This window comes from Sparus aurata, chromosome 11 (genome assembly GCF_900880675.1).
Source record: "Sparus aurata chromosome 11, fSpaAur1.1, whole genome shotgun sequence".
In the NCBI taxonomy this organism is placed as follows: domain Eukaryota; kingdom Metazoa; phylum Chordata; class Actinopteri; order Spariformes; family Sparidae; genus Sparus; species Sparus aurata.
This window is the reverse complement of record NC_044197.1, coordinates 12,165,353-12,401,112: the sequence shown is the minus strand read 5'-3', so window position 1 is coordinate 12,401,112 and position 235,760 is coordinate 12,165,353. Positions and strand designations below refer to the sequence as shown.

Below are 235,760 nucleotides of genomic sequence, written 5' to 3'. Positions count from 1 at the left end.
CAGTAAAAGCAGATGACCATTTATCATAAAAACCTAAAATGGTCTTATATCTTATTGAAACAAAATTATAGTGTATTATAAACTTTTGGTTCCTTAACATTTTCACATCAATGACCTCTAATCTAACACAAGTCAGACCAACAACCCCCCAAATTTTGCCTCAGGGTCCATCTCTTACAGAAAGTACACATGACCAAAATAATCATTCAATATGTAATTCCCCCCTTTGTTGGGGGCACCCTGGAATCTCCTCAAGGACTCCCGGGGGTTGGTGAACCCTCATTTTAGAACCATTGTTACAAACCATTCAAAAATGAGCGTGACTAAAGGGAGAGTTACACCATCCAAAGATTTCCAAACACATTATACACAAAGACAACATTCATCACTGTCCCAAGAAATCTCCACATTTGGAGATTTTGCAAGCAAAAAATAAATGATCAAGTGTTCATTTATAGGTTGAAAAGATTTCCTTTTTTCTTAAACTAAATAAACCACGAAAAACACTATTAGATTATCTTACATTATATTGTAACAAAGCTCAAAACAAGGGTGTTTTTTCTGAGTTCATGGAAAGACTCTGTGTAAGTCAATCACAATATGATATTACCTGATTACACAATTGTTTTTTGGCATTTTTATTAAATTCTCAAGATACGTTCCCCTTAATGAAAAGTATTTGCCGTGTATAAAAACATATGTAATAGGTACAGTAAATTAACATTATTGTATTATCAATTAAATAATGCTTAAACACATTTCTGTCAAAACAACACAAATAATGTACGTGGTGTGGGATCATGGCAGTTGTTGCCTTCATTGTGTATTGTTCATGAAGATCCGTCTACGTGATGCAGGCAGAAATGTTCACGGAAGAGGTAACCCAGCAAACGTGATGTCAGGTAGACGTTGAGACCCATTTTTGTAAGTCTGGTGGACACGCAGAAGGTTTAATATCTGAATTTTGGACAAGAGTTGACACTTGAATCACAAGAAATCGACCTTTGGGTGTGTAAATTAGGGGTGTGCCAAAATATCGATACTACGATATATCGCGATTTTTCCGCTTGAGGTACGTTATCGATACACTGGTGCCAAATATCGATATTCAAAAATGTAAAAAAAAAAATTTGTTTTTTTTGGCCCACCACCACCACCCCTCTTTGGAGGACAGCTTTATCTTTATTCAAACATAGGTATACAACCAAATGAAATTAAATAAATGGTTTAAGTAGCTCTGAAACCCACACATATAGATTTTTAATGATAGTTGTAGTCAGTGTGTGTGTGTTAAGAAGAGACACTGTGCAATATACTCTTTGTTTACTTGGCTGTCATTCATGTGAAATTGATTGACAATGTTTTGTAATTCCTGTGAAATGGATTCAGTGCAGTCAATAAATTCTGAATTTCTTCAGTGACACAGATATCGTGATGTATCGTGGATGAAATTCCTTGCAATATATCGATTATCGCAGAATCGCTGTATCGTGATATTATCCTTATCTTGGGCAAAATATTGTGATAGTATCGTATCGCGAGGTACCTGGTGATACCCAGCCCTAGTGTAAATAATAAAAAGATGTCTAAAAATGTTGTCACAAAGACTTTTATTCTGGCTCCTCTATTGAATGTTCCCCAAAGTCGCTGAACTGACATATTTCTGACATGTGTTTGCAACAGGGGAAATGTTTTAAGGTTTTATTTCCGTTACTTTTATTGACATTTGCTGACTGCCTTCCTTACGTTTTGACTCTTCCATACAAGTTAAAGGAACAAGTGACCAAAAGAAATGCACCATTTTCTAGAATAAAATGACACATTTCTCTGTGCTTGAGCATTGTAAGTAGGCCTACACAACTCAGTTAAACAAAACATTAATCTAGTCATTTTGCAATGCAGGAATGTTAATTATTCTATCTTTAAAAGAGAGCGCTTTTGAGTTCCCATGTGATTTTTTGGGTCATCCATGAGCTCAGGCAGCGCTCATTCTCAAACATTTTTAAATTATATTTGACTCTTCTGTTTGAGTTGACAGCAAAATATGAATGAAACACAAAACAAGAGCATGTCATCTAAAATTGGGAGTATTGGAAGAACATCATAACAAACCAATTCTCTTTCCTTCTTGCATAATCAAAATAAGAGGAAAAACGTCTTGAAATGTGCTTGAATTAATCAATGACATCAACAGTATCTATGAAAATAGTTTCAGTCAGTGACATAACACACTGAAAAATCGTGGCACCGAAACAAAACATCCAACTGGTGCATGACAGGAGTATCCTTTCCAAACCAATATGACACCATGAAACAAACATTTAACCAGATTGGCACCGAAACACAAACACTTTGCATCCACGCTCCAAACTTTCCACACAGCAAATATGTTGAACGACTGTGCGAGGCTATGGACGAGAATCCACAAATATGTAATCCCCAGGTCCAAAAGTTGGCGTCAGTGCTCTATATACCATTATAATATTATACTGTGTGTTCTTATATGATTACAGTAACCCTCGAGTAACCCCTTTTTTAATCATAGTGCAGTGGCAGCTCAGGCAGACGGGCACAGCCAGCCTGCTTCTGTCCCCGTCTCGTCGCCGCTCTGTTTATTTAAGCTAGGACCTCTGCCACCTGGTAATGTTTTCCCTCTTCAGTGAGGTAATGAGGATACTCTGCCATGTTCTCTGCTGTTGGATGCTCTTAGTCACGGCGGATGGGAGACACTCAGACAGAAAAAGAGAGAGAGAGAGCGAGCGGTAATCCCTTAGCTCCCTCTAGTGCCTCCACAAAGACAGTTAACACGTGTGAATGACAAAGGACACATGCACAAACGTGCCCAAAAAAAATGTGCTCGAGGAAGGTTTCCTGACCTTTCAAACTCGTAAGTCTAGCAATTGTTCCCGCACACAGCACACGACAACTAAAGGGTCAGAGATCAGAGTGAGTCTGCTTGTGTTGTGATTTGCTCGGAGGCACGTAGACAGTCATCTCTCGCACCAGACTCGGGGCAAACTAAACTGAAACGAGAGCACATAAATAAATGACTAAACAGGAGAAACACAACTTTACCTCGTGTGTTAGTCACTCTACTCTGAACTTTCTACTCAGTTTCCCCCCCCAAAAAAACACAGCCTCACCCTGTTGGCGCAGTGTCAGGCTTCAACGCCGGGTCCTCCAGTCTACTCTACGATACGTTCTCATTATTCAAATGGCTCGTGTATCCCCTCCTATGTCGCAGCAAAAACATCTGCTTTGTAATTTTGGTCGGGTGCTTGACATGAAGCCATTTGTGTCCCTCTGGCTGAGCCGTGGATGACAGATAGAGCAGAACTGGATCATTTATTTAGTTATGTCTGGGATGAATGTGTGTTTTATGGACTGCCAAGCTTTTTGTTTTTTTTTAAACTGTGGTTGCAGCGAAAGCGTAGCTCGAATAGCAGTGCTTTAAATAGCAGGGTAAATCCTTCATAATTAGGTTCGATGAATAGAAAGAAATACTCTCGCAGCACAAATAAGCAAAATACATGTTGGATTTTTATGTAAACGTGGGCATGAAAAAATTTAGATAGCTGAAGGATTGTTGCACTTCTTCACCAGGGTCATGTAAAGCAACACGGACCCAAATGTTCCATACTAATAATCAGAATAAATGCCCAATCAGAATATGAATGCCTCACGTAAACAGCTCAATCAGACGAGACTGATCTGATCTGGATGATTTTGAATCAGACTGAGAGAGGGAGTAAACCTTTGATATTCCAATCAATAGGAAACTATTAAACATGTAAACGCTTACTGCGATCGTTTCTCTCTGGTTGGATTAAATACACTCTTCCTGTGCAGGCACACGTGGGGGTAATATCACGGGTGACGCTGCTCCCTGGAGGCACAAAAACATGGCACCAAAACAAAACAGGTCTGTGGCTGATACGAGTTCAAAATTAATAAACATAAAAATCAATTTTAAAAAATTTGTTATTCAACCAAGAATTTGTAAAGATGAACAAAGCAGGAATCAGCCGAACCACTGACCAAATCAAACCCACTGATGTTACAAGGCTAAAAGTATAAAATGGCAAAAGTGGTTCAGACTCAGACAAATGGAATGATCTAACGGGAGAGTTACGACTGGCGAACATGATTGTGATAAGATTCTGATTAAATGCTCAGGGCATTTCAGTCAGATTGGAGAAATATCGCCTACGTAAACACAGCTGTTGTGTCACTGTGGGGCCAGTACTCTACCACACCGTGTCACACCATCAGCTTTTATGTAGAAAATGTTTGCTGATTTGTGATTGCGACAGCGGTGTCGCACTCAGAAATTTTGGGAGTGAAAAAAAACATGCTAACTCCTGCGTAATGTTGCTTTAAAAAATGGACAGAGGATTTTATTAACTAACTAAATAATAAGAACACACTGCTATGAGTTATTATTATAGGCACAGCAGCCGTTTTCACACAGGAGTGCAGTGAGGCTCAGTGGAAACAAGCAATTTCAGGAGAGGAACAGCCTGCACTCCTAAACTTTCAGTTCCAAACAGCTGATTTATGTGTGTGTGTGTGTATGTGTGTGTGTGTGAATGTGAGTACGTGTGGGTGGGTGGTTTAAGACTGTGTGCCTCCCTAATGGCTGTCAGGGTGATGTACAGCTGGAACAGATAGTGCTTGATCATATGGAGGAAGCCTGTGCACGTGTGTTTGTTTCAGCGTCATGGGAGAGCTTCAACCAGCAGATGGTGCTCTTGATTTATCCTTGAAGATCTCCCTCTTACTCACACACACACACTGTCTTGTCCTATGGGTCCAGACAGTGTGAGGGAGAGCCACTAGTCCCGGTCAGATGATTGAGATTGTCGAAATTGTCTCCTTGAAACTGGCAGCCGCAGCCTCCTCCCCACCGCCGGGCTGAAGTCACGAGTCATGCTCCGGGAGCCGACTGCTTGCTCAGCTAATGTGAATTTGGCAGACTGCAGTAAAATACAATACGAGGGCAGAACCATAAAGCAATCAGTGTTCTCCGGCTATCCATTTCAAGCCTCCGCACTCTGCTGGTCACTTCGGTGATGTGTGCAATCCACAAACACTTTCCAGTAAAGCTGAGCCGTCAAAACTGCGCTCTTGAAATGAAAGTAGAGTCATCCAGATGTTTGCATAACTGCTCATGGATAAAATATGTTGTGTTTACACTGAACAATTAGCTTCCTGGGATTTAAGTAGGTCACTTCTTTTGGATGTGCAGCGTGAATGCAAATGCATCCAATTCCACCTTCCTAAAGCCTTGGCCTCCCCCTCAAGTGAGTTGCTACTTTGCCAAGGTAATCCACAGTATGGATCTGCATGGAGAGGCTTTACATACAAATTGACGGGGAGGAGGGAGAGAGAAGAGCCGCGGGGCTGACTTAAGATACACAAGAGTATAGTCGGTACATCGTAGATGGATGGAAAAAAAAATTGCATTTCACAACACTGAGAGAGGGCAAGATGGCTGCCGGTGCTGGCACACATGTGAACAAGTGTGTTTAGAGCTACTAGAGGTAGATTACTCCAGAGTGGGTATTAGGCAGCGAGCAACTGCTGGAGAGAGTTAAGACACAAAGGCCTGCTGGGCATCCAGGCAGAGATCCATCCCTTTGCCTCTCAGAGTTGACTCACAGGCTCTACGTGGGCAACATTATGTTCTTGTACACACATACACAGAAACACACAGATACGCAAGGTTGGTTTAAAGCGGATGACAGACTGAGGAAGCTGCCAGTATAAAAGAAGTAGTAGAAAAATCTCTCGATTCATGAAATTGAGAATCTCTCCAAGGATTTATGTTTTAATCATTAAATGACGACAGCTTCATTGATTAAGCCGTTCCACCAACAGGCCAGAAACATATCACCGACATTACTGCGGCGTCTTTCTTGCTGCACATGGGGGTCGAATGATTCGCGGGAACTATCGTAATATTTGTACATTAATTTTGCCCCCTGTACAAAGCACAATCAATAATTTCAAAACAGTCATAATTTCACCATTTTGCAAACGCTTACATTAGTAGTTGGTTTTAATCTACACTGCCTGTTCTGTTCTTTGTGTAGACTGTGATGATGAACGTGATGGAGTCTGAAATTTCCCACTAAGGTGTTGTGTGTAAAAGTGGCAGGCCAGACATTTACACCCTTTGATTCTTGTGGTTATGACTAGCATTTGATGATTTTCCCCAAAACATAATAATTTCAAGCCTCTGGTAAGATATTTATACATCTGCTGCACATTTACACTCTTATTCTCTCAGCTAATTTCAGCACAAAACTTGACATCTGCCTAACCTCATAACAGACATTATGCCACTGGAAATGTTAAATCGGTGTAAAAAAAAAAAAAAGTATTTTAAGCCAAACCATGATGGTGTTTTTTGTGCCTAAACCTAACAAACGCAAACGCACAGTATTGTCACAAAATAAGTATGAATTTAACCCTAATCAGTGGTAACGTTGCAACATAAAGAAAGAACACATATCAGCTCTATCTCTGGTCCTGTAGAAACATTCTTTGCTGACATTTATTCTGCCGATCTGGTTGCTTCACTTTGAGCTTCTGAGGTGTGGCGCGTTATGCAAGCTGCGAGGTTTACTGCTGAATCACTGCCATCACTCCCAGAGTTGATTGGCATCTCTTTTAATGCATGGATTACCACTAGACAACAGCTTAATCCAAGTCATGAATGTGTCTGCATCAGTAACGCTTGCAAGCAGTGCAGTGATATTCTCATCTGTGACAAACAAACCATTGACTTGTCATCATTAAGACAAATGTTCAGCTCTGAATGTGAATTTGGCTCAGATTTATTTGAGGATTTGGATATTTGACGCCAAGAACATGTTGTACCCTAATAAGGACTCTCACACTTTGGGCACACACACACGCACACACAGCACGGAAGAGTGGGCTCTTTATTGGTACTTACGTCAGGGTGGAAAGAACATTTTCTTGCCCATATTCCTGTCTGAGGTTAACGGGCAACATCCGTCTCTTCCTCGCTCGCTCTCTCCCTCCCACATTCTCACTCTCCCAACTCCCTCATCTTAATTTCTGGCTCTTACCCTGCCCACCTCTCTCTCTCTCTCTCTCTCTCTCTGTCTGCCTTCACCACATATTTGTTTCCCTGTGTAGGACAGCCTTGCTGCGAGCACTGGCCTACAGGGACCCTTTTCACGCGGCTGAAGTGCACAGCGGCTGCAGATTGTAACCTTATGCGCCCCGGCAAGTGAGTCATGCGAGGTAAAGAAGGAGCTGCGTGTTATTTGTTAGAGGGAGACAGTTGGGTATTGAAGAAGGAGCGGGGCCACAGAGTGTGTTCCCCTTCATAATGTGCTAATCAACTTAACCACTGACACTCACTCACAGCACTATGGCATCCAGTCCCAAGGGGAGAACATTAGGGCCCAGCACAGGAGCAGATATCGATTCAGCACTGTGTTTTTTTTTTTTTATACGAACACGTCACACATAGGTTTGAGAAGAAAGGTTGCTCCGCTGTCATCAGTATTATCGCTATCAATCAATCAATCGATAATTGTAAAGGCGACTCATAAGTGTCCTGATTTATGAATATGGATGACGTCTGTTATTTATCGCTCTTTCTTGTTTGTTGGAGTTCTGTCAGTTAGATACAGAACTCAGTAAACATGAGAGCTATTTTGGTTTCTGTTGATATCTTATCATTGATTTCCCTGCAGTACACTCTCATAACAGGCCATAAAAGAATGAGTAATTACCAACAATAACCCAGACAGTTTCTGAGCTGCCACATGTTCTGATTTGTGCTTGTTGTCTATATCTGCAATAACATATTTTTGCCACTCAGAGGGAGCAGAAACATATTATCACCTTATAATGCTGAAATGGTGATGTTTACTCATCCAGTAGATACAAAGCAAATATTAGCATTTATATGGAGCCATGTTTCATTTGATGAATTTAAGTTCAATATTCACTCTCTTTAAGCTCCATTTTTGGTCGCCTCCACTCCTGAGGGGAACATCTAGCTATTTAGCTGCTAGATGCTCCAATATGTTCAGTTAGCCTGTCGCTAACTCAATCTTTTTTGCTGAAGTGGCGAGAGACTGCGTTGATGAGAGCTGTGAGACTGAAGCAAGACAGACACTGGTCTGAAGAGCGGACGGGAAGTGCAACTTCGAGAGATAATTCTCCACAATTCTTCCCAAGCTATTACATCACTATTAGTAACATGGTCCATTGTTTTGTATAAAAATACTGATAAGTGCAGTTTTAAAGGGGCACTATATAGTTTTGGGAAAGAAAAGAAATTCAAACTCAGATATTTCAATATTTACAATATTTGAGGTAATTATACAAACTCAGAAATATTCTTTTAAAAAGGTCCCCAGAACACTGTCTGAAGTTAGAAGGGTGGCAGGGTCTGCCACGCAACAAAGTAAAACAGTATGAAATCAGGTGGCTACATGTGATAATGGTAGGATAATGATTATCAAAATATAGAAGAACAAAATAAACATGAAGTCATCCAACTGTCAGTGTGAAACACTGATCTAAAGTTTGCTAGCATTAGCTAAAGATTGGCTTCAATTATCTACTAGTCTTTAAATGCTGGTGTGGCTCTGAATGTTTTCATTATGTTAAGCTCTTTGAATTGACTGTTAAAAAGATGCTGAGCTGGCCTCCACAGTCACTGGGCAGACTTTGAAGTCATTTATCTCCCGAAATTCTTTCATAAATCAATATTTTTGTTAACTTTTCCAAATTGTTTTCACTTGAACCCAGGGGAAAAAAAACTGACATTCAAAAATCCCTCCTCCTCCCTCCATGACCTTAAATTGTGTAATTTTGCCTGCTAGACTCCAGTACTGATACTCTGCCAGCAGGTGGCACAGCACAGTCTTGATGTTCTGAGTTGAATCTGCTCTGACTGCTTGGCTTCAGGCAGCATGACCACAGGAAAATAGACCTGACTTCACACTCCTCAGTACACTGCAGGCATGATGGCGCTCCATTACTCAGCTTATAGCCACGCACACACACCCCCCCCCACACACACACACAAAGATGCCAAAGACGTTAAGAGCTTCTTTGTTTTTTATTTTTAATAGAAAAAAAGTATTCAAAATAATACAACAGGAAGTATCCAGTAAAGATGACAACAAAAGACGTGATCAGGTCTGTGTCTACTTGGCAACCACGCATCCTCCACTTGAGCTCAGCCCAGTTTACTGCTTCAGTGCCTGTGTGTGTGTGTGTGTGTGTGTGTGTGTGTGTGTGTGTGCGTGTGTGTGCTTGTGTGTGCGTCTGTGTGAACACTGGACCAAAGCAGAAATAGAGCTGCACAGAAACCTCTGATTGATGCACATGATGGTCTGCTGGTGAAATGAAAGGGATACAATAGTGTGTGTTTGTGTGGTTTATATGTACACGCTGAGTGTTTGGGGATGAGTGTGTTACCGTATGTACAATAAAAGACTCCATGTATGTACAGTGTGTGTGTGTGTCAGCTAGGATCTGCAGTGGTGGGTGTATGAAGGAGGATGTATGGGGTTGAGACACAGACGCTATGAATTAACGCAGCTTCAGTCTGCCTGCTGCGGTGACGAGGATAATGACATTGATGATTGATGACGATACACTACGAACGAAGCCAAGAGTAAAACCAAAGGAAATGAACATCAGAAAAGGGGGAGAAAATAACTGGACAAGTGGCTGAGGAACAGAATTTAAAAAATAAAAATAAAATAAAGGTCCTTGACTTCAGAAGGCAGGAGGAGTTTAGAGTTTCTAAATCACCAGCTCGCTCCCTACTCTCTCTTATTAAAATATCACAAATCTCTCATTCTTTCTTCTCCATATTCCCTCACCCGCCCTCACCCATTCCCTTAGTCCCTGCATGACTGTAGGTAGGCAGGCCAAAGAAGTCCAGATCCTGGTGGCGTTACGCAACTCCTCTGCCTTCACCGTCGTTTCCTCCCCGGGCTTCCGTTCTTCTTCTTCACTTGCGTCTTTCTGTTTTTCCACACGCATCCACCAAGATGTCCTCCATTTTTGAGTTCCTTTTTGTCCAATCACAGAGGTTAGATATTCAGGAGGTACGGACTGACAGATACGGACGGACAGATGGGAGAGACGGGGAGCTGCTGGAGGAAATTACTCTGCTTGACCCGAATGTGGCGAGTCCCTTTTTTTCCCCTTCTGTGGCGACATGTGCCCGTCCGTCGTCACGTCCTCCTCCATCTCTCCCTCCTTTCATCTGTCTGTCCCATCATCGCTCCACCACCTCCATCTGTCCAGTCAGGGGCCGGAAGGGGTGAGGCGCTAAGAGAAGAGGGCTGTAGTCTCTGAAGAAAGTGTTCTTTATCCCATTCTCTCTCTCTTCTTCTCTTTCTCCCATGTATCCCCCACTCTTACACTTTTTGATTAAAATACTATCTTTGCCATACGTTCAAAATCACACACATGCTCATACCAACACGCACAGTGTCCTGTCACATGGTAAAACACTGATTCATCTGTCTTTTCTCTCAGGCACACATGAGCACACGTACGCACTTACACCCAAACACACACACGTTGTGAGGCTCCCTGCGGGGGTGAATCTCGGGGGGGGCCTCTGTGCTATGTCCCGTCTTCCTCCTCCCCTTCTGAACAGTAGTCTCGCCCCTGCAAAGAAAGGGATTAGAGAGAAAATGAGATCTGCTGCGTGATTTAATGTTCTTTTTTCTACTCCAATTTGTTCCAGTTAAGCATACCCGGTAATAACCCACTTTAACTGACACTGAACTGTCTGCCTGCAGAATAAACCCCCACGCACCTGTTACTCCAGCCATGTTTAAACTTCTGTTTTTCCCCCAGGTACTGACAAAGAAAGCGGATGAAGCTGTAAAGTGCTGACAGGTGGGCAGTTATGTTGCTTTGTTTCTAGCATCATGATGAGGAGCTAACTCACTTGCCTTCCCATTTCCTTTCCAGAGCGTGCCCAACAGCTTGTCTAATGCTACACTCTGTGCGTCTTTAAATAAAGTTTTAAAACGCAGGCTGCCTCAGCAGTGCGCCGCAAATAAATCAGTGGTGGGAGGTAACAAAGTGCATTTATGAAAGTAGAGCTGCAAAGTACGACTGTGATGTACTTAACTGCTGTATTTCTATTTCATGCTACTTTAGGTATTTAGCAAGTGTATCAGCAAGTGTTTGGATGATTGATCGTTTAACTAAAACTCACTTCACTTTCTGTTTGTTATGTCATAAAGTGAGTAAACTGCTTGTTGTGATGGAAACATGCTCACCTCGTTTGTGAAAAATAGTTTTTCATTATTTTCGGATATTTTGTCAACCAATCAAACGATTAATAAAAAGTGCAATATGTAAGAATTTTGGTTGAAAACAATTAAAACTTTATTGAAATCATCAACTGAATGTGAATGGATAGCAGACTTTCAATGTTATGATGTCTATGTATTGAACTGAAAAGCATGTTAAGCATGGCTGGCCAGTTAGCCCCGGCCGGTCCCAGTCCAGAGCTCCTGTGCTGGTACTGACCAACACTCCATCAGTGCATTGTGCATCAGTTCCTAGTTTGGACTGCTAGCTGCACAGCGAAGCGAGCTAATTTGCTAACAGCAGCTACGCTAAACAACAGTTGTTGAATTCACACTCTGGACAAATTGCACCATGTAGGCCAATGCTTACATATTACACCTTTAAGAAACAATTGAAAACAAATGCAAATATACATTTCCATTAGTCAAAAATAAATGTTAGTAGCAGCACCATTCAAGATTAAATTAGTCAGTGCATCAAAGTGTATATTTGTTTTAAGTCTTAGAGACCCAAAAGGTTGGTAAACAGTCAAGATTAGTTCCATCTCAACCAGCTAAAACATTTAGCTTCTTACACCTTTATGTGTCAACAATGATCCAATAATGCTCAACAATGTGAAACAGGATGTTACTTTTGAGGCTTTAAGCATTTACTATTTATTTTTCTTATATCACCTCAATGAAGTCAACATAGTGTGTTACTAAATTTACACATTCAGCAGACACAGTGAAACATAAGCATTCATTTTGAATTTTGAGCTAGTAGCTCTTTTTTTGGTCTCCACCAACTCATGCACAAAATATCTGGCTTCTTCAGCAGCTAATTCCTCCATCAAGTTCACCACATAGCTGCTAACTTTGTCAGCCTACCTTCTTATGGGTGGACAGGTCATGTGCAGTGAGGTTTTAAGAGCTTTTTATACTGCAACAGGTCATCTAACACTACACATTTTGACACTTGAGTCAATTGTAACAGTACAGTTGTGTGATGTAAAACAAAAACAATAAGTTGAAAGATGCTTTTTACATATTGCACCTTTAAGCTAAATTTTGCATTTCTATCCTGAAATTTACTGACGTTATAGAACCCTTACATTCTCCCACCTCTGCTGAAAACACACCGACATGGCAGAAAAATTAAATGTATCAAATACCAAAGCTGAATCCGGCGTTTACTCACTGTCGCTTCACTTTGCAACCTCATCTATAGTCAGAAACAAGCAGTGTAATTCAAGTGGCAGACTGGAGAGGAGTAAGTGCTCATCATCACTGTGGCGGTGACCTGTTTCCTCCCCCTCACACATGTGGAGCGCAGCGTTGAGCTGCTAAGCGGAATGACAATGGCTACTAATGGATGTTGTTGTACAGTCTGTCTTTTTAAATGTTAAGACCCAGCTGTTTCTTTAAAGGCGCGAGACCCACTCTGTGCCCCACAAATACACACACACACCCCCTTCCTCACCTTCTCAATCTTCTCATCCAGCATCCTGAAGAATTCCTGCTGGCTCTCTGACGTGTGAATACTGAGAGGGGGAGACAGGGGAGGGGGAGAGGAAGTTGGAGAGAGGAGAGGGGAGGCAACAAATACATCATGAGAATTTTCCATTACAACCCCCACACAGCACAAACACACCAGTACGCACACACACACACACACACACACACACTCAGTGCAGTGTGAGAAATCCATGGTCGCGAGGCTGTGGAGAAATTTAAATAATTATTTTATAAAGTATTAACCTCGTCCCTCATCTGAGGGAGAAATACTCTGCAGCCGCTAACAACCAACACGTATACATACACAAAGTCTGCAGAGGTTGGCCAAGAGGCAGCGTTACAAAAACCAGACACAACAAATCACTTACTTCACACATCATAATGTCAACACACTGATTCTAAGTCACATATAATGGACGCCGGACATAGTGGTGTATTAAAGGGTCAGTTCACTTCGCAATCACAACAACTGTATTCGTTTTCATTAGATCTACTTTCTATGGTGATACTCCCACAGTGAGCTGGCAAAACAATCTCACCACAAAGCCCATTAGTCGCTGCGCTGGAGGCTTTGGTTGTATTGTTCACAGACGAGCTCAGACTAGTTCTAATTGAATTTTAATTGTTCAGATTTAGTATTTTAACGACAGTCCCGCTCGATGGTTGAGATGAAAAGTCAATGCTCAACCTTGGAAACTGCAGTCGTTCACAGTGAAGTTTGTGGATTATAACTGAGACTTTTATCTCTAGAGAGACATGTTGCAGTTGAAAATGTTTCAATGCTGTGAGCACCACAAATTAAAAGCAGTCAACCTTCATTTTCTGGGATTAGAGCAGTCAGATATTATCATATGTGTATTAATAAATACAATATGAATATTACATTTTTTTAAATATCGTGTGAATATTGTGATACCGACAGCCCCATCTGGGAAAAAGGCAGAAAACCGGCATACATCAAATGAGGCTGCAATGATAAGTAGATTGAAAGAAAATTATTCTCCAACTATTTTCTAATTAACAAATCGGTTAAATAATTGCCAAAAATGACAAAGATTTACTAGTACCAGCCTCTTAAATGTAAGGATTTGCTGCTTTATTTCATCATAAGTTATTAGATTTATAATTTGTGGTCATTTTTCTTTTATCACAGAAAGGGGTCTTATGATAGTCACGATAACAGTGATACTAAAAAGTGAAATATTGATATTGTGTTAGTGTTAATTTACAGATAATTATATAGTGGCAATAATCCAGTGAAGATTCGGCCTTGTGCATCTTTTGTTTAACGGTTCTGGTTAACTTTTCACTAGTGAATGAGAAGTTGATAGTACTTCTGGTAACACACTCATCTGCACTCTTGTTTTGTGTGTGATTTATTTGCCAAAACAGAGAATAAACACACAGTAAACACGTCAAAGTTGGACTTGATTGCTGCCATTTTCTTTTTCCAGTTTCTACAGATGTTGTAATAATATTGTTATCATGACTTAGTTTGGCCACGATAATCATGTAGTCAAAGTCTTTTATTATCACATGCAGCAAAGGGCCTGCGGTAAAGGATCTAACCTGGGCGGCTGCCAAGGAACCAGCCACTATGGAAGCCATTTCATAGACTTAACAAATAATCAATAATTCATGGAAATAATCAGCAGATTAATCAATAATGTAAATAATTGTTACTCGCAGCCTTAATGTCAAAACCTGGTCAGATAAATTCAGAACTAATGTTTGGCCTCTGCTGGAGGTAAGTAAGAAAAAGTGTTTTTATTTCATCATTTGGGTGAACTGACCCTTTAACAATAAGTGTGAGCTCAAGTTTTAAGACTTCTCCATAACACATAAATCACATATTCTTATACAATATACACCAGATATTTACAGTATGCAGACTTACTTCGACTTGATGTTTGCTGCAGCGACCTCTTTCTGCGGTTTGCCCCTGTGCTGCACATTACTCTTCTCCTGAGAAGACACACACACACACACACACACACACACACACACACACACACACACACACACACACACACACACACACACACACACACACACACAACCCATTAGTCTTCATTAGCAGCTGATAAAACAGGCAAAAAACAAATAGCTCGTATTAGCAAACAGCCGCGCCACTGAGAACACACATCAACCCTGCAATATTGAATTAAGTCCTCGCCCAGCTGCCACTGCTCGACATCCATCAGGAGATCAGGCGCAGTTGTAATGTATGTAAATAAAACTGTTGCATCAACTCTGATGAAGGTTGGTCACCTCACATGAGCTGCAGCTTCCATGCTTTTGGCTACAGTTTCCTTCTGTAGTAAAAAAAAACTTTGCAGCAACCGAAATACTGTAAAGCTGCGTCTTTCACCGCTCACTTTGCATGTGTATGTGTCTGTGAATTCCTCTTTGACTGTAAACACCTACAGTAACAACAAGTAGGTGGTAGGAAACAAACGCTGGTCTGACCACATGCAGTGACAGTTCTGGAGGATAGCCTGGTTAAGTAAAAATGTGGTTTGGGTCTTCCAGTAACATGTCATACATCCCGTTTTAAAACAACACAACAGCTATTTAAACAATTCATGCAGCTCAGAAGAATGTCGAGACCTTTGCAGGGAGTCAAGCTGTGTTTGTCGCATCCGAGAGATAACAGGGAACCACAAAGCTGCTGACACCGTTCAAAAGAGCCTCATTCAAGCAGCCTTTATCTGATTCCTTCATTGAAAATCTCTGCTTCTCTTGAGCTGTTTGCTGTGGCTTCGAGTTTTCAGAGTGTAAGAGGTGCTTCCCCCCTTTGAGCTGCGCTGATATAAAATTAGTGGCAGCGTGAGACTACTTCTGTTTTTTAATCAGGATTTATAGCTACATGGGTTATTGTTTCAGGATGCCAGGCAGGCTGACCTGATTTACTGAATAAGAGCAAATGGGCTTTTGCTTCACACTAACACACTTTATAGCCACTGAGTGTGTTCAGAAGGACATAATATGTGCAACCTATGTGCAGTTACCAATGTGAAAACAAATTACTTCCTAGATGACAATATAGCATTTCTTTTCCTGTTTAAGACAACAGGTTTTAAAGGAGGGAGTCAAACCACCCATGCGATCAGCCTCAACATTCCACACGCACCAGCATGTTGTTTCTACCTGTGCGCGTGCGTGCGTGTGAGAGCGTGTGTTTTTGCGCATGAGCCAGAGACAACAACTGCGTACGTGTGAGGCTGACGGAGCTGCCTTCGGACACAATCGCGAGCCTATTCGCTTGAGCTGATAAACTGTCAGGGAAAAGGTCTGAGTCTGATGACGGGCTGTCAGCGGATGGGTCGGGGTGTGTGTCTGTGTGTGTGTGTGTGTGTGTGTGTGTCTCTCACCAGGTTCTCCTGGTTGCGTGCGTTCACCCGGTTTTCATCCCCTCTCATGTACTTCACCTCCTCCACTCCCTTCATCTTGTATTCATCTGGAGGGGAGAGAGAGAGACAGAGAGAGAGAGAGAGAGAGGGGCGGGCATGATTAAAGGAGGGAGAAAGAGGCGACATGAAGGAACACTGACCCGGTTCCTTTCACTCATCCTGCTCGATATGATCCGAAAAGCTGAAATAATTGACCTATCGGCGTCACTGTACTCTCACTGCATTATGTCACCATTAACAATGACCGGACCATCGATTTTAGTTATAATTCGCCCGTGGTAATCTGATAACAACAACCTGATACAGTGCGTTAGAGGCTGAACATGACAGCTGAGGATCACGCAGGAGGACACGAGGCGTCTCCTTTCCATTTTAGCTACAGCGGCTCGTCTGAGGAGAGAGGAGTGAGGGAAAAAAAAGAAAGGGGGAGCAGATAAGGAGAAGGAAGCTGGAGGGGATTAAAGATCAGTTGAACAGCTTCTAGACTACATGAACAGCTTAGACAGTTAAGACAGTTAAGGCGAGCTCAGCGACGAGAACAGAAACACTTCCGCAAAAAAACTGTGCGGTGCCGCCACGCCCCACCCCGCACTGCACATCACTGCTCAAGAATAGAGACTGAGGCAGTAAACTGAACTGTCTATCACTCATTTCAATACAGTGATTAGAATAAATGCATAACCAGTGACATGTAACGTGAAATTCAACAAATCAATGGGGCCACGCGTTGGGATGTCAGTCACAGCTGGGGGTGTTGAGGGGTCAGTCTATATAATGACGTCATTGTAAATGGTGCCCGACATCCATGTTTTTGGTATTACTTTGAATGGCCAGGATAAAATGTATCTATTCGTTATTTACAATCATTTTCAACAGTGAGAACATTTCACACTACAACTTGAACACCGAAGCAGGTCAAAGCAGCTGCATCAACTACAGGGAGGGAGGGAGAGAACTTCCCCGGACTCCCTTATAAAATCGCTCAATTTTGTGAGTTGTTCAGTTTGGAGAAACTTTATAAACTTTGTGAAGAACCGTTTCTGACAAATTCTTAATTGGTTGGGCCTTCTTGTGAATTCGGCAAATGTTATACCCTCATTTTACGGCTCAGCACCCCTAGTTCTCGCATCCATGCATATAGGACGAAGTGCACAAGCCGATAGGCACACACACATACACGCATCATATATTCTAACATACATATTCATACACAGACACAAGCATGATGCACAGACAGACAGTCGCAAAAGACATTGTGATTCTGTGATTGCTAATCCAAATTTGTTTTGTGTACACCAAATGATTACTCGATTAACTGTAAAAAAAAAAATCCCATTATATATCTTACATAGTTCACTCATGAGCATCAAAATGAGACATTAATTGTAGGACTCTTTGCCAAATGAAGTGTGTATGTTGTAAGTTTTTTGGTTGCATGGGACCATGGGATTTTTTTCACAGCACTTTACAGTGTGAGAATTTGTACATCGAAATAAAATGTCGGAAAGATGAAACAGAGCAGTAGTGTTGTACAAAGGGAACAATTTTGGACACAGATTTATTGTTTCAGCAATAAAACAGACCTGAAAAACCCATGACAGAAGGCAGAACAACCCTCAGCGGTGCTTATCAAACACAACAGACCATATCACAATAAATCTGACAGCGATGTCAGGCGATATGAAGTGTAAGAACTCCACATACAGCACCTTTACGTAAGACCAAACCACACCTAACCTTGAGCGGAACAACACAAGCACGCCAGCATTTCTGCTGACTGTCTGCTTGTTGGACGTTCAACTGATAAAGCACACACATACACACACATGCACACACACAAACACACATGCACGCACACACACACACACACACACACACACACACACACACACACACACTTATCTGTTGCACTCCTTGTATTTTGCCCTCACTCTATCAGCTGTCTGTTTATCCATGTTTTGTGTCTGTCTGTACCACTTTGGACCCAGCTGAAGGGTTCACTCCGCCGCTCACAATCCACCTTGCACCTGCATCACCTGTGTGTGGTTGTGTGTTTGAGTGTGTGTGAGATCACCTGTGTTTCTATCTCTCACACGTGCTTCCATCACTGAAATTACTTCAAAGGCAGCGAGAGAGAAGAGAGAAGAGAGAAGGAGGGTGGTTGACAGACTTTAAAAAAAAAAGAGAAGAAACAAATGCCGACTACTTTTCTGCTGTTCTGCTTGTCTCAGGAATGTAAACGAGTCGGAGCGAAGCAGCTCCTGTCTGAACACGCCGACACACACACACGGTTTTCTAACACTACACAGGCTCACCGAGCTCAGATCCGCTCTGTAAACATGCAGCGAGAAAGAAAATTAAGAGCCGTTTCCTCGCCTCTCCTGCATGTTACAGAGGGCCTTCCACTAAAAATTACAAGCCGTATAAGCTGTAGCTTTAAGGTGAATAGGAGGGGGCAGAATTAGCTGCTGCTGTGGGCGACGTAAATAAATCCAAACGGACATTTTTTGAGCAGCAGTTGAGAAAAAAAAATGTCATTTTATAATTTGGTTGAGCTGCCGGGTTAAAACAGGCTGAACGCTCTGCTCCTGTTACGGGATCGTCACTGAGCTTAATGTGACGGGTATAGATAGATCAAAGTGACCCAGCTTACACCAATCAACACTCATCACATCACAGACTTTGCTTCAATTTAGATGTTAAAAAAAAAAAAAATGGTCATGCTGTGTGAGTCACGTGTGTGTGTGTGTGTGTGTGTGTGTGTCTGTCATTGTCACTAGAAACGACAGGGGTGTTTCGTCACGCCGATCCCGGGCTCGCTTTAGGAGAGAGGGAGGGGAAGATGAAAGGGAAGGACTATTTTGAGAAGCCGTGATTTTGTGATGCGGACATCTTTCTCATCTCTGATTAGAGGCCGGAACTCTGCGTTCGCTGACCCGAAGATACCGATGGTTGTGACGGCATGTGTGTGTGTGTGTGTGTGTGTGTGTTTCCATTTCAGATGTGTGTCTGTATCAGCATGTTCGTCATGTTATGCAAGTATGCTGTTGGTATGAGTTTGAGTCATTGAAATAGCCATCTTTGACCGTGTGTGTGTGTGTGTATGTGTGTGTGTGTGTGTGTGTGTGTGTGTGTGTGTGTGTGTGTGTGTGTTGTAAAAATTCTAGCAGGCCTGCCTGTCCTGTGGCTATGTCACTCTGTCCTTCCTGCTGTGTGTCCTCCCTCTCGGCCACTCTGGCTCCAGGCCATCCCCGGCATGGCCATGACATTTACACCTGAACACTGAGTCTCGTCCCTACCACACACAGACACACACACAGAAAGATATATTGAAATACTCTGCTTGATATTCTGAACAGAAATGACTTCAGCTGATGAGGATAAAATGATGAAAATTTGTATAGAGACTGATCAGAGAAGACATTTTGAAATATTCCATCTGTTATTGAAGAGCCAACTGTGACTGCGGCCACAGGGAAGCTCCTCAATGACCTACTGAAGACGTCAGACAACAAGCAACTGCTGTAAAAGTGTTTGAATTGACTGGATTATTTACTTTTGTATCAGATATTTCTCCATCAGGCCTATAATACTGAAAATGACACATTAATTACACATGCTGTATAAACAGACTTTAGCCTGCAAGCAGCTGCAGTTACTCATCAGCCTAATGTTGCTGAAATCAGTGATTACTGTATTTTGTAGAGTCTGGCTGGAGTTTCCTGATAGATTAGGCTGATACTGGCCTCTATTGAAATTCATCATCGAAATAACTTGGTGTCACTGAGAGCAATCTGAGGGAACCATGTCTGGAATTGAGCAATATTTTTTGTCTGAATAAAATTCTAAAAAGAATGAAAGGCTGGAACTATTTCTCAAAAATATGCAAAAGACAGAGAGGCATCCTGCAGAGATAACGAGGACCGGGGTCCGTGCTGTGGTAATGACAGGGCCGTGGATCGAGGATGTGTAGTGTCGACTGGCTGTAGCAGCTTTTTGATCGCACATGTGGATGCATTCAGCGAGCCGCAGATGTCATGTAGGCACACAAATCACAAACCAAACTCACAGAAAATATCCTGAGGACGGGCAGACAGTTCTCAGATGATCTGGTAGAAGGGGAAACATTTCCTACGAGACCAGTACGCACACAGAGATGCACTTGATTTGATCTTGAGTTCTAGGAAAGTGAGGGTTGTCACACCTTCTCCATTGTCAAATTTAAGTAAGTGACAGCATGGCAGGCTGTAAACTTAATAAACCAGCTCTCAAAATAACCACAAAACTAACTTTGACTGAAGTGGAGACAAACAGAGGGCAACAAGTGTGTCGGCTGATTTTGCTTGCTTTTTTATTTCTTCATCTATCTTCAGCATTAGCTTCTCTAATATATAAAATGTTCTGGTTTGTTTCCTCCTCTTTGACAGTAAACTGAATATCTTTGGGACAAATTAAGGCATTTGAGGACATCATCCTGGGCACTGGGAAACACTGATCGACTTTGAGGACATTTAACAGACCAAACAACCAATCAATGAATCATGGAAAAGAATTGTCTTTTTTAAACCTTTCCTTTAAATAAAACTGGTGCACATTTGGTTCTTGGTTCTGTGTCGAGTGCATACGTCCAACCTTTACTTAACCAGAGCTTAATTCACTGGGTATGAGTGTTGTTTTCCAGGAACGCCCTGCTCCCACAGTCACACCTGGAAGTTGCCCAGTACAACCCCAGTTAACCTCAGCTGGAGCAGCCTTGTTAAAGGGCACTACAGCAGCAGTGATACTGAGGGATGTGCCGGAGCTGCTCTCTCATGGACCTCGCGCTCCAGGAGCTCTATCACATACACTGCGTTTGTTGGGAGTAGTGTGGCTTTTCATTTATGTCTTGTGCTCTCCGAGGATGAGATAATACTCTGAACAAAAAGTTCATTCAAGGATGCGTCGGCTCTCTTTCAACCGTGATAATATTTCCAAGAACTAAGCGCCCACTTAGCAGTCTGATAAAGAAAAGCTCACAGTATGATTGAAGTGCCATCAGTGCTTTGAAGCCCTTATAAAAGAAATGGTTTGAGTGATCCCCAATCCCGTTTTTATTCGCTGGGAGTAAAACATACCATTGATGATTTTGCAGGTTCGCACTGAACAAACCAACTTTCTCTGCACCTGACACACAAATCCAGATCAGAAGGACAGACCCCTGTAACCGCCTCTGAACAAGCCAAATGCTTACACTAACAGTGAAATCTGCACGCCACCATGTTGTGCATACATGTTAGTGTGCCACGCACACAATCATAACACACATACACTATCTCCACTCCCATCTCCTCTGACTGTGATTATTGCCGTCATCAACAGCACAATGTTGTGGAGAGTGTTGCTATTTTCCCCCGTCGTCCTCCAGTGTTTGTGTAATGGAGCTTAGACTTTTCCGGTTATTGTGTGCGAGCGACCCAGAGAGAGTTGGGTGGGGGTGGTGGGCTGTTGGATGGTGGAGGGGTTAGTGGCCCGAGTCTGACAGAGCGGGCAGCCAGAATATCTAGGACACACACACGCAAATACACACAATGACAGGCTGACTGGCAGTCAATCTGTCGGGGGCGGATCAGTGCGAGCAAGATGAGTACTCCCTGCTTCACTGAACGTACCGATATGAAAACATACACAAATGCATGGACACATGCTGACACACTCACACACTTCTACGGGGGGTGATGTATGTGTGTGTGTGTGTGTAGGCGGGCTGACCGACCAGGGCCGTCCAATCTTTTTCCGCTTTGATCAGGAGAAAATACACCGGATGCAGCGAGGCAGCCTGACCGGCGTTGGAAAGGGCGACAAGTTAAGTGGGAAAGAATGACTCCACAGTGTGTGACAATGACTGAAACACTGCAGAGAAGTTGGAAGTCTAGACAGCGATGAGAGAGTAGGATGAAGATGAGATGAAGAAAAAGGGGAGGGTCAAAAAAGGATGTTACTTAAGGTCTTGGGGCTTGGGATAAGTCTAACCCACGCTATCCAGGTCACTTCGGCCTTCTCAACAACGCACGCAGACGAGCCACCGCCACTCCGGATTCGCCTTTAACCAACAGACAGCGAGACTGAGGGGTGTGGGGGGGGGGGGGGGGGGGGGGGTGTGGGGAGAGAGGAAAGAGGAGGGGAGGTGAAAGGACAAAAGGTTCTGACCTAATGTTGTGCCAGAGAAGAGAGGAAAAGAGCTGGGGAGAAGAAACACTGGGAGATGAAGGCAGGAAGAGGAGGGAGGGAGGAGGAGGGGGGGGTGCCAGAGACCCAAAATAGAGAGAGAGAGAGGGAAAGAGGAAGGCAAGAACGAGGCCTTGAGCAGGGGAAGGGACGAGGCAATCTAACAGAGACGGAGAAGTCTAGGAGAGAAAAAAAAAGAGGAGAGCGGCAGCAACAGCGTCAACACACGTCATTCTCCCTTCCTCTCTCAAGGAAAGCGCTTGGCTCGCCCCCATGGCTCCCTCTCGTCTCCTGCCTCGTTCTGTTGCTCCTTAAAAGACGAAGAGGGAGGCAAGACGAGAGATCACAGGAGGAGGGTGGGGGGCTGGATGAGGAGAACGGGGGGGGGGTTGGAGGGTCAGAGAGAGGACCTCCTGTGGATCGTCATCTGCCACGTCCGTCCATCCATCCATCCACCCACGTGCAGTTACAGCAGAGTGTTGCTCCTAATTCTTAATCGCTGTTAATCCCTCTGCCGCCCATCATCTCCCTCTTTCTCTGGCTTTCACTTTCATTCCTGTCCCTCGTTGCACAACAGCCTGCCAGCTATTAATAAAGCTCAAGCTGCAGCTGACAATTATACACATTACGGATTAATCTGTTGATTATGTTTTCAATTAATCGATTCTAAAAAAAATCTTTAAAAAAAAAAAAAAAAAAAAAAAAGAAATGCATCAAATTTGGCTGATGCTTTTGTCCAAAACCCACATAACTCCCTGTCACCCACATAACAGGGAGCACTAGGGAGGATTCAGTGTCTTGCTCAAAGACAGTTTGACAGGAGGAGCCAGGGAACGAGCCACCAAACGAACCCAGAACAGAAATTTGTGAAAAGCCAGTAAAAAAAAAAAAAAAGATGGAAAAAACAGAGTACAGGCAAATTCCTGCAGTCAAGACGAAGAGATGATTAATCAATTATTACAATAGTTGTTGATTTATTGTCTCTCCATCTAATCCAGTCAATGATCCACTGAATAATCCAGTGGTTCACAACCTTTTTCGACTCAAACCCCTTTAAGCAAAGCACTGTCTTGGTTTCATAAGTCTGGTTTGTGAGCACTGCAACAGTGATGTTTCCTTTTTTCCGTTTCATTTGAATAATTTCACAGTGAAACTATCAACTCCTACACAACACAAGACAATCATAAGAATGTTTGCCTGTCAAAAAATATGTTTTTTCCTTCTTTTCTTCTTCACCCAGCAATGAAGATTCAGACATTATTCCTCCTCCACAAAACATTTCGGGAGCTTCACACCAAAGCAGCATTCTTCTAAATGACTGTAAAAACAACAAAGTAGGGAACTTGTATTAAAACAGCCCAGAAAAAAACACTAAATGGTTCCATACAACAAGTCCTGAACACACTGGATCCTACATTTCCCATGATGCAAATCAATAGTGTGTTCTCCACCAGAACCCGTCTGCCTTCTGAAGGCCCATAGATTTTAACACAGAATCAAATAATATCTAGATTAAAATCGATTCAATATATCAATTAATTTAATATACAACTTGGTGACATCATCATCCTCATTACTTTCAAACCAACTCCTCCAGAGCCACAGAAAACTACATATTAGTGTTTTAACAGCCTGAGCAGTGACTAGTGATTATTCCATATCAAATAATCTGCCAGTTAATTTCATTTCATTTCATTTATATTAATAGATTAATCATGCTGTCTATAAAATGTAAAAATTTTAATCAAAAACAGCCCAAAACCACAGGATTCATTTAAGAAGCTGCAACCAGCAATTTGACCTTTTAATTTCTGCCTCAGTTCCTCTTCTGTTCTCCATTTTAAATCTCACCCTTTGCTTTTCCCAAATATCATCATCGTCATCGTCAAGGATAGTGTAACTGTACACAACGCCTGAGCGAGCACAGAGTCAAACACTGCAGTCTCATTAACTGGTTTCTTCCTGACTCTTACATGAACTGTCAGCATGCATGACTCCAGTAAAACTGCGGTGTTGACAGTTATTGTCTGAAATGGAGAACTTAACACACTGCCAGAGGACTGTGAGCTGTAATGAAGAGAATATATTGTGAGGGCAGACGGGGCAATGGGTCTGCACTGAGCAATTAACGGAGTGAAATGGAGCTGTGAAGCTTTTATTGACATCTGTGTGTGTGTGTGTGTGTGTGTGTGTGTGTGTGTGTGTGTGCGTACTGACCAGTGAAGAGGTCTCCGTTGCTGTAGGCCTTGCCGCGTCCCTCCTCATCGTTGGGCACGGCCGACACCTGCTTGGCCGAGGTGCAGCCCATGGCCTCACACTCTGACACCTCTCCTCATCGCACTCTCACCTGGAACGAGGACAGTGACAAACATGGTTAAAAAAAATTAACAACGCCGCTGTTTTGTCGTTTTTACGATCAACTTTATAGACATCGCGTCTCAAATGTGGGCTACTGTACTGTTTGCTCAGCAGCTGTTCTGCTTCACTCCAAAACAAACTGGGTCAATCAATGTAAAGTGCCTCATACAGTGTTTGAGATTTGCTTCTCCTTCAAAGAGGACACGCAGATCTGCAATTTAGTCGATTTCAGAGCAGGCTCTTAAATGCTTTTTTCATCTGTTTATAAAAATATGTTTGGAGATCTCATATATGACTCCGAAGCAAGAAACCTAAAATTATTCGCCCTCACCTCACGGTGGTGTCTATCTCACACCTGGTGTTTAGTGCCCCAACTGTAGTGGAGGTTGGGTGATTATAGAAAGTATTAATATAAACACGTTGCAGATTATTACTTGTATCACTATTATTAAGAGTTTCTTTTAGGTGTGGAGAGCAGGAGCAGCAGGGCGACCCAGCGGGGGAATAAACAAGATGGTCTGGTTGAAAAGAACTGCAATTAAGGTTGTGTTTTGATTATATTCATATGAAATAATAAATACATACACTGTTTTATAAAATGCCATTGAGTATTCAATTAATTGTTCTTAAATGTCAAAAAAGGTTTAATTCCCATCCCAAGCAGCCAGAGCAATATAACAACTGATCTTTTCCCCGACATGATCTTGTGCTACATTTCATTCTTATAACATTGATATGATGATGGTTGTCTATTATACATCTAGCAGAGCAGGTTAGCATTTAATTGTTGTCATGTTTGACCCATCCAACCAATGTCAGTATACCATTCACTCTCCTTGCAGTTTGTTTTGATCTCCGCCAACTCCTGAGGAAAATATCAGGGGCTTTAGCCGCTAAATGCTAAATTATGTTTACCAGCTTGTTTCTAACATCATCTGTCCACTGTTTGGTGCTGGACAGGTGGTGTGTAGCGGGTTTATCAGAGCTCTTTTTTAAGCTTGAAACAGCTGTCTGCTGTGGCTGGAAATGGGGTTGTTGACAATGATTCAAATAAGTACTGGAGTAATCAGTACTAAAGTAAGTTGGGGGCCAGAAAAACAAAACAATAAGCTAAAAGTAGGGATAGAAGGATTATCGGTAAGGCCGATATTCAGCATTATTCCAGTTATCGGCAGCTGCAGTTTTTTGGCGCTGGAAATGGAAATACTCGGTACTCAAGTGCAATACTCGAGTAAATTGTTTTGTAGTCACATTCTGTTGTTGTAAATCAGTTCCAATTATTAGTTTGATTATCAATAAACAGTATCAGCCCTGGAAAAATGAAATTGGTCAATCACTTTAGGTAAAAGATGCTAAATTGCTTTGTATAGCTTTTGGGAACTGCAGAGTCGGCAGATAATTCAGTTAGCACAGTTAGTCACTTGATCCCTTGTTTAATATGACATTTTTAATCACTGCAGCTTTAAAACAACAAATACATCTTTATTCCGTCAGCTATATAATAATTCCAGCATCGTTCTGAAACATTGTGTTTGGCCTGAATCAGCTTTGTGTCCTCAAACAGCTCCCACTTAAAATCACGAGGACGGGCTGAAAATAAACCTCGCACTTCAGTATTATTCGGAAAAAGGAGGAGAGAAAAACCCTCCCAACCAGAGGGCCAGCTGACACCAAGCTGTGAACGTCCCTGTCAGTCAATCACACGCAGTGTCACACACATTACACTATAGATAGTCCTCATGTCACTCACATATGCCATATGCTGTCATTGACACAGCCCATCTGACTGCTGCCTCATACGTAAAGGCACACATACACGGACACACAAGCCATTGATTGCCCATCACCAAAATGAAGTCTGCAACACTGGTGCATAATTGAGAGGAGGACAAGGACAATCTTGGATGAAGAGAGCAGAGAGTGGCTGGAGAGGCTTTCTGGAGAGGCAGCGAAGACAAAGAAAAGGAGGAAGTAGGTGGGGGACAGGGGTGAAGGAAAGGATGTAAAATAGGTGGGATAGAAAGAGGCTAGAGAGAGAAAGATGAGTGTAGCGCTTCAAAAGAGCGCCGCCTGCCCCTCCTCCCTCCTTCAGTGATCCTCGCAGCGTTTGAAGTTGACAGGAGGCCAGTGTTTACGCCTGTGTTTAGGCTGCCTCCATCTCTCTGGACACCACACAAAGTGCCAGGTGTAGAGGACGCGGGGAGTGGCTACTGTATGATGGATGCTGTAAGATGGTTGTGACCATACTCCATGTTGCTATGTTACTGTAATCTAGCTAAACTGTTGGCTTGTTTATAATCCGTCTGGTCTTTGTGAGTGATCACGTCTTTCCCTGTCAGACCTCACTGTAGCGCTGTCTCCACGTCAGCAGTGGTGCGGTTTATCCAAAACTCCAACTACCGCTCAAATGTTTGAAAAGAATTAAATATTCATTCTATAATCAAAGAGCAAACTTCCAAATTTACTCTGTCATAGTGCAACAGGCGCTGCCTTGTACAGCAAAGTGAACCCTGATCTGTTGCATGTCCTGCTCTCCTATCTGGAGCCTGAACAAAACTTGATTTTTTGAGGCTGCTACATTACCAATACTTCAGATTTGCTTTCGTCTGATGACGATATATCTGCCAGCATTCACATAAATAAACACATAAGTTTTTGTTTTAATGTAGGGTTGTTGAAATAAATGTTATTTGCATGATGTAATATCTACAGAATAATGACACCATCTGTTTTTAGATGGTTCCCCACTTTCACTGTGATGTTTTGTCTGCAGCATTCAACATTTAGACCAAAGAGCTAGTGACAACACCAGTGTCACCCAGCACACTTTTTTCTAGAAATGTCAAAAACTGGGGAAACACGAGTCGACTTTTATTTTGAAGTAGGTCAGTCACAGAAATTGTAATGTGTTGAGCGAGTTTAGCACCGCCAATGTGCCGTCATCAAAAATGCGTCTACAGAGCGTAACGGACATTTACTGCATTTGTTAACAGTCGATCGTTTGGCTGCACAACCCCAACTTCTCAGTGAAGTAACCAACTCCTTTTACCTCGTTAACATCATCAGGCTCCTTGTTTGCACTGGGTTTAAAGATGAGATGTTGCCAAATAAGCACATTTCCAGGAAGAAAGCTTAGCCACCATGTACACAATACCAGTATATCCACGAATATGTTAGCTTAGCCAATGTATTGATCTAGCTTCAGTCACACCAGTAAACTAAGCAATTGTTGTTTTCTTTGTTATCTCAAAGAGGAGAACAAATCAGACAAATAATGACGACAACAAACCATCTGGGAGGAAAAGCTTGTCACTCGAGTGAGGTAATGAAGGTACGCAAATGACAGGAAACCGCATAGAATCCACAGTGATCTTTAGCATTTGCTAATATGGGTTACAAACAAATTTTAATGTGTTCACATTGGATTTCTTTTGCAACCTACTATGAGTACGGTTGTTATGGTGGGTAAAATGTTATTTGTTTTTAATCAATTATCCTTTTATTCTGCAGTAGATGTGTGAGCTGTGTGTATGTTCAGTTCAGGATGAGGGAATCTGTGTATAAATATTTTTTGTCAGCTCTCCAGTCTCCAGGTAAAGCGACATTAATCTACGGAGCATGAGCAGAGTTTACACATGAATTCTCAAAGGGCCCGCAGGTAAGAGGCGCCTGTGCCTGGTGAGCTTTGGATGTGTGCGGTTGTGTCACCTGTGGCCTCAGCTGTGTGTGTGTCCCAGTCTAGAGAGCAGCTTATCAGCCTGTTCCAGGCAGCCTGGGACAACTCTTACTACGACCGCCGCTCTGGAACAACTCAATTACGGCACACACACACACACACACACACACACACACACACACACACACACACACACACACACACACACACACACACACACACACACACACACACACACACACACACAGCCGTGCACAGCTGGATGGCTCTAAATGCTGTCTCACGTCACATGTCGTCGTAAAGAGACTCCAGCAGCAAAGTTTCAAAAATAATCTCATCCGGCATAATCTGTCTCTTGACAGAGTCGCTTTAAATAAGGATTCTGCACTGAGGAGGATGAGGTGTGTGCCCGGAAACACTGCCGCGGGGGCGCGTGTTACCTGTCAGAGAATCACAGCACAGTGTAGCAGAGAAGAAAGAGCCAGAACGGGCTACAGAGAAAGAAATTGCAAACAGAGAGAGAAGATGAGAGAGGCATCAGTCGTGTTTCTCTTAACTCTGGGCTATTAGCGTAGAACTGATGTGAATATTAGATTAGCAAAGCACAGAGACTCCCTTCTGAAACCAGAAAGAAGTGCACTGAGAAATGTGAGCAGCTTTGGTAGATCTTAACTTTCAAAGGGTCTCCAGTGTGTGGGCAGCATCTGTTTGAAGGGCTTTGATTTGTGTGTATTGAAACATCAAATTGTGAGTAGGAGCAGGCTAAAAATAGACCTCGCAGTCCCAGAGCCATTGTTGTGTGCAGGGATAATGCTAGGCTGTGTGAATCTGTAAGCCAAGCTGCTATTACTTTGGTTATACATATAGGCTACAGCTAGTGGGCAGACTATTACAAAAGCTGAATACACCTATAAATAAATAACAGCGGGGCCTGTAATAAGGCCTCACAATGGCACAATAGTCAGTGTTGAAATTCAGTGAGTCAAGATGTCAGACATAGTGTGTTTTGCAAGACACTGGTACCAGGCCAGTGGGGTTTGTTTTGTGTTGCTTGGTTTGATGACAGACGCAACTAACAATTATTTTAATTGTTGATTATTTTCACAATTGATCGATCAGTTGTTTGGTCTATGAAATATCAGAAAAATTGGGAAAATGCCTTTCAGTGTTGCCTAAATTCAAAGATGTCCTCCTTAAATGTCTTGTTTCGTCCACAACCCAAAGATATTCAGATTACTGTCAAAGAGGAGGTTAACAAACCAAAATATTCACATTTAAGCAGCTTGAACTAATTTGGACTTTAAATAAATAATCAATTAATAATTTATTTATTTATTTATCAAAATAGCTGACCAGTCAGACTGGGTATTTGAGGCAGAGGGGGCTTAGAGACAGAATGAGAAAACAGACGTGTTTTTGAGCATTCAAGTATGTAAACCTATTCTAGTAGTGACCAAAAATCAAAATGATGAATCTAAACATGAGTATAATATGTCTCTTTTAAAGATGCATGATGCAATGACAGTTTTAATGTTCCCACTGTAAAAGGTGACATGTTCCTTATTCAGTTTTCTTTCAGTGAGATGTCATAATTATCTTAAAAAAATAAAAAAAAGTATATATGGTCTTAAAATTTCCATCCAAACATTTTCAAAGAAAATTGTAATAATGTTGTTGAAGCAAATGCTATGATAAAGTAGCGGTTCCCATCAAAAAAAGGTAGGAAATCAGAAAAAAAACAAAACTTTTGCTGCATTAAATTATGTTTATTTCTGCCTTTTCTCAGATGTTGGGTTGATTTTTTTGGTAAAAGATTGTCTGCTTCTTCTCTACCACGCCTCAAAAAATTCTTGAAATTAAAGAGTCAGACATAGGAAAATTGCTTTTTAATGGAACTGCTCACAACTTAGTCATTCACTGAACAGAATCTGCTTTTGGATTAAAAAGGAGGGAACCCGCTGCAATAAAAAGGACACTAAAGGCTCAGGAGTAGAACACTCCTTTGCATCCATTTTACTCTTTTGCATGCATTTCACTGTACAATGAGACCAGAGCATACGCTATTTAGCGTCCTAGTACTGTGCACTCTTCTTACCCAATGAGCCACTCAGTGCCACATGCGAGACCACAGTGGGGCGTTGCACCATGTTGATTTAACCCACAGGACAGCTGGACAGCTAAGAGCTCGCCTACTCCTGCAGACTCTGAAGTGTGTCAATGGGACAAAGCTTAGTCTGGCGAGTCAGCTAAAGACCCTCACATCGACCAACTCTCTCCGGCTCCTGCTGTCACACGCACAAGATGAGCCAACATGATCTTATAAACATCACATCGCCTGAGGGGGATAAGAGTTCTTAATACCGACTGCCTGGCACTCAACCACCTCAGGATCCACGCAACTTGCTCCAGATGCTTAACATTCATCACGGGCACGCTCGCCAAAGCAAAGTAGTAGCCTAATTTAGAGATATAAATAATGCCATGATGTCAGCCTGTAGGTCTTGCGTCATTTCTAGCTCAACTTACACCAGATCTGGCAGAGGTCCGTCTCTCTCAGCGTGAGTGGTCTAAAATATGTCGAAACTTTGATCCAAGCCAAAGGGCTCCGACTCTCTTAAACGCATGAGAAGGCCAAAAGGAATCCTCAACACATGGCAAAGGACCAGGCCCTGAAAACGAACAGGATTTGGCAAACACACAGGCTTGCCCATGCCTGCATACCTGGAGGTGGGACGTGACCTACTCTGAGTCGTGTGAACAAGCACTCTTTACAAGTCAGTTTGTCAAAGGAGGAACTGCGCAGGGAGATGCGAAGCATACATGCTTGCATAAACACACACACAGAGCACACAGGCTGAGCAGTGTGCAGCGTGAAGGTTGTTTCTCAAACATAGGGTTGTGCCAGAGGCAAGCCGAGCGACCACGGAGCCCGAAAAACTGGCTGAGCAAGGGTGAAAGAGAGAGGAAGACTAGGAAGACACGCTGGGAGGTGTGACAGGTTTTGTATTTTGTATGGATTTGATATATCCCTCTTGGTTTATCACTTCCCAGTCGTAAGGCTTCTCAAGTAGGAGTGCCTGATTGTGATTCAGCTTCCTGGTATGAAAAGAGATTTAAAGCCTCAAGGGGGAAGTGATGACTCCAGCCACGGTCAGAGCCACAGGGAGAATCAAAGCTGCAGGGTAGGTCTCTCACAGCGTACCCACATGTGACAGAGTAGAGATTCATCATCTGCTTCATCATGCTGAGCAATGCTCTGCAGGTCTGAGCTGCTCTGTGTTAAATCGAAGTGGACTGAGCTGGTCAGTGCATTGCAATATGCTAGTGGGGCTCTCATGACAATGGTTAGAGATAAGGTGGTAAGAAAACCACCCATATTTTGACTCACCTCCTGATCAGTTTAGTTGGTGGATGACTAAACAGAAGGTCATGCTCATTAAATCAGATAGCGTCTCTGGCTTTCTTCACTTGAGGTTAATGTTTAATTTCATAAAAATGTTTTGATAAGGTTTGCTGTGTAAAACCACTGAATAGGGCCGGGCAAAGCGAGCATGTATCACAACCGCCATAACGTCAGCACAAAGGTAGACTTCCATATAACATCTCTGGGTGTATTAAGCAATCGCTGGCAATATTCAGTGCGAAAGTAAGATTTTTCCAGCCACATGTCAATATTTCTATGTTAAAAACCCACACACATTCTACTCAGCCTTTAAATTAAGTGTCTTCTCAGTACTTTAGAGAAAAGTGTCACAGGAAAATTTGTGTTTAGGATGACATTCCCAATGTTTGTTTACAATAACTTCTGGGCAGATAAATCCTAGGTGCCATATTGCTTACATAGGATTTAATTCTCTGTTTTTCCCAAAAGTGTATGAAACTTGTTCTTCTGAAATGTTTTGTTGATGCTTTAATGTACTAACATTTTTACAAACATCCGGCTGGAGACCTTATTTACACGTTGAGGCATAGGCACAGCTTAAGACCACTGTAAGCCTGAACTTTTTTCACTTTAAAGTAAATACTGATTTCACAGTTTTATTAATGTAAAGAAATGACACCATCCATGTAGAGATCGGCTCTCCATGAACCTCACTTTCACATTGCCATTCGGCACCCCTGCAAAAATGAGTGACAAATTACAATACAAAAGGAAGTGTGGATGCCTTTTCGCAAAGCAAAACAGGAAGAGGCATTGTTTTCCCTGGTTGCTATCCCCAGGTTACAGTGAAAGAACTGGAACAACTGTGGAAACTCTCCACTGCAAAAGAAAAAAGAACCCCACTGCTGGAGGAGGCCAAGATGGAGAAAGAGGGAGAGTGACAGAAACCCGAGGTAAAACAACACGTGAACAGACGGGCATCCACTCAGTGGAGAGTGCTGGTGTGGTGTCAAAAGTCTGTTTCTCCCGGTTATATGTGCTGCCTCTTACCACCAGGACTAGAGATGTTCCAAACTGGCATTCTTTCTACTAGATCAGTCAGTAACAAAAACCTGCTACTTATTAATACAACCGAATGTTTCACTCTTCCTTTTTATAGAACAGAGGTTTCGGTTTCCAGGTTGATTTTAGATTCTAACAGTTGTGTTTTGGGCTTTTGAAAGTAGCCAGGCAGTAGCCGTGTCGCTAATGCAAATAGTCCAAACAGCGGCGGTGTGTCTTTACAGTTTCAGCTGAAAAGGACAACAGAAATAAACAAGTTTGCCGAGTTCACGCATCTCTGCAAAGCAAATTAACCGCTCATTATCTACCCAGGAGTGACGTCAAGGTAATTCTGTCCAGTTGGTTGGGCCTTATGCCGTCTGTCCTTCGGCAAAGGTCAACACGGGAGTGGACGACACGGATTAAATCTTTTATCACAGTTATTTTATCTCGGAAAATATCAGTAGAACTCATGATGGTTAAAAAAAAAAAAAAAGGTCCACCGGTGACCTAGACATATTTGAGTGACAGCTATCGCAGTGTAAACAGTATTGCAACATCTCTGACGGCGGACAAATACATCATCTCACTTTCAAAACACACACAACCCTCGTGCAACAGCAAATGCTTGCACCCTACATATTCAACGGCGCGCTCTCTCGGAGCGAAAGTAAAAATCAAAAGTGTCGAACCTGAAGCTGCCTCAGTAACACTCGCCTGCTGTTTGCTGCAGTGTGTCCACTGTGTCTTTGCCTGTCTTTGTGACAAAGCAGAGTCTCAGTTCCACTCCTGGGCCAATGCGCCATAATATTTACTCAAGCCAGGCAGTGAATGCTGCACCTCTCCTCTTGTCCCAGTTCAAGCACTCCATCAGTCTGACAAGGCTGGGAAGCCATGCCAACACGCCGGTGGACAGTAAAGGTTTCTCCTGAGTGGTCTGCTGCTGCCTTAAGTGTGTGCTCTATTCCCCCTCTCTCTGCCCGCTGTCTGCTGTTGTAATGAGAGTGACAAGTGGTCAGAGCCAGAGGTAGATACAGGCTCTTCTGTTCTGTGACAATGAGGAGATAAACTACGCATAGCTGAGGCGTGTGCTGGTAAAGAAATAGGAGCAGCTTTGTTGCTGTTACATACATGTACTCTGGCAAGAGGCCTGTGTTTTCACTCCGGCCCCATAAAACCAGTTGAGCTGAAATTGAGACGTCTGCACGGCTCTTACCGTTTCCTTTTAGAGGAGTCAGACTGAGAAAAAAGGATGAAACAAAGCAGCGGTGGATGAGAATATCAGTAAGGGCAGCCTGATTTCAGAGGCTAGCACAGAGGTCTAATTGAAATGTGAGCAGAGCAGGGCCACGTCTCGGTGTAGGTAGAACCAAAATTATACAAAAACGGATTGTTCCAGCTCATACAGTCTAGGCTGGGGGATAAAATGTCTCCTCTGAGGCTTATTACTGCCTGGCGTTTGTACCATTGGCTTCTCAGGAGCGAGACAGATTCCCCTGAAAGAGCAAAAGTAGTCATGCCCGTTTCATTCCCTCCGCTACCGCTCTGTTGTTCTGCTGCTTCCAGTTGCGACTGAGGTAAAAGCAGGTCAGAGCCTGAGGTGATTGGCGGGTGAGGAGGAGGAGGATCAAAAGGGTGGAAATGTAACTGAAGAAATAGTTTGGCGATTCTGTGGCTTCAACAACAACAGAGTCTGTAGAAAATGCAGACCGAAAGTACAAAGGGCTGCTGCTAACTGCTGACGTCAGACCTATAAAAAGGTGTTAAGCATTGTGGTTTATGCTTTTACTATCATTCCTTTTATGTATACAAGCACGTGTGAGTAAGTGACTGATCATCACGTTTGCCAACAGACAACTGCACACGGCTGACAGAGCAGGCCCACTCCAACACAGCAGCCACACAAGGCCAAACATGTTTATGCCTTCTCGTCCAGATCCATCTTGAAACTGCTACCAAACCATCCCACAACCGGAAGAAACAAAAAAGAATAGCAGTATTAATATTCATTAGAAATAAATATCAATCTCTGCGTAATTGGCGAGCGTGCTGCAGGATAATTGGCAAAGCCTTTTCGGATCTGCGCAGGAATCAGCCACGCTGGAAATGTTTGGAGCCCTTCTCTCACCAGCTAGCTGCAGATGAATCTGTGTTTCACGGCTCGACGCGGCTGGTGTGATATAACATCCACAGTGTTGTTCTTTCACATGCAAACCGGCGCTTCTCCTCGTCCATTATCCTGCACACTGGCACGCAACGCCGCGGCGAGGAAACCTTTCATTCAATAGACTCTTCGACAGGTTTTAATCAGCTGGCCAAGAGACTAATGACACTGAACATGAGGAAATTATAATTCACAGCCTGCTGACAACTGCTGTGCATGCTGAAATCACTCATCACGATTTACATTAAAAAAATAGCTTAAAAACCATGACGATGTCTGCATGAGTGCGTCGAGGTGAGGAACACACCTTTATGTGTCACATGAGACCAGACTCTTCATATCTGACAAAGAATTATGAATCTTGTTGTTTTGTAATCACAGCTTGCCCAAAACGTATGTTTCACAAATTCAGAGCAGAAACAAGTAGACGACGAATCAATTACTGAACAGACAGATTATCAATGAGGGACCACTTTTAGAAACAGTTAATTGTTTCAGTCATCTTTTCAAGCAGTGAATGCCAAGCATACGCCCGTTCCAGACTCAAATTTGAGAAATGAACACTTTTTGGATGTAAAGTCGGATGAAACAAGCAGACTGAGATGAGCTGTGACGAATAATGGAATCGTCTAATGACAGAAAATGATCATCAGCAACTGTTTTGATAACTGATCAGATTTTTCAAACCAAAATGTCAAACATTCCCTGCCTGCAGTGTGTTAAATGTAAATATTTACTCTTTTGCTCTGTTTCAAATAACTGTCACTGAAGTCAAAGCAAGACATTTGAATATGTCACCTTAGGGTCTAAAACAAAATGATTAATCTTGAAATAAATCAGCAGATCAATCGGCAAAAAAACAATTAAAGCTGCTGTAAGCATGATTTTTATTAGAATTACTGTTAAATAGCTCGTTGTTCCAACATTTAACAGTAAACAGAGTGTAAGAGTAGTGTAAGAGAATATAAATCTTCTGGCCTTCCTGCCCACTTGATCCAATCAGGACACAGAACTCCATAAAGAGGCGGTCCTGTCTTGATCCTCCTGTTCTGGTGTTGCAGTGTTCCCAGTGACAGCTCATACTACCAAACAGGCCAAGTGAGAAAAAAGGCTTGAAAGAAAAGAAAGAGGCAAAGACAGCGAGGTGACGTAGAGAGGAGGGAGGGGACTGCTTACTGCACAGGGAACAGGAAGTCAGCTTAAAACAACGGACAGCAGTAGAAAGGTCATTAGTTGACATGATGCAGCTGGAAGTTGATGAACAGAACTAAATTATTGGTCTGCCTTTGACTGCAGTAGTCAAATAGAGCCAATATGTCAATTCACATCAATGTTAACGCATCAAGGAAAATCAAACTCTACACGCTTAATGTAGGCACGTCATGATTTCTAGTATATCCCGTCTAGAAACACAACTACAATGAAAAATGAAAAAGGTGACACATCAAATATCACATTAACTAGAATGGCACAGTGCATACCTCCACCAAGGCCCAACAGTCCCCTTTAATTCATTCAAGCCGAAGCTGATATAAAAACTACAGACCTATATCGCTCTACATTTCAAACTGCTTAACCATAATTTAAGATCATCAGATTTAGGATCTACATCAAATCGTACCGATTCATAGATACCAGCCACCTAAATACGCTTGATTCAGGAAAATCCTGCAGTGTTAAAGAGAGTGAGAAAGAAATCCAAATCCATTCCTTCATCTGGATCCACATCAAAAAGTTAACAGGATCTATTCTGGGCCGAGATGCATCATCCATCTAGGTTTTGTGTAAATCCATTCAGTAGTTTTCCTGTAATCCTGCTGACAAACCGATCAACAAACGGACGGACGGACACAGGTGAAAACACAACATCCTCGGGAGATGTATAGTGTTGACGCACAGAATCAGACGAACAAAACGGTCTCAGTTAGATCTACGCTAAAACTGTCAGACAGTTGTGCACTTGTTATTTTCTTGTCACTTCTATCACCTGTCTCCATATTGACTGTACGGGTTATTATTGTAGGTTGAACGCTCCACGTCTTCCCTCACGTCAGTCGATCAGAGGACTTGTCATTATCTCTGCAGGATCAGGCCTGCGAAAGATCCTATCGGAGAGCATTTTAGGTGGTGATGGGAAACAGATGCATTCTGTGTGATGGGAAAACATTGTGCAGAGATTCTCACACACACACACACACACACACACACACACACACACACACACACACACACAGTGCTTCAGAGCAAGAAGAAGAGATAAGAAAAAAAAAAAGCTGGCAGGCTGAATGAGTACTGTCCCGTCCTGACTGGACAAACTGCACTGTAAACACAGTCAGGGACACGAGCACGTAGAAGCTTGCAGGCATGCAGGCTGCACAGCTAACCCCTGCTGACTCAAAAGACCACCAGCCCACATCCACTGATCTGCACGTCCACTGCAATGCAGACCCAGAAATAACAGAGCACATCGTTGAACCACACAGATGCAGTTTCAGGGGTTTTCCTTGCTGCATAAAAAACTAGCTCCAGCTTTGATTATTCGATCAGGTAGAGCAGACTGGTCGGCCTGGCGCACACACACACACACACACAGAACCCGGAGGGATCATGTTGTGCTGGCCTTGTGCTTCCTGCACTGCCGTACAGACAGCCTCATTACACCTGACAGCTCTGAGAGAGCACGACCACGCAGAGGACGCAAACTGCATGTAAAAGACGGTCATGGGAACTCCCACGCCCACACACACACACACACACACACATACACATACAAACAGGCAGGGAAGACATCCTGGTAACCATGGAAACCCATCCACCACCACCTCCTCGCACGGTGACATCACAGGTGTTGCATCATGACCTGAACGGGGCGCCAAATAATCACCTGACCCTGCCGTTTAACTAGCATGAGGTGAGGTGGCCACAGGTGGACGGGCCCGGCTGTTGATGATGACGATGATGATGATCATCATCATCATGATCATGATGATGATGGAGGGGACGAGGAAGAGGACTAAGAATAGATCTCCCTGCCTCGGAGAAACAGACTCAGAGAGAGAGAGGAACGAGGAAGACGAGGAGGCGGAGGAGGAGTGAGACTTGTGCTTTTTTTTTCAGTATCTTTCGCCAGCCACCGGAACCGTGAGCCATATGTGAGCAACGACACACACCAACACACACACACACACACACACACACTCGCTCTCTCTCTCTCTGAGAGATAAGCAAGTGAGGGAGGGTGGGAGAGAAAAGCAGATGGAGGCAGATAGATGAAGACAGACAGATAAATCAAGCAGGGAGGGAGGGAGGGAGGGAGGGGGGACACTCACTCACTCACTCACTCACTCACTCACAGGATTGCCGCCACTTGTAACCTATAACCCTCCGGCCCTCCCTCCTGATGTAAGCTGCTGGTGACAGGACGCCGTGGCTCCGTAACGCCGGGCCACCACAACCTACTTTCACGCCAGGGCGCCGCACAGCCGCCAATTGAATGTAATGGATGTGGTTGTTGTTTGTCGACCACACTACAGTGGGCTGACGGCCATATGGTACATCCAAACACAGCAGACATCGTCTCTCCTGGTGTCTGACGGAGAGAGAGTGGGCAAATTTTTTTTGGAAAGCAGACTGGGGCGAAGTTTGGCCTAATGAGCTGCAAATGAGTCTGTATATCAAATCTAATTCTGGCTGCAGTAACTCTCCTAACATCATCCCAGCAGCTTCCCCTAAGAAGGTAGATGGTTTTCTCCCATCATGCTGTGGGAGCTGTGGGTCAGCAGCAGCAGGAGCAGCAGCAGGAGGAGCAGGAGGAGGAGCAGTAGTTGTGGTAGCCCCTGGCCCCGGCCACAGAGCTCTGTCCCGGCTCAACAGCTGTGTCCAGCTGCGCTACACCGACACACTGGGCGCTTTGTTCCCAGCAGAGTTGTAGGAGAGCAAAACTGTCTCCGTGTGTGTGTGTGTGTGTGTGTCCACATTTAGTTTCATTTCCATAAAGGTGAACGGCCTGTAAGCCTCCTCCAGCGGCTCGGATCCGTTGCTCCGGGTGGCACACACAGCCAACCAGGATGTGTGGAAAAATTTTGAAATGCGCTGTCCAAAGCCCCGAGCACACACACACACACATATACACACACTCTCTCTTAAACCGTCTCTTTTTTTGGAGCACTCTTTTTTTCTGTCGCCAGTAAAAAGAGGTAAAGCTCGGTTCGCGTTTTTTTCGGCGACCACCGGCAACAACAACAACAACAACAACAACACAACCACCACCACCAACAACCAAACATCGACAGATGCGAAGCCCCACGGTGTGCAGGAAGGAAAGCGCCGGGTAATCACGGCACACACTCAGGAAACAACAACAAAAGAGAGACAGAAAGCACGAGCGGGAGCGTGGTTTTCACTCGCGGGAGAAATTACACCTCTGGGAGACGATTAAAACCCAGTTAAATTCACGCGTGTACTTACTCAGATGAACCGGTTCCGCTCGGTCCACTGGAGGATAGCCGGTCGGTCTTCCGGGCTGTGAGTCGGGCGGGAGCTGCGCTATGGAGACTGGAGAGAGAGAGAGAGCGAGAGAGAGAGAGAGAGAGAGCAGCTCAGAGCCTCGAGGACTGAACGTAAACTGTGGCTTGCGTCATTTCACCAGGATGCCACTATTGCGCGCAGCAATGCAGCCATCTTGCCGAGGAGTGCCCCACCAAGTCAGCAGCCACTGCCGGACCCGAGGAGCTGCTGCTGCCTTCTGTTGGCCCCAGACATCAACTCTCTTATTGATTATTCATTATGTATAATTGTGCACATATGCATTAATAATGTAGGAGGGATATCTGAAGTAAATACGCCAACAAAGCGACTGTATTTTCAGTTTTTACTTCCCAAAAATGCCATGTTTGGTGTAATTTTAATGTTATAGTGGGGGGACAAAAAGACACTACATTTTATTAAGTACACTTTTGAGTTACTTGTGAATATTTCAAATTTTGTGCTATTTCAAACTTATACTCCACGACATTTCAGGGGGAAGTATTAAAAACAATACATTTATCTGAAAGCTATATTTACCACTTAAAATGATGATGATCTGTACATCAACCAGCTGTGTGAGTAAAGGTCATCAAATATTATTATTTTTGATAATGACATTCTCTTAAAGGGGCCATTCTGCCCAAGTGATGGAATGTAACGCCTCGAAGTACATTTACTCAAGTAGTTGTAACCCAAAGACTCAAGTAAAGAACTGAAGTACATTTTTTGAGGTGCTTGTCCTCGAGGGGAGCGTTTCCATTTTATGCAACTTTATACTTCCACTTTTCACTCCACTACACTCAACTTTAGTTACTATTTATTTTGCAGATAGCAATCTGCAGTGTAGCCAAGTGATACATAAAAAAAAATAATACATTTTATTGACAACAATATAAAAAGTTTCTTAAAATCTGAAAACTGCTGAATGTTGCGTTCCATTTTAACACGTACTCTTAATATGAAATATTTTAAGACTTTCACTCAAGTACTTTTCATATGGGTGTCTTTAAACCTTTAAACAACAATATCAATACCCTATGGAGGTTGTGACCACTAGTAATGTTTTCGGGTCCCCGTTTTATTTACATGTTGTGCGCGCTCACATGGTCCTCACATAGTACTGCTGATTGAAACACGGCAAGAAAAGTTGCAATGTGCGAGAGAAAGGCAGCAACACTGAATGTCAACATTATAAACAATATACTCTTGGTTTGTTTGATTCCTCCACAGGGCTCCTTTGAAGCGCAGTTTGCTGAGAATACTTTTGTGTCTTTAATTCTAGTGATATTGAAAGGCAGGAATTTACTTGTGACTTTTTCTTAACTGAAAGTTATGAGTATTTCTTCCACTGATGCTGTAACTTTCCAATCAGAGAACTGTGTCATGTTGACTTAACTGCTTTTATGTGGGTGTCCGCCCACTGATGGTTGGAAAAGATGTGATTTAAAAATAAAATACTCACCTTTAACTCAAATATTCCACTTTCTTCAGAAAGTTGATGATATTTTTACAGTTTCCTCTAAAATCCACAGATATGTGCCAAATATTCTATTAAAGCAGCTTCTAAAGCACAAAGTGGTTTTAAATCTCCGGTTAATAGTCAAATGACAGAAACTTTATGTCCAGTGAAGTAAAATCAGCCAAATTCATGAACTCTTCCCATAGATTCTTTAAGGAGTGCGACATCTAAAGCCACTATTCAGAACCAAAACTCAAAGAATCAAGCAAGTCTTTCCCCATGTCCCTCTCAATTTTTATTTAATTTCATCTTGTTAACTTATTTCTGCGCCTTCCAATCAGTCAGCAGCTACAACATGACAGACAGATCCTATAGCACCCTCCTGTGGCAGCTGACAGGTGTGTAATCCATCTCCCCGCGCTGCTGAGGGTGTGTCTTCCCTACCCGATGTGGTCCAGAGGTTGTTGTTTGTGGGGTGTGGACCAGAACCTGAGCTAAGCAGCGTTATATCGTTTCAGTCAATATATCTCGACAAATACATATTTACATTGACAGATGACTTCATAAGAGATCAAGTCTGGTGTTGAGTTTGTCTACCATAAAGCCATAAAAAAACATCCTGCAGCTTATTCAATGTTCACCAATCCCCCCACATGAATTTAACTCACATCAATGTGTACATCTGATTAGGCCCCAGACCGTGACGACAATAAATGCATCATCACAAATAATCATCACATTTAAATAAAATTAATTGGTCGATGGATTAATTAGCCAGAACAGCTGGACCAGCTTTCATCTGAGCAAAGAGGAGTCAGAAATGCATAGAGAGAACAACAGTGCGACAAGTAAAATGGAGCGGAAAGTGAGACGCTGTTACATACAGTCTGGTCCGTGTCATTCATCAAGTTTGTTATGACAGATTAACAGAAACTGTATTGAGAAAGTGAGGTAAGAACCCTGGTCTCTATCCAACATCAACCAGGCTAAAAAGGACTCTCTTATGGTCCAGAGATACAGTATGTGGGCTCGCCTTGGCACACAGAGAGCAAGAGAACAAACAGTCATGAAAGACATCACCCCACCCAGCTTCCTTTGACTTCATCGGACCAAAGCCGGTGCCTTGTGAAGATGTGTTCTCTCCAAGGTTTCCCCCCCAGTGGGCTCAATCCGCAGTCACAGGGCACGACACGGCAGACGACTGTCAGAGCTCATCCTTCTCCATCTGCTTGAATGCCTCCAAGTCTTCCCGCCAATCAGCCAGCAGCTCATCCACTGACTGACTGCTTGAGTCTGTGTCGCCCTCAGGCTCCTCTCTCTTCTCAGAGTCTCTCTCCTCTTTGGGCTGGGCCTGATCTGCAGAACTAGCATCCTCTTCCGGGGGACTGACTTCCTCTGCAGGACTAGTGTCTTCTTCTATAGGGCTGTTTTCGTCCTGTGATGGAGTAACCTCTTCAGGGGCCAGTTCGTCCAGCTCCACTGTGCTCATTTGCGATTGGCTAACAGGTTCAAATGAGGTGGGAGTCGTTGCCTCGGTTGTGCAGTCTTCCTCTGCTTCTTGCACGTCCACACCTGAAAAGAAAGCAGGGGCATGTGACTGACCAGCTTTATACAAAAATATGTTCAGGATACACACACCTACACACACACAAACCTCTTTTCCACCTCCTCTCTCGGAAATCTATACAACATGCCCCATGGAAGCCATTCTCGGTCAAAAATAGACCAGTTTTCATGGAGAGGCTGTCAACTACAACAGCATGATGCTGATGGTGAGTCATGTTTCCCACAGGATAGAGCCGTTCTCACATAGCTGTGCAAGCAAACGGAGAGTAAACTGAGAAAATGATTCTGGCAAAAGGTTATACTGTGAATTTTGCACTGATCTGGTTCGGAAAATTAAGTGTATTAGAGCTGTGAGAGTTTCTAAAAATGTAGTCGCTTCGTTTAAATGCACATAAATGTGTTAAGGAACCAGTCTGTGCCTTTTTTATACAGTCAAGGACTTCTGCAAGAACAACAGGAAGTGGCTGCGACTTCAAGGCGTTATAGTTAAAGATAGCACAGATAGGCACACGTTATCTGGACATTTTTGTGCTCTGACGGCTCTGTGGTTGCAGAGACTGACCATAAATCAAAGTATCTGCCGCAAAGTGTTTGCTCTGCTGAAGCACTGCAGCGGTCTTAGAAGCTCAGATTCTTTACAACCTGAGCCAAGTAAACTATAACGTTAATAGTCTCTGTTTATGTTCCTTAGTGAGAGTTATGTTTCAGTGAAAAGAAAACTGTCATAATCACTATTATGTGACACTTGTGGCAGTCTGTATAGAACAAGCATATTTTCTTACATCTGAAGATTTGTAGGTCAGAGCATCTCTACAGCGCTACAGTACTTCATTATAAAGCCGTCACACATTTGACCTTTATCAAACAATTGCAGCTTTTTAAATTTCCTTATTCACTTGGCCATTTTACGATTTCTATGTCAATTAAAGTATAAAAAAAAAAAAAAGGTCCACCAGATTTCCCCATTATACCATGTTCATTGGGAGTAATACTGCATATGTGAGAAAAGCAGTATACAGTCTTGTGGCTTATGGGGAAGCTGCATAAAGCTGATAAAATTTCTCCTGTGATGCCACTCGGTGGCTATGATGCATTGTGGGTAATGTAGATGACAGGTTTTGGTCTGTAATTGCACTCCTACAACACTGTTGGATTCATTACGGACATTTTATAAACAAATGATCGAAATCGATACAGCAGAACCAGCCATATCATTTTTTTGGACAAAAATAAAAGTAAATGTCGGGTTATAACCTGCCTCACAGTCCAGTCTCGCCATGTGTGAGCATTGGTTTGCTCAAGTGACACAAAGGAAATACAGAGCTGTCATGTCCTAAGCTCTGATGGGGAAAATAGCAAATGACATTACTGTGACGGCACAAAGCTTTTCTATCACACAAACACAAGCCTGCGGTTAGAGGGCAGAGCGAAAGGAAAGGATGGAAGGATGAAAGCATGACTGTAAGGGGGGACAACAGAGGTATAGGCCTTTAAGGAAAAGGATGAAAAACATGGTTAACAGACAAAGAGAGAAGGAAAAGAATACTTACTACCCTCAATCAGGCTGCCAGGAAGAGGTTTACCTTTGAATATGGCTGCTGCTCATCCAAAGGGGAAAGGGTTGTGAAAAAAAGACAAATCAAGAGAGAGGAGAGGAAAGGCACTGTTACAGTCCACCACAGGGAATAGAGGGATTTGGCAAATGAGGAAAAAAAGGAAAAGAATGAGGATGCAATATTGATAAGGGTGTAGACATCCACCATCCACCATTATAACCACCGATGGTGGGTGGCGTCTGAATGAGTCATGATCTCTGAGACTTCAATAATGCCTGAATCTCTTCACCTCATCTTTATTTCATGAAGCCAGGCACATTATGAGGCTCAGTCAGCAGAGAGAGATTAGTACACTGACGTGATCAATCTCATCGTGAGACGCGAGAGGAACAAAAAGAAGAGTTTTAACAATTAGGGAGGCGTGTGAGTGTGTAATGTCACACCTCTGTCTCTGGCTTTGTCGCTCAGCAGCACCTCCACCTCCCTGTACTCCTTCAGTGCCTCCAACAGGATGTTGCCCTCCTTGTGGAAGAGGAAAAGTAGAGGCAAGGTGACGTCATCTGTGCTGCGGCCATCCCCCGCCATCTGAAACAGGGGAGCCGTGTCGCTGCTGCTGCCCTCGTTGTCGTCTGGAAGGAGATAATTGACAGTGGTGGTGCAACAATTAGGTGATAAATCCAATAAATCCAGAGAAAAATTTACTGACTACAACTTTGACTAGAGAAGATTTGTATTGCATTCATAAGTCGGAACAGTTTTTTTAAGCTCAGAAATGTTTGGTTGACTGTTGAATAAATGTTTGGTTCAAATGTAATTTATAATATGGTATAAGGTTGTAACTGTTCATCAAAATGTACAAAAAATACCTAGATTAGTTTGAAAAGTATTTTATTAGCATTAATCCTTATAGCGAGTCAGGTAAAGCAAAAGCGTCCATGTTGTTGGACCTCATGAATCCACAGGTGTTAGAGGAACTACTTCCCAAATTGAGACATAGTACCATCCTATGAACATGTCAATGCAGGGTTATCACTGAAGTCCTTTCAACAAGAAACGTGTCCAAAAGTTAGTGGTTCCAGCTTCTCAGATAAAAAACCATCCTACATTCAATAACCTTGGGTTTTGGACTGTTGTTCAGCCAAAAACAATCAATTTGAAGACATCAACTCTCGGCTCTGGGAAATTAAATTAGGATGACATTTTGCAGACTTAAGGTTTAGTCTATGAATTTAAAAACAGTCTCGATAAGAGATTTTAATTCACTATAAATGTATTGTAAAGGGATTAATTCGGATGCAGATATCATCATAAAGCTTACTTGAATTCTGCTTCATTTTTAAGTCATAGTAATATGCAAGACCCTATTCGACTGGCTGTCTTCAACATAATTCATTTAACTAGTCATTGAGTAGTCTTGTCCGTCTTGTGTCGTTAGCTGCTCGCACTCACCAATGACTATGCCTCCGATGGCGCCAGCCTTCTGGATGTGTCTGGCCTTCTCTGCAAACATACACTGTCCCCTCTGAAGCAGAGCGATGCGGCCCCGTACGTACTCGGCATTAGTGATCTCACTGCAGCCGCTGTAGGGTTCAGCCACAGTCACAAAGCCTCGAACCTGCAGGACAGGTGAATTATCACTGAGAATGAGCATGTTTTGGTATAATGGGATGTACAGTGCCACAGTCTATATGCACTCTCCTGTTTAAAGTGGGAAAATATTCCAGGAGAGGAAGTGCTCTCTTGAAAATACCAGTGGAAAAGTGAGTGGCTCTCTTAGGAAAAACAAACATGTGGACAGTTAAGTGCCCATGTGAAGTCTGGCAGCCTGGCGATGCTACAAAACCCCACTCACCCCTGTGGAACTTTTGGAGAGGTCTGTGCCAAACTGTGCTGGGCCGGCGGTCAGCACCACCCTGCCAAAGAATGGATGTGAGACAATCTGAATGGCTCTGGGAGGCAGCTGCTCTTTCTGTTGCTGGCTGGACAGTTCCATCATCTCCTGCATGAAGCGCACGCCGTCCTCAGCTGCCACGGCGCTCACAGCCTGGGTGAAAGAGAGAGGGGGATTTAAAAAGTCAATACTTTAATTGTAAGGTTGAGGCAAAGAGCAGCACCATTGCACTTGCAGTTTAACAATTAAATAACGGTGCAGATGGACAAGCTGTTGCATGTTTTACACATCATGCACCCAATGCACACATCAAAATGCAGTAAATAGAGATGAACGGTTGCTGCTTTTGACAAATAAATGCATGTCCACAATTAAAAAAGGTTGTTTTTCTTCATTGTTTCTAAAGATAACCTCATGTGCAGTATTTTGCATATTGCAGGATTGCATGAGTAGTCATTAGTTAACCCGTCATACCCAACCCTAGTGGTATAACAACAACCAAAAAAACAGCTGAGGAGTATGTTACTATTATGAAACTGAATTATTTTGGCCCTCAATTGTGTGTTTTTAATGCCTCTCTTTGATGCTAAACTGTTTACCTGTGTAGCATGCTGGACCAGCTGCACCCTGCCATCTTTCAGGTGGATGAGACTGACTCCCATTCTCCTCAGCAGCTCAAGATGTTCAGGGTTGTTTGCCATGAAGTCCTGAGCCCTGAGAGGAGGACGGCCCATACCAGGCTCCCTGTGAGGAGGAAGAAATTTGTTACATGGAAGAGATACAGATGTTAAGTAAAATAGATGTCACACCCGTATGTATACATACCTGTATGGTGCAGGACGGGGGCAGCTCTTATCAACAGCGCTACGGATTGGTTCTCTCAGGTTACGAGGGAAGGCGGGGTCAGGAAACAGGAGGCGAGTGTTAGGGCACGTCCAATCGAAGTTTGAGTCATCAAGCTCCTCTTCAGACTAAAGTATCAAACAGTATATTACAGATTCTGTTAGGAATGTTTCAATGCTTGCATCACTCTGTCAGATCTGAATTATAATGGTAACGTGTTGATTACCGTTTTGTTTGAGGGAATAGATGAGGCATGAGGAGCTGTGGAGAGGGACAGGGGCAACAGGTGTGCCTCAGTTGTGAAGACATAGTCCTCCACGTCAAAGGGCAAGTCATCAGCATCAGCAAACAGCAGGAAGAGGTATTTGAACATCTCAGCGAGGAAGAAGGAGTCCATTCTGACAGGAGAGAAGATGTGTAAGAAATGGAGCCCCCTTCATACAAATTATTCTGTTATCAAATGGGATTCTTTTCTTTAAAAGGTTTTTTTTTTTTTTTAAAAGCACGCTGACAGTGCAGTCCATGTGATGATTTCACCACCAAAGCTATTACTTATTCTTGATAAGAAGTTAATTTAAAAGGGGAGTTTAGTGATCAAAATGATCTGCTTTTTAATGTCATCTTTACGAATAGAATTTACTGTTAAAATTCCCCAGTTCACACAGATTTGTCACAACTACATAAATAAAATATCGAAATTAGAGTGATACCTGCCTTATTTTATGTATTTATTTAAAGAGCAAATACCATCTTATATGCAGAATATCAATTCAGTCTCATGAATTCAGTAATAGACAATAACTAATCTGAGTATTTAACGTTTCCTTCCTTCCACTTGCTGTAGGTCATACCATCTTGTGTAAATCTGACGGTACAGTATGTACCTTCATGTTTACAGATACAGTTTCGTAACCTATTGTATTACAAATCATCAGTCTTCATATTCTCACCTGTCCTCGTGGCTTCCAGTGCGTACGTCCTTCATTGCAGCGAAGCCACAGGGGACACGAGCAAAGCGGTTGAGGTTGTCCAGGATGGTGCGACCTGCCTCTAGGTAATAAGGGTCTCCTGTGGCCTGGAGGTGTGAGAGGACAGAAGTGTGATCATAACAGTAGACAGTGGGGTGACTATAAAGAGAATTCCTCTCGGACACAAAGATATAACTTCTATGACAAATAATCTGAAGGTTTTATCATATTACGCTCCTTCATACATTTTTACAAGACACCAGCAAGCCAGAGGCTAAGTATGATAATTATGAACACTAATTAGTCTGTATGCTGGAGACTGCCTAATAACTGCACATATAGAAACAGTGTTTTTGAAATATTGTAAATGAGTCCTGGTGTACCTTTAGATTTTGGCCAAATGTCAGAAACTTGACACAAAAGTGCCAACATTTAACAAAAGCTGGTGCATAATTATAGACATTTAGCTCTTTGCCGTGGCAGCGAAAAGAGAACGTCTGTGTTATGCCAAGCTTGCTTGATAAATTACCTTGTAAAGGAAATAGGTGCTCTCTGCAAACTCAGGCCTCAGGGGATGTTGGGCCCAGTGAACCCTAAAATCAGTAGTGAAGGCCTGGGGAAAGACGGAGAAGGACGAAGGGGTCAGCACACCGTCCCAGGCAGTGTAATTAGAACAGATAGACGAAGCTAAAATGCAGCCGTGTCGCATGAAAGGCAAACTTGTTCCCTTCCAATCAGCTGTGGTTGGAGACACAGGCCATATGGGGTTACTTGGCCCTGCACTTAAATGTCACTTGTCACATGGCTGTGCCGTTAAACCTTTAGATGTGTTATTAAAAGTCAGATACACAGACAGACAGACAGACAGACAGACATATTACCTCTGGGAGAAAGTTATGTTTCTTTGTAACTTGATACAACATCTCATGAGTCTCAATGGCAGGACGGATATCTCCCTTCAACACCTGAGACATGAACAGTAAATACAATGTTAGTGACATGGCGCAAGCAGTAATAGGAAGAGTAAAATCTTCAATTCACATGATCCAGTCTGACCTGCAGTCCAGGGAAGAAGGCCAGCAGAGAGTCCATCCAGGTGCGAGCGGGAAGCAGAGGTTTGTGGATGTGGACATCGAGCAGCAGTGGAGGCTGGCTAATGTACTTCATTATGGATGCATAGTGCTAAATGGGCCATACAAAGTGGAAGGACTGAGAAATAGAACAATGGACTGGTGCTTGGTGATATACACAAATAGACCAATATGAGCCCGAGGACATAAAACTGAATTTATCGTGGTAGAAATGTTTTTTCAATTTGCAGAAGAATGAAACAGAATCTTCCTGAAAAGCACTAACATTGAATTATAACACTGCTTCATGCTGGAGAAACCACTGTGATAAAAAAAAAACTTTTAAGCAGACAGCGAGGCATTGAATTACTCTGTACAACAAGTGTGTGTTTGTGTGTGTCCTCACAATATTGAACCGCTGAAGAAACAGGTCGTCTCCCAAGAGGATGTAGGCCTTGAGCAGGTACTCATAGTAAGAGTCGATTCCTGCTCCGACTCCGCTGTCTGGAGATACATCGATTGACAAGACAGAGAAATCAGACGATAAACAAATGATTACCTTCCCGACTTAGCTAAAGTCTGCTCCCCCCTCTCTCCTCAACCCCCCACAGGTCTTCTTCTCCTCCCTCCCCTCTCTCACCTCTGCGGACCCACTCTCCAGAGTGGATGTTGATGGTGGTCCCAACCAGATTGCTGTTTCTCTGCCTCTTCTCCCACAGAAAATCCATGGCTCTCCGGGCATGGGCCTGTCAGTGTGAGGAAGGTTGCATTATTGATTAAAAAAGTAGGGGAATCAATCTGCAGCAGCTGTCCAATGTTAGAAAGATCAGTAATTGACTCTGTGCTTGATCAGCAGTCTACTGCTGCCAGGACGTGAACCGGTCCCAGGCTCTAATATCGTAGCACAGAGAAAAATATCAAACTTTTTTTATCCAAAAATTCTTGAATACACCACTGCAGCTACAGGGTCCGTATCCATCATTATATCTGTTCAAATACATTTCATAAAGCAGGTGAACAGTAACACAAGGGCAAATGAACACTGAGGACAGTGAGATCTCACTGAATACATGACGTACATGACTGATACCATCAACAGCAGGATGCTTTCATAAAAGCTTCTGCAACCTGATCTTAAACATTGAAGAGTAACTTAGATCACAGCTGAAGAGAAAGATGAGCTGCTTGTAGGGTGTGGCTGTTGAAATTACTGTTCAAAGTAGCGTTAGCAGGTAAGTATGTCAAAAGTGTCAGCACAGGGAACATCCTGGTAGATCCACACACACAAAATGCTAATTTTGTTCTGCTTCTTAAAAGCTTTGCTGATTAATAAACAGAGGTTAGAAACTTTTAGTCAGAAAAAGTCAGTTATTCCTTGTTTCCATTTCTTTAAGAGCAACATAAATCTGTTAACACTGTTGATAACTGTTGTCAAGAATATTGGAGATATTTTTTCATACCAAGAATATGGTAAAAAAAAAAAAAAAAAAAAGGGTACAATAAAATATAAGTTACAATGTAAGGCAGGACATATTATTATTGTTGAAAATGTGATACCTCAAACACAGGATCCCCAGTGAAGCGACTTAAGGCAGCAAACTCCAGGATGATGGTTCCTGCACACGCAGTACAGGTGTCGGTTTCTGTGCCCGTCCTCGTCTCAGGACCCCACACACCATGTTTCAAGTTCACCTGCCAGAAAGAAAAAAAACATTACACAACCTGTTTTTTTAGAGTCGCATTTGGTTTTCAAGAGAGTGTGAATGAAAACTAGTCAGACATGAAAATGCCTGCGTTCAAAAGCTGTGACAGCTGCGAGCAGAACAGTGAAGCAGAAAATGAAAAGATGCCAGCATGATCTGAGAGGATGCAAATCTGCTGAACTGTAACCCTGGCAATGTGTGAGAAAAACGCAGATATTTCTTTTGGGTTTTGATTTTTCTTTTTAAACATACAGTACAGATTTTTTTATCCTTTCTTTTAAGGCAGTTTTATTGATGGCTACAACTAATTAGGCTAATATCATATCAGGTAGGGGCAAATACTGTCGTCCAGCCACAGTCACAGAAAAAAATACTTTAAACCTTATTACACTTTCCAATATAGAATGAAGATTCTTCTTATCCCATACAAAAAAAAAACTTTGAAAATGAATAACATGGGCCTAGAACAATAGCAAGACAAAACAAGTATTTACCAATCCCCACCTAAAATAGACTACAGTGCATGCAAGTTTGTTTCCGGCATTGATGTGCTGAACAGAAATACTTCTGTGTGCCTCACCCTGGGATAAGGTAGGCCACTACTGGTGTTGAAGGCTGGCAACAGTCGGAGGCCCAGGTCTTTGGCCATATGCAGAAGTTCATCCTGGTACCACTGCATGTGTTGACCTCCCTCCTTCAGCATCACAGCCATAGAGTGCCCGCCCAACAGACCTCTGAACACACACAACGACCACAAGTTAAGATTTCAGTACAGCAGAATTATTACTACCATCTCTACTCTCTTTTTGGACAGCTGTCAGAGAGTAAACTTAATGTGTTGTTTGTCTAGTCAAATCTCACCCAAGGACTCGAATGTTTGTTTCAAAGACAGACACCACGATGTCGTTGTCCAGCCTCACATCCTTTAGAACTCTCCTCACTGCAGCCTCAAACTCTGTCGTCTTGTTCAAAAGCTAAAATGAAAAAATCATTAGAGGTAATTATAGACCATTTCATATTTTCACAATGAACTGAAACACTCTTGTGCAGACGTTTTATTCAAGAAATAAATAATTAAAGGCTTTGTTAATTCGACATATTCTCCGAATACTGGACTCAGAGAGCAAAAGAAAAAAAAAGTCAGAGGATCGTTTTCTTGTAAAGTCACATTACTCCAATTATATCAATACCTCCACTGTTTCCTGTACTATTAATCAGAATGCAGCCTCAAAACATGAGCCCAAAAAGGGACCGTAAGATAGCCAAACATGAAAACATACACAATACTCACCACCAGAGTATCCAGAGTGTCTATGAGAGTCAGTGAGAACCTATTGGAGACAGAAGAGAACTGTTTACTAAGGGTGTCATTGCCTTTGTGATCATTCTTTTTTACCTAATCATGTGTATTCAGCATGTGAGTACAATTTGCCTCCACTTAGTGCTTAACAGGGTGTGGTAGTGTGTGCAAATCTACGTCAATGCTCAGTTAAGACATTTGATCTCAAGGAGCAAAGGCAACGTGGTACTCACTTTCCCAAAGCATCGTCAATGTCACCTCGACTGGGTTCAAGCCCGCGCACTCTCCCTCTGCATGTTAGTGGCATCAGCTCATCTGCTGGGTATGCATGGTCCTGAGAATACACACATAAACACACTTATAACACCATTCTTTGACCTTCAATTCTTTCTCTTTTTCTTTAGGAGACCAGCTCAGTCTAATTAGGCCTAAGTCATCTTAAAATGTACACAAGGTTTAATGCTGTCCAATCAATGTAACACATGTAAACAATTGTTGTAAAATTTTTTAATTATGATTCCTAAATGAACCACTACAAAGATAATTGCACCTTATTTCACAACAGATATTCTTAAATGGACTACAAAAAATTCTAGTAGTCACCACATGAGCTGCCAAATGGTTCTGAATCAAAGCAAGCTATCAGGGATCGATACTCCTTAAACTAGAAAAGAATATTTCTAGGAGGAATCCAATGAAAATTGATAACTTACCATATAATTCTGATATGCATGGTCAAACATCTCAACCACTTGGTTCCTTTGGTAAAGAGAAAACACATACACAAGTTAACGTGCGCAACATCTTTTCTGGGGAGACAATGTTTTTATAGCTGTACATTTTTCTCATCTCACCTCAACCTCTGCTTCTCCTCCCTCGTCATGGCCTGTCCATGGCTGCATAACGCTCCAAGCAGCGTTAAGAAGAATAGTACAGCTGGCATTGTGGTGGATTGGCAAGATCGCAGCAAGACCTACAACTACAACTTGACTCTCAGACAGTCACTGAGTAAAAGTCTGGTCATTACCACCGCCCTAACCAAAATGCTCAAACGACCAATAACACCTATGAATCATAAACCTATACAATCCCATTAATGATATACTTCTGAGATCATGTTAAAGCACTAAGCTGTATCCCCTGTAAAGAGCATCCTTAAATCATCCAAATTTGTTGCTCAGTTTTGGCCATTTAAACTCCCATCTGCGTTTTATCAGCAAAACTATGCACTTTAATATGTGCGCCCACAGCCAGAAGTGCAATCAGCTTGCAGGAATGTTGTGATTTCAAGTAACTAGATATCTAGAGGTAACTGATAAGATGTACCAGACATTAGGTGTAGTGCAAAGTTGCAGCGGGTGGGTGGTGTGTCACACCTGTTTCCTTTTCCAGGCTGTCACCCGGACCTACTGTACACAGCCATGACGTGACATTTTACCCGATTAGTCGAACTAATCTTGAATATGGAAATAACGATAAAATATTTCCTAAATGTAATCTCCACTCAAGAGAGATCGAGGTAACTTCAAGCCTGTTCAGACATCGTCACATTTAAGATTCACTGTAAACCAAGGCAAACAGAGCTGGGTTAACAGCTCCTGTCTTATCTAAGATCCTAACGTTGCTCCTTAAAATCGTTTACTTACTCCACTCAACATACAGCCAATTAAACCAGAAGTCGAGCCAACAGCCATGTCCATATCCGCTCCTGATATCACTCCGATGTGTCAGCTGTAAATTGCTAAGATATAAGTTAATTATTTTCTCCTCTTGACAGTTCTCTTTCGACTGCTAGTCAGACAAGCTGCCGAGCACTTGTCAGGGTTTAATTAGCCAGTTAGCCAGCTGTGCTAACTAGCTAGCCGACCCGGTGACAGCGGACCGTCCGCGAATACAAAATAAATCGACGAAAAACTCGTCCATTGTTGAGCAGCGGACCGGACCAGGTTATTTGTTCTGTCCTTCGGGCTGCTATTTTAATAATTTCACCGTACGCTGCTGTTTTGCCAAGCTACCCTGTCTTCTAAACCGGATGCCGTTACGATGAAAACGTCAACAACATCCGCTTCCTGGAAAAGAGGGAACATTTTTGCCCTGAGTTCGGTTTCTCAGTCAGCATTTTGTCGCAGGCTGATAAACAAATCGCATGTCCCTCTCTGGGATTTGCAAACGTAAGTAGAGACATGGCCGTAACAGTGCTACGAAGCCTATATAGCCAAAACGTAAGCACAATCAGTTCTTTAACGGCACGTTAACGTGTTAAACAAGTAGGACGCCACCTGCAAGTCTGAATTAGGGAAATAAAAAGTCCATACAATTGGCCACAAGCCTGTTACATTTACTTGCTGATCATAAAAGTTCGGAAAAATTATCTTTCGTCGTTGTTTCGCGCACCCTAGTGCTTGGCCTATTTGCAAGTGATGATGTAAATCAATCTTTAATAACTCTATGTTTATATTGCTATATCTGTATTATTAAAATAATACAAAAGAATACCCCAATAGCTAAGGTAATTATCAATGTGGACTATTGTAATTCTTAAATGCTGTGGTTTTATCACTAGTTATAAAATATATGATCACAGAAAGGTAAATTGATGGATGTTTGGATTTGTTTTATAGAGTTACATGTAACTTCCATCCTCCTAGTGTGCCACTTTGTTTGAATAAAGCATGTAGGCCTTGCAAATGAATAACAATTGCATCAAGTACCCTAAATACGTCTTAAACTAAACAACAGACAAGTCTACGTGTATTCTCGTGGTTTTTATACATAAACTACATTTCCCATGAAGCTTTGCGGCGTCAGCTGACGGTTGTGTATGTTTCACATGACTTGCATATCAACAAATCCTTTTACCGCTGTCCCGCAGAACAAGCAATAACCAGGAACCTGCTCCCCAACTAATATCATTGGTGTTCAGGAGGAAAGCCGCTCTCACAGGTAGGCTGGAGCTTGAAATATTACCAGTAATTTTCGAGGTATATTTTAATTTATACTTCATAAATAGAGCGCTGTATCCTCAACCATGTCTTACATTTCTGTATAGCCTACTGTGTATCCTGTAAAGTACATTATGCAGTACATTTTGACTTTTGACAACAGGAAAGTATGCTTAAAAAAGTGTTTCTTTCTTTCTTTCTTTCTTTCTTTCTTTCTTTCTTCCAATCTTAGATATCCGATTTGTCTTGTTGCCAGGTAGTAATGTCAGTCATGGCTCCTGTTGCTGCTAAAAAGCTGACAGGGCTGGTTGCAGCCACATTCACTCCATTCACCGCTGAAGGGTAAGCAGTCTGTGTTTTTCCATGAGTGGAAGTGTGTGTGTGATATGTGAGTGTGCTCATTCAGCCCCTTTGTGAAAAGTAAATAAAAACAAGGCATGAGTGTGAACATATCTGATAACTGTGGCCGTTATGCAGTCCTGCAGCTCTAGAATATGACAGCATGTTTGGTGCTCTTCTTTTGCCAAATGTGTTGGCCTATATTCTTTACATTTTTCCAAAACAGTGAACTCAACCTATCAGAGATTGGACCGTATATTGACTTCTTGACAGAGAAGCAAGGTGTAAATAGCATATTTGGTAAGTTTACAAGCAGATTCCTTCTTTGATATCCGTCACCGTCTGTGCTCCCATCTGAATCAGACCTGATATTGCATGTTGGTTTGTAGACATAGTTAATGTGATGTGCATCTTTTAACATTAACCCCTCTGTACTGGTTAGAAAGTTGCTGGGTCGGATTGCCATAAAATGTGTTCATTTAGTTTTAGAAGTACACAGGAATATCAAACCGATGCCAGTTTGTTGTTAGCTCTGTTGAAATCCAAAACTCACCCCTCAAGAGTAGAGAATTGCTTCATAGTGTATTGAGTCACATAATGATTTTGTAATCCGCATTTTGCTGACACCTGTATTTGAAGTCTAAGCTCAGTAGCAACACTTACCATTTTAAAGGTGCAATAGCAAGATTTGGCCACCTCTTGAATTCACACTCCAAACTAATAGGGGGCATCATATCACCAAAGCAACAGCTGACTGCACGGCTAACTGTGCTCATAGGTGCAAGCAGCTACGGTTAGCTGGCTAGCATGCTATCTTGAGAAGACGTCTTTGATATAATGTCAAAACTTTTTATTTCTTCATATTCTGCTGGTAATTTAAGTTATTTCTTGATCTTTTTAAACTTATACCCTTAAAAATTGCGCTTTTTTAGCACAAAATCTACGTTATGTAAAGGTGCCATGTTTAGTAATGATTACATGTTGCCCACCAAGACTCAATGTGTCATAGAGGCATGACAAACATGGTTAAAACGTCCTTTTACGTACAAGTCTGTAGTGTATTCACAATGAAAAAAGAGACAAGATAAAGTTTACTTAAAATGAGACCTGCATAACAATAACTTTACTTCTAGAAATACTGAATGATAATAATAATATTTTTTAAATTGATCCCTTTGCCTATATATGTATGAAAATGGTGACAAATATCCACTGTATTTTGTATTAACGCGATGTCTTCAAATCTCTTGTGAGACAAGTAGCCCAAAACCCCAAAGATATGAAGTTTACTATTATATATACTGTATATATAAAAAGGTTAAGTAAGACATTTTCACATTTTAAAACTCACACGATCATCCATTACCAAAACATTCCATGTTCCTGGAAAAGGGAATACTTTTAAGGCTTTGTCCATTACACTTTTGATTTGTACTCGCAGGTTGATCTGACTTTTTTAGACAAAATAGGAATACATTGTTTCGTCTCAAGGTTTTGGTTTGACTCAATCTGTTCCACATTAAAAACTGTCCTTGGAGCAGAAACACAGAGAAAGATTAGATGAAGAAGGTAGTGATATGAGCGCTGTCCTTTTCTCTACATTGGCTGAGACTCGCCATCTTTTCCTGTCCGTCAAAAGTGATTACTGCTTCATTTTACACATTTCTCAAACCAAGTCAATCATCGTAGTTTGTGCAAAGCTTCTTACTGTGTTTTTGTCTGGAAGCTATCTGTGCAGCCTTACCCGGCAGAGTATGTTTGTGCCTCATCTTGTTTTTATGTCCTATCTCATCTCACCGTCATTGTCTGCCTCACTGCTCATTAAGCATGAAATTGTCCACGTCTATGAACAGGTTACTTTCATTTTTTTGTTTTTTCCAAAAATTTAACTACATTTCGTGGTCGAGGGTCTGGTGGTGTCAGGTTGACTAAGCCTGGCTATGTAGGTTAGATAATTATTTTATGTTTCATTAGATGTCTGTGGGTTCCTTTTCGGTTTTTTGCTGCATTTTGTATGACATACTCACTGTAATGCTTCATTCTGTTTTGTAATGAATAATGAGTGTTTTTGTGATGTGGAAAATGTTGTGTAAATAAAGACAATACTTGCTCACAGTGAACGGCACCACGGGAGAGGGTATGTCTCTCAGCGTTGCAGAGAGGAAAGTCCTAGCACAGGCGTGGTGTGAGAAAGCCCAGGGCAAGTAAGTAATCACACAGCCTCTTTTGTCTCATTTGCTGAGTGTTATTCAGGAGAAAAAAGTTTACAGGTTTTGCAACTTCTTTTTGTTTGTGTGTGTGTGTGTGTGCGACTCTCTTCAGAATGGATCAGGTGATTGTGCATGTCGGCTGTATAAGTCTTAAAGATTCCCAAGAACTGGTGAGTTGCTGCCTTGATGTCATCATAATTGAAACCCATGACTCACCAGAGGACCATAAGGCGTATTTCACAATGAAACATTACCAGCTATGAATTAGGCTTACTGCAATGAATCAGGTTTATTTTCAGGAAATGTTTAATGAAGCAGGTTTTAAATAAGTCTCCCCGAACCTACCATGGAAACGTATTCATCCGGACGAGTCTGGCCCCAGTTTTCAGTCTTAGCCTCACCTAGACCATCAGTTGGTGTAAACGCTGGATGTTTTATCACAACAGACTGTATGTTCTTACACGCAATATGATTTTTATTTTTTTATGAATCTGACACCTTTTTGGGGGCTCAACCTCTTCGTAGCTTTCATACGCACAAAATTCACACATTTTCACAGCTTTTCCAGCTCTCATCTACTCTATACTATGTGAGCGTGTGCTTCTCCGAAACAAATTAAAGCCAACAATGCAGTTTAGCATCAGTTTTTTTTTTAAAAAGTTTTAAATATTCCCCATCTTATGGGCACTGTTGTTATTACTTAACATTTGAAGCGAACAATACAGTTTAACTCCCAGACATTAATGAAGCAATTCAGGTTAGCCCCCAGTTTTCAACAAAGCAATTCAGTTTAGCTCCCAGCTTACTCTATATTTTGAATCCCTCAGCCCTTTCCCATTTCTCCAACTATTCATACTCTTTTCTACTCAAACCATACTCAAACCTTAAAATATTCCACATCTTCTATACATTATTGATATTATTCAAATTTTAAAGCCAGAATTGCAGTTTATTGTCAGCCTTTCAACATCCAGCAATCGCACCGCAGTTCCTTCAGATATTGCCTTCTCTAGTTATAATTGATCCTCATTGGCAATTTTGCATTTTGGTTATTTCTTCATGTTCTTCCTGACAATGTTTGTCTTGCCTCCAGGCTCGCCATGCAGCAGAGATCAGGGCTGATGCAATAGCAGTCATTGCCCCCTCCTTCTTTAAGCCCAAAAATGCAGGTGTGCAGTGGTTTTAGTAGGGAAACCATTTACTCAAATGTTTTCTAAATTATCTCACACATTTCATTCACAAATCAACACTGTACTTGTCAAGCTTATTTGTTAGTAGAACGTCTATAATGTTGATTTTCCACTTCCTTTCCCCTCTCACTCTGACCCAGATGCGTTGAAGATGTTCCTCCAAGAAGTGGCTTCAGTTGCCCCAACTCTGCCCTTCTATTATTATCATATTCCTGCAGTCACCGGTGTCAACGGTCAGTGCCACTGACGGTGGATTTTTGTGTTTCGCAGTCATGAACAATTGAGACCGTCGGAGCATCTTTACTGAATGTGAGATGTTTTTTTCTTCAGTGCTGGTGAGAGATATGCTTGAAGATATTGAGACGCTCATTCCCTCCTTTCGAGGCGTGAAGTTCAGCGGGAGTGACCTGATGGACCTTGGCCAGTGTGTCAGCTACAGTCCGCCTCATTGGTCGCTCCTCTACGGCGTGGACGAGGTCAGCACTTTCTCCCCCTTAGTCTGTTTTAGTCCATCTGTTTTGCACTGTGGTTGCTTATATTGTAAGATGAAATGACCTTTAGACAAAGAGTCTAAAGCAAACTTTCTTTCCTCTTTCTGTAGCAACTGCTCGCAGCTCTGGCCATGGGCTGCCACGGAGCCGTTGGCAGGTCAGTGTGTAAATCTGCATAATGCATGGTCTCCTTTCACTGTCCATTAAACAGGCTTTTACATGTAAATTATTTTTCATTACTCCGCCTGCAGCACATACAACTATATTGGATGTCATGCCAACAAGCTCATTTCAGCATTTGAGAATGGCGACATTGTCCGGGCCAGGAAAATACAGGTACTGTCCATCTGCCCATCCTTGAGTTTTCTTTGATATTTCGCATCAGTTAAGGCTCCTGACACGTTTTCCTAATCTCCACAAATAGTTCAATGTGCAGGAGCTCCTCCGTTATGCCATGAAACTCGGTGAGTGACGCTTGTGTCGTGAAGCTTTTCTACCAAATTTTATATATATATATATATATATATATATATATATATATATATAGTATATATATATATATATATATATATATATATATATATATATATATATATATATATATATATATATATATATATATATATATTATATATATATATATATATATATAATATATATATATATATAATATATATATATATATATATATATATATATATATATATATATATATATATATATATATATATATATATATATATATATGCCGTGCCATGGCCTTATAACTTTCTCTGCCTTTGAAACTGCTTTATTTTTCATCGACAGGCTTCGATCTGGGAGTGAACAAGCAGCTGATGAATGAGGTGTCTGGCCTGAGTCTTGGGCCTCCTCGACTCCCCGTGATTCAATGTCCTCTTGCCCATGCCAAGTCCATCGCAGAGAAATATCACAGCATTTTCCCAGAATGCTGATATGTTCACACTAGATTGAACAATTACATTTCCTCTGCCCCGCTGTCAATGATTCAGACGCACAGATGGATCCAGTTACTGTATGTGAATCACATCATACTACCAAACCAGCTATTTTCAATCAGGAGTTTACACTTTGCTTCTAAGTGGCCTTGCACAAAGAGTTCCTGGTGCATAACTTAGGATTGATTATACCTGATTATTCAATCCTAAGTGATCTTTGAATCATACAGCAGTTTTCCTTTTTACCTTTTTTAATATCAGCATGGGGCATTACAAGTACTGTATATGTTCTATTGATTATACTAGAATATTTTATGGGCATTCACATCCTCAGTCAGTCCTGGTCCAGTCCGGTCCCCAGTTGCTGGGGAAATATAACGATTATGTTAGCTGTTATTTTAATCTGAGTGTTTATTTTTTTCATAAAATGTGAAAATAATTAACTTCTGTTGCCGGGGGGAACGTGACACTTTTGTTTTTGTTACATTTATGGAAAAGGGGACCGTCCCAAATCAGCAGTATTATCTTACTACCCTGCACTTTGTAAGATCATGGCTGCATCTCATGTTTGTCGTATGTTTTGCCTCCGTTCATACCTGCCAATCGTATTTTTTCTACCTTGAAAATGACAGTTCTATTTTTAAAAAAAACCCCTGACCTTAAGATGACTCCATCAGAAGGGAGGGTGACGGAGACAGAGGGGGCATCAATGTGAAAGCTGTTACAAGTGCTCAAAAAATAAAAACCTTGTTAGAAGTGAGCTAGAAAGGAAATGAGATCCAGCGCTAATTTTGAGTGAGAATGCACAAGCTGTTCATTAAATGTTTACTGAATGGCATATTAAAGGGAAATATACTGTGTAATTAAGAATCTGTCAGTTGTATTGTTCTAAAATATATATATATATATAATAATTTCTACTTTATTACTAATAAATGCAGTGACCCACTTGTTGATTCAGACGGACTCATGCCTCGTTCTTGTGTCCTGTTCTTGAAAAGTGTGTGAGTCGCAAGGCTCGATTATCTCGAAAGACTTGCACAAACATGCAGTGGAGTGTTTGTGTGTGTGTGTGTGTCAGACAGTGCACATTCTTTCTGGTGCCAGTGAGTGTCATGGTGTGTAATCTGCTTGAAATTATTTTTTGGACTGAGGTCTTTTAGTTGGTGTAACTTTGGAGAAATCTTAGGTAATACCATGTTTGCACTTCTTGGAAAATATGAGCATATTACCTCAAACTCTAATCTTGATTAAACTGAGACTTGTTTTAAATTATGTTGGATCAAAAATCAGCCCCCTATTTTTTTAACCTAAATTTAAAACCCTTTCAGTTTTACACATGTCCTCTTCCTGACCTGAATGTAGCTGCTGCTGCTCCAATTACGCCTCTGATCAACGTGTCTGTGAAGTGAAGTTTTGCATCATAGTGACTGCATTAAATACAACTGCGTCTCTGTTCACAAAAAAGGCAGTTAATTCACAGAAACGGTGTGTAAACGGATCGGAGAAAGAACACACACACACACACGAACACCTCTCCTTGAGGTGGTACATATTTGTCTAATAGAACGTTTGGACAAAAAACAAGTATAGTGAGTAGTTGTTGGACGGTTTGCAGTAGCGTTCACCTCAGGCTGAATTTTATGTTACATGTGGTAGCCCTGCATGTGTGTGTGTTAAAGGTGAAAAAAATGCTCACCCTCATCTTACTATACAAATGTTAGGAAACGCCAGCATACACAGTACGTGTCAAGTAATGGTCATTATAGTGACAATAGTACATTGTTATTTACTATTGTATATTGTAATATTGTCACTTCTTCAATATGCCAAGAGACCAAGACACGGTGCAACACTTAGATAGGCAGGTAAAGTACAATATTTTTACAATAAAATGAGTTTATTCATCAATATATCGAGTGAACCTCAAACTTGACTCTCTCCGGCCCTCCCGGCATCACATGAACAGAACAGTTCAGAGCGCAAGAGATGCTGAACTGATGTGTAACTGATAATGCTTGTGTTACACTGAAAGACACACATGGGCAAAACTATTAAACTTTATGGATTACAGTTGCTAGAGGATGCGCAAAGTATTGGCATGAGTAGCAAACGGCTACTTTGATGGTGAAAATACCAAGGAACCTCACAAGGGAGAGTGTTTTTATGAGACACATCCAGCCCCATAGCAGAGGTTAGAGCAGTATTTTTCTCCTGTCAAACTTAAAGCACTTTAACGTATTATTTCTATCCATGTTAGCTGTGGAGTCTTCTTGTTGAACTCTGTACCCCATTTCACATTGTTCTGGTGTCCTTTCCATCTCTCCTCCTCTCATCCTCACTTTCCCTTGCATTTCAACTCAAACACCAAAGTAAATTAGAAATATCTAGTATGTGGATGAGAAAAACTGATCTAATATAGTGCAACCTAAATTTTTATTCTGTTAAATACCCAAAGATGAAGGGATACACTCGTCTGGTCTTTTATCTCGATCCTCTCAGCTCATGCCAAGCCATAAAATGTCAGGTGGGTGGCAGACATGCCGTGTGGCAGCAGGCGCCGGGGGACACTTGGTGTGTGTCTGACATATCGGGGCTGCAGACTGTGACAGTGACTCCCTGTGGATGTGCCACCTGACTCACTCACAAGCCAAAAGACTGAGAGGTCGACAAAGGTCTGGAGAGCTGTTTCTTTGTCTCTGCATCTCTCACAACCATAGTTCAGAGGAGGAGGAGACTGTCACAGTGGTGGCAAAGTATCAGCCTATGGTTGCTGCTGTCTCACAGTTTGGTTATAAGTGCAGACTTAGTTCGCATTAGTTTTATTGTTTATTATATGTGTACATATGTTTGGAGAAGAGTTGCAAGGCATTACAGGACAAATAACTGAACAGAAACTACATAAAATATTTGCTGGAACATAATTTCTTTGAATAATATAGGTGCAAAACCATAAGAAGAGGTGACAGTCTTTCTTGATGTTGTGTAGTATGCTTACTTTACCAAGGCTCTTTCCAGGTGAGCAATGCTGCCCCCTGTTGTATACGTGTCACGCATACAGCTGCTAGATAAAGCGACTCCTTTACATAGAGAACATTTTTTGAGATTCTTAACAATTTCAAAAATGATTTCAAGATGACAGCATTTTTTATTTACTGATAATGATTATCAATCAGTAGATATAGTAAAATGAAAAAGAAAAATGTTTCCTTTGTGCTATCAGTTGCATCTCTTTGATTAATCATTAGGTGACAAAATGCTGAAAACTACTCGTTAATTTTCCCACTGCAAAACATACTTTTTATTTTCTCTAACCAACAGTTCAAGATCTAAAGGCTCTTCATTCACCGTTAGAGACGACAAAAAAGCGCCAAATCATTACATTTAGGAAGCTGGAACCTACAAATGTTTGACCTGAAAAATAACTACTACCATTAATACCATTAATCGACTATCATAACATTTGACGATTACTTTTCTTTCTATAGCTACCAGCTATTTCATCGAAGGCTACATAATAACTCCACATGGTGTCTTTAGTAATAATGCACTAGGAAATTACATAAAGTACGAAAAGTAAACGCAAACATTTCCAATTTGCAAGTAATGCGGAACTTTAGTTTGTGGTAACGTAGTTCCGCTCAGCGAAAGGACGGAAATATTTAACCGTTACACACAAAGCTCTAGCGTTTCCGGCCAGCTCAGCGCATCAGCCCTGAGGTGTTGTCAGTTTACAGCCTGTCAAACACGGCTCCCAGGTACCTGTGACACTTCGTGGGCAAACGGACGAACCCCCGGACATCGCGGAGAGATGGTGCTGCTGACGATGATCGCTCGGCTGGCTGACGGGCTGCCGTTAGCCGCCTCGATGCAGGAGGACGAGCAGGTTAAAACATTTAGCTATTTGTGCCTCTGTGGTCGCTAGCTTCTTCTGTGTGCTGTTATCAGTCCAGGCTGTAAAAATGCTTCCAAGTTGGTTCAAACGCTGCAGTGACACGTTAGCTTAACGTGAAGTCCTGCCGTGGGCCTGTCTACCTTATACACAGAGCCAGTCTTTATTTACACAAGATAACTGAGTCATTCCTATTCAGCCTTTTTTCAAGAACAGGCTTCCTGTGTTTTAAACCCTGACCTTGTTCAGATCCTGTTCTTACGTATTCGACCATTATACGACTTCATCATTAAGTTTAGTTTTTCTGCTACACCTTTTTTTTTAGTTAGACAGTCTAATTATGTCGTCTGTAACCTGCTAAATCTTTTCCAGAAATAAGTCGCCTGATTAAAGGCATAGTTTCATTTTTAAATTACAGCCTGACCGGTTTATATTTTAGATTTTAGCTTCTCATATATCAGATATCTGTATATATGTGTACTATATAGGCTGATGATTAATAAGAAACGGTACAGAAATGTCAAATATATGATTGTTACATAATTTGTCCACCAGAGGTCAATGACATGTTTACTTTTCAACTGTGAAAATGTTCTGCTCTGTAAATATTGTTCTTGACAAAATTGTCTTTTTATGTTTTTAACAAATGAATACAGACAGATGTATTGTAGATATCGATATCGGCCTCAAATTTTCAGCATCTTGATTTTTTTCAACCAAGTCGCCAGAATGAATGTCAGCAGTGTATGTTTCTGCAAACCAAAGAAGATTTTTACGTCTTCATGCTGCACTTTTACGTTTCATTCTGTTAAATGTTTCTTTTTTATATTGAGACAGTGCTGTCCGGTTAGGTTAAGGCACAGAAACCACTTGGTTAGGGTAAAGATCATGTTTTGACTTAAAATATTTGTTTGTTTTTCCCCATGTCCCGACTTCTCTTCAAAAATTTTAACTGGATCGAGATGTCCCAATTCCTGGAGAAGGCCCAGGGTCTCGTCAAAAAAATATTGTTGTCCCAAACACGACTGCAAATGTCTTGACTTCTCGTCAACAACACACAATTTGTGGCCACAAAAACAGCCGCAGATGTCCAGCAAAATACCCGTTTCTGGCCGCCACAAACGTAGCTGGAATTGTCCCGTCTTCTCAGCAAAAATCCCAGGTTCTCTGTCGCCACAGACATGGTTGAAAATCCTCTCAAGGGTTAGAATCACACCACTGTCCACTCGACTTCCGATATGAATGTCAGGACACGTATTGTAGAAATGTCAATATGGAACATAGATTATGACACGTATGTACAGATCGTATCAAACGTATTGGTGGTTTGCAGAAACGTTCACTACCAACATTTCATCCTGCCGACTGGATGCTGACTGAATTAAGTCACATTTATAGTTAAATGTGTTATTATTGATTTCGGTGACACAACTCGGCTGAACTTACATCCCAGTGACATCACAAATGTTAGTGTTTCCCCACTCATTACCGGCTTCAACTGTTCTGTGTTGAGTAGAATCGATGTTGCCTGGGACACAAACATAAACTGAACCTATCAGCTGTCTGCAGACTGTTAAAAATGGATGCCATTGTTTGTTATGTTTGAGCATGACTGACCAGGAGTCTAACATCTTTCCCTCACTCTCTTGTTTGCTTTCAAAAAGGGAAGTGAAAAGGTTTGTTGTGCCTCTGCTCTGTGCTTCAACATCATACATGTCTCTGTGATGCTAGTGTTGCTGTCAAGAGTCATTTTTGCTCGAGTCAACAACACCCCAAGAGATGAACACCTTCCATCAGCTAAACGCTGACCATAAACAATTCACCACAAATAGCTGGAGCTGCTATTTGTTCTTTTTGTTCAAAGCATTTCCCTTCAGATGTAGCATCACATCACTCAGTCTGTCTGTGGTCTGTTATGCCAGCGATTTATTTTCAGCACACTTTTAAGGGCAAGAAATTAACACGTCAAGGGAAAAAAAGCATGAAATCTGGACTGTAGGTGGTTGCTAATTGTGTCCGTGTTGTCAAACACTCAGGCAAGAAAACCACGTTCAAATTAGAATTCAAGTCAGTGAAATCTGCTTGCGAACTCAAAAGTCAGTTTCTTGCCCTGATCAAACTCCATATTTATGTGTGAGATGTCAGCGAGGCATGTTGTGACACAGCGTTGTGTTTCTGTCTGTCTAGTTGGGTAGGGACCTTCAGCAGTATCAAAGTCAAGCCAAGCAGCTCTTCAGGAAACTCAATGAGCAGAGTCCCACACGCTGCACTTTAGAGGCTGGTTCCATGGCATTTCAGTGAGTATGACCGAGAACATAAGCTCAGTGGCGTCGTTCACTTGCATAAATGTATAACTAGTCATCTCCATGTTTTCTTGACAATTTGGAAGCAATTATGCAAGAATGAAGCCCTGACTTGCATGCTTATGTTCTTCTCCCTTGCAGCTATTGTATAGAGAAAGGAGTGTGCTACCTTGTGCTGTGTGAAGCCAGCTTTCCCAAGAAGCTGGCCTTCGCTTACCTGGAAGACCTTCAGGCAGAGTTTCATGAGCAGCATGGAAAGAAGGTCCCCACAGTGTCCCGGCCCTACTCCTTCATCGAATTTGGTAAGCAGAAAAGAAGCCATGGGCAACTGGAAAGTGTTTTGTGTTTTTCCCCCCAAATTTGAAGATAAAAAAGCACCCACACTCAAACTTGTGCAAAAATATATATAATATAATAATAATAATAATAATAATTTCAATTTGCAAGCTTTTGGTCAGAAGCTTTCCTCAAGCTATTAACAGGTAGCAACTGAATGCAGCAATACAAAAGATCACTATTAGCCTTTATGTAAATCCCTTACTGTATGTCAATCAGTTGAACTTGTGTGGCTTGCTACCTGTTCTTGACTCTAGGAAAGTTTCTGACCGACATTCTACATTTTGTAGAACTCATTGGATAAGGCAACTTAAGAATGGCGTTTAAAACCAGGAAGGAAGGAAAGTGACAGCACAAACATAGATAACGTCATTTAACATAGATCGTCTGTAACCGGCCAAGACATTAATTGTTTAATGAGGTTAGTATCAACCATGATACCAATGTGGTAGATCGATCCATCACTAAAAATAACAACGTTTCAAAGACAGGTATTGTTTGGTATCTGTTCAGGCTCAGTATTCTTCCAAAAAACAAAACACGCAACACTGCCTCTGCCTCCGACGTCTTGTCGCTGTGGGCAGCATCTCACTGGCCCACCGTCGCATCCCTTTTTTTTTCTTTGGCAGTTTTTTGGCAAATCACAACTGAGTTTTCAGGCCAATTTTGCACCCACTTTACATTTTAAAGTTAAGACCCACTTTTCTTCCATCGCCTGCTACAGTGAAAATCAGTAAGAGCGTACTCGTCCGCTGCTCTGTGTCAAGTGGATCTTCACCTTTGGTTTACTACAGTGTCTCCTCAGTATTCATTTAGCAGTGGTGCTGAATGTTTTTGGGGTTTTTTTAAATTACAAACCGTAACTTTAAACATAACTCAATCCAAAACAGAAAATCACTGGCCAGTGTACCACAGCTATATTAAAATTTTAGAGGAAGCAATGTATTACATCACTTATTTCAATGTATCAGTGAAGGGAACTGGTCAAACAGTCGGCCAGGACTGTAAAAACAAAGAGCTGACAGTCATCTGCATTATCTGCCATTAACTGCTTTTATTTCTTCTTCCCCAGACACCTACATCCAAAAAACCAAGAAGTCGTACATTGACAGCCGAGCGAGGAGGAATCTGGGCAGCATCAACACGGAGCTCCAGGACGTACAGAGGATCATGGTGGCGAACATAGAGGAGGTGCTGCAGAGAGGAGAGGCTCTCTCTGGTAAGTCCTCTCAGGTCTCTCCGGGTCAAACCAATGCAGTGTGTCTTTTTCAAATAATATGATGCTCCTCGGATCCAATGATTTTGTCCTTTTCTGTCCCTTCTTCCTCCCTTCTTCTCTTCTTGCTGTTGTTTCCCTTCCCTCCGGTTGCTTCACCCTGCAGCGCTGGACTCCAAGGCCAGCAACCTGTCCAGCCTGTCAAAGAAGTACAGGAGCGACGCCAAGTATCTGAACACCCGCTCCACCTATGCCAAGCTGGCAGCCGGCGGTGTTTTTTTCATCATGCTCATTGTCTATGTACGCTTCTGGTGGCTCTGAGAGAAAAAGAAAGAAAGTGAGAGAAGAAGAAGAAGAAGAAGAAGAAGAGGAAGGAGGTATTGGAGTGGAAAATGAGCTGCACGGAGTCTGCAGACACGACGAAAAGCTGAAAACCTTTGACTGAAAAACAGGATCCCTGCTCTTAATGAGACTCTGCAGACGTACCACCGCCCATTTTGTTCTCGCCTGTCCATGGATGTGTGATCTGAATATAAATGATGTCATAATACATAGTTTTATTATTAACAATTACACAGTAATGCGCTAGTAGTTGCCCTGGAGAAAAGGAAATGATTGAATGTGTGCGTGCGTGCTGATTGTGTCTGTTTTCAAAGGCGATTGTTGGTGATTGGTTGTGAAGTCTGGAGGAAAAATGAAGAGAAATTTCCTGTTATATCTTCTTTTCCAAAGCTGTACTGTACTGTAACAGGACTGATTCAATCTTGTATTCTGTCTGATAATACAGAAAAGAGCAAAAAAAAACCACAAAAAAAACAACAAAAAAACACATAACTTTATTTATCCTGAGCACAGCGTATGGGTATCTGCATTCATTAACATTATAATCACAGTAGTAACAGCTTGACGGGCCTGCACAACGTACAGTAGGTACCAGTTGTTAAGGAATATTTGGGAAACATGGGATTCATTCTTAGGCTGGTGATTAGGCTTAGCAACAACATAGGAAAAGTAATTGAAAAAAACAGTTTTTATTTTTTTTATTATGATTATTGTTATTATTATTATTATTATTATTATTACAATTAATATTGTATGGAAGCCTTTGGAATCCCAAAATGCCATTTCACACGTGTCTAATTTAGCAATTTTCCCATTATGGGATGTTAGTGACTCAATAAGGGACTGTACAAAAATATTTGGGATGTGGGAGGTGTCAGGAAAAAAATCAGGAAGGTGATTTTTTTTTTTATGTGTATTTGCTCAAGTGAAGGGTAGACTGACTTTTTATTTACAGTATATTCTAACCATCCCTAAATATGCCTCTTTCAGGTTTATATTAGATTACATCTGTAATCTCAGACCGGATCCCAAATTCTTAATGCAGTTTCTTTCCAAAAGAAAATATTTCTAACACTGTGGAGGGAAGTGTTTTTTAAAAACTGAAACATGGGATTCAAAACCACTTCCCACCCTCATTGTTTTCGTACAGTCCCTTACTTAACCTCAACTGAGTGTGTCCACGTTCCCTTTATGCTCTCTTCCACTCTTGACTGTGTGGACCAGCACCTTTCTGTTAGCAGGCATTAAAAAAACAAAAAAAAACCAACATGTCTGGTCCTTTTTTATTTTGTACAAAGTTTACACATGTAGACTCAATTTGAAAGTCAAGCTGAGAGTCACAGGTGTGTCGTTCAGCCAACGTCTGTTCGCGGCTGGAGAGGACGCCTTCTCTTTTTCTGTTCTGTCTGCTATCTATGAATAAAATCATTTGCACAAAACCCGTCTCCTTTCTGTCAGAGGAACTGATGATTATCAAGCGCTCAAACAACGCTTGCATTATAAAGAATGGCATGAATTCTCACTGCAGATTCAGCCGTCTATGCAGAATAAACACACAGGAAGGAAGATGGACCGCAAGATCATAATGATCCTGTTATTAGACAGTTGAGATGCAAAATAATTATTATTTGAGTGCCATTATCTCACTTGCTATTTCGCAATGTAGAACTTTATACACTGTCATGCATTGTCATTCAGGACGTGTACACAGTTTGAAGTTGCTACAGACAGTTACACGAACAACTTAAAGGGAAATAGAAATAGATTGAGGCCTCAGTATTGCACCATTTTCACATTGTAACAAAGTAATAGCTGTCAGGTTTCACTGTCAAGTTTCCACTTTGGCCCTGCAAGGAAAAAAAGTTTGGGCACCCAAGGTTTATACTGGTTCCACTGTACAGGTCAAACTGTTTCCATATTTTGTTATTAAGAGTACAACAGTGCAAGTGTGCAGAGCATAAAGAGAGCTGTAATAAATATTGAATGGTTGATGTAGGCTAATAGATTCCAGGACATACATAAAGTGGTGGTCATGTACAGTGTACGTACATAAACGTGACTATATACAGTATACAGAGAGTGCTTGGATTGCACTTGATTATAGGTACATGTGTAAGTAAAAAAAACAACAAGATAAGAACAACATAAACTACAAAATATATCACACATAAAATGCAGGCACAGTTTGTGTGAGCGTGAGAGTTGAACTTAAAAACTGATTTTTTTCCGTCTAAGCAAAACACGATATGCAAAAGGATTCCAGGAAAATTGGTCTTTACAGTTAAAACGGGGAGAAACATACATCAAGAAACTCATAGTCAACCCCAACTTCTGAGTGGGAAACTGAGAAGTGACTCAGTGGGCACTCTCGGGTACGGTATTATAATATTATTACGACTGATATGATGGTTTTGATAAAGAAATTCTCTTTCACATGATCTACAAAAGGTTTCAGTGGAAAAAAAAGACTTCTGGCAGGTAGCAGCACCTCCACAGCTACCCTGTCTTTAAGTAGTTTCCAGGAACGCTTAAACTTTACCTCCCCTGCTTTTTGAAGCCTGATGATCCCACTCTTGACCAGCAGGTAGAGTGCTTTCCTCACTGCTGAAATGACGCAGCTGAGAAAATGAGGCTCAAAAAATCTCCCTGACTTGCAACTTCGGCTGCCGACAGTCGTCTCCTGCTAGTGGAGCTCCAAATTGTAGGTTATTTTTTTGTGAAAGATCGAAAAAATACAGGCTTTAGCGTCCAGGGGTAGGAGAAAGAAGAGAGAGTTGTTAGAAGTACCGTATCGTACCGTACACAGCAGCAGTCTGATTCTTCAGCTTGATATAGAACAGGAAATGTCAGAGAAAAAATGAGAAGCAGCAGAGGGTAGCATGCCAAAAACAAAAACCACAGGGCACAGGCTAACCTTTTCACCTCTCAAAAGATGCAGCCACTCGTGAGTTTAGCCTTAGCTATGATAAAAAACGTTAACGTTAACGTCTTTCTTTGTAATCTTGTTCTGCTTAACAACTTTCAACCTGAAGAGATGCTTCGTGTAAACTTTCAAATAGATACTTTATTGTTACAGTTGTTTGTAATTGTGCTTCTGTAAGCCTGTGTGACACTGCACTCTCTACATTAGTACTTTTAGAGTTGACTTTCCAAACACAGAACAGTGAGAATTTCCCGCATGTATCTTCTTTAAATACTGACAGATTTTCTTGTTCTTTCAAAAATCTTCGTGTAGTCAGAAACGAGGAAGAGAAACCTGAGTGTAAAATCCATGAGTGTGTGTGTAAATGTCACAGTGATTAAAGCGGGGACGACGCGCCTGGTCTCTCTCACTTCGCCGACTTTCTCTCCTTCCTCTGCAGGTTACCATAGCAGCAGCGAGTGTGTGACAGTCATGTGAAAACGAAGCTGATTGGATTAAAATACTTTGTGTGATCAGGGGTCAGGAATACGGCGCATGTACTAAACACACACAGCCTGATTCAAGCACACACAGACTCGCTCACAAACCGAGACGACTCGAAAAGGTTGAAGTGCCGTCGACGCGTCTATTAGTTTTTCAACAACAAAAAAACCTGTGGCTGCTGCCAACTCATATTACCCTATCTTGATTAAATTTCCTGTCTCAGACACGAAAAACAACCGCGAGATTGTACACCCACACTCGACTTCTCCGGAGTCTTGTGTAATCTTAAAGAAACAGGACATTGTAACAACGTGACCTTGACCTTCACCTTCACCCATCAGCCACTTCGTCTCACAGTCAGCAGAACAGTCGAGCATGCAAATTCAGACCTGGCAAGAGAGTTTCAGTCACTTCGACACTTAAGCAGATGACTTGCTCGGATGCAAATTCATTGATGGTTCCACAGCGTGCCCACTGAACTTCAGTACAGATATGATGTCATTAATGGGAGGCGACACTGTAGACATGTTTGTGAGAAGTCTGACTCACTGCACTTTGACAACCCTATCTACTTCCCCGAGTAGATCTGTGACAGGATGTCACAGAAAAGAAGAAAAGAAAAAAAAACACTCACAGACAATTTAACCAACACACTAAAATCAATGTGTTAAAAGCTAATATTAACACTCCTTGGATCAATGTAGCACAGATGAAATACTAGGTTAATATCACCCAGTACAATAGGTTGTTCAAGCAGAAGTTTCACATTAAAACTGTAAATGCACAGAACACTGTGCATATAACATTCAAAACGACATATGCTTATTTTCAACAATCAGTGTGTAGCTTTAGAGAGAGATTCTAACAGTTGGCAACCTTAGTTTATTTAGTAAAACCATGCTAGCGAATCTGTGAGGCTGTTCCAGAGATTTAAAAATAGAATGAGGCACCAAAGGTGAAGACGGTGCCTGTTCAGTCCAAAACAAATCACTGGCCAGGATAGTATGCCCCAAAAAACTTCTGTCTATGTTTAACTCCTGGTTATGTGGCCCACAAAAAATGCAGTTTCAGCCTGTAGACTTTACATTGTGATGACGACCCAGCTTTTTAAATCATTTTTCTGGGTTTGCGAGGAAAGTTTTAATATAAAACTGGAGGAGATAGACTAATATTGCCATCTTTTATTGAGTTGATGCCACAATGACCCAAACATGGTCAATCTAGAGTGTGGAAGCTTTTGATTACAATTCAAAATAAATTCAAAAGATAATTTGGACCATTTTTCTCGCTTCAGATTTGAAAGAACAGGGCTTTGAAAGCATAACGAACCTCTGAAGCCCTGCTCTCATTTCTTTTTGTCATTATATAGAAATAACACATGAAGTGAAAACCAACCAGCAATTCAACGTAATTATCAAACCACTGATTCCCCACTGTACGTGCTTTAGTTTGGTGGGAAGGCAGAGTGAGTTGTGGCCTCAGGGAAGTTGTTGTTGGGAATCTTGTCATCTCTACTGTCTCAACGCTAAAAACCTGTTCCATCTCGTATCAAACCCGCTTCCCACCTCATCCCAGCTGGCTCCCCTGTCCTCCTCTCCTTCATCCTCTTCCCTCTAATCCAATCAGAGCAAAGGGAAGCTGCGGAGACAGCAGCTGTATGGCAGAGGAGAGGGGTCATAAAACGCAGAAGGCCAAAAGAGGAAGTCAAGGGACCTGGTGAGTTATTACCCCCCAAACGTACACACCGGGTCCTGGGAACTGGGAACTTCTCACAGGGGGGGTCAGTGTGGAGTGTTTTCTGCGGGCCTGGACCCGCTCTGCACTTCGCGTGCTCTTTATCACCTCATCGTAGACCAATGATGACCCCTCACACCTCGCCGTCATAATACAGCATGAGTCTATTTAAAGAAGAGCTTTAACTGTTATAAAACTGTTATAAATGATATTTTTTTTCCCAGGGCTGCTGAAATATACCCACATATCATACTGGGTGTTAGAGTTGCCTTTTAGGTGTGTAAGACAACAATGCCGGTCACAAAAACAGGATATAGAGTGGGAAGAGAGAAATGTGAGCGAAAATAAGAACAAGAGTCATTTGCACACATTAAAGTATGTCACACTGGCTTTGAACAGAGACGTGAGTCAATGTCTGGGTCACATCACACCTGTGATGTATTTAACTGTAGTTATTTAAGGTCTCTGAATGTTCCAGGTTAGTATTTCAATGCAATTAACAGTCAGGGCTAAATTCTTTTCTCTCGCTTGCCAGCGTTATACCTATTTATCTCTCCATTTCTTCAAGCAGATAACATTGTCGGTTTATTAATAGTGTCATATCTGACACAAACACACACACACACACACACACACACACACACAATGCTGAGTTGTGTCTGTGAGAAAGCGAGGGCTCAAGTGTGAATTCCAGCCATGCCTGTCTTTTAGCAGCTTGTGAATTTATGATACAATTAACCCTGGAAGATATGCCGAGCACACTCACTTTACACCCTCTGCGACTTCCAGCGTGTGAGTGAAACACACAAATATGCGGAGAAAAACACTCTCCGCACACATGTTATGAATTGAGCGTGGAGAAAATGCAAAGCGATTACTGGAAGAGGCTCGACCAGGGAGAGATGTTGTACAGATCGATCACCGGATGATGTTGAACTAAAAACAGGTGGAGAATTTGTTCCTTACATGTCCATGTTTCATTGAATTTGGGTAAATGCCCCACTCTATATAGTGATATTAAAACACGGACAAGAAATGCTATGCTACAAAAGACAATCACACACCACTGTCTGAAAAAAGCATAACACATTGCCATCATTACTACCAGTTATAGTATTGCAGTGTACTGCAGTCCTGCGTGTGCTCTCTGTTTCCTTCCTCTAAATGTGCATTATTTGTATAATTTATGCCTAGCAGGTAGTTTGGCACGTAAGAATTGATTTGGCACAGCTGGTCTGTTGTTGTGAGCAGGGCTGGCTCAGGCATTTCAGACACAGAACACTTTCTTGAGCCTTAAAGCATGTAAATTTATTCTAGTAAGCGTGACCCAAAATTTACTTATGGAACTGAAAATGGGCATAACAAGTTTCACAATTTACATTTTATTAGGGGGGTCTGTTGTCTCCATGGCTACAGCTTCAGTTACATACAATATATCTTCTTTAATGACAAAATAAAACTGAACCAATCATCCGGTGATTTAAGATCCTTGACTATCATCTATCATGTCCCTGGCATTCCCATCCCGTACGTGGGGTAAACATTGTGGACTGTGGCAGATTACTTTGACCTATAGCGCCCTTGGGCCTCAGGGACCAGACCATGATGACAGAGGGTCTAAATGTGCGTGTCAGTATTTGTGGGTGTTTATGTGTTGCAGTCCATGCACGCACGAGTTCATTCGTGCGCATATATCTGTACTCAAATGTTGGTCCCTTCACGTATGTGCAGCGAACAGTTGAGTTGACCTTGGGTGGGAGTTGCCCGGAGGTCATGGTGTTAACCTCAGGTCCCACCAACTCCTACCATTCAAACATACCTCCACCCTTAAAGCGGTTACCAACCACCACAACTGTCCAATCTAGATTTTGTTTTTTTTGTTGTTTTTTTTAACCATAAAAACATCTTGATTGCAAAATAATTAAGTTATAACAGTCTAATGGTCATTTTGGGTAAATCTCACCCAGTGCAAAGGTGCAGTGGCCAAAAATGTCCCCCCCTTTAAATTACATTCATCATACTATTTATGATTTCCTTACTGAACTATAGGAGTCAGACTAAACTAAGACCAAACTATAGAGATAACTCAAAATGCGATTTCAATTGGTCTTTTGTGGCAACATTTTTTGGGGGATGCATCAAGTGTTTAATCTTTCTGACTCGCAGCATGTTTACATTCCTCTATATCTATTCATTTACAACTTTATCTTATTTTTAGCTCCACATTTTCTCCCTACATCAGAATTTAGAACCATATTCTTTTTTTTTTTTTATTCTTTTTTATTTTATTTTTTTTATATGGTTTATTTGATAGGGACAGATACAGATCATGTGGGTTGTACAACAATCCAACAGAAAGCATCATAGCATTTATAGCCTTAGCTAATTTCCAATGCCCGTCCCTAGAGGGGCCTTTAAAATAACATACAGAAAAACCTGTTTTTGTTTTTGTTTTTTTTAAAAACAAAAAAACAAAAAACATCTTATCCATTCATCCAACCCTCCACTCAACCATCCATCCATCAATTCATAAACAATATCTTCCTATCCATTCTATGACATCCATTCTATTCAGCCTAAAGGCGCACTTTTCAGACGACTGAAGACTGTTTGTTCTCTGCAAATCAGAATTTTGCATGCATGAATGAATGTCCATATTTATTCATTTAAAATCCTGTCCTCATCAGCCCCAGTATTACTTGAAGGCACAATAAACTGTGGCCTTGCCTTGTGTTTCTGGCTTAGCAACTTGCTCCTCTGCATAAATAAACAAATTCAATAAATCGAAGTCAAATCAAAACCATTGATTGTGTTGTGTGCACAGCTGAATCCTGTTGTAGGGGGGCCTGAGGATAATCGAGAGCATAAGCAGTGATAATGCCCGCGCTTATGGTTTGTATGCCATATGATTTAATTCGTCCTCAAGTTGTTTGCGACTGAGGGAGCTGGGAAGTGTGGTGGTGTTATGTATTTGTGTGTGTGTGTGGGTGGAGAGTATAAACCTTACAGAACCCAGATGACACTGCCGTGGCTGTTATTTTCCCACAGTGCAATATAAATAGCCTGCTAGTGTGGGGTGACGGTGGGCAGGCAGGGGCGCTCAAGGGAGGATCCCATCCACACACAACAGCACATTCCTGTCCACCTGGCCCTGCCAGAGCACCAGGTCACCTTACAGGATTTGTTCACATGCACACCACCCTCCTCCTTCTCCTCCTCCTCACACCTTTCCTTCGTCACCTGTTCCGTCACCTCTCTGCCAACTCCCCTTTTCCCCTAGTCAGGGGCCCCCCTGAGGTGAGGTCTATGCCCACATCACACGTGGTCACATTGAGCCGTCGCACTCGCTGACTCTCCACCTTTAACCAGTGTGGAACGTCATGACGCAAAAGTTCGATCACACATGCTATCTTGGTTTCTCACACAAATGCAACACACAAAAGCCCTGCTTTCCTCGTGGAAGCTGCAAAATGTGTCCCTTTTTTACATCTGGTCTGCAACGTGACGCTGTTGACCAAGTGACGGGCGTTTACAAAGTGATCCATCAGCCTGCGGATCAATCAAATAATGCAGCCGCGAATGACAACCTCAGGGTAATGTTAATAGGACTGTAAGGACACAGTAAATCAGTTCAGATTACGTGCAATGATTGCACTATGAAATGACACCTCTGATCTATGATCATTCTGCAGCTGTATATTTTACAATAAAACGCAGGCTGGTTAAAAAATTACTTGTGCAGGTATGTTTACTCTCTTTGTCCAACCACGTAAATGATTACATTGATTTAGTGCTGATTTGTGTACTTCTCAAATTTATGTGCGCATTATCTGCCCCGCTGTTGACATTTGGCTCATATAACCTCGAGTTCACACAGGAAAATGATTTACTGTGATTAAATACTTGGATACCCGCGTATCTGCTCTGTAAAGTAGACAGCATGTGGCTTCTCATCTTGATGACCCCGCTCTAGTGGCTAAACTTTCCCCCGCTTGTGTCAAGGAGATCTGAAACTCGACTGATCTGATATGCTCTTAAGTCTTACATACTCACGTCCACAGAGCAGGAGCGACACCATCTCCCCAAACCTGCCCTTAATATATCCACAGGTCTTTTAGTCTGTTTACAGAGCTTGGGCTGCAGTCAAAACAGGACAGTGAGAAAGGAGGTGATAATCAACCCTAAATATACCCCCTTTAGCTTCCTCTCCCCCAGATCCTCTTACACAGTAAAGGCGACATTAGACAGACGATGCTTCCGGCACAACATGTGCAGAAGTCCTGACGAGGGCACGGAGGGCACCAAAACTTCACACCTGATGCTTGAGGTTAGTGAATGCGTCAACACTGTAAACTAAACCTGATCCCAGTGAAGCGCACACTCGCGGTGCACCGGTGCAAAAAGTGTAATTATAAGAATAAAGTGTCATAGAAGCATCCAGACCCGGTGAACAAGATCTGCTTCAGTTATGCACAACAGTTTATGCGAGCAAATCAGTGGCCTCAGTCCTCGCGACTACTAATTATAGAACGGCATCATATATACACTTCATACTGCCATCCTAGAACGTAAAGGCCGGGTGACTTCTTAAATGACAGGCGCTGATTTGGTTTCCCATGGCTATCACGTTGGGGAAAGAAGGCGTGTTTATGGTTATGGGGGGGGGGTGCACAAGAACTCACACACTGTCTCGAGTGTAATCACTCATTACTATCTGCCCTGTGAACACCGTGTTCTGCAGTATAAATCTACTGGCAGACAGCTGGAGTCACCCTGACTGATGAACTCCAAATCAGTGTGAAGAGCCTCAACGGCGATGAAAGCGGCGCCCCCCACCAGCATGGCAAAGGTCGACGGCTCTGATCCAGGCTGCGTTTTATTACCTGAAGTACAAAATACTCCTGATTCACCTCTTAATTTCCTTTCATCAGTTTGTTGACTGCCAATAAAGTGATTTTTCAATGTGTACTGAAACTGTTGTGTAACCTACTTTTGTTATCTGGGAAACTTGGGATGTTTTGTCGCCTGAAACAAGAGATCTCAAGTTGGAGAGCATTTCATACAAACATGGTTCAAAGGGATTTAAAGCCTCCGTGAGCCTGAGCTTTCCCAACACTTTGCTTCCAGATGCTTTATTTTTTTTTCTTTGAAACTATGTTAGACTTCTGTGGTAGAAATCCTTCATCCGCGCAAAAAGCAAAGAGGAACTAATCAGCTTTTTCTGCTCACGAGGCGGATCCACACCCTTTCTCACCCCACGCTTCCCAAAACAATAGAAGCCCACATCTGGAGTGACATCATTAGGAAAACAGTGCTGACGACAAAGTGATACTCTGATGTGATTTATATCACATTACTGCTGGCTCACATGACCGCTGCCTTTAACTGTGAAATAAGAGATTATCATGGTGAAGCAGGAGAAATCCAGAATTGAATAATAACTTTACAGTCATGTGAAAAAAAGGCAGGGACAGCCCAGAAAGCGGCACATCTGTGTCACGGGATTTATATGTTTTGGGGATAGATAAGAAGAATAAGCAAACACAAGACGTGTTTTATCAACAAAAACAGCATCTGACCAAATGCCTGGCCGGCGTTTGTTGCGGTGCCAGCACCTGACACCCAACCACGCATGGAGAGCAAGAGCATGACATTGGCCACAGCAACAAAAGCACTGTCAGTGCGGCCCCCCGAGGAGATCAATTTGCTCCCCCCCATTTCCAGGCTTTTCAGCCGGGTTGAATTGAGGACAGAGGGCCGGTCGCAGCAGCAGGAGGCTCGGCAGTGTTTCTCTAACGGGGTGTAAAGACAAACAAATCACTGGGATGAGACGTGGTCTTGTTGTTGTGATGAGCCGGTGATTTACACCTGGATCACTTGGGCTGATAAGGGATAATCAGTTTGGGATTACTGTGGTCACTAACAGTTTATAAAGATAGAGTGAGCGTCTATCTGTGCATGAGCGGGGGAGTTTAAAGGGCAGCACTGTGGTTTAGATGCGTGTGCTTAAGCTGACTTTGCTCTCCAGAAAAAATAAACCAATGATGTGATTAAAAAAGAATGAATAACTGTTTGCTCAGTCATTTTGTATTTCACTGATAACCTCAGCATTGAACCTAAACTGTGTGAACACTGGGGCTGCAACTTCATTGATTAATCAGATGATTATTACCTCTGCCAAGTAGGTTATGTTTTCACTCATGTCCGCTTGTCGGTTGATTTGTCATCAGGATTACGCAAAAACTACTGGATGGGTTTCCACGAAACCTGGATGGAGAATGGGTCTCAGCCCAGAACAGACCCTGTTCGTTTTTGGTGCTGATCGAGAATTTTCTTGTACTTTATTTAACATTCTGATACAGGGCATTTTCTGACATTTTCTCGGGGAATAATGTGTGATGTTCATGAGAAAAATAAGGCGTACATAGGTGGCTGGTAAAGGAGTGCAAAAGAGGACTGTTGGGCCTAGGAGAGGACTGAGCTCTACTGAGTGCCAATCTAGTTTTCTCTCAATCAAGAAATTTGAGAAAAATGCCTGCTATAATATCCCAGAGCACAAGTTAATGTCTTTAATTGCCTTGTTTGTTTGTTTTTTGTTTGTTTTTGTTTTTTACCAATAAACAGTAAATTCATTTACAATAATAAAAGAAGAGAAAAATAAATGTTTGACTGTTTTGCTTACGAAATTACTAAAATTGCTGCTAATAAATCGTCCAAACTGTTCTTTTTTGATTAATCAATTAATGGACTAATATATTAAGCTCTAATGATAACGCGAAAGGTTCAAAAACAAAAACAGAAAGTGCAGTCACCGTTTTGCCAGATGTGGGAATGTTTTTGTTGTGGAGAAAAATCACTGTAATCTGTCACTTGAAAAAACTGCATTCTTCTAACAACAGCAATCTAATATATTGATGACATCAAAGATCTAGACACCAAAGTATTCTTATAGCTACATCTACCTTGTGAGCTGCATGACTATTGCCCCTGAGAAAGTGGTGACTAGACTGAATTACAAACTGAAGCAGGGGAAACGATTTACTCACCTCCATATTTTCCTTTTCATTTCATGATACACCTGAGCATGGTAGTGTCCTTCACTGAAGAAACACATGCACAGTTATAATAATTGGACAAACGACGTGTATGTATGGGGTGGATGTTGTTTACCCTCCTTTTTGTCTCCCTCTACAAAGTCTACATTCTCGTGCTCATATGTTACCTGTAAACTTGACGCTGTGTACCTGAGGCCCGGCACACAGTCTGGCATTATGGACACGAGAGAAAAAAAAAAAGTAAAGGGTGGGTGTTAAATATCGTTCATGAAAATGGCAGGAGAAAGAAGAAAAAGAAGAAAAAAGAAACATCATTGAAGGGTTAATTTTGAGTCATACCAGGCTCCGAGAAGTAGAAAAATGAGAAAAAAAATTCCTCCGCCGCGGCGACACAGAGAAAGAAAACTTTAACTCCCGGAGTGTTTAAATGTCGTGTCGAGGGTCAAATCAACGAATGTGTTGAGGGGTGTTTATTTTTTTACGCGGTCACAAACAAATGCAAAGTAGATATATGCTTTTTAAAGAACGTTTTTAACCATCTTTTCAGTTGGACCATAGATCCCCGCTGACTTCGGCGGAAGGATATGTTTTTCTGTGTCTCCGCTCGCAGTGACTTCAGTGAGTGGTGAGCGTTCAGGGCTGAGGACTTTTTTTTCGCCGCCGTGTGTCTCTACTACGACTCAAATTATGTTGTTTTAATCGGTTTTGAACAGAGCAGCTTGTAGGACACATGTAGAAAAATATTTATAATCGATGTGTTACTGTAATTCGGCTCTACACGTAGCTCAGTTGTCTCTCTGTGTGAGTCATTTCCAGCAAGACTTTTTTGAGAAGTAACCGTCCCGGGAGACAAACTTCACTTCGGTTTGGCGACCTTATGTGGATTTTACAGAAAAAATGGAGCAGATCCCCGGTTTCTCCTCGGGCAAACCACTAGTCTTCGTCTTCTGCTTCATTCACCTCTCCCTGGGTAAGTTTGTTATCATTACAAAGAATCTACATCTTTTTTCCCCCCTTGATAATCCATAACTTGTCACGTTTGGTGCCTCCGCATCTTCTCTCTCTCTACACACACACTCACACACACTTGCCTGTACGCTTGTGTCTGACTAGCTAGGTGTGTGGCTTTTGTAAAGGTTACCTGAAAAAGCAAACCCCTCTTCTAACAAGTGACTTTAACCGGATAGAAAGAATATTTAACCCACATTTATGGTTATTGTTTCCTTTCTTGCTGTGTTTAAGACAGATATTGGTGCGGCATTTTACCCAAACATAGGCAGCTAAAGTTAGTTTGATATCACTGTAACGTCTATATAGAGGCTGAGGGTGACACTGATATACTCAATTTACTTATGTTATTGTGGTGTATTTTTTACGTCTTGTGTTATCAGTGCTATTGGATTTATACTTGTTAAAAACTACTGGTTCATCTTCACATAGTTTAAAATGCAGCAATAGATTTGCACACCTGCATAAGTCCACGAAAACTGAAGCCCCCCCCCCCCCCCCCCCCCATGTATGTAATTCAGATTAGTTCAATATGATTATCATGGCCTACCACTATCAGAGCTTGGTCACATCGCTGCCCAGATGTTGAATAGCGAGAGAGCAAGAGAAAGAATTCAAAATGGACACTTAACTATGTTAAGGCTACCCTGTTGAATTAAGAGAGCTGACAATGATGATGGGAGGGATGAAATGTGCATTTTCCGGCCAAACATCCACCAGAATAGTTCTGGTTAAAGAGTTTTAATTGGAAGCAAACTTGTTTTTCCCTTTAACAAGATCCTACCCTTGTGTAAAACTGCAGGTTACAGGTTTTTTGACTACCCTGCAGTTCAGAGGTTTGGGTCACACTCTTTAAATGCTCTAAAATGTGAAAGAATTAATGGGGGATTGATGTAAAGTGTCAGAAATTGTTTGTGATTAGGGCTGCACAATCTTTTGTGATATCACTGCCATTGCAATAGCCAAATTGCAAGAAGCTGCAGTTATTTTTTTAGTTCAAGGTAAAATGTGTGACAAGACTGTATTTTGATGTAGTACTGCAGTGCTGCACAGATGCCCTGACCTACAAATCTTGTTCACCCCAACAATCAGGTTCAGACCCCAACAAATGTCACATCATCAGGATTTTAATATTTTTTTTCAGTGAAATCTAAAAATTGTGATGCAAAAATCATCCTTTCCACCAATTGCGAATGATTTTAAAAACACTCCAATGTTATATTGATAGCATATGATTTATATTTAGCATGCAGCCCCATTTATGATAAATTACCTAGATTAGATTGAAATGTTAATTACACAAATTGTCTACAGTTGTCATAAAAATGTTAGCTGTGTACACGTATTTAACACAGCATACAAAGGGATGACCGTTCTAACTTCTGGTGCATCTGTCTTTAATTAACCACTAATTAGAGTCTAATAACAGGTCCTAAAATAGGATTTTAGGTCAGGGGTCAGCTCACAGTGAAGAATGAAATGTTGTTTCATAGACACTGCAGAAATGGTAAAGGTACTTTGGGGCACTGTGCTTTAGACTACCACATGGCACCTAAAAGAGAAGAAGAGCATTGACTGCTAAAGGTCAAGTGGACCACCAGATTGCCTGGTAGAGGCCTAAAAAGACCGACATTATTGATTTCACATTCTCATTTGTTGTGTGTTTCTTTTTGTGTTGTGTACAATGAGCCTAGGCTTGAGATAAAACTAAATATGCTAGAATAAAGAAAAGCACATGTGAAAAGATGTTTCACTGCCATTGTGTATTGGTTTGTTTCTGTGGAACACATTATGGTAAACCCTTTCTGCAAATACAAAGGTGCATTAACACTCTTAGATACCTCTGTTGAGGAAATAATATAGATGTGTAATCAGCATATCTTTAATGGAGGTTCGGTGGTGAAAACTGAGTTTGTAGTGTGCCTTACTTATTCATCGATCTGATTTAATTGATCTGGCTGCATTTGTTGATTAATGTCTTGGCATAAAACATAATTCCAAATGCTTTTTTCCAGCTATATTGGCTATATTTGCTTCCCTGAGAAATAAGACATCCTCTTGCCTGTAGTCTGTTTAGCCTTTTTTCATGAGGGTGGCCATGCAGTGAAATTGATTTAATCTCACATGTTTTTTCTTGCCTTTTTAGCTCAGAGTTGATACATGGCGCCCTGCTATTCTTTCATAAGTTTTGTCATGGACTATAGGTGACTTGTGAACAGAGAAGTTGCACAAAAGGAGAAAAGACAATGTAAAAGTGCTGCAGGCAGTGCAAGGAGAGGCAGTGGAATGTTGTTGGTGTTTGACATTCCTCCCTCTCTGTTCAGCCTCTCTCTCTCTCTCTCTCTCTCTCTCTCTCCCGTCTCTTTCTCTATCTCTCTCACACAATTTGTGCACCTTGAGTTTCTTTTCACTCCTCTCTCCATCCTCACCCTTACTTTTTACAGCTAGTCCAAATAGTCAGTTGCAAAATCAAATTACTAGTAGTGAATGTTAAAACTTTAACGCTCCACTTTATAAATAAGCATTATTTTTGTTGGCTGGTGAGTGAAGCAAATCAACCAGCCGCTTGCGTACTTTACCAGAAATTAGTGGGTGCCCCAGGTTGGGGTCGGGTGTCATTAAGTGTTTCTGAATTTGAGGTAGTGTGTCCCCTCAGTTTCTGTAAGGCATTAGTTTACCACTCACAGCAAGCTGTACTGATAAAGCTAATGCAAATAACAGTGTTGCGAATGAAAGACATACATTAACAGCAACGTGCAAGACAGAAAAAAATGCTGCCACCAATGTAACTGAGTGTCTTGGATTCGCCTAACTGAGCATTTTTAATAAGAACATAATAAAATGGACACGGATACATAAGGTTAGTGCAGTGAGCAGTAACAATCTTCCCTCTATTTTCTCCACCACATGTCACAAGCGGCAACAACTCCTGCCTTCTGGCAACACTAAGGGGCTACACTATATTTTTGCGCTAGCTGGCGGGGCACCTTTTGAATCATTTTACTATGATAGTACTGGGGTCAGAAGTTGATGTCAGCCATCGCTCAACCCTACTGCGTTGTAAGGGTTAGGGTAGTCCTCCATGAGCAGCTGTGATCACAGTTTGTGATGCGTGCAAGGAACAAGTGGTTTTCTATAAGACAGGATGGCATTAAAGAAGGTGTTGTTTACCTTAATGATGTGAGGAAAGGTTGAGGTTTACCCATTCTGCAAAAGGCGCCTTTAGCCTGCAGGTTTTTTTTACCAGTTCACTGTGGGTTCCTTTTTTTCCTTTTTTTTTAATGTTTTTTTTTTTACTATTTCTTGTTTGCAACATCCGAAAATCATTTGCTAACAAAACTTGTGGGAATGTCTGCATCTTACGGTCTGGACAAGTTTTTTTGTACATTTTGAAGTGAATCAGCATTAGATATAAAGCTTATACATGAGAATGGATCACAAAAGAGCTGCAACCTGCTGAGCATTAAAAATTATGCATTGTTCCCGGTCACTTGTATGATCATAGATGCAAAGCCAGTCAATTCAGTGCGTTGCAGCTCAGTTGGGGAAGAACAATTTTACCTTACTCCTAACACGAGCACAATATTGTTGGCAGCACCAATGACCTTCCCACTGTGAAGGTGCAGTTAAACCATTTGTTATAATCACAACGTTGCATGCAGCAGCCAAACATGCTATTCCTGAGACAGTGTTTCCATGCACACTTCAGTCAAGTTATAGTTATGTTCTATTATGCCATTGTCTCAATATACAGACACCATGGGAGACTAGATTTAGTCTGACTTTGAGAGATTTGATTTAGTACAATTTCAGTCGGACAAACATGTTTACATGGACTTTAAAAGTCTGATTTCAGTTGGACTACCACAATAGCAAAACAAAACCTTTTCTAACATCAAGCAAACATAATGGGCCTCATTCATGAACCGTTCTTACGACCAGATTTGTTCTTAAGTCCCACTTACGAAGATTTTACGAAGATTGTGGCATTCATGAATTTTTTCTTATCCAGGATCCAGGATCTTAAGGAACCTCTTAAGAACAACTTAAGAAAGAATCTAAGAAGATTCTTAAGAAGATATTGGTGAATGAGGCCCAATGTTTGTTACTATGTTCTGACTGCAAATGTTTATGTGTGACACATTCCTCAACTACCTATAACAACACACCATTGGCATTTTTCAATAAGTTCCTGTTTTGCCAAGGTAGCTGGAAACATTGGCTAAAGTTCTAAATTTGACTGTCTTCTTCCAAAGAGAACAAGTGCTTGTATATCATTAAATCATATGTTTAATGCCTGCAAAGATCAGTGACGCCTCTCTGTGTTGATGCAGGAACACAGTTGATACTGTGCTACAGTCCAGCTGAATATCAGACTGATTCTTCAGGAAGCGTAGGTGCCATCTTTGTGGCACACGACATAGTGCTACCCCAAAGGTGTGGGCATGTGGATGGTTGCATATATTTCCCCAGTGCAAACAGCAGACAGCTGACATGCGTGTGTGTATCTATTTGCGTGTGTGTATGTATTGCGTTGTGGATGCAAACCAACAAAGGCCGGCAATTGTGCCGCCCATGGTTTACTTGCATCTGACCCAAGCTGGAGCCTGCCTGGTGTGAAATGTGATTTATCTACACCATGCTTCGCCCCATGCACAGAAGACAAAGATATTTATTGAGCTGCCCACAACACTGCATTATTAAGTGGCCACCAGCTCTGCCCACTGCCTTGTGGCTGTGGTATTAATGTGGCTTAAAACATCTTCTCTGTGACACCCTTCTCTTTGATTTCTTTATCTCATCTTTTCTCCCCCACATTGCTTCAGTGTGTTCATGTTTCAGGTTAGATTCAGTTCAGCCTTCTCCACCCTTTTGATTAGTAGTGTAGTAAAAAAGCCAGGCCTCCACATCTGTTTTGGTCCTATGCTTGTTGGTTGTAGTGAGAGAGGGTAGTAAATAATGTGTAGAACTGTACAAGTCTGTGGGGCTGTGCCCCAGATGCATGTTTCTGTATTTCCCTGCACACGCACAGTGCATGTGTGTGTGCCTCTGCCGCCACGGTGGCTTAGAATAGGCGTAAGCTTATAGACCTACGGTGATTAAGGTCTTGAAGTTGAAATGCATAGCAGACAAGGTGAAAGTCAAAGGCATGGATCTGTTACCATTTAGCCTCACCATGCTAATGCAGCAGCAATGCCCGATTGACCACTTGCTCTGTGTGACTTTGATCCTCAGGCATTAAATAAATACCAGTCAAAATGTGAATGAAGCTAGGTGCATGCCCTGCGTGATCCACATGCACTGTTACTATAGGAGGTGGTGTTTGTGGCTGTGAAGGTCGAGGGGATTACAGAGCGTTGTGTCTGCACTGTTGAACAGGTTAGCAAATTAACAGGGAATTACTGCTGCCTGCATTCCTTGGCCAACACAGCCCCGTAATCCTGGAGACATTCAGGCAGGGTGCATGGAGTAATGAACCAAGAGGCAGGGCACATCGAGGAGGAGGAGGAGGAGGGAAACCGCTTTGTAATGGGTCGCTGTAATTATATAGTTCTATGTTTAACAGCCGGTTGTAATGTGTGATATATAATCAGTCTTATTAAAGGACATGGATGTTGATTTGAATTAATTTTAAAGTTTTTACATTTAAAAACAAATATTTGCAAATTTAAACTTTTTCTTGAAGTGATTTTAATAACAGTAAAAAAAATAACCAAGTAGTTTTGGGCAGTGTTTCCCAGAGAATGGTTGTGCACTTGTGGTGGCGGGTTATCAAATCAACGCGCACTGAACCACATTGCAACAATCAGAAATTGCATCACAATCAGTGCGACAACAGGAGGGATGTAATGCCAGAGAATGTCTTTCTCTCCCTGCAAAGGATGTATGATTGACAGTAGATGGGAAGGGAAGAGCAAGGGCAGATTGTCCACTAGTTAATTGATGGCAGTTGTACTAAAAATAAAAGTATAAAGTGCTGAAATGGTTCTCAAAATATACCTGGCCAGCCTGTCAAAGTAAAGACTGTGTAGGGAACACTGTTGGGTTACCTTTGCTTACTGAGTTTAGGTGTGACACAGGTAGGGTTGCAATGGTATGAGATTTTCCTGGTAAGATAACCATCACGATTTAACGGTATGATGATATATAATATTACATTATGATTATTATTATCACAGTTATACCCTAAAAGGAATGAAAACAGAAGAGTTTTTTTGGTTTGACAAAACGCATTATTATAATTTCACAGAATGCTAGGTCCTGACAGACAAGGAAAATCTTCAAATATATGTATTTTAAATAACATAGACACAATAGAAATAAATACCTTGGATAAACAAAAGTACATAGAATGATAACTGTCAGTTTTGTACCATGATGTATTGCTGCAACCCTGAACACAGGAAAATATGGTTAAAGCAATAAAAAGTGTGAATGGAAAGACCTCGGCTCTGGTCAGGCTATTGTTGTTTCCCACTTTTTGTCACTCAATAATTAACCTTTTGTATTTAAACCTCTGCTCTGATTACAAAGGAAAAGCTTGTGTGATAAAAATACAAGGGGAGAGAAGTCTTTTATGTTCAGCCAAACTATACCAGTGGAATAATTTGTAATGGTTAACCACCCATGTTTCTCAGTATGAGAAAAATAAATCTCATATTGAGACATGATATTTCATTGCTTGAATCATTGTTGTCATTGGTCATTGTTGTTCATCACAGTTCACAAGTCAGATTTTGCCAAAATGTTATCACAGCATGAGAACTCTAATACATTCAGACTTCTTGCAAGGTGCGTCTAAATTCATAATATATTCAAAAAACATAAAGATAATGCTGGGACATTATTAAAATTGTCCATGGTTACCCCTCTCAATGAGTAGAATATGATGACATATCACCAGATATGTCTGTAAAATATATATATATATATATATATATATATATATATATATATATATATATATATATATATATATATATATATATATATATATATATATATATATATATATATATATATATATATACACATATATATACACATATATACACATATATATATACACATATATATATACATACATATATATATATATATATATATATATATATATATATATGACACAGTCTTTCACAGGCTCCAGTAATTAAAGTTGGGCTGAAAGTACTTAAGACCACAGTTTGAATCATCTAAAAACTATGTAAATGTCACTTAACAGTCCACTCCAGTTGTTTTTTTAATCATGATAAAAAAGTTCTGAATCAGAAAGAAGTTAGGATAAGCATGAGCAAGGGAAAGTCCCCACATTTGCCCTGTCTGGCCTGCTCTCCATGTTTCTGTCTGTCTGTCTCTTTCTTCCTCCAACACATACACAGACACGCACATACTGAGCCAACAAGCCAGCGTGCAGTATGAGATGAAACTCTCGCAACATTTCCAAGTAATTACAATAGTGAGGCGACCGTCCCAGTCGGGAGGTAGGCCAGTAATTACAGCTCAAGACTTTGTTCTCCATTTTAATATCATTTTTTAGCAACTACTGGCAGCTTTATATCCTTTATGCGTATGTGGTCCTAACCCTAACCCTATCCATGAGATGAGCTCGGGACATCCCTAGTTATCATTTGCTTCTGCTGCATCTGTTGTCAGTGATCTGTGTCTTACAGTATGTCACCACCCTCTAAACTGAAACTGACCTGCAAGACTACAGCCCTTAAAGCCCCTGCTTGGTTCGTCAGCTTGGTTCCTCTGCTGTTTGTGTGGGCCAGTAAAGCTTCCCTCAGGGTAATGGTGTTTAGTTTGAGCCTCGTCTCCCTCCTTCCATGCTGAGCTAAGTGTATTTTATTGCAAGTTACCATGACGACTGCTTGGCCTGCTGGATCGAGAGGCTTGTGCAGCAATTCCAGGAAATGGGGTTACTTCCTCACTCAGCGCGAACAACTTCCTGCCCTCTGCTGTATGGATGTATGCCAGGGCTCAGGGACACCCATTCGTGTGCAGTCTTTGTCTGTAGTTTCGTAATTACTTCCTCATCTCAATCCTCAGCTATTAGCTCAAAGCCCGTCTATCTCTCTCCCTCCCGCTTTCTCCCTCTTTGACAGTCTTTCTTTCTTCTCATGACATGGCTGGATCCCTCTAGGGACCCGCTGTGGTGTCTGTGACAAAGCAGTGGCGAGTGCTGAGGGAGGGCCAGCGTTATGTCAGCTGAGCATCTCAGCTCCCCCTTTAACTTTTTTCCCTGTCTCCGCCATTTAAAGGCAGTGATTTCTGCTTTCTGTTCACTTAGACTTCACTCGCATATCTTAGCGTTTTCAGTTTTTACAGATTCTCACAGAAAAGTACCCAGATTTAGAAAGACTTTGGTATAAACTTTATTTTAACCTGGAATTTGTGTTACCATGTCTCTAAAAGTAGTTGTGGCTGCTGCAGTTTACCGCGGTTTACAAAAGCCAAGATTCACTTGCACTAGGGGCAGCTCAGTAAATGCTTCTAGTAATTGAAAGTGAAAAGTTAAATGGAGAGAAAAAAAACAACCTAGCTGCTGATTATGCACAAGGGTTGCTTTTGTTGTTTCTGTGAGGCTGTATTTAGAAAAACACAGTGGTGCTTTGAGTCAGCATGCTAAAGTGATGTAAATGATAATATGACCATGTTAATGTTTGGCAGGTATAATGTTTGCCATCATTTGATTATCAGCACTGCACTTAATGTGTGGCTGAGGCTGATGGATTAGTTTTGCAGATATTCTGTCTTATTGGTAATACAGAAAGTTGGATCTTACGATGGTCCTACTTTAAAAGCACAATGGATCAAAGTTTCCTCTTCTGACCAAAAACTGTCTGGACCAAATTTCCCAAGACAAAAAAAAAAAGAAATATCAGGAATATCAGGATATCACCAAATTCAGTGGGATATTTCTATCTGGGACTCATGAATGTGAAATTTGTCACCAATTCTTTAAGTAGAGGTTGAGATATTTATACACATAGAGGAGATGGCTGGTGGCAATTGGAATGCCAATCCATTTAATAGTTGTCAAGAAAATATCAGTCTGGACTAAAGTGCTTGACCTATCAACTGACTGAATGAATGATATTCAAGAGAAAAACATATATCTTGTGATGATTTCCAGGTCTTCACATTGCAAGACACTCTGTGGGAACACTCAGTACATTTCGATAGGGTAGTCTGCTTTTAAACTTTGACAGGCTAACTGGTGTCATCCTCAGTCACACTGATGATGATAATGCAAGCCAGCTGTGTCGCAAATGATGACAGGCCTGCCTTTTTCTCAATATGCAAAAAACACTGGAAACTAGACAGTGTCTCGAAATGTTATCATGTAATCATGGCATTCACTTCTGCTTCCCACACTAGTGCGCTCACGCATTTTCTCTCACTTTTTAATTAACTAAACTCTGATCCATGTGTTGCCTGTGGTGATGTGGTCAACGGGTGTGATGATAGTGTGGGGCTGACATGCAACAAGCGTTCCTGCCTGGAATCAGGAGCACGGACTTTGCGGTTACATTCACCCCACCATTCTTCCGTGGGCGGACTCCTTAAGTTAATAGGTTTACTTAGCCCCACAGCTAACTGAGCTACTTGCTAGTCGCTCAAACCAAAAATAGCTACAGCAAAGAGTATCAAATCCAGTAAAGTGAACAGCAGTAAGCATTTATGCTTCCCCCTATAGGTTTAGAGTTACCTTTGAATTCTGGCTATTTCTTGTAATTTAAACCTTTTTAAAGTCTAAAGTTTGTCTGCTATGTGTCTGCTCTGTAGATCTCAAATGATTTGTCATTTCTTTATGGCACCCCCTAGTTTTAGTTGGGTATCCATGCAATCAAATTTTGTGTAACTTAGTAATGGCAGCGTTCTTTTTCATGTCTGACTTGAATAAACATGATGTCCTGTACCTTGATCAAAGAGCAACTAAACAATGCTCACGGAGGAAAAGTTCATGTTAGTTTGCAGGCTAGATAATTAATCAGCTTCTCAGCTGCAGCAAATTAGGTGGCATGTAAACATACCTACAAATGTCACTTCAGACTGGTTAAACTCTGGTCTGGTCATTAAGCTTAAATAACACTAACAGCATACACTTAATAAAGATGTTGAGATTATTTTTGACATTGTGTGTACATTAAGTGACTAAATGTAATTTCATTTGAACTTTAAAGATTCTATGGTAGAATTAGCTGAGGGAGGCACCATGACATTGAGATCTTCTTTTCTTTATTCTTTTCCCCTGAATATTTTGCTTTTGTTCAGCTTTTTTAAAAAATTGCAATAAAAATCAGGTGGATAAAACATACTTTCTGCTCGTTCTATGTTGAGCTCTCTTGCTCATTTTCCATGCAGCAACAAAATAAATGATTTCCTTCCGCCTCGTCCACATACTGACACTGGAACACTTTAGTTTTCATTGTATTCAAAAAAGAAACGTGCTTTGACATCTGTGTATATGTAGATTCTCTGTGCTCACTTTCTGCATAATGGAATCGTTACATATCAGCAGGGATCACACACTGCTCTCCTCCCAGTCCCACCAGACTGCAGACACCATAAATCTCCCGCGTTTGTTCTCTACTTTAACCCCCCCCCCCTCCCCCAAATAACCTGTACTCTCTCTCACACGCACAACACACAAACACAAGTGCCATTGAGTGAGAAAAGGAATGTTTTAATTGGGAATAATATTCATAATTCAGTCACTTCTTTGTTTCTTCTCAGCTCTGCCTGTGGTTTTCACTGTTGACTTTGTTGATTGGGTCTTATCAAGGCCGTCATTCCTGGGAAATTTTCCTGTCCATGCTTCATTGATAGTGAAGTGTGAGAACAGCCAGGTAGAAAGGATACACTGCTGGTGATATGAATCTGGATCACAATGCATCAGTCATTTGAATGTGTGTGAACATTTTGTTTATTTTACTTCAGAGAGAAAGCTTTTCCAAACTTTCAGTCGGGGAATTGCTGACCTGTAAATCACTGGGTGATTGGTGTGTGTATTTGTATGTTAAAATGGCGTAATAGGAGGCAGGCTGTTCCAAATCTGGTAAGATCATTGTGTCTGGCATTGCGACAGCGTGCATGGGAAGCTCGTCAAACCAGTCGAGGGATGAGAGCAGCTTTTCCCCCTCTCTGCTCTCTTGCCTTCATTCTTTCACTTCATGTGTCTTATGCCTTGGTTTTCCCAGCTCTCCCTTACCCCTCACCCTCTCTTTGCTTATTTTGCAATTGTTTGCTTGTAGATGTATCTGTGCCACACAGGCCATACCCTGCAGAGTGTTGCTCAGATTTGATCACATTTGTGCTCCTTTTCTTATAGATTCAAAAGCTGATTACGCAAGACTTTGCATTAAATTTCCATTTAAACTTGATCATAACCAAAAGTCCCACTGTGTTGCACATCTAATCACATATGTGTGGATTTCCAACTCTCTGTGCTGTGTTAGTGTATGTGTAGGATTTTCATTTGTTGACTCGTAACCAGTGTGCATGTATGTCTGCTCAGTAGAGAAATAGTCCCGAAATAGCTCAGTATTTTTTCTGTGGTCTCTTGTACTGCAGCTGTAGTCTACTATCAACTCATACTTTATTTCAGTAGATGTCTGTGCAGTTGTGCACTTGGAGGCATGCTCCATGTGCGTGCTTGTTGGGATTATGAATTTCACAGTGGTTTATGTATGGTATCCCCATGTCTAATGGACTATGTCTGTCAACCCGACTCTGAAGCATTAGTTTGCCCATGCTCTATGACCAGGGCAGCTCAGAGACTGGACCCTGAACAATGTGTCCCCCAACTTATTACACTACAAAATCATCTCATGTAGGGTTATTAAGTGTCTTCGCAGGAACTCAACTTGAGAGACACTGTGATTAATCTAGGGGCAGGAAGTAACACCATTTCTGAGCGCACTTCCTGTAATGCAATGACTGTTTTGTGAAGACATTGTTGGCGTTTCTTTGAAATCATCTGACCGACCCTCAGTTTTGTATAGAGAACTCTGTTCTGTAGTGTTGGGGTACCTCACAAAATGACTTGTGAACATGTGAGACTATAAATGTAATAAAATGTTAACACTGCAGCATTTATGCAACTACTGCCAACATTTTTTTACAGTCTTACTTGATTAATCACACACACTTAACAGTGTAGTATTTCATTTACCTACTATATCTTATTGATAAATTATGACTGACAACACCACACTGTTGTTCGGCATGTTGCGACAGCATGGTGTGCATGAAGACCACTTGAGCCGCGTGTCTCTGGCGGCTTGAAGGCCACACAATAGCTTATGTGTCTGGTTATGAGAGTTTCATTGGCGGGGAGATAGTTGGGCTTTGTTGACTTCATATAGGCTCATTTCTGTCTGCCTGCTCATCCGGCTGCCCTGTGACCACTGGCTGATATCAGGCTGGCTCTTCATAGGCTGGATAGGCAGCAAGCCTTCTGGATTATCTCTCAAAGGAGGAGAAACTTGTAGACTATGTGGAGGGTTTGCCTCAGAGGGGTGGGGAGTGTATGTGAGGGAGATATTCCACCTCTGCTAAGTAATAATCTGGGGGTAAACCCTGAATAAGTTTTGAGTAGTGTCAATTCATTCTAACTGGTTGTGTCTTTGATATACATACACATAGTATTTTAAGTTTGTGGCACATGATGCAGGAGGACATCATCATCATGGTGTCGTGGTGCAAGTCAAAAGCGAGACATGATGGTAACTGTTTACTAAAAAGTTTTTTTTAGGGGCCGGAGAAGAATATAGTATTCATAATTATGTTTTTCATTAGTGTACAGTATTTACTCTCCAATTGTTTTGTGGCAGTGGTGGCAGCAGGTAAATTCTGGTATTTGTTCTACATGTATTCCCGCTGGTCTAAGTTGGTTGTTACGTTGCAAGTGGTTTGCAGCACTTGATATTGATTATTTTGTTTAACTGATTGTGATTTTGGGGCTACTTCTTCACACCAGGTGTAATGCCTCTCTGTGTTTTGTTTTGTTATCGAGATTATAATTTATGGAGGAGAAACATTTTTGAATCTGTGTTGAATGGATTCATTAGCTTTGATAACAATACCACTTACATATGTAATAAGCTTGTCACACTTAAAATATTGCCAATATTCATACTCAAAATGTTGCAGATGAAGTGCCTTTCTAATTGTCCCTTCTCTAACTTGTCTCTTTTTTCTTGCAGCCCTGCAGTGTATGGATGATAAGGCGCCTTGTGTTAACAACGCGACTTGTCTGACCTTCAGCAACGGCACCGAATACTGCAGGTAAGATTGACTTGCTGGGTCTGTTACCAAACACACAGGCTTCTTAGTATATCTCATGCTGTCACCACAGCACTGCTAACAAAAATGAGAACACAGCAATAGAAATGGCTCTTAAGAGGATTGTTGGATGTGAAAGCTAGTACAGAAATAGGGTTTTTAGATCAACCCCAGCCTGTCCACGGGACCATGAGGTTTTACTGAGGCACAGAAGAGGGAATAAAAGAATGCTCTGTCTGACAAAGTACACCAGTACTGGGAACAATACCAACACACACACTTCCACCTCCAAGATGTTATTTAGGACATTTTGTGGGTTTTGTTACTTACTCTCTTGTTGCTATAGAATGGATAGCTTTTAGTGTTGCCAACATATTTTACTGCTGATTTGTTGTTGCTTGGGGATGTCACGACAGTGACAAGACATTTTTATTACTTGAGAAAGTTACCTATTAAGTGTATTTGATGAGAAAAAACAATCTGAAACTTGGTTGATTGAATCAAAATGACAAGTAGGGATATCACTATTACCACACATGTTGTGTTTCTGGGCCTACTCTATGTTGTTGTGGAAACTTGAAATAACCTGCAAGGGAGTCTCTTCTACTACCGGTAGTGCAATCAGACCGTTGAGGAAAAGTGCTGCAGTGTAAAGGAGAGCAGTGGCCTGTTTGATCTACGCCTTCCACTTTTTGACAGCTTAGCCTAGTTTGTAATTAAGACTGAGCTATCTTTATAATTGCGTTGCCACTCCCGTGCCAAATTCCCAACGAAAACACACCATAGCTGGTTCATGAACCTGATCATATTTCACCAAATGTGATGTGAATCAGAGCGTATGTCTGTTCCCAGAGCTTAAGGAATTTCAACACTCTTCTACTTCCCTAAATAGGGACAGAGAAGGCAACATTCCCTAATCAGTGTTTGACATCTCGTCTAACTGAAGGTCAGCGAGTTATTGGACTGAATCAACTGCTGTATTAATACAGACGGAGGAGTCAAATCTTAACCATACAGACTACCAAATAAGTGACACCAGATTGGATGTGATGTCATCTTTGTGTGTCGTGTGCAGTTAAGGCTGTCCGGACCAAGAACAATAACTATAAATATATATCATTTTAAAACGTTCAAACTCTGTTCATAGCTGAGTCAACATCACAACCTTAACAAAAAGGAGATATCTTTGGGCACTATTGTGTGACTATTGTCTTTGCTGATGTTCTCTTTGACTGTTGCCAGGATAATTGATTTTGACTCATACAAAAGTAGTCTATGAATACTCCCCATCTGGAAAGAATTTCAGAAAACCATATCCTTCAGTCACAGGTCATCAATATCCACTTTCTCAAGCTGCCATTGCATCCGGACTGGGCAGGGCTTGCTTGGCACGTTTACAGAACATTATCATTCATTAGTAAGGATGTTCTTATCGATATAGTTATCCTTCTGGGTGAGGACTGCCTTTCAGTTAAGTGTGGCAGCTGCATCATGAACTAGTGTGGTGTGGGTGATGACTGTGCATGTTGGGCCATTAATAAAGACGTGATGAAAACAGGCAGGGTTGACCTTGTCAACGAAAGCTCAAGATAGGCAGTTTTTAATTTTGGAAATGATTCTCAGTTGGAGGAAACACAATTGGATTGTCTGGAGAAATGCAAGGCAACCTTTTCGATGTATAAAAAATTAACTAAGACAATTCAAAATACTCAACAGATTATACTACACACCATCAAAACTATTTACAATGGGCTTACAAGAAGACAGTAAATGTCTAAAATGTGGCTATACTGATGGAACTTTGTTTCATTTACTTTGGGATTGCCATAAAATAAAAGAAATTTGGTTTGGTATAACAAAACACGCTATGAACTACATTAATATAACTATTCCACTAACACCAGAGTCATGTATATTAGGAGATCTACATAATTTTAATAAAGTTCCACCAAAGGACAAGAAAGTGTTCCTCTCTTTATGCATGATCACAAAAAAGGTGATCATCAAAAACTGGATCTGTACAAAAACTCCATCTGAGAGGGAGTGGGTCACCGAGGCCATGGAGGCAGTGAGTCTAGAGAAAGTAGCCTTTAGTTTGGAAAATAATGATGCGGGTTATGTTGAAATTTGGGCTCCAATGGAAAATTATTTGATGTCGTTGTGATGTACATCTTTTTGTTCTCTTAATATTTCTTTTGAATTTGTTTATGAAGTTTGTAGTTATAGTGTCTGAGTCCATTTTTTTTATTTTTTTTTATTTTTTTTATTTTTTTTATTATTGGAAGGGACTGGAAGTGTGCTATTTGTTTGTCTGTTTGTGTCTTGTTTGTTTTTTTTTGTTTTGTTTTTTTTCCTTTATAGTATTATCATTAGTTGGAATATGTTTGTAAAAAAATAATAATGATAATAAAGAAAAAAAAACAAAAAAAAAACATTAAAGTCATTTGCAGCAGTGAAATGCATGACAAATGCCATTTTGTGTTTACTTTTTCTCCAAGTGAACTATACATGTACATACTGGATTTATAAGATTTCTGTTGTAGTCTCGCTCTTGCTCAGCCAAGCTGTCTCCATTCGTGACCATTGAGTCTGTATTTTTTCTCAGAATTAGATGATGATATTGATGATAAAAAAAAAGCCTCTTAGCCTGAGGACACACAGAGAGGAGTCTCTTAGTATAGAATAGTCAGCTGACAGAGCGCAGGCCTACCGTTAGACTGATTAACCAGTCAGTCAGTTTTTCCTGCTGTCCACAAGCAAACATGAACACATGCACACTCTGATACACACATGCTCACACAAATAGCAGCGCTTGCCTCTGTCTGGCCTGTCTGGTTGTGTGTGCACTCTGCTGCTGGTCAAAAGGCTCATTGTGTAAAAATTAAATTATGTGTTTATTAGTCTCCGCAGTGTGTTAAAGGCTGCCGGCTGTGAGTAAACAGTCACTTTGGACGTTTGGCTCGGACCAGCCCAATTATGTCACATGGATCACGTCTGTCTTCGGACTGCGAGTAACTGTAATTAAACAGACGATTAATATGACAGGCTTATATCACTTAAGGGCAACCACTTTGGACAACTGTGCCAAGTAATTTGAATGTATCACTAGTTTACAATTAATCTTTTTTAAATTCTGAGAACAGAAAGCAAATGTCATCACCTTATTAACTTTTCTCAGTTTATGTAATAACAGAAAAATTATATTCATACATTCTTACAACTGAGTGTCTGTAGTGTTTCTGTTTGATATATGTAATGAAACAGATCCACAGCGGAGACGAGGCTGTGTTATGATTGGCAACAGAATGAGTTTTATGCATGTTGCAATAAATCAACTTGCCTCCGGTGTCTCCTCTGCAGAGTTCGCATACATCCTGGGAAATCTGGAAAACACAGACGAACCCATGTCTCTGTTTTAAATTTTCAAAATTCCATTTTAAGAGACTTTTTCACTTTGCCTTGCTACATTTTTCATTAAAGAGGGACAGAAAGGGACAACGGAAATTATAAAACAAAGAAAAAAGGAATACTTTTGATAGAGGCGTGCTAAGATACATGTAAGTAGCTTAGACTTTGACAATGGCATTTGTCGAAAAAACATATCTGAAAATGCTTTGGAAATGTGTGCTCGGTGTCTCATTTAGTATACAAGAAAGTCACTAAAGAGAATTAAAGTGCATGGGAGAGGTTGACTAGCAGGGCAGGGTACAGAGAAGCCGTCTAACCGGTGACACTGCAAGTCATCAGGGTGTGAGAAAGGTGTGTATTGCGAGTGTGACTCTGTGTGGATTTGTGCAAGTCACAAGTTTGCTTGCTAGGTGTTTGCGACTTACATCACTGCTGAAGGGATTCATAGATCTTTTCTGATGAGCTATCATATAAGACTGCACAAACAATGGTCTTGTTTGTGGGCCACAGAGGACTCCTGACACTAACATGGCGTCTGACTCACCAAGTTATTACCTGAGCAGTCCAATCTGGAGTGAGGCTACACACGTTAGGTTGTCTGAGCTCTATTTTCTCCCCAGAACAAGATCTCTTTGTCTGCTGTTGGGCCATGGTGCAAACTGATTAACTCTCCCTCACCAACAATGCCTCTTTTTTTTCCTCACTCTTTTTTCTCACTCTTTTTTTCTTCTTGCAGTCACTGTCATGGCTTTTGTATTTATTTAAAAAAAAAAAAAAAGGTTTTCGTAAGCATTAGGGGACAGAGTTACTGTGTTGTGCAGACCTGCTGCTTGTTTGATCTGACAGGTAGAATTTGCCTGCAGGGCAGACAGAAGAAGAGAAAGGGCCAAAAGTAAAGAGGATGTCTTTTTTTCAGGTAATTGGAGGAGGAATAGCTCAGAGCACAACTCTTTACTAATGATGAGAGAGCAACGAATGGGGGGAGGGAGATGAGGGAGAAGCAGAGCAGAGAGAGGAGTGTAATTTCCCTCTTGCTATGCCTCCTTCATCAAACTGTCACTCATCCATCCATGCCTCTGTCCCTCCCTTGGCTTCAGGGTTTTAGGTGCCTCTGGACACAACTCACCAGGCCTCTTAATCCTTTTTCCACAACCCTGTTATTGTTGAGGTCTTCATCCTTTTTGCCTTTATTATAGCCATACCTGCTCCATCTCCCATCTCTTTCTTTGTGTTTGCAGAGCATTTTTGAAGATCTTTTGCTCTGGTTGCTGTTGTCTATCAGTCTTAACCACTTTCTGTCGAACTGTTAACTCACAAAAAGCTCTCTCCACGCAGGCTCATGCCTCTGGGTAAAAGACGTATTAGGAGAGTAGACTAACCTGATATGCCAGGTGGTTTATTACACACAGAAACATCTGGTAAGCCTTCCATAGAAACTGGGCTGGCACTTTCAAAGTTGAATTGGCAGGTGTTTGGACGACCCATCCGGCTATTACTGTCTATCACAGGCTAACTTCAAACCAATCAAATCCACAGGAGGAGAGCACTACCAATAGCCGAGCCAAATGGTAAATTGAACTCTTACTGAAGCCAGTCAAGAAAACCAATTTTTCCATTAAGGAAACGCTTCAATGGCATTTTGTGCTCTTCTTTCCATGAAATATATGCTCCAGTTCTGATTTAACTTATGCTATAGCAGCTACGCTAACCTCTTGAGAAGCTGCCATTGTTGTTTTCAAACATACAGTCACTTCTTTCAGTGGTCGTCACATCTAATTCACGCCTGTAGCTGCTAGTTGTTCCTCATAGGACGACGTAGTTCAACCACAAGAGTGTGGCTTAAAGCCTGGCAGGATGGATTTTTCCAGATCACATGGTCTTGAGATCTCGTGAATCCAGCAGCCTTACAATGTTAAGACAAGGCAGAGGGAAGAAGAAACAAAGATAAAGGCGCAAGATGGGCAAAAAAAATATCAGTCGCACTTCTACTCCTCCACAGCAGACAGGCACCCATGCTCTCTGGTGCACAAACACACACACTCACAACTGGGCGAGGCATATGCTCCAAACTAAAGTCAACAAACACTAGAGTAGGAGAACCCTCGGCAGTGATTTCCCGCTCATACTCTCCAAAGACGTATCTTCTTCCCGCAGCCAAGCTAACAGCACTGTAGATGTGGTTGAGACCGGAACCACAATGATAAGAGTTTCTTTGTCTCTATGTCTGTGTATGTACTCTTTCTGCGTGTGTGTCTCAGGAGAATCCGGGGCACCTGTAGCCTGGGGCGAGTTCACATGGTACAGTGGGGTCTGAAGTTCACTGAACATGAAAGGTTCAGTATCTGGAAGGTGAAGATATTTCGTGTGTGTTTTGAATGGCCCAAATGATGATTCAAACAGGCTGTTCATCAGTGGCAATCATGGCTTCAACTAAGGATGGTTGTTTCAATTAGCAACTTGTTTAATTTAATCACAATGTCCCATAGCCCAAAGTATTGTCTTCAGCTTGCTCGTTGTGTTTGACTAATAGCCTGAAAGATAATCAATGATGTAACCAGCATATGAAATATCTTGCATTTGCTTGATAAGCAAAAGAAAAAATCAAAAAACTAAAACAGTCGATTTTCTGACAATTGTCTAATTTCAGGAGTAGTGATAACTCACTAGATTGGATGTGGTCAACATAGCCTGCTGTCACAGGTCACTTGGATCGTCACTGGGATCACCATGATAAAATATATGGTCACAAAAAAAAAACAAGCAAACAAACAAACCGGGTAAAACAAACAAAAATACAGATGCACATCAGGCTGCCTAGAGACTCAAACAGGCCCTCGGAAAGAGGAAGCCTTACAAAACAGTGGGGAATGTAGCAACCAGACCATAAACCCACATACAGTAAGGTGACAAGTGGCTCTCTGTCACACATTGAAGGTGGTGTCAGGTCAAAGTACCTCACTTTTGTCATAGGGTCACACATAATCTGTACATGCACTGATGATCGGACCAGTGCGAGCTTCCTCTTTATTTGGCTCATCTAAACTTCTTTGTTGTTATTCAGTAGCCTTGTTTCCGTCAAATTTGCAGCACATTTTAAGTGAACTTTTGAAAGTTCGTCATAAGGATGATGCGGTGTTGGTTGTGTATGGATTCAACACATGTGGATGAGAAAGTAAACAGAGGCTAGCGGTAAACAAACCAGGAGACTGATTGGCAAAAGACAATAAAACACCTCAAGCGAGTTGACAAACTTTTTTCGAACAAGAGCAAGCTTTTTGAATTTGTTGTTTCCATAAAATTTGTATTGCCTTATTTTTCAAAATGCACATTAAAATGTTTTATAGAAAAGGGGTTATTGACATGCATCAAAACAATGCAAAAGTACCTTGTTCTGTAATTTGCCTCTTGTTTGTGTGCCATTTCACAGAATAAATGCCAAAGAAAAAAAAAATGAGCGCGGAGTAAATCTCCTTGGGTGGGCTGCAGCAATACATTAGTCATTCAGTGATTAAGTGACATTTTAAGTACAGAAGAGACGATATTTGTTTTTGTTACAAATTACTAAATCAGTCAGTGGTGGACTATGCTTAGCATAGATCTAGTTATGGAACTTTTATAGGCAGTCAGACCAATTGTTGGAGACTCCACTTTAAACAACCACAGAAGCAGGATAATGACAGAACAACATAGAAAAACAGGCAGATGAAGCACTCGGAGAGAAAATGAGTCCCGTGCTGTTCACCACAGCCACTCAGATGAGTCTTTTTGAACATGTTTTTAAATACAGTCTAAGATTTTACCACATGTCCCTCGTTTGGACTCCACCCTGCCCTGGACTCCTTTATTCAGTCTACACTGATGTTTTCAGTCTGACTGCCTGGTTTCCTCTGTATGTCTTGCTCTCTTGTTGCATTTCTTGCTTTTACTTCCACCTCACAGGGCTCTCTTCAGCCTCCTCTTTTTTTACTCCTTTACGTCTTTCTTTCCAACATTGACATCACTCCCACACCTCCCTCAGCCCGCCTACGCTGTGATGTCATTTTTGCTGCTAGCTCATCTTTGTGAAAAAAGAGAAGAAGAAAAAAAAGACTGGGGAGTGGGCAAAAAACCCTCCAACCCATTAAAACTACTCTGCTACTACAGATTATTAAGCTATAGATGCATAGTTTCCATCCCTCAAAAAGAACTCATGACTGAACCTTACATCTAAGTTTAGGCGCATTTTATTTTTCCAGTGTAGAAAAGGCCTCTCCTCCTTGGCCTAAATGGGTCTTCCATTGCCAGACCTACCCACACACTACATTTATACTGTGGCAGTACACAGAAAAATGACTATCATTCTGTGATCGGACTGATAGCCTCAAACTGCCATAAGCTCACTGCTGCTGCTGCTTCATTTAGTTCTGGGGTTGAGGCAGTGGTGTTACTAAGAAACCTCTTTTCACATCTGTCTGTATTTAACACACACTGTTTTAGATTGATCACTTATGACAGTTATTGGAAATGGCAATGGAGACTGCAATTAAATGAAAATGTTGTCTAGTCTTAAAAACAACTCAAAACGCTGAACAACACAAGTCATCATTCACCCCTTCACACACATGTTCATTTACTTGTGGCAGAGGCTACCATGCAGAGTGCTACCTGCTTGGGGCTAGTCACCAGTGAGCTTCCCACAAGTGTATCACTGTTGATCTCTTTCTTCACTCCTTTACCTTATTACCTGTATTACCTATTTTACCTACCCTATTTAAGTTCTTGTCCATCCTGGGACATGAATTGAAGCTTGCTCTGGTTGTCCAGGGCAGCTGTAATATTATTGCTTACAGCATCAGTTCCTCTGCAAGTCAACTGAAGCTCCAATCTTTTTGTGTGCAGTAGCAGTAGTACATGACAGGACCGCCTGCACAAAATGGTTTCAAAACATTCAGTGTGGCATTTCCTGAGTCGAAGTAGAACAGATAAGGTCACACGCTGTAGTACTTCCCCATTCAAAAAATATGTTTAAGTACACTCAAACCTGTCTAGGAGCTTTTCAAACTGCTTCCACCATTCACCTTTGGCGATGACGAAGTGATTCCCTGTTTGTGTAACGTCTGGCTCTGGTATGACTGTAACACCTCAGTAGTACAAAGTCTGTGTGTGTATGTATGTATGTATGTATGTATGTATGTATATATATATATATATGTATGTATATGTATGTATGTATATATATATATATATATATATATATATATATATATATATATATATATATATATATATATATATATATATATATATATATATATATATATATATATATATATATATATATATATATATATATATATATATATATATATATATATATATATATATATATATATATATATATATATATATATACAGTGCTTTCCACAAGCACCGGCTGCCGGCCATATAGCCGACTACACAGTTAACTCCAGCCGGCTACTTTAATGACTATTATTTTTCGATTTTAATAAAGTTAAATGTTTTTCTAACAGACTGACAATAATGTCAAACTGAACCGCACTCATTAAAATTGTGATTCGCTGTGCTTGTACTGATAATAATCACAAATTACTCCGATCATCGCCGACTTCATTGATCACAAGGGAGAGAAACTCATCCGCGGCCCCGACACGCGGTGTGTGTGCGCGCGCACTCAGCGGAGTCAGTGTGTCGGCCGTCGGAGGCGAGAAGCAGGGCTCACCATAATACGCTTATTTTGTCACCAGTAATCCACTCTTCTCTTCCAGCGTCCATTTAGCAATACCTGCGACACGTGCTGGCATCAAAAAACACTGTCGGTTGTACAAATGAAACCAAACGGACTCTAAGAGTGTATTTTCATTAGTTGCTAAGGGAGAAACGTTCACTGACTGTTTAATTGAGTAGCCACCACTGCAGACTGTGAAGGTGTCATGCACCGACAATAAGATATTTACAAGCCCAGAACGCCTCATGATGCAATATTATGTGAGCTTGTATAGCCTATTATTTATTATTTTCAGTGCGCAAATCACAGTTTTTATTGGTGCATTAGCGTCTGGCATACTTAGTTACACTAATGAATAAAAGAAGATGCGATATTTTGTAATAATAATAATATAATATATAGAGTAGATATTGATGCTGATAATAATAATAATATTAATAATAATAATAATAATAATAATAGAGCAAATGTCTGAGAAATTAATATAGGCTGCCTGTTCTGCAGGCACACTTAGGGTAATAATAATAATAATGTAATAATAATATTAATAATGTAACATTATTATTATTATTATTTATTACATTTAAGACCAGTGTATAAGATCGTACCCCCCCCCCCCCCCCCCCCCCCAGCTGGCTACTTATGTATTATGGCTGGCTAGTCTGTGTCTTAGTGGAAAGCCCTGTATATATATATATACATACATATATATACATACATATATATATACATACATATATATATACATATACAGACTTTGTACTACTGAGGTGTTACACACGTACACGTACACACACACACACACAGAGATTTTTTTTGTGGGATTTTGCATACACCTGCCATACCATGACAGATATTGTTGTGACAATTCCTATAATCATATCGCTTTTTTTTTTTACTTGAATCCTCTTCTCTGGATTACTTTTTCTGGGTTGAATGGGAGCTGCAGGAAGTGTCTGCTGAGTGGCAACAGGTCCTTGAATATTAAGTATAACGTCTTAAAGAGCTGCAATAATTGGATAGTTCATTGATTAGATGATAGATTAGATTTTTTGCTCTACCATAACATACATATATATTTTGTGCAACTCAGATCCATCAGGCAACTTGCAGCCTTCCAGATTTATCTCTGCAACCAAATTAAAAGCAAAACTGGTACCATGTTCTCCACTGACTTGTGACATCTGTGTACGCACACACAAGACTACGGTACACTGAATAGGCCACCTATGCTCTAGCCAAGCCAGGGAATGATCCGGGGATTGAAATGTGAGCTGTATTATGCTCTGCTTCTTTCTCTCTCACACCGCTTCGTTGTGATGGCCGCAGGGAGAGAGCATGATGGAGTTATTAAGCGTCGCTGAGACTAGAATAGTGACTGCAGGAGGAGGAGATGGTGGTGGGGTTGTGGTTTAGGAGAGGAAGGTGGAAATGTAGGAGGAGAGAATTAGTACAAAAGAAAAGGGGAATTAGCGTTCGGGGGTGGGAGGAAAATGGGAGAGAAGGGGAGCTTGGGACATAGGAATTAGGAATGAAGGAGGTTGGAGACATTACATGACTGAGTGAGAATCAACCCACCCCTCTCTGCTCTCTGAAGCCCCCACGGCCAGCCAGGACAGGCAGAGGTCAGCATGAGGTAGAGGAGGAGGCGGAGGGAGAGAATGAAGGAGAGAAGGGGTGCAGAGAGAGAGAAGAGAGAAAAGGAGAAGGAGGGGTGTGCGTGAGATGGGGGCGCTAATGTGAACCAGCTGTAGAAACCTGACACCTAGAGAGTGGGTTAGAAATGAGAGGTGGAGGAGTGAGAAAGAGAGGGAAAGAAGGGCTGCAGGAAATTGCACGCACGGAGTAAGAGAGGGATGGAGAAAAGAGGAGGAAAAAAAGTCCTCGTGGAGCAAAACAAAGAATCCCATAGATGAATTTGGCTGCAGAAAGCTCTCCCTTCTGTGTTGTTCATGAAAGTAGATCTGACTTTGTCTGTGTAAAGGTGTTAGTGCAAAAGTTTTATAGTGTCAAAAAATTTGCATTGCTTATGTGTTACTGTGTTGTATTCAGCAACAGACTTGTGTGGTAGGTTATCTCTTCCTCAGTGAGACACCACTCCCTTAAATTAATGCGAATCATGCACAGCCTTGTCTGTTTGCCTCGGGCTCGAGTGTACAGCCAGAGGCTAATAATGAGCTCTCTATCTGCCAGTGAAACCTGAAGGACGGGGTGGTATCGTTTCCTGACGCCATGGCATGTGGTTCTGTCAACACGGGTTAGATAGCAGCAATTGAATTTTAAAGAGATTACTATGCATCTTTCCTGTCAGCACTTTGGGATTTTAACAAAACATCTCAAAAATAGGAAATAATTCTTTAGGAGTGGTGGAGGGTTGTGTAACAACTCTATATTACGATATCAACCAGAAGTTGTTTTAGACGAGCTCAAAAGCACTTATAATCAGGCTAAACATCACAACAAAGCACAAGTTTCAAATTTCCTCTCCCTCACTGAAGTGGCTATACTTGACTTTGAAAAATGCGTCTCGTATTCCACATAGTTTTAACAGTGAAAATGTGTGAAATGTTCGCAGTGAAACGTAAACCTGGCATTAACCTGGACACGGTGTTCTTTGTGAGACAGCCTGCTAATGTGATGTATGTCACAGGGCAGAGGGCCATGTCATTACTCCATGAGAGGGGGCGTAGAGGTCATCCAGGAGAAAAAAGAGCAGTCCTAACTCCCAGGACAGCCGGCCGTCTTGTTGTGATATCATGGCCAAGCTGTGTTTGTGTTTAGAGTGGGGAGGGACGTCTTTGTGTTTGTGTATTTATGTGTGTGTGTTTGTTTAAAGGCATGTGTTTTGGGGGTGTGCACTGGAGACATGCTGATATAGGGACGGAGACGGAGAAGAGGAAGGATGGCCATGTCTAATCTGAAATGAAGTCTGCCTCTTCTTTGAAGATTGTACATCAGTAATCTGCCATCTGGTTGATCTGTTTACCAACACCACGAGTACTAGTAGTTTTAAAGAATATTTCAGTGAGACAAAATCTATAATGACAAGATGAGGCTCATGAAATTCTTTGATAGACTGATCAACTAATACCTCAAAAAGACCAAAACCACACGGAAACAAAAACAAACTCACTTCATACAGCACCTCTGACACAGATTACTTGCAATTCAGTTGCTTTAAAGCAATTGACAGTACATGTTTGTGAGTAAAAGAAGGATTGAGAGACTAATGCACATCAGAAAACAACAAGTATAAACAGCACTAAAAAGTCAAAGATCATTTTCATTGTCAATTAAACCACAATTTTTTTTTGCTATCAATTTGGTTTTTTTTTTTATTTATATATATATATATATATATATATATATATATATATATATATATATATATATATATATATATATATATATATATATATATATATATATATATATATATATATATATATATATATATATATATATATATACACACACTACTCGTACATTTGTTGTTTATGGAATAAAATATCAAGTGTTTGGCTTCACATACTATTATTAGTGGGATTGTTGTCAATAAGATGATATATTTTCAGACCTATCCTTTAAGCTTGACTATAGTAAAAAAGCTTTCTGTCACACCACGTCTGAACAAATGGACATCTATAAAAGTCATAATTCCTTATTTTTATGGTGTTGATTAAGAGTTTTTTGTTGATTTGTGCACATGCCAGTGCATTTGCTACACTTAATATTTGAGAAACAAATATGTTAGTCAGAGTGGGAATCTGTCCCAGATGTTGTTTATCATATTTTAAAAGACATTCGATGAGTCACACGTCTCACAGATGTGATTGATCTGTGAGACGTCTGCCTGGCATGATTCATGACTCTCCTACTTTCCCATGCGCTCACAACCCTAATATCTTCAAGCTGCTCTGGGGTGTGGTAGCCAATAATAAATACATTTTAGGAAGCGTGAGGCTGGATTTCAGATAATTCTCACCTCTCTGTTTCATCTCCGTTTTATATGGCTCATGACTCCGATCTTTGATTCTTCCCTTGTATGTTTTTACATCCTAGAGGCCTGCTTATTAGTGAAATAAGAATCTTTTCTTTTTTTTCCATTTGTATGGTTATGAAAGAGGGTATTAATCTGTCTTTGCTTATGTGTGTTAGTTACTGTGTGTTGTATATCTACTCGCCTATTATGTTACCTGAGCCCCTCCAGGGAGGCCGGTTGAGAGGCCTGTGTAAGAGGCAGCAGGTCGCTCTGTCGCCCACAGTCCCCAGACAGTGTGTCCGCCATGTGCCACACGCACGCACACCCACACACCCACACACTCACACGCAATGCAACAGACAGCTGATCAAAATAGCATAGACATGAAATTACCTGTCAAGTACCATTTTTGCTCAGTAACAGAATAACACCTCTGACCAAACACTGTCACACAGAGAAGTGGTGAGTGAAAGTGGGAGGGACCGCGATATACAGAGGAATAGAAAGCGACGAAGGGAGAACGACGTCTCTGATAGGATCCCTGGTGAACATATTGTGTAATATTGTAATTTCCTTCCCACTGCTCGGCATACAGCTGAATCACTTTACTGACATCAGACATGAGAGATCGAAAGGAAGGGGTGATGAATAAGCAGAGGGAAAAAAGGCACACTTACGCAGAATCAATTTGTAGCCTAAATGTGGTCAAAACACGATAGATAAGTCTTTTAGTCATACACTTAACAGGATTTTGAGAACAGTTCTCGAAAACGGTTGCTTTCTTAAACTGTGGACACATTTATAAACGCTGAATCATTATTTATCTTTTGGCAGGAGCATTTTTCATTTGTTACTTAGGACAAATAATTGCTGGTGCTTTCCACTTGTTTTTTAGTTTCTGCCAGTCTTCAGTCAACAACTTCCAGATGACTCCATCTCACATCCTTCCACTTTTTAGCTTCTTCTTTGCCATCGCTGACCCCAGTTTAACCCTCCCACAAAGCCTAACTTCCCCCTTTTCTCTTACAGTGTTTTACAGTTTAGGGTTAGGGTTAACAGTTTGTAACTATTATCTTAAGATTTGTTGTTCAGTTCTGGTCTGGTTTTAACAGCGTGTGTGTTGTTCGTGTGCACTGTCATGAGCATGAGGCTGTACATGGAACCCTATTAATCTTTGGATAAAGAGCTAAATTAATACTTTGCTAAATAATTTGCCATATGGTTTAATGGTTTGAGTAATTACAACTAATTTCTCTATTCACAACCACATGTTTTGCTCATACTCCTGTGTAGGGATGTGGTCTCCCACATATGATTGCTGAGCATTGTACAGCAATGGAAAGACTAGACTGTGTATTAGACAGTCATGTTTACCTGTGCTGTTTCAATTATTTCTTTGATGTGTGCGTGTGTACAATGGTACACACATCAAACACCTCCATCCATAAGTGTGCAGATGCTGTTCTGTCTGCTATCAATGCTGTTGTCTGATGTGGTGCGTTACGTGCACCCGACAGAAACTCATTCTGTTGTTTTGTTTGTTTGCATTCCTGTCAAGCACATACACACACATACATATTTGTCTTTTTGCTTAACTCACCTTTCAGTTTAATGTCTGCATTGAGTGGTGATTAAATGTAAATCCTTGTGTGTGTGCTTTGAATGCTCCATCACTGACCTCTGTGTTCTGTTGGGTGTGTCCAGGTGTGCACCAGGTTTCCTGGGAGAGTACTGCCACCATAAGGACCCGTGTCATCCCGGCTTTTGCCAGAATGGAGGGAACTGCTCTGTGTCCATGTTAGCTGGAGTACCTGTACCTGGCAGCGCCAGCTGCACCTGCCCTCTCGGCTACACCGGCCAGCACTGCCAAACACCCCAGAACTCCACGTGTTACCCCAACAACCCCTGTGCCAACAATGGTGTCTGCACCCTGCTGTCGCTCGACAAGTTCAAGTGCGAGTGTACCAGAGGATGGACAGGTGAGATACTGTTTAATCATCTTGTAGGAGTTCGCCTCAAGGGAAATGATAGCTGTCTTTGTTTATCGCCAGAGCACTAAATTATTTTTAAACATCCTAAATGCAAATTTAAAGTTTGTTGTAGCGTAACTGTTTTTCCGGAATGTTACAAAATAGTTTTTACAACACTGAAGATAGCAGATAATTTTAAGACATTTGAGAAGCCTGTTGTTATCTCCACCATGGTTAATTTTTGGTCCTGCTTTTAGACTGATAGGAGCATATCTAGGGCTGCGTATTGAGAATAAAATATTGATGACAGTGCTGATACTGATACCTTGACTTCAATATTGGTTCCTGAACCCGTTTTTCCTCCATGCCTCAAGAAAGCCAGTCACCAACACTGTTAGATCTTAGCACAGCAAGCATACTGCATGCGTATTTGGCTCACTGATGCTGATGAGATTAAGGCCTCAGGTATTTAAAGTTGGTTTCATTTAGAAAAAGTGAAAAATCATATTTTATTCAAATATCAGATTTAGACGTCTGTGCAACTTTGGAACGCTCCAATTTGTCACAAAAATATCACAGGATAAAACACAACATGTTAAGAGAAGTGTTTTAAATAGCTGCAAATGTATTTTCCTCAAGTGTCTAAGCCATGATTCTACATAGATGCTTACATGAATATGCACTGTAACACTCAGCTCCTCTTCTTTCTCTTCACTTCCAGGGCTGCGGTGTGAGCAGGAGGACAGCTGTCTGTCCGGTCCCTGCGCCAACGGCGGAACGTGTAGCTCTCTGTCTGGCGGCAGCTACACATGTTCTTGTCCACCTGGCTACACCGGTCCTCGGTGCCTTAATGACACAAATGAATGTGCTGCCACACCCTCTATATGCCAGAATGAGGGAGTATGCGTCAACACCCCTGGCTCCTACAAGTGAGAATCAAGATTTTGACAAGCAAATGTGAAATATGTAATTATTGGAAGATCTCTTGGAACAGTTGTTTTATGTAACGACTGAATGACATGAAATGGACTCTGTCATTGTTACAGGTGTAACTGTGCCCCTGGGTTTACTGGCAGAAACTGTGAAAGCTCTTACATCCCTTGCTCACCTTCACCGTGCCTGAATGGGGGCACCTGCCACCAGACCTCTGAAAGCAGCTACTCATGCCACTGCCTTCCAGGTAGGAGGGTTTCAAATTCTAAAAAGCCTAAACTTGCATTACTGTTTCTTAAAAGCTCAATATGAACCAGAGAAAAACTAAACTAATACTACACCAACACAGACATGGACCGTGTTGGTTCTAGGTGAGGGACTGAAATGGAAATTTAAGAGAAGGGAATTGAATGTAGGAAGACAAAAAATGGTTACAGTCTGACTAGTATTCATCTATAAATCAATGTAGCTTTGAGCTTCTGTATTGTTACATTAAGTTGTTTGAGGTGCAAACAGTCTGATCCTGTTGGCTGTTTTGTATTATTCAAAGTGCGCTGTCAGTCTGCTACACTTAAAGAGTAGACACAACAAACACGCACTCACATACAGCTGCTGTTTATACACTACCACGACATGTCGTATTACTTATGTACACCAGAGAATGTAATACTACAGCTGTTGTATTTGGGTGCATGTCCTCTCCACTGGACACGTAATGATAAAGTGAATGTCTCTCTCTTTCATTTGTGCCAGGTTTCAACGGGACCAACTGTGAGAACAACATAGACGACTGCCCCGGTCATCAGTGTGCCAATGGAGGAACCTGTATGGACGGAGTAAACACCTACAACTGCCAGTGCCCTCCAGAGTGGACTGGTAAGGGATTTGTGTTTAAGATTGTGTTTAAGTGCTCCTGTGACTACTGTTGCACTCGCACAGTGTTTGTCATGTACAGTGTGTGCCTCAGGGCCTTAAAGCCATGTTGAAACAATTAGAAAAGCAGTATTGTGAGTTGTAGACATGTCCTCATAGTGGGCGATGACAACGATTGCAAGGTAAAAAGAAATAAGCTGTTCACATTTCAAAGTAATCTACCAGGAAATACATTTTTGATTATTTGATTGGGCACCGGAGTGTTTTGTTGGATGGCCGCAAGCTGTTAGAATTTAGAATTTGAGCCATGTTAAAGTTTTTGCTGGATGACATTCCACCATGTCTGTGGACTGGCCTCATTGTATAAATGAGAGTGCTAAAGTCAGTCAGAACTTGGCCATCGCAATATTTTGAGTATATTTTTCTGGAAGCAGTTTTTAAAAGGAGTTGTACTCCTGCTGTGTCTAAAACAAAGCTCTGTTTTAAGTATTTTTTGTTGAACATTCCATTTTCATGTTATGTTTGTGTCTTTACCTTTTTACTTTCTCGACAATCTAGCCACATCACTGGAAAATTACTTTTTTTAAGTCTTGACTTTTTCAGTTGAGCAACTGAGTGTGCCATTTGAGCAGTGATGTGTAAATGTTGGTGCTGTGATCACTGATAAAAACTTGCATGCTTTCATGTTGTCTGCTTTGATATCACACTTCCTATTATTCCTCGGTACTGTTTCCTCATATGAAGGCCTATACTTCACACAAGGTGTGTCTGTGCTAACACACTTGGCATCCCCAAGCTTTCTGTTGACAAAGCAAACAGTCATACATCAGTTTCCTAGAGCCTGTCTGAGTTTATATAGCACTAATCCAACCATGGCAACCGAAGGCAACGTGAAGCTGAAACACATTTTTAAAAAGCATATATTAAAAAAATCTCAAATATGGGTCTTTATTTTTGTTTTTCGACCTAAAACCCATAAGGTTACACCTTGACTTATTTGGTAACATGCTGCAATGACTATTAACATTATTTGCTTCATTGTTTTCCTTCTCTTCCTGTCCACCTCCCTGCCTCTCCACAGGCCAGCACTGCACAGAAGATGTCAACGAGTGTCGCCTACAGCCAAACACTTGCCAGAATGGAGGTACCTGCAGTAACCTGATCGGCAGCTATCAGTGTGTGTGTGTCAATGGCTGGAGCGGGGCCGACTGCTCTGAGAACATTGACGACTGCGCCACCGCAGCGTGCAGCCCCGGCTCCACCTGTATCGACCGCGTTGCGTCATTCGTCTGCCTTTGCCCCCACGGAAAGACAGGTAAGCCAGTAGTGACAAACCACATGCAGATATTTTTACATCAAACGCTTGAATTGCATAAAGTTGATGACTGCATTACAAGATATAATGTTAGATATTGTGAAATTGTCAATATCTGAAAGCAAAACTGGAAAACAGTTGAGAAAAAGGAACTTAATGTGATCCATGTCAAACAGTCAGAAACACTAATTATACCTCAGAGTAGATTTGAATTTCCTGCTGATTACTGACACATTCTTTGATTTGGATTAAGCCTCACCTTAATTATCCTCTCCCCAGCAGCAAATATGCATTTAGTTAGCTTTTTTCTGACCTCAGCAGAACCCTGTGGGGTACATTTTTGTTTTAAGATCTTTTATTCAAAACATTTTACTCATTCCTTGTCAACTTGTGTTTTTTTTTCAGGTCTGCTCTGCCATAGAGACGATGCCTGTATCAGTAACCCCTGTCGAGAGGGCTCTCAGTGTGACACCAACCCCATCAGCGGCATGTTCAACTGCAACTGTCCACCTGGATATGTAGGCAACACCTGCAACATTGACAGAGACGAATGCAGCATTGGTGAGAAAGGAGAACACACACATAACATTTATCTGTGCCAGGCATCTGATCTGTTCTGCTTTTACCCACACCTCTTTCCTCCTCGTCATCAGGTACCAACCCCTGCGAGCACGGTGGTCAGTGTGTGAACACTGATGGCTCCTTCACCTGTAACTGTGTCAGAGGTTACTCCGGGCCACGCTGTGAGCAAGATGTCAACGAGTGTGCCTCCAGCCCCTGCCAGAACGATGGCACATGTCTAGACCGCATTGGGGACTACACCTGCATCTGCATGCCCGGTACACATTTCTCGAGGACTTAAGATTTCTCGAGGAAATAATCTTTCATAAAAAAAAATGAATAAATAAATAAAAATTCGGACAAGTTTCTCATTAAGTTAATCTTCAAAGCATTTATGCAGTCAGGAAAAGATTGAGTTGATAAGTGTGGATAGTCACCAAGGCAACACACTCATCTCAATAGCTTTATTAGAAATAGAAAAAATGTTTGCACTCACACCTACATATGCCATTATTTTTTATTCAAAGAAGTGCTGTAGTTCACACGAGAATATAAAAAAATGTTGAAAAGATATGCAGTTAAAAGCTAGATCCAAAAATTGTAGTTCTTTGGCCCATTGCCTTATTATTACCATTAAAATCTGTCACTGTTTTTTTTTTATCTGTATATAATGTGCATACAGGACTAAAAACAAAACTTTCTTTGGTAGAGGCAACTGATATTACTAATGTTCAAGAAAACACTTATCAGAAATGCCAATGAAATGGGATTAAACTCTTTGTAATTTTTGAGAAAAGAAGAAATTATTAAAAAAAAACTTTTTTCTTGTCTTACATGAAGGATTTGCTGGGACTCATTGTGAGATAGAGATGAACGAGTGTAGCAGCTCGCCCTGTTTGAACCAGGGTAAATGTCTGGACCAGGTCAGCCGCTTTGTCTGCGAATGTCCAGCAGGTAGGTATCCTTAAAGCTATGTCATTTAAATATTTTTCTGATTGATTCTTTCTCCAAGAAAAGTGGTCTTTGAATGAATGTGTTCGTTCATTGTGTTGTTCTGTTGTTTGTTTTCAGGCTTCAGTGGTGAAATGTGCCAGATAGACATAGATGAGTGTTCTAGCACACCCTGTTTAAATGGGGCCAAGTGTATCGACCGACCCAATGGATATGATTGTGAATGTGCTGAAGGTAAAAGGAAATGATATATGTTAACTAGAAGTAAAAGCCACATTTTCCATAATCTAATTTATCATGCCTGGACTGCAAATTCCTAATTAAAAGAAGGGAAATGTTGACTGCTTCACATTAGTCCCCATTTGACCCAGAAAATAAACGGTTGCATTAGCCTTTGTTATTTTTCTAAGAAGAAATGTCATTCCCCAGGCTTCGCTGGTCCGCTTTGTGAAGAAAACATCAATGACTGCGTACCAGAACCGTGCCACCATGGTTTGTGTAAAGATGGCATCGCCACCTTCTCCTGTGAGTGCCATGCTGGATACACAGGCTCCATCTGTAATATCCAGGTACAGGAGTGCCACAGCAACCCCTGTCAGAACCGAGGACGCTGCATTGACCTAGTCAATGCCTACCAGTGCAACTGCCCACCGGGAACCACAGGTTAGTACAACATTAATTTCCTGTATAGTAAGACTTCTCTCACCTGTCTGACAAGCCGGTACTCTCCCACCCATGTTTCTTCAGAGCCTCATAGAAGGGGGTTTCAGCCACTTCCTCTTCCAAAATGATGTTGCTGCTACTTGTTTTACAGTGTTTTAAACAAAGCTCTGCTAGACGTCTGGTTGCTATGGTAACCATACCAACTGAACTATAAATGGAAAACATTTACGAGTTCTTATTCCTCCAACACGTTTTCACTGAAGCACAATTTTATTTTAAAATAATCTAAATCTGAGCCATTCTAGATAATCACCTCGATCACATTAAAACATTTCTGATTTTTATTTTTCATTTTTTCATTATTGATTCTGGTGGCAGCTTCAAAAGTTTAAGAGTGGAGGTAACTGCTTGAAATCAATGTTAAGTCCTCCATCCCCCACATGTAGAGCTTCCTGTATAGCTATAAGGCACTCTGCGTGTATGCGCATGTTTGTGTGAGTAGAAGTCACAAGTCTGGGTCGAGCGGTGCTACCCCAAGTTGCTCTGTGGATTAGCATGCTCAGTTCAGTGCGTTGTACCACCCCGAGGCCTGGTACTGAACTTTGTACTGTCCTCACTCCACCAAAAGTGGCGTCAGGTCACACTGTCAGTTCTCACTTTCTGGTTTTATGGCCTGACTTTCCCTCCTCCGATGTACCTCATTCTCTCTGTCTAGTTTTCAGTTTCCTCTCTATCTCTCTTCACCGACTTTATCATTTGTGCCACTAATGTTGTTCTTGTTAGTTCTCTGACTTAATGTCCTACTTGAGTCTTAGTCTCTTTTTTGTGGAGTCGTACTCCCTCTGGTGGAGGATTGGTTAACTGCCACGTTTTTTTAATGCAACTCGTCACTCACTTCAACCTAAAGGGGGTGTGAACAGCTGTGTTACTTTTAAATTGCAGGAAAACTACACAGTCAGATAAAATGAGAAACAACATGACTTGACTATTGCTCTTCTATAAGAGTTTGTCATTGTGTTTTTTCCACTTCCACACAGGGGTTAACTGTGAGATCAATGAAGATGACTGTGCCAGCAACCCCTGTGAGTACGGAGAGTGCCAGGATGGCATTAACGAGTACAAATGTGTGTGCGCCCCAGGATATACAGGTATGACCCATTTAAGTCAACATTGTAACGTTGAAAATGTTCCAGAAATGAGGCAGGATAAAATTAATAAATATTTATGGCAATATAGCCCAAAATTTTGATCCTGTCACTGAAATCGAGTTTGACAATTAATCCTATCTGAATTACTCTCCGAAAGGTGTTAAATGTGATGTGGAGATCAACGAGTGTAACTCAAACCCGTGTATGAGTGGGGGAACCTGCGAGGACAAAGTCAATGGGTTCCGCTGTTTGTGCCCGCCCACCACCCATGGCCCTCTGTGCCTCTCCGGGACCGACCACTGTGCTCCTCAGCCTTGTGTGCATGGAGAATGTATTGAAGAGCAACATGGGTATGTTACCTTTTATGCCACTCATGTTCCATGGTCCATCTGTCCTTATCTGATCCAGTGCTTATATTGGGTTACCATATACCGGGTATATAGTGTGAGTGGGAATTCAAAAGATCCATAAGGTGAAGTAACATTTGGGAAAACAGCCAAATACTTGTTTCCCATGTTACTCTCTTTTCATGTGAAGGCCTCCTGCAGTAGGGAAATTTCTTCCAGATGCAAAACATTGAAACCTGCAGCATCAGCAGAACTGCATGTTCATAATTTTATAATCCAAGCTACAACCGCTGGAATAGATGCGGGAAACGACCTGCTGTTATTATTACCATGCAGTTAATTCCACATTTAAACCTGTGCTTGCGTTTCTTTTGTGTAAAGGTATCATTGTGAGTGTAAGGCTGGCTGGGTGGGACAACACTGTGAGCAGGAAAAGAATGAGTGCTTGTCCAATCCGTGCCAAAATGGTGGCAGCTGTTTGGACCGATATAACGGCTACACCTGTGTGTGCCTACCTGGATTCAGAGGTAATTATTATTATTATTATTATTATTATTAGCTCAGCATAGCATTACATGGCAATCAATAGATGAACTAGCATTGAATTTCAAAATAAATATTTGAATATCCCCTCCTCTTTGATCAGGTGTAAACTGTGAGAAGAACATAGACGAGTGCGCGTCCGGACCCTGTCTGAACCAGGGTACCTGTATAGACTTGGTCAACAGTTACAGCTGCCAGTGTAGTCCACCATTCACAGGTTAGTGAGATCTGTTTCCCATTACACTAACATCCACATGTTACCATGCAGAAACAGTCATTGTAGCGGCCAGCTGGATATCATTTTGGCAAAGAATTTGATTCACTTGCTGTTTTTCTTTCATTATTCACTGTCTGTGACATGTCAAAACAGGTAAACACTGTGAGGTGGAACAGGTTCCCTGTGCCTCTCATCCATGTGAGAGGGGAGGAGTATGTCGTCCGTCTGCAGACTACACCTCTTACACCTGTCGGTGTCCCGCTGGCTGGCAAGGTATATGTGTGTGTCTGAGTTTATGAGAATGTCATTAAGGGCTGCGACAACAACCCAAATATGTTTAGTTTACTGTCATTGTGAAATAAAGTAACCATAAATCATTCATATGTAAGAAGCTGGAATTGGAGATTTTCGACTTTGTTTTCTTAAAAAGTTACTCAAACTTTAATTTACTCAACTATCAAAATAGTTTCTGATTAATTTAATAGTTGTCAATTAAATTTCTGCAGTTTCAATGTGAGATATGAGACGGAGTGCCTGAGAACAAAGTCATTATTATGTTATTATGTATCACTGCTAGTTTGATGCTTTACTAATATCTGTTTGTTCACAATTGTGCAGGTCCACGCTGCAGTGAGGATGTGAATGAATGCAAAAAGAACCCTTGCAAAAATAGCGGTCGCTGCATTAACAGCCAGGGCAGCTACACGTGTAAATGTCAGCAGGGATACAGCGGACACAACTGTCAGACAGACATCGACGACTGCTCACCCAGTGAGTTTCACTTCAACTTATTCAGTCACTTTGTTAAAGGCTATATGCACCCAGTGATTCCTGCATCTCTGAATGTATAACGGCTGTGTATAACAACTCCTATGTCATATTTTTATCTAGCAATATGCTATTAGAAAGCAGCATTGAAACCTCCTGAGATATTGAGATACACATGGATTTAAGCCTGTACATGATAAGAAAAACCTGAAAGGTGCTTCAACAATACCTGTATCTGTTTTAGCCAGACTGCTAGTGGATTACTCACTGATAACGCTGACTGCTGTTTACATACTATGTTTGCTCACGGACAGCTTCTCATGCCTTTCCCTTCCCCCCTCTCTAGACCCATGTCTGAATGGAGGCTCCTGTGTTGACGATGTTGGGAGCTTCTCCTGCGACTGCCGCCCGGGTTTCGAAGGGGAGCGCTGTGAGACTGAGGTAGACGAGTGTGCCAGCCAGCCCTGCAGGAACGGTGCCATCTGCCGGGACTATGTCAACAGCTTTGTGTGTGAGTGCCGACCGGGCTTTGATGGAATCCTGTGTGAACACAACATCCTCGAATGTACTGAGAGGTGAGCCTTAAAACCAGCCTTTTGTGATCAAGCATCATCTGCAATTCATTCTTCCTGGATTATGTGTCCTGTATCTCCTGGAATGACCTAATGAATGATAATTATTGTGATTATTTCTGAAACAAATGTCTGATTTGAAATAAAACTTGATGTTGAACTTTAAGACAGTTTTGTTCTGTACTTTAGAAATATGTCTCAGCGCCCTAGACAGAGATACAGATTATTCACTTCTCTCTTCATCTACTCCCCTACAGCTCTTGTCTTAATAATGGGACTTGCATTGACGACATCAACACCTTCTCTTGCCGTTGCCGTCCTGGTTTTTACGGGACATTCTGTGAGTACGAGCAGAATGAGTGTGATTCTCAGCCCTGTAAGAACGGAGGCACCTGCACTGATGGCCTGGGTACCTACCGCTGCACCTGCCCTGTAGGATACAATGGACAGAACTGCCAGGTAAACTAACTTTTAAAACAACTAAAGTATCTGGTGTATAATTATAGGGGTTGTTGTATGCTGTACAGATTTTCAGATATATGGAATTACATTTTTTAAATAATTACAAATTGATTTAAGTAGAAGAAATGGTTTGCACATGCAAAGCTGAATACTCACACACTGAAGAAAGCTTGACAATCTTGATAAGAAAGTGGGTGTATCGAACTCATTGACATGGCTAGATTTGGTATTGTTCTGGTGTCTGTGTAACATTTGCAGCCAATACTGACTCTCCCCCCTTTCCATCTTTTGTATTCAGAACTATGTGAACCTGTGTAGCCAGGTGCGCTGTCACAATGGCGGCTCTTGCTCTCAGACAGCAGCGACCTCCTGGACCTGCCACTGTACAGTGGGATGGACGGGACTTTACTGTGATGTACCCAACATGTCCTGCCAGGACTTTGCTGCTAGAGAAGGTGAGCTATCTCAACAAGCAACAACACAATAATTGTAATTAGAAGAAGGGCAGATAAGTCATATACAAGAGGAAAAGATCAGACAGAATCTTTAAATGCGCAGTAACTATATGTTCAATCTCTTATATCTGACTCCTTTACCAAATTACTGTAGGTCTGGAAGTGGAAAGTGTGTGTAAGAACGCGGGGCGGTGTGTGAATGTGGGTAATTCCCACAAGTGCGAGTGCCAACCAGGATACACGGGGAGCTACTGTGATGAGATGGTCGACGAGTGCAAGTCAAACCCTTGCCGCAATGGAGCTACGTGCAAGGGCTATCAGGGCACATATGAGTGTAAAGTAAGTAAATCCTCAGCTGTGTGTGTGTGTGTATGTGTTTGTTGTTGATGTATGCGTGCATAGTTTGTAAGTTGTAAATCTGTCATGTTTTACACAATGAGCTAACCTGTATTTCTCTTTTCATTGCTCCAGTGCAAACCAGGCTATCAGGGGGTGAACTGTGAGTACGATGTTGATGAATGCCACTCTAAGCCTTGCCTCCATGGAGGTACCTGTATAAACCTTATCAACCGCTTCACCTGCGCCTGCCCACCTGGAACACACGGTAAGTCTGCCGAACACTGGAGGAAGAAGGTTAAAACATTATCTGTAAACATTCGTAAAGCAGCTTTAAACCTCTTCCTATAAGCTGGAGCAAACAGCCCCCAGTGATATTCACAGTGGGCAAGAAATGTTGGATATAATTCTTATATACTCACATGATTACCTCCAGGGTGCCCCGAAAAATTAATTTTAGAGCTGATAAGATGCCATCCTGAAAACAGTGTACGGCTTTATTGGACACGTTCAGTAATATCCATCTGTTCTCTGCTACATAGGAATCCAGTGTGAAGTGAACGATGACGACTGCGCACCCAAGCAAGGCTCCTGGGAACCTCGCTGTCTGAACGGAGGACAGTGCATGGACGGTGTGGGCCGCTACACGTGCTCCTGCCCCCCAGGATTCGTTGGAGAACACTGTGAGGGGGATCTCAACGAGTGCCTGTCAGCGCCCTGTTATGCTCCCGGCAGCCTCGACTGTGTGCAGCTGGTTAACGATTATCAGTGTCGCTGTCGCCTTGGATACACGGGTACGCTTATAGTTGCTCAAATGGACAAAGCCGCACAATAGTTAGCCATTTTGTGTGTTAGAAAAGCAGCAAGGCTCATTATTCTTTCCTCATTTTGTATAACTTTCTTGTTTCTCTAGGTCGTCATTGTGAGTCCATGGTGGATCTGTGTCTGTCGAAGCCATGCCACAATGGTGGCATCTGCTCTATGAACATGAGCTCAGTTCATGGCTACACCTGCTCCTGTGTATCTGTAAGTTTCTTTGATAACATGGATTCAACATTTTCTCATTAATTAATGCTCGCTTTGAAAAACATATTTTCTTTCAATTGCTCAACGCAAACATGCTTTATTCTTTTTTTTCAATGTGCTCTCATACTTTGTTCATAAGCTGTATAATGTTATACTTGAACTGATTTACATCAAGGCCTATATTAACAGTCCTGTGTTCTTCGGTCTTTCACATTGGCAAAAGACAAAAGCTGTTATTGGACGTGAAAAAGTTACATATTGTTGCTTATCATTCTGCGTCGTTATTCTGTATCAATCTGCCCTTTTCCAGTTAAATTCTTATTAATCAGTTGACTAACACACATTCCTCCAGATTCGACCTTTAAACAGTGAACTTGAACTAAGGAAAATGAGGAACACAGATTACTACAAATTATGTGAAATGTTTCATAAATTTTTTTTTTATGAATTACATAAAAACATATTATGATCCATAAAGTACAAAAATATCCTCAACAGACTACATCTTCAGTGTGTTACTGACGCTTCATAATCACTATAGACTACAATATTGGATCAGTCTCATTCATCTGTATGATCACAGTGAGAAAATGTATTGTATATAAATAAACTTAGCGACTGTAGAAGATGTTGAGAGATGACGGGTGGCAGAGTTTTCCTTTCCTTTGCTCCAGTACTACAACATCAGTCTTTCTTCACTAAATACTTGTTTGTCTCTCCACTAACCTCTTGCTCCCTCTTTTACTCTCATGCTTGCTTCAGAAGGCCACACCATGGCTCAGGTATAGTAGACAAGCAGCAGATCTGTAGGAGATCCTAAACGTATATTATATTAGTTAAAATAGTTAGTTTTTTACTTCAGATGCAGTGTTATTGTTATACATGTGTACTACAGCATTACTTTTAAAATGAATATATTGTTATCAAACTTCAGCAACATTTCTTGTTTTTATAGGGCTTTACTGGGTTAAACTGTGGCGACATAGAAGGCTACAGTTGTGAGAAGCTACGATGCCAAAACAGTGGGCGATGTGTGGTGTCCACAACTGGCCACCTGTACTGCCAGTGCCAGCAAGGCTTCAGTGGGGCACACTGTGAGAATCAACTGAGGTGTCCGTGGCCCTGCCAAAATGGAGGAACCTGCGACCCATCCAAGTACCAGTTCAGCTGCCGCTGTCCCCCACACTTCACTGGACGTTTCTGTGAGAATAAACTACCCTCATCAGGCCCTCCAAGCTGCCCGTATCTGCAGTGTGAGCAGCATTCAGGGGATAGAGTGTGTGACGATCAGTGTAACAACCATGAATGTCAGTGGGATGGAGGAGACTGCTCGCTCAACTGGCAGAAGCCATGGGAAAACTGCACTGCCAGTATCCCCTGCTGGGATCGCTTTAAGAACAGACAGTGTGATAAGGAATGCGACAACCCTGGGTGCCTCTTTGATGGCTTTGAATGTCAAGACTTAAGTCCCTGCAAGTACGTGACCCATATCTACATTTTGTCACTGCACTTGCAGTCAACTACAAAGTCCAAACATGTTTTGAAGCCAAATCTCTCAAAAGTTTTACTGTGTATTTTCAGATATGACAGGTACTGCGCAGACCACTACGGTGACGGCATCTGTGACCGGAGCTGCTATACGGAGGAATGTGGCTGGGACGGCTTGGACTGTTCTGGTGACACTCCAGCCGATAAGATCAATGGCACACTGGTGATAGTGGTCAGGCTGCAGCCTGACGAGCTACTCGGAGACATAAGGGGTTTCTTGCGCTCACTGGGAGCCCTGTTGCACACCAACCTGCAGGTTAAGCTGGATGAAGACAAGAAGCCAATGGTGTACCCTTACTTTGGGGTGGAGGAGAGAAGCAGAAGCAAGAGGGAGCTGGAGAGGGAGGTTATTGGGTAAGGATAGTTCATGATGGCATACTCACAAGCTCTCAGATAATAATTGGTAGCTTGAAATGAATCACGAATCAACTGTGTAACATTAACTGTTTTCTATTTTTATATGTTGGTCTGCACAGATCTGTGGTACACCTGGAAATCGATAACCGCGAATGTTCCCAGAGTTCTGTCGAATGTTTCTCCAACACTCACGAGGCTGCGTCCTTCATTGCTGCAGCACACATCAAGGCTGAACTGCCGTACCCTCTAGTATCTGTCAACAGTAGTAAGTGGTTCAGCGGTTAGTGCAATTTAACTGCTTTGCTTTGAGGTAAAAACCAAAATCACACAAAGAAAAAAACGCTGGTACTTAGACTTGTCTTTGTGTCCTCCAGGATACACGCCCGTTGATCCACCTAAACTGGTTTTACCGTACCTGGTCGGATTGGCAGTGGTTATTATTCTCCTTATCCTGGTTCTGGGGATGCTTGCAGCCAAGAGAAAGCATAAGCATGGTGTCCTGTGGCTTCCTGATGGCTTCCTGGCCAATAAAAATGACAAGAGGAGAGAGCCTGTTGGACAGGATGACTTTGACATGAAGTGAGTGGATGGAAAACATCAAATCAAAATCAGACTGAAATGTAAGGTTTTACAGATGATATGGGTAGAGTAGGCACTGCTACTGTAAGGAAACCTTTGTCAAAAACCTAGAACAGCTCAATTGCATCAGTAGAAAGCTGTGGTTGTACTGGCTAGCTCCCAGCGATCAATACTGGTGTTTGATTGAATGTGAAGCAGAGCTGGAATAGCACGCATCCTGTGTCTTGGATAAATATAAGCAGAAAAAAATGTCATTCTTGTCTAAACATGTTTTTCTTCTATCAGGAATTTCAAGACCCAGGATGGAGCCATGATTGATGGAGGACAGAGTCAAAGATGGCTGGATGATGAGGTCCCATCCAAGAAACCCAGAGTAAGGGAATTGAGAATAAAAAAAGAAAGAATGGTCCCAATAAAGCTAAAGGACGAGAGTCGTTTGAATTATATTGGGCAGGGAATGTGAGGAGGAAAGGTTTGTGGTTGTTGCGAATGTTCTCTCAAGTTCTGCTACTTTTTATAGACCGAAGACAAACCCTTGCTGCCCATCGCTATGGAAGGAGGCGTTGACCGAAGGGAGTGGACGCTGCAGCATCGAAAGGCAGCTGACATCACCCTCACTCCCCCACAGGCCGACCTGGACGCTGACTGCTTGGATGTTAACGTCAAGGGACCTGGTGAGAAAAATGCATTTCTTAATGTCTAGAGCTGACTGATTATCAGTTATTTGTCAAGTAATGAACTTGTCCCTCAGATGGTTTCACCCCACTGATGTTGGCGTCGCTGCGTAATGGTGGAGGCCCCGACTGCAGCCTGCACGGAGAAGAGGAGGAGGAGAGTGGAGGAGATGAACCAGGACCGAGTGTCATTTCAGACCTGATCTCTCAAGGTGCTTCCCTGTTGGCTCAGACGGACCGTACGGGAGAAACGGCGCTTCACTTGGCTGCCCGCTACGCCAGGGCTGATGCTGCCAAGAGACTGCTGGATGCCGGAGCTGATCCCAACGCCCACGACAACATGGGGAGAACTCCGCTGCATGCTGCCGTGGCGGCTGATGCCCAGGGAGTCTTCCAGGTGAGACAACAGATCAGCCAAACAGTGTTTTATTAGCCACTGATTTAACTATAGTTGTGAACAAAGTCTGTCATGTATTCATCACATCTAATCCGTCTCTGTGTTCTTCTCTCAGATTTTGATCCGGAATCGTGCAACAGAACTGGACTCCCGCATGAACGACGGCACCACTCCACTGATTCTGGCAGCTAGGCTCGCCGTGGAAGGGATGGTGGAGGAGCTGATCCACTGCCACGCTGACATCAACGCTGTAGACGACCATGGTCAGGAAACCTGTTAATTGTCTTATTCTTTTAATGGATGTCTAATGTATGCATCTGAGTATGTTATGTGCACAGTTATTCTAATTACAGTATATTGAAACTGCAGTATTTGTATGAGGAATCATGCTAATAATTGAGCAGGACAAGCTCCCATGCGAATCTGAAGTGTTCATGTTAGTCTGCTTGGATAATAGAACGTCAAACTTGAAGAGATTTGATTAGTACAAAAAAATATTTTAGATAATTGTAATAATTAATTCTGGTTCCCATGGTTGTTGATTTTTTCTTTGTCTCTTCTCACTGTCTTACCGTTTTAGGCAAATCTGCTCTGCACTGGGCAGCTGCAGTTAATAATGTCGAGGCAACTCTTGTCCTTTTGAAGAATGGAGCTAACCGTGACATGCAAGACAATAAGGTTTGTTCTTGTGTTTTCACTTATGCTACTTCAAACTGTTCCTTTGTTCCTAAGTTGTTTTTTTGGCTTATCATGAATGTACAGTGGTATCCCAGTAATACAATTTAAAGTACCTTCGTAGAAAATGTCTCAAATAAAAGTTATATTCAGTCATTACAAAATGATAAAAGTCAGAATACTGAAACAAATATCCGTAAAAAGTTGCAATTAATCTATATAATTAAACCCATCAGTTTTATTTTCAGATTCTTATATACACAAGTTATTAGTTAGGTCTCTTATCAAAATGCCAACAGACTCTTCTCAAACCACCCCTCTATTGTTTATCCATAGGATTAGTTTAGACACTTATAAGCACACTACTTCCAGCTCAGTCTTTATATACTTCTCTGTCAAGCCTAAGTTGGTCTGCAAGTCTGGCAAACGCAGAAAGATTAACCAAGTTAAGTACACATCAGTTTTGGTTGATTCTACTCATAAGTTATTGTTCTGAACTAAAATGTAGAAGATTTAAAAGTTTACCAATATGTGAATATTGAATTTGTACTTTATGACATTTTCTGTGTGTCCTTCAGGAGGAGACGCCACTGTTCCTCGCAGCCAGAGAAGGCAGCTTCGAGGCAGCTCAAGTTCTCCTCGACCACTACTCCAACCGTGACATCACCGATCACCTGGATCGACTGCCCCGTGACACGGCTCAAGAGCGTATGCATCATGACATAGTGCGCCTGCTGGACCAGTACAACTTGGTTCACAGTCCACACAACGGGCCCAACCACATGGGTGGAGGAAACTCTGTTATGTGTGGGGCCAACGGAGCAGGCTTCATCGGCATGCGCCCCGGGCCACAAGGGAAGAAGAGCAGGCGTGGCGGAGGTGGAGCAAAGGTGGGAGGTGTTGGCGGGGGAGCTAAAGAGCTTAAAGACATGAAAGCGAAGAGAAGAAAGAAGCCTGCTGGAGGAGAGGCGCCGAGCGTGGTTGCTGGAGTGGGAGGAGGAAATGGAGGAGGTGCAGGAGGAGGGAGCGCGAATGGCGTGAAGGCAGCAGGAGGACTTCCGGAGAGCTCTGTCACCATGTCACCTGTTGACTCCCTGGAGTCGCCGCACTCTTACACAGGCGATGTGTCCGGCGCTGTCTCCACAACAGCAAACTCCCCTCCCCTCCTGAGCAGCCCCACCTCCAGACCTATGCTGCCCCCCGTCAGCCACATGCTGGGGCAGCAGCAGGGCTGGGTGGGCATGACCAAGCATGGCTACGGCAGCCACATGTTTAACCTCGTACCGCACCAGATGGGGGGCTCTCACCCTGGCATGGGCCAACACCACGGCCAGGGCCCGATGCTGACCCCCATGAACGTCACCATGAGCAGAGAGCAGCTCCCGCCCATCGTCACGTTCCAGATGATGGCGCCTGGAGGGGGCCAGGCCATGCTGAAGCAGCCTCAACCAGGGCAGGTCCAGGTCACACAGTCCCAAGGACAGAATCAGGCTCACTCCCAGCAGGGCCCAGGCCACCTGCACTGCTCCCAGAGTATGATGTACCAGATGCCTGAACAGATGAGCATGGCGCATGGGCTCCCCCACACCCTGCAGCACGCCCACACTGTCAGCCACGGAGGCCACAGTGGGATCGAGGGCCAGTCTCGGCAGCTGCCCTCCTATCCACCTATGCAGAGCCCCGTGGATAAATACCCCACGCCGCCTTCCCAGCACAGTTACACCACCGCCGGCTCAGAGGGCACCACCCCCGGCAACTCTGCCCACCCACCCAGCGAGCACCCATATCTCACTCCTTCACCCGAGTCCCCAGACCCTTGGTCGTCATCTTCGCCACACTCCAACTCGGACTGGTCTGATGTCACCACCAGCCCGACCCCTCTGGGCAACCCCCACCATGCACTGCCATCCTCACACCACACACACATTCCAGAGCAGGTGCAGCTGCAGCAGCAGTCGCAGCAGATGCAGCAGGCCTCTCAACAGCCTCAGCTCGGAAACATGCAGGTGTTTGCGTAGGCCGGCCCGAGGAAAGCATGAACAATCTGACTTTGGGGTTCTGTGTAGTTAAGTAACACAAAGTAACTCTCACGATGCTTTTCTCACTTCTCTTGTTAACTCTCTTTGTTTGTTCTTCATTATATTAATCGGTCACCTCCCCTTTTCATGTTCTCTCCTCCTCTTTGCACTTAAGAAAACTGTGTATAGTTTCTAAAACGTTGTTGAGTATTATCAACTAGAAAGCAAGAAGTTCTCAATACCAAAAAAGCGTGGAATTAGTCATCTGTCACAATTTACAATCAGTTTTCCATGTTGTGCCTTCAATCCCAGCTGAGCCTCCTCTGCTCTCTGCCGGCCAAGTCCAGACTTTTTTCTTTTCGTCCTCTGGCGCCCAAACACAAACTGTTTATTGAGGGATCATCAAGGAAGTGCCAAGCAGATGGCAGCCAGCTGGTATTGCATCAGAAAACAGACTGCTGAGATGGACACTGAGAGGACACTCCGCCTTGATATTGTCTGATTTTGGAGGACGTTGTTTAGCTCTGCTTTATGCTACCCTCATTTTTATTGTTTAATGTGATAATCCTGTCAATACTAACTCCTCGTCGAAACCATTCACTCTACTTTTTTTAATATGATGGGTCATATTCAGTCGATGCTTTAATTCAAAACTACCTAGTTGCCTTTTTTGTTTTTTTTACTCATGCATTTTTAATGTGCTAAAGGGGGAATTTTATAAAAAATGCTGTTGCGTGACTAGAAAGACAAATGGCAAGAGAATTACAGTGATTTAGTAAGGTACAGATGCATCTTGTTACTAAGGGTTAAATGTATTCACTGCATTGATTAAACCTGAGTTATAAGTGTTTCCTATCAAACACACGGAACGTTCAATAAATGCAGTTTTTACTTGCACGTTGTTGGTGCAGTGAGAACACAGCGTATTACTCATATCTTAGGTAGGTGCTGTTACAGAAACACAGAAGAGTCGATTTAATACCAAATCCGATGCAGTTACGTCTCACCACTATTATTCATGTGTTGTTGAGGGATTCATTCAGAAGCTTGACAAACTTTATGCAAATACATACATTAGTTTAATATGTTGTATGATGAAATGTACATAGACTTACAGCACATTCTGCTTGTTATTACTGAGCTCCGTTTGGCAAAGATGTGTTGACATTTTAATGTTTTTTTATATGAATTCTGTTCGCACTTCTTCAATGATTCTGAATGTTACAGAGGTGCATGTTTCTACCTTTTCTAAACCGCCTCTTTATTTTCTTTTCCAAAATCATTTAACCAGTTTTGCCTTTTTTTGCTTGACTACAATCAGTGTATCTGTGCACCTTTTTTTTTTTAAATTGTCATGATTCATAAACCAAGTCAGGAGGTGAGCGAGGTTTGATAAAGTATTTTTTTTGGTCTTCCTTCTTAAAGATGATGTTGATCATAGCTTTGTGTTACTGTTCTGTAAACACAGACAATCATTCGCTGGTTTATTTTTGACACTTCAAAACAGAGCATCACTGTCTCTAAGACCAAATTCATTTTTTCTCCTGCCAAAAATGTACATCATGATCACTTTTTGGTCAGTTGTGTTACCCTCTTTTCAGTTTGTGTTGTGGTGTATTAAAGACTTTTGACAGCACACACATCGGATACCAAGAAACGTTGTTTTGGTTTGAATTACTACTGCAGATTTTTTCATATTTCAGCCATATTCCCTTTTACGTTTTCTCTATTCTTCACAAAACACAATTGCTGTACATCGAGGTGTCAGTCAACATTTTGTTATTAAGAATTTTAGCACATCAGTTCCCGTTCATTTGCGAGGCAATTTCTCCATGTTGTGAAAATGAAATGTTTTTTTTTTTGTTGTACTTTTCTCTGTTAACCAAATAGCCTATGATAATATACATGCCATATGAAGTAGTGTTCACAATGTTTGTATAAGGTAGAACTAAAACTGATGATAAAATAAGTTGTCTGTTGCAGAAAAACCAAATGATCAGCCAAATGTGCTTACTGAAATAAAGCCCAGATCTTCATAGATTTTTGCACTCATGTCTTTTTTTGTTTTTTTTAAATATTGTCAACAGGTTCAGAGACAATGCTGGTGTTTGAAATGGTAAACAGTAATTGTTTCACAGTTCGACTGTGGCACAGATGAGTCTAAATGGTAACATGCTGGAGTCAACTTTATTTCAAAGTTTTAATAAAAAGTTCAGGATAGCTACTTGATTCTTTTAATAGATTTGATTACTGGGGGTATTCAGTACTGAATATAACAAGTTTACTGAAAAATAACACCAATAATCACCTATCTTCTTGTTAATAACAAATCACCAAAGTCAATAGTATCTGTCCTATAATTTTGTATCTTCAGAATTGAAAAATTAAAGGAATGTGTGTGGGTCAGTGAGTCAAACGTGCCCATTCAACACTGTTAACATCACAGACGAGGTTCTGTTGTTAATGTCCGATTCCAAAAAAGTTGGGACACTGGGTCAGACGTAAACAAAACAGAATGCAGTGATGTGCAAATCCTTTAAATCTTGTAAATTTACAGTCATGAATTTGAACCCAACTTTTTGGCTATCAGGGTTGCACAATGCAAAGACATTGATTACTACAGTAATGTATAGAAACCACTAGATGTAAGGCTAACTGCTGCTAAAGGCAGCTTTTGGTGATATGCCTACCCCCCTTTTTTAAAATGACGTCAACAGCTGGCCAGTTATTACATATTCCAAGTTTCAAATGTTTTTAACTGAATGCTTACGTCTTGGAACCTCTAAATCGTGCTTTTATTGAATTAGATGAAACAGATGCTTTGTTTCACTTGTGCCTACTGAGTGTTCAATTATATGTTTTCATTGAAGAGAATTATCAGGTTTTGCTTCAGCCATAAATCAGAAAATATTTGTGTAATAGTTTAATTAGATTCCACCAGTCTACAGTAAGTGTGAGGGGTGCAGTTCGTTTCCGGTCCGGCAGGGGGCGGTGCTTCACGTAGGAAGCCGTGACGCAACACGAGGAAGAAGTCTGTACACGGAAGTCATCCCGGATTCTGCATGTATGAGATTTGTTTCCTGCTGTAGACTTTTCTCGGTGTAAATGACTCTTTCCTCTGGCGGCGAGTTAACCCGTGATGGCTCTACATGACGGGACCGTCGCTGCGGGGACCCGGACCAGATAATGTGCAGCTCTGAGCGGACGGCTGATATCCGGTGCGGGTCAATGGACGCCAGGACTTGAAGTGCGGCTGTTTTGACAGCTGGGTTGATCCTCCACTACCTGGTCTGTCTGCCTGACAGAGAGCAGCTGGGAGCAGACGAGCCCCGAGGTTTAAACACTAAAGAGGGGGTCGTTTTATGTACAGACGAACATCTACGTGAGAGAAGTTGCTGTAGAAGCTCCGGTGAAGAAACGGCAGAAAGGTGAGAGCCTGTCAGCGACCTCTCCTCTCACCTGTGTGTGTGTTGTGTGAGTAATAACCTGTTTGGCTTCTTTAAGTCCTCCCCAGCAGCTCTGTCTTTGTCTGTGTTTACCTACTAGTAACACTTCTACCTGCCTCCACCGTATGTTTACATCGAACTCTCACCCTCTTCTCTGTCTCCAGCCTCCCACCGACCTCTGGCCATGGCCTCGTCCCGGCTGAAGTACCTCTCTCTGGGCGTGCTGGTGTTCCAGACCACCTCCCTGGTGCTCACCATGCGGTACTCCCGCACCCTGCAGGCCGAGGGCCCGCGGTACCTGGCCTCCTCAGCCGTGGTGGTGGCTGAGGTGATGAAAATCCTCACCTGTGTGATGCTCGTCTTCAAGGAGCACAGTGAGTGCACCTGAACACACTGATGACCAGTGACCACCGACATATTGTTTTCATTATACTGAAACTATCTACTGTCATGTTTTTATTGATGTGAGAGGTCTCTAAAGTGTCCAGAACTTAGGATACATGGCCATCACAAGTTCATGCTGTGTTGTGATTGCTGTTGTTGAACCAACAGTCCAATACTGTAAAACATTAACATCAATGTTAAACAGAGAAAAAGCAACAAAACGTCACATTTGAGAAGCTTGAGCCAGCTCATGTTTTTCCTTTAATGCAGCAGAAACGATCATTCAGCAATCGCAATTTGATTTTGATTGTGTCTTTTTACTTAACTGATGACTTGACTTGAGTACGGCACTATCTGGTCAAGTCAATGTTATTCTTAAAGCCCAATGTCACAAATCACAAATAAGCCTGAGGGAGCTCTACATCTTTAAAGCATTCGACTACTTCCGTCCTTAAACCATCAGTTTGGACGAGGAAAAACTCCACAAACAACCCATTTTAAACTGGAGGACACCTCAAGAAGAATATCAGGATGGACAGACGTGCAACAGATGTTAAGAGTGAAATTACAGTACAGACACACAGGATGGCAAAATATAAACGGATTGTAAAGTTACATAAAGATTCCTACGTCATTTCGTTTTTTCACACTTGATCACTCATCAAATCTTCTTCACTGTTGGCCATACCTTGTTTATTGTAAGTTCACCTGAGCACTCCCTATACAAAGACCGCACACCTACACAGTCAATATTTTAAGCTTTACATTGATGCAACAGTCAGTGTGTGTTTTTCTGTGCTCCAGTGTATATTTCATTAATTATTTGATATTGTATATAGAAACCTTTTGTTGGAAGACAATAGTGCTGAAGTTTTCTTGCTCATCCTGCATTCTGATCAATGCCCAAAGTGATTCTGATCAATGCCCATGACGATGGTCCACTTATTCTCAACCTCCTACTTGACAAAAGTAGATTTGGGAGGATGTTGGGCAACATCTGCTAATATTCATAAACCATTTAAAACAACAAAGACTGCAATAATTAAGAAGTGTACAGCACCAATATTGCAGAAAATAAAATAAAGTATAGCAAGGCTAAACTTAAATAAAATACAGACCATAATCTGTAAAATAATGATTTAAATCCAAAACAGTCCAAGCAAAGAATAAGTAAAAGGATTCACATTTTGGTACTGAAAGTGCTACAGACACATTTATGGTTTCAAAAAAGTGTTGCTAATCAATAATTAATATCTGCCAAAAATAGCCCTCATACAGTAGCTGGAGAAGCTCCCCTCACTGAGAAATCAGGTTTGTCGAGGTGATCTTGTCAAGCTGAAGCTAAAAAAAGAGGTGGAGAACATTATTTCAGGGGGTTCCCTTTTTTAGGTCACAGCTGTGATAATGCCCAGAGCTAAAATCAGGTTTACAGTTTCATCTGTAAAACCTGGAACCTGTTATCTGACGAAGCGTTTGGCCTGCTGACTGTGGTCTGAATAGATCTTTTTCTTCTCCTCAGGTTACAGCATGCGAGCTCTGAACAGCGTCCTGCGTCAGGAAATTGCCAACAAACCCATAGAAACGCTGAAGCTGGCGATCCCCTCGGGGATCTACACGCTGCAGAACAACCTGCTGTACGTCGCCTTGTCCAACTTGGATGCAGCCACCTACCAGGTACAGCAGAGGGCGGGTTGGGTTGGGAGGCCGTGTGAATCTGCTTGACTCAGTGTGACTCACACACACGGAGCTGATTGCGTCTTTCTGAGACATTTCTCGATTAGCACATCCTCCTCGCTCGTTCATGGATTATTTACAGTTCTCCCACTTTGTCTCCATTAGGTTACGTACCAGCTGAAGATCCTCACCACGGCTCTGTTCTCGGTGTCGATGCTTGGTCGCAGGCTGGGCGTCTACCAGTGGCTCTCGCTGCTGATCCTGATGGCTGGAGTGGCTCTCGTGCAGGTCCAGTACAGCTTCATGTTTACTGCTCGGAGAAAATGAAAACTCACACATTGTTCACCTCCTCTAGAAAACAGCCTACAGAACATCCTCTCTGTGGTTCATACTAAAAAAGAAAGAAAGAAAGAGATTGTGCCCAATTCTGCAGGCGTCTAATTGTCTGCTTTGTATTGTAAATTCTTAGTTTTAATTATTGTGTGATCTTTAATTTCCTCTCGTGGCCGGATAAAGAAGAGACACCTCAGTGGGAGTTCTCAGAAGGTTGAATAAATATAACAACATAATGAGGCCTGAAGTGGAGCGCTGGATAAATATCGGCTACCAGTGGTTACGAAGGTTGTGCTGATGACTGACGAAGTGTTGACTGTTTTGCTATCACCTCCTCCTCCTTCTTGGCAAAACAAAGAGAATGCCTGTCAGTTGGTATTACACCGGATGTGATCTTTATATCGGCTGAGCACTCTGACAGAAGCACAATGGAAGAGGAGGAGGAGGAGGATGAGAGGAAACACCTTCGTAAAAAGATCAGACGGATAGAAATATTGACTCCATAGTGTGAAGCCTGCTTGTGTGCAGGAATGTGACATTAGTTCATCCATGAAACCATGTGAGGACACACCTATAGCAGCTATTCTGTTTGAATAGCCACCCATCAAAAAAAACTCATATAAATGTGCCAAAAAGCCAGCGTGAATCTGTCGAGAAATAATTGGCCTGTTCTGCACTGATGCAACTTCTCATTTTCACTGTTCGTCTTCGAGGTTGGTGCTGTTAGTTCTCACTCAGCAGGGTTTGTTTTGGTGTAGGTATCGGAGGTGGAAGGCAAACAGGATCTTGTTCAAAGGGTTTGTTAACTTTTTTTTTCAAATCTTTACCAAAGCATAAAAAAGCTGCAGTAGCTACAATATATTTTTTTCACTTTGCACAACCAGAGATCATCATCATCTATTTTTCCTGCTTACTGCAGCACAAAACGCAGAGACTCAAACTCTGCAGCGTTTTTACAGCTTGGCAAAGTTGTAAAGATTCCTTTGTTTGAACTTCAGGCGCTCTGCACCATCGATTCAGAGCGATTGTTGACCATTACGGAGAGCTGTGGCCTTAATATGTACATATCTATTCTTTGATTAGATGTTAAATTTCATCCAGAAAGCATAAAACAAAAAGTTTTTTCACAGGAGCTGTTTCATAGGACAGTTGGTGTCTGCACATTCTGTTTTGCATCCCCTTATATTGACACACGGGTTGTGTATTCTGTATAATACTATTTCCTATTTCAAGTTGATATCACTCTCACATTTGTACTTTTAAAGGTTTCATTTTCAGGACCATTCTCTGCTGCAGCACCTCTATTCGCCCTCTTTCTGAACATTTTAGGGGCCATCCACATGGAAACGCTTTTGTGTGTAAACGCACATGTTTTTGGCCGATCGTCCACATGGATCCTGTAAACGCACTTTTTTGAAACCTGGTCTCAGGGTGTAAAAATCTGAAAATGCTGCCCTTGCATTCTCGTGTGGACAGCGAATCCGCATACTTTGCGTATTGATGACGCCATCGCCCCTCATCACCCCTCGACCTCTTAACCCTGCAACGTCTCATAACAACAACAACAATGGCGGACTGCATGCTTGTGTTCGTGCCGCAGAAGATATTGAGCCTATTGGGGTTACTAGGGCAAAATATTATGCTCCTCAGCCACTACGCTGAGCAAAAAAGGATTATGGACAACCGACTAGCCATTTTCGTCTACTTGTTGTGTTTGGTTTCTCCTTCTACTGTCTGTTTGTATACAGTGCACAAGCTTTTGCGCATGCTCCGTCTCCTCTTTTCCGTTTCTGGCGAATTTCAAGCGCCACCTATAGGCTGGAATATGAACTAAAGAGTGTTGAATCGTTTACATTGGATCCGTTTGGACGCAAATATACGTGTGGACATGGCCTTAGTCACTGTCTCTTTGACAAAGTGTCCTAAATGTGTGTGCCGTGCGAGCATCTGATGTGACGCGATGTGGGACGCTTGCTGTCAACACTGAATCCTTTAACTATGCATTCTGTTATATCTAGTAAACAAGCCGAGCACCTCTCAGCTGTTACACTGAAGATCAGATTACAGTTGTTGCCTCTCAAGCAAAAAAGATAAGTGAGTTTGCTAAGATAGCCTGCCTTACTACGTTTGCACTGACATCACAAAAGGACTCATTTGAAGGCATAGATTCTGAGCGTGGGTTGTGTGGATTTCTCTGTGGATTTTTTTGATACTTTCACAGTATTTATATAGCACCTAGACCTGCTTTACAATCAAAAGAGAGATGGAAATCGTACTTTTCTATAATATGAGACCTTTTAAATATTAGGCTACAGCTGGCAGAGGGTTAGCCTAGTATAAAGACTGGAAACAGAGGAGAACAACTAGACCGGTTCTGTCCACAGGTAGCAACATTTTCCCATCAGCACCTCTAAAGCCCACTAATAAACACGTTACATCTCATTTGTTTAATTTGTATAAATGTGCAACAGCAATTTGCCGCTTTACAGATTTGCAGTTGGTAAGACCTTCTCTTAACTTTCAGGCTTAAAGTTCATCGTAGTTCAAGTGTTTCTCTTGTGTTTGCAGTGGCCCTCTGAGTCCCCAGCGGCCTCGGAGAAGGAGGCCCTCTCCGCGGGCTCCCAGTTTGTCGGCGTGACGGCGGTTCTGGTGGCGTGCTGCTCCAGCGGGTTCGCCGGTGTCTACTTTGAGAAGATCTTAAAGGAGAGCAAACAGAGCGTCTGGGTCCGCAACATCCAGCTAGGTCAGTTTTCAAGGATCAGTCGATTCATTCCAGTCAGTCTTGAACAATAACAGCTGTTCTTACATATGAAGTAGAATTCAATACGCTGAAAAGAAATGTTGAAGTTTCATTTGGATCAATACTCCTCCATCCACCGAGGAATAATGTTGAGAGGAGTTGTTGGAAACAGATTGAAAAAGGCTCTGCATCGTTGTTTCTGAGGCGAGCTTGTGTGTGTGTGCGTGTGTGTGTGTGTGTTTCCTTTCTTCCCTGCGCAGAGAGCCAGCTGGGTTTTTTACCTCCGATATGTTTCTGTTAAGATGAATGTTCCTGTCTAGTTTATTTTTACCACGGAGCGTGTGAGGCATGTGTTAAGTCTCTTGTGACTCCCGGTGTGAGCTTGGAGCCTTTTTCACCTGCTTTAAATGTTGGAACCTCGATCTGCAGCAAGAGCAGGGAGGGAAATGCAGCGCGTTCGATTTTTGTTGTTTTTGTTGTTAGTAGTTCTGAAAGTGAAAGAAAGAAAATGTGAAATTAAGCAAATTAACCGAGAATTTTGATGATCTAGTCTTTTCAGGCATTTGATGAGCAAAGAAATGTAAAGACGTCACCTTGAAAGATCAAATAGGCATTTTGCGCAACAATTACATACTGTAGGTTGGAAATGAAATTGTGGATGACAGCGTTTTTAGGAAAGAAGGGGAGAAAAACGCTGTAGTCGACGTACATGCTGTGGCAAGATATTAAAGGAATAGTTCACTATTTTGGTAAAATTAGCTTTCTTGCTGAGAGTTAGATGAGAAGATTGAGTTTGGAAACTAAATAGAAAGCTAAACCAAGAAGATGGTTAACGCCTGTTCATCTTGCTTTAGCACTAAGATTGGAGCTGGGGAGAAAGATCCCACAGAAACTTCAAAATGTCAATATGTGGTTTTGTGTTATTTCACTATCTCTGAATTTTTCACTGCAGTTATAGAGGGACACACATCTCAACCTTAGTTTAAAGGGGCTCTGTGGAACATGTATTGTATTGTGCTGGTCATCAGTGACACTCACTGCTAGCGGAGCAGAGCGAGGCACCGCGACGAGGCACTCGAGAACGTGAATAAAGTCACATCCTTTGGACTCGCTAAAAAATTCTTCAGAAAGAAATCCACAGTCCAGCAGCCTCAAATAACTTAACCAATCCATCCAAAGGCTTGTAAAGACAATCGAGAGAGACGGGGAAGATCTAATTTTTCACGTCACATCACAATTTGCTCACATATGATCAATAAAAAAGCGATTAATACAGAGTAATCCCTCTTTGTACCTACACTTATATCTTTCTATTCATTTTACATTCAATTTGCTTCTAAAGACGAGTCGTTTGGAACCATCTGAATTTATCTCTTTCACTGAAGTAGTAGTTTATTGATATTTTGATCAAACTTCATTACTCCGTGTGTGTTTCAGGGATGTTCGGCCTGGTGTTTGGCCTCTTCGGGATGCTGGCCTACGACGGAGAGAGGGTGAAGGAGTCGGGGATGTTCCAGGGATACAACACGGTCACCTGGGCTGTCGTGGCGCTGCAGGTGACGCTCACTCCGCTGCCAGGGATTTTATATGTGTTTCTGTCAAATATATTAAGCCTTTGGGGTAACAGACTCCTTATTTTCTGGATCAGACTCTCTGTCGGCCCGTACAGGTCATGCCTTCGTACATCTGTGTCCCTGTGTTTGTTTCCCCAGGCGCTGGGTGGTCTGGTCATAGCAGCGGTCATCAAGTATGCAGACAACATCCTCAAGGGCTTTGCTACATCGCTCTCCATCATCCTGTCAACCCTCATATCCTACTTCTGGCTGCAGGACTTCGACCCCACCGGGTAGAGAAATCTGTCCTCTCCTTCCGTCTAAATCTTTGTTTTTCTCCCTGATAATCACATTTTCTCAAGCTGACAGTGTTGTCTGCTCTCTTCCACAGCGTTTTCTTCCTGGGGGCCGTTTTGGTCATCGCGGCCACTTTCCTGTACGGCTACGAAGGGAAGCCGGCCCCCAACCCCAGCAGGGCATAGGACTCTCGCGGCTGACACTACAGCAGCAGCAGGAGGTCCTGTTGAAGCGTCAAGACGTGGAGGGGGGAAAGGAGGACAGAGGGCTGGAGGAAAAGAAGGGGAAAGGTCTTTATCATATATTGTGATCACAAAAAAGAAAGAGACACGGCGGAGGAGGTAAGCAGGTTGTGAACAGAAGACGGGGAAAGAGGGTTAAAACGAAAAGCAAGCACAACGCTGTGATGGGTCTCACACACCAGAAGTGCCTCAGCTGACGAGAGAAGCAGTGAGAAGAGAAACTGTTTATAACTACCGCTGTAGAGATAATCCTGGCTGCCACACCTCCATATGTGGAGAGAGATTCTCGACAGGACCGACTGATTGTGTTGATTAAGTACCTGTTTGACTGCCAGTTACTGTTACTGCCACATCAATCACACCTATACACTAAAGGATTAAAAGATTAAAGGCGCAGACAGGCAGGGATCCTTCAAAATTTGTTATATGTAGTCGGAGCTGCAGTATCGAGGCTCCTTCTTGTCCCACATAAAGCTCTGAAAGCACATTTTAGGCATTCTTTTTCTCCCGGAATGAGGCCGTCGAGCAGTTGTTTACTCTAAAGCTGTGTACAATACCACAAGCCATAACGGGCAAATAATCAAGGTTAGTTCGAGGCCCCAGTTGGGGTTGCAGTCTGCTGCAGAGGCGGATTTGTACACAGTTTAAGAGGCCTGGGCTGCCTGGGAGGCACAACACGGGACAAAAAAAAACCCCCCAACAATTCGATGCACCTACAGCCTTCAGACTATGGTAGATGAAGTGACCGTAACTCATATTGTCTCCTTAATTATGGCTCTCATGTTGGGTTTCATTCAGCTATTTTTGGAAACAGCCTCTGTTGCCAGGCAGCATATGGTCACCGGGGTGTCTTTGATAACATATACCGCGCATCTCGGCGACAGAACTTGTTTCTCTGTGCGAGTCCGGTCTGTCTGCGTCTGGTGGAGTGTAATGCTTGATAATGTTCGACAGTAACCTGGGTGTAACAAGAGTTAATCATCAGGACGGTTTGATTATGCGGGGAAGATGATTTTTGTACAACTTGAAATTCCGTTAACCTTGGATGTAAATGATAGCATACCGTTTCAATTTGTAATCTGTAACTCTCAATGAATTGTCTGTTTAACTTATTCAGTAATTAGGAAGTTTACATGACTTTTCAAAGCCACTGATCACCAACATCCATGACCTGTGCTCGTGTAACGATATCTTCTGTTGATTTTGTGGTGAAGCAATCAAAAATCACTGAATGCGGCGCCGCTAAGTCTGAACCGACTGAATTGTTGATACTAGGGATGCACAATATCTGAATTTAAGACAATATTTTCCAACTCATTTTGGCCGATCACCGTAGCTGATGCCGATATAAGTACGCATTTTGTCCACCTAATTGCAGAGAACATCAAGTCTCTGTGAATTCACATTCAAATGCAGACATACATTTATTTTCTAAACGTTAAATTGTAAAACTACATTGTCACAGTGTGTGTTCATTCCAACTAATACTGCTGTATCATTTTTAAAGGGGCACTTCGACTTGTTTTGACCGATGTTCTTGAACTGTTGGACCTCCAGACGGCCAATTGGCTCTTTTTAAACAAAAAAACACCCAAAAAAATAAATAAATAAATACTCACCTGTTGTTATCTAATGATTACACATAAAAATGTAAACATCTGACTTACAGGTACATCTTGAGGATTAAAACCTCACATTACCAGATAATTTGGGCTATTCTGTGAATCAAGAGGTCTGTTTCTGTTTGTCTACGGGCACGTTAAAAAAGGTGCATAGTGCACCTTTAAAGCCTTCATCGGTTGATACTGATGATACTGATATTATCGTGCATCCCTATTATTAACTAATTACTTCAGACATCTGTGAGGAATTATTTACACGCAAAGTAACCTTGGATTGTATGATTTATTTTCTCCTGGAACTACTATTTTTCTTTTTCTTGGGATAAAGCGGGTATAATTAATAACTTTATTATTTGAATTACCAATATGTGAATCTTTTATAAAAAGAAACATGTTTCCTTGAACTTTTCTGAATGTGTTTATTGTGTTTTATTCACAGTGTGTTTCCTCCCAGATTTTTTTTTCCTGCACTAAGACACACAACACATTTATAACGTGGACTGTCTTTGTTAGACGAACTAATGATTCCGAAAAAATTATATTATTGCCATTTGAAAAACCATTTCATGCCACTGATACATGATAGCATAATAGTGTAAGTACACCATTTCAAAAAGCAATAAATAATATTCAGACACTGGAATGTAAAAAAATATATACTAAATAAATAAAATCAATCCTCACAAAACAAAAATCAACAATACATAAAATGTGAAGAAAATACTTATAATGGTAGAAATCCCTGCTAGTTGTTCTGGCATCATCTTGGCTACAGGTCATATATGTACATCGGTAAGTTGATAAAGTTATGTATAAGTCGATGACGTCATTATCGTTACAGGCCTAGAACTGATGAAATGAAGTCAAAAGGCATCTCCAGTCTTCTCCCCTGACGTCTGATCCTATATAAGTCTTTGCAAAGTACAAGTCGACCTCGTCTAATTTAATACTTGGCATGTCGCCTAAGAACTGCGAGCTACATGAATAAATTCACACGTTGATATTTTTGGCATTTGTTTTAATTAGTTTTAAAAACACTGCATGCAAAAGCCAGACAGTCTGAGAGAAAGGACTGTAACACGCCAGAGTTTCATGTCCTTCATATTATAACACTTTAAAACACCTTTTTTTTCTTTTTCTTCTTTTTTTTTTTTTTACCCAGTCATGTTAAACAAATAACTGCATCAGACTCCAGTCAATCAGCAGGACAATTCACGAGTCACGCTCCTCATGAAGGAGGCCGTGTGGCGCTCCAGCCTCGAGTCCTCAGGCACATCTGTTACTGTAAAAGACACTTGAGGCCCTGATACACACAGACTGAACTCTGTGTGACCTCGTAGTCGAGTATGAATGTAATTTTTTTTTTTCTTCTCAACACTTTATTTTCAATCGGGGCAACATGTGAAAAAAGTTTCACCCTATAAAAGCCTCCATCGCAAAGATCACCTTCTTTGATTCTCCAGGTTAAAGTGCTGCTCTAGATGTTTCCCTTGATTGTCGACGTGAGCTCTCAGATGTTTCGCTAACTTGCTCCCATGTCACGGCTACAATGAGCATGTGGTTAAAATATGTAATGTCCACGCCGTCTACAGTACGCGACGAGGCAGGGCACTCCTTCAGATGATCGCGGCTTTAGTGTCGTTCTAAGTGAGGTGTGTGTGTGTGTGTTTGCGTGAGAAGGCTCGTTCGGTTTGCACCAGGAGTAATGAGCAGCATGGGTGAGATAAGGTGGTTACGTCCTCCGCCTCTCTTCATCTCTGTCTCCTCTAGGCCAGCTCAGCACTTTCAGCGTGATCTATTTCACCGGCTCGCTGAATGTGCACCGACAGAAACGCAGCGTTTTATGGACCCCGCCTGGAAAAACAGTAAGCAATGTTTTCAGAGTCGACACGACTGTGAGATGTTCTGTAAGCAGCACTCTGGTTTTTTCACCTTCATCAGTCGTGAATCTTCATAAAAACACAGTTTATAAAAGATCAGAATGGCACAAGGGAGCGTGTGTGTCTGTGTAAACCAAATGCTGCACCAATCTTTGAAGGTTCAGTTAACCAAATTACAAAAATGCAATTTTTTTCACTTCTATCTGATTTGAGGCACGCAGATTGTTTCAGTTTAGGTTTTTAGATGTCTGTCTCTTTGATTTAGCCATTCAGTGTGATGTAGGTGAAAGAAATCTCATTTCAGCTCAATGCTTAGATGCTTTGACAAAGTATTAAAAAATGTATTTCAGCGTGTCCTAGATGCTTCCTGGTAGGGTTGAACAATTACTTGAAACACTATTGTAATTTCAGTATGGCCAAATGCAATATCCAATATCACAGGAGTTGTAGTTTTCTTTTACAAAGTTAAAATACGTCAGAATAATCGGCGTGGGTTTAAATATCTCAACAGCTTCTGATCGGCTGCCACAAAAATGCTGCACAGATTAAAGTGGCACTATGTTGTTTTGGAGAAGACAGTCAAACTCTGAATTTTGATATTTACAATATTAATGAAGTCATTATAGAAACTCAAAAAATGTTTTGTTTTTTTATAACTGAATAAACAAGCTGTTCTCAGAGGAAAATTATGTCCCCAAAACACTGTTTGAAGCTAGAGAGGTGGCAGGGTCCGCCACATATAAACAAAGTAAAACAGTATGAAACTGTGTCGTCCTTAAAGGTCAGTTTGTTTATTCGGGTTATTCAGTCATGAAAACAAAGAGTTTGTTTATTTAGTTTGTTCAGGCATAAAGAAAATCAATTAATGATATTTTCTCTTCTGATTGAAATGTCTTCCTCCCAAAATTACAAAGTGCAGCTACGAAGGAATTTCTTTAATTTACAGTCAGCTGCCTTTACCAATCGATTATTTGTTAATCAGTGATATAAAATAGTCATCAACATCCCTGGAACAGACATTCATTGCATACTGTATATGCCAATTATTTTGGTAATTCCACGATTTTCTTCTTAACACCACCATGAGGTTTACATTCCCGCTTTTTAGTTAAACATGACAACGACTACTGGATGGGCATTCATGAGATCTGGCTCAGATATCCATGGTGTTCAGAGGATCGAAGTAACTTTGGCTGTTAACCGTCGTATCTTCTAGTCCAAATTTTGTTTTTTGACCAAATACATGCGAAAAGATATTCCCATCAGCCTCCGCTGTACGTAGTTGGCCTTTCAGAGCTGCTGTCGAGTTTCAAAGCAATGTGTCAAAGCTGTGATCACTAAAGATATTTCATTCACCTCAAACGTGGAGCCCGACATCTCAATGGTAGATACTGAATACTGCTAGAAGTAAGTGAAAAGCTCTGTTTTTTTGTAATCCAGGTAAACTGATTTTTTAACTAGGGTAGGGTAACTTCACAATTGTACACATTACAGCGTGTTTACAACTCATGGGAAGTACTGCTGCAAACATTTCTTGGGCCCAGAGGAAGCTGCATGTCATCTGAAAAATTGCCTCTAGTGATGTCACTCAGTGGCACAGTTGCATTGTGGGTAATGTAAGCACCAGGTTCTGAAAACGCGTCCACTTGTCTGTACTGCACTCCTTTAAAGAAGTTGGACTCATTGTGGAAAGTTTAAAGGATAAAGATCGATACAGGTGGCGCCTTTTAGCTCAGTTGGTAGAGCCGGCGTCCTGTGTGCAGAGGCTTTGTCCTCGCTGTGGCGGCCCTGGGTTCGGGTCCCAGCCTGGGTGCCCTTTGCTGCGTGTCATTCCCCCTCTCTCTCACCCTGTTTCCTGTCATATCTTCAGCTGTTCTGTCAATAAAGCCAATAAAAGGCCCAAAAAACCAAACAAAAAAATCGATACAGCAGGACGAGAGATCACCTTTTAATTTCCACGCATTCTGCTTCCTTCATTACCCAGAATACAGCTGAGCCACTGAGTGACATCACTGTAGACATGCCGCTTCCTCTGGAGCCACAAAAGGCTTTATACTACAGCCTTTTGTAATATTGTAGCAGTACTCCCCAAGACCTGTAAACACACTTGAATGTGTAAAATTGGTGTAGTTACCCTTTAATTCTTCTTAAGTAAATATAGTCATCTTTCACGATAATCTGTGTCCTTAAGCAACATATAGTGACTGGATAAAGACATATTGTTTCACTTGCAGAGGACAAACCAAAGACAGACTCCTTTTATAACTTGTTAAATAAAGTAACCTTGCGTCTTTACCTCACGTGTCTGATCACCTGTTTTTACTGCAGAAGGCTGTCATCAACACAGGCATCGCTGGCTTTCAAAAGGCAAGGAGCGAGAAGCTCTGCAGCTTGGATGAACTGGCCATTTGTGTTTTTCAAATGATAAAAAAAAAAAAAATCCTGCTGCAGGGCCTCATGTAAAATCCTTCTCGCTGCACAAATCGCGCGCATCGACACCAAGTCCAAGCTGTGATTTCAACATTTTTATGTGATATGTTCAAAAAAAGAAAAAGCAGCTCTGAGTATGCGTGTGTGTTGACAAATTGTTTCTGTTGTCACAAATGAGGACCCTGGTGTGTGTGTCAGCGTGTGTGTTTGTGTGTGAGGCAGTCTGGTGTGACAAAGCAGCAAGCCCGGACCCAACCCTGGGGCTCCATTATAGAAAACACACAAACACATACACACATGGCTGCATACCCGCACTCACACCGTCTCCAAAAAGCACACCATCCAGTGACACCTCAGCTGATATTATACTTATCTCTGTCCGTCATCGATAAACTTGTCCGACCTGTATGACACATAAACACTAACACCTTTTCCGCGGTGACACTCTTACACATCAGCACTTCACTGCACAGTACAGAGCAGGCCGGTATGACGTCATCGTTAAGGCTGAAGAACCTTTTTTAAACAGGGTCTGATCGTTTTCTTTCTGGGCCTGAGTAAGCTACAGTACAGGTTTGAGTTACATCCCGGCACCAGAGTTAGCTTTTGCTCATTTGTGCCGGTCTGGAGTGTGAAGGCCTGGACAGCTCAACAGCACCAGAAGGAGAGACCAACATACTTTCTGAATCGTCAAAGGCAGCGGTGGGGAATTAAGGCAGTTGTCCCCTCAAGATTTTACACGCTAAAAGACTCTGATTTGTGCCAATGACAGTTCAAGCCCCGGCCTGCTTATAGATCTTCTTTTTTTTGTTTTTTTTTCGTCTGATTGTCTCCTTGGCCGTTTCCCTGCGCTATGATGTGATGTGACAAACGGCCAATCCGATGCTCTCGGCGCTCTACTTGGGCGGTATGACGACAAGCGGAGGTCCTCTCCTCGGCCTCCACATCAGAACCTGGGCGTCGTTGGCATTGGGCCTCCCCATGGCGTTGGGAGGGATGGGCTCCATGCGGGTCAGCACCCGCGGCTGGTCCTGATGCACCCGGCCCACCAGCCTGGCCCTGGAGCCCAGAGGCAGGGACGGATCCACGGCGATGTCCACCCTCATCCTCCACTTGATGGTGTGGAGCAGGATCTTTTCCCTGGACGTGGTGTTGAGCGCCACCAGCCAGGTGGTGAAGCTCTGGTCCCTTTTGATGTTAGTCAGCAGGGGCGTGTTGGATTCACTGACCGGCACAGCCCAGGTGACACTGGGGTAAAAATTGTCGTTCATGCTGACGATGAAGCGGGATGGCTTGGAAGTGGGGCCCACTATGGTGACAGTCTCGGTGGTGTTTCCGTACCAGGGGTAGCTGACGCCATCTGAGTCGCTGATGGCCCTCACCAGACCCTCTCGAAGCTGAGGCAACTCCCAGCTCGACCTGAGAGCAGACAGACAGCGTGAGACTGGAAACAATGGAGAATTCTGGGTAACTGTGTTCCCTTAAACCATATATATCCATGAGATCCCTGGATGGATCACTAGGGAACAATTATGGGTGATTCTTCCACTGCTTTGAGGAACTAGTGTCAGTAAATTATAATGATAATAAAAAAACTACTGTTTAAAGCCCCAATCAGTCAATTTTTAGCAACATAAACTGCAGGTACATTCTCACACATTAGTCAAGTGTTGGATCTCATTGCTTGGATGAGCAATAATCTTCTGAGTTGTTCAGCTGTTAATTGAAGATAATTAGTCCTCACATCAAAAGAGATCCCTTTCACATAGACGAGTGCATTGATTGGTGGATAAACAGAAAATGATGCCTCTGTTTTCTTACATATTTTAACTCCAAATGTGTAGAAATGCTGCATTTTACTCTTTGTGGCCGCGTTTTTTGCCAAATCAGGGAGATGAAAGAAGCCAAGTTGTAGTTTTTCACTAGTTTTTGACCGTTTTACAAACATGCGAGCCGACACTGAATTTGGAAATTCAGCTTTTCAATCTTGGATGATAAGGTGATAAAGGATTGTCAGCATACTCCTGCAAGTCTGAAGCATAAAAAGTTGTGTGTTTTTTGCTTGTTTACCAGGAAAACAACAGAAGCAACAAGATCGTCTCACGTGAAGGCTTCGATGATCGTATCCAGACATGGGCTTGAAGTGAGACTATAGCAACAGCCGGCTGTATGTGATATCTAGTGGTTCAGTGTGTCAGCGGATTAACATCATCTCTTTGTTGGGCCCCCAACAGTTTCTGTCATCTGGTGGCCCTCTTCCATCTATTTGTTGTGCTTACATGACCAAATCTGATGACAAGCCACCCTAAGCCCCCCCATATCCTCTCACCCCTACACCCACCCACTCCAGGATTAAACACCCCCTCACATATGCCCTCCAGATAACATACGTGTGTGTGTGAGTGTGTGTGTGTGGCTGGGGGAGGACATGTCTCAGAGTGTAAGAGCATCAACTGTTGTTTAGCTCCTTTTAATAGCAGCTTTTTTTCTATTTGGGTGCCAAAGTCACAGGAACAGAATCTGTCGGTGGGCGTCTGAATGAAGCACAGTTAACCTGCTGCGTGCACAAATGCTCCTCTGCGTGGAACATGTTATTATACAGAGTGTGCGCGCATGCATCCAAAACTCTCACGCACGCTATATTTACTTTTTTTTTTTTTTTTTTTGGTGGTATTTTTGCATCTGACAGCACGTCACAGGGGTGTGACGGGGACGCAGGTGACAGAGGTGTGAACTCACATGCCGACGTCCCCGTAGGTGTTGTAGAATTCCATCTGGGTGCACGCCTGGATCCAGCCCACAACCCATGTCTCATTGCGCGGGATGGGGGGCATCACAATCCGCGCCGAGGCTTTGAAGTAGGGCGTCTTGTATCGGAGCACTATGGGCGAGTTCTCCTCGATGACAGTCGGGCAGTGGTCTATGGTGGCCGACAGGTCGTACACCACGATGTTCTCCCGCTTGATGCGCGACTTGTTACAGGCTATGCTCTGGATGCAGCCCATGGCTGTGCAGGTGAAGGTGATGGTCAGGAGCAGCCAAGAGAGCCCGACAGGCCTGGGGAGCAGCGCTGCTGACCGGGACTCGACCAGTACCAACACTATGAGGCCGTGCATCAGATGAAGCTGTAAGGCAAAGGTGGGTGCTACCACTCTGTAGGCCCCGATCACAATCACAATAAGGCTTGAGTGAGGTGGGAGGGAGGGAGGGGGGGTTCCAGGGTCCAGGTTCAGTCCCTCTGTGTCAGCAGGCGGCTGCCCTGCTCATGTCCCGGGCTCTGACCCCTCTGGAGGCTCCAAGCCACAAGACAAAACACCCGGCAGGGATTTAATAAAGTATCACATGAATTTCTGTTATGACTGTATCCTCACTGTCCGCTTCCGTGCGCCCTCTCCTCAAGGATTCCTGCAGGAACCCTCGCCTGTAACCCTTGATCCTCTTCTTCCTTCCCCGAGCTGTCATGTCACAAGAGGCGTCGGGGGACCGGCGGACACCGGGGCGCCGGCAGGGGTACCCGGTGGTCGGGCGGCGAGGCTTGTTGACGCGGCACTGAACATGAGATGCTGCCGCTGCCTGTAACCCGAGCGGCGGCGTTACTGTCCGTCATGCCTGTCGACTCGACGGGAGGGAGACCCGGTGAAACCAACACGACCTGTGAGTCTGAGCATCGGTGATGGGAGAGAGAGATTAAAAAAAACAAAAAAACAAAAAAAAAAAACAGCTTCCTCTCGCAGAGTTAGACGACACAGGGAGGCGATTACCGATCAAAGCGACGGAGACAGCAGTCAGCTGTAAATAAACCGACTGTCAACATCTGTAAAAAAAAAAATAAAAAAAAAAGCTGGTGAAACGATCCCATCAGGGCTTAGATAAAAAAAAGGAAAAGGAAAATAAAAAAGAAAACAAGTGTGACTGTCACTGTGCAGGGCAGCGTCCGCCGCTCGGCATCCTCATCTGGTGAGAGCTGCGCGGCCGTGTGTCGCTGTTCAGCCTGCGTGGTGCTGAAGATGCTGAACGGACCAATGAGCGGCGGAGGGAGACCGAAGGCGTAGGAGTGCCCGCGTCTGCACAGTAGTAGCTCCACGACCCCCTTCCTCCATATTGGAATAATGCTTCCCTAATCGCATAAACACAAAGCAGACGGATCAGGGCTCCAGTGGAAGCGGGGGCTGAGGGTGTCAGCAACAGGTAGTCTGTGCACGTTATCTCAGGTGTTTTATTGTGGAGGTGTTTACGTCACATGTTGTGCTTATAAAAAACTTCAATCTCAAAATTGTTGTCGATGCTTTTTTAAAAAAAAAAAAAAATTTTTTACCACATCAGAAAAAAAAGATGTGTTGTTTCCTAATTGTGTAAGGGAAACATTTGATTGGTCAGTGGCAGTCAGCTGCTGGAGGCTTTATGTCACTTTTTCAAAATAAAATCGTCAATAGAACAGAAGATAAGTGAGCAGCAGCTCCTCCTCAGTAACACGAGTTGTAACAGGAAAGAAAAAATGACTTTACTCGTATGTTTGCTGCACCACCAGCTCTACCTGAATAAACATTTTTATTTTATCGATAATCTGACAGGAAAATCACTGACACGATAAACGGAAAAATGCCAATATCAGCCCCAATAATCATCCAGGGCCGATAATCTGTCTTCTCCTAATATTCATTTCTTCATTATTCATATTCACTTCTTCTTCAATTCATTTTACCTCATGGAACAATTATATGAACTTATTTAAACCTTACTCTGCTCCTTATAATTTGTAGTTGACTAAAGCAAACAAACAACAAACATCGGAAGAAGCTATAAGCATTCAAATGTGTAAAATATTGACTTGGATCTGAATACAAAGAGACATTTTGTTCATATTTGCTTTTATTTTGACCAGTACTCTTTAGCTACATTGTGAACACAGTTTACGTCAGGACCTGTATTATAATTATTAAAGGGACACCTATTATGTTCTTGTTATTTTCCTCCAGTGTTTTATACATGTTCTTCTTCATAAAGAAGATCTTGGAAGTCAACAGGTCAAAGTCAATGGTCTCACTTTAATTCAGTGACTTGTCAAGTCACCATGTCACAGATTTATATAATTTATGCATAGTTTGGCTCTAAGGATTGATTTAGCAAAGTAACTCTTTTGGTGTTTGCAGTACTGGGTCAGACATGTGTAAGCTGACCAATCAGATCCAAAGAGGAGCCTTAAAGAGACGGAAGCTAATACAGAGCGCTCAGACGGAGGGGAATTACAGTGCTGCAGCACTTAACAGTCTGAGAAAACTTTGAGCATTAAAGCATGTAAAGCTATTGTAGCGTTAACCCAAAATGAAATTATGATCCTGGAAATGAGCATTATGTATTTTCAAGGTGCTTTGGGTTAATCTTGGTAAACTGTTGCACCCATGAAATGTTATTACACAGGTCACAAACATTTAATTTAACTAGTTGTGTTTGAGTTGTGTCTAAACTGCATTCATTAAACAAGACAGTATGTCTCTTGTCAATGGAGGCTACAGAAGGAAAGTCTGTTGTTACAGTACATGATAACCTTTATTTTGAAATGCAAAGGTTCACACAGCGCAGCGTCGTCACTTCCGGGTAGCAGGACAGGCAGGCTGCTGATTCACACACACTGAAGAGAGACATCGTCCTGTGTTCACAGAATAGTAACATGTCTCTGTTATAAACTATTGAAACTCAGCGACACAATACCCCGGCAGGTTATCATGGTGAGTATCTGACATTTTATACAACAGTTTAACGTCTGAGAACCTTAAAACTAACACTTCTACACGTGCTAAGCTAAGCTAAGCTAATGGTAACTTGGCTACTGAAGCTGAAGTTGAAGTGTTTTAATCAGAGTCAGTGAGCTGCTTGGTACCTGAGACTTTATTTCAGTTAAATCAGATTATTCATGTAATAAGCCTTTGTATTATTTCCCCTCGATCAACGTTAATAACAGCTAGTCAAGTCAGAACATGAACCTCACAGGTTCTGAGAGCTCTAACAAGAAAAAAACTGCTTAGTGTGTTCAAAGAGAAAAACACAATAAAGTCATGATATGTGCAAATATTTCATAATATTCAGCTTAACTATATTTTATTCACACGTTTGATCTGAGCCACAGCATTGATAATAGTAGCAATCCGTCTTGGAAGGATTCATACTCTGTTTATTCTCTCAAATATCATTCATTTCTAGATGTTGTGTATTACATTTGTCCAATGTGATTTTCCTCCTGTAGGTCCCTACAGACTTTAAAGCCCTGATCCAGAGGTTTTATCACCTTCAGTCTGAGCGGGTGGAGACCTATAAGCTCTTTGAAGAGTACGTTTGGATATGCTCGACTACACTGTTACTGTTATTTCCTCCAGGGATCAATTTTCTTGATTTCCAGACACAGAGACATGTTATCATACGGCACATTAATTGTTGATGTTTTTGCTGCTTCCAGAGGGCACGAGGCGTATTTGAGGACGGGGCCCCACTATGACTTCGACCACTACAGGCAGCTGGTCCACGAGATAACTCAGGCCTTCGTTGGCATCTCCAATGAAGTGCTGCAGATCAAGGGGAAGCTGCACCACGACTTCGACAGGCCAGACCTTTCTGAGCACATAGAAAAGCTGCAGAGCAAAGAGAAGCAGAAACTTGAGCTGGTAGGTAAACCCCCTCTGTGCATCTTTTATATGAAGGCCACAAGATTGCAGTTTACATGATGAGGAACGTTTTTATAGCAAAAAACGCGGGGTATATGCTTTAACAGTAAAGTGGTAGAAAGGTGATATAAAACTGTATTTACAATATAATGTGCAATATGAAATTGCATATAATGTGCAGATATTCTTTATATCATACACTTTATTACCTTTTATCACTTCTTAATATTATTACATATTCTGTTTTTGTTTGATTGTGATTTACTTATTTTTACAAAATTTATCTTATTTTTTGTTGTCTGATGACTGCATTTACTCCTTTTTACACTTTTTAAATCATTTCTCTATCGTGTTGTTGCTTTTTTATTCTGATGTGAAATTGCTGAAATTTTGGGCAGTCTTTAGCCCATGAAATTTCTTTGGGAGTAAGAAATGATTATCTTACATTTTATATATTCGGACGATTTTTAGATACAGACCAATGATAAATACACACACACTCAAACATCTTAAACTAGAAACTGGAAAGAAAGAAATGTATAAGACTTTCGATAAATGAGAAACAGATTTAAAAAAATGATTCATAAATTACAGAAGAAAACAGTCAAATCCAACTCAGTAAATGAATAGCTAAATTCAGAGGCAGACATTAGACACAAGTGAAATGGTCTTACCTGCAGTGTGCAAGCTTCATTGAGAGAAAAGAAAATGTATTAGTGCCTGTCCCATTGATATAATAAGAATAATAATAATCTTATTGACCTTTTTTTTTTACCTGTTCAAAAATATAACAGTGACATTTTTAATTGGTTTATTGAGATTTAGGGAAGTAAATGTCATCTAGAAAGTGAAATGCTGATGGCAAGTTGACAAAAACCTTCACGAAAACATTAAACTAGACTTTTTAGTCATCATTTGTCGTGTCAAGTTGCAATACAGTGAGTTGAGTTGACTCGGATCCAAATCACATTTACTCAAATCGTCCTTAGAGGAGAATGATGTTCCTAATTTTTGATTGATTTCTTTTGTTATATGTGCGGTTTATATGACCAGTGTATTTATTAATTAAAACAAATGTATTAAATTCATATTTTTTGATGGGTTATTTTATTGTATGACTAAATATCAGTATTGGTTCATAATCTTTTACAAGAATCGCTTTTGTTTATCAATGATGTTTTTAACTTATTCCCATATTGACATCCATGAATATGTCATTTGATGCAGCTCCTCTGTTTCACCACAAGGAGGCAGCGTTTTTGTGCTAGCACAGTTTGTTTTTACCACTGTTATGTTGGGGACCAAGGGACATTTTATTTGGGCAGCTCAAGTCGTAAATGTATTAAAAAAACACCATTCATGAAGGGAAACATTCCACAATGCTACTGATGAGATTATTTGGCGCTTTTTGTGCCAGTTGTACAACAGACACTTATATCAGTTCAATGAAAATCATTCAGTGCTGATGCACTCTACTCTCATGAAAGCTGCAGTCTGTCTGTGATGTTCATCATGGTTTGAATGAGCCTGGTGTTAAAATGCTGACGCTTCAGCGCTTCCCACATTCTTGAACAGTCACATCTGGTGTTCAGAGGTGATGTGCAGCACTTTTTTTAATAAAAACACTCCCTTTTTATAAGATTTACTTAACTTCCTTTCTGCCAGTAATGTCATAAAGCTCCTATTATCTCAGAGTTCATCGTCTGTCTCGTCTCCATCCTCCACTGATGAATGGTTTGCATAAATCGTATCTGATGTGCCTTCTCAACAGACAGCCAAGCTGCAGCTGGCCAGGCAGCGGGCCCAGGATCACCCGGAGGAGGAAGACTGTCAAGAAAAGATTCAGGAGATCAAGCAAGAGTAAGAGCAGTTATTACCTCCCCTCAGTTTACTGCGTGAGCTCCCTGCTGACCCATCCACTCACTCACCATCCGCCTGCTGTCTGCTGCAGAACTTCCTGTCTCCTCCTAATTTAACAGACTTTCCTTTGTTTGTTAAAACTGTCATGTCATCACTAATTTGTTGTGTTTTCTGGACTCCTTCCTTGTCTAGAATCATCAAGAACAAAGAGGCTCTGAGTGAGATCATGCAGGACTTTAAGTATGACTCTGAGGAGTCTGATTGACAGGTGGCTCCCACGAGACCTGCAGCCGCCCTCTCACATCACCAGACAGCCGCGCTGACAGATCAGCTCCACTCTGCTGCAACTTCCATCTTGGACTCCTCGGGCTGCACTTATTGATCCCCCTGCGGCCCCACCCTGCTCGCTGCTGCAGTCTTATTCCACCCAGGGGGGTTTTCACATTGTGGCTCTGTGTGTTTCTATCTGCAGGCATGCGTTTGAGTTAATGTGTGCATCAGCAAAAAAAACAAACAAACAAGAAACCATCTTTATTTCCTTTTGTTTTTTTATGCTGTGAAGACTTGTGTAAATAATTTCTTGGAGGCTCATCAAGCAATCTTTGTTTATTCGATGAATCGTATTTTTTAATAAAAGACACTTTCAGACACAAGTTTTACTGTTTTATACATTATACACAGTATTTGTAAGAGAAATTATTGGAACAGTAAGAGAATATAACTTAGATTAAAAACATTCTTTAAATATGCAGTTATAAAAACGGTATAAAAGCATCTTGAAACAAAGACTCTGGACGGTCATATACAAGTTACACATAGTGAGCCGTATGTTATAGATATTCAATCACTGCTACACAACCAACACTGCTGCAGTTCAGGACTGCATGTATGGTGCAAGATTACTGCATTTAAACAGCTTATTATTGTGTTTCACCGAGCAAGAGCTGAAACAATAGATTAATAGATCGAAATGAAAGGTGATCTGCCATTTGCCAGTTTTGTTTGATAAGCGTTTTATTTATTTGTTGTTACCTAATGCCAAACATGAATTGGTTCTAGTTAATTTTGCGTCTTTAGATTTATGCCTTCGTAAATTGAATATCTTTGGATTTTGCTCAGATTAAACAAAATATCTGAAGGTGTCAACCTAGTATTTCAGAAATGATTACTTGTGTTTTTCACTATTTTTTTTTTTACATTTTAATGATGAAACAATCATTTAATTGAACCTTCGTAAGTCCCACCTTGTGATCCAATAACGGTTTAATACCTGGATGTACCTCGGTCAATCTTTACCATTTACTGTTGAACTTATATGTGCTATGTACTCTGGTTGGTTGGTCTACATATAAACAGGTAAACAAGATGGTTTAAAGATGTTGCTGGGGGACGTCTGAAAGCGTCACTCAGCACCCTCACCATGTGGATGGGGTTAATAATAATAACAATAATAATAATAATAATAATAATACATTTAACTTATATAGTGGTTTTCAAACTACTCAAAGACGCTTCACAAAGAAACCGACAAAACAAAAACACATAGGAACATGTCAAAAGGGGGTTAAAAGTTGTAGGCAGTTTGAAAGAGGTGTGTTTTGGAGGGATTCTGAGTTGTACTTATTCTATTTTTAAGACAAATTGTGTCCGTCGTAATCTAATATAAGAAAGCAGTCATTAGTTGCAGCCCCGCACAGAGCTATTTCCAATAGTAATGGATGTCGAGACACATAACAATCATAACCCTGTAATCTCATTCAGATTTGCTCAGAGTCCACAGTTTCACAACAAAACATGTCTTAACCTGGAACAGGAGGGTCAGAGTTGTTTTGTACGTTCTGTTACAATAACTTTTCTTCCCCCACAATAAAAGTGCAGTCACTGAGGCCTTGCATATTTCTGCAAACAGATCTAACAGTCAGCGGATAAGGGCAGAAAAAGGCTGCATTGTCTCACTTATCTTCCAACCAGGCCCTTTAAACTCAAGACTGTGACCAAGCACTGCAGTCAGGCTGAGGGCGTTGGACCTTGTGCACAGCCGGGGCCCTCGGGGGCCAGTTAACTGTCAGTGTTTCTTGATGCTGTTCTTGAATTAAAACACCCGAAGGTGCTGGGCGGCGCTGCTATGAATTATCGTCTTGCAGAATCTGAGAAGACAAAAGCAGATGGTTCATACTGGGATAATTCAGCAGGAGATACCGTGTAATTTACAATCATAAGGATAATTTCTCTGTCTGGCTGTCACATTAATCTTCTCTTTCTTTTGCATTATATCTTTCTTATTCTCGAGGTATTGCTCTCCTGCCCCCGTACCTCTCAGGGTAATCAATGGGAGCCTGTCAGAGTTTGTGAACAAAGACATTATTCAGGAGACAGCGTGTGCCCTATGAGGCACAAAAACCTGGAGACTGCTGAACTAATTGAGTCAGGTGGAGTGAAGGTCTCTGTGAGTTCGAGGGCTGAGCAGAGGAGGATGTGGCTGCTCTCGCTCAGACGATGTCAGGGACTCCGGCTCTGCCATTTGGCCTGAGTTATTTTCGAGAAGGGGGCTCCTCACGCCATGAGAAAAACAGAACACAAAAGGAGCACATTACAGCGGGGCTGTTGATTGCATTTACATGTTGGCCTCTCTGTGTTGTGGTCGTCGCCTCCATCGTTAAAATATGTAATAAAATCTGAGTGCGTATCTGCTTTTATGCCTCCACTTCTGGGCCAGTAAAGGCAAAACCGCACATTTTACCTGATCATAAAGTCTGGATTGAAACTTCCCAGAGCCAGTTCAAGAGAGATCAGTCCTCTTTGTGTTTGAAAAAAAGAAAATAAAAAAATGCTGACCACATGGCATAACAAAGGCAGGGTCAGAAATTCAGCTCAGGACTTCAATGCAGCAGTTGCTGTTTGTGTTTGTGAGAGTGGCTCAGCAGAGATAATGAAAACGGAGACAGAGAGAGACAGAGAGAGAGGGAGAGAGAGATAGAGGAAGGGAGGCATAGAGAGAGGGAGAGAGAGTGAGGGAGAGATTCTGCTTCTGCTTACCTACCTGGTTGCGCGTTCTGTGCGTTTTCTGCAGCCACACCCTCCACTGGTCGTACAGTTTGATCGACATGCCGCTGCAGCCCGACGCGTGCTTGCGGACCCAGCCGAAGAACTGCTTGAGTTCCCGCCGCAGGGTGGAGTTCTGCTCGCCGGGCTTTGGATCACAGGAGCCGCTCTGCAGCCGCTCTGGAAAAGGGAGGGAGGGGGTTGGGGAGGAGGAGGAGGAGTGAGGGGAGAGGGTGAGGGAGGAAAGGTAGAGGTAAGAGAGGGGAGGGAGGATGAGAGAACAGCATCAAGGTTATAGTCGGGACAAGTGCTGGTACAAGGTGGTGTGTGGATGCTCACCATGTGTTGTGTCAGCACAAATAGGATTGACATGTTTGTGACTTTTTCATGCAGTCAGCGTTTTCACAGAGAAAAGAAAATCTCCTCCAATCCCATAAAAAAGATTTTAAAAAATACAATAAAACAGATACGCTCATACTCATAAAAATACAGAGCTGCAGATATAATTGCTTTTAACTTATTTATTTGTTTTGCTGTTTTTATAATTTGACATGTTTTGATAATCATATTGTTGTTATTTTATTTCTTATTAGTATCCAGATCTCTCTGGAAAGCAGAACTCACCATGAGTGGATTAATATAAGTTAATTTATTAAAGGGGAATTCTGGAATTTTTTTAAACCTGGGCCCAATATTCAAATGTTTTGGTGTGTAATGGGGTCAGACATCGCAAAAATGAGGAAGTGGTCGAGCAGATCGCCTCAGCTGGCAGGTCACAGCTGCAGCGTAATCCTTTGGGGCAGCTCCTTCCGTCTTAAGTTCAGTCTGGAGCAAGTGTTGTTAATGTAGGGTCCAGGTTTCAAAATACCAGAACTTCCATATAAATTGCATTGTTAGCCGTACTGTATTGTTAGTTAACAGCGTGGCTTTAAGGATGGCGGTTGGTCAACCACCTTGGTCTGGACTCAGTCATCTTTACAACTACTGGATTGGCTGTCTTGAAACTCTGGACACACGTTCATGTTCCCAACCGGATGAATTCTAATAACTTTTTAATATCAACTTCTCATCTAGCGTCAAATTTCCATCAGCTGTACGTCTTCTTTTATGCTAATTAGCATATGTTAGCATCCTAACATGCTAAACTACCAGAAAGAAGGTGAATTTGTCACATACCTACTTAACGACATGTTAGCGTTGTCGCTGTGAACATGTCAGCGTGTAGATACTGGCATTAAATCTTAGCTTCAATACATCAAGATGTTTATGTTTATGTTTATGTTTGTGCTAGCATGACTGTAGACTTATTTTCATATAAGCCATTTGTCATTTAACTTATAGTTTTAAAAAAAGTCTGTCACAACTAGTAGGATAGAAACTAAACTGTTTGATTGAACTCTAAATTGATACTTTTAGGTATTGTTCTAAAGTAAGTTTATCTTGTTGTTCAGTGAACACTTGTAATGATAGATGTTACTTAATTTTGCAAAACGAATGTAAACACTTTGATTTAAAGAGAAATGTTTCTCATTTTAATGTGGCGGTGATGTACCACACTGATCTCTCTGACGAAGACAGGCTACTGAAAGTCTATGACAACCATTTCTTCATGGCGAACATCAGAGCCCGATAACGACTTCCTCCCTCGTAGAGCGTAAATACCACTCGACCAGTGTAACTCATTATATGCTCCTCCTGCTCCCAAACCTGCTTCCACTCAAACTTTATAGGCCCTGTGTGTGCCGCGGACAAGACAACCAGCTTTTTTGCTTGATCAATCTTTGAAGCCGACGTCCAAAATCAAATGTCCCCCTGGCTCTCTGCAGCTCCCTCTAATCCTCTGCTGAGAGATCTCTATCAAGGTATGTAGCCTATTGATGTTTGGTTCCTCCTGGGTCACATGCGGTTTGGATCTGCTTGTTCAGGATGTTGAAACAAGGATAACGACGTTGTTTTTCTGGCTTTAATTGGCGATGAAAGGTTGATTATTAGAAAGATTTGTGGGCATCACAGACAGTTGGAAAACATTTTAAAAGCCACTGAAAGGACAGACAGTTCTGCTTTTAAACATTTGGTGTTTTTTGTATTGAATGACCAGAAGAGACAGGCACTGCTTTGTTCATAGTCTTCTATAAACTATCTCATGGCAAAGAACTCACCACTGCCTGGTGTGGAGGCGGCGGCCGGGTGGCTCCAGTCACTCCAGATGCCGGCCTTCCTAGAGCCGTAGATGCCCACTGGATTACACCTCACCTGGACGAAATAAACAGTTCCGGGCTGGAGGCCTGCCAGCCTACATGACGTCTGGTTACCTACATCATCCACCACCTGTGAGAGGCAGTGTTAAGGCTCTTAACGAAAACCAGGATGAAAACTGTGCGGCAACCATCTTTTTACATGACAAAGACAGGAAGCTGATGAGCTAGAAAATACATATTTTATATTTTGGTTAGGGCCGTCAAAGTTAACGCGTTAATAACGCATTAATAACGCGCTAATAACGCGTTAACGCAACATCCTCTTAACGCCGCAAATTTTGTTAACGCGCGATTAACGCTCGGTATTTAAAAAAAGAAAGAAATGCGCATTGTTTGATTTACGGCCGTAGGTGGCACCTGTAGTCTTGATCCAGAGGGTGGCAGAAGAATAAGAAAGGGAATCAGAAGAAGAAGAAGCAGAGTTTGTGGTTCGGGAAAAATACGGTGGACTGAAAAGCGAAAGCGAAAGGAAATGGAGAAAGGACCTAAAAACGGCAAATTCACTTTCACTGCGAGATGGTTCGGTCGATAGGACAAAAGTTATCTGCACGTATTGTCGACATGAAATGAGTACCATTGAAGTACGTCAAGTCTCAAATATCATTTGCAAAGCCAAACACATGGCAGATGCAGAGAGCCCACCGCCCCCCCTCGCCAAAAGCAGACATCACCATGTTTTGATCCCATTTAGGGTGAGGGGATATTTTTTGAGCCTTTTATTTTCCTGCATGATTTGAAGTGTTGAATAAACATTTTCATAAAGCAAGCATATTTGCCTTACCCTAACTCTAACCCTTTCTTATGTTGTTAAAAGTATTAAGAACATGAAAAAAATACATTAAGGTACATTTAGAACAGAAAAAAATGTGCTAAAAAATATTGGGATTAATTTGCGATTAATCACGAGTTAACTATGGACAAAATGCGATTAAAAAAATTAATCGTTTGACAGCCCTAATTTTGGTACATTTAAAAATTCCCCAACTTTCTGGCTGGTCTGTCAGAATATAAATGATGCATCCCTGTCATCGAATGACGTGTGCACATTCCCAGAATCCAAGGTGATGCTGTACCGAACTGACAACTACACGATTGCTTGAACACTAAAAAGAGATTTATGGACATATTCGATTTATAATTCCGTAAGGGAGTCTTGAACCATCCTGCTCTTAATACCACAAAAAGTTAGCCAACTTTTAGTTGTAATATTAACCAAGCATATATATTTGCTAACATTAAGTCAGTGTTAGTGGGCAGTCAGCTACGTTAACTTGTGGATAATTTCTTAGCAAGCTACGTTAAAGTGAAGCTCTCGCCAAAATGCAACCTAGGCTTTTTTTGTGAATGTATATAAGTCAAACCTTCGTGTAGAAGCATAATTACAACGAAAGAGGCACTTTTAAGATTTACTGTATTTTCGTTTTTGGGTCAAACTCCTTTTCAATGGGAGTGCTAGGGGCAAATTAGCGATAGCATCAAAATCGCTATTTTTAAAACACTAAGAAGGCTCAACACAACATGAAACTTTGCTCGTTGTATCACCAGGGTCTCTACACATGAACTTGAGCATTGAGAACATTGTTTGTGTACACAGAGTTTACTAAAAAGAAGGTTTTTAATCAACTCACCTTAGCAGATGCTTGTTTTGCTAGCCGCCATCATGGCAGCCGAGTTAAGGAGGACCGCTACTGTCTTCCGGCAACAACTATCCACGCGATATCTCACGTGACTTTTCCGGCTTTTGATTTTAGTATTGTTTCTTATATGAGGCTCCTTTTTCAACTTCAAGGTCAATATTGTTTTTCTTTAACGACAAAACAACAAATTATTCATGCATTTATATGGAATGAAGCTATAGGAGCTTTCCATGTTGTGTCATGTTGTTTCATGTTTCATGTTGTGTCGATCCTTTTTAGTGTTTTAAAAATATCGATTTTGATGCTATCGCTAATTTCCCCCTAGCACTCCCATTTAAAATGAGTTGGACCCCAAAACGAAACTGCGTTAAATCTTAAACGTGCATCTTTCATCGTAATTGTGCTTTTACACGAAGGTTTGACTCATATACATTCACAAAAAAAGCCTATGTTGCATTTTGGCGAGAGTTTAACTTTAACCTGGCTGGAACCTAATTTTTCTCATCTTTCTTGCAAAAAAGTGTTTCTGCTTCTTTTAGCAAAAATGATTGATTGAACCTGGTGTCTATGCTAACAGTGTCTGAGTTAATGTGTTAGCTAACATCTGTACGCTAGTGCCGAAGCTTGTGAGTGACACATGCAGAAGGTGATGGAAGAGTCAAGGCTGAAATTATCCGACTAAAGGAATCTGGACATAACATAAGGAAAAGTGTTTAGAGAGAAATGTTGCTTTACAAATTAAAAATTTCTGATAGTTTAGCCAAATTCAACAGGGGGCAGAATATGAGTAACTGACACCTGCTGCTCTTTGCCAGCTATCATTAGCTGTAGTTAGCTAATGTCTCAGTTAGCTGTGGTGCTAGTGGCCCTAGAGTTTGTCAGAATGGTATCACAAGACAGGAACAGGCCAGAGCTGGCTGGTTAGCATGCTAACTTCATCTCTACAACACAATATATAAACATCTTTGACCTCACTTTATCTTCACACTCTGTTGATGATGTAAGTTCATTTTGTGAATGTTTTAAACTGAAATGTTGGTCTTATTTTACATATTGCTCCTTTAAAGAGAAAACATTTTGACCAGAAGTTAAGTTGTCGACAACTAAACCTATGAAGGACAAAAAGTCTATGACTAAATCTAAAATGGCTGCCAAAATTAACACTGGTGAGAGGGTGAGTTCTCGTTTACTTCAACAAAACAGAAATATTTCTTACTGTTCGTATTTTAAACTATGTTTGCTTTAATTTTGCATGGGGCTTTAAATATATTCCCACATTATTTATTCAGTCCTCTCATTCAATAATGAATCCAGAAATCAAAAGACATGTGGTGTTTACCTGCACAGCAGAGAAAACATAGCAGGACGTTGTGGGCAGAAAACCTCAAAGAAGCAGTTTGAAGGAACGATGTCTCTGAACTGCTCCACTACTGCACATTTGGATCAAAACCAGCTTTCAAAAATTTGCCAGCAAAGACTTAAACGCACCAGTCGAGGCTTTTACACAAGTGATATTTGCTTTATATTCAAGAGACGACAGCTGCAGCAGGAGCAGCTTCAGCGCTGCACCTCAAATACTTCTACAGCTGTCTCAGAGGTGTCATGGCTGCAGAGGAAGTGTGTTAGTCTGCAGGTTTGTGTGTGTGTGGACCACCTTCCATTCAGTGCTGTCCTCCAGTCTGTAGCGTATCTGATATTTGGCCTGAAACAGGACGTCCTTGAGCTCGGGGGGGCTCGCCCAGCGGACTGTCAGCTGGTCCTCGAGGTGGCCGACACGATTCACCTGCACGTTGGCGGGAGGGTCTGTAGTCACTGCACGGACAAGGACAAGTGTTTAAAAAGTTGTATACAGCAGATGTAAAGTTTGTGTGGCAATGACACAGAATGCAAAGAGGTTTGACCTTAAGAGAAATGTGAAGCCAATAGTGAACACCGTATCACTGAGGAAAGACAAACATCAAATGACATAATTCTGTGAGGATGCCATCTGCTTCGTATACAAGTTTCAATCAGTCTTTTATATCTATTTATGTGTTTCTTAAACATTTTTTGTGAAAGAATCCTTAATTTCAGTTTCCTATTTGAAGGAAAGCAAACGAGTCAACAGTTTTTATTATTATCAAGTTTTAGTCTCTGTGACTGGTCTTTGTATTTTATATTGTATTGAATTATTTTTTGGACTTTATTCATTCTTCTCTCTAAAAGGACATACATTTACTGAAAGCAGTGACTAAAAACAAAAAAAGGCCAGTCAGTAAAATAATCATTTTCTGCTATTTTCCAAGATGCCATAAACAGCTGATCATTTAATTTCAAAGAAACTTCCAGCTGGTTTCTGCTCAACGTCTGCAGGTCAATTCAGTCCATTAACAACCACAAATTGTCACTTCTTTTACATTATGAGATGCATATATTAGCAAATAAATTAAAAGCAGGGAAAAGGGAAAGTCTCTGCATATAATAACTCTGCGTATGTAAGAGAGATTATTAAATAAAAGGTAATAAAATAGAGCAAAAATGATCCTTTAATTACTTAAATTTACTATTTAGAGTTACAGAAACTAGTTGTAAGGGAAGCTGCACAGCTCACTTCATGTAAGTGACCTGCTGAGGGTCTGGAAAATGGCAGGATATTAATATTGAATAATATTGGGGCAATTTTCAATACTAGATCAATTCAAACTATGTGGCTCTGTAATTACCACTTACTTACCATGAAATGTCTGGACGTAAAAATTGTTACCAGAAATTCTTTTGTACAGTTCAATAGAATTGTTTTTCATTTGAATGTCTAAAATAATTCACCTGACAAATAACATTCTCCTCCCGTGCAGACGGGCTTTGTTTAAGTTCAGCCTGTACTTCCTCAGTAAGTATAAAACAAATCAAGTGCTTTGAAGGAGAGGAAGACGAAGGGAAAGATAAAGGGGACGGCAGCACAAGAGGAAAATAAAGGAGCTTATTAAATGTCTTGTAAAAGAGTTTCCTGCTGGTAACCTTCAGACATCATCCGCGGCTGCTGCGTGATGTACTTTATTTGTGCTGTCACATTCAACTTGAGAGAGAGAAGGAGGAAAAATACTCTGAGCGTGTAGTGTCTGTTATTGAGGCAGTGCAATGCATCACACATACGGCAACGTTCCTCGCTCTCCTTCAGCACACGCACGGCAACTTATTGGTTCTTCAGTGTGCAGCAAGGATTGACAGAGGGAGAGGAAGTTCAGGGACTGACGAACACTGCTTTCAAAATGTAGGAATACCTGCTATAGGTCTCTTTAACCTGTGAGGTCATTACCTGAGAGGCGTCTGAAGTGTGGTTAACTTTAATAGCAAAACAGTTTATCTTTTGAGTTTCAGCCTGAACCTATAATGTTGTTACAGCAGCGGGCTGGAGGGAACAAACCATAAAAATAAATCCCCTCTCCTCTAAAGACGTGTGTTCGCCATATGTAGGAGATCTACAGACAAGCAAAAGAGAGGAGAGGAGAGGAGAGAACTATAGGAAAGAACATGGAAATTAAGGATAGGAAATTAAGAAAGGAGAGAAAATTAAAGGACATGGCAGAAAAGGAAAGGGAAGGAATTAGTTGAAAAGAAAGGAAAGACGGGTGAGGAGAGGAAATTATGAATGAAAAAGAGAGGAGAGGAAAGGAATGGAATTAAAGATTGGAAAACTAAAGGAAAGGACTGGTCAGATAAGGAAAGGAAGGAATGTAAAGTAAAAGGAAATGCATGAAAGGAAATTGTAAAAGGAGAGGAAAGGAAAGGAAAAGAAAAAGAAGAAGAAAAAGAAAAAGAAAAAGAAAAAGAAAAAGACAAGGACAGAAGAGAAAAGGTAATACTTGAGTTTGATTCAACCCACCTACATCGAGGATGTCCAGGGTGGTGATGTCAGAGGTGGCAGTGCCCAGCTGATTGGCTGCCTCCACCCAGATCTCATACGGAGTGAAGAGGGCCAGGTTGCGGGGGATGTGGCAGGAGTACCGCTGCTTCCCTGTGACGTCGTCTTCACACTCCCTCTCTGTCCCGTACCACCTGGACAGAAACACAGCAACCAAAATAACCTCTGACGTTCGTCTCTGAAAACACAGAATGATCATCTTCAACTGTTTCCACACAAGACACGACACACTGCAGCCTCTGAGCTGAGCATGTGTCTCAGATGATTAACTAATGCACTGAAGCGTTTATTGCTAGTCTACCTGAGCGGTGTTGGACGAGGTGATCACCTGTGAGCTGCAGCAGGTCTGGGGCGCTCACCTCAATTTGTACTTGAGGGTGTATGTGGTTCGGATGTGGGTCTCACCACGGCCCCCCGGGGTCCACCTACAGCTCAGGTCCTTCGTGTTGCGGGACCAACACGATAAATTAACTGGCTTTTCTGGAGGCACTAGAGGGCACACGCACACATTTATTAAGAGAAAAATTATAATGAAACAAGAAAATTCTGTTAAAGAGACAGAGAAGCCTCCACTTACTGCCCACGTAGAGACACGAACCGGCCAGGACGTGTCCGTCAGCTCCATGACACACCAGGTTGTCTCCAGACTGCTGCTGCGAGCCGTCCAGGTTGTGAAGGGTGACGGTCAGGGTGTCAGGGCTCAGCACGCTGTAGGTGCTGCTGGACAGGCGCAGCCCGTTCAGGGTCCAGTACAAAGTGCTGGAGTGGAGGCTGAGCTCGGGGCTCAACGTGCAGGTGGCTGTCAGGCTGGAGCCGATACGCAGGACCGGATCCTGAGGGGAGATCACTGCCACGTCTGAGGGGTTGGACACGCACAAGAAAACATTTTAATGTGCTTTTACTTTTCTTCATGTCACACCTTCATTGAATTGTTTAAGTGAGAATTCTGATAGAGAACACCTGATAGGGATACACTGACTACCGGCCTGGCTGATTATCAAGGCCAATACACTGCATTTCTCTGATTGTTAGTATTGGTGTTTTTTTTGTGTCTGAGTATCAATGTATTAATCTAATGCAGCATCCTCTATCTGTGGTTACACTCAATGTCCGGCCCACACCACTATCTGATCGGTTACACATCAATAGCCCATCAACACTGAATACTCTGAATCTGCAAAGTAACCAAAGTTATCACATAAATATAGGGGAGTAGAAGCGTCAGTTATCAGTCTCATTGATTACAATAATTATAATCTATTTACTAATAACCCCTAACCCTAGGGTTGAAGGTAATCACTTGCTGTGTTCAACTGGATGTCCAAAAATATTATAGGATATGTAAGATATTAATTTTATAAAAACATAAAACTAGGAAAAGGGTTAAGTTGGTCACATTTAAGAGATTTTAGCCTGCAAATATGCATATATTGCCTGATCGATGACTTAAATGATGAATTCTAATTAAAAAAAATCAATTAATTGTTTGTTGGTTGGAAATAGTTTTTTGCCACCAGTGTAGTTACTGTGTTGTATGTTTCATGCAGGGTTGCAGCGGTAAACCATTTCCAAGGTATCCAGTGGATCAAAACATTGACAACCACCATTTTCATCACCATGTTAGGCCTTCAGCTCCTTCCCACCCTTCATTAATTAGACTCCGCTCAATAACATGTATCATATTCTGTATGGCTGTTAAGCATTTAAACACACTGTTTCCAAAAAAAAAGGTTGCAGTGTGTCCACATTTCTAGCCAACCGTAAGAAAACTTTGTGTTTGTGTGAGGAGGAGGAGGAGGAGGAGGTGTACAGCAGCAGCAGCAGCAGCAGCAGCACTGCAGCTCAACAGAGCCGGAGCTCTGCACATATTTATGACCCAGTAATGAAGTGGATTTATGGAGCCTCGGTGGGATCAGTCAGAAAGGTCACCCTGGTTTGTCGGTTAAAATCCTTGAATGCTTTTCCATACCTCGACCTCTCTGAGACTTTAGGTTTGCCTTTATGATTGATGCCCCTGAGAAACCCTCTGCAGTGTGTCTGAATGTTACCACTGGACTCCTTCTTCACACAGATACGAGGGGTTAATGTGTGGAGGTTTATTAAGCGTGCCTGCTCCAAGTGGGCGGCGGACAAGCTTTCCAACATATGTGCCACTGCGCCGTCTCCAGCCTCACTGGATCCATCCAACACAAAGACGGATGCAGAGTAGAAGAAAACTGTATCGACATGCCAGAGGAGCGATACATGTGTCTGTTTCCATCAGTTATAACAAGGCCACTCGCAGATCGTTTCCTCAGTCTTGGAGTTCTTTCATGCGACAGCGCAGATGTACATGGTTTATTTCAATTTGTCTCATCAGCTGCATCACCACCATATCTAATAGGCTTGTTCTCAGTGTAATCCCCCATTAGGTACACAATCACATCTAATGATTTATCTCACATTAATGTGGCGTCACAGCATCAAGATTTACTTTAATGGAAAATGCTACAATTATGTTTTGTGTTTTTTTAATTGATATTATTTCACTAATTGGTTACAGTTCAATCAAATCAAAGGATTCCTACATATATGAGCATTATGGTTGAGAAATACAAGGACACATACACACATCACACATACATTTATATGTTTGTCATCCTTCAGAGATTTTTACAATACCTCTTGATATCATGAAAGCTACGTCTCTTTTACGTTTCTTATACATATACATAGTGGTTCCTATTGGACAATACTTGATTGTTATAAGGGAAAGACTGCTAAATTAGTCTGGCTGATACACGAGCTGACTGCTTGTATTATATTATATTATATCATATTATATTATATTATATTATATTATATTATATTATATTAAATTAACTTTATTGCCCACCTAAGGGGAAATGTCTCTTTGGCTTCTCCCAAAGTACAACAAAAGTACATAAAGACACACACTCTACACATAGCACAACATACACACTCATTAATGCAAATATTAATACTTAAAAAATATATTTATTGGCTGATCTGTAAAAATGATTTTCTTAAACATATCATGGTGATATCGGTCTTAAAAATCTGCTCCGTCCTCACGTGTTTTTAGAATTTTTTGCGTTAATGTCAGATTGTTCTGTTTTTTCCAGGTAAGTAGCACGAAGGACTCAACACTCGTTTTACGTTTTTGAAACTCTTGTATCTGAAAAATAAATGATAATACATTTAACTTGCAGTTTCTTGCTAAGACATTTTTTTAAATTCATTACATTATACAAAAAACAGACATTCCCATATAGTTATTACATCCAAATACACTTTCTCTGTTGATTCCCCGTATAAATCAGCTGTGTATATAAAAACACCGGAGCTTAAACTTGAAAATCTACCTGCTGTGGTTACCTGGTATAATTATTATAGGTGGGGTGATAATGACACCCGGGCAGGGGAAGAAGAGTTAAGTAATTGAGTTAAACAACTGTTTGATATGGTGAATTTGTTTGTTTAAAAGCCTCTGTACAGAAGCTAAGTCTAAAACACTGACATAATCTTTAGAAATGTGAAGACCTACAGCTGGATAACTGTCTGTCTGTCTCTCTGTTTGTCGACTAAAGTTTGGTACTCACGTCTCGAGGACAGCAAGACATGTGGAACAAGGAGGAGGAGAAATGTGAAAGAGAACATGGTTCTGTCAGCTTTATGTCCTCCCTCTCTGTCTTTGTCCCTGTTGGAGCAGCTTCACTCTCCAGCGGCTCCTCAGTGAAGGAAACTGAGTGAAACAGGAGCTTTGCTCTCTTTTAAACTCCAGAGTGACTCTGCTGCTGCTGCTGCTGCTGTTCTCAGGTTCACGCTGTTTGCTCCTCCTTTGTTTTCCCACACAGCCACGAGCCATTACTGCTCCTTAACACGTCCCCTCCCCGTCTAAACACACACACACACACACACACACACACACACACACACACACACACACACACACCCTGCTGTAAAGAGAAGAGACAAAGAGAAAGAGGTTGAAGTTATCAAAATCTAACTGTCCTTGGAGGAAAACACGCTTTCATTCTTTTGTACGTTTGCAGGACCTGACTAAGTTGGCACCTTTCTAGTTGCAAACAGTGATCTGGGGACTTTTTTCCCCTTGAGAACAGCTTGTTTATATATGTCATATAACTATTTCTCACTTTGTATTATTACCTTATTAGTGTTGTAAATATTAACTTTCTGAGTTTGAATTTCCCCCAAAACGACATGGTGCACCTTTAAATGCCTTTTCTTATGTTATACCCATTTTATTATTTGGCTCTTCTCTAATCATTAAAGGCTGACAGATATTATCAGATGCTATTGACCAATCACAGATAAATCGTATCAGTGTGGGACCTTACTTTCCTCTGAGATAAACTTGTTTATTCAGTCATGGAAAAGAGAAAGATATAAGAGTTTGTATTATTACATCATTAATAATGTAAATATTACAGTTCTGAGTTTGAATTCCTTCTCCGAAACTACATCGAGCCCCTTTAAGCTCAACTATTAAAAACTGTGTAATATTTCTCAATTATTATCATCATTTCAAAACTTAAATAAGCAAAGTTACTGAGTGCATCACAAATAAACCACCGGGCAAACAATCATTACATTTCTTTAGCTGTTTTGTTTCCTCTCCTCAGCTGATAGATGCTGTGGCCCTCAGGATATTTACATTAAGCTGATCAACTGTGACATCGATCGTGTGTGAAGTGTCGATACTTGAACAATCGCTCCATCTGCCCGCTCGGTGCGGGACATCTGCCTCCCGCAGCTCGGCCCTGATCAACTCTATTACACCTTTTTATGAATGTCATCATCCCTGCCACAGTGTGCACTGCAGTGGAGGCTGCTCTGCAGGTTGTGTGTGTTGGGGGGGAAGACAGCTTGTGCGTGATGATGATGATGATGATGCGTGTGACGCTACGGCCAGCAGCAGCAGTAGCGGAGCATACAGGATCCGGGCTGAGGCAGCAGCAGCACCACCACCACCTTCACCACCCATCACCACCAGCAGCAGCAGCAGCAGCAGCGCCGCCACAGAAGGAGCTCAGTGCTGCTCGAAGCTCGTCTCTCCACTCCTCTCTTCGCCTCTCCTCCCAGGTTTGAGATGCTCCGGCTCGGCGGCAGGATGTGCGGCTTGTCGGCCCTGCTCTCGGTGCTTCTCGCCGGACTCGCAGCGGCTTCCTCGGATCTCTTTGACAACCAACTGGGCGACATCAATTACTGCAAAAAGCAATGCCAGCTCTCCATCAAAAACAAAAGCCCCGCTAAAGTAAGTTATCCCTGTGCGTGTGTGTGTGTGTGTGTGTGTGCCGTAGCGCAGCCTGCCTCTGCAGAGAGCGTATTATGACAGCTACATCCCGCTGCTGTCCGACATTTCAGCGGCTGAGACGATGCTCAGACTTGCACAACATATTCAGCCTCAAAGAGGAATCTGTCTTTACACGAGAAACGGCAGAGAGGACGCGTTTCGATCCGCGCGTAATGACGCTCGCTCCGATTTTTCCGCTGCATCCTTGTCTCGGATGCTCCGGCGCATAATTAGGCCGAAAAATGGATGCAGCTCATTTTCTTCTGAGCCACAAAGACTCGTCCAAGAAGTGAGCAGCATCCAGGCGTGCTTGCAGTGAACTGCGCCAGTAATTGATCACGTCTTAATCGTAATCATGCAATTAAGATCGGCCAGGCCAGACGTATAGCGCACGCAGTCTATGGAGGACCAGTGGAAGACTATTGTGAACCATGAAGCAATTATCTGTCCTCTGTTGACAGTTTACACAGCAGCTCTCCGCTGACACAAGGCCAGACTGAATCTGTGATGGCTGTGAATCGCACCAGGAGTTTCTGTGCTTTAGATCTCCACTGTCTGATGTTTGTCCTCCATCCTCCTCCTCCTCCTCCTCTGCTGCCTTCAGGTGTGGTTCAGGCGTCCTGCGGGGCAGCAGGAGCAGAGCTGCAGAGCGGATCACAGTCACCTGTTTTTTGAACATTGGGCTTGAAAAACGGGCTGCTTGTGCATAAACACCGAGTTCATTGCTGTCTAGAGATGTTGGATAAGCAGTCGCCTGTTAAACAACGAGGCGCAGGTCGGCGGTGTGGGATAAACAGCCGCCTGTGCCTGCTGTGGATAAACAGCGAAACGCAGTGAGGATGATGACAAAGATGTAATAAAGCCTTCACGGTCGCGGTCAGGGGATCTCTTTGTCTCTCCCGTTCCCCGAGAGGTCATCAGAGGGCGCTGTTCCCCCACTTCCAAACCAAGAACTGAGGCATTATGACAAGAGGAAGTCCAGTAATGTGCATTTTCATGTCCCACCAGCTCATCTTCCAGCCCAAGTTTTAAGCTCCTGTATTATTACCACCAGTTTTCTGAAAGCTTCTTATCATCTGTTTATGACAGTCTGTAACACAAACAGCTGCAGCGTGTCATTAAGAGACGCCGTAAAACCATCTCTGTCATATTTTCTAACAAGGATCTGGTGAGTTTATCCAAGAGTGCAGGAGTCGTCTCTAATTTCGCCTCTTCTCTTCTCTCCTCTTCTGTCTGTCTGTCTGTCTGCTAGGACTCCATAATGAACGCCTGTCACCGTGGCTGTCGCCTCTACTCCATCTGCCAGTTCGTCAATGGCAACGCCGGCTTCAACACCAGCAGGGAGGAGTGTCAGGGAGGTGAGTCAGTGTGTCAATCTGTCTCCAGGACTGCAAGAGTGAGTTAGCTGCTCTTACACTTTTGCTGTTTTTAGGCTACTGAGGTTTCAATCTTATGTAAAAAATGAGTGGCAGTGGCAGAGTGAATCCTCTTAGGGTGCAGGTTAAACTTCTTATTTCAGTCATTTTGACTTGATTTGTCTCTTTTTGACAAGACAGGAAAGTAAATGTCATGAAGGTAAATATACTGCGGTCTCCTCTGAGCTGAAGTTGGACAGAATATAAGATAATTTCAGGTGGAATTGAAAGAAGATTTTTAAACAAAAGCAGACAGGAGCTACATTTAATTCAAATGTGGGTTTACAGACTGACATCTCTTTACTTTGTCTTCAATGACGTAACTGCTTTGTAATCCACTCAATGTAGAGCTGCAGCAATAAGTCACTAAATGAATCAGTCAATCAAAAAAGTATCAGCCAACTATATTGATAATCGATTAATAATTTCAGTCTTTTCTCAGGCAATAAAAATGTCAAACATATGCTTGTTCCAGCCTCTTAAAAGTAGGAAATTACTTTTATTACGTTATTATTTCTCCTTTTTGACAGTAAATGAGGAATCTAATGGTTTTGGACTGTTCATTGGAAAAATGAAGCAATGTGAGGACGTCAGTTTGATCTGTGGAAAATTTGTGACGAGCATTTTTTCACACTATTTGGACATTTTATGAACTAAACAATTGATCAGTCAATTATGAAGATAATCATTGTTGGTCGTTCAGATTCACCGCGAACTACCAAAATTCAAAATGTTGCCTGTTGTCCAATTACATGAACCTTTAAATGAAAACTGCAATATATATATACTTTTAAATGTGCATGAACAAACAGCAAAATAATACATAGTGTAAATTAAAAAAAAAAAAAGGCTTATAGTATAGTAGCCTAATTGATATTGTGTAAACGTCAGTGCGCAGTTTTGGTGTTTTCAGAGGCGGTTGCAATGTCTAGACCGACATCTCTCAAACATTAAGATGTCGGATGCAGCTCTGCTAAATATTGCAGTTTCCTAAATGCTGGCTGGCTCAGTGGGTATTTTCTGGGTGTTTAAGGCTGCTCGCACTGTTTGAACTGCTGTATTGGAAATCAATGATGTGATTTGCCGACCAGACAGCAGATGCCCCATCGCCCCCAGTTTCAATAACTGCAACGTGGAGTGAATCATCTCCGCAGGGGCCGACAGATACACCTCTCTTGCATCTTTATCTTTCTTCCCACATAGATAGCCTGCACCTGATTTATTTCTTCTTGTCTCCCACCCAGCTGACTGAAGGGCTGCGTGCCCACTGGCTTTTGTTCTTCTTTTCTCTTCACTCCTCCATTTGCTCTCTCAACCTTTTCTTCTTCTCTTACCATCACGCTTCTTCTTTCATGCTTCACCACTGTCCCTCCCTCTCTCTCTCTCTTTCTCTCTCTCTCTCTCTCTCTCCCCCTCTCTCTCTCTCCAGCCTGCCAGGAGGCATACATCAAGCTGCTGGAGCAGGAGGCCTGCTGCACCGGCTGTGCCAGCCAACCCTCTGAACCTGAGATCAAGAGGAGGAAGGTGAGAAAGCTCTGCAGTCAATGGCTGCACACGCAAACACTGCAAAAGCAGATAATAAGGGCCAAACTCTCTGAGGAGAGTGTCTGAATATTAATGTTGCTACTAAGAGCGCAAGTGTACTGACGCAAAGTCAATACTTTGTCTTGTCTCTCTTCCTCCTCAGCTCAGGGCCATGACTCTCCGCCCTAAACCCCCCTCTGTGATGGAGGCCGTGTCCAGTTGGTGCAACGACATCGTCAGCTCTGCTCAGAGCTTCATCTCCTCCACCTGGACCTTCTACCTGCAGGCTGATGACGGCAAGGTTGTCGTTTTTCAGGTAAGACCTAACCAAGTGGTTGTAGAGCTGTAAACAGGCAGATTTTTATCTACGATCTGATCGACAGTTTTCAGACCACAGAAATTTACTCAAGATATCTGGATAACTTCACCGCTTAGCCATAAGCTATCGTTAGCGGGCAATCACAGTCTCCAAAGGTGTGTTTTTAAATTCAGCTCAACTCTCAATTAATTCAGCACTCACCAGAGACTCCAGTTGCAGTTGATAGTCACCATTACAGAACATAAACACCCGACAATGGAGGTCACCTCCACGTTTCACTGCAGCAGTCAGGTTGATAAACAGGAGTGATAAAGATAAATCGACTTTTTATTCCAAAAAGTTGAAAAGTAATCTGGGAGCTTCTTCTGTCGGTAAACAGCTCTGGATTGGAGCAGAATCCGCTATAGATCCGGGGTGGTTATTCCTCCAGAAGGTCTGGCTCCGAGCAGTTTTACCCGTTTCACCCTCCTCAGACAACACTGAGCCAAAGTCTTCTGCTTTGACAGAGACACCTCTAACAGCAGGGGTGACATATTATGTATGTTTCTACATAAATGGTTAATCGTGCCTAAACGTTTCTGAGCTGTATTGACAGTTTTCATGATTGTGTTTAAACATAAACACTGTTCCTAAAACTTTTGCCAGACGTGATGTCTTTCTGGCTGCAGCGGTCTGTTTACTAGAAGAAAAACTATGCTCCTGTGGCTGAATTGATATAGATGGACTTATCTGGGTTGTCCCCAAATTTAATTAGGAACAACTCAAGAAAACAAGCTGACAGGACAGAAAACCCAGCAGCAAAGTCAGCTTGTCCAATTTCAAAATGAGTCCTCTTTCTTGTTTTGGTTGAAGCTTAATTCCATCCAGCACACTGCATACTAAATCTAATTCAGTGAGCAAAAGCAAAGAGAAACAAGAAAACATAAATGTGTGTATTTTTTTATGCTTTTTGTCTATGATGTATGAATGAGCCTCTTTTATTTTAGCCGCTGAATTTCACCTCATCATTCTGAATGTTTGCACTGACAACAGAGTTGGATCTTTAAGTGCTTCGCGGCAGATAAATGAACCCTGAAATCTCCATAAATGAACTCCCCTCGTACATTATATCGTAATGACCCACTGAGTCATGACGGTTGGAAAATGATAGCAGTAATATCTTCAAAGCTTTTTTCATTTGGTGTGTTTTGAACGGGAGGTTAAAAGCAACCCAGTAGACCTTTATAGATTATTGGTGGAGCCATCTTCTGCTTCCTGTTCACATATATAATATATCCTCCGCTATACGGTGCTGTAGAGCTTGGTCGGCTGCCAAAACAGCTCACAGCCCATTTTAGAGCCAGTGCATCTGTGAAGGTTGAGTGAGCAAGGGCACGCAGCAGGGGTGGGGACGAGGTGGTCGAATTTGTTCTTTCGGGCACTTTAATTGTTTATAAATGTCTTTTTAAATTATGTCACACGGCCTCAGCACCATGCATTTTTGATAAGCGGCAGGGCCCGGCTGTGGTAAACCTGCCTCAGGACGGAAAACACACTGCAAGATTTAGAAGAGAGTGGTGGACCGCGCTGTAGAATAAAGATCTGGCTGCGACAAATAAATATTCAGGGGTTATTTATGGAGTTTTAAACGACTGAACCGAGTGGAGCTGACAGACTTATTGTTCCTGCCACCACAGAGGTTATATTTAAGTCCTTTTGGTTTGTCTGTTTGTTGAAGATTTTCACTACTAATGATCCTTTACTTCAGTCTCCAATGATTATCTGTCCCCCTCAGGGTATATTTACATCCAGATCTGGATCCAAATTAAACATTTTTTCGTGTTTTCCAGCACTGAAATGGCAAATTTCTGCAGCCTTTGCAGAAGTGTGCGGTCTTGTAGGGCTTTCTGAACGTATTGCTAATGCCAAACCACCTATACATTAAAGCTATTATAAGATTGGGTCAGTCCAACCACTGGACTACCCAACCATATCCTCTGAATATAAAAATCCGGTCAGAAACCTGCATCCTCGTCAGGGGTTTTCCTGATTGTATAATGTGACTTTGATGACATTTTTAGCTCTATAATTGAAGGGCTCAATGGGAAATGATAGTATTTACCCACCCTAACCCATACAGAAGGGCTTCTGTTTAACACAGGAGTCTTTTATATGCTGAAATTCACCAAGCTGCATGCACACTGACCTCATATAGAGCTGCAGCAGCCGCAGAACATGAAATTACCAGCGTTTTCTTTAGGATCCGGTGATGGATGTTTGCTCTTTATGGCGGTGACACGCGGGCTGAAGCTGCAAGGGGAAAGCCAGGCTCCACGGGGCTGTGAGAAGACTATCAGGCCTGTGTTTAGTGGGCAGCTGGCAAACCGCCACCAACTTGACAGATTGACTCTCTGAATGTTGAAACAACAGAAAAAGTCCAGTGAAGTTGAGGGACAGCAGTGGCGGGGGGACAAACCGACGCTGTCTGCAATATAAATTGTGTGGATGCCATCATGGGCTGTCTATACACTACATCCATCTGTGTCCTCATGTGTGATGTCAAGTTGTGAGAATGACTAAGTTGTATGCAGCCTCAAGCATCACAAAAACAATCAGAGAGCTGCCAGTTGCCAGTCAGTGGGAGTAGTTAGCTCTGATTATAAGGCTGGAGTAAAGTCACTCTCCAGGAAGGAAGGAAGGAATAAAGAATGCTTGTAATCATGAGGAAATATCGGTAAAACACAGCCTTTTACCTCAATCATTCCCTTCTCACCACCCCCTTGTTATTTTGACCAATCAGCCCATGATAGAGCGACAGTGTGAGAGCGTTCGGATCAAGTGAGTCGATTACAGACTTCCTCCAACTGAGCTGTGGTTGTGTTAGCGAAGCCGGCCCCCGTGGAACAAATTGAACTCGGCGTAAGGCTGAATGCAGAGAATGGAGTCGCTGCCCGATTTCTTTTTGACAATTGCATTAGTCATTCTGCCTGAACCAATTTTGAAAGAAACAAAAACCCAGAGAAGAAGAGAGAGAAGCGGAGGAATAACAGTGTAGAAGCGAATGTGGCTTTGAGTTATGATGCTGCGCTGAGAACGCAGTCAGTGTATTTTCTCAGCTTAGTTTATTCATCCAGGCACAAGAGACATGAACTGACCTACACATGATTATTACATGCATGTATGACAAGGCTGGTAATGTTCTATAATGTTCTTAATGTAAACACATTTTCCTCTCCATCTTCTTCTTCTTTCTTTCTGCCCGCTCTGTCTGTTGCTCACAGCAAGTCCGTCCTGAAGACATAAGGCTTTGACGAAGGGTCACAGATATATTTATTTTATGTGAATATATTTTACATTCAAGTAAGGCCCAGTGGTTTCCTAAAGCAGCCAGGCATTGAAGTTTGTAGCTCATGTTTGTCAAAGAGGAGTAAACACTGCAACTGTTGGGGACTATTTTCAGCAGTGGATTAATACACATTCGGTGCACATGGCAGAATGATATACAGCGATATAAACAGTAAAATGAGGGGAAAAAACTAATGTAACTAGTCTGTAAGGACATACAACATAGCAGTTGTCCTTTTTATTCTTTTTTATTAGATTAGATCTCACATCTTTTTGTTGACAATAAGAAAAATCACCAGATTTGACCTTTGTGCCGTAAGGTTTAACCTGGTTCTCGTGAAAACACATTTTTAAGTTGCGTTAACATAGTTTTAAATTGTGATAATGTTTATGTTGGTTTTTTTTTTTGTGAGTTTAAAAAGTGGTCTTTGAATATGCAGGGTCGCCAATGATTGTTTTCCATGACCTCAGCATAATCAAGTGTCACTTCCTCAGCATGTCAGTTAAGATTATGTTTGCATCTGAACAGTGCATTATGGTAGGTGCTTGCTTTGCACCCAGGACCCACCATGATGTTTCAGTGTTGGCCCTCGTCACACATTCACACTGATTTCACTTTTTATTTTACACTTTCTATTTCCTATGGCTTTTCAGACCTGATGTAAATAGAAAAAGGTGGTCTTATTTTGCCACACGGGGTGCTGTAATTAAAGTTAAAGATTTAATTCATGAATTCAACAATATTAGTCCAGTTAACACTCAATATTTGCCAGATAGACCACAGTCCTCTTTGTTTGATCATTAGTTAGAGTTAAAGCACAACACAGTCACTTTGTAACCACTTCACTGTATGCAGACACAAATATGTAAGAGGTCTTGTCGACCCAACATATTGTTTGTAATATTGAGTCAGTCAAAGTTCTTTTACAAAACAGACAACAGAAGGCCAACAAAATCAACTAAACAAGATAAATGTCTTTCTTTCGTTCTTTCTTTCTTTTCTCTCTCTCTCTCTCTCTCTCTCTCTCTCTGTCTGTAAGTCAGAGCACCTTTTGCACTCCCTCTCATAATGCATGACAGATGCAGATCAGGCTCCACTCATTGATGGTTAGATCCCTTCAGTCCGCAGCCAATGACAGCCAACCCCCTCACATCTCTCCCCTCGTCTCCCTGAACCTTTACACCGGCACTGCATCTGGTTTTAATGCACTCTGTCAGAAAACATTGCTCGCTAGGGCTAACAAACTGTTTGTGAGAAAAAAAACATTCTCTACTTTCAAAGGATTGAAAGTGTTTTGGAAAAGCAAACTAACCAGCCATGTCTCCACAGTCGACTTGTCATCTAGTAGAAAAGGGATCAATCATTTCCTGGGTAAAGTAATGAGAGTGAATGAAACCAGAAGTTATTTAGATTGTTTGATACAGGGAAGAAGTTCATAGAGCCATTAAGTGTCAGAGTTGATAAATACTGGCAGGATACTCCCCTGAATACGTGTGTGTGTGTGTGTGTGTGTGTGTGTGTGTGTGTGTGTTTGTGTGATTGCTGAGGCCAGCGATAGTATTGTAGCAACCGGCTACAACTGCTGTTGTACCGGAGGGTTGGGTCAGCAGCGGGGAACCAAAATCCTCTTTTAATGAGTTCTCCAGGGGAACCAGAAACACTGCGCACATAATGAAACACACAACAGTGCAAATACTGACAGCAGGCTGTGTGTGTGTGTGTGTGTGTGTGTGTAGTAGTTGTTTTAAAAGCCATTTTTCAGCTCAGTTCAGTTCCAGTTCAAAAGGTTTAACTAAACCGATTTGAGTGGGTGAGAATGATCCTGAGAGAGACATATTGAGCAGGAAAGAACAAAGGATGGAAACCATTAGCTTCAATGAAGTTTGATTAAGTTATACAACAAACTGAACGCTCAAAATGAGATATAACAATCACTTCCATTAGTATTAGATTATGATTCAGGAGACATTTCTTTTTATGCTGGATAAAAGAGTCAATTTGGATTTGGATGGTTTTGGAGTATTCTTACTTTAATAGCAGAAAAAAAAATCTTGAGCTGATGTTAAACATGAAAGCCACCCCGACATGATCTGATATGCTACAGGTTGAGAAAAAGTCTTACTCCGTTCCAGCTCCAAGGCTGTAGATGTTTAGCCGTTCCTGACCTCTGACCTTTCAGTGCAGTGATAAATCTAGCTTAGAAAAAACTCTGGAAGAAAGGGGGGAAACAGCTAGTCAGGCTTTGTTTAAATATGACAAAAGGTATCAAAATATAACTTCCAGTAAGTCTAAAGACCTTCACGCACTGGGAGCATGAGGTTAATATGCTCGTCAATCATTTTTTCGAGAATCTCTTCAAAGACTTCTTAAAAAAAAAAAGTACCTCACAATAAATCGGTGTTGTTTGTGTTGAGGCAACATATATGGCTAGCTGTTTCCCCCTTGCTTGCAACCTTTATGCTAAGCTAGGGTAATTGCCTCAGGCTCTAGTTCTACAATTACAGCACAGATATGAGAGAGGTATAAATCTTCTGATCTAAATGTTGGGAAGAAAGTGGATGAGCAAATTTTGTCGAATTTTTTGATTATTTTAGATTTTTTTTTTTGTCTTCAGCTGCTGTAGTGGATCTGACTATTCTCAGTTGAAGCTCCTCTGTGGTCTGACCTCACAGTCTTAAACAGATCCTTCGCTGTCAGTTGTGCTGTGGTGTAATTGCTGCCGCTGAGTGTCTTTGTTGTCGTTTGTCTCTCCTCAGAGCCAGCCGGAGATGGAGTACTCCCTGCCTGAGCTTCAGGCCCCTCGATCCAACGTGGCGGACAAACCCTGGCCTCAGGTCCACTCTCACACCCAGAGACCCCATGGTGAAACATTTACACGACACACACACACACACACACATACACACACACCTACTGCACAAGCACACCTATATTTGTGTGTGTTGCTGCAATGTTGCCTCGTCTTGCAGGTGTGAGGGGGCATGGTGAGAGGGGAGCATCCAAAGCAGGCGGCAAAGGGAAGCACCCGGTCCAGCACGCGGACGACCCCACGGCTGAGCACGACTTCCTCGGCTGCATGTCGAGGTGAGCTGGAGCTTATGAGTTACCGTGCTGTGAATTTAAAGAGTCAAAGGAGGGGACTTTTCCCCCATAAAATGTTTCTATATATTTCTACCTCTCTCTGGTCTCCTCCCCGAACTCTTACCTCCTTCTTTTTGCGTTCGACTCTTTCGTTCTCCAGACGTTCGGGCCTTCCGCGGTGGATCTTGGCGGCCTGTCTCTTCCTGTCAATCATGGTCATGTTGTGGCTCAGCTGTGCCAGCCTTGTCACCGCGCCGGAGCAGCATATCAAGACGCAGGTAAACAGACGCAGAGAAATAAACAAATGTGAGGGGGGGCAAAATCGAGTTGCTAAGTTTCACTCACAAATTCAACGGTGATGCAGCATACCTGAGGGGCTTAATTTATGCGGCCCAGATTCACTTAAAGCAACATTGTCGAACTTTTTTACCGTAAAATAACAGCTTTAAAATCATGCTGATGGTACGGCGTGTTGTAATGTTGTAACAGGGTGAATAGTGTCTCTGTATCAGCCGCTCCGCCCCACTATCACTTGTTTCTGCCAATGCCAATGGCAATTTTTGCATAATGTTGCTTTAGAAAGACATTTTGAATTAAAACGCTGTCATTACTGTAGCTGTCAGTACCAGTGTCGGGGTCGTTACTCTTAAACAAATTTTTTTACAAATAACTCATTACCTCGAGAGATTATTGCATCATTTTAGTTCACTGCAGAAAGACACTTGATGCCCTACTCGTTACATTATGTTTGTGCTACTCCACAACATCGCCTGTAAATGGCAGTAAAGAATATAACATGAAGCCCTATTAATGCCCGCGTATGAGCCCTATCACGAGAAGGACGCACACTTGGAGGACTCGGTTGGATCGCTCGCTCACTAGACTGTGGTTTCACAGTCGAGTAGTCCAACTTATCCGACCTGTTTATCACTAAAGCGGTGGTTACACCTCACGAGGAGGAGTCTCTCAAATCGCCTGTTCCTCCTGGGAGTCAGCACGAGACCGACCAGGCTCGAGAGCCTCTCCACGGGCGTTGTGTTGAATTTTTATGGAGAGGTCAGGAGTTTCCTGTCGAGTGTGCGTGAAAAGGCACATGTAATGATTTTCTTCCTTTTCGCCCATTGTGCAGATAATTGAAAGGCTTATGTAACACAAGCAGTGGCGGACTCAGGAGGCTTGAGATGCAGGGGAAAAATAAAAAGGGCACCACATGCATGCAGGGGGGCACCTCACCCCAATTTGTCCAGTTGAATGGCAACCTAGAAGGCACTTTGTCGTGTTTTATCATCCATTCAAGAGGACACCTTCCTGATGTTTTTCGAACACGATTGCTCCACGGGGGGGACACGATTGTATCCCCTGTAACAACACAAATAACAACAGAACTGTTTGATTAATGACTGTAACTTCATCACTGAATTCAGCAGCAATAACGTGTGACATTATTGCGTAAGTGTAATGTGATTACAGTAATGCTTTACTTTGCAACACTGTTCTGTACACACGTTGCGATGTGTCTGACTTCATATTTACATGCAGCCAAATCTGAGTGTAGAAGTCGGGACCAGGTGGGGTGAGATAATGTGAGTGAACCTGGTGTTTTCTTCATGTTTTTCTTCTTCCTGTGTCTTTTCAGCTGAGCATCAACGGAGATAAAGAGTTCCTGGATAATGCCCAGAAAGTCAACCCGTACCACCTGAGTCCTGTGATCGCCGTCACCGTGAAACAATCAGAGGAAAGTCAGGAGGCCGGGCCGCTGCCGGTGAAAGTTGACCTCGACAAAACCTGTGTTTAGAGGGGAGACCACGGGGATGAGCTGCTGTCTTGTTTCCCAGGGTAACCATGTCTGAAATCCTTGGCCCGGTGGTGAAAGGGGTGAAACCAACACATCACAGGGACTCAATCAGTCACCAGAAATTTTTTAAAACATATTTTTAAGAGCATGGCACCCGCCTGTTATTTCAAATTACCATACTGAAACATCCAGCTTGGTCTTGTTGGTCTGCTGGCACGTCATTTACTTGTACAGTCCACATTTCTCCAAGTCCATCCTCAGTATTTCTTTTTCCTTAACGATCAGCCTGCTCATTTCTCATTGATAATCAATCAGTGCTCTTGTCTCTGAGCCACGCCGGAGACTGAGAGGGAGAGAGAGAGAGAGAAGGAGGATGGATTACAGCTGAGAGCTCTCGTGTCGTATTTCATGTCTGGCGTGGATGAGAGAAGACAAACACTGAGATTCATTTTAGATTTAATTTTGCCTCGTTCTCGCGGGGAGTTTGGATTAATTGATGGGTTGCTGCGAGCGAGAAAAAAAGGCGTAAAAAGAGCATGACAGAGAGAGGGAGGGGAGGGGAAGATGAGCGGAAGGTGGCCTGTGAGCGCTGCAGGAAACAGATACTGCGGCTCACAGTTTATGATCTGTTTACACAATCAGCATTATGAGCTGTTTAGTGAAAGCTGTGTCATAAAACGGTCCAGAGATTCAAAATCATGTTCTCCTCTCACAGCGGAAATCAAATCAAAGACGTGCTACTTACTCAAAAATCTGACACAGTGTGTTCTGTCACCTTTATTCCTCTGTGCGTTTGCGTGTGTTCGGATATGTTCGTGCGCACGTGCATTATTAGGGAACAAATCGACAGATTCAAAACTGGAACTGGATTGAAAACTGTAACGAAAACCCTTATTTATTTTCTGCTCTATTTATTCAGCATCATCAACATGAGTCAAATAGTGTTATTGAAGTGCCATGCACCGTTTATTCATCATGCAAATGTAAAATACGTCTTAACACAGATCTGAAAGAGACACACAGAGAAGACTGCACCTATTACTGTATTATTATTATTATGATTATTATTATTATTATTATAATTCTCATTTTATTGCTCTTATATCCCTCCAAGAGTTCCTAGCTGTTATATGTGCCATGTGCTTTCTAATAGCTGACTATTTTGTATGTCCTAGGAGCACACACTGAAGGATAACCTCTGTAACAATGTGTAATGCAAAAGCTTTTAACATAGACCCTTGTTATCGAGCAGAGTTGCACAGTCGTAGAGAAGATTTTTTCCGTTTTCCTCTCAGTGCTTTTCGATGTGCCGTAACGCTCTCTTTTCATCCAGGCTATGTAGACAATAAACCGTGCATGCAAGTGACGCTTCGATAGTTTATCCTAACCGCCCGCCATGCCAGCGATTGGCAAGCCTCCGCTGTAGACTTGTGATTTTTTGTGTTGACTATTTACTGTAAAACCTTGAATAGAATGTGTAACGATGAATGACGAGCGTCCTCACGATTTACACGAAGGACTCTCAATTAAAAAGCCATTCAATCAATATCTGTGCTGGTTCAAGCTGACGGTGTATCATAAGGAATATGATATGACTTTCAAACCGTATTGTTTCCTTTTTACTGGTCTGTTTATTTTCAATGAAATGATACTTACAACATGATGAAATAAAGTGTTTTCATTGTAGATAAATCACAGAGTTATGTGTGTTTCTTCATGTCACTTTATAATAACCATCATTAATAAACTGAGTATTTACGAAAGTTTAAGCGGGGAGGAAGTAACTAATTACTAACTACTCAAATGTCTGTAATTAAGTCATTTTTGGGGGTGCTTGTACTTTTTCAAGTCTGTACTTTTACTCGTACTTTAGTCTGCATCACACCATGTAATTTACTTAGTTACTTTTAAAAAGAGCACTGAGTGCAATACAACTTAATATCCAAACCTTTCATCTACATTTTTGTAACCACAAAATACTATCTGATCACAAACTGGCCAATGAAAACCTCGACATTTGGACAAAAACACAAAAAGGGAGTAATTTAGACTGAAAATTTGCAGGAACGGAGACCCCTTTGATCGAATGCCGCTATTGGTAATTCATCAAACATCAATGGTTGAAAAGTTACTAATACTCTGAGTAGTGTTTCAGTTTCACTTCACTCCTGCTTGAGTGCAGATCCTCAGTAATCTTTCCACCGCAATTAACCATTTTTCAACGATGGTTATGTTAAAATTTTACCTTTTTTTTCTATGAAGAAGAAAAATTTATGAAACAAGATACCGTGAAATAGATATTTCACATTATACATGGTAGCCAGAGCTTGCATTTGTTTGTGTGTGTGTGTTGCAGGGGCGTGTGTTTGCTGTGAGAAAAAAAAAAGTAAAGAAGAAGAAAACTAAAGAAGACAAAGGAATTGTTGCCAGAATAAGAGCAGGATGGATATCAAAGTGAACACTGAAGAATTCAAAATACCTGACATTCAATTGTAACATGACCAGCAGCATCTCTTTTGTGATAGGAAACTCTCAGTTCCAGATTGACAGGGACCCCAATGATGATGTTTTATCAATCCTTTATTCTGTCTGGGCTCAGTTCCTCTTTTTATCTCTCAAGGTCAAACACGAAAATGTACTTAATAAGGTGGTTTGTGTCTGCAGCGCTATGAAGGAACCTGAGCAGGATCATTATCAATACAACATAGAGTGAAATAAGAAAGCAGAATCCATCCTGTCTGATTGTTCCCATCCGTTACAGCAGCAATTTCTGCCATCTGGTACCGTCGTCAGATTCCCCACTAGCTAAAAGCCACAGACTCAAAACATTCCTTTACACCCTCTGCTATCTTCTTTCTCAACTCGTGGAGGAAAAGGTAGTTATTTGCATAATGTTTAAAATGTATTCATCCTAAATAAACGTATGCATCTCGCTGCTGCAGAGCACACATGAGGTTTTTGATTGATAGATACACTTTTATGTGTGAAACCACGGGCTTTATAACGCTGCTATACTAACTTCCACTTTTCTGGGATGGCTTTGCACAAGAGTTTGTTCACTGGCTGCTGGGATTAGAAAGCTCTGAGGCTCACAGTCAGCAGTTTCGTTCGCCCCAAAGGTGTTGGTAAGGGGTTGAGGTCAGGGCTCTGCGCAGGCCAGTCGAGTTCTTCCACATCAAACAGAGACAAAACATTTCTTTATGGACCTCGCTTTATGCACAAGGACATTGAAAGCAGATTGTTGTCTAAAACCTCACCGGGTGCAACAAGATTCCCATGCTTTGGATTTTTAAAGGTGCACTATGTAGTGTTGGGGATACATTTGAATCAGAAGAAAATAAATCTTAGTTGATTGATTTTCTTGACTGAATAACCTGAACCTCTTACATTTTTTACCTCTAAGTAGCCACCGTTATAGCTTTAACCACAACAAAAATAAAAATTAACAAAATAAAAACTGTTCTGTTGTCATCTCCCTTGAGGACAGCTTGTTTAATGAGTAGCAGAAAGACAAAAACGAAATATCTCAGCTTGTTTTATTACCTTCTCTATTTTGCAAATGTTTCCTTTCCGTCTTTGAATTTTCTCTTCAAAACTACACAGTGCGTCTTTCAGTGTATACCTCACACAAATCCCAAACCAAAGGTGCGCCCACATACTTTTGGCCATATAATATAGGTCATTTGGTCTCTTTTTTGTCCATCATTGTCCTAACAACTAATCTTAAATGTGTAATACAAGTTTCTGTCCACTTGGTGGCAGCATAGTTTCAGTATTTGTCAAACTACTATGATAGAAACTTATTTGCTGCCTCTACTGCCTGTGACATTTATATGATTCTGAAGTCTGATGTGCTTTATTTAGAGTTCCCTTGACATCAAGTGATAACGTTAATAATTAGACAAGTCTGTGCATCATTGAGTAGTGACTTTATTGTATTTTACCCCAATTTACATCAGAAAGAGCAAGTTTTATGTCCATGAACGACAGCAGCTCCAGGGAGTTTGATGTTAATTCAGTTTATTTCGAAAAATAAGTAACACGTCTTCTACTCTACGCGCTTACAGAAAAAGCTGAGGTGGGCCTAACTGTCGCGAAAAATAATGGGTGACATTTACTCACAGGACGCATTAAGCTGAAAGTTTTGTTTCTGAGGGGATGAAAAATGACAAATGACAGACAGACGAGAGCTGCAACGTCAAGTGAAGGTGAGTCTCCGCTGCCGGCACGACCGCTGAGAGAATAAAATCAAGCAGCCTCACGTCTGAGAGAAAACTTGGAGAAATCTACAAGTTGGCACATGCATTTTGGCTGAAAACACCCTCATCAGCTTCACACGCAATTTGCATATTTTCCTCTATTATTTGCATCCGTTCTCCTCCAGACAGTGAGTTGTTGAGGTCGCTCAGGGCTCAGTTGTTTGTCAGGAGAGTAGATTTACTGCAAAGCGCACCACTATCATGCCCAGACATCGTTCCATCTGCACTTACCTGACACAGATTTAATTAGGTCATTTAGGCTCATTTAAAGAGGCTCCTTCTCAGACAAGATTCGCTCAAAAAAGAGAGAGGGGAAAGTGAGGGAAGGAAATCAGAAGACTGCTCCGGATTTCGCTGTCATTGCATCAAAAAAAACCAGACCAGATACAATGAATACATAATCAAACAGCACACGACGGGGGCAACACACCAGAGCTTCCAGTGCATGTGTCCAATTAGCATAACATGCTGGCTGGCTGTGTGAATGACAAGACAGACAGAGGGAAATATCAAAACATGCCTCCTTGTTGTCAGCTCTGACACATAATCAAAGAGAGGAAGATTCTCTACAAGCGGGTGTTACATTACGTTACACTGTGATGTTTTGGCAGGAGGAAAATTTAAAGTGCAGTGTAGAGCATGTGTGTGTGTGTGTGGCTGCTGGTCAGGTCTGATACTCTCCATTAACCCTGGAGGTGTGTGTGTGTGTGTGTGTGTGTGTGTTTGTGTGGACAGGTGAAGACACAGGAGGAAGTTAAGGGACGACAAGCTCTGAGTTCAAACAAACTTTCTAGAGCAAAATTTGGAAGTGTGTCAATTCCTCAAGAGCTGTGTGTGGGCCTAAATCTTTCCGTTTCAGCCACCAACACAGGCCGGAGCGTTGATTTTTTTCCTCCCATACATTCACACGCATTAGGTAAAGAGAGAAAAATTGCCCGCTGTAGTGCCACTTCACTACCTTGACCGGGCCGGCCTGCTCTCACTCTGCCTGCATGTGAATGAGTCTGGCAGCAGCTGGGCCTCCATTGATATGTGTGTGAGGAAGGTGGGTCGGTGTCTCCTCTGTGTGTCTCTCTAACTGATGGTGGTGGAGGAGGAGGAGGAGGAGGAAGAGCTAAAAATGAAAAAGAGTAGGAACGGATTGTACTGACACGCTGACTCATTGAATGCAAATGAGCCTTGTTGTCTCGCTCTTCCTCGGTCTCCCACTATCAGACGCTCTCTGTTGACGCAAGACAAATGGAGATTTTATGGGCAGGACAACAAACACAAGTCACATGAGCTGATGTATATGAGCCGATGAGTGCTGTGTCTGTGCTTTAAACGCAGTGTGTGGATAGACCATCAAGAATATCTGGGTTTAAAGGTCCTATTTATAAGAAAAAGTAGATTTTTCTAGTCTGATTCCGAAGTCGGCCAACACTGAAGCTTTGGGAAAGCGGACAACCCGTCCTACAAACCTTGGTTCCAGTAACTGGCAGACCTACAGTCTACATTAAATCCTGAACGAGTTGGGAGGGTCATTTTAAAAATGTATTCCAATATACTACAAAATGACCTCTTAGAACATGTGGTTAGTAATGTAAGTATCACAGTGTTAGAGTAATGTAACTTGATTTCTTTCAGTCTCACTGTTGGATTACATCAATGCCAAATTCATTGACAAACTTATTATCAATGAGATGAATTATGTAGTCGTGTTAATGTGTGTTTGGTTTCACTCCAGACCAGACACTTGTGAAGTGTTTTTCCTGTAATTAGAGTACAGTTACCTTTTGGTGGTATCCAGATGACATAATCCCCTTATCTATATTCCATTACTCGCCAAGTCTTTACATGTAAACATATGTATAATTTATTTTCACATGTACTTTTGACATTTAAGTACATTTAATATCACATACTTTACGTAAATACTCTTCATATGAGTGACTTTTACTTTTACCAAAGTAAAATGTTACCATGCTATCTTTACTTTTACTCAAGTATGACTTTCGGACACTTTTACAACACTGATTGTAATCATAATCAGTGTTATTACCGTTACTGTCCTTGTGAGGTTATATGAGGCTGGTATGGAAATGCATTAAATGTAAATTCTGAACAGAGTAAATTATCTGATTTCGGGTCAACTAAGTGTCACATACAAACAGCCATATGAGAGCAAATTGCTATGACAGCCCCTTTAATGTCTTGAAGAAATTGAATAAATGTAGGCAGACAAATGTGGACTCGAGTCAACCTGAGTCACTGTTTTGATGACTAGCAACTCGACTTGACAGAAAATAAACGACTTGAGACCCGACTACACTTGAGACTCTTGGCTTCAGACATGATGACTCAAATGACTTGACTGTGTTCATTTTATGTTTTCATTTTACTTTTTTCTTTTCTGGCTGGCTGTCAGTATTTCACTTGTTCAAAAGTGTTCAAAAATGTGCAGGGAATATTTTTTTGATAACGAAGAAACTAAGGAATAAACTAGAATGGCTCTCAGTAGAGCACATACCTCTGCCGTGGCCCTACATTCCCCTTTTTTGTACTCCCTCATAGGCCATAAGCATGCCTGATTTTATTAATAGAGATCCATGAGTTATTCCCTTAAAAAATGATTATCGAACAATGCCCTATGTTAAAGAAAGTGACAGAAAAATCATGGATCAGTCACTTCATCAGATCCACACGAAAAGTTAATGGGGTCTACTCTGGGCCGAGACCCATCCTCTGTCCAAGTTTCATGGAAATCAGTTCAACACTTTTTGTGTAATCCTGCCTACAAAAACCAACTGACCAACAAAGAAACAGACAAACGGACATGGGTGAAAGAATTTATTTCACTTCATATAAACAGTTATCAAACAAAATGGGTAATGAACAGGTTAAATAAACTAGCTAATAATATTATTGTTAGGAATGCCTTAACTAAAGACTTGACTTGCCCTCTTTGAACAAGGCTTCAACCATGATCACACATATCAATACTGTCAACCAACACAAGCCCACTCAAAGAAATGTTTGACCAGCCACCAAAAACATGTTTATTTTCTCTGTATGATGATTTAAATGCTCTGTCAACACTTTCATGAATATAATTACACTGGAGAAAACGATCATTTTTTCAAACACGTTGAAGCAAAATCATGCAAAATCACCAACTTCGTCTCATTTTTCCTCCCTCATTTCTCCTCATCTTCTCTCCTTTTCTCTCTCTGCCAAGCTTAATCTTTTTGCGTCTCCTGGCTAATCGACCCCAAATAATTGCCACGAGCGCCTCGTTCAGCAGTGGGGTGCACACAAACACAGCACAACCAGCAAAAACAAGAACCCCCGTCAGTTTGGCTGTCACTCGCTCAATCGCCCACAGGGGGCGCTATGGATCCAGGTTTGAGAGTTGGTGGCCCCATTATTACAATTTAATGGTTTATGTGTGTGAAGAGGCAACATTCCCCCCTCTCTCTCTCTCTTTCTCTCTCTCTCTCTCTCTCTCTCTCTCTCTCACTCTCCCCCTCCCTTCCAGCAGAAAGCTGTGTGCTACTCTTATCTAGCCAGACCTGCTGCAGGAGCCAACCTGCAGTGCATTAAACAAGCCACCACCACTGACACACACACACACACAGGCGAATACACACAGAGAGGCATGTGTATATATATATGTGTGTGTGTGTGTGTGTGTGTGTGTGTGTGTGCATGTGTTTGTGTGTGTGACAGTGGAAATGAACAGAATAATGAGAGAGGAGCGACAGTCAGAGACAGTTAAGGGAAAAAGATGGAGAGTTCATCAGGGGGATTGATTGGACGGTCTATTATAGTGTATATTTGTGAACAATTCATCTCAGAGAAGAGGCACAGAGAAAATGATGAAAATGTATCTGTGCTCTGGAAAGTGACCTGGAGAGGAGAAGATTTAATAAAGAAGAAAGAGAAATGGTCCTCATGGAAATGTGTAAATTAGCCTTTCAAAAGATATTAATTAAATATGAAAGGTGTCATAGTTAAATGATAGTTTAAGTAGATACAATGAAGTATATTGTCATCGTGCTTTCTTTTATAGTAGGAATATGTAAGTTAAAACATTCAATTCAATGAATGTGAGGGACCAACAGTTTTATCATAAGGATGCAATGTAAGTTAACATGCTAACCAGCTAGTCCTGCTCCAAAGCTCCTGTGGAAGCAGTATAAAAACACCAACAATCACCCTGTGCTCCGAAATCCTATTCTGTATTGCTAGCTGCACGGCTAACTGAGCTAATGAGCTTACAGCGGCTACAGTTAGCAGCAGTTAGATAATATGCTGCCTCCTATAGACTGAATCACATCGTTTGTTTACAATAACCTCCAGCTAGAAACCCCCCTCACACATTAGCTTGCGAACAGCTTAATTTTTTTATTGCGTAATTTAAAAGTGTGTCCATCTTATTAATCGAAAACCCACATTTAATGCTTTCACATCTCGTCAATAACAAAACTGTGACTAACGTTAGTTTTGGAAAACTGATTAAATTGTTAAAGAAACAAATTTACCCAAAAACTGGCCGCTAGTCTAAGATAGCAAAGGCGCTGGCATAGCAGTATACATGAAGTGAAGACACCAGACATGTCAAAAAGCTTGTGTTAAACATGTTTAACTATCAATCAGATAGTTAGAACAGAAAAAAAACCAACAAGTTTGTCATGCCAGTTTCCTACTCGGTAGTGCCTGTTGCCGTTACGTTGGATTTGTTTTTTAATTTGACATATTGCCCCTTTAAAAAATAATGCCACACCTGATCTGATGGGTCTTTTTTTCTTTGTGCACATGGACAAATCACAGAGTTAGCCAGGTGTCAAACCTGTCAGCTTCGCTGCCATCTGACTCATGCCAACTGTGTGTGACAAGTGTCAAAATGAATGTGGTCCTGTGTCAGATCTGCTTTGACGTGGTGAAAAGTTTTGGTGGGTTGGTCTCCATCTCTGTCTGTCAGTCGCTTTGTTACACACACACACACACACACACACACAGAGGAAACATCCACCACAGCGGACATGGTTGGAGCACTAACTTTATTTCAACACGACATCTGTCATAAAGCTGCAAACGAAGATTCAACCAGAGCTTTAACATGTCAAATCAGGAGTCCGAGCACATTTCCTCCCTCTTTCTGTGTCTTTTACAGCCATGCACGTACACATGGGGAGACAGACATGTACATACAGCACGGATGCTACCCGGACTATTAAACTCCAAGCTGCCCGACACGCCACTCTCTCCAAACTAGGCGCACAGGCATGAGCGGCCGGTTTCAAGCTGCCCTCTCTGTGAATTGATTCTACTATGAGCCTACACGAATCTCTGCTCTCAGAGGCGGGGGTGGGCGACGGAAAACAACGCGTCCAGTCCGACTTAAAACATCGCTGAATGTCACACAAGTAGAACCGAAAGTGTTGAAATGTTACCGTGATTGTGTTCGTTTCGCTGCGTCTGAAAGAGGACACGTTTCAAGCGGGGTTCGCGGTATCTCGCGGATTCGGCCACCCCCACGCCGCTCAATGGAACGGTCCACAATTTATTCCAGGGAAAGACTGACAGTTTTTTGGGTCATGAAGCAGCTGTTCAAGTCAGCGGCCGGTCCCCCCTCCGCTGGAATAAGAAATTAGTCCATTTTAAAGTAAATAACTAAAGCCTCTGGCCGATAAGAAGGAATTATAGAATGGTGTGCAGGCTCAATTTGACGGAGAGAGAGCCCCCAAAACAGTTAAATCCAATAAATATGATTTTTTTTTCCCTCCACTCCTCCTCCGTCAAATTATTAAACACACTGGTGCTAAAGTTAGGCCAAGTTATTATCAACACAAGGGAAGATGACTGTATAGCATTTAAGCAATTTCCTCCCATTATAGAGGAATTACATTTGCAAGGTTGTGATAGTAACAGGCTGGTTTTAAAGTGAAATGCACATATAATGAAGCAAAATTAAAAACAAATTTCAGACGTTTGAATGAAATTGTAGCGCCCTGAAGGTCATGCTTGTGTGAGGTTTAATTCCTAATTGTCAGAAGTGATTTCCAGAGTAACTGATCATGATACTGTTTTGTCATCACATCTCCATTTGTGTCATCTATAGCGTCATTTATCTGGACAGTAATTTGATGCATGACATGGCAGCGTTTGTATTTTTCCATTCATTTAGGTTTTTATTATTTTTTCAATAATCTGTGAGTCCCCAATCAACCTGCATTTATTTGCTCTGTGGGATGTTTTTTTTAAGCAAACCTGGGGAAGAACATGCAAACTTCACACAAGGGGACCCAGCTAGGATTTGAACCCAGGACCTTCTTTCCTGTATGAACTAGGCACAGCATAATGTAAAAATGTCTTGGGACGTTTATCCTGTCCAGCATAGCTGTGAATCACAATGTTGTTCCAAAATTCATCAAAATATATATATATAAAAAACTTTATAATAAAAACTAAATTTGCACTACCGGAATCACTTTAAACCTTACATTTTGCTGGGAAACAAAGAGTTTTGTTGCATCACCAACAGGACACACAATTTCCTTTCTTAAAATAATCAAACAAAAAAATCTTAAATCAGTATATCATATCATAAGTCATAGGGTGTTACAGTTCTAATTAAGTCAAATAGGAATCTTCAATTCAACATAAATCAGGAAACCAATATGTGACTGTATGTCAGCAGGCTAGACATCTTTTTTAAGTCATTCATGTGAGAATATTCACAATTATCCCAATAATGACAATGAACCACGATAATCTTATTGTGTCGTTTATCGCGACCCTCATTTAGATCTTTTATCGTCCGATCCCTTTTGGCCCCCCCGGTGTTTGTACATTTCTTAAATAATTTTTTTGCACTGTGGCTTATTAGACATCCTCACACAGAATTAATACATTCGTTGTACAAAACGGTAGTTAAGTCACTTATCTTTTTGACCTTTCACAGCAGATGCCATGTAAGACTTTCTGTGTAATTAATTCCTTCTCGCTTTAAACAAATACCACCTAACACCTTGAATCTATTAGCTGAATGATTCCAGATTTTTGAAGGGCTGCACTTAGTGGCTATGAGTTTGCAGATTGTGCCAACATATAATTAAGTTTCATGAAGCCTAATGCATGCTGTATGAGATTAGCAATTTGTATCCTGAGATGGTTTTCATTTCACTTCTGTATGCGAGGGAATGTGTTGCAGTCTCCTCATTTTTTCAGAAAATACTGCGAGTGGTTCATAAAGTTTTTCTGTGAGATAATGTCGAGATTTAAATTAAGTATAGGCCTGGTGTGTGTCACAGATTATGTTTTTTATGAAATGTGAAGACCTATGCTGTAAAGACTGCTGAATCCAGCATCAGTGAAGCCGTTTAGCGGAGTGTTGAAAATGAAAAACATGACTCATTTTTAATCTCAGTTGAATTATTTCGACTAAAAACACAAATTTACTTCCATTAAGCGAAAACTGCTCTCATATGTAACTATTACTGTAATGAAAGCTATGTTTACCACTTAAAATCAATGACTTTATTAAAATGTGATGAACAGTAATTGACAAAATGAACTTGAAGAATGATGCATGGGCTTACATAAATGTCCAACGTATAGAACATAACAATAACACCAGCAGCAGTCATAGCCATGCCTTTTATGTAAAATACGGCCAGATGGTATATGATGTCCATGTGGGCAGATGTAGACTTGTAATCTGCATATCTTAAAGAAAATATACATTTAATTAGTGTCATCATTGTCTGTCTAGCGGCAAAAAGGAGACCCTGAAATCAAACTAACTCTGCATGATACAAAAAAATAAATAGAAAAAAGCAAGTATCTGTTGAAAAATCAACTACTTCTCTTTGTTTATCTTTAATTAATCATGTAATACAGTCTTGTGTATTGTGTGACACAGGCTTATTTGTGAAGGAGTCAGAGCTATTAAACGGGTTTGTATCTACACCCAACCCCATTCACGTTTCTCACTAATTCCTCCACATCATCCTGTTTCTAAGTCCATTCATTTATCTTATCCATTCTTCCATTTCATCTTCTCCTCTTACCTCGTCCACCTGATCCATTTGTCTCTCTACTTCTGCATGTCTCTCTCCCTCCGCAGCACTCTCCATCTGTTGGCCGTCCTCCATCTCTTCTTCCAGCTCCCCCACCACCCCACCCTCCCCACCCCTTCTCCTGTCTGCCCAGAGTCACCAGTCATCCACCAGCATGCATGCGTTCCTCCTCTGCTCATAATGGAGATCATATGTTGAAACCAGCTCTGAAACCCAACACTGGACGTCCACATCAAATAAAACCTGCTGTCAGCAGCGGGGCCTGGCTCTGCCAAGGGGAGTGAAACCATATCTGTGTCGGCCTCACCAACACGCCATAAAATGGAAGCCCGAAAGACCAACAGACAGACCACACCTCTCTGGGAGACATTCCATTACCCCCCTGCGAAAGTACAGTTTTTGTCACATATTGGTTGAGGTGAGGTTCAAACCTCTGAGGTGAAGTTTTCTACCCTTTTTACCTGCAAAGGTTTGAAGCTGTCAGTCATTTTTGAAAATGACTTCGAGATGCACACCAGTGTGACTGGAAAGCCATTTGCGTAAGTACATGAAGATTCAGGGCTCGTCATTTTCAAAACACTGTCTCTGCGGTTACGTCATCCTTGTGGCATCCTCAGAAGTCATCTGATACTCTTGTTCATTGCATTACCTTCCTTCTTTGTCTGAATACATGGATTTTCTGTGCTGCACAGAGTAAAGTTGCTTAGCCTGGTGTGTCGAGTTGACTTGTGAAATGTGCTAATTTTCTGCCGGCGAACGGAGCAACGCTGATTTCAGCTGGGCACCACACATCGATGATTTGACTTTGAGCATTGCTGAGCTACCAAGGTGCATTGGACTGTGAAAATAACGTCAATACATATAGGCTTATTCCTAGAGTAAGTGACCACCCGATCCAATATCGGTATCTGGTGCCAGTACTGACGTAATTCACTCATCAGATTGGTTCACTTATCGGAGGTCAAACTCTTAAAGTTTGTATTTTTTCCCCTGTCAATCTTCCATCTCTGAAAAATCCCGATCTGTATTCATGACTGCAGGTGAAGTCATGGCTTGTGTTCAAAGAGTTATTTTAACAGATCACCGATCTAGATTCCATAGTCTGATGTATCTATTAACGGATTTCTGCAAAGCACAGATACGTCCAAGTTTTGCACCTGTCATAGGCTATGTGCCATATCGACATTTGTAAAAGGTATTTGTGAGTGTGAAACCATACCAAACACCAAATATTTTTCATGGGAAGTCAGGACTCCAACTGTGTTTGTATCAACAAAACCAGGTGTGTTTTTAAAGAGACCTCAGGACAGGTAATTTAATCTAAACCACAATGTTGTTCTGACCCTGAGCCAAGTGTTTTTATTGCCTAAACCTAACCAAACCATAAGCACGCTGTCGTGACAAGAGAGAATAGAAAATTGGACCCAAAGAAAGGTAAGTTTTAACTTATCAGTGATTTTGCAGAAACGACTGCGTTTCTGTCTCAGACAAAAAGGGGCGCTCACCTTTAGAAGTCTAAAACAGTATACCTATGAATGCGTATAATCTGCCAAAAATCAGCGTTGCAATGATCCCCCTGGGGCTTCCTGTGTGGTGTTAGACACATGTCCCGTGGCCCACCACCCACCGTTTACCGCTGAGGCAGCATCATCACCATTTCTCAGCAGATATGACTGAGATTGAATTGCCCTTCCAGTCCCCGTGTCTGAGCAGCAGAGATAGAGATCCAGCATAAGAGCCAGAAGATGGATGGAGCATTGGCGGCGATGGTACTGCTGTTGGGGGAAGGTGGAAGCCGGAGTGTCCTGTTGTTCGTCAAGTAGCTGAGAGATCAGATGCTATCGGGCCAGGAAGTGTCTGCTCTGCCCGGCTCCATTCTGCTGCACACAGCGGCTAGTTTACGTAAAGGATAAACAGTGACCCCGGGGTTGTAATCCACTAACAGGCCGAGCAGGAGCTGTGTGGATTACTGGAGGCTAACTGCAGCCTCTCCACTTGTTTTACACCTCAAGAGGATCCTAATTGAGCTAAATCTTATTATTTATGGCTGGCTATGGAGACGGTAATCAGAGAGGCTGGTGTGTCTTTAAACAGATCAGTCCGGAGCTGCGTCTGTTAATGCCAGCATGCGCATGTGCCTGGCACACACACACACACACACACACACACACACACACACATACACACACACACATAGAGAGTCAGTTTCCAGGTTGCTCTCATGAGAAGACTTAGCAGTGGGAGAGGAAATGTTCGGTGGTCATTAGAGGCTCCAGTACGCTCATCATCACATGTGAGAGTGTGTGTTTGTGTGCGCATGAGAAATAGCAAAGGAAATCAGACAATGGTATTTTTGCTGTAGACACAATGTATCTGGGACATCACTGTCACTTGTAAATTACAGATTTAATATTTTCATAAAACAATAGCTAACAATATATTTTTCCACTCCTTTTACTTCGCACTGATTTAATGAAGCCAGCTGATGTAGATCCAGAATATTCATTTTAAGCAGCTACCTTAGACCAGCAATTTCCCGTGTTATTAAAAGGCAGGGATCGCTGATATGAAGATATGAAGTTTCATAGCTGGCTGATATGAGAATTATGAATGGCGACAGAGGGCAAGAGCTGACCCCGTGTGGAGCCATGGCGCTGAGGGGTCTGCAGCTCCATCGGTAGACAATAGGGAAGAGAAACTCTAAGAGCAGTTCATATAAATGTCACGCTTTCTTAGACTGCTAATAAAACAAGAACAGGGCTCACAATAAAGGCTGGGAATGAGAGAAATTAAGAAAAGCAAAGAAAGAAGAGGAGGAGAAGAGGAGTTTGTTAATATATTTCAGACAAAAGGGGAAAAAAGATATCAGACCGAATGGCGTTGGAGAGATTTTGCAAAGATTCTGAGATGGTTCAGATGAGGCGATGTGGAGCAGAGTGAAGGAGAGAGAAAGAAAAAGAAAGAAGATAGACGGTGGTTTGGGGAGTTTAGGAACCTCTCAACCATATGCATTTCTATGTCTGCAATATACATGCAAATGGCGGCATGCATGAGCGATAAAAAAGGAAGGAGAGCGATGGTTTTTCTTTTTTTTTCAGAGGCACATTACCCTGAACGATGCCAAGCTCCAGCCTACCTCCACCCATCAACACAAAACACAGCTGCAGACGACACTGGGCATTTAACTCTTAAAGTTTGTATTTTTTTTCGCCTGTCAATCTTCCATCTCTGAAAAATCCCAATCTGTATTCATGACTGCAGGTGAAGTCATGGCTTGTGTTCAAAGAGTTATTTTAACAGACAATTACATTTATTTTGTCAACACACAGACTGAGAAAAGAACAGAGATAAAAGAAGATTTAGAGTTGGGGAGAGACAGTAAAACAGAGAGGCAGACAGACAGATCTCAGTGCCTGTAGGAAGGGGGACCTGGCTTTGATTTTGGCACCTAGCTCATACAGCTACAAAGGAGCTCCGACGCAGACATGGAAAACCCAGGGAGACATAAAGCCCCCCAGAGAAGGATTTCTGTTTTTAAGGTGCCGATCGGGCCGCTGAGTGGCTGACTGTCTGGAGCAGATGTTTTACTGTGACACATGAATGCTTGAGAGGACGTTTTACTGTCCATTTTACATCGATGTACTTGGCCAGAAACGGGAGAAATACAATATGTCTGAATGTGTATGTGTGTGCTCTTGTAATTCAATCTGTGTGGAGACCTGTTTGAGTTTAGAGCCTGAGAGGAGATTGTTGGGAAAGCGAGGCATTTTTGCCTTTCCCCCCATTAAAATATATAAAATGTATGTATTTTTAGATTTATTTTTCATTGACTTGTACTTACACTATCTCAAATGTTTCCAACAACGTTCAAACCCAGAGAAATCCTCAAGTTTCAGGGAAACAGTGAGTTTCATTTGGTCACCTGTCGCTGCCTCCAGGACTGGGAAGGACGAGACTTAACTTGGAACGAATGCAAATTTAAAACATCACCTCACCTGTGAACTTTGAGTCAGATTTTCGTCAGCAGGGATTTAATGGTGTATTAAACGAGCCGATCGTTTGTGTTGTGTGTGTACTCACTATATATCCGACACAACAGCAGACAGCAAGGACTTCGGTTTGCTCTCTTCTTTTTCCCTTCTCGTCTCTGTAATGTTCAAGTCACCTCTGCTAATCACTGCTGCAGTCAGGTTGATAAACAGGAGTGAAGGTAATCAAATTTTTTTTTGAATCCCAAAAATGTTAAAGTAATCTCTGAGTTTAACAGTTCTGGATCAGACCAAAGCTCGATCTCCAGGTGTTTTTTATTCTGAAAGGTCTGACTCTGCACCCGTTTTGTTTTGATAGAGTGTAAGATTAGAATTAGGTTTATAGGTTTAAAGTTTGTGTAAGGATTGGGGTATGCTCATCGTGTAAATGACTCCACAATACATTGGCCTTAAAAAAGTATTCACCCTCTTTTCCCCCCATTTATTGCTTTTATAAATGGAATCACGGTCAACACACAGAAAATACACACACTAAAAAATACAAAACAAAACTCTTCAGTGTCAAAGGGAAAACAGAATTCTAAAAACAAATGTCAATTAATTAAAACAATGGAATGTAAGATAATTGATTTCATAAGTATTCAACGTTTAAGTCAGTATGTAGTAAATGCACCTTTGGCCACAATCACAGCACTGAGTCTGTGTGGATAGGTCTCAATCTGGCTTGTACATCTGAGCACTGCAATTTTACTCCATTCTTCTTTACAAAATTGCTCAAGCTCTGTCAGGTTGCACAGGGATTGGGTGTGAACAGCCTTTTTCAAGTCCAGCCACAAATTCCATATTGGATTGATGTCTGGGCTTTGATTCTGCCACTCCAGAACATTGACCTTGTTGTCTTTAAACCATGTCTGTGTAGCTCTATTGTGTGCTTCAGACCATTGTCTTGCTCGAAAATAAATCTTCTCCCAAGTTGTAGCTCTCTTGCAGACTGAATCTGGTTGTCCTGAAGGATTTTCCATATAAATTGATGCCCTTCCAGGACCTGCTGCCGAGAAGCACCCCCACAACATGCTGCCACCACCATAGTTTACGGTGGGGATGGTGTGTTTGTGGTGATGTGCAGTGTTTTGGTGTCTGCCAAACATAGCGTATGATGGCCAAAAAACTCTATTTGGTCTCATCAGACTGAAGAACCTTCTTCCAGCTGACCTTGGGTTCTCCCACATGCCTTTTGTTGAACTCTGGTTGAGATTTTATGAACTTTCTTCAACAGTGGCTTTCTTTTTACCACCCTCCCATAAAGCTTTGACTGGAGAAGAACCCAGGCAGCAGTTGTTGTATGCAGAGTCTCTCCCATCTCAGCTGCTGAAGCTTTAAAGTCATTCAGAGTAGTCATAGGTGTCTTGGTGACCTCCCTTGCTAGTCCTTTGTGAGGACAGCCTGCTCTAGGCAGATTTACATATGTGCCATATTCCTTTCATTTCTTAATGACAGATTTAACTGAACCCCTGGGGATGTTCAATGACTTGGAAATGTTTTTGTATCCATCCCCTAACTTATACTTTTCAATAACCTTTTCAAGGAGTTGCCATGCAATGAAATGTGGTGTAACACTTTTTATAAGCACTGTGGATACACGTTAGACCACAAACCCCTAATTTCAGAAGTTAGGGTTATTAATATCATTGATCTTGTGTAGGTTCCGCTTGTGCAGCTCAGACAGCTCTGACCAGTCAAGGCATGATCATTAGATCTCTGGGGGTGTCCATTTGTAGAGGATCCTTTGGTTCCTGTATGTTGGGGGGTGGGGCCCACATAGATTGGACATATTCCAGCACATCTCACATCTGCTCAATTGGTTGGGATCTGGGAAATTTGGAGGCTCGTGTGACGCCTTGGGCGGTTTGTTGTGATCTTCAAGCTTCTCCTGAGCAGTTTTTGTCGTGGGCTAGGCCGTGTTGTCCTGCCGGATCAACTGCCATGAGGGAGTGCCATTGCCATGTGGGGGTATTTTTGCTCCACAAAGGTGTTTGGATGGGTGGTGTGTGTCAAGTGGCATCCATATGAATGCCAGGACCCAAGGTTTCCCCACAGAACATTGCATTGTATCAAGATGATCATTGTGGTAGTTTCAATGTTGTGGCTGATCGGTGTAATTGCAATCAATCAAAACACTGAACTTTATACTTCCAAAATTGTCATAAAAGATAAAATACTGCATTCCTCCTTTTGCTGGGGACTCCGACAACCCACTCAAGGAGCCCAGTTGTAAAAGCACTGCTTCACCTCATTAAAGGTCCTCACAAGTATTGAAGAACAAACGTGAGATTTTCATGTTCACTTTGGCACCTGTTATTTTGCCAGTACAGTGAACAGAACCCATTCAGCGAGCACTGAGCCAGTGTTTTGACACAACCTGATATATGCAAGGCATTCATCTTCACACACATCATTTATCAAATGTTGAGTGGGCTTTGATTTGTTTGTGTGCTACATTAATGGTGATATTTAGCCACACTAGTGGTGTTGGGCTTCTCCTCTATGGTGAGGATAATGTGTATGGATCAGGATCTTCATTGACTGATTTTTTCTTAATGCCTAAACAAACTAAATAAACAAACCGTCTTGTATTCATCACTGAATAAACTGAATTAACAAACTGACCATAAAGGACAACATTTCATATTACTTTATTTTGTTTATATTTGGCCGACCCTGCCACCTTTCTATCTTTAAACACTGTTCTGGGGACCTTGTTTTCCTCTGAGTACAGCTTGTTATTCAGTTATGGAATAAGATTTCTGAATTTGGTGCAGAAGTCGAATTGACCACCTGTCAAATTCATACTAAAAACCATCAAAGCAGCACATCACCAGAATACCTGCTAACTGTAGCTTCTGTAAGCTATTTTGCTTGTTTAGCTGTGCATCTAGTGGTCCAGAGTGGGAGTTGCAGCACCAGGGTGGTGTTTATGTTTACACAACTAGGAATGGGCCGGGGGTCGCTGGTTAGCATGTTAGCTTCAGTAGATATCTCTGCAACACATTTCAAAGATGTCACAACATCAAAACTGTTATTTCATCACATTCTGTTGATAATTTTAGTTCATTTTTGAATGTTTTCAATGAAAATTCTTGCACATTGCACCTTTATTTTTTTAAAATGTTTTTCACGCTATATTGACTATTTTCCAAATATAGTGGCATAAAGTATTTTTTTTCTAATGAGTCATCTTAATCTAAAAAAAATATAAAAAGTATTTAGTGATGTCTTTTTTAGCATTACACATACAAAGAGATTTGAAAAAGACGGCTACAAAAAATGTTATTTGTCAGCACTTGATGGCATGGCAACATACAGCACAACTCTACACTGTGAGCGTGTAAACTGTGTGTGTGTTTGGTTGTGAGTCAGTGTGCGACATGGCTGTGTACAGTAGTGTGTGAGCGTGGCTTCATAAACACAGAGGTGTTAGAGCAGGAGTTTAAGAGGGTGGAGAGGTGTGGAAGAAGGGGAGCCAGTGTAAATGTTTGCCCGAGAGTGGGATCTGTAAAAGCATTAATGTATGTCGCACTGTTTGTTTTAAGACCAAAGGCGTGTGTACAAAAAGTGTGCGTGTGTGTGTGTGTGTGTGTGACTCCTGAAATGGCATCAGCAGCTCTTCTGATTGTATCTCTGTGAGCGAGTGTCTGATTTTCTTTATACGTGGTAACATGCATGTTCTGTTATCTGCATTGCTACATAATGTTGTGCTGCACCCAGCAGAGAGATTTATTGTTTCTCTTTGTGTGTGTGTGTGTGTGTGTGTGTGTGTGTGTGTATGTGTGTGTGTGTACGTGCATGTGTGTATGCATGTATGTGTGTGTGCAGGTCATTGTGAGAGGAGCTGGCAGCAGTCTCCTCTCTCCTCTTCTCTCCTGCAGTAATCAGTAAGAGTGGAGGCCTTCTCTACCTCTCCCCGCCTGTGGTTTGTTCACATACCGTCTCAGCCGAGCGGGTAGGAATGTGTGTGTGTGCCTATGTGAGTGAGTGTGTGTCTATGTGTGTGTGTTCTGGTGTGTCATACCGATTGCGTGCACGGTAATGTGTGCCTGCGAGTGTGTGTGTGTGTGTGTGTAAGAGAGAGAGAGAGTAAGAGAGAGAGATTTAGTGTGTTTGTGTGTAAGAATAGGGGGTGGGGGTTGAAGAGGCCCTGTAAGGGAGAAGACAGAAAACCTGAAGGTAGTTAGTTGGCCTTTTCCCTGCAGGAAACAGCACATGATACTCATGAATACGAGCCAACCCCATTGTGAAGTCAGTGCACATCATATAGATACGATAAACATTTAATCAAACTGTACTGAATGTCAGCTGAATGTCAGGTTAATATTATAATTGGGGGGGAAAAGAAGAAAAATATCGAATACGGATACACATTTTTTCCATCGATATGTTCGTGTGTCGTAGGAGAAGAAATCCAGCTGGAGGAGTGTTGCCTGTTTTGGCTTCGTTCACCAGAAAGTGAGGCAGACACACACACATGCCTGTGAGCAGTGTTGTTTTGCAGTCAGATGCGGGCAGAAGAGGACACAGGAAAGCATTAAAACACCACTGTTTATGCCTTTTCCCAGACTGTCTGTGGACTTGGTGAGCCTCTCTGCTGGTTCCCAGAAACGCACACACACACACACACACACACACACACACACACACACACACACACACACACGTACACACGCACATAAACACACATACACACACACACACACACACACAGAAACATGCATGCATTTCTCTCTAGATCTGTCATGTCACACACATCCAAACACACATCTCTATCTCTCTTTTGGTCATGCACACACACACACTCCTACTATCAGGTTCATTAATGAATTGCGGCTCGTGAACAAGGTACAGCACAGGGTTTATATTACACGGGCTTGGCATGATCCCTCAGCTGATATAATCACAACGTGATGAGAGGTTGTGATGACACATGAACAGGGAACATTTGGTGCCTCTCCAGAATATGTCACTGTTACGATAACCCACTTACGACAATGTTATGATGACTTTGCAGTCAATGCAAAAATGCCTAGCATGTTGTGGTTCCTTTTCTGTCATATTCTCTTTTACATCTTATTCAAAACGTGACCTAGTTACCTGAAAGTATTTGGCTTAGCTTGAGCTTATGGAGTCACACGTGGACCTGTCATGCTAATTTATTGTAAAACAAGTAACGTTGGCTGCAGTCTGTGATGTTATCAAGACGTCCATGGGCTGGTCCATCACATGTGACCCATCCAACTGTGACTAGATGGGTGGAAACACTCAAACTAATTGTTTTCTTTGGCTTTTAACCCCTTTAAAAACTGCTTAATCATCATCGTGCTGACCGCTGCAAAACTCCAACCAGACAGTACAGAATCACAAGGCTGTGATCAATGTGTATTTTCGGTGAGTAAAACACAAAAAATGGGAATTTAGTTTCGGGTAGTATTTGAAAAATAAGTAGCTTTTAACTAAAACTACTCCAACAGTAATAAAGAGGGGAAGTCATGCCTTTTCTGGTGGAGCACCACAGGGACCTTATTTCAGGAAAATTTGAACACTAGTGAATGGATAGGGACAATGTATTTTGTGATCCTGTTTAAATTGTGTCTTGAATGTGATGTTTGTCAATTTAAAAGGTCATTTTTCAATTCAAGACATGAAAAATAAGACATGTTGTAAAACTGTCGAAGCATAAGACTGGAAAAAAAATGTAATTTGAAAGACCACTGACAAACAGCTGCTGGTCTTGACTGCCAGCTAGCCGCTCTCCTTTCACATAGCTGTAGTTTTTCTTCTACACAGCAGTGATGAGGCGTCTCATCACAGTAATGGTGCAACAAAACCTCACTTTCCTGGAGGGGCACTGATAAACTCAGTAGCTTGATTGTCCGCGATTGCTCCTGTTGTTCTTGTGAACGCAAGGCTATTGTCACTTTATACAACAACGGTAAGAGTTGCAGTTTTTTTTTAAAGTTTACACTCTGGAACCTGGTTTCAAAAGTTTGTCTCTTCGGGTCACCAAAATGCTGTCTTCATGTGAATGAACGGCAAAAAGGAAACAAAAATGTACCTTTGTAATGGAAAAACCATTGTTGTGTAAACAGACCCTCAATGATAATATACTTTTTTCACGACAAACTGCAAATCTCTTGGTTTGGAAAATTATCTTTCAACTTGACAAACATCGTATGTGCAATTCATGGCACAATTCAAACAATCAAGAAAAATGATTTGTCTCTCTCCGTCGAACAATTAACTTTTTCTGAAATAAGTCGGACGTCTCGTCTAGTTTGCACACTGTTAAAAAGTGTGGACACCTGTCAGTGTTAGCTGTGAAAATGTACTTTGAATTGTCTGAATGTGCAGCTTCAGCTTTTTACAGGTGGTAAACATCAAACTGGTAAGTGGAATCTCAATATTGAATTGACTTTAAATAACACTGCTGTTACAAAGGCTGCTGTGACTGGCCCTTACTCTGAAGCTTGGTCACATCCAGTTGGGATGAGCTGCACACAAATAACAATCCTATTTAACAAAAAAATCTGCACGCTGTCTCCTTAATGGGATACATTTACAGTAGATTTCACGCACCGTTATTAAGCTGTCAATGGACAAACTCCTGAGATCTTGATAACGTGGCAGATTTGCATATTTTCCCGCCATATTCCAGCCGCTTTGAGAAAGGAGTTGATCGTACTTGCACACGTTTAGGTTGGATTTGAAGATTTACATATTTAAATGAGCATTAGTGTCACATTGTCTGTGGTTTAGTTTCGATGACACTGACTCTCTTGTACAATCCGAAGGCAACAACGTTCCAGCTGAAAAGCTGCAGCAGCGCTCGCTACCCAGGTGGGGTGACAGCTGGTCAACTGGAATGTAATGTCAGATGTATAATTCAGTGTAAAGCATGGCAGGAGCATCGGGCGAGAGCAATAGACAATGAAGAGTGAAGAGAAACAGGCTGAATAATCAAAAATATATACTGTTTACGTTTAGGACTTGACCAGCTGACTTCACTACACTCTACTTCAGTTGGCATCCTTTTCATGTTCAGACATCTAGCTAATAGAAACTGACGTGACCACATTTCTATTGTTTGTCCGGATTTCTCTGGTTAATGATTACAGGACTTCAGGCTCAGGTGCAGCTGATGGTATCCGAATGAAGCTGTTTGTGGCCCACCCTGACCTCCCCGACATGCCACCACACACACAAGTACTCCGAGTGTTGTATCTGTCAGTGAAAAGGACAGTACAATATGCTCCCGTCCCCTCTGTGCCTCTCTTTGAGCTCATCCTAAGCCACCGCCCAGTCTAATTCCAGCCTGCATCTCAGTGCCTGGAAAAAAAAAAGGAAAACACAGTCATAAACACGCCAGATTAGGTCAGAGTTGGTTTCATAACCACTCCATGACCTCTTTACTCTCCCCCTCTTTTTATTTCTTTCTCGCTCTCTCTTTTTTTCGCTCTTTCTCTCTTTCCTGCACTTTTCTGTCCTCTCCTTCTCATCTCGCTGCTCTCCACGTTTTGCAGACCAATCTGTCCTCTATTTGGCTTCGCTCTCTTTTCCAATCTTCCCTATCCCCTGCTCTCTTTTTATGTGCTCTATCTTCACACTCTTTTCGCTCACTTTATAAGGTCCCGCTGTACCTCTAAACTTCACAAGTCCCGCGCTCCTTGTATTCCCCTTCCCCTTTTTCCTCTTCTCTGTTTTTTCTCTTTCTTGTTTTCTTCACCCCGCTCGCATTTAATTTATTTTCCATTTTCTTTGCTACGGCGATCTTAGTCACCAACTTTGATGTCTCAATGTGGGAAAAAGACTTTTGACAGCGGCATCTAAATCACTTACAGTAAAAATAGTGGACAGAGTCACCGCGACGTCACCCGTAGGTTTCTGAAGAGCCAGAATAAAGCTCAACGTGGGTGGTGCCGCCCATCGTCATAATGGCAGTGCCTGACTTTGCCTCCTTTAACTTTTAGCTTATCAAAAATGGAAAAGTTAGAGCGTGGGTGGGACTAGCTGGAAGCTACCAAGGTAGCTACAGTAAAGCGAACAAGCTGTCTGTGAACGCACGTAAATATTAGTGAATATTTTTGCGTGATTTATCACAGGTTTATTTACCCCGAACAGACAAGAATACCTTTCTAAACATTTACCTTACTGAGCTGCAAGATAGCAAGCAACAACCAGCACCGAGGGGCTGTGTGGGTCTGTGTTTGTCCTCACCTTGTGTCTTGTCCTGTAGCTCATTCATAAAGCAAACCATGTTTCCACTCCATTCAGCAGTTAAATAGGAGAATAGCAACAGTGAAGAAAATCCACCTTTTTACCCCAAGAAAGTTTACCAAACAAACTCTGTGCTCTCCTGGATTCCTGTTGTTTATGCTTCCAGAAGCTCTTGGCTCTACCCACGGCTGTCTCCTCCAGAGCTCGCTGTCTCCAGCAGCTGTCTGCCAACGCTAGAAGGCTCGCTCATTAAAGGTCCCATATTATACTGTTTTTCATCAATTTCACACAGCTGTCAGAGGTCCAACAACTCTGTATTCGATATGTATTGCCCCAAACACATCCGTGGTCCTGAATTCCAGCTGTCTAAAAGTCGCTCTGCTGAGCTCTATTCAGAGCAGTCTGTTTCTGTGCCTGCACCTTTAAATGCTAATGAGCTCCATCTGTCAACACCTACTTGGGGAGCCCTTCCTGCTATGTCACTCTCAGGGAGAGGAAGCCCCTTATGCTAATGGTAGCACGCGCTAATGTTTACGGTACATGTATTGCTATGGCTCGCAGAGATTTTATCTTTCAACCGAACCAGTTTGACCCAGAATCGGACCCAGAAGGAGAGGCTCCGGAAGTAGTACAGACTCTGCGGCTGCAGCAGGACGTTTCAGAATGGTTAGTGTGTCTGAATAATGTTATTTTGTTTGTATGTGTTGCTACAGTTACTACCATGTAGCTAATGGCTACCAGCTAGCAAAGCTGTGTTTGTCTCCAACACAGTCTCCAAACTCTTTGACACTGTTCGCATCGTCTCTGTCTCCAGTCTGCACACGTTTCCAGACTTTTTACTGTGACAACCAAGCTCCCTCGTTATATTATTAACATTAAACTTGCTTCAAACGCCATTGCATAGCGGACCGAAGTGGAGCTAACTAGTTAGCCAATTTCCAGCTGAGTTCACCATACTCGTTGGTAACTGTAAATACTATCAAACCGCAGCAACACTTACCTGTGGCTCAGGTGCAGTTGCTGGGTCCCGTATGGGTGGGAATGATCCTTTTATGAGGGTCAGTGTCGAGGCAAAGCCAGCTTTGTACTGACCCTCGTTACTGAAGCAGTCCGATGTGAAGTGGTTAGCGCACACATACAAGCTAACACGAACCGCAGCCGGCACGTTGTCATTAAAAATGAAACACAACCACGGTCTCTTCTGTTTTTCTGTAGCTGGGACAGAATATAAGCACTTATGTTGATTATTACAACCAACAACAGAGCAATTGCGTGTCTAGCTCTGAGCGACAACGTTGCGAAACAATGCTGTCTCACCGCTGGACACACCAAACTTCACCTCGGGGATGAACGCCCCCCTCTGATATCTCCTGTCTTCGTGCAGAGGAGGCTGGCCTATGATAATGACTCCTTTCGTTACGTAACGAATCTGAACAGCCTGTAGGAGCGCCATTTTACCAGTGGATGGGCTGCAGAGACCATGCAGGAATCACTTGTTTTCCTCATTCTGGGAGTTGGCAGGCTCAGGGAGGACCAGCTTATATATGTAGAGAGCAGAGAAAACGTGTTTTTTATGGTATGGGACCTTTAATCTAAAACACCAGTGTCTGTCCCTTCATAAGGCATCAACACCACAAGCATGGCCGACGGAGTCAAGATCAGGGACTAGAAATATTTGAGGCCTTATCTGAAACCCAGCGGACAGCTTGAGACTGACCTCAGAGCTTTTTTATGTGTAATTTCTTTATTCAGCCAAAAAAAAAATTATCTATGCGGAAAAGTTGTTCCTCCCAAAATGTGGTTTTAAACACTGTTTGCAATCAAGTGTTTAGTATCTTCTCCTTTTCTATTTAAACCCTCTTAAAAGTTGTCGATGACTGGAACCAACCTAAAGAAGGAACATTTCACCAGTCCATCTCACGATATGATGGTTTATTCCCCCACATTATATAAACTCTCCATGTTAATACTTAAACCCCCTCCAATCAAAATACACGTGTAATTCCAGGCTCACATGACTCTCTGAAGGAACCAAACCGACCTAGTGAACCGGCCAACTTAGTTTTTTCTCACCGAGTTTCACTGTGAAGGAATGAGAGATAAAACCACAGGAGTAAAACTGCACAGTGCAGCCTAAACTTGGATAAGTCGGGTCAGATAATCTATATCTGGGCCCAAGGACAGCATGTACAGTATCACCACTCTGAAAAGAGAATATTAAAATACACTCTGATGTCCACTATTTGATTTATTTCATGTGGTCACTATTTTTAAACCCTGTATGTTTGTAGCACTTGAACGAGGATGAGCAACGCAGTGAAGTATGTCTGCAATGTGCAGTGTAAATTTCATGTCATCAGTATGTGTGGAATCCCAACCATCAGAATGAAAACATCGCACAAGCTGACTTTGCTCGTGGAATAAACGTATGTGGCAATTCTCAAGTCTATGTTTTGTAGAGCACAAAGTCAGCTCTAGGTATGGATCCTGAATGATTTATTGGCCATGAAATTCATTGATCACAGCTCTTCAGAAACATGTAATCCAACTCTGAGTCGAAAAATCTAACAGCGTGGCTGCCGGGCACATTTGTGGCCAAATATTCTGTAATCTGTTGTGGTAATTTAATTAGTCAAGAAAGAATGTGATTAATCAAATCAATTAGATTGCACTATGAAAACATAAATCATGTTTCCCCAGTCTCATTATCAACCTCAGGGTGGACATGTCAGTGTGTGTGTGTGTATGTGTGTGTATGTGTGTGTGTGTGTGCTGGTGTCTACTCAAACATGTGTGCGTGTCCAAGTGTGAAAGTGAGAAAATGTTGGTCTATCCTTCAGCAGCAACCATTTTATCTACAGAGGGTATCCGTCTGTGTGTGCGTGTGTGTGTGCATGTTGGCGTGTACATCTAGTGTACACTAGAGAGTAGCTGGAGAGGAGAAAGAGAGGGATAAGCATTTGCAGGCTGCAATTATGGGTAATTTTCCAACAGCAGCAAAATTAAAGCTCCCCAAAACAAAACAAAGAGGGCAAATTTACTCCCTGGACGAGTCTGTCACTGAGGCACACAACAGAGAGAGAGAGAGAGAGAGAGAGATTACTGCTGTACTTACAAAGCTTTAGGCAGCATCTATTATACAAATATTGACAAGTGACGTCCGTCATGTTGTTGAGTCGGTTTGGTTCACCCGGGGACTCGGGCAGTTTCCTCATCTCTTTCCTTCGAGCCTTGACGGGGAGGAATGTTACTTGGTTGCTATGGCGTCGACCATAATGCAGCGTGCCACATTAATCCGACCACACAAGCCCTTTATGCTCATGGTTGTATGTCGAATGTACATCCCGATTAGACCTGTGACCTCGCGTACACTGTGTTTGTGCACATGCTAGCTTTATTTCCAAATCTTATTGATTTTCTTGTTTGATTTACAAGCATTGTATTATAAATACATTTTTAAGATGTCGTGCTTTTGGCCTCTTTAGCCACATTGAAGCTGAAAGCTGAAGAGACAACATTTACAAATAGAGGGCCTTTTTTCGAAAGTAAGAAAAATGTAATTTAGAGTAAGACAACAAATATCTGTGCAATGTCTCATCTCACTCTCTCCATATGTGCACACAGGGAGAATACATTCAAAATAAATAGGAGTAGTGTCATTTAATTTATTTAGTTTTTCTGTTTATTAAGCCTGAGATGATCATACATTGAAGGACACCAGCTCAATAGAGGAAGCAAGTCCATGTCCAGTTGGGAGGCTGCACCATGTTCAAACGTGTCTGTAATAACAAACAGCAGGATGGAGAGAAAAACAACTGTGGTGAAAAAGGTGGAAAGTAACATTAGAAGTGAGCATTAATGTAGTTCGTGTTTATGTTACGATGACATACATGCTGTGCTGTATGCTATGCTTGTTATGAGGGCTGCATACTTTTAGTATGATAAGAAATGAATCATTGTTAACCCTTGTCGTTTGTTCAAACAGCAAGTGCTGCTGTCTGACCACATTTCAGTGTTTTCGTAAAGAAATGCGGAATGAGAGAATGAACTGTGCTACAGACACAATTCGGCTCTCTAATATCACTTCAAAAAGTTGAGGAAATTGTGTTCACCAGCAAATGTAGATACATTCAGCACATATAAAGCAAAGCTAGCTTTGTTTTGAATTCGCGTTTCAGATGTTTCAATGGCGCAGCATGCAGATGCCAGACCAGCTCGACTGCCATGGGAGTGGAGGAAAATGAACCGGGATGGGAGCCATGCTGGCCCAGCTTGGACTTGAGGCAGCTCCTGGTTAATGTCTAACCACAGGAATATGAAATGGACAGAATGGGTCTCAGGCTGGCCAAGAAACATGAAGTCAGAGGTTTTGCGCCCGCACTGTTACTGAGACCTGTCTCCACAACTGCCCCGGATGAAGCTGTTGCACTCGACAGGCGGATCGTGTCCGAGTGGACTCTGTGTTTTCATTAATGATGCTCAGTGCTCAAATGCATTCGAAGTTAAAGGACATTATTCCTCTTGGTGAATAATTTTTTTCATGCTTGAAATAGTTTAAACAAAGTCGATAAGGTCTGAATTTTTGGGCTCTCAAATTAAAACAATGGGGTAAAATTTGCTCAAAATCTCAGTTAAGCCGGGGAACACTGGAGAAACCATTATTATTCTCTTTGGTACAACTTCCAGTGATGCCTCTCACATTTAACATTGTCTTTTGACCCACTGTTAATATTGATAATATTGATTAATGGAGCCTCATGTGTTTGATTTTTGAGGTTTTTATTGGTGTGGGTATTTGTGGTTAATGACAGTGAAACAATTCAAGTTTGAGTTAGGCATGCAAACACTATACTATAAGTAAATACCTGTCTTCCAAATGTAGATAAATAAAGTCTCAAGTTCTCAAACTGAGAATGTGAAGTAATAGAGGATGAAGTCGGGTAGGTGTGACTCATCCTGTTCTGAGAATCACCAGAGCTGAAATTATAAGCTGGTGTGCATATCAATGAGAACTGAGCTACCATGACAACTCCCAATGATCTGAATATTTCTCACATCTTGTACACTATACCTTTTTACTGGTTTAGTTTTCACACTTTGTTGGCGGGGAGCACATCAGCATTTTTCTTACACACGCTCTGGATACGAAGCAGTAGGAAATGTGAGTAGTCTTACAGTTGTGTTTTCGGTGAAACGACCCTTTAATTCTCCGAGCGAGGCGATAGCAGAGAGCAGCCTCCGTGCAGAATACGGGTTAATTAACCAAACCTCACAGTGTCGCTGCGCAGCTCCTTCCCTTCCTTTCCCTTTCCTTTCTTTTCTCTCCTCTCCTCTCGTGCTCGAGGCCACTTTTATAGCTGATGTTGTTTCCAATGACACCAGAACGACCATCATTAAAAGCCAGCCAGAATACAGCCCACAGTAATCCCATCAAAAGGAAACAGGGTAACAACCTCTGTCTAATCCTTCATTAGCCTGGCTCCTCCCCTCACATCCTAACACCCCCCCCCCCCCCCCCCCCCCCCCACCACCACCACCACCACCACCACCACCACCACCGCCACCAAAGTGCCAGTAATTAGCTGAGCACTAACGAGTCGCCAGAGGTAGCAATAGTTCATCTCAGCTGCGACAACTCATGTTAAAGTTCAAAAACGCAGCTGGAACAATGACATAAATCTATGTCTATTACTCAGTATCACATACTTCCCAACCATTTCCAGCAATGATGAATGTAACAAATTGCCTTTTTCAAACTGAAGAAATTATTGTAGCAATCAAAAATTAAGCCTCTCTGTTGTCGATCCATTTAAAAGTCAGGCTTACGTTTAACATGATATCTTTCAAGAGAAAAATTAGGTGAGAAAATATTGCAATTACTGTTGTTTAATACCATCATTTTGCAGCAATGCTAGTGACATACGAAGATATCTCACAAACTACGGGAGGGATTTCTATGAAATTTTGTACAAACATCTATGGAGCCCGTTGCTTCTCCTCTGGTGTCTCCACAACTATTGGATGGATTGCTGTCATACTCGTTAACCCTATTTGTCTCCCACAGGATAAATTCTTAGTTTGGTGATCACCTAGAGGATAAACGTAAAATAACGTCTTTTCAAATCAATTTGGGCTCATGAAGACCTAGAATACATTGTACAAGCTGTCTATAGCCATTTTATGCTTGTTTGTTTTTTCACCTTTCAGAACTGCCCATCTGCTTCAGTTGTTTCAAAGATTGCTGCAATGCTGTGTTGCTGTGAAGCTACAGAAATATTTTGTGGACTACAAAAACTTCACCCAATTTTCCTTCAGCTTGAAGGTGAGCGCGACAACATTTCTATCAGCCTCAGCCGTACATTGTGTTTAGTGCTAATTAGCACGTTAGCATGCAACGTGTACAAAATTGTACTTCAAAATGACCTTGGTAGCACTGCGATTGTGATCAAGTTAACCTGCTAAGCATTTAGCTAATTTAAATCAAAGAACCATTGTTTTTTTAGGAGGCTGCAGCTGCACAGCGCTGCATTACCTGGAATGAGAGCGAGGAGGTGTCTGCAGTGATTAATCTGAGCATCACATCACATCGTCAACTCAGATTTCAGCGCAGTAATCAGAAGTCTGATGTTTTTATACAGAAGCCATGTGCTCACACCATGAGAACATACAGCGAGGCTTCAGCCAAACAGTCCCACGCAAAGTGTCATAAAGAACAGGTTGGACTCGTATCGTGTCCTCATTGCAGCAATAGGGGGTTAACTTCAGTACAGATCTGATGAGAATGTCACAAGTGTTGTTCATGAAAAACTGACAGACCTACATTTATTCACAAAGTGTGTGTGTGTGTACTTGTGTCAATACACACACAGCCATGAGCATGCATGATTAGTAGATTATGGTAATGCAGCATAAACTGTAGAGCAGGCTGAGTGACACTTCTTTGTAATGAAACAGTCACGGACAGAGAACTGCTCAACAACAGTTCAAGCAAAGAGGAAAACAGGAAATTGAGCAAAGGTAGGCAAAGCTTCACCGAACAGAAACATTCCCAAATATTCCACTGCACTTCAAAACTTGCAAATTAATTAGCCGCAATGTGTCCTCTGAGTGACGTTTCATCAACAGCAACATCATTTTATGAACGCTAACAACTAAAATGATTTAATATTATTTCAAAGCTAATAATAATAGAAAGTAGAGAAAGAGTGGTGCCCTGATATTTCATGAACCAAATCCAGCAGTTGAAATTCCAATAAACCATGAAGTAAACAAAACAGTGAGTATATGTATAGTTTGTGTTAGCTGAAACCTCTTGTCGAAGGAAAGGAGAGTAATAATATGTCCGATGACCTCAAAATGTTCAAAACGTCTGAGAATTGATTTAATTATTTGGAAACAAAGTACATATTTTTTGGGGGGTGGAATGTTGCCAGCACCATTTAATCTATTTTTGCTAAATGGCTCAAATATACCCTGTGGTAAGTGGTAATCGTGATGTGTTTTTTTTTACTTTCCATCACAGTTTGCCTGTGTTCATGTCTGTTTCCTTATTTTTCTTTCTTTATTATTAAAGCTTGAGTCTTTAATTGGCACTATTTCTTCTGCCCTATTAACACTTAATGGACCAAAAAATGCACCTTGACAGAACAAAATACAGGCGTAGATGCATCCAAAAGAAACACAACCCCCTTTTAACATGAAACCAAAGATGAAGCAGACATTTCCATGATCTTTATTTTTCTCTTGTGCACCGGGATGTCATTTTACGTGAGAATATACTGCAAACAGCAAATTTGGTTGATAATTTGAACGTTCAGTTTTTACTTCCAACCAAGTTGCGACAGCTAAACTTTTGTTAAACTGGGCTTTGTCTGAAACCTGTCTGATGGCTTGTATCTGCGATGACTCACAGGCTCTGTTGTAATACTGTGATGAATCCCTGCAACCCGTAAAATGAATCATTTCATCTGGTAAGTAAACTGTTTTCATACACAGCCGTATCCTCAGGTAATGTAGTGTGAATTAACAGCCGAACTGAAGGACTACATATTCAGCTTTTGTTGTGCAGCGTCATATAGTATCACATAGCTTCAAACCAGTCGATTTTGCAAATGCCCATCAATTCAGAAAACATTTTAAAGTCCCTTTGGAAATACCAAATAACCGCAGGAGTCCTCTTCTCTGATGATTTTTTTTCTCTTTGGCAGTAGTCAGCTTCCCCACAGATAAAATCACATGTGAGCAGGGAGGCAAAATCTCATCAGAATTGGTCACTGGAGACACATTTGAGATGCACTCTGCGGGCCATCTGAAATGGATCTGGACACATTCTAGATATATCTGGATACAAGCTATTACGTCTGAACAGGGCCTTTGTTCAGCCATGGTGGTTATCAGCTGTTCATGCTGAATACACCGTCCCCGTCCCTCTGTTGTTGCTGCCTGAAACAAACACATAACTTCTGGTTGTCATTTTCCTCCCGCAGACCTACTGGACTCTAAGACGGGTTAGGGTTAGGGTTAGGGTCAGTTTAAAGCCTTCCATGATGGCTAATGTGTCAAATACATACAGTACAAAACATACATAAAGTAAGGATCCCAGACCGGGTTTGAATCAGGGATGGTGCATATAATACCAACCACAATATCTCCAAAATACACCTTTAGTAACATAAAGATGTAGCAGAATTTGTATTGCTTAAAGCTTTTCTGACTTATAAGCAACATTAAATCGCTTTTTCCCCTTAAAATAACAAAATCAAATTGATGGTACAGTAACTTGTCTTTATCTCCGCCCCCCATCTCTTGTTTCTGCACTATGTGACTTCAGTGAGAGTAGGATCACAGCATTACACGCATGTTTACTTCAACATACAAGTTTTCAACACATCACATTGTTATAATGTGTAATGTAATGAGATTTGTTTATAGTTAGCACCACTGTTATGTGGAGCACTTACACAAAATACCAATTTCTTCATAATGTTGCTTTAATTTATCATTTTCTTTGTACCAAAAGCCATAAAACAGTTGTTTCATTGGAATATTTTTTCACAAATTACCTATTTAATTGTCTTTTCTTTAGAAAAGGGCTGCCCAAAGTGGGGCTCAGGGGCCAAGGTTCAATTTGGCCTGCCAAAATAAGGTTATTAAAAAAAACATAATAGTGCAGGAACACGGGGTAAAACAAGGTATTTACTTTTAAGCTTCAGTTTTGGCCCCATCAAGGGAAAGTTTGGACATCCCTGCTTGAGAGTAATATACATTCAGGATACAAATAAATGATCTCAAATCTGACCTTCTTTGAGTTTACAGTTAAATATGAAATATGAAGTTTTTAAATTTCTGTGATGCCTTAAGGGGATTAAATCAAGTGATATTCCATTTTTAGGCAGCAATAATGAAAATTGGAATTGTCACTGTCAGGTAATATTACTGTAAATCAAACAGTAGTTTTCTGACTGGTGCCGTGCTCATTAAACAGTAGATTGAGGTGCCTTTATTTAAATGTGCTTCTTTGTTTTTGTTCTGTTATAAAATTTAGAAACATGTATGACAGCAGTGAAATACTGTACCTATGGCTGGAAGATAAAATGTCACAACACTAGACTCTTACGTTCTGAATGGTGTCAACATTTTCTCATATTTGATCAATTTACAAATGATTTCAGTTTTATTCATGACATTTTCTGAATTTTGTAGTTTTCATTTTGTGCTCTGGACATGAATTATCCTCTAATCTCAACCTGCTCTCATCCACGAAACAGATCGTGACCACATGTCGGCACAGTGTTTAATCATCACCTTGGCAATTGGACCTTTAACCCTGCAGGTGCTCACACTACGATTTTTATACTTTGGTAGACATACAGCAGGAGGATCAAATCCCTATATACTGATAAACCTCTCTCTTCCTGTCTTCTTCTCTCAGTCTGTCTCTTTCACCCTGTCAGACTGAACCCTGATCTGTTCAATCACCCAGGAGCGCTGAGGCAGGACCCTGTAAAAGGTGATTCACTCCATTTCAGAAGTCCATACACCATTTGTCCTGCTCCTCTCATCCCGTGTCCTCCCTGTTCACAGCTCCCCCTCGGTCGGCCATTGTTGACCAAACTATTTTGCATGAATAGTTTATATTCCTTCACTTTCTATTTTATTTATTTATTTATTTATTTTGAAGTGTTCAGAGACTCCTATATTTATTTCCAAAGTAAACACTTCTGTTATGCAACTGTCAGTGAATCTAGTTTAAACTGGTTTGGTTTCTGAGAGACTTCTCTCTAACTTTCGGGATATTTTGAACATTTTTGACAGTTTGAAAAAGCTGCAGAGAGCTAACAGGCACCCCGTGTCTGCTACCAGGGTCTTGTTTGCAACCGGTAACTGACATTATGTTACTGATGCGGACCCAGATCTCAGTGGTTTCCAAACTTTAGTACATGTCATTACTGCATATGAAGAGTTTGACAGCCACATGTGTAAAGTGGCAGATAGGTGAAACAGGATTAGGATTAGGAGAAAAAAAAAAGAAAGAAAAACACTGTCTTTGTCCAAAAATTATGGTAAACAATTACCCTATGTTCCCTATTGTTTCAGCCGCTGACCCGTGAAGCCTGAGAAGTGACTGATGTCTGATTGTATTGTGTTGCTGCTCCTCATCTCCATTCAGTGTGGCCAGGAAATGTAGGGGAACTGGGCAATTATTTCTGATTTATCTACTTGGACAAATGCTGGCATATTGAGCAGTGCTCCACAGTCTAGTTGGGGTTTGTGTCCTCATTATCGATACTCTCCATACTGTTGGCTCACTTCAAGCTTTGCCAAGACGTCCAGTTTGTTCTTGGGGTCCATAGTGCATGACTGATTTTGAGAAGCGGGGTTTTCAGTCATGTAAATGAGTTCATGGGTGAGTGAGTCATTAAAGGAGGAGAAGCTGGCCTGATTTTGTCTTAGAAGTAAACATAATTGTCCGCAGTGGATCAGATATGATGACGAAATCTATTTTTGGACTCGTTTATTTGTTAGTAGAAGAGTAAAACCCTCATATTTGTCGGAGCCTTTTAAATGTATGAAAAAAAAACCTAATGTAAAAGTAGAGGAAGAATAGTGTCAAAAAGAACAGCAAAGCAATAAATGAATGTTTTGGGGTCAGAGCAAAGGTAACGTTTACAGCGGGTTTTTAATTGATTGTTTAACTATAAATAGGGCTGTGTTCAATACTTCAATCTGAAATGGACAGAGCGTCATCTGAACTCATAAAGAAATTTAAAGTCGAGTTTTAGAGCCCTTGAGCATCCTCGAGATGGAGCGGTCAAGTCAGATTGTTGGCTAACGTAACAGATTATAGGTTACATTTGATAGTGTAGTTACAAAATGTATTATTGTAATGATTTCATATTTCAGTTATCATATTCAAGTTCGTTGACAAGGGGTTCTTCAAAACAATGCCGCTGCAGTTGCTACTTGATCTTAATTTATGTACATTATACTGTATACGATTAAATAAATCAATGTTAATTCTTATAAAAATCAATACCATACAATCATTTATCAATATCACATATATTGTCTAAATACACATCATTGTTTATTACAAATAAGAATAATGTGGGTCTTGTAATGTGGGTAATTTGTTTTGTTTAGTACCTGATCAATACGCAGCATCATTAAGAGTAGTAGTTACATTAAAATCATCATAATCATCATCAACATCCCAAATCTTTTCATATGAAATCGTACAAAATGGCTTACTAACAGCTAAAAAAGTGAAGACATGACAAAGAATAATGATGCGTTATGTTGTGCATGTGGTACAATAATCCTTCACCTCACTGTAAACAGTTCGCCATGGTTCACTTTCCATCTATTATAAACCAGCAGATCATCTTCCTCTTTCTCCATCCTGCTACTCCCCTGGTCCACCCATCCCCCACCCCCAGCAGTAAATTGACACTGCTTGACACGTAGAGCATGTGTTATATTCTTGCACATGGAGTGGCCCATTCAATTAATTCCCAGGCAGACAGCGAGTCATCCAGCCAGCGAGTGAGGCACGCAGCCAGAGAGGAAGCATTCTTCAGGAGTGGGCCATGTTGTCTCGTCCAATCGCTGGCGTCCGTGTCTTGTAGCTACGACTGCGCCTCCATCATAGCCAACACTGTGGCTCTGATACACTTCTTTGTTCCAACTTAATCCTCATTAGTTATGCCAAACTGTCACACGTACACACACACTCTGATCCAAACCCCTCCAACTTCCCACCTCATGTGATACAGTTACAATAGAACAATGACATTATTACTATGGGACAAGAAACAAATCAGGCCAGTTTGTGTTGAGAGGTGGAGGTGTACAGCACAACCCTACCAATGCATGGGCCCCCTCTACAATGTACAGATTTTATAATGGCCAACAAAAACACTGTGAATTTATGAAACTTTTAAACAATAAAATATAAGATAACATCATCCACATATAGTGATAGAAGTCAAGTTTATTTGTCAAGCCGTTATTCACAGTAACTGTAAAGCGTTAACGGGCTTCACGGAACATCACCAGTAATGTTACTGCATGTTGCAGTGACACCGACCGCAACAACTGTGATTGGTACACTTGGTAGAACTGCACTTTCTGGCTTCTCCTCCTGTGTTTAGCAGCAGTGGTATTACAGGGGATCATGACATGCAGTTTCCCCAGAAAAACATACCACCCTCATCAGCTTTTGCAGTCCCTACTTACAGGCCGGCAGCTGCTCTTGGGTTATACTCCTCCTCATGAGCCGCTCTTTGCTGCAGAAGTGTCTATGGGCTGGAGAGACTGTTCAGGCTCGATGTCTAGAGGGTAGGCTGGCCCTTCAGCAGCAGTCTGGTGGTAGTCTTGCCTTGCGGAAACCGAGTCGCGCAGAGACATAGCTGCGAGTGGAAGGGGTCGGTGTGTTTAAGGGGCAAAGTAGAGCTGGCAATCAGCTCACCATGACAAGCAACACAGTCACAAGATCACACATTTCTAAATAGACGACTGATGTAGGTTATCGAGTAGGCTCTGTGTAGACGCTGTGTGCAACCATAACTCAGCCTTTAAAACTTACACATTAACAAATATACATTTTGCCATTTGAGATTGCAGAATGAGAAAGTTAACTCTTCAGATTACCTTGGACAACGATCTGATCAATTACAACATGTAAATGTTCCACTGTAGAGGCTTCAACAGAGGTGGTCTCAGCAACTTCAGCACATCTAATGGGGCTATGTGTAGCAGCCTTGTTGGGGTAATAAGCTGTCACATAAACGCACGTCTATAAAAATAGATGTTCATTGAGGATTTAAAAGGTGAGCCCTTTGGGCAGGTTTTTAAAGTCTGGAGGGAAAAAACGCTAGTGAGGTGAGGGTCTGCAGAATAGCTTGGAGCCATATTTGCAGAGGTTATTGGTAAAATTTTTAAAAGTTATCATTTAACTCTAGCTTAAAAAAAGAAAAAAACTTTCTCAACGAGCTGCAGACACTTCTGGTTGATGACAGAAAGAGACAAGAGCACCAAAAGCTTAAGTGAGAGGGAAAAAAAACAATAATTCGTCTGACATTTCTGGTAGGTTGGTTCATTTTGGTTGTCAGATGGTTCTACTTCAAAGAAAATCTGAGAATCAGTGAATTTGCATGATACTTCAGACAGTGAATGATTCACATCAATAGGTTCAAGCCTTGTGGAGCGCTCTATTTATAAACGAGTGTTACCGTCCTCTGACTCACCAGTGCCTCTAGTTAAAGTCTTTTTACGAAATCCTACGCCAACAATGACCACGGTGTTCATTGTGCCGCTTAATCATCAGTGCGCTGGAGGAGCTGCAAGGTGCCTTGACACACAATAATACCCAGACACTCAAACAGAGGCAGAGGCAAAACGCAGTGAGCTGTTATATTTAAGTCTGAATTCTGCGTCACTGTGGTGGAGGCTGTTTACAGAGGACGTGAATATGTGTTTGTGTGTGCGTGTATGCATTTGTTAATGCGCAAATATGTGTGTTCTTTCAAGCCACCGTTCCCCCCCCCAACTGAAATAAATATGCACAGCGCAGCTACTGTTTGTACTTAGGCAAAATAGATGGCATTGCTGGTGAGCAAAACATCTATCATTTCTGCCTCTGATTAATAGTTGTCCTGAGGATGGCTGCTCTGCAAAGAGAGAGAGAGAGGCGAGAGGGAGGAAGAGATGAAGTGAGGGATGAGAGGGAGAGGGGGGTGGGGAAAAAAAGCAGAAAACAGCGGTGGAGAATGAAAGAGAGACAGGGGGAGAGAAACAGTGATCCTGCACAGGGGTCTGAAACAGTTAACCAGAAAACTGAGCTCAGAGATCTCTGGATGTCTCCTGTTGTGTTGCAGTTGTGTGTAAAAGGGGTTTATGAATAAAGCCATGTCAAGGGGATGGTGTCACTGTTGGTAAAGGGTGAATCACAAAGCACAATGAATTGTTTTGGTTAGCGGCTTGCTTTTTCCCCTTCTTTCTCTTAAAATATCACTATTGTGAGTTATCAGTTTAGCCTTGAATGTGTCTTCTATGTTCTTCGTCATCATATATTTAACCGTCACTCGAGCGCCATGGAGGTGATCGTGTCACTACATTTCAAATGTAATCATGTACGTAAACTGCTATGCAACCATCAAAATGGAAACTGCTGAAGATAAGGTTTCTAACACAATCACCCAACAAATACTGAGATGATAAAAAATCACAATGTCCTTGTGTTATAGTTAAAACATTTTTTTCCAAAATGAAGGTGTGACGTTACCTGACTGTTCGAGCTTGATGTGACTTCTGGATGTCCTAGCAACAGTGAAATGTGAATGTTTTTTGTATTTTACATACAGTGTGCATTCAGCAGATTAGTTCATCCTAAACAGTGAAAAAAATTAAGTCAACTAAATCTAAACACAATATCAATGTCTTTTTCCAAGACATCTTAGATTGATTCTTACAAACACAACAGACGTAAAGATATAATAGTAAGAAATTCCAGAAAAAATGTGTAGAGAATGACTGGACTGAATTTGATAGATATTTTGTTGAGTTGTGAATTTAAATTATCATAAATGTTTCCAAGAATGTTCAAAACCTGAGAAATCCACACGTTTATTCAAGTTAAGGTCAACTGCTGCTTTGAGTCCCAGGAAAGGGTGAGGAATGGAAGTCCACTGATAATACAAAACGTTGTGTGAATAAAACTAAAAGATGACCTCATCCATAAACACTTCTGTCTGATGAAAATAGATTGTGATCAGCAATGGTGGTTGTTAAATGGTTTGCACCACCGCCAGTGAAGCAAGTTTGAACATGGGATCATTTGTGTTTATTCACGTTTCTCGCGGGTGTTTATTTGCCACAAACAGCGAGATTACTTTATCATACATTAGCCACAAGCTAGCAAGCGGTGAGACGCAAAGGGTGTGTGTATCTTTGTGTATGCATTCAGGTCAGTCGCTAAACTCAGGACTTACCTGAGACTCTGGTTCTCTCTATTCTTTTCCCCTTCTTCTCTCTGGACAATGTTATATCCATAAGGTAAGTAAAACACCCTCCCAGCTCCAGATCTGACTCCAGGTGTTTATTCCTCCAGAAGGTCTGGCTCTGCACCTGACTCTGTCCTCCAGAGTGAGCCAGCTCTGAGCATCTGACAGTCGGAGCCCCAGCTATTGCAGCCATGGCTTACCAAAATGTTTTGCAAGTATTAATCGTTTACATGCCAAGCATTTGACCCAAGTTTAAAGATACTGGAATTCCACTTTAGGCACAAACATTTGTGATGGAGGTGAACTGCACACACAAAAAAACCCCAAACATATTTTTTGTCAAAACTGCCCATCCAATTGCTCTGACTGCCTCCTGAAGAGGTCTTATTGTGTTAAAACAACAACATGCTCTTTCACCTTCCTCTCTTTTCAAACAACATAATAAGGAAACAGTCATGCTGGACAGATCTGCAACTGATTTGATTTGATTTTGTTTTGCTGGTGGCGATTAAGCATGACTGTTTTTTCTTTGGTTTTATGGTTGTGTTTTGTCAGCCCAGAACACTTGGTTAAGATTTAGGGAAAGATTGTGGTCTTTGTGGTTTAAGTACTAAAAAAGTCAACGCTGACTTGAAGTGACAGACAGGACCTGTTTACCCTTATTTCCTGACAATAACCAGTCAGCGTTTCTGTGGGCTAAACCTGGCCACATGTTGGACCACGAATACTACAGCAATCGTGTCAGTGGCAATTCTCAAACTGGAATGTGGAATGTCTGATTAAGGACATTCAACAAACGACCAATATAATTTGCTCTTATTACATACTGTATTGGATTAACCTTGAATTTACCTTCCCCTCCTGTGGTGTCATATACAGTATCTATGGGTTTTGATGATGTCACATTTCATCGTGTAAACTGTTTGTCATGCAGTCCTCAAAATGGAAGTGGCTGGCCACAGAGCTGCTCACACATTCATTCATGGATGTCCATCTTCAATCAAACATGCACGTGTGTGTGTGTGTGTGTGTGTGTGTCAGAGTGCCATCTGCTCTGGTGCTGAGACGGTTAAAGGCAAACAAAGGACATGCAAATAATGTAAATAGCCTTCATCTTGGCTGTCTCAGTCTTATCTTGTGTGTGCGTGTGTGCGCGCATGTGTGTGCCAATATAGAAGAGTGCGTCTATGTGAAATATGGGTGTATGCTAATAAGAAGCCACATGGATATGTAGGTCACGTCAACCTATTTTCTGCAAGGCTTACACCCCCTTCCATGTAACATACACACATGTACTGAAGCACGCACGCACACACACACACACACACACACACACACACACAGAAATACACACAAGGCAAAATCCCCATTTTTTTAGTTTGAGCCACTTTGAGTGAAGCTGAGGTAGAGAGAAAACGAGAGAGGGAGGGATGCAACATTCCTGACACACACACTCACACACTCTCTCTCTCACACACACACACACACACACACACACACACACACACACACACACACCAGGATGCTTTTCTCATATAACCCAAAAAGCCCCGGTGAGCATCTTGCTGAGCCTCCACCTCAGTGTGGAGCCTGCGGTGGCTTTCCCCAGGCATCCCGTGGCGTTGGCTCGGTTTTGATTTTACTCTTCACAGTGGTGCGCGCTGAGACAAAAGATTCAGTGTGCCGTCCCTGCTACCGTCTCATAGACTTCAAGATTTTTATTTTTTTTTACAGTGCGATTTTAAAGCAGGAGCAGGGTTCATGAAGGAGACAGCCTCCTGCAGGTCTATCTATCGAGATGTTTAAGTGCGAGGAAAGAGGGGAGGAGGGAGGAGAAACCAAACAATACCTTCATCCTCCTCTCTTGACAACACAGGCAGCTCTAAATTCATCATCCCACTGTGGCTATTTTGGGAGCTTAAAAAATTAGGAGAACTTCACACAGAAGTGTCTCCTGATCTTCTTCTCTGTGTTTGCTTCCGTCTACCCCCCCCCCACCCATCCCTCCCACCATCTCTATCTGCCAGTCGGCTGGTGTAGGTGTTAAGAACGTTAAGAATGGCTGTTTACTTTCTGTGTGGTATTATTCACATCATTGAGCCTTCTGCCGCCTCCCCCCACCCCACTTTCCTCCTCTGTACACTGACAGGATCACACTCCAGTCTGCCAGCCCACCCCCAGCACCCGCCGCCCTCGCACGACACACACCTCCAGCTATCGTTTCAGCTTCTCTGTCCCCTCGATGACCCCGACTTTGCATCGCACACATGGTTAAGCCAAGTTAGTCGAATGTACAAGCAGCTGACAAGTCCGCTGGAACAAAATGCAGCCGACAACACATTAGTCTCACTCCATTGTCTCCATCAAGCCGTCACTATGTTCTTATAAATACCAATCATACCCCCTTGGTACCTTCTCATTTCTGTAATTGATTTTTGCACTTTTATTTTCAGGTGTTTCAGGCTGGAAAGACAATTTGGAGGGAATCTGAATCCGAGGCAGGAGATGGGGGTTGACTCGCAGCGATGACTCTGCAATAAAGTGAAATATTTACCGGCTGCAAAAAGTTGCAGGCTTCGTTCTCTCCCCTGTGTGATTTCAGTTTCATCACTGAAGGCTTGTGTTGTGAAGCTCTGGGAGTGAATGATGTTCATAATGGCACCAGTTCTCTCTTGTAGGGCACATAGGAGCAGACAACAGTCTATCCCTGACTCCCTGGTGTGACAACCCCCATTACCCGTCTGCTTAAACCCCATCCCCCCTGCAACACGCACACACAGACACAGAGACACGTACACATGGGCCCTCAGGGCAGTGGGAGGTCACAGTGCTCCGTGCTGCCTGGCAGTGGTGTACGAAGGCGCGTGGGAGACATGCAGCAGAGACAAACTGCGATGCAGGATGTATGCACGCGCAAGTGTGGGCACGCAGGCTGGCAAGCGTGCTCGTGTGCATGTTTTGGAACGGAGAGCGGAGGGGAGGGAAATGAGGGGTGGTATTAGAGGGAGAGAGCAGAGGAGGAGGGGGAGGAGTGACTTGGCACGGTATGTTTTTTGCGGGTTCCACCGAGGCATGTTTTTGGCGTGGTGGCTGCCTTCACGCTGATGATGCAATTTCACCGCCTGCCTGCCAGTCGCAGGCGGCGTGTGTTCCTCATGCCACCGGCGGGCCGGCCCTTATCAGAGTGTGACTGTGGTTCGCCATGGCCCTCCAGGTCCAGCTTAGGGGATCAGGGCACCGCAAAGCCTGTTAGAGGAACAGCTAGCTGCCACTCTCACTCCGAGCCTGTCGTCCTCCTCAGCACTGTCATGGTAATTTGACTCTACGTCCTAGGAAGGCAAAGCCAATATATTGTGGTGGCAGGGAAGTAGAGGATGGCGGGGTGGAGCATGGTGGATAATGGATAATGGAAGGAGAGAGTGAGCAGGCATAGGATGTAACCACATGTTTTAGTGTGGCTCTGTCGGGTTGGGCCCAGCTTTTTGCGGTTCCCATCTAAAACTAAGCAGGAAGCCGCACTGGAAAAATCCAGAGCAATTCCCCCTCACAGTTATCGCCCAGAAATGAAGGGGGTCTACTGGTAGTGACATTACAGCCAGTGCTGGCCTGCGATGTGTCAGTCACAAAGGAAATTCCTCTGGTGAGGGAGAATACCAACACTGTCACTTCAGTGGCCGTGTGGGAGCTTTCACTCTCTAACATGCAGAAATGTTTCTCCTTAATCCTCCTTTTCTTCCCTTCTCTCTCTACCACGCTTTCCTGTCAGCCTTCTTCTTTCTGTCAAGCACATTTTCACCCTCCTGTCCGTCTCTCAACGTCTCACTTCCTCTCCACGCCGTCCCCTCCTTTCTCCACGTCTGCACGTATGATGGGATTGCAGCCGGTGAATATGGTCGTCAACATGAGTCTCTTTCTTCACCAACTGTGTGAGGATAGGGACCCTCACTCACACGCAGAAAAATGTGTTGCCTTCCTGTGTGTGTGTGAGTGTGTGTGTGTTTGTGTGTGTAAGTGTGAGTGCGTGCCTACATGGGCAGGCGTGTGTTCATGCGTGTGTGTGTGTTTATGCTGCGGTGGGGCTGTGCCACTTCCCACAGAAAGAAAACACATGAGAACATTACCACCACCGCCTCTCTCTCTCTCTCTCTCTGCCACTGCTGTTCTCCCCATTCTCTCTCGCCCCCTCCCCTCCCTCCTTTTCCTTCTCCTTCTTCTTAAAGGCACAGGGACAAAGTAATGGAGCAGAGAAGAAGAGTGGAGGAGGAAGACACAGTTATCAAAAACACACACTGCTCTCTGCGCTGCCTCAGACTGTGATTAAGTTGTTTTTTTTTTTCAAACAGATCAACAGCCGCAACTTTTTTAAAGCAGATGACGAGCTGAAAAACAAATTCGCCGTCTTGTTCTGTGTGTGTGCTTAATGTAGCGTAATGTCAAGGCGCGCACACACTGTGCGATAACAGCAATCTCTACAGGTTCACTGCGCGTCACACTCTGGGAGACGGGGTCGCAACAGCTATATATAATAAAACGTTGGTCGCAACAGTTGGCCGACTGTTTGATATCAATTCCAAGGGCCTGTCAGACACATCATCACCTCACGTACTCCGTGTCACTCTCATGTTATTGTTTGGACTTCACTTGTACTTACTAAAATGGCAGTGTAAGCCAGCACCAGTTGACACTGTGAAAATCTGGGTCCACTTTCAGGATTTTGACCAAATCTTTTGACGCCAAAAGTAGAAATCGGTGGTTGGTGCCCTCAAACTGTCTCCATCCAACATATTTTCATGGGGATTCTGAAGGATGACAAACAGCAAATTTGAAGAACTTTCACAATTTTGCAAAAGAGATTTTATGCTCGCTTGAGGTTATTCTCAAAAAAGAGTTAATGCGCATGATGACTTAGCAAACGTTTATCTACAATGACTGATCAGCTGCTTCCGTTCTGAGAGAAGAAGGAGAAGAAGTCTGCTCTTGGCATCTTTGTGGATTTTCCCATTAAGATTCCCATTCCCTGATTAATTCCTCCCTTTCCTCGTACATGGCCAATGTAACTGGTATTGTTTCATCTTCTTCTTTTTGAGGTTGGCAAACAACTGATTTTGTTACCCGTTCGCGTCCTATTCTTCTTTTTCTACTTCTGCTAATTCATTACAAACTAGTTGGAAAAGCACCTACTTCCCTTTTTCTTTTTTTTGCAATCGCTTGGCAATTTCATGGCAACACATGTAGGACCAACATTTTGGAATGGCCATGTTTATTTTTGACATTCAAAATCACAAAACAAATGTAGTTGGCATTAGCAGCTTGAAATTAAACACGAGAATCCTGGTTCAATTAAACAAGGTCACTGTGTTGACACCGTTAAGGTGTTATCACAAAGAAACAAACCCACAGAATACAGAGGTAAACAAGTTGAACACGAGAGTACATCTTGATTAATCCAGTGAAATTTGCAAATGTATCTTTTTCTCTCCGTTTCAGCCCTCAGTCCAAGATGAAACACAAATGTTCTCACCTAAATATTGTGCCTTCACCAAAACAGCCTCCTGTATCTACTCAGGCACTGCATGGCAGCAAAGTTAACTAAGACAACTTTGTGTCATTCCAAACTTTCTCTGTGATTACTTATTTTAAATGTCTAAGCAGGGGCTGAAGGGCTGTTGCCATGGCCCAGTATTTATGGGGTCTTCTGACAGACACTGTTGAAATCATGAAATCCTCCTTTGGTTTGTCCGACATCAGATGTTGTTTGCCAAAGACGATGAGGAAGAATTACAGATTCAACTGTCTTTGCGTTGTTCAGGTGTTTAATCGTGGGCAAAGAGCAATGCTAGCATGACCTGGAAACTCTACGCTGAAGTAAGTTACTTTTAGATGAATGCAGCTGTTTAAAAATTAGGTGCCGTAGCGTAGAAGTTCTGTCGGTCAACTGTTGATGCAACAAAGTGGCATATCAAATGAACAGCTCAGTAACTAGATACAACATCAAATGTGTACATTTTATGTGTTTCATGTTAACATTTCTATATCCAGTGTTATTTTAAACCATATGATAAGATTCTCAAACTGGACTGAAAGGATCATATTTAATCTTCATGCTGGAGTGTTTTTTTTTTTTTAATGCGGTGGTGTTTTAGATCTAAACGTCGCAGGGCCTCGTCTCTCTGCTTCAAGGTTCGATTGATGGTGAGGTGGCTTTAGCTGCGGGTAAGTCTGAATTAATGGCACACACAAGTTGAAACGGAGGGGAAAATGTAACACAGATGCCTTTTACCCATTACGGCTTTTGTGTTGTCAACTGAAATATGTGGGATAGTGTTTTTAAAGTTCGCAATGACTTTGAACATTTTTACGAGGTGGCCCAGAAAGAAAGATACGGGAGATGGATTTTCTTATTATTTCTTTCATGTGTGGCTGCAACCTGTATCTGCAGAAGGAGGCGCACGTAAGCAAACGAGTGCCAAATCTTTTTTCTTTTCTTTGTCTCTAATTATGGGAGCGCTGAAGAGCACACGGTCTTTCTTCATCACAGCAGAGGCCCGCAGTAGCCGCTGGGTGTCAGATGGATGAAGCGAAGCGAGGTGGGGGGGGGAGGGTGCCGGGTGTTTGGGAATGGCACAGATGAACTTGGTGACCAAGTGGAATGACGCAAATCCAAACAGACAAACAGACAGGAAGGCAGGCGGACAGACATAACAGCTGGTAGGTAGGCACACAGACAGGCAGACCAACAGACAGACAGACAGACGGACATAAAAACAGACAGACAGGTTCATATTTGGGATAACAGAGAGCTTGGAGTTATGTAAGCTGGGGCTTACAGCTTCAAAAGTCTTTCAGCAGCACTAGATGTTTATCAAGGCTGTGCCGATGGATTTTTTTTTTTTTTTTTTGCAAACGTATTTCCTACATGCTCAGTGTTTTCTTTGGATGCTGCTGAGATACGTTGTTTAAGCGATTAAACAATAATCACCTGAAGCTGAGAGTTATTCACACAGAGCACGCTGAGCAAATTAACTCACCTGATTTCGAGCCGCCGCTTTCAAATCAGTGACCGACACGCGGCCGATAGTTGAATATATGTTTCACATTAACAACGGGTGAGTGATTTATCGATCAAAGTCCCTCTGTAGTGAGAATTTTCACACTTAAATGTAAAACAGGATTAGTGTCAACGATTTTTGCCAAATGAGCGCGAGTCCAACGTCGTCGGTGGTAGGGGGGCAGGACCGATCGCCTTCCTGCAGCCTGTTGACCCAATCGGCGACACAATGAGGGTCAAGAGCTGTCTGAGGAGAACCGTCTCTAAGTAATCCGGTACTCCATAATGCGTTTGAAAGTGCCATTTCTCTCCTGTTAGTGTAGACGTCAAGGAGGAGGCGACGAAAGATAGATTGAGGGTGAAGGAGAACAGAAGAGGCGAATAAGGGGCTGCTGCGAGTCAACGCTGACTCATAGGGATGTTGGGGCGGAGGTTTCACTGCTGCCCTGTGTTTAGTTGTTTTTGGGTTTTCTCTTTTCGCTGGCCCCCGGAGAAGCTCCTCCACCGCACACACATGCAAACATAACCTGCACACATACAAACATACATACATGAAGCCTCAGGGGGAGCCTCTCGGAGCAGGTGCCGAGAAATGGTCCGAAACCAGGCATCCACTCGCTCGGCTCTGAATTATTCAACCTGCGATTAATTATAATTTGGCCTCGCAAAGGCAGGGGCTGGGGGAATTCCTCTGTTGGTCTGGACTGCAACTTATTGTGTTTTTTCCTTCCCGTGCAGGCCGATGCTGGGGCGGAGCAGAGACCTAACAGGGGTACTGGATGTCTGCGTGTCTGATGCGGATCTTCACTGTTGGAGCTGTTGCATAACACAAAAAGTCTTTCATGGGGAAGGACTGCTCTCTGCAGACTCGAACAGAGAAACAAGAGTTTAACACACATTTCAGGGTAAGAAAAGTCAGCGTGGTCAGAGACGGTTTAGTGGTTTCTGGCTTTGCAACTACATTGCTTGCCTGATTGAAAGGCCACCCAAAAGAGAAAAAGGCAGAGGGCGACATGGTAGCGACAGCCTGCTTACCTCCAGATTCTTCCCTGTATAGTCATAGGCTGCTTAAATATGAAATATAATCTTGTTTTTTTTCTATATTTCCTTTGTTACTCTGCCCCAACAATTACTTCTGCAAGGCGTGGTCTCTCTGACTGAAATTGTGTTATTGTACCTCAGTTATACCATATCATCACCGTCATTACTTTACCTACCTGACATGAAGCCAGTCTGGAAAAGTATCATCTTAATCATCTTTGTAAGAAGTCCTGACAAGTTTGCTTTGCTGATGTGATGTTTTTTTCTGATCATCTTTATTTGAACAGGTTTGGTCTTTGACGAGACAAGTAACAGCTAAACAGTTAAACACCAAGTGTGTCATCAAAAGCTGAAAATATGTGACCATCTCCTAATTACCTTCACCATGGAGGTTTGTTTGTTTTATTGGTTTGTTGGCTGGTTTGGTTTTGGATTTCAACGAAACTTGGATGGAGGACGGGTCTCGGCCCAGAGTAGACCACATTAACTTTTGGCAATTTCAGGAATGTTCTTCTGCCTTTCTGGAACATTCTGAGATGGTGTTTTGGTATTTTTTACATTATGTCGACGAGGATATAACACATGGACTCTGATTAAAAAAAAACAAAGAAAACATCAGGCTTATTTAGGTGGCTAGTGTCTACGAGTGAGTACAATTTCAGATATAGCACATTTAAATGTGTTTTATTTGAGAATGGATAAGGCTTGATTGAATTAAAGGGGCTGTTGGGGCTGTTGGGCCTGTTGAGTCATCAACTGAGTACCACTCTAGTTTCTGGTGGTATTTCAACCTGGGCTGACTCTACACAGTATACAAAGCATAAAATGCAATTATCTAATGTTTCTTTGTAATATTCCTTTTAAAAACACAGATGAGAGCAAATAACACAAAATTGAACTAAAATTAATAGGACACCAATTTACACTGTGAGCAAGAGCTTGTGGTGAGGAAAAAAACTGCCTTTTAGCTTTACAAAGTTTGCAGAAGTAACCCTGATAATGTCATCAGGGTCATCTCAGCTCGGGCTTGAGACTAACAGTGAGCAAGCTGGAGCTGTAGGGTTTAAGGGAAGGTAGGAAAAGGTCCAATGAAAGAGGCCGTTGAGCTACATTTTAGGAAATGTCAGCTCCATTACTAAGGACTTCATCAAGCCTATCTCTGAGACTTCCATTTGAAAGACAAACTCACCTGAGTGTGCCTTTAAAATCCAAATACACAACACAATATCATTGAACCTGTGTCCACATTAACACCCGGATGTGATCCCTGCCTTGTGTCTCCTTTCTGTAGCCGACACAATATCATACACTGATCTTTGTGAGCAGCCTGATAAGCGACCATGCTATAGGATATTGAAAATTAAAGATCATAAGCACATCCTGCCTTGAGGCCAATTTGACAAATACCATAAACATGTCTTACTTTAAGAATCTAGTGGCTCATCAAAGATGCTATTACATGGAGCTGGTAACATTCAGTGAAATGGAACAACCAGTGTGCCACCTCCTCACAGCTGCTTTGTAATTGGAGTCGGAGGTGTAAGAGTGCCATGGAAAGTGGGTTGCCCTCAGGTCATTGGGGTGTCAGAGTTGGGATGAATGATAATAACCAATCCCCTTTTAGCTAACAAGAAATCAGCGAAAGATCTCATCAGGACCTTGTGTGAGACGTGAAATGTGCATCAGAGGCTGTGCTCTGTCTGTGGGCCGATCGCTCTCTATGCAGAACAGTGAGTACGACTTGGCACTGGAGACCGCTGCTTAAGCCTCCCCTGTGTTAACCAAGAACGCCCTTGATTAACTCATCGCTTCTGAATCCACATCCATCTTGTTCATTTTTTGATTTTTTAATAATCCGAATAGCAAAAGATCATGTGTCCTCTGCTGCTCAGAAAGCAGATTCAGTGAAGGAAAAGCCAAGAGCTGTTTGAATGGTGTGTTGTACTCTGACCAACAATGATCGCTGCTCAGTGTGAGTCAAAGAAGTTTGGATAAAAAAGGTGCAGAAACCGTGAACTCAGTCAGTGATGACCATCAGAATTCAACAGCCTCTAATACAAATATGAATCAATGAGGGTTTCAGAGATTCACCGTATGTTTTCTTTTGAAAGACCAGTCCTCATACAGTCCTTGCACCAGTGATCCATACTAGAAACATTTCTCAAGTACTTTCAAGTGCCTGCTGTTTTTTATTTTCAGTATGTGTCAAGTGTTACCTGCATGGATGACCGAGGATCAGGATCAATATCACGCCTTTGGCCACAGATGGGTGACTTGAACAAGAGGTTTGAAGGGACGACTGATGACTGACCGACCACTTATGAGAAAAGTACTGTGACTCAACCCTATATTACCCGAGGACGGGGCTTCATGTGCTGTCAGGATATTATGGATAATCAGATTTGTTGTAAAAAGGGATGAGGCAACAAGAAGAACTGGAAATCAGCTTGATTAAAAAGCCCTTCAAAGGTACCACGCAGTCACACATTTCTAGCTAGCTAGCTAGCTGTTTCAGGCAAATGTAAAATCAAATGCCAGACGATTACCTGAATTTCAGCTTTCTCTGGCTAGCAGACATTTCCTTCTTCTCCCTTTGATGCTTGTATCATTTTTACAGCCCAAAATCTCATTCGTCCAATTCTTCGATCAATCGAACATCAATTTTTGTCGACAATTGTTTCCCGTCACATCTACCTTGCATTTAACTACCTTGCCTTGCTCTAATCATCTTATCACGGGTGGCCTTTTCACAAGCTTCTGGCACGGGGCCTGCTGAAGCCGCGTGTGCCAAGTTAAAGGCAGTCAAATGAGGTTGCAGACTTGGTGCTGCTCCGCTCGTCTGTGGTGCAGGTGAGCCTGCTGAAAGACAGCTGCCTTTTACAAAGTCGACAAACAGCCTCTTTTTTGTTTGTGACTTTGATGTCGAAATACTTCCAAAATACTTTCACACACTGCTTCACAGATGTTTTGTTGTCATTACACGGAATGGCTCCGCTCGGCATAGTCCTCCATTTTTGTTGCAAAAACAACATAACCAAGGATGCTGCGTTAATATCTGGAGGCAGAGCCCTGTTCATTGTGATGAAAGCTGCTCAGTGACGTTTGGAAGCCAAAATGACTCGACTTCCAGGCTATAAAAATATCTGGATCTCCCGTGTTCAGTGGCCCATTCAGCAGCTAACCTGAATAGAGATAAAAAGGATTTACTCTTACTAGACTTTCCAAATTTTATTGGACCGAATGGCCCAAATTGTGAAACAAGTAATTTGCGGGGGGATTGTGACGCAAAAAAAAAGCGTTCCACTGTTTTACAAGCGCTACTTTCACAATGCTTTATTACACAATTTGGCCAATACAGAAGTTGGCTTCAAAGCCTGCTGCTTTTCCTGGGGGTTTAAACATCACAACCTTAACTCAGTTTACTGACAGATCAATATGACATGGGGTCAGGCTAATAGTGAAGATGTAGAGCGCCCTCTGATGGATCACAAGGCAAACTGTAGGTGGCAATTTAGTAAAATTGGAAGCAAGGCTCAGCGCTCAGCCTTGCTTCCAATCTGGCCCAGTGGCCACTCGTAGTATTGCAGCAGAAATTGTTGTAAAACTGTATAACTGTTGACAGGACATCAAGAACTGCAAACAACGTCAATTGTGACTCTCTTTCTTACTTATTTTTATCCCTGGTGGTTTAGTAATTGTAAGGCTTCCAATAAGCTGAGAAAAAATACATGACATCATCACAATGTAAAGTCTATGGGAAACTCCACCGTGCATATTCAATGATCCGCATAAATGGAAAGTAAACACGGAAGCCAGAAAAACTTTTTTGGCGTATGCGCTAGGCGAGCAATTCTCTTTGGTTTGAATGGACGCCATCGCTCCATCTGATATCTAGCTATCATATAAATCTTAGTCCTGCCAGCGAATTTTACAGACGTTTCTTTTGTAATGGTGGTCTGTTGGGAAAATGTCAGGAAAATCTTAGCTGCAATAACGCGAGTGGCCACTTTGCAAACCTGGAAGCAAGGCCTCGCTGCGCCCTCGTACACAGTTTACAATGCATTCATGGTTACAGCGCATACGTGACAGGGACTTCGGACTACTTCCTGTGACCATATTACACCAAAAGAATAGTAATTTGCTCTTATTTCACGACGTTCAATGAGTTCAGCAGTTATTATTTTGCGATTGTGACAATACAACACCCGTTTCATCGAGACAACATCACAGTGGACTGAAACACGGGGAGTAATATCGTCATGACAGTGTGTGAAAAATGAGAGCGTCGTCCTCACTGGTGGAAGTCAAAGTCCTGAGGATCGGGATGTCTTTTTTAGAGGAAATATCACATACGGAGTATATCTGGCCTCCAAAAAGGAACTGGCAATAGTAGTTAAGTGCAGAGCCCGTACCCGGCATGCCTTTCCCCATCTTCCCCCCTTCTCTCCTCATGTTTCTGAGGTCAGTAAACAAGAAGTGTGTGTTTCCCTTTAAGGAGCCCCCACCGTCTGCACAGCGGAGGGAGGAGGAGCGGGCCTGCGGAACAGCGGCTGAGGAGGGGAAAAAAAAATAAAAATCCAACAGAGGACGGTTTCAAGTCCCCCCAATAGAAACTGTGCCTGATTTGTGGCCAATGTTGGAGATGTAAAAAAAAAAAAAAAAAAAAAAAAAAAAGAAGAGAAAGAGAGGGAGGGAGAGGAGAGAGAAGGAGGGAGGGAGGGAGGGAGGAGGAGGAGAAGTAGGGGAGGGGAGGGGAGGGGAGGAGGAGGGGGGGAGGAAAAACACTAAAGGGGTAGCTATGGAGATGGAGCGTTTTCCTGGCTGCTTTCTTTGACAGGTGTTGAGTGGGGCAAAAGTCTTAAAACAGAATCCAGCATGTACGCCAAAGGTAAAGGAGCTGTCGTCCCGTCCGATAGCCAAGCGAGAGAAAAGTAAGTGGATTACGCGCCTTTGCATGTGAGAGTTTACCTGCTTTTTTATCGTGCGGGGCGAGGGGGGCAGCGGAGGGGAGTCCAACTTTCTAAACTAGGTACTGTAATTTAAAAGGAGTGTACCGGACTAAAAAGTGCGCTCCTCCGTGCGCTTTTTCTCTCCCCCACCTCCTCCTCCGCCTCCTCCCCTCTCCTCACCTCCGGCCACCTTTTAGAGGTGCGTCTCTTAAACTTTTCCTCCTTTTTTTGGTGGTTTTAAAATTTCTACCTCTTGTTTGCACTTTTTTATTTTTTTTTTTTTTAGCGATTTTTGCACGGGATGTCTTCGCGATATTGAGTGTTTGTCCGCACTCCTTCTCCTTCTCCTGCAGCCTCTCCGATCAGTCGTGTGTGTGTGTCTGTTTGTGTGTTTTGTTTTTATCCTTTTACGCGCTGCACAGTTAAAACTAGAAGAAGCGCAGTATTTCGTGCCATTTTGTTGGGTGAAGCGTGTTTTCTGGATGGTGTGTGTGTGTGATCGTCCCTGTGCGGACCGGGGGTGCTGCCTGTCCGCTCGCCTCTTGTGAACTTTACGGAGGCTGAGCTGCTGCATGGTTGCATTTATTCTGTGTTTGTCTTTATATTTTAAGAGGCAGAGAGGGATCGGCAGCTTCTTTTTTTTTCTCGGGTTATTCTCGTGCGTAAAAGCCGGGCGCAAGCTTACCAAAAAAAAAAAAAAAAAAAAAAAAAAAAAAGCCTCGAAGGGAAGGGGGGAGCGACGAAGGGGAAAAGTTTTGTCCCATTCAGCAGTCACACAGCGGTGGTGAACTTTTTTTTTAAGCATCCACTGACACGGAGCAGAGGCGCGAGCGTGAAACTGTTATTTGTGCAGAAGTAGTCTACTTTTTTAAAATGTATTTATGACACGATTAACAGATGATTGGAGGGTCGCGTCATTCTTTTTCATTGTGTCTGGAAATATTGCGAAAAAAAAGGAAAAATCTGAGTTGTGTGTGTGTGTGTTTTTTTTTTTTTTTTAACGCAGTGCAATCCCATCCTGCTTTGTGCTTAATTTAATCCACCTTGTATAAATATTTTCACATTGGAGCTCATGCTTTGGTATAAAAACATGAATCGCCAGTGTAACTTTTATTTTTTTTTAAATGCCCCTCTCAGACTGCTTCTCATGCTCTTTATGTCGATGCTGCCTGGGATATTTTCCACATTGGGGGGGGGGGGGGGGGGGTCATTCACAAAAGATTTGGACCTTTTCTTTTGCATCCACTTCAGATCAGTGCAGTCTTGTATCACCATTAGCTATTTTTAAGCAGCAAACAAGTCTGAGGGGTTAGGGGAGTGAGCGAGGGATCCCCGCTGAGATGCGATTGTAATCTAAAAACACTGTCAGGTCCTGAGAGGCTGGGATTGCTACACAGCACCTCGTACATCTGTAATAGAAACTAAATTTCTTTAGAGACTCTCTTGTATGTGTTTTTTTTTTTTTTTGATGCATTGCCGTGTCGTATTCAATTGATTAAGCTTTCTAGAGATGTGGCTTGCTTATGTGCTTAGTGTCAGCTTCCTCGAATACTACTTTGTACACTTGTGGTGCCACGAGCGTTTAATTTCACTCTGAATTCGCATCAGATTATTGGAAAATTGAGCAGCTCCTCCTGTGTGTGTTTGTGTGTGTGTGTGTGTGTGTGCGTGAATCCTAAATGAAAACAGTCCCATGTGGTTTTATGAACAGCAGGCAGAGTGACCTTTGAACCAGCATATGATGCTTTAATATTGCATATGAAGCACCAGCAGACGTTGGGGCTGCTTCTACACCTGTTTGTGTGCTCCAGCGTCATTACTCTATTTACACAAATGGATCATTTAAAAGCTGCCCCCCCTCCTCCTCCTTTTCTTTCCCTTCTCTTTTCTTTTTAGAGACAGTTTTTAGTTGCACTTGCTTGTTCAGGGAGTGTGGATTATGTTGCATGTGTTATTGGGAGTGAAATCAGTGCAGAGGCAGCGTGTGTTTCAAATGATAGTGTAGGAGGAGGATTAATAATTTAACTCATGAGAAATACAAGTCTTTTGAGGACTGGGGTTGATGAATGCTTCTGTCTTAAGGCGCCATTGTGAATAACAGAAATGCGGAATGTGTTGATTTTTTGGTGTGCTGTGGCAGAAAACTCCACGTTAAACACCCTCGTCCTCCTCGCGCGCGTGTGTGTGTGTGAGAGACGTCCCGACATAATGGACGACGCTTGCCCTCTCCCCTCACCTGTCTTGTCACCCTAACCTGCCCTGCAGGGCCAACACATGTTTCCTTGTAAATGTGGAGCTCACAACAGCTGCCTCAATGCATCACCGAATTAGCTCATATTCATATATACATATTCATATGGCTCTTTACATATTCAGACACTTAAAAAAAAAAGAAAGAAAGAGGGAGCCCCGCGTGGACTCGTGTGTGATTAAAGCAGACCGAGAGGTACGGTGTGATGGAGGATCACAGCTGCAGCTCTCGCTCAGTGGATTGATTATAAAGTCACATACTTATCTGATTAAATAAACTATAAATTAATGGTGTAATGTGTATTTATCTGAGGTTGGAATCACTTTAGGTCGGCCGTTTGATAATATTACTGTATGTCAGATCAGTAATCAGATACATTAGTGGTTATTCTCCCCACGTCCTCACAGCGATCTTCATTACTGTGACGTGTGCCTGTTTGAGCTCCTTATTCTTTTCATTCAGACACAAAAACATGTCGAAGGAAAAAG

The 235,760-nt window shown here is 41.9% G+C and overlaps 11 protein-coding genes across 19 annotated transcripts in view; 7 read left to right on the top strand and 4 right to left on the bottom strand.

The window, feature by feature from the left end:
• Positions 1–9,096: 9,096 nt before the first annotated feature.
• On the bottom strand, positions 9,097–39,785 carry LOC115591017 (uncharacterized protein C1orf21 homolog). The gene is made up of 6 exons (XM_030432590.1): positions 39,545–39,785; positions 24,674–24,803; positions 16,214–16,299; positions 14,737–14,804; positions 12,805–12,865; positions 9,097–10,686 (listed from the first exon to the last, which is right to left on the bottom strand). The coding sequence occupies exons 2-6, from the start codon at positions 24,762–24,764 to the stop codon at positions 10,642–10,644; spliced, it is 351 nt and encodes a 116-aa protein (XP_030288450.1). The 5' UTR covers positions 24,765–24,803; positions 39,545–39,785; the 3' UTR covers positions 9,097–10,641.
• Positions 39,786–41,335: 1,550 nt separating this feature from the next.
• On the bottom strand, positions 41,336–54,145 carry edem3 (ER degradation enhancer, mannosidase alpha-like 3). 3 transcript variants are annotated; one of them, XM_030432587.1, is made up of 21 exons: positions 52,815–54,145; positions 52,674–52,719; positions 52,194–52,294; positions 51,952–51,991; positions 51,522–51,634; positions 51,241–51,394; positions 50,515–50,649; positions 49,598–49,703; positions 49,364–49,461; positions 48,944–49,069; positions 48,769–48,852; positions 48,417–48,500; positions 47,870–47,994; positions 47,146–47,317; positions 46,902–47,047; positions 46,676–46,820; positions 46,038–46,229; positions 45,635–45,800; positions 44,629–44,814; positions 44,180–44,227; positions 41,336–42,635 (listed from the first exon to the last, which is right to left on the bottom strand). In XM_030432587.1, the coding sequence occupies exons 1-21, from the start codon at positions 52,901–52,903 to the stop codon at positions 42,268–42,270; spliced, it is 2,724 nt and encodes a 907-aa protein (XP_030288447.1). In that variant the 5' UTR covers positions 52,904–54,145; the 3' UTR covers positions 41,336–42,267. The 3 variants fall into 3 exon arrangements, with proteins under 3 accessions (XP_030288447.1, XP_030288448.1, XP_030288449.1); XM_030432588.1 differs by having other exon boundaries at positions 44,213–44,227; XM_030432589.1 differs by lacking the exon at positions 44,180–44,227 and having other exon boundaries at positions 52,815–54,140.
• Positions 54,146–54,774: 629 nt separating this feature from the next.
• npl (N-acetylneuraminate pyruvate lyase (dihydrodipicolinate synthase)) lies at positions 54,775–61,048 on the top strand. Of its 3 annotated transcripts, none has more exons than XM_030432255.1 (12): positions 54,775–54,903; positions 55,159–55,244; positions 55,468–55,541; positions 57,358–57,445; positions 57,564–57,621; positions 58,545–58,620; positions 58,782–58,874; positions 58,972–59,117; positions 59,243–59,289; positions 59,384–59,468; positions 59,557–59,596; positions 59,940–61,048. In XM_030432255.1, exons 2-12 carry the CDS (start codon positions 55,165–55,167, stop codon positions 60,083–60,085), a joined length of 933 nt encoding a protein of 310 aa, XP_030288115.1. In that variant the 5' UTR covers positions 54,775–54,903; positions 55,159–55,164; the 3' UTR covers positions 60,086–61,048. The 3 variants fall into 3 exon arrangements, with proteins under 3 accessions (XP_030288115.1, XP_030288114.1, XP_030288116.1); XM_030432254.1 differs by having other exon boundaries at positions 55,135–55,244; XM_030432256.1 differs by lacking the exon at positions 55,468–55,541 and having other exon boundaries at positions 55,135–55,244.
• A 2,699-nt stretch (positions 61,049–63,747) lies between these two features.
• On the top strand, positions 63,748–69,616 carry sec22bb (SEC22 homolog B, vesicle trafficking protein b). 2 transcript variants are annotated; one of them, XM_030434222.1, is made up of 6 exons: positions 63,748–63,974; positions 65,645–65,656; positions 66,168–66,277; positions 66,425–66,585; positions 67,692–67,838; positions 68,002–69,616. In XM_030434222.1, the coding sequence occupies exons 1-6, from the start codon at positions 63,900–63,902 to the stop codon at positions 68,154–68,156; spliced, it is 660 nt and encodes a 219-aa protein (XP_030290082.1). In that variant the 5' UTR covers positions 63,748–63,899; the 3' UTR covers positions 68,157–69,616. The 2 variants fall into 2 exon arrangements, with proteins under 2 accessions (XP_030290082.1, XP_030290083.1); XM_030434223.1 differs by lacking the exon at positions 65,645–65,656.
• An 11,205-nt stretch (positions 69,617–80,821) lies between these two features.
• Positions 80,822–129,213, top strand: notch2 (notch receptor 2). Of its 3 annotated transcripts, none has more exons than XM_030433165.1 (35): positions 80,873–81,342; positions 94,592–94,673; positions 109,490–109,764; positions 110,477–110,684; positions 110,802–110,935; positions 111,442–111,564; positions 112,643–112,876; positions 113,282–113,437; positions 113,530–113,715; positions 114,278–114,391; positions 114,509–114,622; positions 114,818–115,051; positions 116,089–116,199; positions 116,357–116,549; positions 116,928–117,073; positions 117,193–117,306; positions 117,460–117,579; positions 117,925–118,077; positions 118,421–118,649; positions 118,904–119,105; positions 119,407–119,563; positions 119,718–119,902; positions 120,035–120,167; positions 120,442–120,693; positions 120,813–120,925; positions 121,881–122,401; positions 122,507–122,827; positions 122,950–123,110; positions 123,205–123,409; positions 123,695–123,782; positions 123,930–124,083; positions 124,161–124,480; positions 124,596–124,743; positions 125,061–125,158; positions 125,734–129,213. In XM_030433165.1, exons 1-35 carry the CDS (start codon positions 81,270–81,272, stop codon positions 127,171–127,173), a joined length of 7,497 nt encoding a protein of 2,498 aa, XP_030289025.1. In that variant the 5' UTR covers positions 80,873–81,269; the 3' UTR covers positions 127,174–129,213. The 3 variants fall into 3 exon arrangements, with proteins under 3 accessions (XP_030289027.1, XP_030289025.1, XP_030289026.1); XM_030433166.1 differs by having other exon boundaries at positions 80,875–81,342; positions 122,950–123,095; XM_030433167.1 differs by lacking the exons at positions 122,507–122,827; positions 122,950–123,110; positions 123,205–123,409; ... (4 more) ...; positions 125,061–125,158; positions 125,734–129,213 and adding an exon at positions 121,688–121,707 and having other exon boundaries at positions 80,822–81,342; positions 121,881–122,036.
• A 1,004-nt stretch (positions 129,214–130,217) lies between these two features.
• On the top strand, positions 130,218–139,873 carry slc35a3a (solute carrier family 35 member A3a). The gene is made up of 8 exons (XM_030434158.1): positions 130,218–130,601; positions 130,784–130,993; positions 132,523–132,677; positions 132,843–132,965; positions 135,579–135,753; positions 137,188–137,306; positions 137,463–137,596; positions 137,695–139,873. Exons 2-8 carry the CDS (start codon positions 130,804–130,806, stop codon positions 137,783–137,785), a joined length of 987 nt encoding a protein of 328 aa, XP_030290018.1. The 5' UTR covers positions 130,218–130,601; positions 130,784–130,803; the 3' UTR covers positions 137,786–139,873.
• A 2,245-nt stretch (positions 139,874–142,118) lies between these two features.
• Positions 142,119–147,994, bottom strand: fam78bb (family with sequence similarity 78 member Bb). The gene is made up of 2 exons (XM_030433227.1): positions 146,514–147,994; positions 142,119–145,193 (listed from the first exon to the last, which is right to left on the bottom strand). The coding sequence occupies exons 1-2, from the start codon at positions 146,888–146,890 to the stop codon at positions 144,671–144,673; spliced, it is 900 nt and encodes a 299-aa protein (XP_030289087.1). The 5' UTR covers positions 146,891–147,994; the 3' UTR covers positions 142,119–144,670.
• A 1,336-nt stretch (positions 147,995–149,330) lies between these two features.
• rex1bd (required for excision 1-B domain containing) lies at positions 149,331–152,940 on the top strand. Its single transcript, XM_030433228.1, has 5 exons — positions 149,331–149,500; positions 150,016–150,098; positions 150,226–150,430; positions 152,202–152,290; positions 152,483–152,940. Exons 1-5 carry the CDS (start codon positions 149,498–149,500, stop codon positions 152,553–152,555), a joined length of 453 nt encoding a protein of 150 aa, XP_030289088.1. The 5' UTR covers positions 149,331–149,497; the 3' UTR covers positions 152,556–152,940.
• A 331-nt stretch (positions 152,941–153,271) lies between these two features.
• crlf1b (cytokine receptor-like factor 1b) lies at positions 153,272–167,037 on the bottom strand. Its single transcript, XM_030433225.1, has 8 exons — positions 166,731–167,037; positions 163,706–163,984; positions 163,488–163,617; positions 163,090–163,262; positions 160,882–161,039; positions 157,492–157,660; positions 155,331–155,512; positions 153,272–154,437 (listed from the first exon to the last, which is right to left on the bottom strand). Exons 1-8 carry the CDS (start codon positions 166,786–166,788, stop codon positions 154,414–154,416), a joined length of 1,173 nt encoding a protein of 390 aa, XP_030289085.1. The 5' UTR covers positions 166,789–167,037; the 3' UTR covers positions 153,272–154,413.
• Positions 167,038–167,988: 951 nt separating this feature from the next.
• tmem59l (transmembrane protein 59-like) lies at positions 167,989–181,596 on the top strand. The gene is made up of 8 exons (XM_030433226.1): positions 167,989–168,406; positions 169,698–169,803; positions 171,290–171,384; positions 171,548–171,700; positions 177,785–177,890; positions 177,998–178,112; positions 178,270–178,387; positions 179,746–181,596. The coding sequence occupies exons 1-8, from the start codon at positions 168,242–168,244 to the stop codon at positions 179,902–179,904; spliced, it is 1,017 nt and encodes a 338-aa protein (XP_030289086.1). The 5' UTR covers positions 167,989–168,241; the 3' UTR covers positions 179,905–181,596.
• Positions 181,597–232,801: 51,205 nt separating this feature from the next.
• ssbp4 (single stranded DNA binding protein 4) overlaps positions 232,802–235,760 on the top strand; it is an 89,318-nt gene continuing 86,359 nt past the window's right edge. For both annotated transcript variants that reach the window (XM_030432832.1, XM_030432833.1), the window contains exon 1: positions 232,802–233,003. In XM_030432832.1, coding sequence (XP_030288692.1) covers positions 232,948–233,003 — 56 coding nt within the window. In that variant the 5' untranslated portion in view covers positions 232,802–232,947. The remainder of the gene's footprint in view (positions 233,004–235,760) is intronic.

Excerpts from the sequence above, each read along its gene's own strand:
- npl (XM_030432255.1), top strand. The coding sequence starts at position 55,165 with ATGTCAGTCATGGCTCCTGTTGCTGCTAAAAAGCTGACAGGGCTGGTT. Across the intron at positions 57,622-58,544 it reads TTAAAGATTCCCAAGAACTG|GCTCGCCATGCAGCAGAGAT; the intron begins GTGAGTTGCTGC and ends TCTTGCCTCCAG. Across the intron at positions 59,118-59,242 it reads TCCTCTACGGCGTGGACGAG|CAACTGCTCGCAGCTCTGGC; the intron begins GTCAGCACTTTC and ends CTCTTTCTGTAG.
- fam78bb (XM_030433227.1), bottom strand. The coding sequence starts at position 146,890 with ATGCACGGCCTCATAGTGTTGGTACTGGTCGAGTCCCGGTCAGCAGCG. Across the intron at positions 145,194-146,513 it reads ACCTACGGGGACGTCGGCAT|GTCGAGCTGGGAGTTGCCTC; the intron begins GTGAGTTCACAC and ends GTCTGCTCTCAG.
- slc35a3a (XM_030434158.1), top strand. The coding sequence starts at position 130,804 with ATGGCCTCGTCCCGGCTGAAGTACCTCTCTCTGGGCGTGCTGGTGTTC. Across the intron at positions 132,678-132,842 it reads TGGATGCAGCCACCTACCAG|GTTACGTACCAGCTGAAGAT; the intron begins GTACAGCAGAGG and ends TGTCTCCATTAG. Across the intron at positions 132,966-135,578 it reads CTGGAGTGGCTCTCGTGCAG|TGGCCCTCTGAGTCCCCAGC; the intron begins GTCCAGTACAGC and ends TTGTGTTTGCAG.
- tmem59l (XM_030433226.1), top strand. The coding sequence starts at position 168,242 with ATGCTCCGGCTCGGCGGCAGGATGTGCGGCTTGTCGGCCCTGCTCTCG. Across the intron at positions 171,385-171,547 it reads CTGAGATCAAGAGGAGGAAG|CTCAGGGCCATGACTCTCCG; the intron begins GTGAGAAAGCTC and ends CTTCCTCCTCAG. Across the intron at positions 171,701-177,784 it reads GCAAGGTTGTCGTTTTTCAG|AGCCAGCCGGAGATGGAGTA; the intron begins GTAAGACCTAAC and ends GTCTCTCCTCAG.
- sec22bb (XM_030434222.1), top strand. The coding sequence starts at position 63,900 with ATGGTGCTGCTGACGATGATCGCTCGGCTGGCTGACGGGCTGCCGTTA. Across the intron at positions 66,586-67,691 it reads CTACTCCTTCATCGAATTTG|ACACCTACATCCAAAAAACC; the intron begins GTAAGCAGAAAA and ends CTTCTTCCCCAG. Across the intron at positions 67,839-68,001 it reads GAGAGGAGAGGCTCTCTCTG|CGCTGGACTCCAAGGCCAGC; the intron begins GTAAGTCCTCTC and ends TTCACCCTGCAG.
- LOC115591017 (XM_030432590.1), bottom strand. The coding sequence starts at position 24,764 with ATGGGCTGCACCTCGGCCAAGCAGGTGTCGGCCGTGCCCAACGATGAG. Across the intron at positions 14,805-16,213 it reads CACGCAACCAGGAGAACCTG|GAGAAGAGTAATGTGCAGCA; the intron begins GTGAGAGACACA and ends GTGTCTTCTCAG. Across the intron at positions 10,687-12,804 it reads TGGATGAGAAGATTGAGAAG|GGGCGAGACTACTGTTCAGA; the intron begins GTGAGGAAGGGG and ends CTTTCTTTGCAG.
- notch2 (XM_030433165.1), top strand. The coding sequence starts at position 81,270 with ATGGAGCAGATCCCCGGTTTCTCCTCGGGCAAACCACTAGTCTTCGTC. Across the intron at positions 115,052-116,088 it reads CTGCCCACCGGGAACCACAG|GGGTTAACTGTGAGATCAAT; the intron begins GTTAGTACAACA and ends ACTTCCACACAG. Across the intron at positions 124,744-125,060 it reads CAACGCTGTAGACGACCATG|GCAAATCTGCTCTGCACTGG; the intron begins GTCAGGAAACCT and ends TTACCGTTTTAG.
- crlf1b (XM_030433225.1), bottom strand. The coding sequence starts at position 166,788 with ATGTTCTCTTTCACATTTCTCCTCCTCCTTGTTCCACATGTCTTGCTG. Across the intron at positions 163,985-166,730 it reads TGTCTTGCTGTCCTCGAGAC|ACGTGGCAGTGATCTCCCCT; the intron begins GTGAGTACCAAA and ends CCAACCCCTCAG. Across the intron at positions 155,513-157,491 it reads CGCCTCCACACCAGGCAGTG|AGCGGCTGCAGAGCGGCTCC; the intron begins GTGAGTTCTTTG and ends TCCCTTTTCCAG.
- edem3 (XM_030432587.1), bottom strand. The coding sequence starts at position 52,903 with ATGCCAGCTGTACTATTCTTCTTAACGCTGCTTGGAGCGTTATGCAGC. Across the intron at positions 49,704-50,514 it reads CTGGGGATCCTGTGTTTGAG|GCCCATGCCCGGAGAGCCAT; the intron begins GTATCACATTTT and ends TCACACTGACAG. Across the intron at positions 49,462-49,597 it reads TGGAGAGTGGGTCCGCAGAG|ACAGCGGAGTCGGAGCAGGA; the intron begins GTGAGAGAGGGG and ends ATGTATCTCCAG.
- rex1bd (XM_030433228.1), top strand. Across the intron at positions 150,431-152,201 it reads AGAAGCAGAAACTTGAGCTG|ACAGCCAAGCTGCAGCTGGC; the intron begins GTAGGTAAACCC and ends CCTTCTCAACAG. Across the intron at positions 152,291-152,482 it reads ATTCAGGAGATCAAGCAAGA|AATCATCAAGAACAAAGAGG; the intron begins GTAAGAGCAGTT and ends TTCCTTGTCTAG.